Source organism: Vanessa cardui, chromosome 7 (genome assembly GCF_905220365.1).
Source record: "Vanessa cardui chromosome 7, ilVanCard2.1, whole genome shotgun sequence".
In the NCBI taxonomy this organism is placed as follows: domain Eukaryota; kingdom Metazoa; phylum Arthropoda; class Insecta; order Lepidoptera; family Nymphalidae; genus Vanessa; species Vanessa cardui.
This window is the reverse complement of record NC_061129.1, coordinates 3,533,479-3,821,836: the sequence shown is the minus strand read 5'-3', so window position 1 is coordinate 3,821,836 and position 288,358 is coordinate 3,533,479. Positions and strand designations below refer to the sequence as shown.

Sequence of the window (288,358 nt, the reverse complement as noted above, 5' to 3'; positions counted from 1 at the left end):
ATACAAATGGTATAGCCAAAGAGATTTTATTACAAGTTCATACATACTATATGCATATACATATATATAAGACTTTTTCCCCAACCTAATATATAGGCTTATCATTCGTTGTATTTATAAATATATATTTTATGACATTTAATTTCTTAATTGTAAGCTTTGATCGAGTTGAACGAAGACAATGCACCACTGGTCTTATTTGGTAAACTCAACTTTCCAAAACGATTCCAAAAAATGCATTGAAGTAATTTATAAATTGAGGAAGTAGATAATTAATTGAAAGTCTGACTTATTGGGGGCTCTTTTTTAAGCTGTTAATTAATACAATGGTAAAAATAATTAAAAATTACATTCATATATATATAATGCAACTGGAGTAGGTATTCATTTTTGACATATAGTTATTTTTTTTTTTAATTTTGGTTTCAGTGCTTAGCGAGTGACGTCTGTCTATAAAGCAAATAATTTAAGTTTAAAAATAATTATTATTTATTTATTCCATACAAAATCATCTTTATAAACAGTTTACATGGTTGAACTACGACAAAAGTCTAAATGTATTATAACATAGTCATCAAAAGAAACACAGATCAAGTAAGTACTGACTATCCTAGCTAGGCTAATTAAATAACCTGAGTTAAGGATAAAAGTTTCATTGTTTATTTTTGACATAATATATGCCCGGCCGTTTATCATGTTTAAATTGGACGTAAAAATCTTTGCAATATTTTACAGTTTCACAATATTGATTAAAAATACATATTTCAAAATTATAAAGCGTGCGAGGTAGCGGTCGTAATCTAGTATTACGTATATTGACGACGAGTCGTAAATAAATTACGCGGTAGGGCTGATCAGGTCTGAGTCCAACTGGACCGCATCTGGTTCGTAATTTAATTAAAAAATTCACAGAAAACGAGCGTCGGCGCAGAAGCAATCTTCCAAATTGCACCGAGGACCGGCAGCCTAAATATTATTTTTGCCTCTTTTATCGTATATTTTGAAATTAACCCATGCCTGGTAATAACTGTAATATCCAAGCTTTTGATTAAATCCACCAAAACCAATACTTAAATGTTATCAAAATTGTGTTATCGATTTCTGAAGGTCAGTCCATTTTATCAGTTGTGGACTCAGATCCTCCTCTTTTGTGTCCCTCCTAACAAAGTTCTCAATTAGTCACTAATTTTGATATAATTTAGTAATTTTATAAAATAAAAAATATATTGAACACCAAAACTGGAAATGAACATCGACCAGGAGATATTAATTAGTTGTTGTTTTAAATAACAAATAAAAAACTTTATCTGCATGGTCATAGAAGTTGATAAAAGTAGAAAAAAAAATCTATAAAGTGTAAATGAAAAATATAAAAAAAAACTATCGAGTGTATTACTATCCGTTTCTGAACTACTTTCCATTAACATAAAATACTCGATTTCTTTCTTAATAAGCATATAATGCCAATTGATTGCTGTATTTACAGCACATTACGGGTTCCCGCCATTTTTTAGCGGCGCCATTTCCCGCGCACTTGTCTCTGGGTAGCAGTAATTTGAGCGATTATGGCTGGCAACACTTTATGCCGCATTTGCATAATAAAATTACCAGTGGCCAGCGGTGTGGTATCATCACGACACAAAAAATATGGGCGAGTAGAAGACTTGATCACTTATGGTATTAATCGCAAAAGTTACTTGAGTTATATAATAAATCGACTCCAGCTGTTTAAGCCGTTTATGCTTAAATGAATGATGCGATATTAATTAAAATAAATTCACAGGCTATTAGTATTCTCTATATAATTAAATATATAATATATATTACTTTATAACATTTCTGTTATATATTAGTTTGTTTTAAAAACATCTTAATTATATATAAAATATAATTTTGTCATTGATCTACATATATTCCATAACATGTGAAAAATGATTAATTGTCTATTTAAAGAACTTTTATGAAGCGTATCACGTATGTCATCATTTCATATATCCTTTCATTATTTCAATTTATTATAAATACTTTGATACCATAATGTCAATTTAACCGTCTGATAATTAATAAAAATTATGATACAACAATATCTATATACCGTTGACATTTATTTTACTTATAATTTAACCCCGTAATGCCGATCTGTATCTGCAACAGCCGACAGCATAGTAAAGGTCTCTACCTAACAAGGAGAAGAAATATATAAACAATGTAATGAAATTATCAGTTCATTTGCACTATATTATCCTGAATACTTCGAGTCTAGAATTATAGCGTGGCCTGAATTACTGTCTTTGGACCTAAATTAACCTAATTACACAGGTTGTCTGCATATTATAGTTCAAGAAATGCTACAAAGGGCATTGTTTTTTTTTTGAGAGTAGTTCAATTATCTTTTTTATGAAAATAGAGAATATTCAATGATATCAGATAACAACCACTTTGTGGAACCAGCTTCGACAGGTTTTCCTAACCGATGCGACTTGGGAACCTTCGAGAATAGAGCGTACTCCTTCCTTAAAGGCCGGCAACGCACCTGCAAACCCCCCGGTGTTGCAGATGTCCTAGGGCGGTAGTAGTCACTTTCCATCAGGTGAGAATTCTGCTCGTTTGCCACCATTATCACATTAAAAAAAAGAAAAAAGGTAGTCCATTTTACAATTGTCGGATTTGATCTCTAAAATCTGATGTCTAAAATCTATATTAATCAACCACTGGTTTCGTCGTTTCGTTAAAGATTCGTCTATATTTAAGAATTTAGATGAATGATTTGATTCACTACTCTTTGATGTGACAGTATTTTATTTAACACAAATAAATAAATAAATAAATATTAGACAACATCACATACATTACTCTGATCCCAATGTAAGTAGCTGAAGCACTTGTGTTATAGAACTCAGAAGTAACGACGGTACCACAAAGACCCAGACCCAAGACAACATAGAAAACTAATGGTAATCTACATCGACTCGGCCGGGAATCGAACCCGGGACCTCAGAGTGGCGTACCTATGAAAACCGGTGTATACACAACTCGACCATGGAGGTCGTCGAGTCGAGAGAGACACATGCAAGTACAGATGAATTTTCAAAACAAATGTAATTACTATGTGATACTTCGTCGTAATCGTCATACACTTAACATTCATTTGCTAAGGACCACCTGGGATCCAATGGACGATGGCACTCGTCGAGTTTATAACGTAATAGGTAGGTACTATTCACTAAGAAATGACTGGTAAAATCTTGAAAACTTACGGTGACAGCCGATAGCTATCTCGATTCAGCTATTCATTACGTTATAGTTATATCTATTTAATATCTCATATTATTTTTTTTACATTTCTTGATTGCGGCCGGCCGTCTACCATGAGTTCAAGTTTTTCTATAAGAATTGTCCCCAAACCGCAACTTGTCAGCTTATCCATAGTATTTTTGCGCTAGTTTACCTTCAACGCAAAATCTTAAGTTGAAAATATTAAGTGCGACAATTGTAATGAACTAAGAATAAGGCGATACCTAATTATTTTATTTACTGATGATGTTATTTCCTATTTGTTATAAAACTCTACAAGTGTAAAAATTACTCTTATTAGTATTTTGCATGTCTAATTGGTTGGACAGGTGATATATCAAGCGTTTCTATAACTTAAACCATCGTTTTATGGTTATCAATATTAGGCCCAATTGAAATTAAATCACAGAGGCATTCATATTCTAACTTTATAAACTTTACTTTAAAAACAAATACACCGTTGTGTTATTTAAAAATAGAACATGAGTTACATCAAATAATTATTTAATTAGCGATATAAAACAATGCATAGTATAAATTCTAAAGTAGTGGTTTAAATTATAGCTATTTTAAAAATTAAAAATCGTACCTATGCCATCCAACATCCTGTCATTTACATAATAATTTAGTATATAGGTATATAATATATAAAACATAACGTTGTTTTCTTTTTTGGTTAGCTTAGAATTAAGGATAGGATAAGGATAGAATTAAGATAATTTTTTCATCACAGTTGAGTTATTACACCTCAATAACTGGTGCCCAAATTTTATAATTTAACCTTAAAATTACAAATACGTATTTAAATATTTAAAAGATATATTGAAGAATGAACTTAATCAGAATCATTCATTCATTAATAACATCATTCCTTCGACTAAGAGAAAGACGTACATGACTTTAAGGGTTCCGTACCCATAAGGTAAAACGGGGCTATGTTTTTAAGACTCCGCTCCATCCTTCTATCACCAGGCTGTATCTCATGAACTCATGTCATTCATCATGTCTTTCTGTTGCAGCTATAACAAGAAATACTAAATAACAGAGTAAAATAAATATTACAAGGGATCTCCTATATAACCGACAATTTTTTTTGTCGTTTTTATAAATAACTAAGAATAAAAGATAAAAATATTTTCTGCAAAATACAATTGAAGGCATAAAGTCACAGCTACAATTAAATTCGAATAGGTAAAAACGCAAGATGGAATCCTAAAATTATACCGAAATTAGATAAATTCACGTAACGCATAATCTTTGCGGTTACTTGATAATTGCGGTTCATAGTGGTTATTATCAACTTTTCAAATTGGTCACGAAAGTCACCTGGACCTTCAGACATCTTATTTCCTTTCTTTGATAGCTTTATTAAATGAAAATTGTCTCATAAATAATACATATTAAGGTCGGACGTGGTCACGTCACACGCAATATTAATATTTAAATGTTAAACGTGCAAGTTATTTAGTGATTGATTATAAATATCGATTTGCAATTAAAACTACTTTGAATAACATATATTTACGAACGAATTTTTAATAATCATTTGCGTCCATATTCTCGAGAGATTATTTATTAAATTAATGCAGTTCTGAAATTGCTATTTATTTTTTATAGGCGCAATAAAAAAAATACCGTAATACCAACCTTGACAGAAAGGGGGATGCATTGAAAACTGCTGAATCCTCATATAAAGGGCACAGACGTAATATTTTGTGGTGAGACTGAGCAAGCAATGTATAGAAATGCGATAACAGTAATCTCGGTTAATTGAAGGGATCCGTTGCCGTTATACGTCTTCGAAAGTCCAAAACTCATCATCAGATCTCTAAGAAATTTAAATTGAATCATTTCCAAACAAATCTTTTCATTAACATTATTAAAATACGTAGGTACTTCATAAAATATATAACTTAGTTTCAAAGTTGGTTTATTCCTTTCTTATATCCCATATTTATAAATTCAAATAAAAATTACTTTGATGACTTTTTAACTCGTTTAAAATACACATTAGTTATGCCGAAGATTCATGTTTGGGTATGCATAACAATATGTTTTGTAATATACAGTTTAGAATATTTTAATACGGCATATTAATATATGTCATATAAAAATATTCTGCACACTCAACCACTATAAACGGTATTCATATAATACTTTTTTTTATAAGTATTCAAAGGTTAAAAAATTGCGTAATTTAGGAGTAGGACAAATTGCCCTCAATTATACAGGGGCGGCATCGAACTCGGCCGGGATAAAGCAATTTGAGGTAATCAAGGGACAATCCACTATCGCCATTAACTTTGTCGGCACTAGCTCTGTAACGCTTACCCGGAAAGAACATTGTGGGGCCATATTATAAAGATAAAATTAGCCTAATTAAGCAATTATGTAATACTACAGATGCAGTAAACAAGAAAGAGGTTTATTTCCTCTCTTATTTAATGAGAGGTATGATAATGTAAGGCTTACCTAACGAATTTTGCAATTTATTAAGAACGCGGGAAATGGGAACACAATATCGTTCATCTGAGATGTAGGCTTTATACAGTACTTCCTTTTGGTTGAAAATGGAATGAAACTATTGACGTTAAAAAATGTATCGAGAAAGTAAATGAAGAACATATCCCTGCATAAATGCCTGCATTTAAGTGGTATATTCTTACCTGTACACTATCTTGAATTTCAATATTTTTTAAATAGAAGTAATAAATATATTACCATTAAAATAGAATATTGAGAAATAGTAAAACTTTTATTGTACTTAGTGTTATTTCGTTTTTATAGATTTTTATTAAATTATTCTGGTTAGAACTTGACTTACTAGTGAGGTAACTAAGTGGAATTCTTATGGTTGAAATTATGAAAGGATATAGACCATATTTAGGTTTTGTTACCTTGGTTTTTATTTAGTTTAAAAAGTTGTTAATGATATAAGCTAACTCTTGTTTATATATTTATGTACATAATATAGGAACCAAAAAACTAAAATAAACTATATATGTATATTTTATTTAATGGCAACACTATACTGAATATTCAAAATAATATACAAACACATTTAATTTTGTGATAGGTTTAATAAAAACCAGAAATTTACACAGTTCACAATTTAATACAAATCAAAACACAATCTAATTGTTCTGTTTCGCTTCCTTTGCATTCTGGAGTGCTTGAGTCAGATACAGCTTAGCCAGACTCTGAGAACAGAACTGACTTATATGCGCACTGTAGGTGTTAATTTGACCAGCCACAATCATAGGATTGAGCCTTGGCGGAACTGTGTGTGGCTTGAACAGTTTGTTGACATCTTCCTCTGGCAGCGGTGCTTCGTCCTTGGCAGCACGAGCGGCATTCTCTTGAGCTCGCTTGAGCAACCAACGGTGTTTGTCTTGCTGCTGACGTACTACTAACTGCTGGTAACGGTTGAATTTAATAGCTTCCTGGTTCAATTCATCAACACGTTCCATCAAACTCCTTAATTGACCTGTAAACAAATAACACAAATGTAAAGTATAACTTTTTCATAATTAGTTAATATAAAGTTGGTACAGCTTTGGTTTTGGCCTTAATTTTAATATCATGTGTTATATATGTTATGTATGTTCTGTGCGTTAGTATATGTACAGCGACAAGGTATATAATATGTTACTCTATGATTGGGAGTGCATTGACTGGCAAAGTTATTTGTATGGTGATGTTGGCAAAGGTGAACAAAAATCAAGCTTTAAAACATATGACTTTTATAAGAAATAAACTTTATGTATTTGATTGTTGTATATAAGAAAATAAATACATACAAGTAATTACGAAGATTATGACTGGCAATTGTCATTGACTTCCATTACTATAGATAAGATTGTCACTTTTAATACTTATGTTTCTAAGTGAAATTATGAGGTAAGTAGTAGTCTCAGTCTTAATATTTAATCAATACAGTTACAAAATTCTAAGCAATTTATTTTCTTAACTTAGGCTTTAAAAAAAAATTTTAAATTTAGATTAAAACCATAATAGATACAGCAATAAAATATTGAATTCATTATTGGATTATTTGATTGTATCAGCTCGCATGTAATGATGGCAAAGCAAATATGTAGACAGATATGAATTAACAATGCATACAAATAAAATAGAATGCAAATTATTTTTAAACTTTCATAAAGATTAAAAAATGGGTATACAGCATAAAATAGGGCGAAAAATATTACCTTCAAGCACTGAAGCAGTTCCAAGATCCAAGAACTTGGAGCCCTCCTCCTCAGGAATCATCTCAGAAAGCTCTGACATCATAATGTTGGTCAAGGGCGAGTTGCGGATTACAATTGGCACCTCAATGAACAGACTCTCATAACCAATCTTTAAGTTACGTAATGCTTCTGGTGTGTAATCTCTCTCCTTGTACATTGCTATGGCCTAGAAACATCGAAATTAATGTTATTATAAATTAAGTAAAACCACTCAAACATTGTATATGAATTTGCAAGTTTCGAACTCATTGTTCACTATTGTTCTACTATTGACTACCAGAAACATAAAACTAGGTACTCATGAAATTTTTCTATAAAAATTTAGTATTCAAACTTCCAAATGATATTGAAAATTACTTATTCTATCTATTATTTCACATGAATTTGTACACTTACTTGCGGAGTCAGACGATAAGCTTTTAAAGTCAAGAAACCTCTAGCTGACTTCTTTGTGTCGTAGATAACGACGACACTCTCCTCAATAGATGTCTGGTAGTGATACTGTGACTCCAAAAGCGACTGGCTCAGGAAGTTGCCCACATCTGCACTCTGGTACCTAAAATTTAAATTAACATTCTTTTGTTAATTCTATAAACAAAAACAGCCCAGTGATAATGTTTATAAGGAATTTACTGTTTAATTTACACATTTTCATTATCATGCTTTAGTTTTTTACGTGAAATGTGTTGTAAATGTAATATAATTACAGTAAAGTCTTATAATTTAAAATGGTGAAAAATAATTTATTATAACAAATTTTATTCCTCATAATTTAATTGATACTTACCAACCCACATGAAAATGATCAACATTGACACGACGGAGTCTCCGCATCATATCCAGCTGGTATTCTTCCTCATCCATTGTATCATCATGTTTCGGGAACGGGAAGCAGTTGGTGATCTCTAAGCGGTTTTCCACAACTAACCCAAGAAGAGCCCCTTGGGCTACTTCCATGTTACTGTATGACTCTTCATGACAGTGCTTCACTATCTTCATCACCGCCTTTAATAACAGAAAGAAAATAATTATTTTTTTTAAATAATACTACACTTTGCTTTGGAAGCAAGTGTTCCTAGCTGAAATATAATGAGATTGAAATTTCTTTCCATTAATAAGTTTGCTTCACTTGTAAATGACAGTGTAATCATTTTAAGTTCTTTAGGGTTGATTTCATTATTCTTTTTAATGATTTTATGAGTTTAATTAACAGAAAACTAAACATTTATGAGCACATTATTGATTATTATTATTGAATATAAAAAGGCTAAAAGTATAGTCAAAACAATATCTGAAAAAACATATCAAAACTTTTTTGAAGCAAAACTTCACACATCCATAACTGTTAATAGAGGTCAATCTCAACTGTTGAAACATAACATACATATAACTTCGAATAGTAGAAAGTGAGGTGAGCATCTCAAAACAGTTCATGAGTCATGGTCTCCACAGGTAAATAAACGAATTTGGGGTACATTATAACCTATATAAAGAGAACATTTCACGATCGATATTTTAAAGAATATACGAATCCATACATAAATTATTATATCACTTGATTACATTACTAAAAAACCATTATTTCTTGATGAAAGCGATGGCAAAACATCTTAGATTAAGCCAAATTTATAGCTAACATGACGCGTCAACAGATTTAAATGTATGCTTTGTGAAGTAAGTATGTCCATAAATTCACTAAAAACAGTAAAATCTTGTCATTTACCAGTCCATCGCACTGCACATAAGTAATTGCAGCTTCATTTTCAGGAACGCGTCTAGATGCTCCACCGCGACTCGCCATTTTTTAGGAGAAAAAGGCGAATTGAACACTTGTGCAGCACGAGCTTGACAGCTCTACTTTATAAATAATTTCTGCTTTGAATACAGATTATTTCAGACACTCGAATACTCGTCCAACCAAATTGAAAATGACATATAAAACATGAATATTACTTCTGACAATTCAAATCAGCTGTCAAACCTCAAACGTCAACCCATTCCTAGTATTCGAAGTTAATCATTATCAATTTTGCATAATAAATAAAATATTATTATCAAACGTTTTCCTGAATAAATTAGTATTTAGTATATCAATAATATAATAGTGATCTTGTGTAAGATTGTTACTTCACGATGAATACGACATTTGTTGTGAAAAAATAAATAATCGCCTTAATTGGTCATAATGATCCGCCTAGTTTCAGTCAAAGGAAGGAGAAAGTGTTCATAAAATGAGTCAACACAAGTTCTGGAGCGGTATAACAACATTAAATATACCCTCTTTGCAACAGGTACCTGATAAGATTGTTAAACTTTGTTCTTTGGACACAGATTTCATTGTTCTTGGAAGTGACCATGGCCTTTATTATTGTACTGTTTCGGAAGAAAATTTAAGTTTTAAAAAAATTAGCGGTATATCAGCCATAGACATATCGTACCACAATGATATTTTATATATTATTGATGTCCACGGACGGCTCTACAAAACAAATTCTTGTTTCAAAAACAAAGAAGAAATTGTTGTTAAAGAGGAATCAAAGTGTTGCCCTCATGGCTTTAAAAGTACTAGTTTTAAAGTAAAATTTAGAAATGTAGTGACAAGTGATTTTGGGCAACTATTTATTAGCAGTGATGGACATCTCTGGGGCTCTGGTGTCATGCCTCAAATAGCATTAGAAACTAATAGTATTAAGAAAGTTCCATTCTTTGAGGGGAGGACAGTATACAGTGCTTCTGTAGGTCAAGACTTTGCTGCTGTGATAGCGAGAAAAAATGTTAGAAACTCTGGCAATTGTGATACAGATAGTGAGAATGACGATGAAGAAGTGTTTGCATCTAACTGCTCACAGTGTCAAACAATAATAGGGCTGGCTTCACCTGCCTCAGTTCCTTCTTTATCTGAAACTTGTCCCCTTGGAGTTCATATAAGTAAGTCTAGTGAAGATTCAAGTAGTACAACCGCTCCTCAGACTGATGTTCATGTTGATGCTCAAAGTCTTACAGAAGATTCAAGTCCTTCTTCTGAAGAGTCCAAAGTTGAAAAACCTGATGCCATACAATATGTTAATAATAATTTAGATACAGATAATGAACTACAAGTAGAAAATGTTGATGATGAAGATGATAGAGAAAATACTGAGAATGATCATAATAACACAGAAAAAATAAATAATATATTTATCAACACTGATGCTGCAAGACAATTTTTAAGTAGACAGCTGTCCTGGGTATCGGCAGGGGAAGACTATTTAGTAGAATATACAGAGAAACCTACAAGAATAATTAAAGAAAATGTTTCGAATCTTACAAATTTTGTTTATGAAGGTGTTAAAACAGTTGGTGACAAAGTAGCTACTTTATCTAGACATGTAAGTGGAAGTAGTGACAACAATGAAACAGTTGAAATTCTGAACCGTAACTTTAATGAAGAAGTAAATTCACTCATGTACAGTTGCATTTCTAACAAATTTGAAGATCTTCAATTCTCAACGAGTACAATTAGTAGTGAAAAAGAGTTTGAAACAGCTAGGAAGAATGAGAATCTCAAAAACATGTCAAAACTTGGTAAAAATATATTAGCAACTGAACTGTGGACTTGGGGTGACATATCACACGGACAACTGGGTATAGGTGACACGGTTAAAAGGATCAAACCAATGATAGTTATGAGTTTATCTGGTTTCGGCTTGCAAAAAGTTTCTTGTGGTAAATGGCATTGCAGTGCATTGACTTTAGATGGCAGGCTTTTTATGTGGGGCTACAATCATTTTAATCAAGTAAGTTTTGATACAAGAGAAGATAAAAGTAGTCCCAAACAATTTACAGAGAATTCTGATAGCGACCGTATAAGAGACATGATAGCAACTGATAACCACACCCTCGCTTACACACACAATGAAAACATTTTCTACATGGGTAAACATCTAGATGGATTTACTGACAGTGTTGTAAATTTAAATAAGAAAAATGATGAAATTTCTAGTGAAAAGGATAAAAATATTCAAAGCAATGTCGGTGAATCTCAAAGTCTCGGTAATAAAACCGAAAATTTGTGCTATCATTGGAGGGTATTGTCATCTGGCAACATTAGTTACTGTTCCGTAGAGAAATCCACTATATGCCCCGAATTTCAAAATTTGTCTATTGCTCAAAGATATCTAGAAGAAATGCTTTTAATATATCATTCACTAGTTAAGCCTTTTCTCAAAAAGAGCAAAGCAATTACTACACATTCCAATGTATATGAAACAGTTTGTGATATATTTGGTGACATATTAAATATAACCGCTTTGAATGTTCTATCAACTTGGCAATATGCTGAGAAGCACATAAACGAATGTGATATTTCCTTAATAAAAAATTTAGAAGAATTTATTTATTTATATAGAAAGTATTATATAAGTATTAGCAATCTAATTGTTATTGGTGGTTTCGCTCATATTAACAATATTGTTGATGTTCCATCAAGTATCTATAATTTATTTAGTGATCAATTACCTACGAATAAGCAGAAAAATAATAAAAAGACATTGGAAGCTGTTGTTTCCTTAGCATTTGTGCAGCCATTGACAAGACTAAGCTCTTATAAATGCATATCGCAGTCGCTATTACGTCATAAAACAAAAAGAAAAAAAGCTGAACACAAAGCGATTGTAGAGGAAAAAATAGCCAAAGTTGTTTCATCATTAGATATTCTAATAGAAGACCAAGACAAGAAAAGAAAAGAAGCAGATGTTACTAAGTTATTTTGGGAAACTATTGGAAAAAGTTTAGATTCGTATAGAATGCCTGAGAGACGATTGATCAGGGAATCAAAATCTCGTCCATTAAATTTAGTGAATCCTGGCCGATTCAGCAGCCATTGGTTCATTCTATTTAATGATTTATTCGTCCATGTTAGCGGAAGTACACCAAACGTCCATCCATTAGAAACATTATGGGTTGAAGCCGTCCCAAACAGTGACTCCTTGCAAAATGCATTGCAGCTTACAACTCCAGAAGAAATCATATGTGTTACCACTACTTCTGAAGAAGAAAAAACCGAATGGTTACATTCTATAAATTCATCGATTCGAACTGTTTTAAATAAGGAATCAACATTCAAACCTCCGGCTATCAGGACAGCAAGTTATACATTTTCCAATAAGGCAGCATTTTACAAAGATGCCAAATATAATGGACGATGGCTAGATGGTAAAATCCATGGTAGCGGTAAAATTGAATGGCCTGATGGCAAGTTTTATGTTGGACAGTTTCAGTTGAATGCCCTTTGTGGTCACGGGAAAATGGAAATCCCTGGAGTAGGTAATAAAAAGCTTTAAATCGATTTATTTTCCTTACATAAAGTTGTAGGATTTATTAATTCATTAATTAATTATTATTTTTTAGGAATTTATGAAGGCCAATGGAAAGACAATCTGCAAAATGGTTATGGCGTTCTGAAATATACATCCGGTGATATTTACGAGGGATACTTTAAAGATGGTCAACCTCATGGCCATGGGATTAAAAAACAGGGTGATTTTACTACATCTACAGCTACGATATACACAGGAGAATGGGTCGTTGGCGTCAGACATGGCTACGGCGTCATGGACGATATCGGTAAAGGAGAAAAATACCTGGGCAATTGGAGTGACAACAAAAAACATGGCTGTGGTCTCATTGTGACCTTGGATGGCATATACTATGAAGGATTGTTTACGCAAGATATATTGACTGTACGTTTTGTCATTTTTAACCATGCCGTTTTAATTTATCATAATATCTAATTATGATAATGCTTCGCAGGGTCACGGAGTTATGGTTTTTGAAGATGGAACACATTATGAGGGCGAGTTCAGATCTGCCGGCGTATTCTCAGGGAAGGGTGTGTTGACATTTTCAAGTGGCGATAAAATTGAGGGTTCTCTCAGCGGAGCCTGGACAGAAGGTGTGAAAATATCAAATGGAGTCATGCATCTAAATGTGTCTAATCCCGTTCTTCCAGACAATTCAAAACCAACGTATGTATATAAATGTGTTTACTTATATTTTTAATGTTGATGAAAAAACCATTACTTTATATTTTATTGTATTGTAGCTCATTTGGTAAACTAAGTGTAGTACCAAATCAGAAGTGGAACGCAATATTTCGACAATGCTTTCAATGTATGGGTGTATCTGAAACCGTTCTAACTCCGAACGGTAATCACTTGTCGAACGGTACGTCCACTGTACCAGATAACGTTAAAATATGGCAAAATGTCGCAGTTGCCATATCTTGTTCTCATAAAGAAAAACATTCCAATCTTTCTGCAAAAAAATCTAAAGGATCCGATTTGGAAAAGTCAGTCGATTGCCTAGAAGTCATACCGCAGTTTGGCCAGAAAACGCTGGCTTTGAATGATTATATGGAATTAAAGCAATATTTATACAACGTAAGTATGTTATCTTGACAAAATATTTAAGATATAAAACTAATTTTGTTATCTTTTACGTCGTTTAGGAATCGTAAAGTTTTATGAAGCAAATATTAAAATTTACAGAGATTAGACGAAATATTTTTATCGTAGAATAATTTCCATTTTTAATTAAAGCGAATAATTGAAATTTGTTTATTCTGTTTAAATGAAAAAATATATTCTTTTTTCTTTTAATTGATTGATAAAAAAAAAAACAAAATTAAGTATACATTACTCAAGGTAGGATTTTACAAGCATTTTTGAAGAGTCATTTAACAACTATATTGAGTGAAGCTACCACCGTTTTGGAACGTAGATTTACTACCTTACCTACCTAACCTATGAACCTACCTTTATAGATAGTTACTCTTTTTCAACATTTAAAAATACAAAGTCATGTTAGTTAAATTCCAATATGTATGTATGTTATTTGTCCTGCCTGGATGTCAAAAGCATTAACTTTACGCTTTTTTATCATATATATAATCTTTTCCTGAATAATTTGCCTTCTTTACCTATGTATTTTTTACAAATGATTCAAAAATATGAAACGTCAAAGTTAAAAATGTCTGCGGAATTAATTAATGATACATAAAAATAAGGAGAAAAATCTGTTTTGTAATTTTCAGGCTTGTGAATCGGCGCATCATCCCTTAGGTCAACTCGTCTTAAGTCTAACTAATGCCTTCAACACAACCTACGGTGGCGTCCGCGTTCATCCGCTTCTGTTAAGTCATGCTGTCAAAGAACTGAAGAGTATTACTACAAGACTGTACCAAGTTGTTAGACTTTTGTTCCCGGCGTTACCATCAGAAGGAACGGATATTGTGTTGCCATATAAGACGAAAGAAGATCCAGATGATAATGAAGAAAGCAATCCTATAGATGGGTAAGTTTATAATTGTTGGATTTATTTATAACCGACCAAAAAATGAGGACCTCCATTTGACCCATATTATGTAAAAATGTTCCCCATTTTTCAAAAACTTATGATCCCATTTTTATGGGCTTGGGAAACTCTTGAATAACAAACAGTAAATGACTAGATATAGCTATGATCGTGTCTATGTATTGCATTGCACCATTCCATAATATGACAATATTTTAAGGTCATGTTCGTTGTTCATCAAAATATAATGATTATTTAAAACAATGATATTTTCATGATGCATATCTCAATCGAATGGCTCGCGTGATGTCATTGAAGATTTAAATTTAAAACACTTTCGATAAATAGTGATGATAGTTGTTTATAATTCATCTCAAGCTTGGCGGTTGTCTAATTTCATAGAAATTCTGAAACACACCAATTCGCATTGGAACAGCGTGGTCGAGAATGTTTCAAACCTTCTCCCCCTAAGGAGGGCTTTTTGTAGTGTTTTTGTATGGATGCAGATGACAAATCACAGGCTTTTAGGCTTAATATTATTAAACTCTATCTTTAAAATGTGTATTTTCAGCGAAGTAGTATCAGCAGCGTCGTTATTGCAGCCGACACTATTGCCGAGAGTACATCCGGCTTTATTCGTGCTGTACGCCTTGCACAACAAACGAGAGGACGATCTGTACTGGAGGAGACTCCTTAAGTGGAACAAACAGCCCGACATAACACTTATGGCTTTCCTAGGAATCGATCAGTAAGTTGAGATAAACATGTAATATTACTTATTCTGGTGAAATGACTAGAAAAGTCTTAAATTCATAATCTCTAGAAATATTTAAGTTAGTTAGTAAGACTTAAAAAAGACTTAAAAAAAATCTGAATTGTTAATTTATCAAGCGCCTTGTATTAATAGTATCCGGAAAATTATATTACCTCGTAATAATGTTGGTTTTTGTTTCAATGAAATGTGTCAATTCATATCATAGAGAACGGATAAAGGATATTAAACTTTCACATAACTATTTAAAGCTGTTTTTTCAATGACAAATTAAGAAACACTTGTGTTTTTCCTTTTATTCGTTGGAGCTTGCCTAATGTTTCATTAAATCTTTGATATTTCTTTAACAGAAAATTTTGGTCAACCAACCAGAACCATCAATCTTCTCCACCTTTCTCCCCTATGAAAGAACAACTGTTCAATGAGGCTGTGGAAACGCTCCAGCAATTGAAGACGACCTTCTCCCCCATAGAAAAACTCCTCGTCATACGAAGTACTTTCCAAAAAATGACGACAGCCGTGCAGCAGGAATTAGGTAAATGTCGAAATGACCACTTTTTAAGTAAAATGTCTAGCTTATAAGTTTTAATCTATATAAAGTAGTTTAGAAGAATATGAGCAAAGCCGACTTAGGGAACGGATTATAGAGGAGACGTTAGTGCTTAAAGATTTTTTAAGAGAGTTTCTTGTAGTCAATGATGTTCTAGTAAACAGATATGTCATTAACGCGCAAAAAGTGGACTAGAAAACGTCCTAATTGGGACGTTTGCCTTTAGTCGATTTCATCATAATTATGCTAGTAATACGTTATAATACATGAAAATTATGTAGTAATACGTTTTGCGTAATTAAAACATCTAGTTATCCCTTTTTGTTTTTTATCAAGCTGTAAAATAAACGGTCCCCGGCGCGGCACACTTTTTTCTGTTATTTAGTATGGGTATAACATATCTGTTTATTAGAATATCATTGCTTGTAGTCTAATTTACAAAGTTGCTCTTATCAGGCGTATTACCCTCCCGCCATAAATGTTTTGTGCCCGATTGGAGCCTATACGCCACGCTGATGCAGTGTGCCATGAAACGCCTATAGTTTCATTCATTCGCGGCTAATATTGGCTCTCATTGCCAAAAGTTATACAACACCGTGCTCGTTAGCCAAAACTAATGAACGAATGTGGCCTCCGCCGTTATGTCGCAGAATGTTGATAATAGATTGATAATGTGTATGTATTCATAGTAATAATAAATTTATTATTTATCCGTTTCACCAGGTCAGCATTATCTATGGAGTATGGACGAACTATTTCCCGTCTTCCATTTTGTGGTCGTCCGAGCTCGCATTCTGCAACTCGGTTCCGAAATTCACTTCGTGGAGGATTTCCTGGAGCCCGGTATGCAGAATGGCGAATTAGGACTGATGTTTACGACGTTAAAGGTAATTTCACCTATATAAATAAATAAATAAAAATAAATATGAGACAACATCACATACATTACTCTGATCCCAATGTAAGTAGCTGAAGCACTTGTGTTATGGAAATCAGAAGTAACGACGGTACCACAAACACCCAGACCCAAGACAACATAGAAAACTAATGGTAATCTACATCGACTCGGCCGGGAATCGAACCCGGGACCTCAGAGTGGCGTATCCATGAAAACCGGTGTACACACCACTCGACTACGGAGGTCGTCAATGACTTTAATATCTTTTGCATTTGCTTGGTGGTAGATCTTAGTGCAAGCCGCTCTGAGTTAACATCTAATCTATAACTCGACATTATTTCTACCGCAAAACAGTAACTCTTTTTATTGTTACTGGTATACACCAGTTTAAAGTGTCCATATTTGTGAATAGTGGTGACCACATACCACGAGGTAACACATTTGCCGTCCATTAAATCTTTTGTCTTTATACAATAATGGGATCACTTGTATTTATTAATATGGTTATGGTTAAAGATCTTTATTCTCATAAGAATATATAGAATATATATAAATACATAGGTTCACTTACATGAGATCAAATAATGTTAAACACATACATTGATATTTGATACTTGGAATGGCTAGTGCTACTTAATATTGTCTAATATATATTTTTTAAGTTTATTTTTAAAAGTATATAAACATTCACATTCTTTTATGTAGTTCGGCAAATCATTATATAGTTTTACTCCATCAAAACGTATATTTTTATGTCCATAATTTAAGGTTCTGACTTTAGGTAATTCAAGTTTGTGTCTGTTTCTTAATTCATTTTGTTTCTCAATTACAGGCGTGTTACTTTCAAATTCTACAAGAGAAGATGTCTATCAACTCTTAGTATAACTATAATAAGTAAATGGAATAAGATATTGATCTCGCAATAAACGTAAGGTGCGCTTTTAAGCATGGAATTACGCTAGATGATGCTATGTGTTCGTGTTTTTGTAGTTTTAAATGATATAATATTCAAATTTTAATAAAGTATTCAATATTCAAAAATTAAATATATAAGGTAAAGTGTTAGTAGCATTTGGTCCTAAAGTTGTCATTCGCAACTTGGTCTAAGTATATTTTGATACTAATTGAATAAAATACAATGATAAAAATTATGAAACTAATATAATCATGTTATGAAACCTTTTAAAATGAAAGACACAGAAACGAATCATTCATTTAGCGCATAGACAAGAATAAAATAATTATTAGATTGGCAACACATTCCTAGTCAAGGGATATTGGATTATCTGTACCAAACATAATTATAGTGACTCAAATTGACAGAGCGTATTGGAAGCTTCTAATGAGTCCCTTTTTCCACCTGTCTTTTAAAAATATGATTTGAAGATTATATGAATGTGGACAATTATATAGATGCCATATTTTTTGTTAAATATATAAAATGCTATTAAGCATCATCCTTGTTATAATTAAGGTTTTTTGAATTAAGTAATATGTTTGAAGTCATGCGAAACAAACGCGGCCCCAACATATGTAACTATGTGTATATATATGAACAAACTTTATAGAAAGAGCAATCTTTGACCCACCTTTGAAAACTTTTTCAATAGCAATTAATTATTTGTTATATTTTAATTTAATTATGTTATTTATTGAATAACAAGTCTAAGTAACTTTTTGATTCCAAAAATAAAAGGAATTCTTGCAGAATTATTGAAATTTTATTCAATTTCATACCTAAATGAGGAAGATTATCATATATTTGAAATGAAGACAACTTTAACATATATGTTATGCACTTTTTTAAAAGTAAATGCTGGTTTAATATGTTCTTTTTTTTAAACTGATTAATCCATGGAAAAAAAAATACATTTGCAAGGTAATAAAACTTGCTACAATTATTCACATTTGTAGTAACTACTTAGAGTTGTCCATTTTTAACCAATTCCTTAATAATAATTCCTTTTTTTACCAGTTAGGCGTGTCACTGGCACGACCCCTTGACCTTGGCTTTTCCGCCATTGAACTGATTCAGTAAAAATGCACAGGTAATTTTGTATACATAAAAATGTGCCAAAGAAAATACCAGAATTTAATTTGCTTTGAATTTATTGTAATAATTTTAATCAACTTCTTGTAACGTTCTAAGCATAGATAACACAGATTAAAAATTAAAAATATTTATTTTTTCATTTGAATGATATATATCATTGATATTTTTTATAATCCTTTGATTTAATAGAACAAAGTTAAGTTATGTTTAGATGAATAAATTTTATTTTTGTACAAGTTTATTTTATTACAAATTATTCCTTACATGTAGAAGCAATTTTTATTTTTGGGGCTTTAATTAATTTTAAGAAATAATAACTTGCCTAGCAGCTATCATAGTAATAATATTTAAATTTAATGAAATAAAATTAGATAATCATTAGTTTAAAAATAGAAATCCATGAATATCAAATATATTTTTATTCCATTGGCAATATATATATTTTAATTTCCGAGATTCAATAAGCAATACATGCATCCAAAGTATAAGTACAAATATATAAAGAAACCATTAATGTTTCCTCATTATTATAATGTAGTTTTAGATATAAGTATTCTATATAGACAAAACATCTTTTTTTTTTAATTAGCAACATGTTGTTATACACATATAATTAAGTACTTCTACCATATCATATTACAAGTGAAAAGAAAGATACATAATTATTTATTATATATTTCATGCTATTGTACTGTAGTATATAAATTATAAAAATATTTATTTAATTTCAATAAACGTTTAGACAAAATTGTGTATAGTTGTTTTATTATAAGCAATGTACTGTCCAAGGGTCTAACGCCAATCGCCGAAGGGATCAATGTAGTAGCTATTGTGCCACCTAAGGGTAAATTTGACAGCTCAAATTGTCATGTTTTATTTTTTTAATTAGCTACTAGCCAAGGAGCAGACAATACAGCCGCATCATATTTTTTTTTATTTTAATGCACTTTCCAGGGAAACAATTAATTAATAAAAATAATACACAAATTTATTAATTAAGGCTATTTATTTCATTCCTATAAAATAACATACCAAATGTCTCTTTTGTACAACATCATATCAAAAATGTACACCACTATATAAATTTCGTCTCAGGTAAATGTTACCCATTACTCTTGATTCCTCATATTTCCTTGCTATTACACTTCATAAATATTACAGATAATTATCGTCCGCTTACCTGCCTAATCTCTGATAGGTAAAAAATTCATAATACCATTATAGAGGTCTTGTCGTGTAACATAAATAACATTTAAACAATTAACATTCTCAAAAATATAATAAAAAATATTAACTAATGCTAATTAGTTTTGTCAGAGTTAAAATGAAACCTGGATTGTTACCAGATTTTATACAAAGGAAGTACGATATACTTACATTTATTTAAAAATACACGACAAGCCCTGCATTGAATGCTGTACAATATATCTACAATATGCCAACACCTATTTATTGTAATAATTCATTGTTAAGTAATCAAATCTTACAAGTACAATGACAAACAAAAAATGTTTAAACAATGATAATTTTTCAAACATATTGCACTGATATTCGGTACTTAACATTCACTTATACAAAACAATGAAATATTGTCGTATGTCAAGCATATCGTTTTTAAAAAATATTCATATAAATAACAGACAAAAAAGAAATCAGTTTAAAATTTATTTTAATACTATTTAAAATGTAAGTAGTGTTTGATATATCCAGTACTGTACAAGCACGCCAGCTATAAACTCACATACATACAATAGCCAACGAGAAATTTGACCGTCAACATAACAATATGTTGAATGCAATGATGTTTTAGTAAACAGATATGTTATTAACGCGCAAAAAGTGAAGACTAGAAAACGTCCTAATTGGGACGTTAGCCTTTAGTCGTTTTACGTAGTAATACGTCATAATACGTCTTAATTACGTAGTAATACGTTTTGCGTAATTAAAACATCTAGTTATCCCTTTTACTTATTGTTTTTATCAAGCTATCCTTTTTACTTTTAACGAAATGTAAAAAAAAATTAAATAAACGGTCCCCGCGCGGCACACTTTTCTCTGTTGTTTAGTATGGATATAACATATCTGTTTATTAGAATATCATTGCTTGAATGAATATTAATTTTCATTTTTCAGAGATTTAATTATATTGTATGTAAATAATCTTTATCGCTGACGTTACAACCATTTATAAGTTGGATCAATCTAACGAGGCAGTGACGTAGGTGGGTAGCTATTGTTAGTCAATGTGTAAAATAATAATCCAGCATTCACCCAAACATCTAAACCTAGAGGCAAGTAATATTTGGGAAACGATAATTTTTCGTCGTTGAAACAGTGAAAGATGGTACGAACAAGCACAATCTTACACTAAATAAATATATAAATGTTCTCGTTATTTAGCCACTGCATTCTATTTATGATTTGTACTTTGTTTACAAGCGAACTAAAAACCCTGACAGAACACAGAACTCGACCATTATAGCACTTGATCTAGATAAAATTGTACAAAATTTCCAATAAAAAAAAAAAAACTAAAATCATTGATATTAAACGATTAATTTGAGAGCTTATTTTATAAATTACGAAATATAAAGAAGCATAATATTTATGTGTTACTATTAAACGATATTAGTGACTATAATATTGTACCAAATAATGGGTTAATGGCTTTTTCTCACACTAAATATGGCTACCGTTTAAATTGGTTTCGAAAAGCACCGGGACGTTTAAATCGAGTTCCGTACCGCTTTATAGGAGTTAGCTAAAATCCAAACACGTAAACGTTATTGCGTTAAAAATCACTATTTCACATAACTTACGCTAATATTAAATTACAATATTTAAAAAATAATAATAATAATCGCAAAATTAATCATATAACAATGAATTCCCGATATAATGTTAAAACCATAGAATTTATACTACACATTATGATATAGGATAAAAAATATCAATTCAATTTTATTGCATGCATAATTAATTTTTTTTTTAATTATTTATTATATCAAAATTAACAGATAGTAAATTCCTAAACAATGTGGACGTTTGATCGGTGACGTTTCATTTTATAATAAGTTTATAATATGATACAATTCACGGGGAATTGATTGCGTTCATGTATAAACTCGCGTTAAATATACATTATATGAACAACATAATTCTTAAAATTACAGAAATCAACGTATATATTACTATAACATACTACATCTATGTGTTAATTCTTACGAAATAAATGCTCTACTGTGGTTTATGATTGATAAATACGACGTTCCTATCGCACTCAATCTCTGAAATAATTTGACAGCAATCGATATAGCGCTCTCTCTTTCCCGCGTACGAGGTTGAAAAGAGCCAGTTGATATTGATGTCAAATTAGTTTAGTTTATAGATTGTGTACAATGGATTTAGCATCGAATGTCTAACATACACACGATACATAGACAGTGCATACATTTATACTTCTACGATTTAATATTTATTTTCATATCACTTAACTATATGTATACGCTTTAAGCGAATGACTATTAACAGTTTTTATACTATGGGTAAGTTTGCAATGAGTATTCAAGATCTAATATTAATTTGTATTTAATTCATTTAATATTTTCAATTGTCAATAAAAACTTTTTGCTGTGACCTACATTTTGGGCTACAATAAATCGCAAAAGTATAAACGTCGATTGATGAATGATTTACATATTGAATATAACGCACATAGCTATATTATACAATAAGATATGAACGGGACGGCTGGTTTAGAAAAACTTTGATGAATTATCTACGAACGAATATCACGTGATCACGGAGCAATGGATGAGGCGAGACGTGAACAGGGTCAACGACCGTTTGACATTCGCAATAAAGCTTGACGTATAGATCAGAAATCAGAGCATCATTAAATATAAGGATAAGGTTACAATTCTAGCGATAGTGTATAACTATTAATAAAAAAAAACATATATGTATAATACGTACATCGATATACTAAATAACAAATGTGTAAAATACGAAAAGTTTCAATCGAATCAATTATCGAAATCATAATTTTTTACTTCTTTTTTATTTTATTTACATTTCCACTACAGACATTCAATGGTTTAAGATACAGAATAATAAAAAAAAAAACAAAGATTTTTGCTAGGCAAATTGAATTAAAAAAAAAATAGACATAAATGGCATAAGCCAAGTCGAGTTACTTATATATAGGAATATTACATATGTAAGAATGCTTCCAAGTGACCGTCCACTGCTCACTACAAAACTACCAACCAAAGAGTATCCGTGTGCGTTACGAGTTTTGCAGTACAATTTTCGATTCGCTTATTCAACTAATACTGAAAGCACCATTTTATTTCACCTAATTATTTAATCGAATTCTTATTATAAAAATGTTTTAAAAATTTTGAATTTTGTCTCCCCGAGCTGAATATTTGAAAGCTGCACACAATACTGAGTTTAAATTATAGATAATGTTATGTTATATTTACCATGATTATTGTAGACAGTTAACTGTTATGCGCTCTTGCTGTCATTTATTTTCCACACTATAATATTGATTTCTCTGGCATATTATTATACAGACATTCAAATGTACTTCAATACTTTTATACTCATATATCTTATTCGTAAGATTACTATATTAATTCATAATAAAATTATATTCCATCCAATTATTCCATTTTTCAATAATTGAATAATGAAATAGAGTTGCAGATGTCCACGGACGGTGGAAAGTCACTTTCCATCAGATGAGCACTCTGCTCGTTTGCCACCTATATAGGCTATAACACAATATAAAAAATATTGTGTTAATAATACCTGTTTAGCCTAAGTGTGAAGAGTATAGCGAAAAAATCAACTCAATTAATTTTTTATCATTCTATTCTATAAATTTTCGATTATTGATAAACATATATCCTGATTAAAATTGATTCATTTATTGTTCCAATATCTCTATATAAATAATCCATAGTTCCCTATCACACAAAACAATAATAAACAATCCATCTCATCATCACAACATAATTACGCTTCATGCATTAGGGTATATTTTCTAATTCAAATTTAAAAAAAAAACACTTTATAAGTACAAAAACAAATTTGACCTTGAATTGACATAACTGATTGCTATCAAAAATAATCTTAGGTATCATTATAGATTCATTAAAAACCTTAATTTGAGTGACGTCAAAGTGGATATGAGTGGAATAGTGTAACATTATTAATAGTATTACATACCAAAGGCAGAGATATTAGTAAATCACATTGAATATATAAATTTATGGTTTGTTCATCTCTACTTATTTACTTATTAAAGTAAATTTATTTCAATTATTAAATAGGATATAGCATAAAGTTCAATGTACTATTATGTTTGCCGAGCATTATTATATCAAATCAATGAATTATTTAATAATTGAAGGCAGATCATTAACCTCCTAAAACTGTAATTAATATTTAATTATAACTTTTTTATAATTTCAAATTAACATTTCCCTGAGACTCAGTTTTGTGTGCAATTCTCAATTATTTTTTAAAATGTAAAAAAATATATATAACGGTTAATCTAAATAAATATTCGTGTACAATGGCATTCATATCTATTAATCTAGTTTAATACTGTGACGTCTTAAAAATCATATTTTGTGCTGCAAATACTGATTTCACAAAAAACGTGAATACAAAACGCTATATATATATAAAAATATCATCGTTTGGTTGGTGATCAAATCCATCATATATTAGTTAGAATACGTTGTGATATTGAATAATTACAATTATTATGAAATTATTACAGTCGATTTCAATGACAATTTAAAATATTCCCTTACATTCAGATACTTTCATCCATATATATAATTCATATTTGATTATATAATTAATAAATATATATATATGACACTGTACCGAATGACTTTTTATTGTCAGTGATGAAATTAGTTTTCTTTTTATATTTAAAAAATATTTAATAAAAAATTATTCCCCAAATTAAAAAAAAATCGTACATATTGTACGGTGTGCATACATTATGATAATGTAAAACTGATCACATCAATGCTTATGCACAAGCATTCATCTAAAGCCAGTGTCAGACTAAATGAAAAATTATATTAGACTTTTTTTTTAAATAATAACTATACTTTAACGTTATCATAAATATTAATAAACTTTTGTGCTTTAAATATTCCATATCCTGAACTATTTACATAGATACCATCGTAACAGTGGCTTTAGACCAGTGCGATACTGTACACCTTAAGTGCTAATCATTCTGCTGCTATTAAATACTATGCTCTATGTACACCATAGTCGGTCGAATATATACCGCGTATGATTAAGACCATTCACATATATAAGATAAAAATATATACATTATCAAGGCTGATTAAAAGTCACGGGTAAATAACAGCCATACTGCGAAATTCGTGTTTACATTTAAGTGTATAGATTAAAGAAGCAAACCGAGTCAAACAATTCCCGTCGGCGAGACCCGAGACCACGACCGCAGTACACTAACTTACTCATATTTGATCCCAAGCACGATATAAAAAACGTTAAAATTGATTTTAGTCATTAAAACACTGAATCGGTACTCGTAGACAATACACAAGTATTTAAGTCGAAGATTTAAACGCGACGCACGTCGCGGAAGCTTCACAGCGAACCTACACGGACCACTTACGCACTAGGAGATACCTAAAATGTATAATAGGTACAAATAACGTCCTTACTAACCAGAAGGCAAAATTGGCACTTAAGACGAAGTTCGCTCCTTTCTTGATGAGTGTCTCGAGCAGAGAGAGCCCCGCGCGCTGCCCGGGCCCCGCGGGCCCCACGGGCCCCGAGGGCCCCGCGCGCGTGTCGCGCAGCGCGCCGCCGGGGAGCCTCGAGGGCCGCGGCTATGTGGGCGGCGAGTTGTTCTGTGTGGGGTTGTAGGGGTGATTCGAGTTGCGCAACACTGTGTACACACTGTCAACCTTGCTCAGTTTCTCGAAAAATGGTATCAAGTCCAAAAGTTCTGAATCTGTCATGTCGTCGAACCATGACGCGACAGGTACCTGGAAACAGAGATAACACAAATCGTCAGCGTTTGAATCGGAACGAGTAAGTTTCTCGAATGAAAATACCGTTGAACTGCTTGTGGTAACCGATTGAAATAGAACATATTGGAAATACGGTCGTCTCGTTTTATTTGGAACGAAACAGATAAAAGTTGGTGGTCCGACTTTGATTTGTTTTGTATGCCAATAATGAGTAATTGATTTGTTTAATTAGGATGAATAATTAATTAGTGTTGTGTTCAGTTTTTGTTGTTAAAAACATGTTAATTTACAATATATGCAACATTTCGTTTTCGTACCCTCTGTTTAGGTTTTATTCGCTTTTAGCTTTAAAGCTATCTATTACAAGATATTTCTAATGACATCAGCATATTTGACAATACAATACCAAGGGAACCTTCGTTTTACTTTTAAACAAATAGATTACATAGTTAGGGAAATCGCCATGCAACCACAGCGGTTACCACCTAATTAATCAGAACGAAACAATACGCTGAACAAACTTGTGAGATGTGGCACTTTTCAACGCAGAAATACAGAGCACAGAATTGTATCTTCTAAAGACGATCATCAGTAACGTCTTATCGAGTAAGATCAACAACCTCTAACCTTATACAAATTAATTAATGATTACTCACAGTCTAATATAAAAGTCCCATTACAATATAATTTTAACTTATTGAATAAGAATTATAATCGTTTCTCCAAAGGTACTATTTTTATTATTTTTTTGTAATACTAAACTATGGCAGTATCTTTAATTGGCATATAAATTGATACAGTAAGGTCACAAGTCTTAGGGTACTCACAGCGTTGTCCGGGTGGAATATGTATGAAGCGGGCGAGTTGTCGACGATGACGACTCGGCGCAAGTCGCGCCCGAGGCTATTGAGGTCTTTCACGTAGTTCCCGCGGTGGAACACGCAGCTGTCGCGGAAGAGTCGAGCGCGGAACACGCCCCATCTGAAGTAACAAAAATCATTCCTTTAAATATTTTATAAATAAATAAATAAATATGAGACATCACATACATTACTCTGATCCCAATGTAAGTAGCTAAAGCACTTGTGTTATGGAAAATCAGAAGTAACGAAGGTACCACAAACACCCAGACCTAAGACAACATAGAAAACTTATGGTAATCTACATCGACTCGGCCGGGAATCGAACCCTCAGAGTGGCGTACCCATGAAAACCGGTGTACACACCACTTGACCACGGAGGTCGTCAAATTTTAACATTCATGTTATTCTGATTTAGTGATGGTAACACAACATCGCATCGTGGTTGGCAGGTTATGAGAGCGGAATTAGCTTGACTGATCAATGGGATGACTGGACACAGGTGAGGTGACAGGAGGAATAAGAAGAAAAAAAGAGAGGAGAGCGGTGTGGTCAGAATCTGGGTTTAACGGGATTATCTTAAAAATTAAGGGTGATTGATTGTACAACTTCGAATTGTGCCGATTGAACCTATTATGTTAAAATAAAAGTATTAATATCTTATAGAACTGAGTTTGGATTTATAAAACTATTAATACAATAATAAAATGATTTAGTTAATAAGCGTTTTACTCATTTTAAAATTCGAATTTGTATTTTTATTGCTATGTTTTATTTTCTTAGTTTTAATTTTAATTTTGTTATAAATATTTTTTTCTTTGCATGCTGCGGTCTCCTATAAATAATCGAAGGAGCACATAACTTGTGTAACCCTTATACTGATTTATTTTAAGAATATGAGAAATATGAAACCTATAAATAAAATGTGTAAATATGCTTTTTTTTTTTAATTAATTATAATTTGTAGAAGACCTATAGATAGAACTAAGAATGACTTTCGCATTTAAACTAATAGTATAGATTTATTAGTACCAGTTAATGTCAAATATAATATTCTATCGTCAGTGATACTTATTATGTGTTTCCTATTTGAAAGAGCTGAGTTGAATGAGCCGGTGTCACCACCACAGGCACAAGGGACACATCTTAGTCCAAACCTTGATGAAATGGACCTGATGTCCAAACATTTGAAGATGTTGTTTGAAGTCTGTTTTAGTAATCCCTACAATGCACTATGACAACGTTCGCGGTGCAGTATAATTATTTTTCATTAAATATTTACACAGATGTTGATACAACAAGATAATGCCCAGTAACATTTGTGCACGCAAAGTTATATATACATAAACACACGTCGAACAAAGTTCAACAACGATTGCATTATAATTATGATAATACTGCTCATATAAATTTAAAAAAGTCGAGTCGTTTCTGTAATGCATAATGAAAGAAAACCTAAACTTTAGATTGATTCAAGAGGAACATGTTCATTGTACTGTACTATACATGTATATTAAAAAAAAACAAGAACTCTTAGACTCTTGTTCTTCGATCTATAAGTTGTTTATAAATCGTTATTGGGCATGTGAAGCCAGGGCGTGTGTAGGTACACGCCCCGGCTACACTAAGGTAATTAGTAAAGCATATTGGAGACATGAGACATGACATGAGAATTTTAACGGAGCGCTGTAGAAGTAGTCCTGAGTAGTAGTCAGTCCTCACTATTCCTACAGCATATAGATCACTTTACAACGAAATATTATGTAGATTTTTAACTACAAATAGCAGCAGGATAGTACTGTGTCAACACTAAGAACAACTAGTTCTTAGTGTTGACACAGTACCATACTGACACAAAAGCAACATACTACTATGTCCCACTCATTTTAAGGGGATGTTTTGAAGCTTATTCGATGCTGCTCATAAACGGGTTGGAGTACACGCGACCGAATACGAGATGAATAACTAAGGAAAAAACAATTCGTGCTCGGCTTTGAACTCTTCCATCTTCAATTCAGATTAACGTGTTACCATTGGCCCATCTCAATTTTCATGACACGAGATTACTGTTTCGTCATTGTCATTGTACCCTGTGACCTCTATTGATGACCAAGCGAAATCCGACCCTATTGTACATGACCCGTAATCATGTTATTTTTAATTAATAACATATATCTCTACATATTATTAAAAAGTCTTTCCACTATTGTCTAACGGCTATAGGTGCTTCAGTTCCAGACTTCGGTCTATTATTGAAAATGTTTCGATGGAAAAACGCAATAACCTTTTTTATAGGACAGACAGTCCTTTCCCAGTTTGAACCATGGTCCTCGAGTTCTGTGGCCTTATATCTAACTACTAGACCAATGAGATACCTTAAAAGTAGTACATATCAAAGTTCACCAAAACAAAAGTCTTTTACCCTCATTTTTTCAATCAACTTAAGTATTATCAACATAAACATTTGAATATTAGCAAAAACATGCAAATTCATATGATTTCGACAAATGATGGGTGCATTTCGACCACAGAGCGCTCATTCGTAAAAATAAACATACAATTAGCGGTGACATGCACTCCAGAAATCTCTCAATTAAAGGACCCTCTAATTTCAACAATTAGACGTTACGATTAAATGAGCATCTGCGGCTTTCAAATCGCGTACACATTTATTCGACCATTAGTTCTCACAACCCTTCACAAGAGGCCCGCATACTTAGCGATAAATGCTGTGAACAAAAGGCACTTCACGCCTTTCCCTCGACCTTTTAGTCTCGAACGATTTAGTTGCTCATTTTATGTAATCTCAATCATGTATACCATTTAAAAACACATCAAAGTCAAAACTACGATTATTTAAAAAAAATACGAGGATTTTTCGCGACAAATTCCTTGCTGCATTTGCACAATACGAAAGATAAGATACATACACAAATATATACATACGTCGTATGTAGTCGTAATTGCTATATGATAACGAACACTATTGATATAATTCATAATAAGTTACTCCATAGATTCGCTAAAAGGACTTCTATTGTTTAGGACTCATGATAATCCATTTAAGAATCGTACTTATTGTGTCTCGGTCAATACAAAATTGGGGTCATATCCCCGTTTGATATACTGGTATGAATTTGACATTGATTTGTAAGAGAACATTACATGACGCGTGTTTGATGCGGTACCGTCACGAGTTGGATTCGCTCATGACCATAAACAAGCGTAAATGTCGTGGTCTAGATTGACAATGATCTATATATTTAGCAACTGCGATAGTCTACTCGTGTATATTGTCCAATGACAATTTTTATAACTTAGAACCATTGGGTTCTTCAGGCTAAAAACTCTCAGTAGAAGCCCAAAATTTAGAATTTTGGCACTATAAACACTCCCCTGAAAACCTCTGAGCTCTATCCGGTCGTATCCTATTGCTTTCCCATCGTATTGTGAGAGTTAATGAATAATATACATAAGTTTGCGCACACAATCTAACACTATTATATATCTCGAACACTGAGCTGTTTTTGAGTGTGATTTTCAAAATCAAATGTAGAAAAAATATTAAGCTTGTGCATGTTTATTATAATAATGTTCTTAGAGAAAAATTTGCCTACAATAGTTGAAGAGCACTAAAATTTCCCTTGCACCATCCTTTTCAAGTAATAAGTACGTATTAATGCTAGTCACTCCCGTCCAAGTTTGAATCATTGTCCTCGAGTTCTGTAGCCTTATATCTAACTACTAGACCAACAAGACACCTTTAATGTAGGAGGTTTGTAGGTTGACCAAAACAAAACAGTTTTTTACCCTATTTTTTTCAATCGACTCTAGTGTTATCAACATAAACATTACAATATTAGGAAAAACAATTATATTGTTGTATGTTAACTTATGAGCAGAGATGGCCCAGTGGTTAGAACGCGTGCATCTTAACCGATGATTGCGGGTTCAAACCAAGGCAAGCACCGCTGATTCATGTGCTTAATTTGTCTTTATAATTCATCTCGTGCTCAGCGGTGAAGGAAAACATCGTGAGGAAACCTGCATGTAACAAATTTCATAGAAATTCTGCCACATGTGTATTCCACCAACCCGCATTGGAACAGCGTGGTGGAATATGTTCCAAACCTTCTCCTCAAAGGGAGAGGAGGCCTTTAGCCCAGCAGTGGGAATTTACAGGCTGTTGTTGTTGTATGTTACCTGTCTAGTAGATCAGCGACGGGATCCGCGTATTTCGCAAGCGACGCTGTGAATAACACGCATTCGTAGAGCTCGCCGCACCGCCGAAGGAACTCGTCTACGTGCGGCCGCTTCAGCACGTACACTTGGTGCACCGCTCCGTCGATCTCGACCGGCACCACGAAGTCAGCGTTGTTGATCGGCTGTCGACAAGGGAATACATTCGATCAAGGATTTCTCAAACGAAGAACATTATACAGCTTAGTTACATTCATAGCCTTTCAAACGTTCTTATAGAATAATAAATTCATAAACAACAACAATTTTTATATAATAATCTTTAGTAATGTTATAAATGTGAAAGTAACTCTGTCTGCTGTTTCACTACCAAATCAATGAACGGAATTTGATGAAATGTGGTATAAACTTCAAGGAAGGACATACCGTTTTTTGCCTAACACATGATAACCAAACCTCTAAAACGCAAAGCAAAGTCGCTGGCGATAACAGATCATTATTATAATTTTTTTTTAATGTGATACTTCACGCAAAAGTGTCAATATACTATATACTTGAATATTGGATGCAAGATTTTGATCCACCCCAGAAAGCGTCAATTTGAATATTATTTTTTTACTATAAATTATTATGTATTATTTAATTCAAAGCATATTATGTTAAAGTAAAATGAATATCGCTCCCTACTACTAATGTCGAGTAACGTAAAGGGTTTCGTCCGAAAACGTTCCTCGGACCGATCATTCATCGTCGTCCGGAAAGCATTAAAAATATATTAATAACAAATTAGTTTAAACGACGTATATAAATAGCCGAATGTAAATTACATACATCATATTTTTAAGATATGGTAATATATTTATGTGGGCGTGTGTTCGTGTAAGCTTCGCAAATATAACCAAAATTTATTTGCTAAATAAAAACAAGCATTTATGTATATCAACGATTCTGCAATGTTTAGAATGTGTACCTACGTCATTCATATATTATTCTCATTTACGATACTTCGACAAAAAACGAGGTAGATTTAATAATTCAATAGTATGCATTTTAATTGGCTGACTCAATGTTGTGGGAATCCCGCGAACAAGTTATGAACTTAGTAATTATAAGAATCATTAGCAACATAGAAAACAAAATACAATTTGTATTATGCAACTTATTGGTTTATTTATAATCAGCTACCTGTTCGAGCTTGTATATACTTAGGTTTTATATGAACAACTTTTAGGTTAGGCTATAAACATAAAAAAAATATCTCGTTTTTGTTCAGCTAAAAAGCTTGAAATTCATAGCGTTTATGTACTATAATATGCATGTATGCATTACATATTGTTAAAAAAACTCGAATCAATATCCCTTGAATATTTTAAAAGACTTAAGAGTACAGATAACGGGCTACGAATCAATTTTATAATGTGTAGAAATACTAGAACAATAAATCAAATTTAAGAATATATATTTTTTAAATATAACCAACTTTAAGTGACCCGCGTTAATTACATACCGCTCGACTTCTGAGCTTTGTATCGTAGACCTTAACTTTGCTCGATACACGAGCTGTCTATATGAAGTTCGGATTTGAGCGAAGTAATAATTGAACACTCTAGCTGTATATAATAGTTTCAAAAAACCTCACAAACACTAGTCACTGGTAGTTCGCGAATTTCGAGTTTATTTCCAAAGATTTTTTTATCTATTTCAATTCCTATGAAAGGTTTTGTTTTGATTTCAGTTCATTGTAAACTGATGAAACATTTTTAAAATAATTTTTTTCATGTCAAATACATTTACAAATATCCTTTATTAAATTTGAACAATTTTGGAAGCTCTTCAAAATGAAACTATAACCGATTTTCAACCGACTTCAAAAAGTTTTCAATTCGTCTGTATTTTTTTTTTGATTTGCATCTATCGTTCCATAGTCACTGGGACAATAACGTCTTACATCTTACATTTTACAGTTCAAACATTAGGCATAACTCTACATTTATTTCGATACTAATAAGCATTACCGTGTCTACACAAAGCAGTCTAGTTGATTTATGTGATAAGAATCGTGTCGATGTCTCAGTCGACATCTTTAACATTCCACGGCGCGTTTTGCTCCTTTGTTTGAAAAGGAAAACAATGACTGTGTGACAGAAATATATATCCCTTTTTATGATTCTTACTAGTAAAGCTTCATTTGTTTTATTGAATAAAGGCAAGCTTTTATAGCAAACAACGTGGAGATTCGCTAATCGACAATTTGCAATTTAATCTACGTACTTACTTTCAACATATAAGTAAAGTATCAGCCTGTAAATTTCTCACTGGTGAGATAAGGCCTTCTCTTCTATTAAGGAGAGGGTTGGTGGAATGCACATGTGGCAGAATTTCGATGAAATTAAACACATGCAGGTTTCCTCACGATGTTTTCCTTTACCACCGAGCACGAGATGAATTATAAACACAAATTAAGCACACATATATAGTGGTGCTTGCCTGGGTTTGAACCCGCAATCATCGGTAAAGATGCACACGTTCTAACCACTGGGCCATCTCAGCACATCTTTTCAACATATACTAATATTATAAATGCAAAAGTAAATCTGTCGGTTACATCTTACATATTACTAACTAGATTTAAACTAAATTGAAAAAAAGTTATTATGGTGAGTTTTTAAAACTAACAAACAATAACACATAGACAGTCACACACTCATATACGTAGACATACTTTTAATTTTGTTTCAAGTTAATTATACTGTTATAAAACTATGGCGAAACGAATTGATCGTACGTATACGTAATATTTTGGAACAGCGTAGTAGAATATGTTCCAAAACCCTCTCCTTAATGGAAGACGAGGCTTCAGTCCAGCAGTGCGAAATTTACGGACTTATTACTTTATATTGCAGAGGCAGGTCTCTGAACAAAATCACTAATCTTTATTAGTAACTTATTACATTTTGGTTATATATAGATTAAATTATATATATGTACAACTGAAACCATTAATAAGTTTTTATATCTACCTACTCAAGAGTATTAAAACAAAGCCGCTAATGACAATAAAGGCAATGAAAAAATTAAATTGTTGTAAGTAAGACATGACTAACTATGTATATTAGTTTTTGAATTCAAACATCAAAACCCATTATTCGAAAAATTGTTTCATACTTAAAAAATGTCAAGGTCAAATTGTATCATGTGTCCAAACAAAATCAATGCCACAACCTTGGCTAGCCTGAAAAGCTTATCATTCACTCACAATGACCGATAAATATCAATGGCGTAAAACTTAAAAGTGTTATTTCTGAAACGCTCAATAAAGTTATATTAGTAAATTAATTATTTGTCTGTTGGTTGATGATAGCCGATGGTTATACTGGCGATTAATTAGGTTTCAGTATTAAAACTAAGAGTGCTATCACACAAACAGACCATGTGTGATACTGGTCGATTATGAAACGTCAATCAAACACCAGTCAAAGATGAATCGATGTGGGCTCTCCGTCAATGTTGCTTAAAATGTATCGATATTTTTTCTTTCCGAATTTCAGATATCTCGATGTTCATTTCGATCAGATATCAGATTAATTATAAGCACTGGTCTTGTCAAACACTAGAGCAGGACACATTTGCTAATACCTAATTTCGTCATATTATAGATAGGAACATATCCACTGACATATAAATGTTTCAGATTGACAAAACCATTTATGAGCAGGAGACCCAAAAATATAATTATAACATTAACAAATAATTCCTATCTATATTAATGATATAATTCGGTACCAAAATATTAAAGGCAGGGCTGTTAAACTAAGGCTTCTAATTCCTTTATAAACAGCTGAATGTCATACCTACAGTATTAAATACATAATATATACAATGAATAATATTACAACTTAAACTGTCTGTTTTAACCTACTGCTGGGCAAATGTCAAATCTCCCAAATTTGGAGTTTGGTTCTGCAGCGCTACGATTGACAACTGACAATCTGTATATTTTATAATTTTCCTGAGCGCGTAATTTATTGATTATTTTTTCTAAATGTTCGACCAATTTGTAAATAAATAAGTAACACAACATACAGACTTAACTTCCCGAGCAAACAAATCGTGTTACTTACTGGGGCCTCACAGTAAGTGAATCTAAAAGACTCATTCATGACTGAATGTCAAATTAATTTGCAAACAAAATGTTGATTAAGCAACAACGATTACCAAAAACTGGCGCGAGTGGCAATGAATCTAAAATTGTTTAGAAAGGATTACACAGACATGCGATATGATATTTGAGATTTTTGCGACAAAATTCCAGTCGGGATGAAAACCTCGACGCCTGTCCCGAACATGTTAAGCCGAGGTCCGTTGTTAATAAGGCGTCGCGGCAAGATGACCGAACCTTGAGACCTCCGAAATAGCTTAATTTAAGCATATTATTTTGTTTTGTAAGCACGTAAAGGAAGGAATCAGTCCTTAATAATCTTGCTTTAATAAATATTAAGCAAGATTTTTCAACTAATTATAATTATATTAAAATAGTTTTAGAGTGATTTGAGTCTGAAAATCAGATGATTTTTAAAAAATGTTTTCTATTCCTCTCTCTCGTAACAACTTTCTTCAATTGTGTAAGCACTCAAGAATCCTAATACCGAACTAGCCGTGTCATTGAAGCAAATAGAATATTTCTAAAATGCCACTAAAAATAAGTTAGGGCGTAAGCAATCGTGATTTTCTAAGGCCATTTCATCTTAAGGAATCACACCCCATACTCGTAACAATGGTACAAAATTTCAAATCAATCAAGAACACACAAAATACAAACAAATTATAGCATTCATTTTTTACAATTAAGATATATAACATAAAAACCTTTTCCATCCAATTTCCTAACAGAAAAAAAATCGAAGATATAATTAACGAGAAGTATACAATCATCAAGACTAAGATCACGTACACGCCTTGTAACTATTTAAAAGTTTAACTACGCGATATATTTTTAGATACCTTACCTCGATAGCTGCTGAACCTAATTGCGAAATGGAATTGATCTTCTTGGTGATATTTTTAACATGAATAAATTTAATATTAAGTGGAATGAATGTAATATATTTATATGTAAAGAACTGCCCCGGTTCGCACGTTTCTAAAATTATCAGTGTTTCTACACTAAATTGTCCATGTAATGAATATAAAAAACCTTCTTCTCGAATCACTTTATCTATTAATAAAACCGCATCAAAATCCGTTGCGTAATTTAAAAGATTTAAACATACATAGGGATATAGGGAAAGAGAAAGCGACTCTGTTTTATTCTATATAATGATAAGGTAGGCGTGCAAAGTATTTTTCTTAATATATTTTTGGTGTAGCAAATGGACGAATTTACACGTGATTATGTTGCCAACGCTGCAATCTGTTTTCTACAGTATCTATCATCGTTAATCTAAACTAAACTAGCGATCTGTATGTATATGAGCTAGTTATTAGCGTAGTTATTTTGCTGTCAAGAATTTATGGGAATATCTCGAAGTTTAATAGTTAAGGCGCGTGATTCGAAAAGCAGTGATCAGATTATTTGGATCTGAGCCGCGTTCTGGTCGAAGGTATTGAGTGACAAGGCACGAGAAACCTTAACTTCTTTGTTTCAAAAGTTAGTGGAGTAATTGGTTTGCAATAGCGCCAATTTCTTTAGGCGGCGGTGACCACTTAAAATCAGATCACCCATTATTAATTATGATCGTATTATAAAATCAAAGCTGATCACACGACTGTCATTTAAAAGTGCACGATATATAAATATTGACAAGGAAAAGGCTTTACATATTAGACGCAAATTAACACTACGATGAGAAAAAATCTACATATCATACATGAATGTTAACGCTTAATATACACGCTAATATAATCTAAGAAACGCGCAGTTAAAGGAACACGAGGAAGCTACAATTAGAGTAAAATTCTTTAGTTAATCAGCACTAATTCTTATGCTCTCATTGCAAGTCTGCATGACTACTATAATCAGACTATATTATTAATACGATGTCTGTCTGTCTGTTACCTTACAACGACTATAAAGACATATAAGCCTGGACTTAAATAAGGACATAGATACATGAATTGCGGAATTTACGAGGATAATAAATTTGACGTGGTTGAAGTCGCAACCAACAATTACCAAGTTACCTACATAATAAATACAAACATGTATTTATAATATAATAGTGTGTATTACCGAGTTAGATACTTCACTATCTCACCTTAACATGAATAGTCGTTATAAAGAATGTTATCAAAAGCAATAAGTAACGGTACAGGGCACGTGAATGACACACTTACATCGATGGCCTATTTTCTCTTAAGAAGATTAATCCACCGAATGTTCCTTAACTTCAGACGAACGAGAATTTCATAATTCAATAGGTTTTGCAAAACCGACTAGCAGCAACTCATCTCGAGTTATAAAATTAAGAACATAAGTGTTGGTCGCGTTTGCTCGATATAAATCATTCATTCTCAGATATTCATTTAATATCTAGAAAACCTATAACATACCAGATTCGCAAAGATAATTAAGATTCACAGATATAGCGAATTATGTAACATATTTGGAGGAATAGGAATCATTCGAAGACACACATCAACGGGAAGATACCGTTATTCCAATTTCGTACTAACTCGATCCATTAACAGATCGGTTTAAGATTAACGTTCGAATTAAACGGAGTGTTACAACGTTCTACGTTACGATTTGAATCTAAGAAAAAATAAACAACAACGTTTCACAAAAATGTATTATATTCAACTTTACTTTTTTAAGATCGATCGAACTAAACAGATGTAAAGATTGAGCAACATACTTTACGCATTTAAACTTTAATAGGTAATCTAAATAGGTTTTATAGATAATGTGAAAAGAGAAATAAATACGAGGTGAACTATACAAACTGCCTTGGGCTAAAAAAAAAAAATCTACAGAGTAATCTAAAGACAGAACATTGCAAGGACATTTAGTTTTATTAATATAATTAGTCAAAGGATGTCTATGCTAAATACTTTATACGTTTATTCAATCAATTAGGGATTCATAGATTACCATGAATACATTCAAAAGAATAGCCAGAAAATTCTGAGTCATTGAAAAGTGTGTCAAATAAAAGACTCGATCTAATTCTCACGACTCAAAAACAATTCGAATTAAAAAATGATTCAACAATAACAAATAAGGTTTTCGGGTGCGATTTTATCGTACCTTCACATTCACGTCGAAAAACCCTGACCTTAGATGACGTATTTTCATTCATACTTTTAACTATAACAACGCGCAAGTGCGTGATATTGCGTTTTGAAACATACCAAAACACAATGGTTAGGGAATTGGTTAGAACCATTTCTATATAATTTCATACATAACACATTATTATGATTTTATTTTTGAGAGCGGAAAAGGTTACTGGTCGGTTAGAGAGCGTTACGGCTGTTATAAGAAAAAAAAAATGAAATCGAATGAAAAAATTTAAGTCCAATTTTCGATAAACTCGAATTCAAACTGAACACAAACGTGTACTATTTGAAATGAGTAAGTTACTCATCTACATTTGGCGCATAATGAAATCAAAACAAAACCTGCCATAGGTTTCGCAATTATTAAAAAAAATATTTCAAAGTTTCACGAGCGACCACTATTCTCTAGTAGTTATAATATATTTTCAAAAACACACATACAACAACCGATCACGTCAATATTAACTGAGAGTTTTACAAATAAAACATCGCGAGGAACCGAGCAATTTTAAAATAGTTTGGTGGAATATGCTCCAATCCTTTTAATCACGTCTTTTAATCCTTTAATACTTGAACAACACCTTAAAGAGTTTCAAGTATTGTCGTCTGGACATCAACAAATAATAAGTCCAAGCCTTATTTATCAATGTTTTATTGAAATGATCTTTAAATTTTTCAGTAGGCTCTATCGTACCATTTAGTTCCATTATCCCGTTATCCAGGCGCTTTAGCTAACGACGGTATGCTCTAATAATTACTTAGACAATGACAAAGGCGAGACGGGAACATATCTCGGCAACGCGACACATAATAGTTATAAATAACACTGCTATGTATTACAGTTAAAAGATTAATAAAAATAAATTTATTTCTATGTTAATTTGAAGTAATATTATAAATGCGAAATTGAGTTTGTTTATAGTATTTTCATGTATTAAACATTCAACCTATTTTTTGAATACACTGGTTGGTATGATTATTATCATGAAAATTTTCTAACACATTTTCAAGGACATAGTTGAATTAACCCATATACAAAAACAACAACAGCCTGTAAATTTCTCACTTCTGGCCTATGGGCTCCTCTCCCTTTGAGGAGAAATTCGGAACATATTCCACATAGCTGTTCCAATGAACCCGCATTGGTGGAATACACAGAATTTCTATGAAATAAGACACATGCATGTTTCCTCACATTCCTTCACCCCTGAGCACGAGATTAATTATAAACACAAATTAAGCACATCAATATTCAGTGCTGCTTGTTGCTTGGGTTTTAACCTGGAGTCATCAGTTAAGATGCACATTTTCTAACCACTGGGTCATCTTATCTCACTTAACACCTATCCTGATTGTTATTTGTATAATATGTTTATTATTATAGTAAATATTAAAAATATAAGAAACACAAATTTATCTATACTGTTTGTGATGAGATTATTTTCCATGATTAAAATATTTGCATACAATGATTATTTTTAAATATAGAATCATTATTAATCAATTATGTACTTCTAAATGAACAACTGCTTCAATTAAATGTTTTACTTTCCCTAAAGGGTAACAATTCAATATTGCAACATTTGCATATTTCTTATCAATAATAATATTGCCATTGATTTAATGTTGACAAGGAGAACCAAAACAATACTGAATGGATACAGTTCTGAAGGTCATCAAGATAGATAAAGATAAAAATAATTTATCATTCCGTCAGAACAAAACCACTGAGTTACACACATTCGTAAGAATCAAGCATAACATGCAATCAAATTGTTAATAATTTTGATAAAGGTGCATTAAAATCATCAAGGTTATACCAAAACAGGTAAATTACAGAAAAAACATGTGTCGGTGACGTTAATAATCAACAATTCATAATTTTGATGTAGAGACATTCATTATTTTATATCTTCCACAACCTTTAATGGTCAACCGTAAAAGGTGTTTTCAAAATTAAACAATTGGATCTTGAGATCAACACATTCAAATAAAAAAACACTGTGTGATGTGTCACTTGGACAATGAATATAGATATCAAATTTTACATATGTGTTTATAAAATTAATGTTAATGTTTTAAGACAGCGATTTTGAATTTTTACATTAGAACATAATTTGAAAGTATTTGCATGGAACTAATAAAAACAAACAATTAAAATGAGACCTAGAATGTGTGTATGATATTGTTTAAGAGAGAAATAGTAGAATATGCAAAAGTTATTCATAATATAATATGTTTTACAAGATGATAAGAAATGTTTATTTGCTAGTTTAAGCTATAACAGTTTAAATATTATATTTTGTATATAAATAGATGTTTCACAGTCAACTATCTTGAATGAACTGTAAAAACCATGATATAAATTTATATGATTAAGCTGGCAAATATTTGTCAACATATTATAAAATTATAAAGTGATTATTTATGTAACGTAATTGTGGCGCACGTTACATGTTTCATCCATTTTTAAATAATTTCAACATAAAATACTAAATTTCTAACATAGGTTATCGGATGTCATCTGTCATTTGACTTTGACAACCATTTCTAAGGCTATGTTTATGCATAATTTAAAAATACCGCTAAATTTGACATTTAAAATAAAAATGCACTTTTTATGCATTATGCGTTCCTGACCTAATTGTGATTTATTATCTTTATATTATCTTTGAGATGATCTTTGACATTTGTCTAAGACCTCACTTTCCTTCCGCCTTTTAAGTCGAAATGTGACGCTAAATTATTTTCAAAGTTTTTGTAACTTTTATTTGGTTTAAACTATTGAATATTGTTGAAAATTGAAGTTTTAAGGCACGATATGTCTTAATTTAAACGATTGGAAGTAAATCCATGTCGGATTACAAAAATTATTTTGGATATTTGTCGCCTCGTGGTAAGTCGAAAAACTTTCTTCGAAATTTGAATTAATTTCAATTGTTCGGTTTCGTAACAACGATTGTGGTTATTTACAGGGAATTTTTAGAATATTTCCCATGATGCATTTTGTTATTTTGGAAAATAACCGGGATTGACCGGGTAAGTTGGTTGAATTATTAAAGTGAAACTATAGATTTTCGAAATTCGTGTTAGGTTCTAATTAGAATTGTTTCTCTTTTGCAGTTATTTTCAATGGTTATTTTCAACAGTTTATTTTCAATTGGTATTTTTCTACCATTATTTTCTACAGTTATTTTCTACAACTGTATTATCGTGGATTATTCCTCGGAATTATTTTCTTTGGCTGTATCTTCGAGGGGATTATTTTCAACGCTTTTCGAAGAACTTATGAACTTTATTTCTTTGGATATTTTGAAGATAAAATTTTAGAAACCGTAAAGGAAGTGAAAACTTTATAACATTTATTTAACTTCTGGATTTCGGTATGTAATTTTTACATATTTATTTTTACCGCAATTTTGGAACTTCGTGGGATTTAGTATACATTTTATAATCTTATGAAAATTTGGCATTCAAACTTTTTTTTTTTAAAAATAATTTTTATACATTGTTGTAACTTTATTTACACCTAATTCTAATAATTTATATTTGAATATTTTTTTTTTGGAGAAACTTTTGATAACATAACTTAGTCTAACTTTAAAATATTTTTTGTCAACTTTGAAAAATTTACAATTTATAATATTTAATTAAATTTAATGTATTTTAAATGGATGTAAACATCCAGGCGCCCGATTTTGTTACTCTTTAAATTTAAGATATTACAATTGTTAAAATTAATTTTTTATATTCTATTCTTGTGAATAAATTAATTGATAACATAGATTTGCCTTTTTTGTAAATCTACTTGTAATGTTGAAGGGTTATTTAACTGACTTCCGGAGCACTTTCTTTCGAGGATTTGTTTAATTTAAAAACCTTGTCCAGCTCTACCGCATTTTTAGTTTACCTCGAAGAAAGTTAACATTTTTAAAATTTAAATTTATTTTTAGTCAATTAATTATTACAATTGACACCCCCTTCCAAATTTTATATTACAATTGGCGCCCGAACAGGGACTTGAATTACAATTACTGCTCTTGTTTAGTATTGAATATGTACTATGTATTTACATATGTATAATTTTTGTTAGAATCATTTTGTACTAAATACTAATGTTAAGTATTTATGTAATTTGAATGCCAAGTTTATAACTTTTTTATGTTTTGAAGTAAAGCTTTTCGTTCCATTATCAATTCTATTCTAGGACATAACCATGACTGACAGAGATGAATTAACTCTTAAACCATCTATTGATGATAGCGGTGATAAAAATTTAACTCCTAATGTAATTAATGTAGAACATTCTCAGATGTTAGAGACGAATATTTCTCAGGCGAAGCCTTCTGCTTCTAATGATTTAGTAGACTTGTCGGCAGACTTGCCACAATTTTTTAGCAACACTTTATCTATAAATAATAAACAACCTCAATACTATAAGCGAGTAGATTTGTCTAAGTTTAAATATAAATTTAATGGTAAAACGTGCATACGAGAATTTTTGTTAACATTTGAAGAATACTGTGTGAGTCGAGATATTAGTGATGACCAAATATTGCCATGCTTTACTGAAGTAGTTACTGACATTGCTCTTAAGTGGTTTAGATCTATACGTGGTTCACTTAATTCTTGGAAACATCTTAAATTAGAATTATTAAAGCGTTTTGACAAACTAGATTTTGATTATCAACTTGAATATAATTTAAGAATTAGAAAACAAAAACAAACTGAAACTTTATCAGATTTTATTATTGAAATTGTAGATATTTCAAATAGACTAACTTATCCCTTATCTGAACATACTTTATTAGAAATACTGAAACATAACATGCTGCCTAGCTACTCTATTCATTTGGTAGGTCGTTCAATAAATTCTGTTGATGATTTAGTAAAACTTTCAAAACAGATTGATGAATTTCGCATATTAAATAATAAACATAGTTATAATAACTCAGATTTCAAAACTAAGCATATTAATTCAGTTCAAACATTAACTTGTTTAAAATGTAAAGAAATTGGACATACTTATAAACAGTGTAAAAAGATTCCAGGCACTATATGTTTTAAATGTGGTAAATTAAATGTTATCACTAAATTTTGCAATAATTGTACCCTTCCAAAAAACGAGTAAGGTTTTGTCAGACACAGGTCCTTAATAAAGAATCAGTTGATCTGACAAATATTAAAATTTCTAGACCAAATGTTTCGGAAATTCGTGAAGACTTCTCTAATTGGTGTAATTATTTAAAACTATTTTTCTCAATGAATAAATTTGCTCCCATTTTGTTTACTAAAAATAGTGACACACGTCCATTTTTAAAATTTCAAGTTTGTGGTAAATCATTTACAGGTTTATTAGACAGTGGTGCTAATAAAAGTGTACTAGGTTGTAATAGTCACTTGCAATTCCTCAATTTAGGATTCAAACTTAAGACTAGTAGTTACAGAGCTTGTACTGCTGATGGTAGCTCACAAGACGTTTTAGGTACTATAGATATTCCAATTACTTGTGACAATGTAACTCGCATTGTAGAATTCATGGTAGTTCCTTCACTAAATCCAGATATAATTCTAGGATTCGATTTTTGGCTCGCATTTAATTTAGCTCATGAACTATTTAAAAATATAACTTTTGAAAATAAGAATTCAATAATTGTAAATTCTGTAACTTCTGTAGTTAAACTTTCTTCTTCTGAAAAAGAACAATTAAATAGTATTATAAAACTTTTTGAAGAAATTTCTTATGAAAAGAAAGGTTTAGGTTTAACACATTTAACTAAGCATAAAATTATAACTGTTGGTGAACCTATTAAACAACGTTATTGGCCTATTAGTCCTGCTAAACAAAAAGAACTTTATGATGAAGTTCAAGTTTTGCTTAGGGATGGTATTATTCAACCTTCTAAATCTCCTTGGTGCTCTCCAGTATTAGCTGTCACAAAAAAAGATGGTGGTATAAGACTATGTTTAGATTCTAGAAAATTAAATTCAGTCACTATTAAAGATGCATATCCTTTACCTTACACGTCGCGAATTTTGGATAATTTGCGTGGTGCTAAGTATATCACAGCAATCGATTTGTCTAAAGCTTTTTTGCAAATTCCTTTAGAAGAATCTTCCAGAGAGAAGACTGCTTTCGTAATTCCTGGAAAGGGATTATTCGAATTCGTTCGTATGCCCTTCGGTTTAACTAATGCTCCCGCTGAACTACAAAGATTAGTAGACAAACTTTTTGGTGTAGAATTTGATTCTAATGTATTTGTATATTTAGATGACTTAATAGCTATCTCTAGTGATTTTCAAACTCATTTAACTCTTTTAAGTAAAATTTATCATAAATTAAAAGATGCTGGTTTAACTATTAATTTGAAAAAATGTGAATTTTGTAAAGAACGTCTATGTTATTTAGGCTACGTTGTCGATAGCAATGGTTTACATACAGATCCTTCTAAGTTGTCTGTAATAGAAAATTTTCCTCGTCCTACAACTGTAAAACAAGTACGTAGTTTTCTTGGTATGTGTTCATATTATCGTAGATTCATAGAAAAATTTGCTGATATTGCTACTCCTTTAACTAATCTAACTCGCGGTAGTCGAAATAGTAAGCGTGCCGTAGAATGGAATTCAGATTGCGAAACCTCTTTTATAAAACTTAAACAAGCATTATTAACAGCTCCTGTATTAATTTGTCCAGATTTTAACAAATCATTTTTTCTGCATTGTGATGCTAGCTCTTATGCTATTGGTAGTGTATTATGTCAAAAAGATGATGAAGATAATCAACATCCTGTTGCATTTTATTCTAGAACATTTAATAAATGTGAAATTAATTATAGTACTACTGAAAAAGAACTTCTTGCTATATTAGATTCTATCGAACATTTTAGACCGTATATTGAAGGAATGGAATTTACTGTGATAACAGATCATGCTAGTTTAAAGTGGTTATTACGCTTAAATAATCCAAGCGGACGCTTAGCGCGTTGGGCTGCTCGTATATCTCAATTTACTTTTAATATAATTCATAAAAAAGGTAATTTACATGTTGTACCTGATACTTTATCTCGTATTCAAATTAATGCTATTGATATTCCATCACAGATAACCCATCCTGATGAAGAAATTGAAGATCCTTGGTATAAAAATATATTTATAGGTTGTCAAAAATTTCCCTTAAGATATAAAAATTATAGAGTTGAAAACAAAGTTCTCTATAGATTTTGTAAACCCAAATTTCAATTGCAAAGTAATTTAGCGTGGAAAATTGTTATTCCAAAAGAAAATGTAATAGATACTATTCGTAATAATCATGATTCATTAGATTCAAGTCACTTAGGTATTCATAAAACTTTAAATAAGTTAAAAATTCACTATTATTGGCCTAATATGTTTAAAGATGTAAAAGATTATATTTCAAATTGTGAAACTTGTAAAGCTTATAAGCACTCAAATGCTCCACCTTTTGGTATAATGACGAATCAAAAGATTGTTTCTCAACCTATGGTTATGCTATCTATTGATATAGTTGGTCCATTGCCAAAATCATATTCTGGACACAGATATATTTGCACAGTATTAGATGTATTTTCAAAGTATTGTTGGTTAAATCCATTATGTAATGCTACCACAAAATCCATATGTAGATTTTTAGAAAAGGATATTTTTCTCAAATTTGGTTGTCCAAAAATCATAATTTGTGATAATGGTACTCAATTTACTTCTAAACATTTTGTACAATTTTTGAAAAGCTTTAACATAAATAAAATATTTTATAACACTTTATATACACCTCAAAATAATCCAGTTGAACGTTATCATAAAACGTTAGAAACTTGCATAGCATGATTTGTTCATGATGATCATAGAACTTGGTCAAAATTTTTATGTCATGTTCAATTAGCTTTGAATAGCAGTATTAATTTAGCTACTGAATTTACTCCCAATTTTCTTATGTTTGGTCGTGAAGTTATAATTGATGCTTCATTACATCGTTTTAGTAATTCATTTACAAATTTGAATGAACTCGAATTTGGTAATCGTCGAACTTATGCACAAAGTTTAGATTCCTTAAGTTCAATTTTCAATTTAGTAACCAAATCTTTATTTAAAGCTTATAAAAAGAATGCTTTATATTATAATAAAGGAAGGAAAGTCATTTCCTATGAGTCAGGTGATATAGTTTGGAGAAGAAATTTCATCTTGTCTAATGCTTCTCAATATTTTTCGGCTAAACTTGCTCCTAAGTTTATAAAATCTCAAATAATAGAGAAAATTTCTGATAATGTTTATATATTAAAAGATTTAGAGAAAGGTACTGTTGGTCGTTATCATATTAAAGATATTATTAAAATATAGTTTTGGATTAACTCTAAAATATTTTGTAGAGTTATATTTAGATTTGGGTTATTGAGGCATTTGTTAGAGATGATTGAATGAGATGTATGAAAGAATTGGCCTCAAAGATTTTGATAGATGATAGTATGATAGGATTCCCACTCTAGTATGTTTTCTACAAATATATTTTTGCTAAATTTAACTTAGGACATTTTGGATTCCATATAAAAGTAATTCCGAATATTTCTTTTGACTCATAAGATCTTATACATTTTTTTGTAATATTTTTTGAATATTGTTTTTACAATATTTTTGTGTTTATACTTTTGTATTCGATTATTGACTATTACTTTAGTCCAGCTTGGTTTTGACTTTGTTTTGGATATTCCAATTTTGTGAATTTTCCAATAACACATTTTTGAAACAATTGTTGGTTATTTTGTTCTGTGCTCGGAAAGCTGGTGGAGTTGAGCCGGTCACAGACATATTTTTTGGTAACTTTGTTCTGTGCTCGGTAAACTGGTGGTGTTGAGCCCGTCACAGACACCCATTTTTGGAAGTTTTGTTTACCTGTGTTCGAAAAGCTGATGGTGTAGAGTCGGTCACAGATAGAACTATTTTTGTATGCTCTCGTGTTCGGAAAGTCGTATTGAGTTGCGTCGGCCACGTTAGTCATATCTTTTGTTTTTAATTGAAACCATTTTGAGGTTGGTGTTCTTGGTATGCCAATTAGTGTATATTCCGTAGACCCAACATTTTATATAAAAAAAAAAATAATGAATATATTTTCCATCTTTCGAGTAAGGTAATACTTTATAATTTCCTACTCTAAATGAAACAAGTTTTATTAGACAGCTCATTGCTTTCGAGTGAGGCTATATTGAGTCCTCATCTCCAAAGTTAAGTTGTTTGATAATTACTTATACTTATCACATTTTCTGAATAGAGTTAAGTTAGACAACTTTTTGCTTTCGAGTGAGACTATATTAGAGTTCTCATCTCTAGGGTAGTGTTTAGCTAATACTTTTGTTTAGAATTGTTTAGAAATAACTTTTGTTACAGTTTGGTATGGTTTGTTGTTTTCCGTATTTTTTCTAACTTTTGTAGAGTTACTATTTGTGATGTCACTCTAATATTTTGATTGATAGAGTCGGTCTCTACCTCTTTTGTAGAGTCGAATAAAAGAGTCTCTCAGGTTGAGCTCCTCTTTTATTTTTTGGTTGGGGGGTAATGTAACGTAATTGTGGCGCACGTTACATGTTTCATCCATTTTTAAATAATTTCAACATAAAATACTAAATTTCTAACATAGGTTATCGGATGTCATCTGTCATTTGACTTTGACAACCATTTCTAAGGCTATGTTTATGCATAATTTAAAAATACCGCTAAATTTGACATTTAAAATAAAAATGCACTTTTTATGCATTATGCGTTCCTGACCTAATTGTGATTTATTATCTTTATATTATCTTTGAGATGATCTTTGACATTTGTCTAAGACCTCACTTTCCTTCCGCCTTTTAAGTCGAAATGTGACGCTAAATTATTTTCAAAGTTTTTGTAACTTTTATTTGGTTTAAACTATTGAATATTGTTGAAAATTGAAGTTTTAAGGCACGATATGTCTTAATTTAAACGATTGGAAGTAAATCCATGTCGGATTACAAAAATTATTTTGGATATTTGTCGCCTCGTGGTAAGTCGAAAAACTTTCTTCGAAATTTGAATTAATTTCAATTGTTCGGTTTCGTAACAACGATTGTGGTTATTTACAGGGAATTTTTAGAATATTTCCCATGATGCATTTTGTTATTTTGGAAAATAACCGGGATTGACCGGGTAAGTTGGTTGAATTATTAAAGTGAAACTATAGATTTTCGAAATTCGTGTTAGGTTCTAATTAGAATTGTTTCTCTTTTGCAGTTATTTTCAATGGTTATTTTCAACAGTTTATTTTCAATTGGTATTTTTCTACCATTATTTTCTACAGTTATTTTCTACAACTGTATTATCGTGGATTATTCCTCGGAATTATTTTCTTTGGCTGTATCTTCGAGGGGATTATTTTCAACGCTTTTCGAAGAACTTATGAACTTTATTTCTTTGGATATTTTGAAGATAAAATTTTAGAAACCGTAAAGGAAGTGAAAACTTTATAACATTTATTTAACTTCTGGATTTCGGTATGTAATTTTTACATATTTATTTTTACCGCAATTTTGAAATTTCGTGGGATTTAGTATACATTTTATAATCTTATGAAAATTTGGCATTCAAACTTTTTTTTTTTAAAAATAATTTTTATACATTGTTGTAACTTTATTTACACCTAATTCTAATAATTTATATTTGAATATTTTTTTTTTGGAGAAACTTTTGATAACATAACTTAGTCTAACTTTAAAATATTTTTTGTCAACTTTGAAAAATTTACAATTTATAATATTTAATTAAATTTAATGTATTTTAAATGGATGTAAACATCCAGGCGCCCGATTTTGTTACTCTTTAAATTTAAGATATTACAATTGTTAAAATTAATTTTTTATATTCTATTCTTGTGAATAAATTAATTGATAACATAGATTTGCCTTTTTTGTAAATCTACTTGTAATGTTGAAGGGTTATTTAACTGACTTCCGGAGCACTTTCTTTCGAGGATTTGTTTAATTTAAAAACCTTGTCCAGCTCTACCGCATTTTTAGTTTACCTCGAAGAAAGTTAACATTTTTAAAATTTAAATTTATTTTTAGTCAATTAATTATTACAATTGACACCCCCTTCCAAATTTTATATTACATTTATAAAACCATAAAAAATAAATAAAGACATACCTTAAATGAGCTGTGTACTAGTGTTTCATCAAGGTCAATAACCATACATTTTTTATGCATATCCTGATGTCTTACTGGTGGCAGTAATGGTCGTGCTGCATGGTCTGACATAACCAGGAGCGGGGGCGAAGCCCTGCCATCGATACTGTTTGTGCCATTGCCACCGGGTGGGCCCTTTCCCCGCCCGCCTCGCCAACAACACAGCAGAGATCGTAAAAACCCTCCACTCCCATTCGACTTCTTGCTCCCCAATGGGGTGGAGCCTGATACTGGTGTTCCATCACCGTCGTTATGCTGTGCACCGGGAGGCGATCCTATAACAAACATTTAACGTCAACAGAGCACACGCGGAAACTCACTTGTTAATATGTGTAGGTTTGACGAGGAGACAAACTCTCTCAAGGTTGCTTGCAAGAATGTTATCACAGCAACACGTTTCAATTGTTTACCTCAGCTCGGTTCTCACGATTTACACAATTCAAGGATAAGGTGCTTCACAATCCAGCCATTAGGAATCGTTCACAATCAGTAAATATATTAGTCTCAAATAGAGGTAACATTATACGTTCTAAATTGATGGCAGTAGGTAACAGGTGTAACTGAGTTTGGCTTTACCTCTGTCGGATCCATAGTTGTTTAATTGTTCGTCATCCCGTGACACTTGAGTTATAATGGACGATGCGTCCATTTAAACATTTGTTTTGAGCCCTTTTAGAAATGGCAACGACGTTTATATAAAACTTTAACACCATAAAACTATTTTTTATCTCCCTTCTTTTTTTACAAAATGGCAGGCTGGCGCTGGACAAATACCAACTTTGAGCGCCGCCAACATAATATTTACATGATTCTGCCTCTCTTTTTAATGCGCTGGGTTTATATGAACTAGAAAGAAACGTCAATATATCGGTATTTCTAATTGTATGTTACTACCACTGTCAACAGCCAAAAATAGGTAACTGTGGTGCCACAGATATTTATACATTTTGTATTGCGAGTTAATACACTAGTTATAAAAAGGTAAATAAAAACATCAAAAGTTACTTATGCTTGCAGTCATGAATTTTTAATGGGATAAATAACTACACCATATAAATATTTTGAAAATATTGTTTTTTTCAATCATTATTGATAATAAAATAAAAAAATCAGTTTGAATAGGAATTAAATTTGAATAAAGTGTATCGATAATAATATCGACTGATAAATGTTATACTACAAGTAAAACTTAGAGCTTTTAGACAGGTTGTAATTTCTCGGCAGAGAAACGGTTACCTACTTTACCTTTTACGCGTACAGTATTTGTAATTAAAATGAATTAAGCGACTTGTCTGTAAAACAAAACTGACATAAGCAGCATAGAAATTTTGTTAAGTAAATGGTGAAAGACTTAAAATAATGAATACATGTTTTTAAATATAATATAATAAAGAGTGAAAATATAAAATGAGAATATAAATAAAAAAAACCAGCTCAACCGGATTTTTTCATATATATAATATTAAAATGACCTCTTCGAATGTGTCCTTTATTTATCAAATAAAAATTGATGACTATTATAATATTTTTCGCCACAATAGACAGACCACACCACGGACTATAATAAGTTCATTAGGATCTGTGGAGTGTGGACGGACTGTGATAGTTATAGTTGTCATTTATTCACAATCACTTTCATTTCATTATTTTCTTGGATTAAGATTATTTATATCTAGCTTTGTTACATATTTTTCAATCTTTGTTAACCCTATTTCATGATAAAACCTTTTAATGATATTTTAAAAAGAAAGGGTTGCCTGGCTAAGCTTCCACCATGTCTGAAAGACGATCAAATACAATTCCTAGTCGATGGCTAAATTGTCCCCGTACATCGGAAAATATTATTGGAAATCAGTTTCTTGCATTCAAAACACCTCTCAGTTCCCAATACGATGGTGATGTTCCTGAATACAATCGTTTCAAACCAAATATGGTCTTTGAATGCGTAAAAACCTTAAAAGTAAGTAAAATTTTTAGAACATATTTTGTACATTTGCAGTAATTTATGAAGAATTCTCATTATTCTTTTGTTATATTTATATCAACAATGTTTTGACGCAAATCATAAAATTCCAGAGAAAGATAAGTTTATGGATTGATCTGACAAATACATCCAGATTCTATGATAAAAAAGAAGTGGAAAAACATGGTTGTCGTTATAAGAAAATAAAACTTCGTGGTCACAAGGAGACTCCATCCGAAGAGCAAACTCAGTATAATTTATTTTCATATATCTTAATCAACAATCAATTATGGTTTTGGAATTTCTCTTTATATTTATATATAATTATATCAAGCGCAGGTCTAAAAGGTCACCCTCATATTAAGTCCTTCTTAAAAAAATCAATTTCTCTGTCAAATCAGACTTAAGATATTGAACTCTTTGTACCTTTAACTAAACTGGTTTACATGTCTTTCAAATCAAAATATTATTAAGAAAAAAGTGGAATGCACCTTATATTAAAATTACCTTTATTTCATACAGGCCAGTAATAATTACTTCAATGGGCATACTTTTTTTTTATTTACCAAATTTTTATTTTTTTAGGCATTTCATAGATATTGTAAGAGCAAGTATAGATAAAAATCCAGATGATTTAATCGGTGTCCACTGTACTCATGGTTTCAATAGAACAGGATTTTTAATAATTGCATATCTAGTGCTTGAAAATAATTGTAGTCTTCATGCAGCTATTCATGAATTTTCAAGGAACAGGTAATTAGTAAACCATTAATCTTAATTATCTTTTATATAAAAAAAAACTGTTAATATCTATGATATCTCTGTACATCTACCATATTGTTTAAAGTACAGTGAAACCTGGTTAAATGAAACTTAAAGGGACCTGCAATGTTGTTTCACTTATAGAGGTATTCCACTAACCCAGTGTTGCAGATACCTAGGTTTAAATAAATATCTGTCTCAGATAGAGAGGTGCGCTTTGACATTTTGCAAAAAAGCACCTTTATGGTAGTAAAGCAAAACTAAAACTTGGAGTCATTGATACTTCAAATTACATACATAGTTAAGTGCGAAATTTGTGGGTAGAAAAAGAATTAGTTAGTAAAAATACAAAGCTATGTCAAAAATCTCAATTACAGAAGTTTATGCATAAAAAAATCACATGCTGTCTCAATTGTAAAGGTTATTGTAATGATAAAACAAAATAACAAATCTTAGTTATAGAGGTTTGCTTCATCCCACTAACAGAGGTAATTTAATGCCAAAGATTGGGCCGCATCATGAGTCCCAGTTATGGAGGTATTTCACTTATCCAGGTCCCACTTAACCAAGTTTCACTGTATTATATTAGTATCAGCACTGTTTGCTCCCATATTTTGAACAAACAACTAAGGTAGTTGGTTTTTCATCCCTCTCTCTTCAAGAGATTTTCCTTCATCACTTTGGCCCATGTTAAAAAGGAATTAGATTTTGCAGTTTTGTTTTTCTAATTTTTATATATTTTGAGATTAGCTGTGGTTGACTTTACTTGCAACAGATAATGTGTTACTTGTGCTTTTTTTAATTTTCTGAAACATAGTTTCTACTTTCTAGGCCTCCAGGCATATACAAACAAGATTATCTTGATGAACTCTTCAGACGCTATGATGACATAGAAGATACTATGACAGCCCCTGCTAGGCCAGACTGGTGTATAGGTATGTTATATTACTTCCTGTAGGTAGTTCTTCTTATATCTGAGGTATTTCTAAAGGGTAATTTTTTTAAAGTATCTACATTGTATAAAGATTTTTACTTAGACTTTGGATCATCCCCCAAGTGGTATTATTGAAAAATTTGGTTTGATTCACACATTGGGGGTCTAGATTTTACTTACTTATTAATATATATCTTTATTAATAAGCTATTTAACACAAGATTTTTCCTAATTGGTAAGGAAATAAGCATGTTTAAGTAAATAACATTTTAGCTTTAAAATGGTAGTTGCCAACCGAACCTTATAATGCGAGCTTTAAGATTTATACAAATTGACATGACATTAATATATATATATATATATAATATTTTAATTTTAGAAGAAGATGATGAAGAGGAAGTAGTTGAAGAGGAGGCTGGGAACGATGATGAGGGGCATCGATCGAAGTATGTATTCAAATGTAATTTAGTTAAATTCATACTCTATAGCCTATTTCAATGGAAGTAGGAAAAGAGATAAACAAATCTTAGGTTTATGTATTTCATGCTATTTGCTAATAACTCAGCTGTATTGTGTAGACCCAGCTTCAGATAAACAGGAACATCAAATAATTAACAATATTTAATACAGTTTACAATATTTATTTTTACAGTTTTCTTTAAAATTCATTATGTTCCGTATTTAAATCCAGATTAATATTTCCCATGTCAAATTCAATAATATTATTTATAAATATTATATTCAAAATAATTTATAGGCTTACAATTGTGCACTGCTAAGATTAAATGATTAATATATCTTTATTAATAATATAACACTTAACTATTTATTTTCACTATAACTTCGGAAAATCCGGTAACAGTTTCTTCGACGTTCAAAACGCCCTTTCTTCACAAATCCATAGAGAATATCATAGATTAGTCGAGCTGTCGACCAATGATATCGCGTCAAATGGCTGTGAATGTTGTTTATTTGTTTTGTTTTCTGTTATGATTGGAAAAGAGTATACAACTGTATACTCTTTTCCAATCACTATAATACTATAATTTTTTTTTTCAGGCAGTCATATAAGAAACATTTGAAGAATAAAGAATTTATACCCAAAGTTAATGGTGTAACATTAGTTCAAGATCCAGAAGTAATTAAACTTGTACAGTTTAAGGCGAAAACATTTTGCAAGTGGAAGAATAACGAATTTCCAGGGTCACAACCTGTGTCTATGGACTTGGAAAATATGAAAGAGCTGTCGGAAAAACCATACTGTGTATCATGGAAGGCTGACGGCGTTAGGTAATATTTCGTATTACATAACAATTCCATCATAGAAGTAAAAGCGTTAGTCCAGTAACGGGACATTTACAAACTATTATACCAATGAGAGTTAACTAGAATAAACATTGAATTAAAAAAAAAAACCTCACATATCCATCCATCTATCAGCCCATTTCCGTCCACTTCTGGACATAGGCCTCTTCCATTGCACGCCACTGAGATCGTTCTTGGGCTACTTTCATCCAGCTCCTGTCAGCCATCTTGCGTAAGTCGTCACTCCACAGTGCCCGATTACGTCCTACACTACGTTTACCGAGACGCGGTCTCCACTCTAGAACACGTTTTCCCCAACGGTTATCGGTTCTGCGACAAATATGGCCAGCCCACTGCCACTTAGCTTACTAATCCGGTGGGCTATGTCGATGACTTTGTTTCTCTGGCGGATCGCCTCATTTCTGATGCGATCCCATAGACCTTTCCATAGCACGCTGAGTGACTTTAAATTATTGGACCAGCCTTGCCGTGATTGTTCACGTTTCGGCTCCGTATAAACAAAGATTATTGAAATATGTACTAAGCACTTAGTACCGTGGTCCACTTGATACGTAGGTAATGGAGATGGGAGTTGAGAAAATCTCCGTAATGTTACTTTATATACTACTTAAGAGTAAAAAATTGTCTCTAAAACTGTGCACTATTTGAAGTTAGTACTTTGAGTATACAAAGTGAGCTAATTCTCGTCACGGTAGCACGCGAAAGTGACGTGACCGCTGAAGTGACATGGAGAGTACAGTCACGATTTGCACACAGCCGATTTCCACATATCTCCATCCCATGTGAAAACTTTTTTTGAGCAAAACAAATGTATAATAATCATTACCATTACATAGTATAGAACAAAGCCGCTTACCGCTGTCTGTCTCTATGTATGCGTAGATTTTTAAAATTACGCAACGGATGCGGTTCTTTAAATAGATAGAGTTTAATATATTCGAGAGGAGGGTTTTTGTATACAATATATGGACAATATAGTAAAGCAACACTGATAATAATGAAGTTTCTAATGTGATGTCGTAAATAAACAAATTCTGTAGTATATTTAGTATCATAATTGCAACCCTAAGAAGCCGGGCGGGTTTGTGTGAGCATGTATACACAGAAATATTTATAAGTGCGTGTACTTTAAATAAGTATAGTGCGACACAACTTAGATGCAGCATCGGTAAATTCAATAAAACCGATTACTGCCGATTTATAAAACTAATAGAAATAGCTCCCTATCGCGCCATTCGACACTATTCGTCGCTATAGATTATCGCGTCAGATCAACCCGAGAAAGCAAGTGCATCTAAATCGACGAATATATTAGGCCATGTGATATAACAAGTTACTACGTTTATGTAAAGATCATATTCACATGAATTTTTTTACGAATTTTTGTGTTTTGGTCTTACGAATTTTGCCGATGCTACATCTGAGTTGTGTCGTACTATACACACACATAAACATTTAATTCAATTTTATATCAAGTAAATATTTTCAGATATATGATGTTAATCGACGGTGAAGACAAGGTGTACTTAATAGACAGAGACAACTGCGTGTTTAAAGCGAGCAATCTACATTTCTTTCATAACAAAACACATGAACCACTTAAGGACACGTTACTTGACGGTGTAAGTATTATTTACATGTTAATCTGTGTAAATTAGATGGAACGGCTTACTATATACAATGAGTCATTAATATTATAATGGCTTGAGGGATATTTAACAGATGTGAGATAATATATGATATATGTTCAGAGCCGGATTTAAAGGTCTGGAGGCCCCCGGGCCACAAAGTAGTGGAGGCCTTAGACAAACAGAAGCGTGAACAACCTAATAATTATATTATCATGAATTAATTACTTTTTTTATAGCAATAACTTTTAAAATATTAAATAATAACATTATTATAATTTGACTATGTCTCGGTATTTGTTAACTTGCTGAAAACTGTGCCCCCCACTAATGTGGAGGCCCCAGGGCAGTTGCCCCGGTTGCCCTCCCCTAAATACGGCCCTGTATATGTTAGATTCTTTACTAATTTCTGAATCATGGGTTCAATATAGTGTCCGATACTTGACATGTAGCTCACTTCACTTGAGAGCATTGTCTTTTTTGTTTCAATGTCTTCGTTGACCACTTTAGGTGCTTCTAGACCAGTGGTCTGCTACTGGTCTAAAAACTCTCTTAAATAATCTAAAATTAAACTGCATATAACTAGTTACACTTACAACAACAACAGCAGCCTGTAAATTCCCACTGCTGGGCTAAAGGGCTCCTCTCCGTTTGAGGAGAAGGTTTGGAACATATTCCACCACGCTGTTCCAATGCGGATTGGTGGAATGCACATGTGGCAGAATTTCTGTGAAATTTGTCACTCTGTTTCCTCACGATGTTTTCCTTCACCGCTGAGCACGAGATGAATTATAAAGATGAATTAAGCACATGAATCAGCGGTGCTTGCCTGGGTTTGAACCCGCAACCATCGGTTAAGATGCACGCGTTCTAACCACTGGGCCATCTCGAACTATTTTTGCTATAATAGTTCAGAGGATACGACATAATATAATACAGGTCGGTGGATACGACATAATATAATTATGTCGTATCCACCGCACGTTCGAGCTCAGATCGCTCTTCCTCCATTACTTGATGTGCAAATAAAACCATTAAAGGATTTCAATTTTTTTTTTACGGAACAAATCGATAATAACAAACGAATGCCTGACAGCCATCAAGAATGCAGTGTTGTCGTTTTGCAAAGCACTTCCATCCCAGTGTCAATTTCAAGAATTTATTAAGTAGTAATACCGAAATAAAACTAGTTTAAACGGAATTAAATCGCGTATATTAATTAAGTTATTATTATTAAGTTTCGAGCACTTTACAGCGTTCGTGGTCACGGGTAGACTGTCGGGATGATAAAAATAATTAATACATGCGATTTAAATCCGTTAAAACTAGTTTTATTTCAATGTGTAATAATCGCGAAAATCTAAGACAATATTAGTAACACCGAATCACAGTTCTTGATCGTTTATGTCTATTTATATAATAGTATCGTGGGTCATATCTCGTTGGTTCACTTTTTTTTTTATTTTTCAGGAAATGGTCGTAGATACTGTGAAAGGGGTCGCAAAAGTCCGATACCTTTGCTACGACATCATACGGTTCGATAACATAAACGTCGGCAAGGAGCCCTTCTACACTGTTAGGTTAAAATGTATCGACAACGAAATCATAAAACCAAGGTAAATAATGTTCAGTTGTTTTTACACAAAGATTGCATTAAATTTAATATTCAGTCTTGTCTGATATTCAAATTAGTAGGCCATAAGTTAATCTATGTGAAAGTAACTCTGTCTGTCCGTCTATCTGTCGCTCTTTCACTACAAAACTACTGAACCGAATTTGATCAAATTTGATATGAAGCAAATTTAAAGAAAGGACATATAAATATGACAACCAAACCCCTAAAACACGAAGTCGTTGTCGACACCTAGTACAAAGATTTTTTTTCCAAAACTCAGCAAAAATGTGTTTCCTACACTCAACTTAAAATCTAGTACAGATACATAATATTTTTTAAGTGTGAATCTCTTTATTTGATGTAATAGGCTATTTGACTGGTTTTTAAAATCTATTTTATATTATTTAGTAGAGGTTAAGAAACCCAGTAAAAGTCGTTTTTTTTAATTTCTGGTACATATATGCCAATAATAAAATTACATATTTAAATAGCGCGCGTCAACGTTACTTGGACAATATGTCGCTGCAATGTGGTTGGTGACGTCACTTGACTCTATTGTAATCTGTGGTACATATAATCCATATACAAGGCAAACGAAGATAACAAGTAAATGACGTCATCATAGACCCGACCAATTAGAAGCGTTTTGTGGCACGTGACGAACGTTTAAAAAAATGCATTTTTGAATAAATTGATCCTTTATTTTTCGCATTGTCAAATAGGCTATTGTTTATGGTTTTCAGGGAACGAGCAATCGAAAGCGGCAGGATAGATAAGAACAGTGAGCCCTTCCGCGTCGGCCTCAAACACTTCTGGGACGTTACGATAACGAAGCAATTGCTGGAGGATAAATTCATCAAGACCCTCACCCACGAGCCCGACGGACTGATATTTCAGCCGGCTGATGACGTAAGTGGATATTAATTGTTATGAATTCACATCACAATCACAAGGGACATAACATCTTAGTTTCCAAGGTTGGTGGCGCATTGACGATTTAAGGTATACTTAATATTTCTTACAGCGTCAATGTCTATGGGCGATGGTGACCACTTACCATCAGGTGGCCCATATGCTCGTCCGCCAACCTATACCATAAAAAAAAAAAAAAATTTACAAGGGGGACATACCACCCCCTGCCACTTTTTTTTTATGGCATAGGTGGCAAACGAGCAGGAGGCTCACCTGATGGAAAGTGACTACCACCGCCCATGGACATCTGTAACACCAGGGGGCTTACAGGTGCGTTGCCGGCCTTTAAGAAAGGAGTACGCTCTTTTCTTGAAGGTTCCCATGTCGTATCGGTTCGGAAAAACCGCCGGCGAAAGCTGGTTCCACAAAGTTGTTGTGCGAGGCAGAAAATGTCTGAGAAATCGCGCTGTTGTGGATTTTCGGACATCAAGGTGGAGAACTCTTTTTAAAGCACGAAAAATACAATGTATATTTTTCACAATCATTGACAACCTCCATGGTCGAGTGGTGTGTACACCGGTTTTCATGGGTACGCCACTCTGAGGTTCCGGGTTCGATTCCCGGCAGAGTCGATGTAGATTACCATTAGTTTTCTATGTTGTCTTGGGTCTGGGTGTTTGTGGTACCGTCGTTACTTCTGTTTTCCATAACACAAGTGCTTCAGCTACTTACATTGGGATCAGAGTAGTGTATGTGATGTTGTCAAAAAGAATCAAAAACATCAGCCCCATGGTTTCAAATTACGTTTACATACATACAAAATGAAAACAAAAATGTCATGTCCAATATTTTTGTGTTTATAAACATTGATGGATGGGCTTAAAGAGGGCGCTACTAGTAAAAAAAAACCCCAATCAATCGTTTAACCAACAAGTTATAGAGCCTATATAGAAATCCGAATCATAAAATATCTTAAAATCTGATTATGTATATATTTGTATATCTTTTCAGCCGTATGTCGCCGGTACCTGCCAGAGCGTGCTCAAGTGGAAGCCGAGTGATATGAATAGTATAGATTTTAAACTCAAGATCGTCAGAGACGATAGAGCCGGGTAAGTAAAACAGGGCCCAATTAGTCGGTTTACCTATTTTACATAAATGAAAAACTATATATATATATGTGTTAGAGAAATATACCTCGATCAAGCTTGATATTATAGAGTAATTGTTTAATTACTAACACAAAACATAAATCAAACAATTAACGATCCGATAGATCGTTTAGTCGGTTCGAGATACCGTAGTGTTCTTTGTCATGTGTTACGCAAAAAATGTGGCCAATGGAGTTTGAGTTTGCTTCATACCAAATTTCGTCAAATTCGGTTCAGCTGTTTGGCAGCGACAGACAGACAGTCAGAAGTTACTTTCACATTTATAATATTAATATAGATTAACTCTCTGCCCGTGAAAGTCCGTGAAAGAGATTAGCCGGAACAGACAGACAGACAGACAGACAAAATTTGTAAATTTGTAATTTTTTGTTTATTTTGGTATAATATGTACAGTGTATTCATACAAATGATTTGAGTAAAAAAAGGGCAATTTTAATATTACAGACACTCAATTTTATTATATGTATAGATGTAATACAACTTTGTACGTTCCATAAACCTGTTATTAAATGTACATGAAAATATATTTGCTAATTGAAGTGCATTAACAACAACAACAGCCTAAAAATTCCCACTGCTGGGCTAAAGGCCTCCTCTCGCTTTGAGGAGAGGGTTTGGAACACATTCAACCACGCTGTTCCAATGCGGGTTGATGGAATACACATGTGGCAGAATTTCTATGAAATTTGTCACATGCAGGTTTCCTCACGATGTTTTCCTTCACCGCTGAGCACGAGATGAATTATGCCGCTTCCACGGGTAAGATTGTAGATTCAATGTTAGCCGAAATGCTACCGTCTATGTCAGTCTACCCGTGACCACGAACACTGCAAAGTGCTCGAAACGTCGGGATGTTTAAAAAAAAAAAAAATTAATATACGCGATTCATCCGTTATAATTAGTTTTATTTAAATTGTAGAATGATACCAACTCTGAGGGGTCTACTGTACGTCGGGCGGGGCGTGCTATTCGACGAGATGAATGTCACGTCCGCGATACGGCACCTCGACGGGAAGATCATCGAGTGCAAGTGCGAGAACAACAAGTGGGTGTTCATGCGCGAACGGAACGACAAGTCCTTCCCCAACGGTGAAAAGACGGCCAGGGGTATGCAATTTTATTTATTTTTTTATTACATATTCAAAAGAATCAGGCCCTCACCCCCTCTTTAATTAATAATTACCCTTAAAAATTGTAGATACCAAATAAGAAATCTTGTGCAGGTTCGTGATTTTCTACCTTTAGCAGCTTAAGGTTTAGTTTAAAAGGCCCCCTGAACTCCTATGATAGCTACGTCACTGATTGTTTGCTTTGCTTTGCTTTGCCCAGATTAAATACTACAGAGAAGTCTCGATTGGATGTTATCTATATTTAAATACCACTCAGAGAAGTTTGGATTGGATGTTACTTATTTATTTATTAGTTATTCATTAGTTTTCTATGTTGTCTTGGGTCTGGATATTTTTGGTACCGTCGTCACTTCTGATTATCCATAACACAAGTGCTTTAGCTACTTTTTATATTTGTATCAGAATAATGTATGTGATATTGTCCAATATTTATTTGAAAGTAAAAACGTAAAATAACCGTCTGTAAATTTGCCACTGCTAGGCTAAAGTCTCCTCTCCCATGAAGGAAGAGGGTCTGGTTATTTTCCAATGCAGGTTGGTGGAATGCACATGTGTCAGAATTTCAATGAAATTAGACACATGCGATTTTCCTCACGATGTTTTCCTTCACCGCCGAGCACGAGATTAATTATTATAAACACAAATTAAGCACATGTATATAGTGGTGCTTGCCTGGGTTTGAACCCGAAATCATGGGTTACGATGCACGCGTTCTAACACTATATACTATAATTTTTATTGATGTTAATGATTATTTTTGTTTCCAGCGGTAGTAAAAAGTATATTGATGCCAGTCACGAAAGAGAAGTTGCTGCAATACATCGACACACACTGCGTGTTCAATGATCCCAAAAAGAAACGCGCTCGGTATCACTAGAGGTAACGTTGCATTGGTAATGACGGATTTTAATTGAATGTTTAAACAAATGACTAAGTTTAATTTACACAGTAGCGTGTAATCAAAGTTATTTTAGTGCTGAGGTCTCGTGTAGAATACAAACGAAATGTTTATCTTCACGAAAGTTTAAGAAAATATAACCATATGCAAAGTAAATGTTGGATTTTATTGTTTTTATTTTTTCTATCATTATTTTAATGGTTGTGTTAGTAAATACTTTTTGAAACTGGCAACAAAATTTTCTTAACCGATTAAAGTTGCCTGTTCCACTAGTGGAACTCCTAGGAAACAAAATACTCACAAATCATTGGCCTAGGAGAAATGATTTGATCTGTTTTGAAAGAGAATTCGTTTCGAGAAATAAACATTAGAATTAATATCTTTTAATATTTATGGTATAAAATGATAAAATATTTATTATCTATAGAATGTATGATATTTTTCAAGATTTATTGACTAAAAATTAAAAAAAAAACATTAGTTTATAGTTCTCGGACCCAATACAGACAGTTTTTGATAAATATATCTTTCTTAATTTATATTACAACAAGAATCCCACTTATATCTAATCCCTTGAAATGTACTTACAAAGATCTGATCACAATGTTGCCAATCAAACGCAAGTATTTGCGTCATAGATTATTCAAGAAATCAACCAAAATGGCGGCAATTAAATGTCAAAGTTGTTTGTTTGCCTTTATTCCCTTTGTGGTTAAAATAGATGTGATGACAAAAGTTTGACGTAACACACACAAAAGTTTTACGTAATCATAATGACACATCGTAATAATTATTTATTCATGACTTTTTATATTGACAAATTAAAATTAGATTATGTCTAATCTAAATTTTTTTGTGTTTATAAATTCAATACAAAAATAAATTCTAAATTTACATATGATTTTTGTGGATAATGTCTATGCTATGATTTTTTAATTTCCATGATATTTAAAAATAAATATTGAAGGCAATGAATGTCTTCAGACAATTGTTATTTATTTAGCTAATTAAAATGTGATTTTTCTCAAGTCTATGGTTTTAAATTTGACAACCTGTCCTGCCTTCCCCAAAACTGACAACCACCTTGGTCCTTTAAAAAAATACCAACATAAACTACCACCTAAATAGACTACAATTGAATAATATATAATGATTTTAACATAAAAGTTTAATATTATAATAAAATTTTTACATAACAATTTTTTTTGTAATAAAAATTTGTTTTAATTACCAGTACAATGTTTTTTATGCTTTCTGACAAGCATTTATCTTCATAGATGGTCGAGCTCACCAATAAATATAAATATTTACAATAGAAATTTGTAATTAGGTAAATAAGTTGTGAAGTTGTCTATTATGTGCCTAGACAGAAGACACTAGATGGGCGTTATATTGAGCATCTTCATTATGTAGTTTCTTATGTAATTGTTTGTATGCGAATCAACATGCCAAACATACTATAACTTCCAAAATATAGCATATATAATGTGTATATAGTTTTTTTTTTCAAATATACATATCTGTTTCCTTTTTAAATTACAAGTTACTCCGAGAAGCAGTATACTGCCATTTATTTTCACCATCAACATCAAAACATGTTATTTTATTTTCTTTTGTCAATTTTTTCAAGTGATGGCTCACATTATAGGCAGCTGCCGGCCATAGCTCTTCTGGAGTCTCTACATATATTACTTTCACCAAATCCATTTCATTAAATTTCTTTTCCATGTTTTTCTTCATTACATCAAGTATCTGCTCCTCTCTTTTATTTCTATGGTTAATATAGTATACTATCTTTTCTATGGGATCCTATAAAAACACAAAATTAGAAAGTTAGGTTTTAGTTTTTTTTTAAACATATAACAAAATATTTCTTAGTGTATGTATACCATTAAATCAATAGTACATAAAAAAGATCAATATTTTTTTTAAAAAGTAGAATATTTAAGGATTTTCTAAATATATATTTTAGTAAGAAGGTCATCAGCACATGAGGACACTTACTTCAATAATGTTACCATGTCCTGGATATATAACATTGGGTTTTAATTCCAGTATTTTATTCAAACTTTTCATGTAAGTATATAAGTCTTCAAACACTGCTGTCCCCTCTCCCAATATGCAATCGCCGCTGAATAAAATGTTATCTTCGAGCAATGTCATGACAACATGATCTGTTGTGTGGCCAGGTGTGTGATGAATCTTGACAGTGGCACCTTCGACTTTGATCTCTTGGCCGTCAGCTAGCCAATTCAATGGCAATGTATTAGGCAATTCATTGTCTGGTGCATCATTTGAGTCTCTCTTGTGCTTCCAAATTTGTGGTTGTTCTGTATCATAATGTGAATTATGTATGAATTATATTTAAATTCTTTGGGCATACAATTTTTGGCATTGGAAGTCATGTACTAATTTTAAGATATAAAGGATTTTTACTGGAAATTATTGAGCAAGAAAAATTTATTAAGTAAATACTCTTTTTACATTGTATGACAATTTGAATACTATTTAAACAAAACATTTATTGCTATATCAACGTATAAAGCAAGTCAGTGGCAAGCACTTTCTTATTATAATGGTTCCTAAAGTTGATGGTGCATCAATGTATATCTATAATGGGTGATAGTGATCACTTTTCATTAAGTGGCAATTGTATGTCTAGACTTATATTTTTAATAAGAAATTGTGTTTACAAACTTGCAATTGTTCCGTACAGATTTTCTACTCCACCAATATGATCATGGTGCCAATGAGTTACCACAATATGTTCAATATTGATTTGTTCTGCTTTGACTACCTCGGCAAGGTTTTTCTGATAATCCTGTACATCTTTATCACCAGTATCCAGTAATATGCGACTAAAAATATTATAAAATCTTTATTGTAAAATTTATTACAACATGATCAAATTGTTGTTTCCATCATAACAAAAAAAATGGGATTATGATTAGATAGTAAAATTATCTTCATTTACTTTTAAATTTATTCAGCTGTATTTGTAAACTTTTTTGTTCCTTAATAAAATTTAATTAAAATAAAAAAAACATTTACATACTTTCTGCCATTCCCAATTAAATAAGTATTGGTACCTTGCAGAGTCATAGGACCAGGATTACAACCTAGTATCCTTATTACTCTATTTGATAATTTTGTCACAGCTGGAATAACGGCAGCCATTCTGTAACAGATATAATTAAAAATTGAATGTCATTATATGGTAGTCTCTTATCGTGGTTCGCAATTTTTAGGTAAATAATAAATTGATGAGTATTTTGCTTAAAACTTACCTGATACGTCTTAACGAGGGTTAATGAGATATTATCTGTTAAACAAGAAATGTTACTTTGATTAAAAGCAAACAGTAAGTGTGACAAAAAAATACAAAGGAGATTTATCTATTCTTTTCTGGCGTGTATCTAAACTCTAAAGTTCGATTTATCTGATTATCACATCTTGTTATTTTCAATTCTGTCATTGTCACTTGTCACCGGTTATAGTAGATGTCATATGTCTTAAATGTTTGGTTTTTTTTTACAGTTCATTTTATACAGAGTAAAAGTATAGAATCTTACTACCTAACCAGGAGAGGACAGATAAATAAACAATATATGACATCGAATGGATGTGAAATAATTTAATAATTAATTAAATATATTTATTATGCATTTGCGAATATCTATAATTTTGAACGGAATTTGTTATGTAATTTTACTTCCAAGAGAAAAATTAAAGTGGATACGAGTAGTTATATGAAAGTTTGCGATATTATAAATAACTATATTAAAGTCGATAACTTGTGAATCAAGATTGGTTAATAGTGCACAATAAAGCTGAGCCATTAGCAAATCGATTCACATTAGAAAATACAAAAGTTAGTAATTTTCTATACAAGTATTTACCAAATATTCATTTGGATAGTCCTATAATCCTATTCTGTTGGAAAATATATCATTCAACAATCTTGTAAACTCACAGTAAATAGAAAATTTTTATTTCCTTTTTACTGTGAGAATTTTGTTGCTTGATATGTAAATTTGAAAGAATAAACATAATTTTAAATACAATATAATCAAATATATATATAACTGCGTAGACATTAAAAAAAAGGTTATTATGTAACATATCTTTGAATTACCTAATTTTGAAGCTGTTGGTTAACGTTTTACAGTAATCTGTGGTTAATATTTTGGATGTTGACATGAGCTTCGTACTTGACAATTGACATTTACAGATTTTCTTTTCGAGGAAGAAAATAAAAAATGGCTGGTGCGCTGGCGAGAATTATTCAGGGGGCGAAAAGTAATTTAGGTGAGGGTGTTTTACTGTTACGTAACATTTGCATATGTTATGACAAATGTCAATAAATTGAAGAGTTTAGCTTGAGTCCAGTGGTTATTGCGTAGTGTGAACAACTTACATAATATTTTGACATATATTACAGGTATAATCGGACCTTTGGCAACGATCAACAATGGATCAGTCCGATTTCAACAGACAGAAAGTACTAAAACAAAGTTTGGGCCACTGGCTGACAGTGACAGGATTTTCACCAATTTATATGGCCGTCATGATTGGCGACTTAAAGGAGCCCTGAAGCGGGGAGACTGGTATATGACTAAGGAGATCATGCTCAAGGGCGTAGACTGGATTGTCAGTGCGTAATTAAATATACATATATATATGAATTTTTTGTATGTCATGCTTAAATTAAATGTGCAATAATATCAAAGAAATAATCTATAGTTTCTTACACATCTATACACACTCAAATACTAGACTTTGGTTCTTTTTTTTTAATGTTTCTAAATCAATGACTTTGGTACAAATTTGTCTATAATGCTTCAATTACTTTTATAAAAAAAAATAATGAATGATGGTTGTAGTTGTTGAAATATTTACTCAACAATACTTGATATATATATACAACATAATTGTACTCAAGGCAGCAAGGTTTTGATCAATGCTTTTAATTTACTTTTTCAACATTCAAAACAGCTACTTTCTAATATCCACTTGTGCTGATTTAATTAAGGAAACACATTATAAAAAATTGAAAGTATAATAATTACTTTGTGGTGTTTAATACTGACTGATGTAACATAAAATTATTATATATTATATAAATATATAATATAAGTGCTAAGCTTAAACAGTCTATAATATGCATTTTTTCACTGTTATTTCCCCTTTGTTTTAGGTATTTGTGTGATCTTTTTTACTCTATTGAGGCACCATTGCTATTTAAAGAAAATTAACACATCATTATTATCTTTAAATAAGTTATTATTTTAAACTATTGGTAACTAATTAATATATTAATTTCAATGATTTGGCAATAGGCAACTCAAAGTATGAGACTGTGTCATGTACAAGTACCATCATGGTGTAAATAGCAGTATAGCAGTTTTTAGGACTAGAATTCATAAAATAAAATTAGAATAAAATAGTTTATCCTCTTTTTAAAATCATACTGAAATTCCTGAGAATTGTATGTAAAATGTAATTTGTGTTTTAGATGAACTCAAGACATCTGGACTCCGTGGTCGTGGAGGTGCTGGTTTTCCAACTGGTATGAAATGGTCCTTCATGAACAAGCCTTCCGATGGTCGCCCTAAGTATCTTGTAGTGAATGCTGATGAAGGAGAACCAGGCACCTGCAAAGACAGAGAAATTATGCGCCATGACCCCCACAAGCTGGTTGAGGGATGCCTGATAGCTGGTAGGGCTATGGGAGCTCAAGCAGCTTACATTTACATTAGAGGAGAGTTTTACAATGAAGCTAGTAATCTACAAGTGGCTATTGCTGAGGTGTGTACAACTTTTTTGTATATATATATTTTTTATTTACATATCTATTTTGTTAGTTTACCTCAAAAAATATCTCAAAGAGGCGTTCTCGGTCGTTGTACCAATCACGATAAAGACTATCATCATAGGCTCCTCCAAAGCATTTAATTTGGGGTATTTTTTCATTTGCACCCTGAATTAATATTGGCCTGCATAACATAGCTCTATGCTTAAGGTTTGCTCTCAAAATGCTATCCGAGATAATAGCAAAAAAAACTTTTTGTTTTGTTTAATTTAAATATTTTACTTGGTGGTAGGGCTTTGTGCAAGCCCGTCTGGGTAGGTACCACCCACTCATCAGTTATTCTACCGCCAAACAACAGTACTCAGTATTGTTGTGTTCCGGTCTGAAGGGTGAGTGAGCCAGTGTAACTACAGGCACAAGGGACATAACATCTTAGTTCCCAAGGTTAGTGGCGCAGTGACGATGTAAGGAATAGTTAATAATTCTTACAGCGTTAATGTCTATGGGCGATGGTGACCACTTACCATCAGGTGGCCCATATGCTCGTACGCCAACCTATACCATAAAAAAAAAAAAATAATTACTTCAAAAATATAAATGAATAAAAAATTTCAATTCGAATTTGATAGTATGAAATCCGCTCTTTACAGGCATACCAGGCAGGTCTGATCGGCAAGAATGCTTGCGGGTCGGGCTATGACTTCGACGTGTTCGTGCACCGCGGCGCCGGCGCTTACATCTGCGGCGAGGAGACGGCGCTCATCGAGTCCATTGAGGGCAAGCAGGGGAAGCCCCGACTCAAGCCCCCTTTCCCCGCTGACGTCGGCCTCTTCGGGTGCCCCACCACCGTCAACAACGTCGAGACCATCGCAGTCGCACCCGTAAGTGTGGCCCATGCATTACACTGTGATTCTAATCTAATGATTAATATCTTTATTTATAATACAACATTTATACACGTAACTGATTTGAATCACTTCCAGATGGAATCCATAACAACTTTGAAGTGAAATTTATGTGAAATTACAAATATCATGGACATTCAAGGTGTCCACTGATAGTGTTGTCTTAAATTATTACACATTTAAATAAAACTAATTATACCGGATTTGAATCGCGTATATTAATTATTTTTGGCATCCCGACGTTTCGAGCACTTTACAGCGTTCGTGGTCACGGTTAGACCTACCCGTGACCACGAACATCCGTTATAACTAGTTTTATTTAAATGTGTCCACTGATATTGTGTCAGTTCAGTGTCAAAGTTGTCTATGTATCTATATTCCTCTCCTGAACGGGTCTTATTCAAAGTCACATAATGTTATTAACTAATAAATTTATATAGAACATTTAATCTTTTAATAAAAAATATATATGTATATATGCTTTATAATCTAAGTGGCCTTCAGTCTAAATTATTTTTTATCAATAATATTTCCAGACCATCTGTCGTCGTGGTGGCAAGTGGTTCGCGTCGTTCGGCCGGCCTCGTAACAGCGGCACCAAGTTGTTCAACATATCTGGCCACGTGAACACGCCCTGCACAGTCGAGGAGGAGATGAGTATCCCACTCAAGGAACTCATCGAGCGACACGCAGGTGGAGTGACAGGCGGCTGGGACAACTTGTTGGCCATCATACCCGGAGGATCCTCGACACCGCTCATACCGAAGGAGTGAGTATGGGATTTATATGTTCATCTTTATCGGCATCTAATATGTAATGTGATCTTGTATTCAATCAAAATCAAATAAATATTCTATTCAAGTAGGCTTTTTCAGGTACCTTTGAATCGTCATTTAACAACTTTTTTTATAATGTTGTCTTAAATTTTCGCGATTACACATTGAAATAAAACTAGTTATAACGGATTTTCGTGGTCACGGGTAGTCTACCCGTGACCACAAACGCTGCAAAGTGCTCGAAACGTCGAGATGTTAAAAATAAGTAATATACGCGATCAAATCCGTTATAACTAGTTTTATTTCAACCTTTTGTATACTAAATGAAACTACTACCAGTTTGAAAAGTAGATTCCAACAAGAAACTCAGTAGTTAACTCTTTTTCAAAAAAGAGTCATGTTACTTAATTACAATTTTATATGCATGTGATATGCCTGGAAGTCAATAAGTAAAACATTATTAACTTTGTTTGGTTATGATTAATTTTACAAAAGAAAAGTGGATGAAACCTTATGCTAGGCTTGTGCAATCTGCAATGTGCTCTAACATGCATAGATCTACTTATAACTATGGCAATTTGTTTTTAAGCTATAATTCCAAAAATTATGTTAATTTAAAAAAATAATACAATTTTAGTTTATTTGAAATTAGGTAGAATGTTAATTTAATAATGATATTCTGTCATAACGGTTTCTTTATAATATTGTTAATAATTTTCAGTGTTTGTGAAACAGTCTTAATGGACTTTGACGGTCTTGTGGCTGCTCAAACTTCCCTGGGAACGGCAGCTATCATTGTGATGGACAAGTCCACTGACATAGTGAAGGCCATCGCTCGTCTCATCATGTTCTACAAGCACGAGTCATGCGGTCAGTGCACTCCCTGCAGAGAGGGTGTGTCCTGGATGAATAAAATGATATACAGGTATGTAATCGATTTTGTATATTTTATTTTGGCTTAATTTTTTACTATGGGATATGCACAGTGTTGGAATAAAACTAGTTATAACGGATTTGAATCGCACATATTAATTATATTTGACATCGAGTAGTATTAATATTATTTCTTTTGTTGACCACGTGACCACGAACGCTGTAAAGTGCTCGAAACGTCGGGATGTCAAAAATAATTAATATAAGCGATTCAAATCCGTTATAACTAGTTTTATTCCAATGTATAATAATCGCGAAAATTTAAGACAACATTATGCATAGTGTTGTTTTTTATTTGGGATAGAATTGTGTAGGGCTATCATTCTGCTTACCGAACATATGGGAAGTTTGGTAATCAGCATGGAAACAATAATTCTTCATAATATTTTAGAAATTAATATCAAGAAGATTGAAAGTTATATGGGAAATGTAAAAATCTGATTTAAATAATAATATTCTGGAATAATTTCTTATCCAGGAAAAGTGTACCTAATGCTTGCAACCCGCTCACAGGGCGGAATCTATGTAATATCTATTTTATTCCAGACTATATTATATGTCGTAATAAAACCCCGGCTTTATTTTTTGAGTCTATATATATATAAATAATACAGGCAAATGATACAGCGATTTATGAAATTTGATGTTTCGTCATTGTCATGATTATTCTTTTTAGATTCGTCGATGGTAACGCGTCTCCAAAGGAGATTGATATGCTGTGGGAGATCTCCAAACAAATTGAAGGTACTTGCTTATTTTATTTGAATACATTAGTACAAGGTCAAGAAGAAGATTGCAAAAAAGTCGTAACAAAACATTATTATTTACAATTCATAGTATAAATACAATATAAGTGCGATGAAAGTTTAACAGAACATTTAGTATTTATACAGTTTTTCTATTGTCTGGGCAAACTGTGCATATAAGAACAGTACATTGTTCTACGAAAACTACGCTGAGGTTTTCATAACTCCTCCTCCGTGGTCGAGTAGTGCGTACACCGGTTTTCATGGGAACGCCACTTTAGGGTTCCGGGTTCGAATCCCGGCCAAGTCGATCTAGATTATCATTAGTTTTCTATGTTGTCTTGGGTCTGGGTGTTTGTGGTACCGTCGTTACTTCTGAATTTCCATAACACAAGTGCTTTAGCTACTTACATGGGGAGCAGAGTAATGTATGTGATGTTGTCCAATATCCTACTACTATTATAAAGGCGAAAGTTTGTATGTATGGATGTTTGTTACTCTTTCACTTAAAAACTATTGAATGGATTTGAATGAAACTTTACCACAATATAGCTTATACATCAGAATAACACATAGGCTACAATTTTTGAGGTTTCTAATGTGAGGTCGTAAAATAACACATTTTTTGCGCTTACATTGCAAACGCTGACTGAATCCTACAAGATAGATCAAAACAATGTACTACAGTATTGTACAACTTAAAAAGGTCTACAAAAAAGTCCGTGATGGTATGTGTTTATCTCTTAGGAATAACCCACAATAACCATTTTTTATCCTTTACTTTGTACGAAAAATAATGACTTATTTACGAAGCGATTTTAAGCGATTACTAGACTAGACGGGACGAACCTGATGTCCACGCGAACGAAGTCGCGGGCAAAAGTTAGTTTGTTTAATAATTTCTTACAACTGTTACGTGCGTTCGCAGGACACACGATCTGCGCGCTGGGCGACGGCGCGGCATGGCCGGTGCAGGGCCTCATCCGGCACTTCCGGCCCGAGCTGGAGCGCCGCATGGAGGCCTACGCGCAACAGCACGGGCCCAGCCGCGCCGAGCGCCTCTACTAGCGCTCCGCCCTCACACACAGCGACCGTCGGCCTCCAGAATACCTATACGACGACTTATATACTATTTTGAGGCCAACTGTACCTCATTTATATATTAAAACGATGAATTGAAACTAGTAAAGTAATAGAAATGAGGTTAACCTTTTTTTTTAATTGACTTTTTTTCTGATTAACGTATGAAAATGAGCCGACAGTGTGAGTTTGAGATTTGTCTCGAATGTGAGTTAGTTTCACGACCAATTAAATTACTTGTTAATTTTACTTTTAACTTAAAAGTCACGATCGTGAAATTGGCTGTCATTCCAATGATACCTCATTTATTTAAAAACTTGATATTGTCGAATACAATTTCAATAAAATAAATATCGATATACAAACGCTTTATTCATTCGACGCTTTCAATTTCTTGAAACTTAAATATTTAAAAAAGCATTGATGTTTGGGAATCTGTGATTTTGATATCGAAATTAATATTTTGGTTCCAAATTTAAACAAATATACAATATTAGAAGCCAGCAAAAACACGATATCACTCAATTAAATATATATAAATACAAATAAAATATCAAAGGATCTTACATGCAAAGGTGACAGTCGGCTCTCGGTTGACTGGCTATCACAGATTACGTTGTGATATTGTAATAACAATGTATATTATGTCCAATTAAGCTGTCAGTAGTGTAAATAATTTAATAAAGTTACAGATCATTTTTAATTTGTTTTATTTAATACGACACAAATTATAATGCCACGGTCATGTAAAACAATGTTTTTATTTTTTAAATAAATTAATATAATAATTTCAAACAGAGATGGTTCTGGACACGCATGTATCTTAAGTTAGTTAAGGTATATAATAAAAATAAAAGGTCCTAAGTTCCACTTAAGATGTATTTAAGTTTATATCTCATGCTGGTCTGCGGGTAAACATATATATACAAAATATTTTTGTAGAATGAAGTGTATCAGTGTATTAGGCAGCTCTAGTACTAGGCATTTTCGACAATAACAGGCTGTAAATTTCCCACTGCTGGGCTAAGGCTTTTTCTCCCTTTGAGGAGGCTTGGAACATATTCCACCACGCTGTTATAATGCTGGGTGACGGAATATATACGTGGAAGAATTCCTTTTTTGTTTCCTCACGATGTTTTCCTTCACCGCTGAGCACGAGATGAATTTTATAATTCTTATGCGCAAATTAAGCACATGAATATACAGCGGTGCTTGCCCGGGTTTGAACACGCGATCATCGATTAAGATGCACGCGTTCTAACCACTAGGCTATCCCTCCATAGGCCGGCGAGTCGCATGTGAATAATACCCCCCCTCCCTCCTCCAACCTGTTACGCATTCTTCCAGCGACAAAAAAACGTAAATATACACGTTAAATATTTAATTAAATGTACTCAGATACTACTCTCAATACTATGTACATTGCAGCATATAGGCAATTAAATCGAAATAGCTCTCGTGCGATAAGTTCTTCAACGAATGCAATTTGCCAGTACATTAATAATATTTTTAATCATATTTTGAACCTGTTAATTAAAAATAAGCTTTTTTGCCTGAGAATATTTAAAGTATTAGTGGTGTGATTTAGAAAGCAAATACATCACCTAACCCAATGTATCATCTTTGTCAACTGTGATAATAGAATCTTCTAGTAATCATAGATTGGGTGGTACTCGACTATCATACCATTTATGAACGTCAAATTTCCGTTTATATATAATAACGTATGTAGTTGTTATATAAATAAATAAAACTCAGATAAGATAATTATTTTAGTCATTAGAACAATAATTATAAATCACGAGTTCTTTGTATTATTTTCCTCGAATTGCATCAAAATTTGATTGATGTATTATCATAATATTAATTTCCTTTCCAGTCTAAGATAGGCTCGTATACGTCACACACTATACGAGCAAATATTTTTTTGCAACATTAAATGGTTTCGTTTTTTTTTTATAATTAGCCTTATTCTTAAGCAATTAACGCTGGCTGTTGAAAAATTTATGTGATATACAGACTAGACAGTCGTAAAACGAACGCGATTGACCGGATTTGAACGACCTTCGGTTTAGATCCACGTGTTCTATTCAATAGGCTATTAAAAAAAAACTTTTAAGAGATAAATCAACTGGCATCAACTGTAAATATATTTTTCTTTAAGCGATGAGTGTTATAGTGATTTTGTATTTGTATAAATGCTTTGAGTTTTTTTTTAATTCGCAAAAATGCCCGTTGATTATTGTCATTTTTTTTATTATTATTGTTATTTCTTCGTAGGGGTTAGGTAGGTAGTTAGGTAGGTAATAAAAGTGTGGTATAATTTTCTAAATTATTTATTCCCTCTATCATTTCTTCCTTTTTTTGATAACCTTATTATATCTTAGTTTATTTACAGTTTGTATAAATTAATGTATTAATAGTATATTATACAGTAAACTACAATTGTACAGTACGCTTTCAAAATTGAAAGACTTGACTATATCGAAATCACTTTCAATTCTATGAAAGATCAAACAGGAATTCAAAAGACAATGCAACAAGACTGAAAATTACAAAATAAAAACAACAATTTTGATAATCATGGTAACATTATCGATTTTTTGAACGATTCGATTTATAAAAAAAATAATAATGATTTCAAATTCAAAATCGATTTCAACTCAACACCAAGTACCAAATGATATAATTAAATATTAGGAAGAAGTGCCGCCGTCACACCGTCAATTACAACAACGAATAAATTAATTAAAATTAAATAAATGGCACAAACCAAACTACGATCTTATTCGGTACATGGTGATGCGAATAACATAATTTTGATCGATAAAGTTTATAACAAAATATTTATTTGACGCGTATATATGCCGAATACATAATCATGATATAGATTAACCGAAAATCAAATATAATACTCTATGATGGAAGCAACAGATCGTCGTCAGACAAAAGACATACCCTTCTGTACAACAACATAATGGCAATCAAGTAATCGCTAAATAACATCGGTGGAGATCACAATTACACGATATAAATTTATTATTTTTCATATAAATACAAAATATACACACCTAGGTAGTTCACCTAAAACTATAGCCACAATTTCAATGCAATATATCCATCTATATTGATGTGAAATCGACATACTCAATTGGCTCAACAGGAATTACCGCAGTAGTTAACAGAGCGCTCCGCACGAGCTTGCGCGGGGCGAGATGGATCGCTTACTTCATAGTTAGATCACAAAAACGCGATATCAGTCTCACTTATTCTGTCATTACGAACTTTACATATACCACAGCTGTAAAAGCCGACGTAGCGCCAATAAAAGCCGCATACAATTGATTATCCTATTACAAGAGTTTATTACGTTCTGCGTGTATCGATTATGCGATTCTTATTGTGGTACCGTTCGCTTCTACTTCATAAATTAAGCGGACGGGCGGTAGCGGACCCGCCGCCTTCGCCCGTCCCGTAATCACTAAGTTACAATCTCGATAGAGACCTTTATTTGGCTTGGGATACTAATCGCTGAAATTTAAACATCGACGGAGCGCGCGATCCGACATTTCAGTCAGTGACCGCAAGCTTACACGGATTTAGGCCGGATTACAATTAAATGAAAACTTTAGGCCTTCGGTGTACGAGCGCAGGGACCGGGCCGCGTGGGGGGGTTGTCATTCGCCGAATCGAATAATATTATTGATTTAATTTTGACATATCATACAGATTCCATTCAAGCAATCACTCTATGAAACTTCGCGAATGACAACCCTAGTTGGCTATTGAACGATGACACGATGCGAGTAACTGGTGCCAGCACCAGTCCGAGGGCGTGCGTTAGTGGTGCTCGTCCGTGTCCATGGGCACGTCGGGCACGAGGCGGTCCAGCGAGGCGGCGGCGCGCGGCGGCAGCTCGTTGCGCGGGTCGCGCGCCAGCCACGGGTGGCGCAGCACGTCGCGCGCGCTCAGCCGCTCGCACGCCTCCCGCCGCAGCAGCGAGCGGATCAGGCACTTACCTCGCGACGACAGGCACTCGGGCACCACGAAGTATCCTCGGGATATCTTCGCGAAAAGCGATGCGTGCTCCGAGTCGTTGAAGGGATACCTGCGAGACGGAAAAGATTTATTAGCTTATAATTCAATAGAAAAAATGGTTCGCTCGAGACTGATCTTATCGATGTATAAAGATAAGAGATAGGCTCATTAGAACGAATCTTTGTTTTTTCAGAGCGAAGTCAAAATTAATGACTGTCGCTCGGAGAGGGCAGATGCGCGAAACAAAAACTCGAAAAGCCAGGTAAGCGCGATGGAACCCTTCCGGCGACAGGTGAAGCGGCGATTGCGGCAAAATCCCGAGTTTCGAATTTAAATTACGGGTGCACGGGCCCGAAAATGTAGAAAACAAAGGATCGCGAACGGCAGGTGCGGACGCGGGCGGCCCGTTTCGGGGAGGGAACAACGTCTTCGCCACATGACCGCGCAGGTGCGGCGAAGATTTCACGAGACTCATTTATATATGTGGGTGATATAATTGCTAGCCGTTGGCGCGTAACGGCCGACAGGTGATCATCCCTGTATGTCGCCAACGGTCGCCGCGACCCTTGCGTTGCGTTGTGATCTCTAAAAACGGTAAGTCCCACGCCGAGCAGGTGAAGACGCCCACCCCACTGCCCTACGTTTTATTTATGCGCATTTAATTGCGACTAACCTAAATGTTTTAATGAATGAGCTAATTGGTCGATCGGAATTCTCAACCGTTTAGTCTAGTTGTATAATTAGACACCTACCTTCCGACGAGCATGGTGTACAGGATGACGCCGAGCGACCACATATCGGCAGCTCTGCCCGAGTACGTCCGATGGGCGCGGAGAATTTCAGGCGAGACGTACGCGGGACACCCTCTCTTATCTTGAAGGAGATCTTCTTCAGGGTCATCTAACACGACCGCATCTTCTAACGACTCAAGCTTCAGTGTCGTCCTGAAACAATACAAATTACACATGAATAATTCGTTCATAGTCGATTGTAGTCTCGTTGTGTATTCTTATCGCAGACGAAGGTCCGTTTAACCCGTTATATTGTCGGGTCAACTGCATTTGACGTGCATTGACCGGTGACCCAAATAAATCGCGAATGTTAGGTTGTTAGTAATATAATATCCATATGGACGCGAGTCGCGCGCTCGGCCGTAATGGATCCCTTTGTGAGCGATCCTTTGACCGGCTACTATTAACGGTTCGCGCGTGCGACTAATTAGTAAAGCACTGTACATAAAAGCGAAGACCTCTCGCGATCGTTGCAAAATAATTTTCTCATTCAGGGTTTCGCTGCGTATGCAACTGTAATGTCATGTAAATAATTACATGGCGAACTATAAAGCTGTTCGATGACGCAATAGGTTTTGTTTCATCACCCCGGGCTTTGGGCGCACAGCGACCTCGTATTTAACAGCAGCATCGTTTCGAAATGCATTAAATGCACAGTTCGAAACAGTACACCGTACTGTAGAATTATGAATAATGTAGATATGAAAAGGGTACGATGGCCGCCGCAAGACGCATTCGTTCCCAGGGGAGTGCTATTGAACTTCTAATATTTACTCAGTTGCACGAATAATGCCTTTCGTTTATAGCTACACCGATTTTATAGCCTTCTTTGTTTTTTAGATTTGTCCACGGGAATCGACTAAACGTCATGAGTTAAATTCAGTCACGATATGTTAATATAAGATATTATGGTCATGCAGGTGCACAAATGCAGCTACAAAGCCAGTAGAACGCAGTCGGTGCACGCGATTTTTTTATATACTAAGAATACCCTGCGGGCAAACGGTAAGTTGGACGATTATTGAAAGGAGTCTTGGATTTACTTCGATAATAACTACGTGGAATTATCTACAGGACGAGAGCATCAAGTAAGGGAATCGCATAGAAATGATAAACCATACACAAATTGTCTTAAATATCAAGTTTGCTCGAAGCGCAGTTACGAAACCCGTAAGTTGCGGTTTCAACTGCTTAACAAATAGCGCGCGAGTCACCAGCACTGACGTAGCCCATACAACGGTGTGCGAACGCCGGCCGTGATTAACATAACGCAACGCCGCAGCGATAATTTAAGAAGCGAGATAAAGAGATAGTGATTTATGATTAACATACATATTTATGAATCGATCGTGACAATATGGAGCGCCGCTCTAACTAAAGGTTACTCTCGTTATGTGTTTCGTAATGCGTTTAGCACGCGAATGCGCCCGCACTGAAAACTGCTTTCGTTATACACGCGTCAAATTAAATAAACTCCCATAATGCTACTGTCGAGTTGTCGTTACTGTTTCTCTTAAATCTAATCGCGAGCTGAGCTGACGTGACGTCATCACCCTTTTTCGACAGAGAGCGGAGCGGCAGTCCTCGTATCCGTTTTAGGCGACTGCGCAATGATCCTAATTAAATCCCTTACAGCAAGGCTAAAGTGCGATGTCTGCAGTTGCAATCGATTCGTATTTCGCAACGTGTAAATAAGTTACACGGTGTCGTAAGCCGGTCGGAAGGTTGGCCGGATTTCCGAGCGTGTTCCGAGCGGCGCGGGCGCTGGCGGCGCGTGGCCTCGAAGGATTCTCGGTTGCGGACGCGGGACCGCGAAAGGACAGCACCGCTGCCGCCGGAGCGCGCTAGCTCCACTAGACCTGCGCTACCTGCCATTGCTCCACATGCGAGGTCACTCGCATACTTCGTTTAGGTGAAAATTGCATGTAATTAAATATTTTTGTGTTTTCGTTCTCGTATTAGGTAGGTAGGCCTGCTATTTCATGATTAGCTCTTGCATATAGTATGTTGATGTTTTGTTTCTTAATAGTATTTATTTTTAAATGGGATCGTGACGACTCTGAGCATAAACATATTACAACAACATAAACTTGGTGTGAGTCACGTATGCGTTGCAATAATATTAACTAATAAGCGTTTCGTTTAAATTATGAACGACGTGTAGTCGTGTACTCTGTAGCGCTCGCCTTTGCCTTGGTCGAGCCGCCGAGCTTCGACCACGAGCATCTCAGAGTCTTACGAAATTGGCGTTTAATTAATTCAGGTGTATTATTCTTTAAAATTACTGTATAATGCTCTTATATAAGTATTAGTTTATTGATACGTTAATATTATGAAAGATAGTGTGGGAGATCGCCCACAATTAGCGGGATGCGCCGGCGCAAGTTTCGCAATGACCGTCATTGCTCAACTCAACCCTGACAGTTTCGTAACAAACAATGGCAGCCGCGGCACAGATGCAGCACACATGCATGCACTTCCTGCTCGACTTTATATCGCTATGACGAACGCTTGCGCAATGATGGCTAACGCTTTGTGTGCGACCGTACACAAAATCGTCTCGATGCGTCGGACGCGGCTCTTGCGAAACACTACTCTTAATACTTCGTCAGCGATTCATAATTCGTTTGCTCTCCGTATCGATAGTTCCGTGCCCTACGACGATAGTTAGTCATAGGTTTTCGTAACGCGCATTGTAGGAACACGTGGTGTCGCAAGCGCGTTGCCACATAAGAGCGGAGAAGCCGGGATAAGTTGGGAAACCATCCCGGCTCTACCCAATTACACACGGCCGCACGCATTGAGCAATCGCGTTCGTTCCCACTACCGACATGGTTCTATGATAACGTTCTGTAGTGAAGGGACAGCGCTGGTATATCAGAACAACTAAAAAGTGCCTTTTGATAATATTGTGAAATAATTCAATTAAATATTCCCATGATGTGTGAATGAGGTTTCGCGATAGCTGCATTTACGTTCCATATCAACGGCACAATTTAGGTCTCAAAACCGCACAAGCTGCGGCATGGCTTGCTTTATCGGAGCCGCGATAACGCAAGGCGTAAGTTTTGAAACCAAGCGCTGGGCTGCTTGCGAAAACGCTAATGTGAACATCGGTTGCAAAATTGTTTTAGTTTTAAAATCGAATGCGGCGGCAATGAACAGGAGAACGAGCTTCGTCGCACTGATGACATTTATCGAAGTAAAGAGATCAAGTGGCGCAGTGGACCGCAGCAATATGAACCGTATTTGGCAGGCGTGTGGCGCACGTTCACGGGACGCATGTCACCGCTCACAATGGATTATGAGGCGTTGCGATATGGCATGTTGCAAGCCCGGGCGGCCGTCCAAGGCGCCGAAATAATCCCGTGTTGCAACTCCGGAGACTGCGGAACGGGCGCCACTCCAGAGCCCGTTGCGCAAATGCTAGTAACCGATATGCAATTGGCCAATTGCACGATGTCATCTCTGCTTCACGCTGCATCGTTTACGAAACAACCGTTCGACGACCCCGGCTTCTATTACGCGAAAATTACGCAACGAAAGAAAGCGTCCGGAATGCGTCCGCAAAAAGAATCCAAATTCTCATTGATCTCCCCCGCGGCTCGAATCGTTGCAATTACACCGTTACGTGGTCGCGAGTGTTAATTCCGGTGAGCGGTCGGCTTTCTAGCGCGGGGTCGGTGTACGAGGCGGCGTGTCGCAAGAATTTCTCCGGCGTCGCGAACGAAGAAAGCGCGACCTCTCCGTTTTGCAATCGCACTCCGGCGGAACGGAGAAAGACCTCCTTAGAAAGTGTACTTGAGGTTTAGCTTGTTAAAAGTTATTAGATGCTTGTGACATCTATATCGAAGTTTTCTACGCCGAGAACGGTAGTAGAGTTTAATATGATAGCGTACGCCTGAATTGAGTAAGTAGGCACTTACGCAAGCCACGATAAACGTTCGGCCTAATGTCACAACGCGTGAATTACTTCCGTTCATTGACTCCTCTGATATGTCTATGTACTATTGCTATCCGTGTCGAAATACTTTCTCTGACCGACAAACTTTGTATGTGGGACTAAAAAAGCCGGTCGCGCCGCGAAAAAAAGTCCAACATCGCGTATCCATTTTCATCTTTAAGGATCATTAACAGATACGCTCGAAGCGAACGCGACTAACGATGCATATCGCGTTATAGCATAACTCAGCCAGGAATTCTGCCGAGCGGGATGTTACGCGAAGAAATTGCGCAGGTAAACTTACACTAGTTTAAATGTTATCTTTCATAACTCGTTGTTACGTTCGTAACCAACTTTTCTAATGGTTGTGAAACGTATAAAAAAGCCGATGCTCCCACAACGTTGATGATCGCATATAACGCATTATGAAAGATGATTGTAAAAAAAGCATAACGTTCGTGTGATAGTGTTTCTCTTCAGATCTTTCGCATCGAGTGCATAATGCTGCCGTGAGAGGAATAATTATGCTCCAATCATACCCACCTACGCCTCGCTCGAGTCGAATCGAGCGGGGACACCTGGCGACAGGTGCGCGTGCCCGGCGCTCTTATTTGTGGAGGTCGCCGTAACGAGAATACCATAAAGGGCAGCTGTATATGCTTGTTGCTCGACAGATGCGGTCTAGATCGCTCGATAAATAAAAGAGTAAATCCACATCCGCGAGCGCTTGAGCAGTTTCCGCCGCGGCTCATACGCAGCCGGAATAGACGATTGTTCCGCCCTGCAAACGTTTCCGCCTTATTGTAAGTCGGAAACGAAAACACGACGTGCACCTTCCTCGTGTATTGCACAGCGACGACGATGTTTTGCAAATTCGGAGCAGCCGAAGGAATCAGAACGATGATTAATCATTAAACTTAGTCTTGCAGATTTAAACGCAACAGCTTGCGATATAATGAGCGATGGTCGCGGACCGGGCAATTCCTTACATTGCATACGATCAGTTACACTGTATATTATATGTAATTCTTAATAACAGACGTTCCACTTGTATATATTTTGTCGGATACTGTTATGTGTTAAAATAATAAGCGCAACAATGAGTAACGCTTTGATGATTAATATTCTTGGGACGGGCCAAGTTACTCTGTTTCACGGAGCCTTTGAGTAATCCTTCTGCATTTTGTAACTGTATAGAAAATTTGCAAAACGCTCCGCGTATGTTTTGTTCTAATGTCGATCCTTGCGTTCCGTTTCATAAGTCACAAGGCGTAACAATCGAACGATAGACTTACACCCACCTCAATTCCCGATTCAAAAATTAAATTAGGTAACTGAACAGTTTGAAACTCGTTACAGCTAAAAAATATTTTCTAAAATAACGAACCTCGTATCACGTAATACGATTCTTTCAAATATCAATATTAACATAATATCGTAAGACAATGCCAATTTACTCAGATGTAAATACAAAAAGCTTTGGGATGACGTAGGAGTTTCGAAAACGCAAAATAAGCGATGTTGCGATTTAACTTACGAAATACATTTGGCTCGTGGTTGCAGAAACGCGTGGGACGACAAATAGGTTTAATCTCTGACGGTTCGAAGCTTATTCATTACACTGTCCATATTATATCACAACATGTTTATAGCTATTAGGTACGAGGCAGTAATTGGCAATGTTTTAAAACTGTCTTACACAAATTCGATCTCGAAACCATCTCTTCAAATTTAATTTCATAATATTTTCTCGTTCGAATAAATGTTTCGTAGTGTTTTTAATTGTTATCCAAATGGTTTAAATATCGAACTCGATAGTAGAAAGTCGAAGAAATGAGCCCAGATACATTTATCGTGATTGTCAACATTTCCCCAGCGCGTTATCTCCGAAACTCCAAAAAAACATCACCGGTTGTTTATTTGTACGGTCGCTATCGATACGATACTAAAATATTTTGTAATGACGGCCAGGTTTCGTTTGCCTAAGCTACAAAACGAACTTATCACGATTTGTATTGCGAAAATATCATTCGTAATATTTTATTATTCGAATATGTTATTTGTAATTTTCCTCTCATTGTTTGTATTTACATGGTAATACTGGAGGCTTTTATTTGAGCCGGGGCAATGCGTGAACGCATAAATTAAATTATTTATAGTGCATAGACTGGAACAACTTGGGCCAAGACTAGTTTGATATAGTTTGCGATACCTAGCGTTTTTACAAAACAACTCCGCAGCTGTATTGCGAATATTACATACATAACTGTCGTCATCCTTTTTGCTCGTAACTCGTTATTCAGAGCGTTTTTTTTTCACAACACGAATGCAAAGTTATATACGTTAGATGATCCTGATAACGTACGCAAAGATGAATTTGCACAAAAGCAAAATGCGATAAGAATGAGAAAATTATATCTGTAACGTTATCAACAACTCTTATCACATCGTTGATAATTTCTAAAGATATAACACAACCGTCAAACAAACGTTTATTTTATTAACATAAATTTCTAAATTAACATAATTACAAATAGTCATGTAGTTTTCAAGTACTGAGATGAATATCTCAGACCTCATTGAAACGGTGCAATTGTTTATTAAGCGCTGGAACAAGTACGTACGACCCCAATAACGTCGGCAAATTGCATCGATAAGACACGTAACCTCACTACTGCTACTGCAAATATAATCAAGAAATAATGATCGTATAACATACATTACCGCTTGATTAACAACACGTTTGCAAATATTATGTACACAGCTAGCTATGTAAAACGAAATCTATGATGTGTTCAAAAGTTCATTTCTATTTTAACCTTTGGAACTTTTACAACTACAACGGAGAACAGTGAAATCGGGGAATTACGTACTTTAAACAATACTAGGGAAATTGTAATACTCATGTTCGAGAGGTGATTGAGTCGATTAAACAATTTGCTTTTGTAAATAAACTTGTTATCGCGATTCAAAACAAAATAAATACCTCGAAACGGAAACCCGTTTGTACTGTTAGCTCGCTGAAACGCGGAAACACAAGGACCAGGCTCGGAACGAGTTCCTTTATTGGTTTTCCTTAAAATCAATCACTTGAACCCTGTTATCCATCATACCTTAAGTGATAACGTCAACACGATGAACCTCTTTAAAAATGCGACGTACTTGCAATGAAGGAATTATTCTGAATTTTTCAAATAGACTTAAAATGCACAACCGACTTTATCCGTGGTTTATTCCCAATAACAAGCGTAACGCTATGTCGATATGCGTGACGATGTATCTCGTCCCATTTTTATGAGTTCGTAATAGACGCTATGACTAGGAATGTCTTTCGATCAAAACACGAAAGTTCATAGGCCTTCGTTGAAGAATTTCAAACACCGTACGGTTGTGTGAATCGAGAACGTGAATCGAATACAATTTGTTCGCGTTATATATATAGTGGGATTCTGAACAATGCCCTTTGCAATGCACAGATGGAGATAAGGGAATTTGATTTTGATAAGACTTGTATCGTATGACGAGGAATGCTGTTCGCTAACAGAGTATGTGGAACACGAAACAGCGGTACTTTCTCGATTTGTACCGTTCGGCGAAATGATACGAACCGATGGTAGCGTGATAGCGAATCTCAATACTATCTATGACTATTTAAAATTTAATAACTGCGTACTCATTTTTTATCGCTGACATCTCATACGGTCAAGATGAGATCATAAAGGATCAACGCTCTACGCGGATACCAAAGCAATGATCATCGACTCGATGATTTAAGGAGAGGCGGTCTTCGAACTCGGTCGTTCACCTCGCGATTATTTTTTTTACTACACGCAGTGACGTAAGTTGGAAAGTGCGGAAATGGTAATTCTAAGAGGCAACAGATCGAGCCGTGTCTCATTATATCACAAACTCGGGCATCTCGCTGGCGGATGCACGGCGGGGAAGGGTCAGTGAACTTGCGAAACTTCACCTGTCATAGCCGAGGGGAGCGAAACAAAGAGAGCGATGCAACGAAGAAAGTGATGAAAGATTAAATTAAAGCAAACGATTACGTAGGCGAGCGATCGCTAGATGAGGCGAAGAATTCGATTTTGAAATTAGAACCAGCGACGCACTTTGAATGCGATGGCGGCCCAGCGCTTGCACAAGCTCGCCTCGGAAGAGTGCGGGCAAAACGGCACATTGCGGTGATGCAATAAAGAAAGTGCGGAACTGAAGTAGATTTTCTAACGCGGTGAATGTACTCCACTATTAGCTGTATATCATTGGAGTCCGCAAAGGCTCTAGCGGCGCGGCGGCCGACGACCCCGCGCTCTCAGCCGTACATTTTGCACTCAGCTCTCGTATGATATAATACAGTCCGCGTAGAAAATTGCGAAGTGGAATCGACGGCACCTAGCAAGGGAGCTATGTTATCATTGCTGGTGTTACATCAAACTGCCGGGATCGCAACGAGCGCTTAGGTAACGTGTGTTGTCACACTCGTTTGTTGCAATTATAAGGCTGATGTAATGTGCGAATTGTGGAAAAATAGCAATGCCGATTCGTAAAACGATAGGGTACGGCCTTAGAAATAGGTGAAAAACGTGTTTGTGTGTGGATGTGTCAAGTTCAGCGTGTGCGGGAGAGGGGCGCGGGTGCAGGCGCGGGCGCGGGCGGCGCGATGACAATGAATGGCAAGCACCGCTGTACTTGACCCAGTATTCGGGCCGTCACGTCCGCTGCAACTGCCGACGGATGATACACATGGCACTAATTTCCAAATATTCTTCAAAGTTAAGTAACACTTAAATCTAATGCAAAGCTAACAACGATAATGATACCTAACAACAATACACACAATTCGATTGTAGACGGGCGTTCATATTTTCACATCGAAACTCATTAAACACTCGACTGCAACACAAAGGCTTATGACAGCTTTGACATTGGCATATTGGCTCACTAGGCCACGGTAAAAAACATCTTTGGCACGAACGCGCGGCTACGTTTACGTCAATCGAGGAGTAATTCGATAAGTGAGAGACACGTCAGTGCTATCTTTCATAATTGGTGATATCATTGTTTCCATATGTGCTCATTTATATTGAATGTTTATAGAATGAGTTAATTAAATTCAAGCCGTTACTTAAGCGTATATATTATAATAGTTTATTTATAAACATATCAGGTTGTACTTTAAAAGGTGTATCGTTGAGCCACGTCGCAGATGCACCTGCGTCGCTATTGTATTTAAAAACGCGAATTTTTCACATGTAGTACGAATATCTTATAGCCACAAAGGGCAGAACATCTTTTTTTCGATTTTAATAGTTTTATCATCGGTATTTCTCGTTGATACAATACATAAGTGACAAAAATTAAAAAATAAACGGTTGCAGCGCTCGCGGCGTCCGGTGTCGGCGTGTAATAATCCAAGTGGGTTAAGGTTCCATCAAGGATTTGTTGCGGCAAAACACCGCTCCAAAACCGAGTGCTCGTTACTGTAAGCTAACTGCACGGTTCCGTTCCGCTGCATTTGACTTTTACACTTGGAACGATTATAGAACATAACAAATAATGGCGACGAGCCGTCTGCTAATGTTAGACTCATCAATGGGCCCCGATTTCTCTTTCGGGGACACCATTATGTACATTTGGAATTGTCATTTCATTCACCTGTCTCCGACAATTACGAGAAGTAAACACAAAGGAGAAGATGTCCTTTGTTTAATTAGCGTCCAGCAAAACAAAAGTAATTCGATCGCTCGAGTCCTTTGTCCCGGTACTAATAGCCGAATACAATGGGACCGTTCTTTGAGATGCTTTTGAAACTTACGAGTACCGAAAATTGAGCGCAAAACAAACAGGTTAATAAGTTTCAAAACGATCCAGATGTATTACAAAAGCGGTAGCACACAACCGTTTGGCAACTACACGGCCGATTGTTTCACAACTCGCATCGCAGCGTCCGGACCACTCGATTAATTGTTTCTATCGTAAAACGTCGACTATTCGATTCTTTTGTTTTACCTACAAAGCATATTGTCACCGCTCGAGAGTACTTCAATACAAATACGGTCCTATTCTAAAACTATAACTGTTTTATTGCCCAAGATTCTTGATATTTAATAACGATTTATTTATGAGTGCTATTAAAATATATTATAATGGTTGAACGAGTTTGAATTTTAGCAATGCAATCTGACCTCGAACGAATTATGTAAGAAATAGACCTCAGATATGTGAATAATTATCGTTTACTCCATTTCAATGAAATTCAGTTAAATTTGCAAATCGAATATTAATAATAATAATTTATTTATAAATCACGTTCACCGTGTATTTGTGAAATAACGGCTCAGTTAGAAATGTAAGCTCAGTGAATAATAGTGTACTTTAATATTTAATGAATTAAATTTATTTTCATAAAACATGTATAACAGCGCCGCCAAAGGTACTCAGAACTGATGCAACTGAAATCTTGTGTAAGCAAACCAATAAACGTAGGACCTTCGAGGCGACCTCAGATTTGTAATAATTAAATTTCGTATTCGTCCATACAGCTTAAAGTATTGGAGAAATTAAATATCATCATGATACATTGGCATTAACATAAGCGGCAGGAGTTATTCAGGAGCGCGCACGGGATTGATGCGATGCGCTAGCGGCGGCAGATGTTCGCAAACAATTGTTATGGGAACAAAGGCAGGTAGATGCGTAGGACGTTACCGCGCCATGTGCTACGTGTCATTTTTTCACTTGATAACATGTTTTAGACAAGAAACTAGAAAAAAAACATTCCTAATCTGACCAAGCAGATGGCCGGGCACATGTTCACACAAAAAACATATATATCACAGATTAAATTGTGACTCGTTCGTAGCGATTGGAAATTCAATTTTCACGCTATCGACGATGCTTTGTTTTGCTGTGTGACTACAGTAAATTAAATACAATGGTTTCCCTTTGTTACAAAAGAGAGAAACGAATTGAATCCCAGTTATCAAAATTAATAACAGCAAAAGCAATTTACTTTGATCGCGTAATATCCTGCCGGCGCATTTATTGAGCAGAATTTTCAATTGTTTTCCGTGCGAATGCGAGGAATAATTACAATCTGATACGTTTTTACCTATTATCCGTTTTTAGAGAACGAATCGTTCGTGATCTGTTCTCACTAAGAGTACAGTAATATAAGCTTTTAATAAAATCGAGCATTCAATAATACAAAGACGAAACTATCGAAAAAAATGACAAATATTGACCTCGTAGCATATGTCGAAAGTCAAACTTTAAGACTGGTTATACGTGCATTTGAATAAACATTCGCCGCGCGATAGTAACGAAACATTGTTGACCTTACGTTGTATCGAATGTCGGGATTGTATGCATCCAGATAGAGTTGTCATCTTACGAGCAAACAGCCCGGAGGATTGTGCTCTGTTAATCGTACCCACGAAGATACTTTTTAATTATTCCATGTTATCGGTAATTTTAGTACCACGGAATGAAAATATACGAATAAATAATTATTTAAAAACTCGTGAATATGTCGACCATAAAGCCTTTTGTGAAACAGATTTACGATCGACTCTGAACTTGTCCATACGAATTATAAGACACCTTGTACTATAAAATATCTGATTTAATACGAGATGGCAGTTAAACAACAATAGTCACTTATTTAATGTGTCCTCAGAATGCGAATTTCGAACACGTGCGTTTCGCAGGTAGACATCGCATGTGCATCTCATTGTGTCTTGAGAATAGGTGTTATTCTTGGTCATGAAAGGGATTTCTTTGCACAATGGACGATTCTATTCTATCGCGTCATCATCGAATTGATAAAGAGCCCGAAAAATACATCATGCGTAGGAGAATGTACAATGCTTTATTTGTTTTCTCAAACATCTGGCGAACGTACCTTTAGAATTGGCAAGTTTGAGAAACGTAGCTCTTTGTCGTCGCTCAGGTAATCTTTAAAAGATTAACCCGATACGAATTTCATGGATTCGAGTAAAAACACCTTGACTTCTATTTTTTTTTGTCCTTTGTATTATATCGAACAATTTTGAAGTTCAATTTACTATTATTAATATTATATTAATGATTCGTAAGAATCACGTAGTTGCGGCATAAATCGACCTTAAGTCGTTATCTGAGTGATAAGAAAGATTGTATGACCTTTAAATGTTGACTAGGTGTCTCTGACAATACGTGATAAGGCAAGACCAATGACCGTGTCGAGATACTGGTTACAATTATTTGTACTATTAAAATCTTTTCTCTGATCATAAAATACCATCTTGAGATTATACCAACTATTTGGCCGGAATCCCTTTTGGACTAAGACAGGCTTTCTAGATCCTATTAATAGACTTTTTGGTCAACACTAATCCCTTTAAAAGACTCCAGTTCATATGCCTTAAATTCCTTGGAAGAGTTTCGTGCTAAGAACACCACGCGACTCCAATGGTTGGTGGATACAAAAGTAGCAATTAGACACATCCCTGCGATATTTAGACGAATTATAAAGACAAATCACACGGAAATTAGTGGTGCTTGAACTGGTAATCATCATTTAAGATACACACGTTCTAACCACGGGGTCATCATCAAAAAATCATCAACGTACTCAACGATTTTAAAATCAACAAACTTCGAAAGTTTGTGATTAAATATTGAATTATAAGCCCTTATTAAATTACATATTTAAATTACCGTTCGGGAGGTTTTAGAATTTTTACTTTTGTCTCAAGTGTTCTGAAGGGCCGGATGTAACGGGGCCGGGTACATAATTAAATAGAACGGCACAATAACGCAACAAACAGCTGATTATGAAGTATCATTGTAAATGACGTTAATACCGTACTCTGATGTGATTCAGTAATAACTCACATGAAAAAATAAATAAAAATATTTGTTTCAGAAAAAAATCTATGTTAGAGAGAGAGAGAAAATATTTGTTACAATAATTTTTAAATAACCAATATGTAGGTATGATCTATAAAGTCGTTCGCAGACGCGTGCTCTGTTGTATCAACTTTGCAAATTGACTGATAATCAAAATTCAGTCACGTAGATTGCTTTCGATACAATAAAGTGCACGTAGCACATGAATATCTATCTTCATTTACGAGAATTAAACGCATGCAAAAACTATATCGTATCCTACCAGACACTACAATTTTAAAGTCTGATATGATGACGTCATCGTCTCGGACGCGTTGATTTAATTCCGCCAGTGTTTTTAAACTTCACGGATGTTCCAGAGTAATCATAAACCATATCTGAGATTCCCTAATATTTCCTTGATACATAATGAAACTTCATTTGTAATTACCTAAAGATTAGCTGTAGCAATAAACGTTAAATTTGAATTTGGAACGTATGTATGTTCCTGGTTGAACAGGCAGCGCAAAGGCGGAAGAGCGGCGCTTGCGCAACTGACATTGAACCAGCGGACTACGCGGAGGCCACGCGCCGGATTCTCGTATATTTTTAATGATATTTTAATATAATCTTAATGATTTTTGTAAACAAAACCGGTCAGTTTTTCTTTCTGTTACGAGGAAAACGGCGTACACGTTACAAATAAATGAAACATTTTCCACTAACAGGATGCGATAAACTGCGCACTCGAATATTTAAGATGACGTCTTATCAAACGAAAACATCCGCCGTTAAGATTTCCTTATCGAATTACATATAAACTATTCAACTATGGAAAATACAACTTAGTAATTGCTATGATTCGCCACTAGATTTAACGATAGCACTTTCAAGTGAATAGTTAATATAAAATTCAAATATATATAAGCCCGAGTTGATGATTAATAATAGCATTTTGCATAAATTATTCCGTAAAGGTGTTACATATTGAAGGAACGTAAACGAGTCATAAAAAATATGAATATCGAAGTCTATTAACGTACGACTACGCATCGTACTAGCATGTAGCGAAGTCTATTTCTAGATAGTTACGCAGCATCAATTACAATGCAGGAGAAAATTATATGAAAGTACATACATACATAATTAACAACTTCTTGTTATAATTGAAACTGGAATTATCTGTCTCGAATGAATTAATTGTACAGTCGGACTATTCAATTAATAACTCCAGTTTGTTAGTTTTTGGACAATTATTTTCTTTAGCTATTTTGATATTCGATTTACACCTCTAGTGGTTATGATATAAGAAGTATATTCCGATGCTAATGGTTCTTAAATAAAATCGTTCTAGTCTAATCATGTTACGTCATATAATATTTTCGCAATACTAGTAGTAAATTACATCAGTTGCGGTACGAGTGTCACCTTCATGATAAATATTACCATGACATAAATACGTAATATTGAAGGGAAATTGCACGCAAATAATGTCTTATCAGAGAAATGACTTCATTTGGAAAACTCAACTTAATACTGCAAACACAATATAATGTGTAGAATCACGAAAGGCCGACACGTATTAATATACGAGTTTTATTTTTACGATTTCTTTGTTCTTTAAAAACGTTACGAGGTTCATTATATCTATTCGATAGAAGGGTATATTGTTTAAGTCATAAATCTAATATGTCGAAGTGATATGGTATCAATAACGTCCGGTATCACGTCGTAAGCGCGTCCTTGGTCACGGGCGGCTCACGGCTACCGGCTGACCGTAACGTTTCCGCGTCTAACTTACGTCACAACACGAGATCTGTATTTTTTTTAAATATTATTGTTCTTCAGAAATGTGAGAGAGATAGATTCCGGGCCGGAATATAATCAACTCAAGCATTGGATTTACAGTCGACTCGTCGCTATATGCATTTACTGTTGTGATTTATGATGATTTAGTATCAATGCCAAGTGGGTCTATGTAATTTCCTTGGTCAGGGGCAGCTCACGGCTACCCATCAGCGACGCGACGCGACTGCCCGTAGCAGCTTCCGTATCCCAATTACGTCACAAGTGAAGCACGTGTTCTGTTAAACTATTCTGTAGTAAGTGATTACATTATATAAAAACAATTGTCGTCGTTTGTGTAAGAACAGAACCTGTGTTTCAAAGCGTAACACATCGATCGGGACGAAGAAAATAAGCAATTGCGTCACGGACCGCGGGAAATTTCTCCCTGTGACGTCAGTCGCGTGTTAGGCTCAACGAGCCCTCGCATATGCGTGGGTGGTATGCGTCGAAATCGTAGAGCCATTTCAGTAGGCGTCGCTTCACGGAGATCGAAACAATTCCACTCGTAGAATTTATACGGCTTCATTATAACACAGTATGTTATTACCCTTAGTGTCAAAATGTTAATTGAATTCGAGTACGACTGTACCAAGCGAACATTCTTATTGAGTTACATCAGCGTCGCGAATTAAACGCCTTCATTACAACTGCGCAAATGATTGGAAAACTGTTCAAATATATGTTATTCGCTAAAAGACAAGAGTTTAACGTACGTTGAATTGTTTCACTAATGACGTGAGGCATCAGATATAGCCATGTTTGTGTCTTCGAATATGCGGCGCCACGATGATTTCATTCCTTTAATGTTGTCGACATGTCGACACGATGATAAAGGAACGCCCATTTTGTACTTTATAATTCTAATATTAAAAACTTTTTTTTTAAATTTAGTAGTGCCTAACTAATGCAAGAATTATTAGATACAGTCTCTGCACGCATTCTGAAATATTATGGTCTAGCTTTATTCAATTACTTATGCGTACTAAATATATAAATATAGGCAAATTTATTTAAAGTATATTTCAATTAAAACCTTAGTCATTATCGTTTAAAAAAAAGTACAAACCTAAAACGCAAACCGGCGTAATAGTATTGCCAGAAAAGAAAATAGCGTTCTACTCCAATTTAATTTTTTACTATTTGCTAAGTGAGTTTATTCTAAATATTATTATAAATATGGCGATTGGGTATTGATTTGCTAACGAATAAAGGTCGAATGTATCATTATTGATTGGTATTGTTCAATGCGTGTCAATCAATCGAATTATAGTGTCAATTTAGTAATAATACAAGTGCATGCGAGAGATATTGTTGTCGCGGTCGATTACGCAAGGTGTGACCGCGAACAGAGGTCGTATACGTTCTCATATTTATAATACGTATTCTTCAATCTCGAACGCGAGGCCGAAACCACGAAAAGAGTACGATTTCGCAACGAAACGTATTTCAATGTCATTGTAAACGTTACCGACGTCGGCTCGCGGTTTTTGAAACATTAGATTATACGAGTACTTAACACTCACAATTTATATGTTCGTCGTTATCACCTCTTTGGGTGAGTCATTTAAAAAAAGATACCTAAATAATGACTCATTATTCATACTGAAATACAAATGAAAAAATTGACCATATTTTTTTTTGGTTGAATATTTTTTTTAATAAACAAAATTTACCGTTTTGCTGTATCTAAATAGTATTGAGAGTTTTTCTAAGAAAATCCAGACCAATGCAAGTAAATATTCACGTTTTCTGAATTCCTTGCAACAAAGGTTGTTAGTGCACCGAGCTCGTATTTTGCAGGAAACAGAATAAGAAGTGTGCAGCTATAAATTAGTTGTTTATTAACATTGGAATATATGCAAGGGGATTTAGATTATACAGCTTCGCACTACGATTCAAATTTGCTTAATCGAATTCGTGTAGGTTTGACAGTTGAAAATATAGCCAGGCCATGAAACAGCTAGACTGGAATCAGAACCGGTCTAGAACATAGGTAGCCGGCTGCAATTAAAGAAGCGAGCTTTCCGAGTTATCTATAACATTCGCTGTATAATTATTTGTATATAATCGAACAGCATATTTATTTTGAATTAAAAAAAAAAAAAAAACAATCAATAGATCCAATCACACTAATTTACCACCTCTCATTAGTGATATGGTAATCGACGTAAATTATCATTTGTAGATAATACTATAGCTATTACATCAATATAAAACTTACTGAATATTTTATTGAAATTGTTTAATTAGAAAGAAATAAGTTGCTTAGCTGTTTACGAAGTTGTAATTAAAGCTGTTGTTTCGTATGGTTTGACGTATCTTTCATTCAGTTATTCGGTCACGTGAATTGTTTTGGCAAGTTTAATGTTGTGTTGTAATGTTGGCAAGTCGTGCGTCATTTCCTCTTGCTGACCGTGAACCGACGTTACGTCACGCGAGATTAGGATGCGCCTACGCTACCGAACTAAATGACGCCGCCTTTGTCCCCCATATATTAACAAAATGACCATTCCCGTTACATTTAACCAATGCGTTCATTTGCTCAAATGATGTTTCTTTCGTAGTTTTCGTCATTTCCATTATCAATATACGGCTCGTAATACTTTTTGGAATTAGGCGGATGACATCATTCTAATTAGTCTCATTGTTTATCAGAGGTAATTTCCAGTGACACGGATACTGTAAATACCCTAATCATTTAGTACACTGTTCAACGGGAAAAACTTTTCCGAGACAATTTAGTTAGATTTTCAAATAAATATATATCACAAATGCTACGCATGCGATAGCGCTGATAACGATTGATCTAGATTATTTAGGTATATATTTAAGCATCCTGTTGTTAAAATATTATTTATCATGAAATAGATTTTAATTTCTAACAAAGAAATTTAAAGCCACGTAACGTTTTGAAACTACAACATTGTTATGTAAGATATTTAGTAAAACGGACGCAATGTCATATGATTTACTTAGTACGTTTTGTTTCTAAATCATAAAGAGAAACTGTAAACTTGTTTTGGTGATACGAATTGATGGACTGGATTCAATATCAAGGTTAGAAGTAAAAAGTCAATTGTGTACTAATACAGGAAGTTCTTTATAGGGCAGACGCCGTGACTCGATTAGCAATAAATGTGCATTATGGTTCATTGTTAAGACGCAGACGTGAGCTATTACACGTAATGTCTAACTCATTACTAATCGAAGACAGGCGCCAACAAACAATGCAATTGAAGATAAAATTCAATACTTCAGTACACAAAACTATATTGTCACTTAATATTACTAAGAATCCACTAAAGCGGTCAAAGATAAATTCGCCAAACTCGTTTGAGGAAAACGATCGTCTATTGATTGTAAAAAAACTTATCGATAATTTATTTACTAAATTTGAATCTTAAAAACGAGTAGCGATATTATATGAAATGCAATACATAAAAAGTGAAGTTCATGCAGCAGACGCAGACGTCAAGTATTTTTAGTGACGACGCATCGGGTTTGAAGGGTTAATCGCAATTCTGGCCATTCGCAGACCGGTTGTATTTTGTTTTTTTTCGACGCCAGACTCGAGGTAAACGCTCTACACACAGGGAAATTGGCTGCCTTCTATTTCATTTAGTCCTGTTATGGGTTCGGATTTGATGTTCTCTTTTATTTAAAATTTCTCATATAGGTACACACTATTTGCTTAGTTTAAATATCTTGAATTCTATTTGGAAACGTGTAGGGCTGTTATTACTCATTAATTACCTCCTAAACAAAAGAAGGCGTGATAATTACGAAATATTTAAAGGACTTTGTTTCATATGAGATTATATTTGGCTACCGCCTACGTAGAAAATATTTTCCGAGCCAAATGTATCGCGTAGGCGGAAAAGTCTGATATTATTTACTCGAATGAAAATAAGGACGACCGAAATTGCTTACGCCTCTGTCTGTGGCTGATCCCAAAAGAATTCTTATTTTATTCGTCTGCTTAACGTTAAATGTTTTCTTACGAGTATATCTTCCTGACACCCACTGTTTTTATCTCGAAATTCATTTGAATAAAGTTTAATTAAAATCGGCATTACATCGCGAGCTCATCTCACCGAGGATGGATAACATGTGTTGTTGAACTCGAAGATAAATCGGTTACTTTAGTACCGAGGAGCTTAAAGGTTTACGGCATTCAGTAGCAGGGACGGCCCCTACTAATAAAAATATACGAACGTTCTCATTTCCAATACTTTCTAATTATTTCATTTAAATTTAGTGTACCTTGTGCTATACTTCGTTACTATTAACGAAATTAAATGAAGCTGAATATTTCTATTGCAGTTTTTGTGCGCAAAATAAACGGCGCAGAGCAAGTTAGGTTTTTTTTGCTCGTTGTTTACACACGACTCTTGTTTTTATTTAAGAAATGTGAGATGTTTTTGCTCTAAAAGCCGGCAATTAGGGCACTTTTAAATTACTAGAACTAATACTTAGCACGTAGGGACATTCCATTTTGTGTTATTATTGTCAAATTCCATTGTAATTTTATAATTAAAACTAAACACAGTTATCATACGTCACTAGTACTATTCTTAGCGTCTGACATTATGTGCCTACGTGATCCATGTCACTATTTGTGGCTCAGGTATTTTAGAGGGTGAAAAGATATTTTAAAACAATATCAAGGGGAACTACAAATAGCTGAGGGTGGTGACCTGTTAGAGGCATCTATGATTCATCTCGAACCCTCCGTTATCGCCCTTCGGTTTTTATACCATCCCTCCTGATGACGTCACCGAATGTAGTGACGCATTCGTTCCCTCGAACGACATTCATCACGATCCTGTCATACCTTGATTCATTGTTACATTGTTTCTTTGAAAGCACGAGTTTTATTTTTACCGGAGACCGCAGGGTTAAATGATATTTTGAAGTTTCTTTTGTATTGTGCAAAGAAAGTTATGCGTAACTCGGAGGCGGAATCTTGGGTAATTTTGCTGAAATTACTTGGCAAGTTGCTTACGAGTTTGTTGTTGACGAGTTTATTTTTGGACATTAGAAATGTCTTGAATTATTTTTGTTCATTGTAATATGAATCGAAATAAAATTTGTCTTATATAACTTAAGACTTGTGAAATCGAATAACACGAACAAAAATAATTATTTAACTTTGTTCTGTAATATTCCTTATCAATAACTTCAAAGATTTATGTTTTTTGTTACGCTAGATGAGTTTCAGCGGTCAGCGACCTTAGCGACGCGGATATGCAGCGGGTGTGAGCTTGCGTTAGAGTGGAACAAAAATATAGGAAAAATAAATCAGACGGCGTAAAGCTAGAGCCTCGTTGCTGGGGAGCGAAGAGTTCGTATACCAATTCGTATGGAACGAGATGGAACGGTGTTAAATAAAAATTATCGTAAAGAAATGGCAGACGCGTGTCTTGGCAGAGCGAGTCGTCCACTTTAGGCGTTCCTTGGTTATCGATGAGCGCTCGAGTGCGACGGTGTTCCGAGGGCGTAGTAAAAACCAGACTCGTCCCCAAGTAATTGTTGGCACGTGCATATTTTTTGTTTGGGTTAATGTGAATGCACCCATCCTTTAAAGGTTTAGGGTCGATCACGTGCGGCAAAGTTTTTGCAAACTTATTTTATGGGGGTTGAACTATTGCTCTCTGTTGCTGAGGCTAAGCTAACAAACACTGTTCAGCGTTCAGTGTGCATAACACATAAATATGAGTCACCAGCCTGATAAATTGATCTGTTTTTACATTTTGTACTATAGAATTATTAAAGGAACATTTAATAATTACATTATATGTAGTGTAGGGTTGCATATAAATTTGATAAAAATTTAGTTGATCTGAATACCAGTGGTACAGACAAGGCAAACGGAGCGTGTCACAATGTATGGGCGGCGTATCGGCGGATAAGTGTGAAGTTACGCAAATCCGCAGATATGTAGCCGTGCGCAGGCGCGCCGCACAACGCTTGCACAAGGTTTCGCAGACCTTTGTTTTACGCAACCAGATCGATTCAATAGTTAGCCGTTTTGTTATTTGAACAAAATACGTAATCAGGAAAGAATAATAATAATGTTTTCGTTTAGGATTTACAATAATGTGTCTTCGAAAAAAATAATCGCAACGACCGGAACCTCCCGTGCACAATACCCTGCATTTCCGTCTCCGTCCAGCAGGTGGTTGAAATCTTAACATTTTAAATATAAGTAAAAAGTGTTCTATTGTACACGAGATACAATGATGTCCGGCAATTTATTTCTCAGAATGACGCTCGCATTGTGTTTTGAGTAGTAAGTAGAGGTGATGGTTGCTCGAGATCAATGCACTATGTCCACGTCCGGTAGCCGCGTCCGGTGTTTTCGTATCACCAAAAAAGGTGCGAACATGCGTTATTTATAGTAATGACGAACACTCCGTCGTCCTCGCCCGACTCATTTATTTACGGAATGAGGAGAGGTGTAGGTGTTCGTAATAAAAAAAGCATAAAGCTGATTCAATCGTGAAGATGCGTCGAGTTGACCGTTCCTCTACGGACGCGTGACGTATGAGCATGCATTTTATTGTTTTCCAAATGAGTTCAATCGTTTGTTCCGCACGAGCAAAGAGGCGGCGCAGCGTCGACGCCAGCGACATTGGCACAGTTGTTCACGACCTCTGCAGCCGCAAGTCGACCGAGGCCGCAAACAAACGCCCCAAAACGAATAACATAAACGTCTGAATTCCGGCACGCCTGAATCATGTCGTACAAAAGTAAACTAGAAGCGTAATCGCATCAATAAACTACAACTCGAATCGCATGGACGTTGGCGCCGCGCCGGGTGCCAATAGAAATTACGCTGTTCAATAATTCGTCCCGAAACGTTACCAAGGGTCGATTATGCAATTTAAACAATACCTTCTGCGTCTCGATGGAGTTATACAACTGTTGAAACCGAAAGACGTACGGATACGGGCGTTTTGCCGCGCGCCCGGTATTATGCAAATACATCGCTGTAACATAGCGGTGTCTTACACCACGATACTTTGGCAACGCGGTTTCAAAATGTTTTCAAAACAGTCAATGTGGGTGCAGGCGGGCAGGTAAGCGTTGCCAGATATCGGTTTCGGCCTCGGGCATAGTTTTAAATTCGATTTTGATGCTGTTATTTCTATTAAACGGGCACCGGGTGTTTCTTGTTTAATTAAATAAATAGATTGGAAAGTAGGTTTTGATTTTGATGGAAATATAGTACAGGCGGTGGCCGGGCCGGTATGCGACGCATCGGCGTCTGCCGGGTCTATCGCGAACCAATTTGGCACATCCGCTAGAGAGTGCCAGCGCAGCCACCGCCATAAATATCTCGTCCCGTTAGCGCCGCAGACACGCCAATATAATTTCGCGACATGAAAACAGACACACTCAGATAATTATTTATAGACGGCGTGTTACGAAGGGGAATATCGTTTTTATGTGATAAATTCCTGCTACGCGGCGTTATAAAGTATGTATCGAGTTGCGTAATCAAAAGCCCTATATCGTGAACTCGTCATTGTTTGCGATGTATGCGATCATCCGATCCGGCTCCTAAACACCGCGTTACGCAAAAAATCTCGAGTTTTGTTTTGTTACCTGGAACGTTTCGCTGTGGTATTATTATTTTGGCGTGGAGTAGGCGGGATGGGCTCGAACAATACGCCGAGGACAATATTTTATACCTGAGATTGTTTACAAAGGTTTCGTTCTGTTTACCAGCGACTGAGAGTCGCGGGCTCCATCTTGTCTGGTATTTTATAACATTTATGTAATATACTTTCAGAAAAAATAAATACTAGAAAAACAAAGTTATCACCGCACCGTTTATGTAAATACTATATATTTCATTTGTTATTTCATATCTGTAAATACATTTTATTTCAATAATAAAATTCTCTGTTTCCTCTAATTTGTTGATTTTTTATTTAAGTCTACATACTTTGTATAATATAAAAAAACACGAGGTACCCTAAAATGGTTTTAATACGTTTTAAAAAATGCAACATAATACTGTGTTCCTAAATATGATTATCTGGAAGGTTTGAATCGAACTACCTGCGTTGTCACTTCAAATCGATCTGATGAACATACTCGGCCGGATGCTATTGATTGATACTTCCTTTAAGATTATTCAGTGTCTTTAGTTGCATTGGAATTGTTTGTACTATTTCTTGAATGATAAGTATAACAAAGTATACGTTTTCAAAGCGACGTGAATTCGATTCAATAGAGATAGATAGATGTAATCATTTATATAAAGAATCATATTATTCATCATCGTGTTATTATCTCATTAAATATTCTTGTTCGAAGCTCTATAGAAGTGCTCGTAGCGCGAGAGAAAAATAATTTAAACCACTCTCAAAGGATGAGAAAAACTACTAAGTTGGATCGTAAAAATCTACTTGAAAACATCAAAGAAACGCGGAATCAATATTAATGTTCTTATTTACCTTTGAGACGGTGCGAAATTGCGGGATATCACGGCGTGGAGTCCGCCGGATGACTCGAATTTATAATCAGGGGTGCTTTTATATGCGAGACGTGAGAACGGAGGTCGAAGGGCGGGTCACTTGCTCGTATTGCACCTTCCAAATCAGACATGTGACCATTCTCACGATTGTAAAGAATGCTTAATACATAATCTTGACCAGCGCGGCATGTGCACAATCATTAGAATTTATTAGGGGTACGCAAGGTCAGCTGCGAGTATGCAAATGCTATTTGACCGGCTGTTTAATCGGATGACCGAAAAAATCTCTGGGAAAGTTAGACACACGCCCATTAACGGGAGATGACTTTGGGTCAAGATCCTGTCATACAGCTGGCTACCTGACATGGAGCGGTCCGTTAATATCTTAAAAACAAAAAACTTACATTTCCTTTCTGAAATGACACATGGCGATACTGGACTCGCATCCGCAGTGTCGTTCGTCCACATTGTTAACGGTTCACTATAAGCTATGTTCTTAGAAAACACATCGCAATGTTACATTAATGAACGCATACTGTAACCCGCATATTTTAATAAAAGATACCATAAAGAAACTGCCTATTTATCTTTTTCTCATTTTAGGATTCAGACTTTTCGTGTAATAACCAAATGCAAAACATTCCCGCTTTGAGTAGTAACTTTGAAAAGGCTTCTCAAGTCACGGTGTACTTGGCTCTGCGGCTCTGCTATTACGTAAAAGGTGAAGCAAAAGTTTTTACATTTGAGCCACGGTACCGCTTCGCATCGTGAAACGACGCTTTTGACAACGTTCACTTTGATGATATCGCTGAAGGGTATTAAATTCTACCTTTTTTAATGTCTGTCCACTCAAAAGCGGACTAAGTTAATACTGTTGCGTAAATATAGACACGGGCGGGATTACGTTACGTTAGGCAGTAGTGGCTTTTATTCCACGCCGTTTCTGATTATAATTTACGCCAAGGACAAATTCAAACTCGTTTGACGAATGTCATTCGGGACAAAATAAAATAGCTGCAGGTCAAAGAAACCATTCTCGTTCAGACTCGGTTGTGTGGAGGCGTAATGAAAATTGTTTCGGTCGGGATATCAAGGAGAGCTCAATGTACACAAGGTGGGTTGTTGGCCCTGTCGTGGGAGTGAACTCTGAGTGAGAGTGAATTAGGGTGAACAAATAAATCTCGTCGAAACTCTATCACAATATTCATTACAAATTAAGATTGGATTTGTTATCGAATAAAAGATCTTCCAAGAACTACAATATAAGGGTTGGTATGCGGGACAGGTGAATGATGGTGCCTTCTTATAAGTCTAAAGGAATGCAATCGTGGAGGGGTGCATAAAATAAATTTTTGTAATATTTTATTAGGGAGTTTGTTTGGATCAGGTGATTGAATAAGGGTGGCAGGTACACGTCTGACTAAATCATGGGGGTCGTTTGGTGCGTGAGGTGCGCGGGCGCAGCGCCGCTCACCCTTGACCCGATTGTATTGTACGCAGCAATGACACCGTTCGCCTTGAGTCGCTAGCATTGCCGGAGATATTCGCAACAATGGAGGCCAGATAACGTTTCAAAAGTCGAAAATCCGCCGGTTCCTACCGGTTGCTTGTAATTAATAAAGCCGTTGAGTAATTATTTGTAATATTTTCGCCTTTACTGCAATTCTTGTTCAATATGCTGTATATATATTTATTGAACCGTCTTGTTTTTTTAAAGCATAGCAAGGGATATGTGGTATGTAGTTTATCAAAACGATGTCTAAATTGTCGTAATATATTACTTGATAACGGTTTATCGTTTTCTTTCACGACGCTATCGAATACAAAGGAAATGACGAACTTCTCTATACATGCATCGTTTCCGTTTCCGACGTTTTTTTTTTGACTTTGGAACACTTTTTCTCACGGGCATCTTCATAGTGGGCGGAGTGTAAAAAAAAATGCAATTGATTGATACGTATTTGTTACGTGTTTTTGTAGCATCAGCTGCATTCGTATAAAGTAACCGAATTCTGGTAACATTGTCGATACAAATTACACAAGGTAAGCGCTTTTCGATTGCGAGCTAGAGATATCGTCAGTAGGGGACCATTGCGTCAGTTATTTGAAACTGGCAAAATTTAGCACACGGCAATCCAAACGGCTGACTGTGTTGTACTGCGATAATGTCGTATTTCAACCGATTGCAATTTATACTAGACAAGATTTCTCTACATTAAATCAAGTCCTTGCGAAAACATAACATTAAGTTAGGAAACCATCAGTGTTCTATTCAAAGAGCGTAATATTGTATGTTTGTTTAAATACCATAAGATCATTGCATGGGACGTTTGTTTATCACTAAATCAATAGGATTGTAGTTGTTAATATTATCTTGCTTGGTCATAAAAAATAACTAACCTTTGGGGATCAGCGAAGACGAATTTCCTTAACTTGAGGTCTCGTAAGACGATTCCTTGTTCGTGACACGCCGCGACAGTTTCCGCCATTTGCCTGAACAGCCTCCGAGCCTCGTGTTCCCTTAGCCTTTTCCTCGCCCGCACATACGAATGGAGGTCGGAGTGCGATCTTGGAAATATAAGATACACCCTCTTATCCCCGACCAGGACTTCATGAATAGGGTTTACATGTGGGTGACCGTCGAGGCGGTAGTGCGCTTGGAGGAGGCTACTGCAATCTCTTGATACCACCTAGAATAAAACATTTTATAAATACACATTTTATCACTATCCATGCAAGCAATATTATAACACTTCCTTGATGAACGATGCTGAAGGGCAATATTCTCTGTGAACTTGTAAAACTTGATTCAAATCCAGATAGATATTACCCTCGCTCGACCAGTTTCCTTGGTATATCTAAGCCGTTTCTATTCCCATTCATTACACTATCAACAAGTACGATAGGGTTAGCGATTAGCTATGCGTTCCCCTTCTAAAAGATTACTATGTAGCAGCGATTCAAAGATCTCCTTTATAAATGACTAGTTCTGAAGTGAATAAGGATACCTACAGGTCTATATAAATAGATTGACCCTTTGCGAATAAATAGCGAACGTGATCACAAACAGAATGCTCGGTTGACGACAGATGTTTCTATAGAACTCCGCTGTTATTTCGAATACGTTGAATCCATTGTAAATAGAGGATATATCTTAATTATTATCGTTGTTATATACATTATAGTTCTAAATAAATGTCTGGAGTGTTTATTTTCGGCCTTAAACGAAATGTCAACGACATTGTGAACGCAAATACCAAATCAGATTTCCCGACTCACAATTGATGAATCACGTCGCGTGCGTAAGACCATTTCTTTTTACTCATATCGTATTAATAGAAATATGTATTTTAATTCGGTTCAGACGTATCGGCGCTTTATATTTAAGCGCTAAACTTGGGCGTTGTACGAAAATAATATGTTACACATTCGTCAAATGTTTGCTAAAAAATAGTTGATAAGAATTCGCAATAGTTAAAGCGATTGATAATATTTGGCCCCAAATGCGTTTACGGCAGCTAACCTACTTAGCGCTATCAATATTTATTTAATCGCAAGGTGTTGCAAAATATTTACCTATACCTATCTACATAATATGACTTCGGCACGTAGAGTTATTGACCAGCCATTAAAATAGGTCGATACAGTCTTTTTTTTAAATGTGTTAGTTTTTTAAATCTGTCCATAATATAAAAAATCTTAATTTCAAAATTGTATTAACATACCAACATAGCTTACATTATATGTATTTATCAATTATATACATTATAACTTTATAGTCATTATGTTAGTAAAATAAATTTGACGTCATTGAATGTGTCGCTAATGTAATACCGTTTATGTTTCCTCAATCTTTATTAGCATTGTAGTTAAACCAGCAATGAACTTGTAACACTATTCTATTACGTGTTAACGGAATAACTAGTGGGGGGAGCCGTAAGAGGGGGCCCCGCTAGCCTCGCTGTGACATTCGGTGATCGGTGCGTTATCAACTCGTCTATTTCACAATGTCAATGAGAAGGTCAAGCTTATTTTCGACGCGGCATCCACGGTTGATGTATACCGCTTCGTAAATTAATAAATACAAACGTTTCATTTCGCCGAATTTCAACTATCTACGTATGTTTGGGCCAGTGGCATGTCCTGAGTTACAATTTTAATACCAATCATCGTAATATAGTACAAATGTGGCAGTTGTGTGCAAGAGGCGATGTTGTAAATATACTCTGCGTTTAGCAACGATCACGTTGCCACACTTAACCTTGCCAAGTTCTCACGAGGGAAGTGCCTATTCTGTGCCTTGACAATACCTGTATAGGCCTTTGTTAGCACTGGAATTACTATGTATCCTGAGTTACCTAAATCATTGCCTACGTATATGCGAGGATGTTCGATATAACAAGTTTTTGAACTGGTTTCTATATAGAGCGTGGCGCTTGGACGATTCAAACTAACGCGGAAAAGGCTAAGCGTACCAAAAATAAAAATATAACTTATTCCACATTACGTATTACATTACGCGATGTCAAAGTACTAAGCTCATGATTGATCTGTCTGTAATCGCACCAATCTCGCGATTATAACATTTTGTTCGCTATGAAATTAACGTTATTGTTTGCGATATTGCGAAAGTCGACACATGACATTGTAAAAACGGCGATGCTATGGCCTACAAGTGCGATCGAGCAACGCGGGACCGTGACATATAAAGTTTGACATCGACGTTAATAACAAGAAAAAAAATATACATTTACAACAGATAAGCTCGTATATCTGTGTGAAAATCAATTCTTATGGCTAAGTATTTAATTCTAGCGATTAAATTAACTGAGTTTAAGTAACAATTGACTAATTGTTATGAAAGGGAAACACCATGTGGGCATACTATTGAGAACTGGGTTTATCTCAATGGGGTGTCTATCCCGTGGGATACTAGGAACCCTTTTCGATTGACTACTGGATTTACTTCTATGAAAATAAAATTTATTTGATGAATAATTCGACATTTAATGGTACGCTTATTAGTGATTAAGATATTTACAGAGTTCGTCGAGCAATGACTTAACTTAAGCGCATGTCAAATTCATTTGTAATAAAACAACATTAAGACTTTACGTAATAATTTACGAGCAAGTCACAAATTAGCTAATTACCGAGTGGACTGGAGAGGTCGAGTAAAACAAGAGATTACACAGTGTATCAATCAAACAAAACTGCGCAACTTCTTTTGAAACCGGGCACAATTTCGACATGAGACGCGTTACGTATCCCGGTCGTGTCGTCTCGAATGCCATGATAAATCGTTATGCCTAAATGTCTTCACGAGAAACAAAGACAATGCGGACTTTTTGACGACCGTTTAAATTTGGAATAATGAATTCGGTTTTATATTTAACAAATAAATAATTTCCTCAAAAAAAAAAAAAAAAAATTATAAGTATGCAAGTTGCTTTTCGTAATGTATTTTATATATAGTACTAGTATAGCGGATATAAACCAGAATTATTCTCTTGATATAGGTTCTACAAACCCTAAGTTAGCTTGAATGTGCTACAAATTTTGTATTGTGCAGGACTGAGACGCGGTCCAACAGGTTTTCGATTATAGTTTCAGTTATCGATATAGAATGGTCACTTACTTTGCAAACATATTCCTCTTGCGTGCGCACGTCCACACACCGACAAAGCGATGAGCCTTCGACTTGTTCCAGTAAGAGATACTTTTCAGCCACTAGGGCTGCTTGGAACTGGTGTTGGGGGGGCGCAGGGCTGGGCGGCGCTGGGCTCGAAGGCGATGGAGCTGCTGATAAGCGGTCCGCAAGGGAAGGTGATTGCGCCCGCTCATCGGCTTTGCTGTGCTCTCCAGTAGCCGGCACGGGAACCGTCACTGCAGGCTTGCTCAGGCGCAACGGAAACAACAAGGAGGGGGATCCGGGATCCATCACTACACTATAACACTGTCACTGTCACAAATACACACTAATGTTCACAGAACACAAACACTTATAAACGAAGAAGGAACTATGATGAGATGATCATGATCTGCAAAAGAAATGCAATCCGATTAGACATTTCGCAGCACACAAGCAAAGTTTGCAAATTTATTGCATACGACATGGACTCTTACAAAATTTTAAACGAAACTATGAGACAATCGAGGATTTAGCAACGCGGTTTAGTAAGGGGAAATTGTTAAGTACCTACGAATATGGTACAAACCTTGAAATGATTCGCCCTGAGAGGATATCGTACCAAAATTTGTCTGTCCGTGGCGGCGAATCTCGCTTTATTAACACGGAATTACTAGAATTAAATTCGTGCAATTCGAACGCGTATAGACAGGCTAATATTTTGGGCCGGTGTCCGCTCGGGTTGAATTGAGACTAAACGAACACACGACCACCTCCCACTAACGCCATTGCGAGACTAACTTCGAGTTTTGTGACGAGGCTGACGCGGCGCTCGGACGGAGCCTCGGGCCGGCAACCGATCCAACGTCCAATGTCGACACACCGTCAGCTTGCGTAGTACGCGAGCATACGCCATGCGGTTCGTAGACGCAAAATGTACTGTATTGTTGTCTCTTTTTAATATAGAAGTTGAGAGCCTCGTAGAACGAGATAGCATGATACCATTCATTTACGTTTGGCAATGCAATGATGTCAAATGTGTATACAGTTTCAATATTTTTCACAACAATAAATTAAACAACAGAAATAAGTACAGTATTTACAAAAATGTAACTATTGCGAAAAAAAAAAATATTTCAAGACTGAAATTTTAATGTGGTGGTTTTACTCGTGTACATTAATTTAATTAGCCCACATTTAGAATCTGATCCTATACGTCATTTTTTTTTTAAATTTGTAATATTGCATCAATTGCATCATTAAGTTGCAAAAATAACAATTAGTACAAAGCCGTTTAGTAATGTAATTGAAAAAAAAATATACGTAATAGTTTTTATTTATAAAAAAATGATTTACTTATTTGATTTAATCGGCTCAGTTTTACTCAATAAAAATAAATTTGACCTACATAACACTATAAGAATATAAATATAAGCCAGTCAGTAGAAGCTATAAAACAGGTATATTCGAAAGATAAGAACTGAAAACCATTAATTATTACGAATAATGTAATTTTTAATTTTATTACGTTATTTTAATTATATTTATGTGATTATGTAATAATAAATATTACTTACATTATAATTCATCTTTTAATTATATTACTTCAAATATAGTTTCCAATGACTATCAGAGACATAGGAACCTACTTAATTAATTAATATTCAATAATAGGATTTTTTTTGTATTACATAACTATTAAAAATGTGTTATTGCTGATTATCTCCGTTATCACTTACATTACGATACGCAGGGGGCAAAAAGTGATAACTTAAAATTCGTGGTATTTTTCAATATAAGTAAAATACCTCGATACACACCCTTCAGGTACATTTGAGTCTCTAGTATTTATAATATGTGTAAGAATAAAGGGTAATGTTAAAGAAGGCTGGTTCTACTATTTTAATAGTAAGTTATAGCAGAGGTGACTCAGTAATAAGAACTCATTAATCTTATGAAATATGTAGTTGAGACTTCAAGCCCAGGCCCCACTGAATTCTTTGTTACTTTAAATATCAGATGATAAATGATAAAACCGTTATAGGTTTATAGGTCATAAATTTGTATAATTTCCAGGTATGCCAATTTGATAACAACTCAGCGAGTTGTGTGACAAAATCTAGTTCTCAATAATAAAACCTAAAAACGTATTTCGAAATACATAATATTGTGATTGTCAGCTAAATACTGTACTGTAAAAGTAGTCGTAACAACTGCGACCTTTATTAAATGTAATTGTAAGGCAATCGTATCTTATTCTTATGAAACTATTTCGACTATTGCTTCAATATTAAATTTGATATGATGAGATCGAATTATTAAAGCCCAATGATCCGTCATGTTTTCCACAGATAAAATAAAACATTACACATGTATTTTGACGTATTGTGCGGGATGGTGAAACCTTAAAACCAGGAGAAAAAGTCTATGCACAGTTTTTTTGTAGTATGTTTCACTTTCATCCCTGATACGTACAGCTATACCCTATTCCAAGCACAATCATTAAACCTGTGGTATACACTACGGATTTGTGAAAAATGGCGTATTTAATCGACGAAACTGTTATCGATATTTTGGAAGTAAAATTGAAGGGAAAATGAGTGGTTAACTGCAATAGTTCTGTATTATAAATAACTATATATTAATCCTACATAGGTATTTAATAGTGCACGGTATTGCTACTATTTATCTTTTTTCTTCTTTCATTGAATAGGCTATACATAATACTATAAAGACATTATTGATTACATTATCATAGAGTCTATTACAATCCATGTCAAAAATAATCTCGGCAATTATGAGTCAATAATTAATTGATCCTACAGCTATCTAAACCGGTTCAAAGATGTATAATTAAAATAACTCTTTATTTTGGTCGGTTTGTAATAACTCGATACTAGATTGCGTAAAGAAAACTCTACGAAAACCTTACCATTGTCTGATACAATATGTATGTAATTATAACATGTTTTTATTTATTCGTTTCACATAAAATCTGCATCATTGAACCACTAACAAGGTAAAACGAATTAACGCAAAGGGCACACCGATAATCCAACAAATAGTAAAATAAACAGGAAGTATACTTGTATGCATGTAAAGGGGTTGAAACTTGATTTGTAATTCACTTATTTGACTTGATTTTAGTACACGGTACTCCTGACCGGTATCCTGCCGAACTATCCTGTTTGAACTTGCTCTTAGCACGCCCGCATGTTATACCTTGTTACCTAAAGCAGAAGCCTGTAAACATTGTTCAGGACGAGTAAATACTGAGTTAAAGTGTTTACTTTAGTAATAAAATTATACTTCGAACGTGTTACTATCGACCTAAAATAGGAAACAGAGGTCGAGAAAAAATTTAATTCTACTGATATTAAATATACTACATAATTTGTTTATTTACGACATCACATTAGAAACTTCTAAAATTATCAGTGTTTCTTTACCATATTGTCCATGTTTTATATACAAAAACCTTCCTCTCGAATCACTCTGTTTATAATAAAAAAACGCATCAAAATGTTTTGCGTAATTCTAAAGATCTCTAAGAAATGTATCTCTATGTCTGTCCATGTAGGACAGACAGCGGTAAGCGACTTTGTTTTATAGTAGGTAAGTATGTAATGATGATTACACTTTACGAACTTTTTATTATCGACCCCAAAATAGGATACACAGGTCGAGAAAAATTGTGTTTACATCATTACCACATCTGCAGTGGTGTAGCTAGGTGAGGAAGGGCACCGGTGCATAGAAAAGAACCAGGCCCTCACTCCCTCTTTAAGTAATAATTACCCTTTAAAATTATACCAAATAAGAAAGCTGGATCACAGGGACGTATTTTTCTTGCTTCAGAAGCTTAAGGTTTAGTTTAGAGGGCCCCCTGGTCTTTATATTATTATAAATTTTCGATATTGAATATGGGATGGAAGAAAAGAAAGAAATTAATTCATATGTACTTTTTAAGGCTTTATTACCTTTTGTGGTCGACGTGTATTGTGAAACAAAATAAATGACTATCGGCGCCATGAATCAATAAAAAATACTTTTAGTGTAATATAGTAATGTGTCCTTCAGATTGTTAATGATCAATTAATATACATAATATTTTGAAACGCTTCCTTACATAATATACGTATATATTTTTTTTAATTATAAAACGACGTATGTATAATTGCGAATTGGCAATAAAATATAGTAGGAAGGTAACAAAAAATAAATAAAGTTCGTAATTCTTAAACCATTTTTTTGTCTGTTAACTCAAACGTTTTCCTAAGGAAAATATCGTACACATTAATATTTTTTTATTATTTAATAAAATATAAATATATAAGTAATGAATCAAATACAAGCCGATTTATTTATTTCGTAGAAATACCTACTTCCATTTATAGAGGCCTTTTAAATTGTTAATGACTAATTAATAAACGAAATATTTTGAAATAAATGGTTACTCACAAGCAAGGTACATGTCTATAAAAATAATATTATTAATCATTAGCCATACACATGGAATCCGTTAGTAACCAAAAATATATAAAACCTATTTTTCTAACCGCATACATAGAAGTATTTTAATTTAAGAAATGAATTGCTATTGATTAATTAATTATAACGGTATATAATTAATTATTAATGAGAAACCTGATTTTTCATTGTTTTTCACAGAAAATATTTACTAAAACTGTTGACTACTTATTATAAGTACTTAGAAATCATTAAAGAGAATATTTAATCTGTACTTCAGTTTCGAAACAGTAATTGTTTAATTCAAGTACCTTCCAACTTTGGTGTTATTAAATACCCGTTTATAATTTAATAAATCCAGCAAATCTGTCATTGAACTCTAGTTTATAAAAACATATTACGTTATATCAATACGTATAGATAATATTTATAAAATTGTCAAATATATTTTTAATCTGTGCAATGGTAAAAAAAATAATTAAAACAAAACTTACCCTCGCTAAGATCCCGATGTGAATGATAAATAAGCCAAACACAATTTCGTAAATTGAGTAATATTGCACAATAGTTTTCACTTATTGTGTAAAATGTGTTAAAGTGCTCTGTGTGAGTTAAGTGCAATATCTCAGAGTACCTGTGTAGGTATGTCTGGATGAAATTACACAAAGCGTCAAGCATCGTTCGACGTAAAATAAATATAGCTATTAAATTACTAAATAATAATAATGGTATTGAAATATATATGTAAATTATCTATTTTCTTTTCTAAATTTGAATACATATTTCCGAAAGTTAAAAAAGGTTTTATTTCAAAATGACTACATATAAAGATGCTCATCTCATTGCCTAAAGGCTTTTTATAACGAATTTTACATGGAATTACATGAAACACTGATTTAATAACATTCAATTAACATTTATTAAAAAAATAGATAGATATTCGAAATGTCAACTTGTATTAAATCTATTTTGTGCTGTTTACAATATTAGCATGTTATATTGTAATAAATAATTCTCGGCTTAGTAAGTCAATATAATAAATAATTTCAATTGTTATAACGTAATCTTCAGGAAGAAAAACCAATTATTAAAAATAATTTAAGTGAGAAGTCGTTATGGAGGCATCTACGTTTGAAGAGAAAAGAATAGTTAATAATATATATAGTGCCGATTACTTTGTAAACAAACTCTAATATTTATATTTCCTGTCTCAAGAGTACGAATATTGATACAGTCCATATCACCATAAAGAGAAAGAGAGGTACAGTGTTATAATGCCATCGCAGTTCTCAAAATAATGGTATTTTAGTTTTGACAGAACCTAAAATTTTTTTTTCTTTAAATGATATCATAGTTTTTGTAGATAAAACGTCGTTTATATCTTTTAATGGATTTACTTGATTTGCTCAGCATAGTTCTTGATATATGTAATTTTCTAAAAATGTTCCTACGAATTTGTGAGGAAAAAAAATTAGTACATTTTTTTTATTTATACATCGGCAAAGACAAAGGCAAATACCATTATGAACGCTTAGTTGTAAACAAAATAATAATTTGTATCTAAAGAAAACAAAATATAAAAAACAACTTATTGCATTAATATTTCACAAGAATATATTAAATTAAAAATAAAAACGTAATTTTGTTTAATGTATTCAAGTGAACGTCAGAGATCTTCGGCTTAAAAAAAAATACAAGATTATGATCATGTTTTAGAATAAAAAAACGTTTTTACATAGGTTAATAATTTATCAATAAAGTCAACGTTACACAAGACACATGCAAACTTGAGTTGGCAGTCTGTTAAATACAGTAACATATTTTTATATAAAACAATAAGTCGGACTTTCTACTTTTATAATGATAGTATTGATTAATAAATCTATAAAGGACATGCATGATTCATTACGGATGAGCATCGTTCGCTCTGAATCAGAAATGAGGTATATCAGACACCAATTAAATATAAAATAATTCTTAACAGCATAGACCTAAGCTGTATATTTGTTTGTATATTGTGATGTCCACTTAATGTCGGAAACAGGAAGTTTCGAATACGTATGTGTCAAGGCCTTAGTCCATACTCAGATATAAAAAAAAGTTTTAGTTTTGATTTTTTATCAATAAAATAAATTACAATTAAAATGTTTGCTGTTATTAAAATTTTTATTGTTAGTTAACCATGTAATAAGTACTGTGTAAACTTACGTGCATTAGGCAGAACTATGAACAACAATTTCAAGTTAAGAATTGTAGTAACACATATTAAAAAAAATAAAACTCATAATATTTACCGAACGAGCACAGATTATAGTTGAAAAAAGGTCGGTTAATTTAGAACCATTATGTTTATTTGAGTGTACTTTATGCCCTTGTAATAAGGACCACGCATAAATCACGGAGTCCCTTTTCGTGGATCACTTATCCTTCCTATTAAGTGACTCATAGGAGAGATGATACATCGCATCATTGTTTAAAGTTCTTTGAAGTCTGTTTGTCTGATGCATTCCCTAATAATGAATAATCCAATTGTAATGCTTTTTTCGTTGAGGAAACAACGCGTAAACAACACGGTGGAGTGACTTACAGTTCCATAGTATATATATTTTCATTTACTTATATCAAGACTCATTCAAAATAGAAACAATTTTATTTGTAATTAAATGTTTTTTCGATAGGCTATTTGACAATGAGAAAAATAAATTTTGAATTATTGTAATCAGTGTATATTAAGAGTTTAAAAATGGTTATTTACTAACGAAAGTTGAAAATAATACTTAATTTATTCAAAAATCCATAAATAAAATGCATTTTTTCAAAGGTTTGTCACGTGACACAAAACACTCCCGATTGGCCATTCTTATGATGAAGTCACTTTCTTGTAAACCTTGCTTTTCTACTATATGTACCACAGATTAAAATACAAGAAAGTGACGTCACTGACACCATTGCAGCGCCATATTGTCCAAGTAGCGTTTGTACGCGCTATTTAAATATGGAATTTTTAGTATGATATTTTTCGGCAAATATGTACAAGAAATAAAAAAAAAAAATTACGGGGTTCCTTAACTTCTACTAAATAATATAAAATGGATTTAAAAACCAGTCAAATAGCCTATTGCAGTGATTAATCGTCCTTGTAAATACCTAGGTAATGAACAGAGTCTCATTCGTATGGTGTTCACGCAAATCTTTCATCTTTAGAAATTAATATTTCGTATTACAACTTACAACTGTGAAATATGGGTTATTACTAAAAAGAATGTAATTGCTCAAAGTAAATTTGTGGTTTCTATAAATAAAGTACCTATAAACATATAATACACTTATTAGCTTAATCAAACCACAGATGTTAACGCAAACAAACAATTTTGACATTGAATGGCGCGATATCATTGGTCGATATCATAAAGGCGAGAGTTTGTATTGGTTGGTAATGTACGGATGTTAGTCTGTCACGCAACATCTACTGAATGGATTTTAGTGAGAATTTACAATAATATTGCGTATACATCAGAATAACCCATAGGCTATGATTTAAAAAGAGATAAAAGAACCTCTAAAAGGCCAGCAAAGTTACGGCAAAAACTAGTCTTGAATACTATCTGATATTCATTATTAAATGCCATTTGGAATGACGGCGACTACTAAGACAACGTGTAAGCAACAGAGGTCACTCACTCTATGATCTAACTAATGCACGCCAATAATAAATTTAATATGGAGGGGCGCGCCTTCATGTGTGGGCTTTGGTTAAGGGCTTCCGTGCAGCGATGCAAGATGATTTTGTTTACACATATTCCAATAAACAGACAGACAAAACTAAACAGCAATAGTTAGTTTTGTTGTAATAAAGTTTGAAGGGCTAATGAGTCAGTGTAACAGACACAACGGACATGTCATCTTAGTTTCCAAATTGGTTGCGCATTGGTCATATAAGGAATGGTAGTTAATATTTCTTACCAAGTCAAAATCGATGGGCGATGGTGATCACAGCAATCCGCCTACCTTTTTCATATAATATATACATGTATTAACTAAAGTACATATTTATAAGCTATCTCCAAGGCATTATTTGAGATTATTTGATACTGAAAATATATAATTATCTTATTAATTAGAACTAATTAACAGAGAAGATTGTCCATTTAGCAATCAATCAATAGCCCATGTTCGTCCACTGCTGGACTCTGCCTCTTCAACTGCACGCTACTGTGATCGTTCTTGGGCTACTTGCATCCAGCTCCTGCCAGCCGTCTTGCCTAAATGTCCGTTCAACTATGATAGTTAAGGAATAGATCGTAACACGTATTTGTATAAACACTTGTGTTCTTGTCTTTGCTATTAACAGTATTCGGACAATATGACACAATTATAAATACATTGATGACAACATACAATGTGAGTTCTTATGTTAAAACTGGCAAATAAACCAATCAAAACAATAGTATATTTTTAAACATTAAATTCCAAGATATTATAGAAAATTTATTATTTCCTCAACAGTAATAATTTATTTAGAAAAATTTAAATACCAGGTAGATGTATATACAAATATCAACTGGGAATTTACGCTTAGTAAAAAAAGTAAACCTATAAAGTAAACTTTGCCGTTGGGTCTGGCCCTTTCAAGAGATTTTTTGGAACTAGTTCAATATCGCTGTACCAATGTGACATACATAAACCTGGAAGAGATACACGCAGGTTATATACATGAAAATTTGATTCAACCTCTTTGGGGTTCCCAAAGAGGTTGAATCTATGGCAACAAGATTAATGAAAAAAAAAAAAAACAATTTAGCGTTAGACACGTAATTAAAATTATGAACTTGAAGAAATGTAAACAAGTTTAAACGACAATAAGTATAGCTTATTTTTAATTTACAACAGTATATTAGCTATTCATAATAATAAAAAAAAAAAAAACATTAAAATCTATCGCTAGAATGACACGAACTATCATTGGGTAACTATTGCATAGTATTGACAAGCTATAAAATTTCGTCCAGTCCGATGCATGGCACGAAATCATTGCATCCTATTTCCAGCAAGGTCACGTCTGCTTATATCAAACCTTAATTCGAAGAAAACATACCCGTATAAAGATTACAAACAATAATTAGCTTTTAGTTTTGTTTGGAGGACTATTATTTTTTATTTGCTGTCGTAACGTATCCGAGAACATATTTCAATTTTTTTGTCTCGACACAAAAATACATAATAATGTTTATGTAATTCATATAAACGCAATAAATAGGGATAGAATGACGTCCAGACTCCTACGATAAGTTCATCCCACTAGCTAAACGACGCTAGTTCTATTCTAAGCGATATTAGATATTAGAGCGTTTTCTATGGGGGTGAGATGAAACAATAAATTGTAAAGTTTCATTCCAAAATAGTCATTTTTTGTTTAATCAGAATAAGTATAATATTCAGTGACATAGTGGAGCTATATTGAAGAGCTGTACTAGATACACTATATTGGTCAATGTTGTATCTATATATCTAAAAATATATAGCCTTTTCAAATGGAGGAGTAAAAAAAGCCTTATACGGTTTTTAAGTATGGGTTAAAGGGCTATCTGTCGCTCACTGATGCTCATTGGCGCTGTCAGAAACAATAACTCCTCGCATAGCATGATCCACCAACCTTTGGAGGTAAGGTGTTGTGCCCCTTGTGCAGTTACTTTTTCTCACTTATTGTCAAATGAAATAATACTTAGCTCTTTGATGGCAGTATATTTGATGAGTGGCCGGTACCTACTCAGTACTCAGATAAGCTATCACAAATCAACTCCCCATACTGATGTATTGTCGGAAAAAACAATAAGTTTTGCTCATTAATAGTATATTTTAATAAACTATATCTAGTACGGAGTTTGATGTCTTTTGTACTTTGTAATTGCGAATGTTGTTACCATTTTTTTTTCGGCGGGTTTATTGAGCGTCATTAAATATTGTTTTATTTTGTTAATATTCATTAGTTGAAATCATGAATTTCAGCAGGATTTAAAAACATAGAACTATTTAATTGTAGCGGTTACTAAGTAAATGGACTTTTGAGTGATATGGCAAAAGTATTTCTAGTCCGTCTGCCCTTCTTCCCTCCAATGATTAGTAGAGCTGATACCAAATTATACAAACGATAACGATACTAATAATGGTATATACATCTATCTCTTAGGTATAACTCCCAATAACTATTTTTTCTTTTTACTTTATACGAAAAATAATGACTTATTTTCGAAGCGATTGAGCAATACAGTATTAGTCCTTATCCAGTAAAGTACACTAAAAACATTGTGCATTTCATATAGATCAACATTGCCCTTCACAGCATGTAATTTAAATGAATATTTTCGAAGATATTACAGACTTAAAATCAGTGGCGTAGCTTTTGTACGGCAGGTGGTGCAGTGCACCAAGGCCCCGGAGTTCAGGGAGCCCTCTAAAGTAAACCTTAAGCTTCTGAAGCTAAAAAACACGACCCTGAGCACAAGATCTCTTATTTGGTATCTATAATTTTAAAGGGTAATTATTAGTTAAAGTGGGATGGGATAGAGGGGTTGAGGGCCCGATTCTTTTTCTATGCACCGGGGCCCCTCCTCACTTAGCTAGCGGTTTTCATTGTTGAATCACAAAAACTATGAACTATGTATATGACATTTTATAGTATATTTATTATCAGTATTGCACTAGTGCGACCGGGGCCTGTCGCTAGTATTACTATAAACGTGAAAACTACTCAACGTATCAGCTTCAGCCTATAAGAAATAGTTAATTTGATTGGATTTCGATTATCCTTCCTCATTTTTTACCTAATCTCCAACGAAGCGAGCGGGTTACAGGTTGTATTTAAATAAATACATTTGCTAATAAAATGTAATGTAGAAATTACAACTAAGTCTGATTCGTGACCTTGTCCGTTAGTTTGCATTTCAATTTGGCCTATTACGAATTTCACTGTTATGAAATATTGCATTATTGAAATGTCAATTGCTTAATGATAAGGTTATTTAGTATTATTAATTAGTCGCTTCTGCGTTCATTTATTTAATTACCTCCTTAGTATCTCTGTACTGGTAGAAAATTTCTTTATATTGTTCAATTTTTATATTTCTGACTATTATCTGATATGATCGTTTTTTTTTTTAAATCTGTGTCGCACTTTTTGGTGAAAGTAACAGGGAAAGATTTCTTTCTTTAATTCAATGGAGTTGCAAAATTATACTTTCACATAAAAAAATACATTGCGCTCCAAAGACGTAACATTAATTGCTTTTAAACAAGTATTTCATTGCGGATGTGGGAATATAAACTTTACTGAATCATGAATATTAATTCTCAAAAGTTATAATCAACTGAATAATTCTTCCGTGTAATAAAATCATCGTAGAGTTATGCGAAAATACTTACCTACTTATTTGACCGTCTGGTTTATTAAGATTATTTTTTTATTTAATATTTGCATTTTTTTAAAATTGATGGAGAAGACACGATGGAGATTGAACGGTTCGATCGAGATTACAGGATTAATTTAATTTTATTACTTTTGTATGTAAACCTCCTTAGTAGAGGATTTCTTTTTTGTAAATACTTGACACTAGACAGCTGTCATAGAACATAAAATGACGTAAAACACCAACCCGCATTGAAGCAGCGTTGTGGAATATGTTTCAAACTCTCCCTAATGGGAGAGGCGATCCACCAGTGGGAAATTTACAGGCTGTTATTGTTACTGACTTTTGAAAACATTTCATTCACAAAAACCCCACGGATTTAATATATGTAATCCAAAAGTTTATATTCGTGCTTAAGCATGTTTTACGAATTACCAATATAAAAAAAAATCACCAAACAAGTGACTTGGTACCTTAACAGTTAGCAAGTACATAATAAAAATGACACAACTATAACACGAATTTGTCTTTATTGAAATTTTGAGTGTTTGAAAATGCGTCAAGCGAACATTACGATGGTATGTGATAATTAATTTAAATCGTGAATATACGAAGAGGATTTCCCTACGATTGACTATGTACTTGAGATATTATCTTTATATCTAAACACCGCGAGAAAACATTACGTCGGTCTATTGTGATACCGGCTGTAACGCGCCCGCATCTCTCAGTATTAATTAAATTAAGATGATGTAGATTGTTGATGGTACTAAATGGTCCATCAACAATCTATTATAATAAAATCTTCCTATGTCCTATTCTACGATATAATGGACCGTGCCAAATGCTATTAGAATTATTGAGGAACAATCCATCAAGCAAATTACTGTTACTAATAGGATATATTTTTCTCAATATATGTGTATTTAAACTAGCTGCGCACGCGACTTCGTGTGCATTTGAAATTAACAATAATGTTATTATTGTTATTTTATATTGTAATTTAAGTTACTCTTTATTACATCACCTATCTGACAATGAAAATCCCGTCAAAATCGGTTTAGCCTTTTCAAAAAATGTTATTTTGGTATATGTACCGTGTGTAATAAAAAGCGTTTATTTAAATATTACAAACAGACACTCCAATTTTATTATATGTATAGATGTAAAGTTGTCACTTAATCTAATGTCATAAATCTGAAGAGTATGTTTGTTTGTATGGTTGAACTAATCTCAGGGCCTACTGGCACGATTTGAAAAGTGATTTTAATATTAGATTATCCATTTGTTGAGGAATGTATATCACAACAACCAAACCACAACCAAAATAGAAGCCATATCATGCATGACTAAATCTGTTACATTGCCGAGTAAAGCCGAGATGAAAAGCTAGTCGTTCTATAAATAAACAAAATAGCAATGAAATAATTTCAATAATAATATCTTACTCAGACAGAGGTATTTGCTATCGATGTAAGAAATAAATAACTTATATTAGCCGCGCCAACACCGGCGTCTTCCTTTGACGTGAGTCACTGTCTTCCGCGTTATATCTACGTCATTATTGTATGGTATTTCCACACTAGGAATACGACAACATCTGGTCAGATATCACAGCTTCCTTATTTGGTCGCTTTATATATATCGTATGTAATTTTAGTAGTTCGGGATGTCCAAATAAAATTATGTTTCACAATGATGCTCCAATCTCTCTATCTTATGTTACAAAAATCCCCCGCAATCATCTAATTGTTTTTTAATGACAGCTCAATCATTTTTAGACTAAGAAATAGTGTTACGTACCAGTACTAAATGCTATGCTATAAAATAATATTAATTATAGTTTCACAAATTATTGATCAATTAATTACAATAATAATTGTATATAATAAAGTAAATTTACTTGGTGGTAGGGCTTTGTGCAAGCCCGTCTGGGTAGGTACCACCCACTCATCAGTTATTCTACCGCCAAACAACATTACTCAGTATTGTTGTGTTCCGGTCTGAAGGGTGAGTGAGCCAGTGTAACTACAGGCACAAGGGACATAACATCTTAGTTCCCAAGGTTGGTGGCACATTGACGATGTAAGGAATAGTTAATAATTCTTACAGCGTTAATGTCTATGGGCGATGGTGACCACTTACCATCAGGTGGCCCATTTGCTCGTCCGCCAACCTATACCATAAAAAAAAAAATTAAATAGCCCCTGCTACATTCATAATATGCAACAGCAATGTGATACAATCAATAATACAGAACCAAATGACAACACCGAATTGAAGGCTAGGGTTACTCTTTAACACGTGTTAACTAATAAGCTGTTTTCTTTATATTGAAGATTCATTAATACTTCACACTTTGGTAGAAAATTGTATTTTTTATGACCATTTTACAAGCTTTGACTTGCGACTGAATTTTTAAACAGTTCTATCTGAATTAGCCGTAATGTTACACGTGCTTTTAAACTAGGTGATAATACAATAATGTACTGTATTTTAAATTGTAAGAGCCCTCAATTAAAAATCTGTAATTTTAGCTGATAAGAAAAACTACGTGGAGTGTCTCTGGCTTTTCACTGAAGCAAATGTCAATTTAGATTATCATTTTCAGCGGTCACCTTTAGTACCAGATTGGTTGATACACTGATACTGATTGAAAATCTGACACATGAGTATCTGCCTTGGAGCAGTGTACTCAATAAGCTTTAGCCAGTATTGAGAGGCTGTTACTTAATGCTGTTCCATTGCATACCACAGTTATTAACGTCATAACTTTTATTAGAAATACATTGTCTTTTATTAGACTACTATGTATATAGATAATATTGCTTGTGAATGCATTTCTTAATAGTTTTAGAAATAGGAGATATTCCACTCGTTCCTGTAAACAGTGTTTTGTAAGAATATCTAAAATTTAAAATCCTCGTACTTACGGCATGTTAGGTCATTCGAAATGTGTGATGTAAATCGAAACGACGTAAGTCAAGGCCTGCCTGTATTATTCTCAATTGTTCGTTTTACAAGTGGATAGTTTTAAACAAACATCATGCCGAGTCAACAAAAATTTAATGGGATTGTATGTTAAGAAGATCTCAGAAGCCACCGGGGCTTGGAAGTTTGTAGTGTTTACACTGTCACGCTTCGGAAAGCACGTAAAAGCTGTTCGTCCTGATTTTTATACGGTCTGTTGCCGTCCTATCAGTTATGAGAGTGAGGGAGAAAAGTCGGCACGGACTTTATAAAATTATTATCTATTAAGCTGTAGAAAGTAAGTTATAGCACGGGCACATACACACGGGTACAATCAGGGTCTTTATAAAAATATTTAATTGAAAGGCAAATATAAATAAAACAATGTTTGGTTTCTTCCGGCTTGAACAGTTTTTGGCTTTTGTAGACTCTCCCGAATATTATACATATTTGACTGCCTCTTGGTCTAGCTTTACGTAGATATAAGGCCACAGTTCTCGATGTCAAGAGTTTAAGCTCCAGGTCAGGTCGGTATAAAGGGTTATATGCGCCGTCCCCGAGGAACAAAATGATAACTTCCATTATCATTGTTTTAGTGTTTTATCATTTTTAAGTTCTTTGGATACTAATACACCTGCTCAATTTTTTTCATAAATATTGTAGTGATACTTACAAAGTTACAAAATATTACACTACTATTCTACGATTTTACTCATGCCTGATATTTCAAGAACAAAAATATATGGTACTATTATCTAAATGTATTTATATCTTACTGTAGGACAAACAGCCTAACAATTATTTTCTCGTGAAAACTTCTCGACTAGCTTATGATAGAAGCAATTATCATTTTGTTCTTGTGCAAAACAGTCTACACATTTCGTGTAAGGTGTGTTTATAATACTACTTTTGATGAAGTAGTTATAACTTGTAATATGGTACATGTTCAAAGAGCCCAAAAGAAGGGATTTATTTCAAGGAAAGTGAAATAGCTGAAGATTTCTCGGCGGACGAATCAGAGTATTTGTCGAGTCTACATAGATTATCAAAAATATTGCAACTCAATAGTCTATCAAGTACTGGAGGCCATTGTGATTACATAGAAACAGCAACTAAAAAATTGTAAACAATATCCAAAATTTATTTTTTTGAACACAAGAAATGTCATAGCATCGCTCATCAGTTATATACGAAGCTCAAATAATTTCAGATAATCCTAAAACAAAGACAGAATGTGTTCTTGACTTCACTTTAACTGAGATTTATAATAAAAGTATTAATCTTCAAGGAATTCAAAAAAAAAATATCAACGAGTTACCAATGAATGGTTTCAAAATCAAAATGAACCATGAAAAGGAAACATTGGAATTAATGAACATAGCACACGAGAGCAACAAGATTTTGAAAATATTCATCATCATCATCAACGGCCCATATTCGTCCACTGCCGGACAAAGGCCAATTTCACGCATTGTGATCGTTCTTCGGCTACTCGCATCCAGCTCTTGCCAGCGGTCTTGCGTAAATTGTCTCCGCCGTGCCCGAGGTCCTCCTACACTACGTTTGCCGAAACGCGGTCTCCACTCTAGAACACTTTTTCTCTAACGGTTATCAGTTCTGCGATGATATTTGTTCTGATGTGATTCCGCAGAGAAACACTGAGCATAGACCTTTCCATAGCTCGCTAAGCGACTTTAAACTGGTGGACCGGCCTTCGTAAGTGTCCACGTTTCGGCTCCGTATGTCATGACGCGTAGGATGCACCGGTTGAAGAATTTCGTCTTAAGCCACTGTAGGATTGACGATGTAAAGATTCGACGTAACTTTCCAAACTCTGCCAAACCTAGCTGAAATCTTCTATTCACCTCATCCTCAAGGTTGTTCTACCAAACCAGTCTGAAACCCGGCATGTCCCGGGGGTTAGAATTCATCGAGTCTTCGCGCAAGACGGCCACCAGAGACTATAGATGTCTTCGATTTTCGAAACGGTTTTGTGCATCTCACAGTCTGAAGTTGGTACCTTTTACGATAAAATAAAGTATCCTATTTATGATTTCACTGTATATGATGATATCAATTGTAAAGGCTTGTTAGGTATTGCTATGTTTGGCATGCTCAGATTTCGAAAAGAGGTGCTCATTAAATTGGTAGTTGCTTGAGGCAATTGCTACTTCATGAGAAGAAAAGAGGCGTCAATAGCATGACATTTTACTTCGATGGATGTTATGGTCAAAATAAAAACAGATTTATTTTAGTTTGATATATATTTTCCTCACACTTGCTTGGATTTAATACAACGGACAGATGTTTTGAGATCGGCCACGGCCAAAGTGCGGGGGATTCGAAGCATTTCAATAGTGAGGGCTTACTCAGTTGTTAGAAACGCATAAGTTAATGGCGATAGATATAAAATCAAAGAAATGGTGCAATCAAAGTTTTACAATCTAAAGGGCAGCCTAAAAAACTGGCCCAAAGATGACGATGGTAAGAGAATATTGTAGACTCAAATTGTGGAAGAGAGTGTTACCCATTCACAGCAATTAGAATTAAAATACAGATATGATTTTGATGTTGAATATTTTCTAATAAACATAGAACCTGTGAAGAATCAGTATGAAACGAGATACCCAACAGATAGTTAGTCCAAACCCCAGCGATGTGGCGGAGTTGCCAGTGCTATACATATGTATACTGAACTTTTTCCAGTACGCAGGGCTATATATTATGATGGTTTTATGTGCGTCTGCATGTCAGGACATATCTCAAGCCATTATCATGCTTTCTTTACAAGTTTCTTACTCATCAGGGTAACTCTGGAAGCAATCCTGATGACGAGGAAGAAGATCATGATTAATATTTCAGTTGTTGATTAAAACGGATGTATTTGATTAGGTAGTTGAGTAATTAGGTTTTAAATTAATAATATGAAACTATGGATTACTGATTTACTCGATTTAAAGAAGAATTAAAATAAAACAGATGAACAGACGAAAAATATATGACGTTTTGTTGTATTTCCTTGGTTTAATTTTGTTTTAATAAAAAAGAATTATGAGAAAAGTAAACTAAAGGTGATAACCATATCAAAATTTTACAAGAAAAATCGATTACAGTCATTTAATATAAAATGGTAAATGAATATTTACGAGAACAAAATGGTATTATTGTATTATCATTTGCATTTGGACTCTTGAATCCCTAAGAATAAAATGATATAGCTGTTGTACAATATTTGATTTCGGATAGGAAATACTGTGAATAAAATGATAACGGGCGTTAGGCAACACAGGTGATGATTGATTTTGACTAACTTCTTTTTTTTTACATATCTCCGTTTTAACATAAGTTACAGGTTCTACTCGTTATTAACTTAAATCTTTTAAAAATCTAATGTTCTAAAAACTTTAAATCACGCTTCTATGTCCAGTATTTAAAAAGTTATTGACAAAAACATGTTTTTTATTTCTCCTGAAAATTTACGTTTTGTTAGTTATCTTTTTATTCCCCGGGGACGGCGTATGGTTTTCCTACCAAAAAAATCTCTGTTAGCTCATGTCTAGAATTTGCAAGTGTTTTCATTTGTGAAGTAATGTCGTATCTGATTTATCGTACCGTCGGAATATGAAAGTTAATTTAGACTTCTTATGTGCAGTGTTTGTAGGCACTTAGTCACTTTAATGTGACTGTAGTTTGCTGGTTTCCTTTGAGATTGGCCGCCGGTTAGGACGATATCTTAAATATATTTTTATTAATGAAAACTGCTTGCTTTGTAGATGTCTTTGATATTTGAGCCTCTCTTTTACATATTTTTTTCGAACACTCCTCAAGAACTGTAATTTTCGGTTTATTTAGAATGGATTCCATTCTTTTGAAAGGCGCGACTGATATATAAATACATTTAGGTTTCGAGAGAAATATATGTTATATGAAATACGATCGATCTTCGATCTGTCATTTGAAAGGACCTTTCCTTATAAACTCCAAAACTTACGAACGGATTTTCATGCGGTTTTCAGGAATAGAGAAGGATTCAAAAGTAAGGTTTAGGTGTATAATTTAAAAAGGTTTTTGTGTAAATTGGAAAAAACCAACAGAAAAATATATGGTAAAAAATAACCATAACTAAGAAAATTAATACAAATGTGTTAATATTTTTTCCTCCTGAAATAGTAAAAAAGCTTCCTTCATATCGAATAATGCCTCGAATAGTTTTCTATGTAATAACACAGGCCAGTTTTATTACAGCTAATTTATAGTGTACTGAGAATTCTAACACTGAGCTTAGTGAATAGAATTACTCATAAATATTCCTAGACGGGAAAAAAATACCGTTAATAATAGTTATTAATAAATACAAATATTTATATATTTATCAACGGTATTCCCCGTGCAATTCCCATTACTTAGGATGTTATCAGAATCTATAGAATACTTTGTTCATCTTATTAATATTATCGGAACAATTATTAATAATCGATTGGAAATAAATAAAAATCGTCTGCTGGGGATACTTCTGTATATGTAAAAAATATATAGATACCTGATAAAGGAAATTATTTGTTTGCCGAACAATTTATTATCAATGAAATTTATTATTAAATCAATATACAATAAAATAATATATATTTATCAACTTATCTTTACTGATAGCTGAAGAAAGGAAATCCTAATTAGAGATTAATTATTGTTAAAGTAAAATATTCACACGATTTATTTTTTATAAAGTACCTAACTGTTTTGTTTTGTGCACTCATGCGCGCCCTTGGGTTTGGTCTTTTTAATGTTTTCATTAGTAGATAAAGCCTTGTGTATGACGAACAGTCAGACAGTGTTAGTACAGGATACTTTTTTAAGAAAAAAAAGTATATTGCTTATTGTGAAATATATAGGAATTTTGGTTATATTTTATTAATTATCAAGAGGAGCTGAGATGGCCCAGTAGAACGCGTGCATCTTAACCGATGATAGCGGGTTCAAACCCAGGCAAGAACCGCTGATTCATATGTTTGATTTGTCTTTATAATTCATCTCGTGCTCTGCGGTGAAGGAAAACATCGTGAGGAAACCTTCATGTGTCTAATTTCAGCGAAATTCTGTCACATGTGCATTCCACTAACCCGCATTGGAACAGAGGTGTAAAATATTCCAAACCCTCTCCTTAATGGAAGAGGAGGCCTTATCCCAGCAGTGGGAAATGTACAGGCTATTACTTTACTTTACTTTTTTTATTCAAGTAAATTAGCAGCCCGTAAGAGGATATTTTCGGTATCGATAAACAAATTATAAATTTGATTGTAATTGTCAATTGAAAAATTACAATATAATTAGTCTCTGCTCCTGCAAAAGTCGCTATGTGTTTTATTATAACGTTATTTCAATACGCATGAACTGTAAAAATATTTTTGTAATTACTTCTATAGTTTAAAAGCTTACAAATTTAGCTATGCGATATTCATACATCGAAATTTCCATATATTGAAATAACGATTAAACTGGCACAACAGTCGAAAAATATCAAAAAAAACATATAGCTACTCTTGCAGGAGCAACGACGAATTATGTAGAATGTAAATATATATATTAAATACTCTGATTTTGAGTCAATAAAGCTGTTTATTGTTTTACTATATTGAAATGAAAAGTCATGTGACATCAGTGAAAAACTGTCATTTCAATACCGGCACTTTGATAAACAACTTTTCTGGAGTTTTATTGCCAGTATTTGTCTGTACATTACATGCAAACGATAGCGATTGTTAATCATAATTTTCCCAAAAACACACCAAATATTTAACGTTAAATAAGCGCCAGTCGTACTGTGTTTTATTTTGTTAATGTGACTGTCAGTTTTGTGTCATTTGTGTTTTTATCAATGTTACCTCACCAAAATGACTGGAAGCGTTATTGGGGGAATAAAAAGGTTCAAAGTTTAATTTAATGGCAAGAAATAGATTTTTCTACTTTCTCGATATATATCTTTATGTGGCCTTTTATTAGGAAAACCAACATTTTGAAGTACTTTTCAACATCATCGTAAAATACCTTAATGTCAATTTTCTGGGAATGTTATTGCGTGTTTGTTGGTAATACATATATGAACATATTTATTTACGTGATGTATGTACATGTTTGGCAGAATATCATCCGAAACGTGCAGGTTTCCTCGCGACATTTTCACCAGCGTGTACGTAAATATTAAACACAAATAAAGACATAAAAATTCAATAGTCCTTCGATTATAAACCACGTGTTCTAGCCATTACGCAAAATTGAGTCTTTGTTAAAATTAGGTATTGTGCTAAATAGTTACTGAAGGAAAGTGCCAAATTTATAACAGGTTATAAATTTTCTTATAACCTGGGTGCCTTCAAACGAGGCGTGAAGAGGCATTTTGCGGGCCGGCATGGCGAAGGTGACTAGTGCAGCTCATTCTTGCTGTGAGTACTAGTCTTCTTCGCGTTTGGATTCCATTTCCACTTACCATCAGGTGGAGTGGAGTCATATACCTAACCGGTTATTTAAAAAAAAAAAATTGTATCTTCATTCAAACGATATCTCGATAATCCATAATATCTTAGCTGAGTCGTACACACCTTATCAGTGAATCATTATTTTAACGCTTGCGTGTAATGATATGCTAACAAGATACATACGTCACAACTATGACTGGATATTATTTTCTATGAGGCCTTTTTTGTATTATTTTTGAGGATTACATCAGAAAATTTATATTGATTTCACATGACAAAGTAAAATGCTGAACTATTTAAGTGGTCGTTACTAAGCAGAGTCGATTCTTAATCGATGGTTGCGGATTCAAGCCTAAGCAAGCACCAATGAATATTCATGTGCTTAATTAGTGTTTATAATTCGTCTCGTCCTCAGCGCTTAAAGAAAACGTCGTGTCTTAACATGCAAGTGTCTAATTTCAAAGAAATTCTGCCATATGTATCAACTAACCTGCATTGGACTAGAAGTCCTTAGCCCAGCGGTGGGAAATTTACAGTTACTTACTTAGGAATATAAGTAGCAAAAGCTGTGAGATAAATAAATTTGAAGCGATAAGCACACAAATAAACTAATTTAACGCGAAGGGCGCGCATTTGTGAGTAAATAGATGTTTTATTCAATATTTTAGTTGATTGACTTGTAAATTTAAGCGATTTGCAGCGCTTGAATATATTTCTGATCAAAATTCATTTTATAAAGTATCATAGCTTTAATCGTTATTGCTGATATCGACTAGTCTTTATCCCTTACGACACGTTACTATATGATCAAAATACATTATTGTTATTTTATTTTTTTAGGGTACTAAGTTTGAGTTAATAGTAAGAAATTTCAAACTGAAAGTCTAAAAAGTTTATATTGACCCAATCTGAACCTATGGTCTCGCGTTTTGCAGCCGTATACCCCAACCACTACACTACCGGGACATTCAACAAAACTACCATTAAATAATGTTATTAACCAACAGTACATAATTATTTACTTTAACATCAATTACATTTTCTAACTTAAACTATATTTAGCAATTTTTTTTTAGTACAAATTAAATAAATATCTTTGCATGTATATTTGTATTTAAGTTAAAATATGAAAATGCGCTTTATTCTTTTTAGATATGATATCTAGAATCTAGATTGGAATTGGTTCAGACACTTCAAGATCCCTTGACACAGTTATATTGGGGTCATTGTCTGTGAAATTTGTTTTGTTATGAGTTATTTTGCAATTGTGTTTAATACATACATACATATATGAACAATTTATCAAGATATTAAAATTATATTATCTCCTCACTAAGTTTTTTTTGATGAAATAGGTTGGACGAACGTATGGGCAACTTGATGGTAAGTGGTCACCGTCACCCATAGACAATGATGCTGTAAGAAATATTAACTAATCCTTACATCGTCAATGCACCACCAACCCTGGGAACTAAGATGCTATGTCCCTTGTGCCTGTAGTTACACTGGCTCACTCACCCTTCAAACCGGAACACAACAATACTGCGTACTGTTGTTTAGCGGTAGAATATTTGATGAGTGGGTGGTACCTAACCAGGCCGGCTTGCACAAAGCTCTACCACCAAGTGAGTTACAAAATAGAGTTTTGAAAAAAAAAAAATATATAATTAGAAAATATAAAAAGTAAATAGTATAAAATTCTTTACTAAGATTACTTTCAGTTTGATACTATTTACTGATATTCCTAAAATAACTCATGCGCTGTCCTGGAGGGTAATGACCTTAAAACTCAACTCTTCAACTCTTTAAATTGAATATATTTGAGTATGACTCACCACTGATCGAAGTTGTCGTTTGAGTTAGAGTATTTTATTTTTTATAATCTTTAAAATATGTAAAATTTGTTAAAAAAGGCGTATCAATTACGCACTGGCCTTTAAATCAATTCAAAATGAGTTGTAAGGTAAAATGAAAATGTCCTGATAAAGGTAAGTTTGAGTAAAGTACTGGCGATAAGAAGAGTATTTGAATGATTTTAATATTCGTATTTACGTGTATTACAAAGTTTTTCCTGTTGATATCAAATGTAGTTCATTCACAGAGTGTTATGCTTAAATTTTGTTTTAATTGGCACACTTAGAATTCTGACTATATTCTGAGTGAGTCAGTGTGAACAATACAAAGGAAACAACATCTGAAAACTCTTATTTGGTAACGCAGTGATGTGATTAAATTTTTTACGCATACAATGTTTATGGTCAAATGTCACTTAGGCAACAGGCCCGTTCTATTATAGGCATATCCTTAAAAGGAGGGAATTTTGACTAGAAGTTGGTTTATATGCTTTTATTTACTTTAAAAGTACAACTTCCTGTTGTCTTAATAAAGAGGCGTTTCGTTTGTTGGTCTTGCGCGTTCCTAAACCATGCAACCGATTATGACGAAATATCAGTTGTTCAGAGTGCGGCTGTGAAGGTTCTCGACCCATAGATATGTCTATGCTTTTACCTTTAATATTAATATAGATTACTAGTAGTGGCCCGCGGATTCGTTCGTGTTTCAAGGTGTTGGTTGTCATGTATCAGGCAAAAGAATTAGTAACAATATTCCGTATGTTGAAAAACGCTGCAAATTTAATAGATGTTACAAAATGCTATAAATATGATAATTGCAAATATGCAGCGTATTTTCACCGCTTTTCATCCCTTTCCGTTCATCCCACGACGCTGCAAAATCACACGGTAAGTTATTTTACCTTCCTAAACAAACCCACAAAATTTCTTTAGACTTTATTGACTGGATTATAGCCTGTGTTCTTTCTTGGAGTTGGAATTCGCTTCATAGTAAATTTCATCAAATATGATTCAGCGGTTTGGTCGTGAAAGAGCGACAGATAACAGAGTTACTTTCACATTTACAATTTTAATATAGATTCACAACCGAATACTACACGTTTGAAGCCGAATTTAAAACTTTGATCAACGTATAAAATGAAAACTCGAATGCTAACATTGAACAAATAATTATTATTCTTACAAAGGATTAGCAAACTTGAAATCAAAATGTAATAATTAATAAGTTATCATGAACGTTATAACGGATTACGCCACTTTATATCAATTTACACGGAGACCGATAAAGGATATGCGTAAGGAAAAATGAATTACGAGTATATATATATTTAACTTATGAAACGTTCTTAATATGAATAAAATGAATTTTTTTTTTTTAAGAAAAAGAGGTGAGCAATCGTAAATGCTTAAAGAGCCTAAAGTTTCAAGCCTAAATGCGATAAATAGTAATTCCATCAAAAACATAAATGTAAAATGAGAGCCAAGTACAATATTAATATGTAGGCCTTGGTTGTTGACTCCAACGACAAAAGAAGTGAGATCTAAATGTGTCCCAAGTACAATGGCCAGTCCTGAAAGTATTTATAACTACATAAAACATCATTTATTTCGATAATTTAGGATACTATATTGTAGTCTAAGGGCTGACTTTGAAAGACAGTATTGGCAATGAAAGTAATAATATCTATTCTATAAACCTTGAAACTACCAATAGATATGAATTAACTAATTTAATTAAATTGATTTCAAACTATTTTGGGTCACTGACCTTTCAAACTCAAAGGGTAGAAATTTTAAATTTGTGGGGTTTCCCAATATTGCACAAGTTCTCACAGAAATAAATTTTGATATTTGTTAATTAAGATTTCTTATTTTATACATTATCTGAAGAAAATAATTTATTAATCACTTATAGTCAGCATTAACATCATTTAATATAACTGCACATTTCCTAAATCTTATCAAAGATGTGTTTTAATCCGAAATGATTTTGATGCGTAATGATTACCTAGAATTCCCTTAAAAAGGTACAAGAATCCTTAGTATGTTTTCGGTTACATCAGTGCTTATAAAATGTATTTATTTTATACATGCATTAAAAGAATATAATCATTAAATTTCCATAAAACGTTTTCATTTGCAAAAACTTCCGTCAGATTTAAATCAATTTAAACGTTACAATGAAACTGTACTACAAGAAATATGTGCATCATATCAATTCCAGTTAATTTATAACTTGATTCATCATCATCATCGTCATCATCACATACTCAATGCAGTAAAAATCTGATGGCAAAATATTGTGAAATAATACGCTCGTGTGATTTGTCTTTATGATTGTACCTGAAGCTGCACTGAATGAGTCAAGGGTAACCGGTGGACGAATGTAAGTTAACTAGGCACTAACTAGGCAAAGGCTTTATACCCTTAAAGGGCAGATCATTTTAGAGATGTCCATTTTTAACGTTCGACCTTATTGATTTTGGGATATTCTGCGATAATGAGACAAATTTGCTTTCGAATTTGTCACCAATGAACGGGCATTTTTGTTTCATTTTCTTTGGACATTATGAATTAGTTTCATGACTGTTCTTTTTTTAATACTGATGGATGGATTAGTAGTCACCGTCGCCCATAGACAATGGCACTGTAACAAATATTAACCAATCTTTACATCGCCAATGCTGACCAACCTTGGGAACAAAGATGCTTTATCCCTTGTGCCTCTGACTTATCTTGCAAACCGGAACACAACAATATTGGGTACTCCTGTTTGGCTGTGGAATATCCAATGAGTGGGTGGCACCTAACCAGACGGATATGCACGAATCCCTACCATCATGTAAAGCTATTCGCTCCTAAGGAGGCCTGAGTTCTAATCACGTATTATTTATGGTCAATTCATCATCAAAAAGGTATATAAAAATCCGTCCAGTAAGATATTCATTGTAAGGCTATTTTTGTACCTAGTACAAGAGGCTTAGGTGCTGATATTTTACTTTTACATGGTGTCTCTTAACAAGCCCGCGTATTCTACCGACATACAGCATTGCTATATCTGTTTTTGATTTGATGGATAGCGCTTTGACGATGTCAGGGGCGGAAAATATATTTTGGGTGCCATTAAATATGTTCGGCAGTGAACTATTATCATTTAGTTTTCGTTTTTCGATTTGTTAGTCTTTTATTAAACAAAATGCACTGCAGTCGATTCCAGATATTTTTTATGGAGGTATGAAGTAGAAAGGAGATAGAAATTTTCAGATACTGACACGTGTTACGGACCCGCACAAATCTAGAAAAGCTTAGTGCTTAGTGATGCATGGATATAAAGACCAAGATTTATAAATGACTTGTGTTAAGCCGAACTAGTAGTATATTAGAATATTACTGCGCTTCTATGTGTAATTGAAAACAAAACAAATGCAGAAATACGATCAAAAGAAAACGTTTTTATTTAAAAAAAAATGCACAGTGAGAATGTTCTAAGCAGTCTTCCATTTATACTCTATTAAACTTCTGTACCAAATATTATAAAAACCGAAACAGCTGACTTCCAACAATGTGCTTAAAGTAGCTGTAAAATAGAAATCAATATAGATTAGTGAAACAAAAATATAATAAAAAGGCAGTTTTTAGAGGTAAAAGTACAAAAATGTAATCAATTACTTCCATTGTAAAATACAGATATGTACTTACATCATATTATAAAAAATAATATTATTATTTGATTATAAAACAAGTAATTTAATCACTGTGGGTACTACGTGCATATTATTTTTATGAATTAATATTTTCCTTTGTTCAGTTCGCGTAGATATGATCGCTCTTTTTACGATTATTTTGCATGTAGGTATACATGGACTTAAATATTATAGCTATTGTTTCCGTTCGAGACATTTTATCTAGTCTGGAAATTTTAAAGATAAGATTTAGTAAAATACGGTTATATTCTGCCATTATGGCTTAATTTTGAATTTGTTATTTTATTTTCCTCATTTGTTTGAATGGTGATCATTCAAAATTCTTACATATATAATTACACATATTATCATTCTTTTATAAATGTTATAAATTTGACTTTTCAAGTTAATAAATGAAATTTATTAATCTTATGTGTCAAAGTCTACCCGTGACCACGAACACTGCAAAGTGCTCGAAACGTCGGGATGTTTAAAAATAATTAATATACGCGATTCATCCGTTATAATTAGTTTTATTTAAATGTGTAATAATCGCGAAAATTTAAGACAACATTAAATGAAATTTAATTTTTCAACTTCAAACTAAAGGTAAATTTGTAAGATTTCCTTATATTAATATTAGTGCAGTTTTGTTCATAAAAAGTAAAATATACTTAGTTTCGAGTGTACTCCATTTAAAATTTTATGAGATTTAGACATTTGGTATGACAGGTAGGATGTTAGGATTCAATAAATAAAACGGAAATTCGTGTAATAGAACGTAAGTCGGTGACGTAAACATTACGCCGTCAACTCTTTGATGACGTTAGCGCTCTCTTTTATTTCACAATTGTTTATTTATAGGCGAAATTTCATTCGAAAAATAAAGTTGAAAAGAAAACAAATAAAAACTTTACCGGGGGTAAGTTTGGATTGTAGAGTCAGAATCGCCATCTCGATTCGTTTTAGTTAAATTTTAATTTATTATTAGAAAGATCAAAATCATTTTGACCGATGCATGAAAGTTATTTTCAAGTATTACATAAAGTAAATACCGTATTATATAATTTGTAGAAGTATTCATGTTATATTTTTTATGACAAAAACAATTAAAATCCTCGACGTGAATATTTCTTATGTACGTAATTACATTTTTATTTTATAGGTGTTTTGTTTTCTTAACCATAGACAGTAGCGACATCTAGTGTAGTGTGCATGTGTGCACCTCTCAACTTACATACCTATGTTATTATAATAATTCATAAGAATACATACTGTGGGAGAGTCTAATTAAAGCATTGATCAAAGCAAGACGTATTCTCATTGTCCCGACATCAGATGGCGACCCTGCTAGCGCGGTGCGCTTGCTCTCTAGCATGCGCACCGCCGCCGTTATATAAAATTTGTTAAAAGAAGAAAATATAAAGAAAAAAAATGAAATACTCGAAAATCGAACTATTTTCACTGACAAGACGGACGATTAAATAATAAAGACAAGAAGAGGCAAGTGAAATTTAATAATAAAATTATTTAAAAAAATCATGTCGAAGATACAAGAACCACATTTAAAATATTTTGTGAAATATTAAAATTAGAGCAAGATGAATATCAAAATAAATAAGAAGAAGGAAGTAAAGTTATTTGGAGCCGAAATGACATAATTTACTTCGTAGTGAAAAAGAAAGCAAAGAAGTAAGAAGAAATAGAAAGAGAGAAAAGAAAAACCTTAAGAAGACGAGGACATTAACAAAAAAGAAAATGAAATGAAGAACGAGTGTTTCCTGTCTTACTAAAATAATGTATACCTAGTGAGTATATGTGCAATTTGAAAAAAATATTATAATTAGGTAATTTCTTATACTTTAAACATTTTGTTTGCATCAATTCATTTTATGTAGTTATTGCCGTAACTCAAAAGTATTTATAAATTGTATCTTTTAAATATGACATCAGCCAGATTCCAATTACTGTCACCTAAGCATTTCTTTTATGGGAATGGAATTCACAAGCTTGTATGCGTGTTACGTATTATGTGTCATCTCGGTATCCAAGTACCTAGCTATTATTAATTTTAAAAACTAAATTGAACTATAAAAGTTATTAGGTGTTGATTTATAATTATATATTTTTTAAATAATAATGATGTATTAATAATTTATTTTATATGAACTAAAAAAAAAAAAAAATTCACTTGTTGCTAGTGTTTTCAAGAACAACTTAAACAAATTTTATTTTATGCCATAGCTATTTTGATATTAAGGTAGTTCAAAGTTACCTACTCGGAAAGACAAAATGAATATAAACCCTAATGTTGATGAATATTTATGACGGATGACAAATTTTATCAGAATATTAACTTTTTCAGCTATGATCGGACTGATTACCCGAAAATTGGGAAAATGCTTATTATTCTGATAATAATTACAAAGTATTGTGTAAAATCAAATATGTAGTGTGATATGGAAAAATATATTACATAAATATATAAAATTGTGTCTGCCAAATATCTTAGGCATGTTGTACGCGAGTCCGTGACATGAAAGTATTGAGGCATTTTAAAGGCACAAAAGAAATATAAAATATATAAAGATATCCTGAATATAATAAATATAAGAGGTAGCCTAAAGTAGGTGCCTAATAATGTGAAAATTTATGTTATTAAAGGAATGAATGTATGCATATGCACTATGCAAAAAGTTATATTTAAGTGACTTTCACTAATTGTGACTTACTTATTTACTTAAGTAAATGATATAAACTATGGATATGAACTTGGCCAAGAATAAAAAAAAAAGATTAAAATGAAAGGATTTGACAATTAATAAATGTTATTATTATAACAAAAACTAATCAATGATTTTCAAGTGGTAGTGCCACGCTGTATACCTTCGGGTTACAGCCGAATGGGCCGGCACGCCCGGGGAAGTACCACTCTCTCACTTAAAATCGGCGTAAAGTGGTGGCTATGCTACCGCGTTTCGTCCGGTAAGTGAGAGTTCCGGAGGCCCAATCCCCCTCCCCCCCAAAACTTGATGGTTGTGCAGAATTTGGTTAAATTACCCCAGGAGGGTACCATCAGCGACAGCGGTGGAGAATCCCTCTCTGGGCATCCATGCTCAGGACGTACACCGCCTGAGCAGGGATGCCCAGGCTGCCCTCCGAATTCTGGGGGGGGCAATTTTGCGCTCGCCACTGTTCGGGGCAAGCGGAGCAGGCATCATAAGGCAACCCCTACCACCCTCGCTGTGGACTTCTGCAACATAAGGGGACTCAACTCCAACCTCAACGCCGTTCACTACCATCTGGAAACGGCGAAGCCGGCCTTGCTCTTTCTAACCGAGACCCAGATATCTTCTCCTGCCGATACGACTTTTCTCTCGTACCCTGGGTACAAATTGGAACATTCTTTTATACCACGAGCTGGGGTATGCGTTTACGTCAGAGATGATATCTGTTCTCGACGCCTCGGCAGCCTTGAAGGACAGGACCTATCGATTATCTGGCTACGTGTAGACTGCGATGATCATCCGCGAATCTATGCGTGCCTTTATAGGTCCCATAGCGGTAATGCCGAAACCGACCGACTGGTTGAGCACGTCCAAATGGCTACAGATTCCGTGCTTCAGCAGATTCCATCCGCAGAGATCATTATTCTGGGTGACTTTAATGCTCACCACGCAGAATGGCTCGGCTCACGCACCACCGATCATGCGGGTAGATCTGTTCTGGACTTCGCTCTAGCATATGATCTGACACAACTGGTCAACTCGCCAACGCGAATACCGGATGTGGAGGATCATACACCTTCCCTGTTGGACCTTCTGCTGACTTCGCATCCGGATGGCTATCAGGTTATCGTCGATCCCCCTCTGGGCTCGTCTGACCACTGTCTCGTCCGGAGTACAGTGCCGGTTGTGCGGTACTCACGGCCTCGCTTTGTTGGGTGCCGCCGAGTATGGCACTACAAGTCAGCAGATTGGGATGGGATGCGGTCTTTTTTTGCATCGTACCCATGGGGGCAGATTTGTTTCTCGCCGGATGATCCGAACGCTGCTGCTGACTCTGTTGCCGATGTGGTGCTTCAGGGTATGGAACTATTCATTCCTTACTCTGCAGTACCCATCGGTGGCAAGTCCCAGCCTTGGTTTGGTCGTTTCTGCAAAACGGCATCACGCCGAAAGTGGGAACGCTATCAAACCTGGGCTAATGCATCTGCGTCTCGTGATGTAAATACCAGCGCATTCAAAAAGGAATATAACTCTGCCTCTAGGTCCCTCAAAAACGTGATTGCTAGGGCGAAGACGGAGTACATTGGCAGAATTGGCGAGAGACTGGTGCGTCTCCCTTCAGGAACACGAGCGTTCTGGTCTCTCGCTAAGGCTGTCTTAGGGAATTTCTGTCAGCCCTCTTTTCCATCTCTGCACAGGGACGGTGAGTCATTGGCCCATACCGCGAAAGAGAAAGCTGATCTTTTAGGCTCTCTCTTCGCGTCGAACTCGACTCTGGATGACCAAGGAAAATCTCCACCAACAATTCCGCGGTGTGATACCACGATGCCGGAAGTTAAATTCCGGCAAAGTGCAGTTCGTAAAGCACTTCTTTCCTTGGACATTCATAAGTCGAGCGGACCCGATGGTATCCCTCCAATCGTGCTACGGACATGTGCTCCCGAGTTGGCACCGGTCTTAACGCGTCTTTTCCGGCAATCCTACACATTAGGCGTCGTCCCGAATTCCTGGAAGACAGCTTTGGTGCATCCGATCCCTAAAAAAGGCAACCGCTCAGACCCGTCCAATTATAGGCCTATAGCCATCACCTCCTTGCTCTCCAAGATAATGGAGTCCCTTATTAACTGCCAGCTCCTGCGGTACCTAGAGGAGAATCAGCTGATTAGTGACCGCCAGTACGGTTTCCGTCGGGGTCGCTCAGCCGGTGATCTTCTAGTTTACCTTACTCATAGGTGGGCTGAAGCAGTTGAGAGCAAGGGGGAGGCATTAGCAGCCAGCTTGGACATAGCGAAGGCCTTCGATCGCGTATGGCACAAAGCGCTTCTTTCGAAGCTTCCTTCCTATGGGCTTCCCGGGAAATTATGCAATTGGATTACCAGCTTTTTGGCAGATCGGAGCATCAAGGTCGTTGTCGACGGTGCATGCTCTGACTTAAAATTCGTCAATGCTGGTGTTCCACAAGGCTGCGTTCTATCACCCACTCTGTTTCTTCTGCATATCAATGATTTGTTGCAAATCGGGAACATTCATTGCTATGCAGACGACAGTACCGTTGACACCTTATACACCGGCCGCGCTAATATTTCTCGGGAAAACGTCGAAGAGAACCGGAACAAACTTGTGTCTGAAATCGAGTCTTCATTAAACGAAGTCTCGAATTGGGGCCGGCTAAATTTAGTCCATTTCAACCCCAAAAAGACGCAAGTTTGCGCGTTAACCGCTAAAAAAACACCATTTGTCGTATCTCCACGATTTGAGAACATCCCGATAGCCGCTACAGGTAGTATCGGAATACTTGGCGTTGATATTTCGAGCCTCGTTCAGTTCCGCGGTCAATTGGAAGGCAAAGCCAAATTGGCTTCAAAGAAGCTCGGTGTGCTCAGCAAGGCGAGACAGTACTTCACGTCGGCCCATCGCCTAAAACTTTACAAGGCGCAAATTCGGCCTCACATGGAGTACTGCTCTCACCTCTGGGCGGGTGCTCCCCAGTACCAGCTCCTTCCATTTGACCGCATCCAACGTAGAGCGGCTCGAGTTATCGACGATCAAGCCCTTTCCGATCTCCTTGATCCTTTGGCTTTGCGTAGAGATGTCGGATCACTCTGCATCTTCTACCGAATTTTTCACGGGGAATGTTCCGAGGAATTGTTCGGATTAATCCCGGCTGCTGAATTTCACCTTCGGACATCTCGTCAAAATTCTAAGTTTCACCCGCACCATCTTGATGTCCGAAAATCCACAACAGCGCGATTTCTTAGACATTTTCTGCCTCGCACAACCACTTTGTGGAACCAGCTTTCGCCGGCGGTTTTTCCGAACCGATACGACATGGGAACCTTCAAGAAAAGAGCCTACTCCTTTCTCAAAGGCCGGCAACGCACCTGCAAGCCCCCGGGTGTTGCAGATGTCCATGGGCGGTGGTAGTCACTTTCCATCAGGTGAGCCTCCTGCTCGTTTGCCACCTATGCCATAAAAAAAAAAAAAAAAAAAAAAAAAAAAAAAAAAAAAAATTTAAAACAGGATCGAGACAAAAAAAGCTTGGGGTTATGGAAGGAATAAGACAAAAGTTATTGTATAATGACTTTTTTTTTCTTATAATTAGTTTAGGTGCACCTAGTTATAAAATAACGTTAATATTGTTTGTTTTAATTAAATATTTGTATCAAATTAGCCTAGATCTAAGAATATCGCTTAGCCCTAAATATTAATTAATTGAATATATACTTCTGTATTAATTTTGCTAAGCTCTAAACATATAATTAAATATTCAATTATGAAATACTTATATCGATTACTTTAATTACGTCTAGGTAAAAAAAATCAATTGTATTGATCAATCGTTTTAATTTTGCTTAGCTCATTCAAAGATTAAATTTGTTTTATAATATAAATTATTGTTAATTAAAAAATGTTTTTAAAGTGTAAAAAAAAAGTAATTGCAAAAGAACAAAATTGTAAAAAAAAATTTTACTGTCGAAATTTTTTTTTTCCAATTGCCATGGGAGGTGTAGTGTGCATGTGTGCACCTCTCAACTTACATACCTATGTTATTATAATAATTCATAAGAATACATACTGTGGGAGAGTCTAATTAAAGCATTGATCAAAGCAAGACGTATTCTCATTGTCCCGACATCAGACTAGTTTAATTCATGTAGAAAATTATCGATTACTAAGCGTTAGATGGCGCTAGTTTCCATATTATAGTTTTAAAAAAAACGCGTTTTTTACTGTGAGATTTTTTCTTATGTGTCAAATTTCTTATACGTTACAATCTCAGATATAAATTCAATTCTTCATATTCAAACAAAACAATTTAGAATTTTTCAAGCACATTTGACTACTAATATGATATTTTTTGTTTCAGCTATAATACAGTTTTGCTATAGCATAATATTGCAATCATAACAAATTTTTAAAACCTATTCCGCGTAGACAATATTTAATCAAAATACGTCTAACCGGAAAAAAATATAATACAAATATTGAAGTTATCAATTTTAGTGTTGTTCTCAAATTGGTCAATCAATAATTGCTTTTAATATTAAAAATCATTTCATATTGCTCGACCTTTATTGTAATTAAAAACATCGATAAAAACTTACCGGATTTCGATTTTGTTCCGTGTTAATAATAAAAATGTTTTGTCAGTTATTCTGAACGTGTTTCAAACACGTTTCTTGTTCCTAGTTCTGTTATTAGAATTGTAATAAAATTACGAGCACATCAGTACAAAGGCTTTAAGTACTACTAATAATCAAAATACAACTTAAATCTCCGGATCAATAGTATTATCAAAAACTTGTCCTATCATAGCATTATTTGATTGACAGGCAATTGATAAGTCTCTATAATGATGACTATTCTCTTTATAGTTCGACAACATTGTTTAATAAATTAACGGTATAATATTACCGATACCGCACCTCTTATTTGCAACGACTATGAATAGTTTTAAAATCGTTAGCTATCGTCAATGCTAACATTTGGGTTGGGGTGGTAAAAGTTACTCGTTTTAGTTTTAGTTTTAGGGCGAAGTATATTTTTTTCTTGTTAGAGTGTAAAATATATATTGATTTTTATTTTTATTCAAGTTAAAACATTATTCGTATATTTGTGTGATTTTGTAATCATTCCAGATGAATTTTGAAAACGTCAGTAGCTCAATGGTTTACGGGTCGCCTGGCAAATTAAAAGTTGCAGGTGCGTTGCCGTCGTGCGTAATTTCTAGCTTTAAGTTTAATAGGAGAGGTAAATAAGAATAATAATATATTTTTTTAAATAGACGTTGCTGTTGTTCTTATCCTTTTTATAAATACATTTGTTGTCTTCTTTCACGCAAAAACGAATTGAACAAATGATCGTTTTTTTTTAATGTAGTTTTTAATATACAAATAATTGAATAAGGATCTATGTAGATTAATCTAAAAAAATGTTTGATATCTCCATGTATGAAAATCGCTGTTTTTTTAAAATATTAAATCCCAAGAGTGCGAGCCTAAGCCATATTTGTATATTTCGATTACTTCGAGTCTGTAGTAATTATGGTTAATAAAACTCAAGGAGTTCACTTCTGTATGTACTTGATAATTATGAATTTATATTTACGGCCAGCTTGTACTGCGCGCGGGTAAGGTATTTTTAATATACGGCTAACCAAGGTCTTACCGTACTGATAGCGAGATATAGGTAAATTATATATGCACCTAGTATGTACTAATTTTCGCATGCGTTCTTTTAAATATTTTTTTTCAGTGTAAGTTCCCAAGAGTTATATTTTCTACTACAATGTAATGTTATATAGAATTTTGACGCTATGTCATAAAAAATCATTTACTATTATTTTAAATACCGCATAACAGAATTTATTTCTTGCCTTAGGGTAGATGCATACACTGCCTAACGGTGATTATATGGTCATATAGCATACATATTTTGTATATTAGGCGTTTTATTTCTGTCAGATTATTTGAATATAACAGTGGCAGAACACTGTAAATTCGTTGATAAATAGAATTTATGTAGATGTTATCATAAAATTACTGTTTTAGCCATTAAATGTTACCAGTATTTTTTAAGAAATAAATCGCTTGAACATGATATTTAATTTAATTCGAAAACGTTTGATATAGAAACCAAAAAATAAATGAAAGTCTGATTGAAATGTATTGGTATTTGTATTTCTTATTTTATTTTAATTTAATGTGTTATCGTATTCTTTGTTTACTAAAAAATAAAAAGACTAAAAAATATATAACGTATATTTTTTAGTCTTTGGATGTTTTAATAAATGTCGTTGCCTGAAATATAAATTGACAATTTCAACAAACTTTATTCATACATAAATACAGCACTCGTCCAGTTTCGACAACGACCCACTGCCCTAGATTGAATACTCTTGAAATCTGCGATCTTTTTGCTGAGCGTTGATTTGCTCATAATTAATTGATTGTTGAATCATGAGTGAACATTTGCTAATACCATATTTCGATAGTCATTTACTGTATACATCCTAATATAAGTATATTATGATATAATTTGAACATTATAGACTAAAATTATAATGTACAATAAATTATAATATATTAGTTAGGTTTTTATTTAGTTGTATAGTAATATTATAAATGTAACTCTGTATGTTTGTCGTTCTTTCACGACTAAACCAATGAATCGAATTTGGTGTGAAGTAAACTTGAAATTCAAAGAACATAGGGTACATACGTTGTTTGCCTAACACATCACAATAGGCTATTTGACAATGCGAAAAATAAATTGTGAATTATTGTAATCAGTGTATATTATGAGTTTAAAAATGGTTATTTACTAACGAAAGTTGAAAATAATACTCAATTTATTCAAATATCCATAAATAAAAATGCATTTTTTCAAACGTTTGTCACGTGACACAAAACGCTCCTGATTGGCCAGGCTTATGATGAAGTCACTTTCTTGTAAACATTGCTTTTCTACTGTATGTACCACAGATTAAAATACAAGAAACTGACGTCACCGACCCTATTGCAGCTCCATATTGTCCAAGTAGCGTTTTCGCGCGTTATTTAAATATAGAATTTTTAATATGATATTGTCCGGCAAATATGTACTAGAAATAAAAAACACAACTTTTACTGGGTTCCTTAACTTCTACTAAATAGTATAGAATGGATTTTAAAAACCAGTCAAATAGCCTATTAACCTCTAAAACGCGAGCGAAGCCGTGGGTAACAACTACTAATTTATAGAATATATAGCCGACAAAAAATGTAGTTATAATCTATTCCAATAATAACAGGAAAAAAGTTAAATATACAAGATTTTACATCAAGATGACGCGATATCATTGGTCTAGCGCTTGTTTAATCTATGAATACGAAAAAATTGCGTTTTGAACGTCCACGAAACGAATTTCAAATAAGTGGTTAAGTGTAATAGTGTGGTGTTACAAATAAAGATATGTATATAAAAGAGATTAATCGTAACGTGTATGTTACAAACTTAGATTTACGCATTTCATGTAAATCGCATGAAATACATAAATAGAACGGTTGTTTATTTTTTTCTTACTTCCATTGGAATAGAGTATATAGTATTAATAGTAGTAATAGTGTTAGCGAGTAGTACGGTGTCACGTCATAGGATGTCATAATTAATCATATAACACTATTACATATATATATAATGATTATAATCAAAATTATTTATTTTACATTATTGTGTACTTATAAAATTATTACAGTTATTAGGTATTTGTTTAATAATTTGTCAAAGTTTAATTACCTAATACTATTTATAATTAATACTTCTCTTTTTAAAATTAAATAATTATCTGTTACAAGACATGATTGCAAGTTATTGAGAAAAAGATTTGTTGGAGAGTTATTATCAACCTCAAATTTATTTAGTCATACTGATCTATTGAAATTACAATAGATACTTTTATCCTCGTTTCTCTAAAACCAATGACAGTACGTATATATTGCGTCATATTTAAATATAACAACAACAGCCCGTAAATTCCCACTGCTGGGCTTAAGGCCTCTCCCTATGAGGAGAACGTTTTGGAACATATTCCACCAGGCTGTTCCAATGCGGGTTGGTGGAATATATATATGTGGCAGAATTTCTATGAAATTTGTCACATGCAGGTTTCCTCACCATGTTTTCCTTCACCGCTGAGCACGAGATGAATTATATACACAAATTAAGCACATGAATCAGCGGTGCTTGCCTGGGTTTGAACCCGCAATCATCGGTTAAGATGCACGCGTTCTAACCACTGGGCCATCTCGACTCCTTTTTATCATCGGCCATTTAAATATAAAATAATACATAATAAAGGTAATTGTTGTAGACTTGTAATATTATTACAATTCGCCCTCGCTTCGCGTGGGAAGAGCTAAGTTATACTTATAGCCGTTTGTCGAAGCATTTTCCTTAAAGAAGATCTACACTGTCAATTTATATTATTTTTATATAACCTTATTCGATTCCGATCCGACGATCTATTAGGCGAACGTCGTGGAAGCTCTAAGGAAACACAATTTTAAATGACAACGACGACGACTGAAAAATCTATTATCATAACTAACTTAATAGTTTTCGTTATTTTTTCTCTTTTTTCTGTTTTAATTATGCTACTTATGACCTATAGGTACTTATACGAAATCGATTTGGCTGATGAGCAGTACTCTGATTCAATCGATAAAGGGAATAGTGGTTTCGCCTTCAAATTCGCACGTCCAGAATTAACTTAGCTGTATGTTCCAAGGGATCGTTGGCTAATACGATCTAATGGTCTTTGTCAATATGGTTTTTCAAATCAAATCAAATCAAAATAAACTTTATTCAAGTGGGCTTTTACAAGCACTTTTGAATCGTCATTTTACAATTAAGTGAAGCTACCACCGGTTCGGAAAGCAGATTCTACCGAGAAGAACCGGCAAGAAACTCAGTAGTTATTGCTTAGGTTACCTGTCTGTTCTATCTGGTCATGCTTTTCTCTTAAATCTGTTTTTATGATTCAGATAAAAAATAAAAATATAGGCTACTATGTACGTAGCGACTATTAACCACCCTGAGCTTTGGGTTCTGATTATAAAATTTTAACTCTCCTCGTTAGCGGCGCTTTAGTGTAATGTATGGAGTAGATAATAATATTTCTTATATCACTAATATCTACAGGCGATGGTGATCATACCATCAGATTACCCTTATCTAGCCCATTTGTTTGTCAGCCTAACTATAACTTTGTATAAAACTGGACAAACTACTCAGACGGCCTTTAGATCCTAGTTTAAATACTAAAATACGCTTAATAATTATTTCGCAACAAAATAATTATTTCGGTTCAATTCAACTTCAGTTTCACAAAATTTACTAAACATCTTGATAGTAGATTTGCATAATAATTTAACAACAACAGCCTGTAAATTCCCACTGCTGGGCTAAAGGCCTCCTCTCTCTTTGAGGAGAAGGTTTGGAACATATTCCACCACGCTGTTCCAATGCGGGTTGGTGGAATACACACGTGGCAGAATTTCTATGAAATTTGTCACATGCAGGTTTCCTCACGATGTTTTCCTTCACCGATGAGCACGAGATGAATTATAAAGACAAATCAAACACATGAATTAGCGGTGCTTGCCTGGGTTTGAACGAGACGTTGACGTTGAGACGTTCAACTAAAATTACATTCATGTAATGAGTCGTTTCAAATGTACGACACGATTACCTGAGACACTAAACTGCTATAAACGACTATGTCGTACATTGCGAAGGTTTACAAAACATTTAATATTCAACATGTCTTTGAAGAGAAATACCCATTACCTGTTGGTATAATAATGTGATATATTTTTTACTTTTGTATTTTTTTTGAATTATGCAATTTATTAGAAGATTAAGTTTTTAATTATTACTCAATCTTTGAAGACGTGTCATTTCCCTAGTCTTTGTTAAATACTAGTTCATAAATATATATTTTGCTTAATTTTTCGTTTAAATATTTGCATCGCTTATTGAATTGACGTTATGAAATAATTTTTACTTACCGTAACCCTTAGTAAAATTTATTTTTCTTTTTATTTTATAGCACTTATTTATTTAGTTTGAATATAAAAATATATTTAATTATAATAACGATCCAATTATAAATATATTATATAAATAAATGATTCATTTCTTGAATGTCGTTTGTATTTCGGGTATTATTTCCTTTAATTTCTCTGTTGCTTAAATAGAATGAAAATAATAAGAATTTTTATAAAATACGATATTCATATATTTTTCAATATTATTGTTATTATTAAGTTGACATTTTAAAGCCAAATGCTTATTATCCATGTCGGTATTCGGCAGAAATATATGTCAACGAAATGTCCATTGTACTGTCATTGTCTATGGCAGACAGATAATTCGTAATTGTCTTGTCTATGTATGTTGCAACTTGACAATCATGGCGAGCACGTCGAGGTCTGTTTTTATAATTTATTTTTAATTCTGTTTATATTTTAACGAAGTTTTTCTATAATTAAAAACCAGAAATATGTTAATATACAAACTGGCTTTACGTAAGTTAATGGTTGTAATGGTGTAACGTTAGCGAGAGTCGCTTGTGCTAGTTATCTAGTGTCGAGATTTCTAACATTCCTAAATGTACTTTCCTTTGTGGTTTTAGAATGGAAGCGAATAAGGTGGTGTGTTATGCTCATCCCGACGCACCGCTCATTGAGGATTATAGAGCGGGTGACATGATATGTTCAGAATGCGGCCTCGTTGTTGGCGACAGGTCAGTAATTATAAGTGCAGTCTAAACATGATGCTCTGTTGCTTTGGTACACAACAGTGCATCGTACCAAAGCTATAGATGTCAAGGCGAATTGCAATTTTGCAGGGATATCTGCGATTTCGAAACCGAATTAAACACTTTAATACATGCAATTGGTGTGACCAGTATAAACATTATATGTACTCTTTTATTTTTATAATTTATCCAAGTAGGTTTTACTACATGCCTAGTACCTACAAATAATTCTTTTCGGCCAGAATTATTTTTTCTGCATGGAACTGATAACATAAATAAATTGTACTCTTGCATTCATAATAAGTTGGTGGTTTATACTGTTTATTTAAAAGAAGATAAGAATGTTACATACAATAACTTGAAGAATTATTTTGTATCTTTTCAGAGTTATTGACGTAGGGTCTGAATGGCGTACATTCAGTAATGAGAAGTCAGGAGTTGATCCATCTCGTGTTGGTGGTCCAGAGAACCCACTTCTGTCTGGAGGTGATCTTTCCACAATTATTGGCCCTGGACGAGGAGATGCATCATTTGATAGCTTTGGAGTATCTAAATACCAAAACAGACGAAACATTAGCAGTACTGACCGAGCCCTCATTAACGCCTTCAGAGAAATAAACACGATGGCTGATCGTATCAACTTACCAAAAACAATTGTTGACAGAGCAAATAATTTATTTAAACAGGTAACATAATAAATAATCTTTTTCTTTTTTTATTCATAATATTGAATCGGTAAGCCGTTTGCAATTTATTTTTATATTGAATGAGATGAGTAAATGCAAAGTTATTTTTGCTTATATGCCATTAGTGATTTCCATATTGGCTGTTTTAAATAACTTTTATTGAATACATGCCATTAATTTTATATTGGATAATGTATATCCAATACCAGGTTAACATACAGCTTTTAGATTTTAAAGTAGTCATAAAAAGATAAATGCTCTAATATGATATATGTGTTATAACAGCACTGCTTATTGATGAAAACTGCATTAAAATCTATTGCATTGCTTAAAAGAACTAAGTGTATAGTGGGAACTGACATTATTCAATCTGATAATAACCATAGACAATACCAGAATATCAGACAAATATCCAAGTAAATTTATTTCAATACATATACTTTTCAGTAATATTAATTTAATACATATTTTGCTATGAATTTCATCAACAATTTGTAAATAAAGAAATAATAGAAACAAATGTTTAAAATTTGTATTAAATGCAAATATGCCTATTGAATTAGAATGCAAATTGGTTATTTTGCATGTGATAAATGTCCTACTTAGCAAACCTGATGATAACTAATTTTACACTTTTCCAAGCATAGATTTTACCTGTAGTGATATTTATTTACATGTACTTATTATTCTAGTTATCTTTTTACATAATGAGTGTGTGTTTGTTATGCCTTTGAATTTATAATTGAATGCAATGTAATTACTATTATTGTTATGTAGTGCATTTATTACCAAATATTGTTTGAAAACTTATATAGGGGAATAAAGATTGCAGGTATTCTTATACTTCGAAAACATTGTTTAAAGAAGATTACTTAACAATTTCTTCACAAATTAGTGTACATCTTTTTCCTGATAGCTATATTACATTTTTAAAGAACAACTAAAGTAATTAAATTTGTTTAATAAGGCTATTTATTATTATGAAATTCCATAGTTACACATTCTAAAAGAGACAGACTTTCCAATAGAGTGTAAAAAATTCTATCATTAAAGTTTGTACTACCTTCACATCATTACTTTTTATCATCCAATATTATATCTGTCCAATACACAATAATATTATTGTTCATGTAATAACGGTACATACAGTATATACATATGTACCTTTATTACATAAAAAATATTGTGTTTATAATCAGTACACTTAATATGTTTTTTATGTATATATTATAAATAATAATTTGAAAATCAAATGTAAAATAGATTTAAAATTAAAGTCTTATATTACCCTTTTAATTATTTACAGGTTCATGATGGTAAAAACTTAAAAGGTCGAGCTAACGATGCAATAGCATCCGCATGTTTATACATTGCTTGTAGGCAAGAGGGTGTACCGCGTACTTTTAAGGAAATTTGCGCAGTCAGTAAGATCAGTAAGAAGGAAATTGGTAGATGTTTCAAACTCATCCTAAAGGCACTGGAAACTTCAGTCGACTTGATCACGACCGCAGACTTCATGTCTCGTTTCTGTTCCAATCTGGCACTACCCAACTCGGTACAAAGAGCCGCTACACATATCGCGAGGAAGGCTGGGGAATTGGATATTGTATCTGGAAGGAGTCCCATTTCGGTTGCCGCGGCTGCTATATATATGGCATCACAGGTAAATAATTAATTTTATTAATAGATTAATAATTTAAATAGTATAAGTTCACACTATTAGATGCATATCTATATTTATGTGTAGATGATTCATAACAATATTTCTTTTATAATCATTCAAATAGTTAATGTCTAGTTTAATCAGAACCATGTAGATAAGAGATCACTTTGTCAATAACTAATAGCCAATATATAATTTTACTGAAAATTTACCAATAGTTAATTGCACGAACTAACTTATATTTTCAACTGTACATTAATGATTCCATTGTTGCTTGTTTTTATTGTATGATTACTAATAAAAGCTTAAAACTATTTATAATTCTATTTTTCGTATTCCAGGCATCAGCAGACAAACGCAGTCAGAAAGAGATTGGTGATATCGCTGGTGTAGCGGACGTTACAATCAGGCAGTCATACAAGCTGATGTATCCGTTTGCAGCAAAATTGTTCCCGGAAGACTTCAACTTCGCAACACCCATTGAGTTCCTGCCGCAGATGTAAATGTGTTAAGTGTTAATTGTATACAGTGGAATCAATATATGGTGAGTTTGATATTAAGTAGTCATAAGTTGAAAGTAATAGTTTTCATATGTTAAATTGCTATACATAGCATTATAAGTTTGCTACAAAACTACAGAGATGATATGAAATTAATATTGGATATATATATTATTACAGTTAGTTAAATTCGAAATTTATATTATGATATCAAGTAACCAACTTGAACTGTATAAGAATCAAAAGTTTAGCCGTATTTATTAGTGATGATAAAAACTGCATTTGACTACCGATGTTCACAGGCTATTGGGATCTGATGTTTATATCAGACATGAGTCCACCCAGGTGGGACGCACAAAGCACTGCCACATATCATGGGTTTTTAAAAAAAAATCTTACATAATAAAATAATTTACAACGATTTATTTCAAGTAATGATGATTCCATTTGCATAATATTGACAGAAATAAAAAATTCAGTTGTAACATTTTTTCTTGTGCGAGATCCCAGTACAATATGAATAGTAAGATGAAGTGATTGATATCTGTCACTTTTCCAAATAACTATTATGACCAAGCTAATATGTGATGACTTAAATAGACTGAAATTTAACATTTAATTTGACATTTCGTTACTGTCAGTGGAAATGGTTGTATGTGAAAATTGTGTGTTTAACAGGACATAATGGAAGCTAATTTCTGTGTATTCATATTTTTTCTTTTTAAATTACAACTTAATTTTCATATGCAATCGTTTTCATTGAAATAGTTAGGCCGTTTCGTAAATGTTTTTCTTTCTGACTGGTTTTAAAAAACAGTAATTATTTAAGCTCTTTCTCCTACACAATGAAAATAGAACTTTCTAAATATACAATAGATAGTAAGATTGTTTTAGATACCATTAAATATAATTTAACTTAGAAATAATTTATATGTAGAATAATTCATTGTATAGATGGTAAAAGATCAGTATCAATGTAATATAATACTTTTCATCCAGTTGTTTTTATTATGTGTACATGTTATGAAGAAAAGATTATAAAGAATTACGTTCATTATAAGCATATTCAAACGTTGAAATTATGAGAGTTTGTCGGACAGTCACAAGTGAGATGCTTTGTATGCTCATCAATAAGTACAAGAATAAATGACATTGATTGCTTTAAAATCTGGTGATTTGGCTTGTTTCTAATAAAACACTTTTTAAATATTCACCCGTGCATGCAAGTCATAATTATCTTAATAATTTTAGAACAAAGATATTAGTAGATTTTATTGTTGCAAAAATGTATTTATTTCAATAATAGTTTAATTTATATAAAAGTAAAACCCTTTATAGAACAAGCTCTATTTATCCGATAGAGAAATAATATGTAGTATTTTGTTTCGTCCAATCAGAAGCAAAATATGAGCTCAATATGTTTGTATACTTGCTGATACTAGTAAAATACAATACCAGTACTTTTGCATATATGTTTCAAGTACGAGGATGTACCAGAAACAGCAGGATCATTAGTAGTACTAGTTCTTTCAGCGCTTAGCAAATATCTTCCTACTTACAAGTATTTCCTGCCAGTACTAGGGTGACATACTTTGTATAAGACGCACACAAAAACCCATGTAGATGAAGTTAAGTAAAAGATAATAAATTGGTTATGTGAATAAAAGCAACTTTTTGTTTGTTCATCCAGTTTTGTCATAGTTCTAATAACAATAAGATAAAATTAATTTTAACAGTTAAAAATTGTAATAATAAAATGAAAATATTATTTAAAAGTTAAGTTGTATGAATTTAATAATCCTGTATATTATCTATATTTAGGGCTAATCTATAATTAGGGCTTCAGAATTGGGACGCATTACCATTACATATATTACATTACGTTACAACAGATTTTTGTTATCAAAACAGCCTTTCTAGCAAACGCAACGTTATTAGATTAGTGGTAAAGAAAAGGCACTTAAATTCCCGTCAAGCTGCCTTTATAAATACGTTATTTTTTGCATCTAATACTACGATTATATCTCTCATTATTTATATTGTTTGTGTTTAGGACTTCCGTAACACGTAGACTTATTCAGTTCACATCAATTTATTCACTAACGTGGGTAGATATGAATATGTTCACAGATAACGTAAATAATGTTTATTCCATCTACCTACGATATTATTAGATGTGAATTCAAGTTCTTTTTAAGGCCACTAGAAGTCATGTAAACCATAGACAATTTCAAGTTTCTATTGACATTTAAATGGCGGGAAAACATCACATTTGACGCCATATTTTCATTCTGTGTACATTTTTAATATTTGGATTGTCTGATCTGAATCAATATTTATTTATTGGTATTTACAAAAAACGATTAAAATTAAACTCATAACTTTTTTATTATTCATTTTTTTTGTCAGCTGTCATTGTGAAAGTTTATTGTTATTTATGTATGAGAGAGACAACATGTTTTTTTTTTGTGTATAACTTTAAAATCATTTATTCCATAAAACACTTTTTGAACAGTAATTACATAAATACCTAAAGAAAAGACATTCAATAGACATTAATTAATCCTTGTTTCACAAATTATTAAATAAAGTTATGTCTGTACGATACATGGTATGTGTGAGATCTTTTTTGTAATTTTAGATTAAGTATTTACACTGAGTAACCAATTTTGTTAATGTGATTTATGTATAATTATTAAGTATTCCAATAAAACTTTCGTTTAGGAGTATCTTTTGTTTTATTTACAAACAATTGCGTTGTAAAATTTGTCTATATAACTTGAGATTATTTAGACAGAAGTGACAATGTAATTGTAATTAAATTTTGGTGTTTGACATCTTTCCTCTCGCTTTTCTATTATCTGTGGGAGTGATTTCGTAAAACGGAAATGTGTAACTGGAAGTAGGAAGCGCGCGTTATTTGAATTAACCAATAAGCGCGCGCGGTGCCAGTGTTGGCAGTCAAATGAGTACCAATCCGTTTTCCGAGAGGATATCATTGTAACGTTGCTTATTAGCAAAATGACATGTTACATTTATGCCATTATAAAAAACGGTCGTTTTTTTTTTAATTTCAAATACAGTAACTTGGTTAGTATCTTTATTTCTTCCTACATTGATTCACCAGCTAATGAAAATAGCAATTAGACAGATTGTATGGTATGGACCGCCCATAGACATTAGCGTTTTTAGAAATATTACCCATTCCTTAGAAATCCAATGTCCCACAGCTACTTGTTAAGTCATTTTTGGTAGAGGGAGTGTGGCTTTAATTCGCAAGTTTACCTATTACTCTTCCTTATTCTCTTCTCTCTAGCACAGATACGTTTTTCGCTCTAGCAGACCGTTAGTGATGGAATTTCGTTCTGACATTAGATGTAATTAATTATTAACTTGTTTTATTTATTCTGTTAAAATTTGAAGAGAATATTTATAGGGTTATTTCAACAATTAGGACGGATGTATTTGCTCCGACAAAAAATCTATGAAGTAAAATACTGTCGAAAGTAATTTCGTAAATTGTAAAATTTTATGACTTATAATTTAATAAAAACAAGTATTATTTCTTATTCCTTAAAAAAATGATAGTCTACCTCGCAGATACAAGGCTGTCGGAAGTGGGTTTTCATTATCCATACGAGCAGGTGTTGAAGTCTTACTTTAAAGTTTCGTGACTTTTGAAATGACCACCTAAATTTGGTCACTTACTCTTTGTCTATGACTGAAGTTACACTAGCTCAAAAAGGAACAGAATACTAACTGGCGGTAGAATATATCGTAAACGGTTGTTAACCAGACGGGCTTGCATAAAGACCAACTAGTATTAAAAAAAAAAAAAAAACAATATTCATTTTATTGAAAAACAGCGTTGATTTATTACGATACGCGAATATTTATCAATTTTTTTATCATATAAGAATTTGGAGAGTGGAAACATTCTATGAAACAATATTTTGTGAGTACTATTATTATATTATTTATGCTTAAGAAAATTGATAACTAAAAACACTGTAGCTACTAAAACTTGTTTAGAAATATGATAATGAGAAACACAAACATTTAAATGAAGTGTTAGGCAATTTGTTATAAGTAACCGTGAATGAAAAAAATATCAAAATGGTGTTTTTAGTTTGAAAGGGTTAAGGTTGAAGAGATATATTTTGCGTAAAAAGAGCCTCTTAACTGTTTTAATCATCCACTTTTTAAAAATTTAATTCTTTTGGAAGTAATTTAAAAAAAAATAATAGAATTCCGATACTTGGTTGAGCGTTTCGATTTAGAAGGTACATATAACATGAGTCAATCTAATTATAGGCACAAGATAACATATATATAGTATATATATACTAGATTCTATGGTTTGCGGTGCATTGTTTGCGCGAAAATTAAATTAACATGGAGCTTGTAGTCGAAAGGTTTAATTTTCTATGAAACTATTTAAAATTAGCCAATACCCCACGTATTGACTAATTTTGTCCGCGTGTTGTCAAAGGATTTATATATATTTTGTTTTTTGGCAACATTTTAATGGAATAGTATTATCGAAGATAAATCGAACATTTGGTCCAACCTTAGCTTAAACGTGTCACTCTATCAATTGTTTGTGTGCGAAAGGGACCATTGCTTATTATCATTTGCATGAGCAGTTGTCTATTTATATAAAATAATAAAACTTTACGGATCTTTCTTACCTTTAATATATCTCAATTGATTTTTCCAAAAACACGAAATAATTTTAAATAACAATAAAAAAAGGACGAAGCAAGGGATTATTGCCAGATTAACATAAAATGAGTCGAGATGGCCCTGTGGTTAGAACGCGTGAATCTTAAGCGATGTTTGCGGGTTCAAATCCAGACAAGCACCACTATATATTTATGTGCTTAATTAGTGTTTATAATTCAAATCTCGTGCTCGGTGGTGAAGGAAGACATCGTGAGGAAACCTGCATATGTCTAATTTCATCTCAGCTCTTTTATTGTATTATTAACTATGTTATTATCATAAATCAAAGTACACAATATCAAAGGTTATCTTTACTAGAATTTTATTTTACCAATATAATATATGTGAAAGTTTCGATGTTTGTCATTCCATCACGCCCCAATGACTAAATTATGCAAATGTAATTCATAGTACTTAATATATTATGCTATGGAAGTTATGTATGGTTATTTAAACCATACATTAAATTAACCTTAAATATTAACGACTTATGGATTGGACGAGACACAAATGTTTGTAACAAATACTTATTATTAAAATAACACGCTGCACTTTCTTAATTTAAGTGAAGATTATTTAACGTCACGCACATGCCCTACACTTATTCAGTTCTAAGATGCAAAGTGTCATAACACTGGTAACACCGTAAAGTATAATAACAAAAAATAAAAATAAATGTCAGTTATTATTTTGAATTAAAATATGCACACAATATTTATATACGTACTTTGGTCTTATGTTACTTTTAAATAATACAATACTGCATATTTAATACGTTAATATGCAACATATATGTACATGTCATTCATGTACGTACATCAATTTACCTACCTACCTTACTTAAATAAAAAAAACGATTCAATATATTTTAACTCGAAGTCTTATTATTAATTATTAAATAATTTTAAGCTCAACAGGTGCTCTTTGGAAGGGAATTCAAACTTGATTTCATAATTTGTAAAATTTTAGGAGCCAGCTATATTCAAAATTAAAAATCAAAATATTTTTTTATCATCTCATTCGACTCATAAAAGCACGTTTGAATCGTCATGTTACAGTTTTGAATTGAATGTAAAGCTGATAGTGATACAATTGCAAAGATTTCTTTTTAATTAAAACCATAAGAAGAATTGTTAATATTGATTCCTTACAAACCTTCTTACACAAACTAACATCGCTTTAACAAAAGTACTATAAAAGTAAGTAGGTTTATGTTATTTACAGTTCAATCAACAAATTCTCTTGTCTGATATTTTGTGGATGATAAATGAGGATACAATTACAACCCTCACTCATTTCATTACTTTGTTTTGATCGCCGAAGACATTTGAAATACACGAAAGTATTAACAGAGAAGTGAGTCAATATTATTATTTAACAACAGTTTATTATTAGCTGTTATATTTTCATAACTTTGTATAAACAGCACGAATCACTAAAACGGTATCGCTTGCGGAAACACAGCTCTTGTGTTTACACAAAACCAAATGAAAATAAAAACATGTAAAGTTATTTATGTAAATGCATTAATAGCTCACGGTGAATGTTAAATCGTTTATAGATTTCGTAGTCACCCAGTGACCGCGGTCTCTTCTATTAAACCGGTATTAGATGACAGGACGTTAAACGTGATTATTTTGCTAATTACGATTGACTCACGGACGCCGAATAGTTACAACCTTTCTGTCCATACTAATTTAAGGCAATCGTGACATCGATGGACCGCGATACACATTTGTAGAGTTCCATATTGTTTCTGGTACTGGTTACTGAGTAAAGCGTGCGTGTTAAAATGAAGTTATCCAGTTAGTTTGATTCGTTTCATTTATTGTTTGTTTTTATTTATAACTAGCGACCAGAACGTCGCACGGGTAGTAAATATACTACAGAATTTGTTTATTTACGACATCACATAAGAACTTCTAAAATTACCAGTTTATCTTTACTATATTGTTGTAAAAAAAAGTAAAATAACAGCCTGTAAATTTCCCACTGCTGGGATAAGGCCTCTTCTTCCATTAAGGAGAGGGTTTGGGACACATTTCACCACGATTTTCCAATGCGGGTAGGTGGAATGCACATGTGGTAGAATTTCAATGAAATTAGACACATGCAGGTTTCCTCACGATATTTTCCTTCACCGCTGGGCACGAGATGAATTATAAACACAAATTAAGCACATATATATATAGTGGTGCTTGCCTGGGTTTGAAGCCGCAATCATCGGTTAAAATGCACGCGTTCTAACCAATGGGCCATCTTGGCACTCTAACTATATTGTTTATGTACTATCTAATCTTACCTAAACATACCTAACTATATTGTTAATGTATTTTATACAAAAAAGTTCTTCTCGAATCAGACTATCTATTAAAAAAACTGCATCAAATGAATCATCGGTAAGAGACTTTGTTTTACACTCTGTAACGATGTTGATAATAGTTGTTCCTGTCCATTTGTGCTGAATTAATTTTTCCTATAGATCGCTTTTCAACCAAACCGAACTTTTCAAAAAGAAGAGGTTATCAATTCGTCTGTATTTTTTTAAGGTCCGTACTGTACGCCTTGTTTTTCATATTATTATGCTCATGTATTAGGATACATGTTATGATACCTATTATGTTTATGCAATTTTTCAGATGATTTTTATTGAATAAATTGAAACATGGATTTCAATTTTGAATTATGTTAATTTTGTTTGCGTGGTAGGATATTTTATATTTCATAATAACAAATACATTTAAAAAAAAAGGTTTTCTTTGCAAAAAGAGTATAATTGAGTGCGCAAACATAAGTGCAATCTCTCTTCCCTCACTCATAAACCCTAAGGGGGCGGAAATCCGTCACGATATGAAAGAGATCAGGTGCAATCCAAACAGCTTCATCAGCTTTACAAAGAACAGAAGTCAGAATATTAATATCATAATTCTAGTTTGCTAGGGTTAATTTCTTGACTGGAAAACCATGACCATGAACATATATTATATATACATATAATTTAAAACTTAAGAGCTACAACAACAACAACAACAACAACAACAACAGCCTGTAAATTCCCACTGCTGGGCTAAAGGCCTCCTCTCCCTTTGAGGAGAAGGTTTGGAACATATTCCACCACGCTGTTCCAATGCGGGTTGGTGGAATTCACATGTGACAGAATTTCTATGAAATTTGTCCCATGCAGGTTTCCTCACGATATTTTCCTTCACCGCTGAGCACGAGATGAATTATAAAGACAAATTAAGCACATGAAACAGCGGTGCTTGCCTGGGTTTGAACCCGCAATCATCGGTTAAGATGCACGCGTTCTAACCACTGGGCCATCTCGGCTCCTTAAGAGCGATTGTAGAATAGCTCTAGCTTAAGAGCTATTCTACAATCAATTTGAATCACATCATAGAACACGATCATAAAATGTCGTGATCGTAAAAGTGATATCTGAAATCGACTAATATAATTAGAACATTTAAATGATACATGGAACAAAATAGCATATTACTATATGTCGAATTTCAATTTTCGTTAAGTCATTTTACTTGGTAGGCCTTGTGCAAGCCCATACCTAGTAGTTACCACCTACTCATCATATATTATTGATATACTGCAATAAATAGTATTGTAATATTAACAGTGGCGGCGCAAGATCGAATCTTAATGTGGGCAAGCTACAGTTTGCGAGGCCCTTGTTCTTTTTTTTCCAGTAGTATGATCCCAATGTTATGTTGTACTGTTTCAAATTTCGGGCGCAAGGCCCTTTGCAACGCGAGTCCGTGGCTGTTTGTGGCGGCGTAAGATCGAATCTTAATGTGGGTAAGAGTTTGCGAGGCCCTGTTTTTCAAATTTCGGGCGTGAGGCCCTTTGCACCGCGAATCCACTGATTAATAAGGGTGAGTGAATTAGTGTATCTGCAAAGAAACTAATATCTTAGCTCCTAAGGTTGTTGGCTTTATAGCGCTAAAATCTACGTAATACTATTTGTGTCGAATTCGTTTGTGGTTTAATTGAACAAAAAAATTATTGTTGTAGCCGAAATTACTCCTTATTGTATCAAGTTTCAGTCAGTGAAAGTCCCGTCGAAATTGGTCAAGCCGTTCCAGAGATTACGTAGAACAAACAGATAGCATAACAAAAAGGTACGGCGAATACATACATATGTATAGAACATAGATACATGTACATAGTTAAAAACGGTTATTTTAATATTACAAACGGACACTCCAATTTTATTATATGTATAGATTTTGCTACTTTAACGCTTTTGTCCTTTTTAGCGGCATAATATATATGTTAACAGTTTTAATGATATACTTAAATCATTATTTATTTCTGATTATGAGCAATTCTTGTTTATTTAGTGATCATAATATTAAAATATAATTTTAATTTGTAATGAAACACGATCGATGCGAGTCGGATTTTCCCAAAACGCTACGCCGCTACGTGGACTACGATTTCGCTTTTCGCGTGGAGCTTATTTGACACTACCATTCACGTTTAGTACAGCGCCAGCTCTCGAACGAGGAGGGCGTGTTTCTCTTACGCATATTACACGCGCGTATTCATTTACGTTAACCTTAAATCCAATTACAGGTTAAAAAAATACCATGAAGGGTCAATGACCCGTTTCTTGGTTGATAATGGGATAACAGTGTTGTTTGTAATTAATATGCAGCTCAAGGTTTTCCCGGCTTAAAGTTTCGGCTTAATTTTGGTGAACAATGTTTTCGAAGGATGTGAGTTTAGAAAAATGGTGAAGGCGTTTCGAACGCGATATGTGCTTGGAGGTTTGATGTGCTTGGCTTTATTCATTTGTGGGGCCCGAGGACTTATAGGTGAATATAAATACAAGTTAACATTACTTAATATATACTTAGCTTTATATTCTTTATTAAAACAAAATCTTATGTAATCGTAATGTATCGTTTAAATTATTTAGATTTTAATGAATTTTGTTTGATTTTTAGTGTGTACTGTTTTTCTTTAAACATGAATTTTAGGTAACTATTTAAGTTATTTCAATTTTATATTTGGTTAAATTTCATCTATTTAGGCAATTATAGACAAAGTAGATTTGATATATTTATTATTTGTAACAAAAATATTGTTTAATTATTGTAACCAAAAAAGGCATATACATTTAAGAGGATTTAATCACCAAATAATATTATAAAAATAAAATATATATTATTCGTGAGAGTAACTGCTGCTAAAAGGCAAGGTTTCATGGCTAGTTTTAAAAAAAAGAATAGGATTATATATAAATAATTATCCCGACTTTAACATGAGCCGCTATATACATTTGTAATGTAATATTTAATGTTACAAATAATTCCCAAATGCATTATTTATATTACGACCTCCGTGGTTGAGTGGTGTGTACACCGGATTTCATGGGTACGCTTTTCCAAGGTCCCGGGTTCGATTCCCGCCCGAGTCGATGTAGAAAAAGTTCATTAGTTTCCTATATTGTCTTGGGTCTGGGTTTTTGTGGTACCGTCGTTACTTCTGATTTTCCATAATACAAGTGCTTTAGGTACATTACTCTGATCCCAATGTAAGTAACATTGGGATCAGAGTAATGTACGTAATGTTGTCCAGTATTTATTTATTTTTTTAAATCAAATAGAAATAGTTCTATTATTAGAGTATACAATGGTCACAATAAATACAACATTATTTATGAATGAGTTGTTTCTTTGTTAAATTGAAATATTTCGATGAACGTATTGTATTAGGTAATCCTAATTGTGTTTCTGCTAAAAATGTTATGAGTTATAATTATTGCATATTAAAATTGCAATTGCTCTCTTCTTGTTATAATGATGAATAAAATTCCTTACAATCTATTTGAAAGTCATAAAAGGTAATAACAATAAACAGGTATTTACTTTACTTAAACTTTACGTACTTTAACAGGACTTGTATGACGATACTGTTACGGATGTTTAGGTAATTATAAATGGAATCTAAAGAGATTAATTGATGAATATGTTAAATGAAACCTGTTTTGCACATGAGTTTAAATTTTAAATTTTAAACTCATGTGCAAATGTGTTCAGTATAAAGTAAAATACTTTTTGGAAAATCGCATCGCATCAGATCTTTAATTTAAATTCATACTCTTTGACGCTAATTTTGAATTTGTAGAACAAAATTTTTAGTCTGTGCATGTTGGTTGCCAGCTTTTTTGTTGGTCTAGTGAATAGGTTTTCCAGGTGCATATCATAAGGGCTCACGTGTCGTGGATCGGGGTAGGGGCAATAAAAGTACGCGTTGGTTTGGTCTATGAGAGTGGTATCCTGTATACTCTATTTCCTCAGTCTGTGCTTTTGCGCAATAATTGTTTAGTAGTCTCCTCTGTAGTTGGATAATTTTAAAGAAGTTCGATAAGAAGGTTTGCTTATGTTCGTATAATACATGATTATGATCAAGAACATTCTCTGCCTCGCCTCTTGAAAACAAACAAACAATTTCGTTTATAATGCTGCAGTTAATTTCATTGAATTTTATTAAATTTTATTTCAGCTCTTCTAATTTTTTCTACATGCAAAGTTAAAGGATATTATAAGCTATTTAAACGAAAGTTCTATGTTTAAAAACGAAGATTATTTTGGGTTCTGTTGCGTACAGAACCCAAAATAATCTTCGTTTTGAGATTGGAACCCTATTAGCCTATTACTAAACGTACACCGTCAGTTCATCACTCGCCTGTATTGCCAGAATTATCTTTGAAAATTCCTCAGAAAGTCAGCCACTATCAAAACAAATTATAATAATAAAATAAATCCAAAACCTTAAGGGTATCCAAAGCCATAGGATTAAAATAGCTATTCCTTTTTTTTAAATATCATACGCGAACGAATGAACAATATACATCTAACACAAATTGTGGCACACTTTCAATTTGTTGGCGGGGCACTATTTTTTTATGAACGTACTATGTACATTAAAAAAACGTGCTATTTTGGTTCTTATTCGTGACATATTAAAGATCAATAAATGTTTGCATAAAAATTGCATTTGATTTCGTTGCGTTTAAATTGAATAAAAAATACAAGGGCCCCTTTGTGTCGAACTACAATTGTTATATCACAGATGTGAGGACGGGATGTCTTGTTATCAATTACTTTTCTATTATGCATTTTTATTTAATAATTTTAATATTATTTTGTACTTAATAAATAATGATAAATGTTGCACATTTTAAGACAGTTTTTATGATAAAAAAACTAAAATCGCATTGATTTATGGAGAAAATTAAATTTTATACTTTACCCTATAATTGAGTGTTGCCAAAGGTGAAATTATATATCTAAAAGAATAGAATCATTATTAGAAAAAAGCTACACCTACCTGATATATGTATACACGTATATATGATAATTGTGGTAAGCTTACTGGTGGATCTAATTTCACGGATTAAGTAACAATACAAGTAAACGCAAAGTCTTTAAGTAAAAGTGGAGTAAGAGATTTAATGCACTTATTATAAACATAGTATTATTTTTTAATTATTTAATCAATAAATTCCTATAAAATCCACCTCCAACAGCGGCGTAGCTAGATAAGGAAGGGCCCCGATGCATAGAAAAAGAATCGGGCCCTCACCTCTTTCCCATCCCTCTTTAACTAATAATTACCCTTTAAAATTATATAACGAGAAATCTTGTGCGTAGGGTCGTGTTTGTCTAGCTTCAGTAGCTTATGGTTTAGTTAAGAGGGCCCCCTGAACTCCGGGGCCCTGGTGCACTGCATCACCTGGCCTAACAATAGCTACATCACTGATTATTTGCTTTGTCAGATTAAATACCACTCAGAGCATAAAGTCACGATTGGATGTTACCTATTTCCAAGAAGTTTAAAGAGACTGATTTTTAAACTCTAGCTAGGTATTAGCATTAGAAATATTACATTGAACGTGACTTCGACCTTGAATTTTAAATCAAACAAAAATCAGTAGTATTTTCAATAAAAACTTAGTAGTTTTTTGATATCGACGATGATTAAAGCAATGCATTGAACTTCTGACCTCCTTAAATAAATTTCGTTGTAACATTATCATTCCGAAGAACAGTAGATGTATTTCACAAGCGGACGGGAAAGAGTTTGAATACGATTTGACGTTTCGACGTTTGGCCGAAAGTCATTAGCCCCTTTAGCGCATCTCTCTTCGACTTGGCACAAGTCGTAAATTCTTCTTTGAAATTATATTACAAAGGCAATATTATTTTTCAGTTTTGCGACGGATATGTACCGGCGAGTATTTTTATATGAATAATTACATTCTCACAAATACATCTTTGATTGTTAAAATATGATATTCTATTAAAAATATTATATTAATGACTAGTAATCACCCGCGGTTTCGTTCGCGTTTTGGGGCGTTGTTGTCATGTGTCAGGCAAAAAAAGCCCATGTCCGTTCTTGGAGTTCAACTTTGTTTCATACAAAATTTCATCAAATTTGGTTCAGCCGTCCCAGAGATTAGCCGGAACAAACAGACAGACAGACAATTGCAAAAAATGTTATTTTGGTACATGTACCGCGTGTACATACATATGCATTGATAAGGGCTATTTTAATATTACAAATAATAATAATAATATAGGTATTAAGTATTTGTTGTTTTCAGACAATATAGGTATATGAGATTTTTCGTGAACAAGACATTCGTAGATAATGTCGAAATATCGAGTTCCCGAATAAAATTAATACATAGTAAATATCCCGTTTAAAATACTTGTAGGATATACATATATAAATTTAATTGTACTAGATTAATTAAAATCTGCTTTGCGAACCAGGGGTAGCTTAACATTAATTCAACACTGTAACATGACTTATTTTGAATAAATAACATTTTATGAAATAAAATATTGATAAATAGTAAAATATTATGAGGTAATAATTAAAACGTGAAAGTGGTTTTCGTTGCTTTTTCAGAATATATGATTATTTTATATAAATTAATTAGCGTAATACTGTTGTTATTTGGATCGCAATGTAGAATCCATGCTCTCCAAACTTGTGGTAACTTTCGATGTAATCATGTATAATTACGATTTAATATTCCTTGTAATGAGCTATTTGAAGTATGTTTGGTTTTGATTTATGACCTGTCTATTTGAAATAAGATCGAACGTATTATATTACAGGCGTTATACTAATCCAGTTTTATCATTGTGAGTAACACTTAATAAAGTCTGCCTAGATACAACGGATATATATACCGCTTGTAATTCCTATAATAATTATTATGTATCACAATTCATACTAAGTTAGTTTTATTTGGTTGTAAAGCTTTGTGCAAACCCGTCTAGGTAGGTACCATCCACTCATCAGATGTCAGTCGTATAGCAATACTGTTGTGTTCCTGTTGAAAGAGTGATTGAGCCTGTGTAACTTCAGGCACAAGGAACATAGCATCTTAGTTGCCAAGGTTGGTGGCGCATTGACGATGTAAGGAATAGTTAATATTTCTTACAGAGTCATTGTCTATGGGTGATGGTGACCACTTACCATCCGGTGGCCCATTTGCTCGTCCGGCAATTTATTCCATAATCCGCACAGGCACAATCGTTATTTATGTATATTGTATCAAATTAAAGTTACGACGCCAATTTTTTAAAAAGGGATATTGAATGTTTTAAAATAACGTAAAATACGACTTTATAAAAAAAAATAGTAAATACAGGGATAACCTCTTAGCACGCTTCTTGCGTGATCTGTAATAGTTTAATTAAAGTATTGGTTCAATATCCAATTATTATTTCTAACTCTTGATATGTTAATGATTATAATTAAATGGTTTTGTAATTACTGGTTTTCGGTACCTCTTAATTGTAGCTTCATCATTTTGTTATAATACATTTTGTAACAACTTCCTCAAATCGTCTGAGCTTGTTATGCTCTTGTTAATTATTGTATACATCTTGTAGACCTAAATATACAGAGATTTGAAAGAAAAAATAATGAGCTCCTCTTTAATTGCAGACGTATATTATAAAACATTTACTTTTAATTTTTTTGACTTAGAGACAAAGTATTGGTGTTATATTATAATATGTGCCGATGAAAATGATATTGAAATTTGTATGTTTACAAAATTATCATCATTATCAGTTCCGTGATTTCATCTTAAACGTTACTGCTTCATTATGAGTCGCAGAATCATGTATTATATATTTTTCAATGGATATGATTTTGAGTTTCAGATATTCGATTCGGTCAGATAGATTCAGAGATTAACACATAAACAAACTTTCCATCTTCTTTATATAGATGATATTTAAAACAACTCATAATTGATTAATTAAGCAGTTTAGCTATTGTTAACATTATATATTTGTTATATATTATTATTGTTAATATATCTACAATAGTATCAGCATTACATAGTATAAAACAAAGTCACTTACCGCTATCTGTCCCTATGTATGCTTAGATCTTAAAAATTACGCAACGGATTTTGATGCGGATCGAGATGAAGGTTTTTGTATATAATGCACGGACAATATAGTAAAGAAACACTGATAATTTTAGAAGTTTCTAATGTGATGTCGTAAATAAACAAATTCTGTAATGTATTTAGTACTGTACCCGTGCGAAACGGGTGTCGCTTGTGTAAGCTAAAAAAAAGTTTGACAAACGTACTAATAACTCCTAAACATTCCTAAAATAGAACGAGACTAGGTTGGATCGTTGCCAGATATTCAACTGATAACGTCTTATATCCCTATATTGTTAATATAAGTTAAATTTTGTGGAAAGTTTAAACTCAACAGATTATTAAAATAAAATACAAGTCTAATCGGTTTTTATTCATAAAATTACGGACGTATTATGGATAACATTAATTTGATTAATAAAGCTTTATTTATAATAAAATACTATTGCACTTTTTCCGATAACAGTTTCTTCGGTATTCAAGACGTCAATTTTCCCAAACCAAAGTGAATATCATAGATTAATCAAACTCGACCAATGATATCGCGCCATTTATATGTCAGTTTAGGTTTATATAGCCTTTTTGATAAAATGACTGGAACAGCTAATTCCACTGGATCATTACGGCCTTTCATCACTTTAAATGCAATGTAATTTATTTAATAATTTCATGTTTGAAAAATAAAAAAAACATTGCTGAGAGAATAGGTCAAAAAACCTTTAAAAATATAAATAATTTTAATTTTGAAGTTCTATTTTTAATTCAAGTAATACAATATGTGACATCTTGAGAAGTTACAGTTCGCTCGATCTGCAAGTGTGGCGCATGCATTATTCATAAAGGCATAATGCTTTTTAAATATTCAGAAACTACGGAGAGTCGATTTCATTTAAATGATTTTATTTAAAAGTTAATGTCAACATTTGTCAGTTTTCAAATTCATTCCTTTATCAAGTCGTAAACTCTTAGTACCTTTTGAATCTTAACATCAAATCATTGCGACTCAATATGTCATTCTCGATCGGTAAAGCAGATTATCGCCCATACTGAGCACATGAAAATAGATCATAAAATGGCGAACCTTTTCTTACCCCGACTGTACAATAACTACAATTTTTTTTATTTATAAAATATTTTTAGTAACATAAGAATTAATAACATTGAGTGCTTGAATATGTATAAAAATGAATTAAAAATAGTTACAGCATAAATCTTGACCGCGTGGAATGGTGACAAGAATGCAAGAAACATTTCCCCGTTGAATCGCAATTCCGATCCTCTGAGCTAATAAATAAAATTTTAACAAAAAGAAAAACCGACTTCAAACAAAACACTATTTTAAAACAAATGAATATGCACGAAAAAGTAATAAAAATAATTGCGTATTCAACATATTTTTTAGAGTCTTCCTAAGTTAAATGAAATGAAAAATATTAGACTACTTAAAAGTCGATTAACGATTATATCATGTAGTTATAATTATTGTTATATTTGGAGCCGGTGTCAGCCACGGTGCCCTTGCCCCAACAATCAAAAGAAAGAAGCGATACGAGCCCCTTGATTCATCCAGTATATTATTGTGTAAAAGGTAATTTGTAAAAAAACATATTTGTTAAAGTATTCTCGTATTGTTTTTTGATAGATATACTGTAGGGTTTTATTGGCTGACACCGACTCCAAATATAACAATAATTATAACTACATGATATAATCGTTAATCGACTTTTAAGTAGTCTAATATTTTTCATTTCATTTAACTTAGGAAGACTCTAAAAAATATGTTGAATACGCAATTATTTTTATTACTTTTTCGTGCATATTCATTTGTTTTAAAATAGTGTTTTGTTTGAAGTCGGTTTTTCTTTTTGTTAAAATTTTATTTATTTTTTGATTTTAAGTGAAGCTGATGTTGACTAACTAATTTTTTTTAATATGGATAGATTAAGTGTTCCGTTTATATGAGTCAGAAACTACTTCGAGGACAATTTCAAAGGAAACTTGCGAATAAAGCAAAAATAGACTTTCGAAAATGCGGATTTAATACGTCACGCGGCGTAAACTACAAGGATCCCTCGAAAGAGCTGTAATCGAACTCAGCAAAAAAACTTTGAAAAAGGCCAACTATATTTCGTACATCATATGACATCACATCACATACACAAAATTTGATTAAAGATAGTAAGAAATTCTGCCCCATATCGCACCCTAACTGCGAGCCGTATAGGAGTTCCATAACTACATAGTATAAAACAAAGTCGCTTTCTCTGTCCCTATATCTTTAAATCTACGCAACGGATTTTGATGCGGTTTTTTTTAAAAGATAGTGTGATTCAAGGGGAAGGTTTGTGTATATAATACATGAACAATATAGTAAAGAAACACTGATAATTTTAGAAGTTTGCGATGTGATGTCGTAAATAAAAAAATTCTGTAGTAGGTATATTTAGTATCAATATTGCACCCGTGCGAAGCCGGGGTGAGTAGCTAGTTGATTATAATATTCGACTATGATAATTACATAAACATAACCACATTACGGAAGGTGACTCAAATATCCAAATAACCTATAAATAAAAGATTCGACTGAGTATCGCTAACGTGCTCCTCAGAATTGTTCCGTTCCCTTCCGTTCCGTTACTTTGTCATGGATCCTGTGCTCAGAACCTTACCAAACTTTCACCAAATTACCCTTGAAGTATATATTTTATAATAAAAAAAGAATTATCAAAATTGGTTAACGTGATTTACAGTTATTCACCTATTTGTCGCGCATATACATAATGCAAATTTAAGACTTATGTCGTTTTCACATGGATACCATCATCGGAAAAAAAATAAAAAAAATGGGACCCCACGGGAAGCACTACCTTTCAAACAAAAAAAAAATTATCAAAATCGGTCCACCCAGTGAAAAGTTATGAGGTAACAAACATAAAAAAAAAAAAAAAAAATACAGACGAATTGATAACCTCCTCCTTTTGGAAGTCGGTTGAAAACGAATCAGCTCTTCTGTGGAGGTAATAAGGCGAGGTTTTTGCAACACTACTCCAAGAGCCAAGCGTTTCGACAGCAAATGGGACAAAAATTAATTTGAGATAAGACACGAATATTTAGACATTTTTTTACTTTAGGTTTTTCTTGACTTCGGAAATGAAAGGAACTTGACGGGGCCAACGTGTCAACGCATGTAGCGTCCACACAAGGGACCGTCCTCGTTCCCGGGGAGCCAATGTTAATCCATTAGGTCTCTTATCATCATCACGACTAATTCGACGAGGCTCAGTAAGAACAAGAACTCTTTTTACTGTGTTATTAAGAGAACCGTGGCAGAAAATCCTATCTGAATTCCTTGGTAAAGAGAGACCATGTAAACCGAAAGATTAATTAATCTTCTTCAACGAAAATAAAACAAAAACACGTCTACTAGAGTTATTTTGACGTCCGACCTAAATATCTTAAGCTGCGAACTACAACGACAATATTTTTGGACGTTAAATAATCTATTTTATATGTAGTATTTGTTTAGCTATACCTTTTGGAAATTTTGGAAATTTATTATTAGGGTGTAGCTTACCCATTATCTACCGAGAAATGACAAGACGCTGCATTGCTATGATTTGGTTTGTTTTTCATTGTGGGCCAGAGGGGTTTGGGAGACGACATCTTAAATTCCAAGGTCAGCGATGTATTAATGGCTAACGAAATGGTTCGTACTTTGTTAATCTGTGGACGGTTACGGTTTCTCAAATCTCTCCTCATTATGAATAAATAATGGTAACAGGGTGAAAAAAATCTGGCAACATTTTAGCCATAAGGAAAGCCATAACGATTCCGATTGTCTATTCCAATTTGAATTATAAAATAATTAAAAAAATTAAAAATTATCATCAATCTCAACGATTCAGAATTTATGAAATTTAATTGCATTTTAAACGAGCAAAACTAACGAGATCAGGAATAAATTTTTCTTCAACCTCAAATGGAGACAAGGGAATCCATTAATCATGGCCGCTGCAAAGCTGTGCACACACGAACGTGTTGTTCGTGATCGCTCAATCTATGAGTTTAAAAACATTTAACGGAGTGTGAGAGCTTTATAATAAAATACAGACCTTAATTATTTTTTATTTATACTCGTAGGATTTATAGCGAAGTTCTTTTAGGTACCGTTACGTTTATTTTGTGAGTATTATTTTCGGAGTTTAATCACGGCAAGTTAAATAACAATCTTGTCTGTATTTAGGCTTTTACGTCAAAGCAAAAATTAATTAATTTACATTCTGAAGGTTTAAATTATTCTTATCAGACCTTATTCGTTGTTGAAGATGCATTGATTGTCATGGTTGTAGTGTTCTTGTCTCTAAATTACAAATTGCCATAAACATATTTATAGAAAACTATTTGCTCCTAAAATTCACTTGCTCGATCAGTTGTACCTGTCGTTATAATATAATTTGTAACCGTTATTAAAAAAAAAGTTGTATCTGAGTGTTTTTTTGGACTGGGCAATGACCTCAAACACTTAGAATTAATTGAGTTACTCTTTAATTTTTTTAAATAATAATTGTAAAGCGTTTTATTAAAAAAGTCAATTTGATCTATGGTATAATGCATGCCTTAAATTAAATTATTACGATGTAAAAATATAGATATTTTTAGTAGTACAATAAAAACTGCATAGAATAATTTATTTTCTTTTTTTTAGTTCACTTTCATTTGATCGAAGGTTCACAGATAAAATTTTCTTACAAAATTATTACCAAGTTCATTATTATTTATTGTTTGAATTGAATATTTTGCACCTTTACATAAAACCTTTTCGGAGGCGCCGTATCATGAAGATATTCATTGAATGTTTAATACAAACAGCTGCTGTAAATCGGTCTACACCGACCTTAATAATGCAATACTATAGCATATTCAGTAGATTTATGTTGTTTTAAGCTTTGAATGTCTTTTGAAAGAAAATAGAAAAAAATGAAAGATTTATCGGACGATTGTTGTGAAACGAAAAGGCATTTAGAAGTTATTTAAAAATAACAAAGGTGACTTCCTCAAATACTATTTTTAGGACTTAAACCTTGTGCATTATTTTCAATTTTGACGCAAAGGACTTATTAATACTTCTCCTTCAGATTATGAAATGTAAAGTGCCTTTGAAGTGTTTTTTGCGTATACAGATAAATTTTGAGTTTTACACCGGTTGTCAAGGGTACGCCACTCCGAGGTCCCGGGTTAGATAGCCGGCCGAGTCGATGTAGATTATCATTAGTTTTCTATGTTGTCTTGGGTCTGGGTGTTTGTGGTACCGTCGTTATTTCTGATTTTCCATAACACAAGTGCTTTAGCTTACATTTGGATCAGAGTAATGTATGTGATGTTGTCTCATATTTACTTTTTTAAATACTATTATAATAAATGTAACAAGTAATGTAGGTCGTTCTATGAACCTTTCAGATACTTAAATTTCAACAAGTAAAAGTTCGTGCTTATCGGGATTTCTAAGAAGTGTGTCATACTCTGCGCTTTGTGTCCAAGTTTTGAGACGATACGGCATCTATTTTTGTACTCAATATCAAACGTCATAATAATCGTTTAGATCTTATTTTACTACTTAAAATATTCGAAGCTCTGTGAGATGTTTTATGTTTGTTTATTTCTTAAAAGGCATAAACTGTTTATAATAGTTAGCGGCATATGTCTTTTTGTAGTTTGTAATATAAAAATTCGTTTTATTTATTTTATCTTGTGTATATTAAGGTTAATAAATATTATTTTTATTATTGTTTTTATAATATTCATATTAGAGAATTTGCGGATTTATTGAAGATCATTATTTTAGTGAAATTCCAAATACAAAATTGAAGTGACAATTTTACAGATTAAAAATATTTTGAGTTTTACACCGGACAACATAACAGATTAAAAATAATTCATCGTTTTTTTTCATAATTTCGTATATGCTATAGATCAATGGAAATAGTCAATCATCTAACATTGCATCTTCGCCCTTGTCTGGGGTCCCACCCCTCTCAATACAGCTTATGTTTTGTTGTACGTAGAATTGATTTTCACGACTCACACACTCCCTTTAAAAACTTCAATGTGAAGGTTCTGTGTCTATTGTGTGTGAAGTGCAGTTGACAAATGTCTTCATAGCCGTGATATTTGGTGCTGCGAACACTTTATATTTTTCACTTTTATCCCCATTTTAAAGTAGGGGGAAACGAACCAATTTGTCTGATGACGTCTCTGAATGTTGAAACGTGCTTTTTTCTTCTGGAAATGTAATGTTTGATGGCGATGTGTAGGCTTAGATTTTTTAATTAGACCTAATGATTATTTAAATATTCTCACTATTATTAAGAACATTTGTTCAAAAAAAACTAAATTACTGTTATTTAAAAAAGCTGTACTTAACCCTTTATAAAGACGTCTTGTAATAAATATGTTCGATGGAAAGTGGAACAAATTTCCCCAAAACCTGGGGCAACCTGCCCCTTTTCTGGAGTCATTAATTAAAAGAAAATTGCTCTTTAGTCCGTCTATTTAACGTTTAATTTGCAGCAATCAAGGAGCGCCTCTAGCTCCCAAGACCGTCCGAAATTGGACCAACATTAATTGATCTCCAATTATGTGCAATTTCTTCTTAATTTTAGCGAGGACCATCGGTGTACTGGAACTAGGAAGGTCAATTGTTACTGGATTGGAAGGTAATGGCGTTGTTTTGGGCCGTTGCTATGGTAACGCTTGATCAAAATTAGACGCGTAAGGGGTGAGTACATGCGAAAATGGGACAAAGTGCACGTTTCGTGTGGGTGTGACAGAGAGATTATATATGGGGTTGATGCAGTGCGCATTTGGCAGTGTTCGGTTAAATTGCATTAGTCTGCTGTACGGACGAGCGCTCTACTTGTTCGATATCATCGGAGCAATGATTGTTACTCGAAATAGGCTAACGTAAGCAATGGCCTATCGCTTTTTATAGTTCAGGGGTTTATAGCTCTTAAAATTTTATTTCGAATTGCATACTTGATGTCAATTAAAAATAGTGAAACAAAAATCGGATACACGTACCGAATATTTTTCGTTTTTTTTTTAAGTATTCATTATTATACCCAGGCCAAGATATCTAAAGTAAAAAATAAATAGAATTCAAACCATATAGAACAAGTTAAAAAAAATAGCGTCACAAACATGGTTTCCTGCTAAATCTGTTCAATGGATTTATTTAAATTATATTCGTAATCCACTTAATTTATTTAGGTTGGGGCGTCTTAATAAGCCCCTTATTATATACGAATGCAAAGCGACTATAGCGAAGCGGTATTGTACTAAAGAACGACCAAAATGATCATTTTTAAAATATTAAATATGAAATCAACAAATCTTTATGTAAAGCAAAGTAAAGCCTATAAATTCCCCACTAGTGGTATAAGGCCTCCTCTTTCATTAAGGAGAGGGTTCGAACATATTACACCACGCTGTTCCAATGCGGATTGGTGGAATGCACATGTGCCAGAATTTCGATGAAATTAGACACATTCAGGTTTCCTCACGATGTTTTCCTTCACCACCGAGCTCGAGATGAATTATAAACACAAATTAAGGACATATACTATATAGTGGTGCTTGCCTGGGCTTGCCCGCAATCATCGGTTAAGATGCACGCGTTCTAACCACTGGGCCATCTCAGCTCTTTATATAAAAATCAGATTAAATAATTATTCGTGAAAGATTAAACAACAAACAGATTACTAATGTTAATATTGCCCAAACTATGTAATATTTTAAATCAAATTATATTTGTGTTGTAATTGTATTGTGAATGTATATTTAACAACTTTGAGCAATTGTTGGTTGCAATAACAACAATAATGTATCTAAATTAAAAGTTCAGTCATTGCAGTTTTTGTGATTAATTTTTTATTTGTAAATTTTTCTTAAATAATAACTGTTATTTTATTTTCATGTCTGTTAAATACACAATGCGATCAGCCAATTCTCAGCCAGACATCAATTAATTTATTTTAAAAATATATGTCAAAGGTTATTTTAAATTGTTATTTTAAAAATATATGTCGAGGCAAATAATATTGATCGTTAATTACAATATTAATAATTAATATGATTTTCGTACAAACATGTTTTGTCTCACTCTCCTATCAATATACCTACTAGAGATTTATAACCTATAAATCTTATCTGTGACCATCTATGAATATTAAACTGCGTATCAAGAGAGTAAAAACGGGTCAGCCATTTTTATGATACACACCAATTACTATAAAAACAAGAATACATTGAGATATCACTATAAAATAAGATATAAAACCGCATTAGCTTTCATGTTTTTTGTTTGTGTTTTACTTAATAGGTTATAAATAGAATATATGTTATCTGTTCTTTTTTTATCTGTGCCTTAATGTCAAAATTTGGTTTAACTATTCGAGTTTGTAAATGCGAAAGTGACAGTATATGCTTACTTGTTACCTCATTACGATTGAATTACTGTATCGATCGTAATGATATCTGATACTCTAGTCTAGCATACAAACATATTAATTACGGGAAATTTATTTTCACCAAAGCAATAATTGTTTTTATTCATGAATTGATTATACGCAAAAAGGTTGATATTAAAAATAACTAATGTACAAGTCAAGACTGCGTGGAATGGTGGCAAGAATGCTAGGAGAATTTCCCTGTGAAATTCGCAATTCTGAATCTCCAAGCGTAAAATGATTTAAAAATAGAGGAAATAAGTCAAAGTAAATAAATCAGAATTTTAATATTGTAAATATATAAAAAATTATACAGATTAAAAAACATACTTTTTTCGTATATCCAAGTAGGCTTATAGAAGCAATTTTCAAATCTTCATGTTACACAGTTCAATAAAATATAAAGCTACCACCGTTACGGAAAGTAGATACTACCGTAAGTACCTACAAGTGACTCAGTTATTAATCTCTTCCACGATTTTAATCACATAGTCTGAAAAGTAAAATTGAATTTTTTTTTGTTTAGAAATCGACAAATAGGTACTAGTGCATAAACTCAGCGCTTTTAATATTAAAGGACCCTAAAAGGACCTTCGTATACTCACAAAAAAGTATCTATTCGTAAAATGGAAATCTTTTGTAATATTAATAACTGTAATGCTACCTTAATGTTATAAAAATAAAGGTATATAAAAGGTATATAACAGAAAATACATCACAAGCATAAGATGTCTGTAAGTAATATACTTTCGTATAATTTAATTTCCATTCAAGCAAAGTTGCGCGTAGAGTTCGTTTAATAAGTCACACGATCATAAATATTCTATGACTGCAGCGTGAATTAACATCTTAGGAAGGTGCAATTGAAATTCGACCTAATTGCTCTACGATACGGTTCAAAGTTTATTACCAATTAATACTGTGTTGTATTGAAATAAAATTAACCAGTTGATAGGTTAATGGTTGCATTTGGTACGGAAATACTATAATTTGGTTATTTTATGCTTTTTACGGCTAAGTAATTGTAACATTAATTTAATTAGCCGTCAGGTAACAGTTCTCCTTTTTGAACAGAAGGTATGGATCTTATTTCAAAACGCTTCTGTAATGTGTGTTGGTCCCAATGATGGCCCCAATTATTTTGTTCCATATGTTTAGGTTTCACAATTTTAGCAAAATTTGACCCCTAGTCATCGGTTAAGATTCACGTCTTCTAACCATAAGGCCGTTATTTGTTTGAGAGTAATCTGTAAATCCTTAAGAAGATGCTCCGTTTCCCATTTGTAATGCGTTGAAAACGAACTTACGATGATACGCTATTATGATTTTTATTTATATTTGCCATTTGTACCATATGCCCTATTGTATCCAATTATCTTCGCTGTCTTCCTTTAAATACTATTATCATATTATACTCATTGTCACATATCACTTTTTGACATTTAACGATCGTGTTCTATTTTCGGTTTGTAGTTGTTCAGGAATAAAAATATATCACAACGAAGTCAATTTATCAATCAACAACCTTTGTGAAACAATATATTGTTACATCTCTGAATATTCGCTTATTAAAATATCAAATATTTAAAATAAAAATTCTTATAACACTGATATATTTTTCAGTGTCTCTTGTTTTATGTTTATTTTAACGATTACTTCTACCATTTGTTCCAGAAATCGTTGAAGAGCAGCGATGTCACGACTACGAGTTCCGACTGACTTGCCGGGAACTCGACACGCATATAGCGATCCTCGAAGCGTGGTATACCTCCGCCGACGACTACCATCGCATCTCGAACGAAACAAAAACGCGTGCGAGTTCGATAAGAACCGAAAACGATTCGGAACTCGATCGTGTTTACATATATTCTAGTCCAAAACACAATGGCGTATACGAATTGACAAACCATTCCATTTTTGAAAATGTTACCGCCAATGTAAATAGTTCGTTTGAGTTTGATTCTAAGTTTTTAAATGATAGCTGGTTGAACGATACCTTTGACAATGTAGACATGTCAGTTGAATTTTTGAATTCGAGTGAGGGGTGCGGTGTTGTGACGTATGCGCGAAGTTACGCGAGCTGGCACGAAGGGGACAAGCGCAGGCAGCCAGTCTCTAGAATTTCGTCTATAAATCTGCGAGCTCCACTAAGTTACCGGTAAGTTATTGCTTTAATAACACATATACTATCTTAATTTATTTAACAAACAAATAAATCTTATAGTGAAAAATAATTTGTTTATCATAGTAAGAGGTGAATGACTAAGCGTAACAGTTATAAATGTAGATAATTGTAGATTAACGGTTATAGATAATTACTTTTATTTTATTGGTCGTAATGGTTTAGTGAATCAGGTGGAACACGTGAATCTTTGGATTATGGGGTTAAATTTGTGTTCATAATTTTCCTCGGTGGAAAATATCGTAAGGACTACATGATTGAAAAGACCACATATGTATATATGTATATACATATCTACCAGCCCTGATTGAAACATCGGAGTGGAATATGACCTAAAACTTCGCCTCAAAAGAAGAGGAGCCCCTTTTGTCAAAACAAATAGTTTAAGGATAATTTTACCTTGTAGTGGTGTATTGGTAGGCTTTTGACTTTGTGACGTAATATCATCGATTTTAAGTACCATTTATCATTGACGGTCTCATGTCTCATTTTTAAACAGTCGTGTTTTTAAAAGTTAATCAGGCGCTAACTTTATGTTTTCTCGTAACGGTTAATCCAGCCCTTTGGATTCCGGAATACCTTCACTAACGTTACGTTCCGTTAAATGAAACGAGGCTAATTGAGTTTCGACACTCGATTCGATCGAATTGTTTGTAAGACTATAATGACATACTTCTGCCTTAACGAGCATACGATTTATAAATTGAATCTAACAATTCATTAATTGGTCGCCTTGTTATCCCTTTGAATCCGTTAGAAACGGTAGCTATGCATTTACTCAGTGGTAAGTCTTTGGGAAAGTACACCTGAATAGGTACTACCCAACCATCAACATTTTTTACCTTGGTGGTAAAAACAGCAATGCTTAGTATTGTTGTGTTGAGGTTTAAGCCAGTGGGACAAATCACATAGCATCTTAGTTCTCAAGAGTGGTAGCATGTAGGTGATTTGAGGAATCAATTATACCTCCTACAACCATCAGTAAGGTGATCCAATTGGCAGTTTAACTATATGAAATAGAAAATATACGTTTAAATAATGCTGAATGTAAGTATAGGGCACACGGTGATACGGTTCCGTTTAAGATGATCAAATTCTTAATTAAAATTTTTTGAAAGCAAATTTTAATGAACAATTTTATGATTCAAAGAAAATTTAAGCTACATATTTTTGCTTTTGCCAGTATCTATCCGTATTGTTTTTTTCGTTTTCATTTCAAATAGTTTCCAAAACAAAAAGCATTCATGTTTTAATTCGTAAATTGACTCATTTTTTGATGTAATTTGTTTACGAGTTTAGATTAAATCGCTTTTGATTAAGCCGGTAATATTACACTACTCTTTTGTCCCGCTAGTAACATATACAACTTTGTTATTGATAAATTATCCTAGTTGATAGTTTTTATTCAATAATACTATTTGTACTTTAAATGTGGAAGGCATATATACTCTGTGACATCCACAAGCGCGGTGTTTTTGTGTGTGTATATGTTGATACAACATACAAATATTTAGAGGCGACCATTCTTCTTAGTAGTATACAATCTAAATTTGAGGCAAATATTTTTATACTATCCTATTATTAAAAAGAATTTATTGTCTTGGTTGAACTGGTTGGTATTTGTTTTGGTAAATTCACTGTCTTGTTTTATCTGAACCACATTAGTTGTATTGGGCTTATAAATCAAGATTTTATGAGCGTCTACGAAGCTCCAAGCTGATCTATTTTTATAGTATCTTAGTAGATATTTTTAAATGGTCAATTTCTTATGAATTATTAGTGACTTAATAACTATATTTTCAGATTCGTTACGTTTAAAGTTAATTGCATACGTGCTATTAAAATAATGTATATTTTATTTTTGTCTAATTTTCATTTGATCATATTCAAATGAAATAGCTTATAAAGCTCAAATTATCCCTGAAAAACAATAATAATTTTTGTTGGGGATTTAAAATTTTACAATAAAATTTGGCGGTAAAAAATTTTGCAATGTAATAGTCTATATTTAAATTTTTAATACTAGCAACACATTCTCGAAATTTCTATTCTTTACGTGAAAAATGAGCCAAGCCGCGCCGCTGACATCTTACAAATATGCCATGCATACAATTTTGTTTGTGTTTTGTCATTCAATAACGCGCAGACTGGTGACAGGGAAAACAAATGGAATTTATTTAATCAAAATTAAATCTTAATTTACAGCTAGTAACATTATAAATAGAAACACATCTATAGCTGCGTTCTGGTCACTGAATTTCCGCATTCAATATTCTCATGAGGCAATGTCCATATTGGTTATGAATAATAAATATTCCGTCCACGGTTTTATAAAGGCGACCTTTTGCATATATTAGGATTACAGAACATTTATAATATTTTGTCGAGGATTTTTAATTATGTCGCATTATATTTTCCTAAGTCTATAATTTTTTATAAATTAAAAAAAACCGCCTTCAAAAATTAACTAAAAAGAAAAAAATAATCAGTTACATTCATATCCAATTTACGATTTTTTAATCACCTCTCAAAGTCGGTGCCAACATTGCTATATATGCATATAGGTACATAATACATACATACAAAAACTAAATCTATTTATTGTATAGATGACACCATTAGACAAACCTTACTATTGATACAAATTAAATGATTTCAATATAGGAATTTATTTACTTTGTTGGCACCGCCTTCAAAAGGTGATTAAAAAATCGTAAATTGGATATGGATGTAACTGATTATTTTTTTCTTTTTAGTTCATTTTTGAAGGCGGTTTTTTTAATTTATAAAAAATTATTTACTGCTTTTCAGTGTTGTTTTGTTATTTATAATTACAATTGGTAGTGTTTGTCATTCACTTTAATGCCGTTAATCATTGAGGAGTTCTCCTGGTAGTCCACCATCAGCTAGACTTCATCATAGGCATGTTTACTAACATCAATTGCTTGACGACTATCTTAAAGAAATAGAACTAAGCCCGTAAAATAGTTACTTACTAATAGGTTCTGATTACTAGTTGTGGTCTTCATTATCAATTCCACTTCATCAAATGTCACTTTTCGTGAGCATATGACCAAGGCACTTTGAATAAAACCGAAATCACTATAGGTGTGCCTATAAAATTTGAGGAGTTCCCTCGATTTCTCCAGGATCCCATCATCAGATCCTGATCTCCTGACAATGGGACCACCTGTAAAACATGCCCTTTCAAACAAAAAAAGAATTGTCAAAATCGGCCCAGCCATCTTCGAGTAATTCGGTAACATACATAAAAAATAAAAATAAAAAAGGCCCCGACGAATTGAGAACCTCCTCCTTTTTTTGAAGTCGATTAAAAACGAATTTGTTAATCATCTTTAGCAAGCATAATTCAATAAGCGGTTTATTGTGTTTTTGTTTTACAATTGTTTGAAAAGATTATTGTTTATTCTCAACTTCATTCATAGTAGTTCAGAATTTTGACTTTAAGTTCGAATTTTTTTAATACTATTCTAAACTATATCAGCTTTGATTTTGGAGTTCGAAATTTATAAAATCAACCATTAAATTTTAACTTAAATTTGACTGGTGGCTTGAACTGGTTTATTATAAACGAAGATCGTGAGATTGTCAAACAGTAATTGTCAAACGGCCAAGCGCCAGTTGTCAATTATTCTCGTGCTTGCCGATGAAATAAAATACCGTACGAAAACCTGAAAACTTTCGATGAATTTCTGCCAATTGTGCATTCAGCTCGCACTGGGGCAGCATAGTTGAAAATGATCCATAGGTCTTCTTCTTCAAAAAAAAAAAAAAAAATATGAAATCTTCATAAAAAAATAGACTATATTTATTTTTAATTATCATTCATCAGGAGTCATCATTTAATTTAATTTCCAGCTTTCACTATAGATAGCTAGAAATTAAATGTTCGGGCTCAGTACTTGCAGTACGCTTGCCGGTTCTTCTCGGTAGAATCTACATTACAAATAGCTAGCTTTATATTTGAAATAATTCTGTAAAGTGACGAATGAGTGCTTGTAAAAATCTACTTAAATAAAGCATATATTTATTTTGACTGTAACTTAGTCAAGTGCATATGACCGGCAGTAGATGAATACGGGTTATTAAAAACGATGAATTATATTTGTTACTTAATAAGAAGAAACAAACAACCTTTTTTTTCTTATCGAAGTAAAACTTTTCAACCAATATTGGCTTCAAGTGTAATTTGGTAAAGTGACGTCACAACTGTAACTTTAACTACTTGGTGGTAGGGCTTTGTGCAAGCCCGCCTGGGTAGGTCCCACCCACTCATCAGATATTCTACCGCTAAACAATAGTACGCAGTATTGTTGTGTCCCGGTTTGAAGGGTGAGTGAGCCAGTGTCAACTATAGGCACAAGGCACATAGCATCTTAGTTCCCAAGGTTGGTGGCGCATTGACGATGTAAGGAATAGTTAATATTTCTTACTGTCTATGGATGATGGTGACCACTTACCATCAGGTGGCCCATATGCTTGTCCGCCAAACTATTTCATAAAAAAACTACATTATATAAAGTAAGTGTAATTTGATTTAAAGCGTGACTTTACTGTTATCGCTATCTACGACGTGACGTACGTAGTTACTGGCGACCACAGAATACCAGCGTTGAAGCTCATTTAACAATGGTTTCAACACAAGCTGAGTGGTTTACCAATTTGGGCATCACATTCTTTCCTGTTTTTTTTCATTTTGTATATTTTTGTTACTTCTTTTTTTATTTATTTTATTTTATGATTTGTATAATGTGTATGTCCAAATAAAGAGTTTTTGATTTGATTTGATTTGTTTTACTATGGTTCTCGTCAAAGTATCGCGGACAAGCAGCATCTTTTGACGATCCAAGGTTGTTCGATCGGAATCGAGCGGGAAAATCAATTTGCAACATTCTAGAAATAAGAATTACTGGGAATGCAGTAATAAATAATCCTAAAGCAATAACATTTTATCCACTACTTCTGTGTTGTTTCAGTGAATAAAATATCGCAGTGTTAAAATGTTGACTCGTTTGGTCTAGATATTTCTCTCTGATTAAGCATCTCTTCGATAGCTCGAACGTTTTGTTTTGGATTACGTTAAATATTTTCTTTTTCTTTTAAAATAAACGAAATGTTTAACATTTTCGACAATAACAGTAACAACTATTACAAATATCGAAATGACTGTATGTTTGTCCTGTTTTGCGCCCAAAAACTGGAATAAGGTTAATTTATTATTAGAAAAGCCGAGATGGTCCAGTGGTTAGAACGCGTGCATCTTAACCGATGATTTCGGGTTCAAACCCAGGTAAGCACCACTATATATATGTGCTTAATTTGTGTTTATAATTCGTCTCGTGCTCGGCGGTGAAGGAAAACATGGGAGGAAACCTGCATGTGTCTAATTTCATCGAAATTCTGCCACATGTGCATTCCACCGAGCCGCATTGGAACAGCGTGGTGGAATATATTCCAAACCCTCTCCTTAATGGAAGAGGAGGCCTTATCTCAGCAGTGGGAAATGTACAGGCTGTTACTTTACTTTTACTTTACTTATAAAATTTTAGTAGTGCACAATATAGCTGTGTTATTAAGAAATTGCATGAAAATGCGCAAATCAAGGGTTTGTTTAATTGTCCCTACTTCGATTTATAGAGGTTATAAATAATTTCGTTAAACTATAATTTATCGAAACAATTTGTTTAAAGATTACCCGAGCTTGCCAAATGAATGGAATTTGATATTTAAATTAGGGTAACTTCAGGTACAAGAGACTTATCATCTAAGTTTCGAAGATAGCTGGCGCATTGGTATTTTTAGGAATTGTTAATATTTCTTACTTCACCAATAGCTGTGATAATCACTTACCCAAAACCTATATATTCTCATTCTCACACAAAGTAATTGCCAAGATAATATTTATCTAATAATAATAAATAAATAAATATTGGACAAAATTTTGATCCCAATGTAAGTAGCTAAAGCATTTGTGTTAAGGAAAATCAGAAGTAACGTCGATACAACAAACACCCAACCCAAGACAATATATGAAACTAATGAAGTTTTTCTACAACAACTGAGCCGGGAATCGAACTCGGGACCTGGGAGTGGCGTATCCATGAAAAGCGGTGTACCCACTACTCGATCACGGAGGTCGTCATTGTCCTATCTAACCATTCGGTGCACGTAACTTTAACGTAGCCACGTATCATTGTGATTGAATACTTACCTTATCTTAACATTGGAATACATTGTTGGTCTTGGCAAATTAAAAGACCCGATATCCCATGGGACAGTTTAAGGTCATCCCGAGGATTGTTGAGCTAGATGTATAGTGACATCATCAATACATAGTATAAAACCAAGTCGCTTTTTCTGTCCTTATATATGCTTTAATGTTCAAAACTATGCAACGGATTTTGATGCGGTTTTTTTAACAGATAGAGTGATTTGAGAGGAAGGCTTTTATGTATAGTTTTTATATATATTATTTACTGAAGAAACTCTGATAATTTTAGAAATTTTTTACTATGATGTCATTTAATGCACCCGTGCGAAGAAGGGCGGGTTGCTAGTGGTTTTATAATCTTAACCTTGCTTGGTGCTTAATTCATTTTCAATAATGATTAATGTTTATGTAATTTAATTTTACCAAAATATAAAAAAAAAACACCATACCCTAAATATCTCAAATCTATAATGAAACGAAAAGCGTATATGCCACGACATTCCCGTTGCTTATGACGTTTTGCTCGTGAGAAAATTATTATAATTATAAGCGATCTAGCGCTGTATGTTTTCATAGTTTGATTAGATAACACAACGAAGATTCATCGCTGCAGCGAACTTTAGTTTTAATTCTTATTATTTATTACTTACCTTTCTTGTCTTTCGTGGAATATCTAATTTATTATTATGGATACATTTTTAAAGTAAAATCTCACGTAGAATCACGGTTCGCCAGAATTTCATATTACGTACAAAGAAATGTTAAGGGTTATCATTGTATGTAGGGCGAACGATAAATTGAATGACGTAATCTGAAGGAATTGGAGTAGTTCCGGAGTGTACACTCATTATTATATTATGATATTCTTGGAAGGTTTTAATAATCACGTATTTGTTATATACAATATATATATAGAGTCTTAGATAAAACCATTGAAATTGAAGCTTTTGTTCCATTGTATAGCTTTGATCAAGTCATATTTAATACTTTAATAATTTCTGTATATTCAAGTGTTTTACAACCTTTTTTTCTAATATCCAAAATGTCCAATCACTAGATTTGTCAAGTGGTAAAGTTTGTGTGTGTGTGTGTGTGCGTGTGTGTGTGTGTGTGTGTGTGTGTGTGTGGGTGCGTGCGTGCGTGCGTGTGCGTGTGCGTGTGCGTGTGCGTGTGCGTGTGCGTGTGCGTGTGCGTGTGCGTGTGCGTGTGCGTGTGCGTGTGTGTGTGTGTGTGTGCAGTGCTCACTGTTTTCTTTTTTATGTCCACACTCTCGTAATAAAAACTTCGACACGCAAGGAGAAAGAGTTTAGACGCAAGACCATATGCTGGGCGTGTTTCCCGAGGCACGACTCCGAGGCTACTGACATTTTTTTAATCAATTTTTTGCTCCTACACCAAAGGTATAAAAAAATCAGCTTTGGTTCGACCACCAATTTTACCAAAGAAATATACGTTTATTTTATATTAAAAAATATTGCGTGCAATACATTCGTGTATTACATATACCGATTAAAAGTTCGCGTAAGGGATTATCTTAAACTCAATCAGATTAATGAGCGTTATAACGATCGTGAGAGTATATCAATTAACAGAATAGTTACTAAGATTTCAACTCTATGATATAAACCAAATAGTACCCGCGAATTCCAGGGCGTTTCAATTTAAAAAAAATATCGCATCACAGAGGTTCGTTAATATTATTTTTATGTATAACTCTAATATTAAATAAGCCTAAGTTACTTTTTATTACATCAGCTATCTGTCTTTGAAAGTCCCGTCAAAATCGGTACCGTCAAAGTTCTTGGTATTAGCTGGAACCAATAGACAAACATCTGACAAAATATATGGTATATGTACCATGAATACATACATACATATGTATTTAGTAAAAAGAAGTTATTTTGATGCTACAAACAGACGGTAGAATTTTATTATATGTATAGATATAGATACCTACAGGTCTCGACATCGTTCAGGTAAAATAAGAATTTAACCAGTGAGATATATTCGTTCTACATATAGGGTCGTTTATGCCAAACCATCCCATAACATGTACCGTGTATTTTTCTTAAACGTTACTTCAAATTTCTCGATATTCGAAAGTCGTCGTTCGGAATTCAAAATTAATAGCAAATATTTATTTGACTAGTACGTGTCAAACCAATATGATATTTATTTTGAGGTTTGAGGATCTGTGGCTTGATCTAGCCGGACCAATAAAGTCAATACGTTACTGCTTTACAATAAAAAAACTGCAATTAAATGTTTATTGCAATTATAAAGTATCAAGATTAGTTGATGTGTCATTCCTAAAAGTATCAATTAGTCGCTTTTTATGTCAAAATATCGAATTACATTATCTGTATATGGTTAGACTTAATGTCTTTTAATTATACAATTTGTAAGAGGTTAATTAATGTGTTTTTTTTAATTAATTATGTGTTGCCTATCTAATGAATTTGTATTTTACGAAGGAATTATTTAATTAGTAGACCACCATACTATATTTGTATCTGTAATTTAATTACTGAAACAGATTTGCGTTAGTAACAATTGATTATCTACAGGGATGTATACATTTGTATATATTTATAATGTATTTCCACCTTGATGTCCCAAAATCCACAACAGCGCGAATTCTTAAAAATTTTATGCCTTGCACAACCACTTCGTGGAACAAGCTTTCGCCGGCGGTTTTTTCGAACCGACACGACATGGGAACCTTCAAGAAAAGAGCGTACTCCTTTCTTAAAGCCGGCACCGCACCTGCAAGCCACCTGGTGTTGCAGATGTCCATGGGCGGTGGTAGTCACTTTCCATCAGATGAGCCTCTTGCTAGTTTGCCACCTATATCATTAAAAAAATACTAAAAACAGTATGTATTTTAGTTCTAGCATTTTCACACGGCCTTGCGTTTTGTGTAAAAAGAGTGACTACTGAGTTTCTCGTTGGTCTTCTCGGAATTAAGAATTTGCATTTACAATGAGTATTATCTTAATGTAGTTGCGATCCACTGAGAACTCCGCTGTCCGTGATACAAATAGATTAAAGATGTGTACTTTTTTATGAATCTCATGATAAGCTTAATTTATATCAGATATATAACCTTTTTAGTGAAATATTCAGCAGAAAACGTGAAAACGGAATGAAAATCCATTAAATACTTTCTAAGAATGAATTGGAGGTTACTTATAGAAATTGAACTCTTAGAAATAATTTATAAGTGCTGGTAAAAGTATGACTTAAGTGTTTTGATTTGGTTCACCATTACATATGATAGTTAATTTTGAATGTGTGCCGTATTGATTCTTATCACAGAAACATAGTGATGATGCCAATGACAGCTACTAAATTTTTTTGGCAAGCACTTGTTTTTTATTTTGAACGCGAAATGATAAATTGTTCCTGTTGCTTTGTTTTGTCTGTTAGCAATGTAATTATTATATCTAGTTGAATGTTTAGAAGGCGAAATATAAAAGAAATACTTTTGAACCGATTTATACGCGTTGCGCTATATACGCTATATACGCGTTGTACGCTTTACACATCAAAATCGGAATATTTAGCTGATTTTTTTAAAATTTGGTTTAGCTTGATATTTCGTATTTTAATCAAATTTTTTGAAACAAACTTAAAAATAATATATTTTTTATAGATACAATCTTGCGTGAGTTATCTTTACGAATGTTTTGTTCTCGTGAACAATACTTTCATAGATGATGTCGAAACATCGAGCTCTACCAAATAAAAATAAAAAACATGATAAAATGATAACATAATAAGAGAATTAAAATAACCATGTTCATTTAAATTCTTATTATAATGACAATTCTTTCATTCATTCATCTATGAAATGTATTATTTTTAAGTTTTGTTTTTAAATATATCAATATCAAATATGAATGTGACTAGGTTTAATTATAATATAATCACTAGAACAATTTTAATTAATGATCGTTATCTCACTTTATATCAAATACGTTTACGAATCATAGCCTGAGGGTTCATTATGGGAATAAGCGGGACCACCGGGATAGCTTCATTATTAATCGTTACTAGACTGTTTTATATTTCATTGATATAACTATTATTAATGATAATAAATTAATAATATTGTTAATTAAGTGCTTTATGTTTTGAAGGTAAGTTTGTCTTTGTATCTACTATAAAAATAAATATATTTTTTTTTGTTTTTAGTGTTTCGAATACATTCTCCACCTCCGTGGTCGAGTGGTGTGTACACCGGTTTTCATGGGTACACCACTCCGAGGTACCGGGTTCGATTCCCGGTCGACTCAAAGTAGATTATCATTAGTTTTCTATGTTGTCTTGGGTCTGTGTGTTTGTGGTACCGTCGTTACTTCTGATTTTCCACAACACAAGTGCTTTAGCTACTTACATTGGGATCAGAGTAATGTATGTGATGTTGTCGCATATTTATTTATTATTTATTTATTATTATTAATCTTAGAGCCAATATTAAAATGGAATGTTTTTTATTATATATTAATATATTCTCCATTAAATATAATATATACGGAATCTTAATTAAATGTATATATAGTTGATTTTTTATTATTCTGTGCATTGCAATTATTACTAAATTTGTCCGTAGTTCTTTGTGCAAGCCTGTCTGGGTACTACCCACTCACAGGATATTCTACAGTCAAACAACAGTAGGTACTGTGTTCTGTTCCGGTTTGAAGGATGAATGAGCAAGTGTCATTAGGCACAAGATATTTACCATCTTAGTTCCTTAGGTTGGTGGTGTATTGTCACTGTCTATGAGCGGTGGAAACCACATACCATATAAAAAGACATATTGTAATATTATTAATATTATATTCTCGAGGTATATAGTGGCGTATACATAAAGAACGGTACTTCTTCACGAATCCCACGAGGTTAAACGAATGTATAGATAACATAATGTATATATTATATTAAGTCGGTCTTGTTAGATAAAGTTACATTTATATTTGCGCAATACGTGAGATTAGTTTTGTATGTATGTCCTATTCAAAGGTATTACGATATATCGCTTATATATTTACAAACGCGTTAATCAAATCAGATTAATGAAATTGCAAATTCCATTGTAATGGTATCTTTATGATTTACAAGAACACTTAAATTATCCTCTACAATAAATTGGTTACCATCACTTATCAGAAGAGATTCACTTTTTGGTAGTTTAAGAGAACACTGAATCATTGTAGGTAATATGTCACTACTGGTCTAGAGGCTAATTTATAAGGCTGCAGATTATGAGTCAGGATTAGTAGGTCTAAATTGCTATAAGTGACTGGCGGCTTACGTTATAAGGTGAACAACTACAAAAGAACTACATTTATATTTTATACTTCTTGAATCCATACTAATATTATAGATTCGAAAGTAACTCTGTGTGTCTATCTGTCTCTCTTTTACGCCAAAACTACTGGATCGATTTAAATGAAATTTGGTGTACAAATAGACTAGAGCGTACCAAAAGATATAGGCTACTTTTTTTGGAAACAACGAGGTAAGACCTCTTTGTATACCAATCATTAACGTAATATTTTTAGTTATTTTCTAGATATTTTCATAGTCTACGCGAACAAAGCAGTAACAGCTATTTATTCGATATATCGAAATGGCGTATCACTGTAAGTTGGTCGTCAACTTTTCACAAGTGAGAATTGATGTGAATCCTTACAAAATCTCACTCGGATGAATATTCTATTATCAATCAGTTATATTTAGTATTGCTGTGTTCTGGTTTGAAGGGCGAGTAGGACTACAGATAAAGGGACATAACATCTCCAAGATTGTTGGCGCATTGGTGATGTACAAAACGCCAATATTATCCATTAGACAGCTAATTTACCTGTTCGTCTATCTAATTCATATAAAATATGACTCCAAGTTATAATTTCATGACAATAAAACACAAATAAAAATTTAACTTTTTTTTTTATCGTATAGGTTGACGGACGAGCATATGGACCACCTGATGGTAAGTGGTCACCATCACCCATAGACAATGACGCTGCAAGAAATATTAACTATTCCTTAAATCGTCAATGCACCACCAACCTTGGGAACTAAGATATTATGTCCCTTGAGCCTGTAGTTACACTGGCTCACTAACCCTTCAAACCGGAACACATTTAACACAATACTGAGTACTGTTGTTTGGCGGTAGAATAACTGATGAGTGGGTGGTACATACCCAGACAGGCTTGCACAAAGCGCTACCACCAAGAAAACTGTCATATACAATAATAAACTCAGGATATAATCAGCTGTTTGAACTCAAAATCTCGAAATTTACAGCCTTGTAATTGACCACTAAGCGATCTAGGTGTTTGATTTGAGTGTCTGTGATACGAATCAATTACTCGCCCTCTATTTACAGAGGGAGATGAAAAGATCAGAGAACAGTCGCAGGCATCCTCGGGTAAATATTTGCAAATATCAAATTCGTATTGGACGAGATGAAACATTGACTGGATGCTGTTGTATAAACAGTCATCTGTCTACGGCGAATGAAACGTTATGATTTTTCTGTTTTTGCCTTTTTTATAGTAGGTACATTAGCTGTTGTCCGCGGTATTGCTCGCGTGGAATTTGATTATATTACAGAATGATTTAAAATATCGCGTTTACTTAAGACTTTCCGATTTAGAAGTAGTAGTAAAGTAACAGAATGTAAATTTCCCACTGCTGGGATAATGCCTCCTTTTCCATTAAGGAGAGAGTTTGGAACATATTCCACCACGTTGTTCCAATGCGGGTCGGTGGAATGCACATGTGGCAGAATTTCGATGAAATTATACACATGCAGGTTTCCTCACGATGTTTTCCTGCACCACCGGTTAAGATTCACGCGTTCTAACCACTGGGCTATCTCAGCTCGAGAAGTAGTAGTAGTTTAATTTACTAATTTGACTGCCTTGACATATAATATAAAATCATAGAAATAAGAAAATCAATAATGTTTTATTTTTTTATAAAATATAAATTAAACTGTGTTAGGTGAAGTACATATTAAAACCATAAGATACAAAGGCTTCGCGGAGGCTTAGGTATGTACAGTCGAGGTGTAAATTGTTGTGTAAAAATATATTAATATTCTATATTGCATAAGAATGTTTCATAATACAGATATTTAAAATTTTAAATTCTTCTTTATAATAAGTGTACCAAATTAAATTGTTGTCTAGATTAAGAAACCCTGAATGAAGACCCTGAATGAAAACCCTAGAATAAAAGCCTTGAAATATGAAGTTTTTAAAACAAGTTTCAAAGTCGTATAATAATAATTTAATTCTACGTGTCTTATGAAATTGTGACGTTCCGCGCGAATCTTGTAGAATTCACTATTGAAACGTTTACAATCGACTTACTTTATTTTACGACACGAGTTAGATGTAGCATCGGCTATCGGCTATTTGAAAATGCGAAAAATAATTTGTGAATTATTGTAATCAGTGTATATTATGAGTTTAAAAATGGCTATTTAGTAACGAAAGTTGAACATAATACTTAATTTATTCAAAACTCCATAAATAAAAATGCAAATTTTCAAAAGTTTGTCACGTGACACAAAACGCTTCTGATTGGCCGGGCTTATGATGAAGTCACTTTCTTGTATAATTTGCTTTTCTACTATGTGTACCACAGATTAAAATACAGGAAAGTGACGTCACCGACCCCATTGCAGCGCCATATTGTCCAAGTAGCGTTTTTGCGCGCTATTTAAATATGGATTTTTTAAAATGATATTTTTCGGCAAATATGTACTAGAAATAAAAAAACGCAACTTTTACTGGGTTCCTTAACATCTACTAAATAATATAAAATGAATTTTAAACACCAGTCAAATAGCCTATTCAATAAAACCGATTACTGCCGATTCATACAACTAATAGAAATAGCTACTATCCCGCCATTCGTCGCTATAGATTCTTGCGTCAACTCAACCTGAGAAAGCAAGTGCATGTAAATCGACGTGTCAAGTTGACGAATATATTAGGTCACGTGATATTACAAGTTATTACGTTTGTGTAAAAATCATGTTCGCATAAATAAATATTGATAATTAGGGAGAGCCTGCTTAATTCGGATGTGATCGGTTTTACGAATTTTGCCGATGGTACATCTAAGTTGTGTCGTACTGAACTTAGTTAATAAGCCCTTTTTGATTTTTGGATATAAACTATAAACTTTATCGTTATTATGTTCAATGTCGAATAATAAATACATTTTAGTTTCAAGATGGTTCTTGCAAAATATCTCAATTGAAGTTTTGTTACCATGCATATTTTGAAGCAATCAGCTGTTGCGTGAAAGAAGAACATAGTACTAAAAATATTTTATTTAATTATATTGACAAAATCTAAAACATACTTTAGTCACGGCAAGCAGACATATTTGTATCTCAAATAAATAAACAAAAAAAAATAAAAAGAAAAACCAACTTCAAACTAAACACTATTTTAAAACCATTGAACATGCACTACACATTTTTTAGAGTCCTACTAAGTAAAATTAAATGAAAAATATTAGAATACTTAAAAGTCGATTTACGATTGTATAATGTAGTTATAATCATTGTTATATTTGGAACCGGTAATATATTTCATAATTTTAATTCGAAGCAATTTCATCGTATTATATAATAGTTTCACAGAAAAATAATTTTAAAGCAATAACAACGAGGCTGTACTTGTAGGGGCTTGGAAAGAATCGTTGGAATTAGTATCAAGTGACGTTAAAGATTTTCGTTCCGCTTGCGGTAAGGTATTTACCACCATATACTGTATTAAACTACATAATGATGTACATGTATATTTTTCATAAATTAAATGATTATCATAGTAATATTTCCTTTTATTTTAGGACAATCAACAGTACATACACATACATAAATGATATATCTCACATCAAAATAAAAAAAAAAATCAATATTCTCTCGGCAAACGTTCTACTGACTCACCAAGCACGATCACATTGCACATTAGATATGTATTAAAAATATAAATTTCGTTGTATTTCACGATGTAGACATTTGTAAACGGATAAATAAAATTTTATTTTGATTCTTTCATAACATGTTTCATCATAACAAATTAAATAATTTATAAAAAAATGAAACCGTCTCTAAAATTAGAAATAGCTAGTGAACTAAAAATAAAAATGTATTTATATCTTAGAAACTGCTAGATCGATTTTAATGAAACTTACATTATTCCCTAAGATTATCTGACTTAGAACAGAAATTATCATCTCAATACGACTTTTAGTTTGCTAGAAAATCGTAGACAAACATAAAAACATACACTTACGAAATTAACCATAAATGGATCATCTTACACAAATATAATAAAATTCTAACATTTTTACATACATACATATCGAACTGATAAACTCCTTTCTTAAAAGTCGGTTAAAATATGACGATGAATAAAAAAGACGTTAAATTGACACGAAAAAACGACTCCTCGTTGTCTCAAAAACGTGGCAATTCTTATTTCGCTTACGATTCTGTTTTCGTAGGCAAACTAGTTAGACTGAAATGAATGACCCCATTGACGAACTTTCATAAATTGGTCTTCTCACTAAAGCATTTTATCGTGTACCATTTATATAGGCGTTCTAATAACAAAATAGGAGTAACTTCATAGCAAGTTGCGATTGTGTAAACTCACGTGGGTGGATAGAGTTACCATTATTCCAATGTTAATATCGATTAGCAGTTCTTTGTTTTTATTGTGAACAAAGTTGCTAATATAGACTTCGAATTTTGACGAGATGTCCGAAGGTGAAATTCAGCAGACGGGATTAGTCCAAACAATACCTCGGAACATTCCCCGTGAACAACGGTAGAAGTTTCACCCACACCACCTTGATGTCCGAAAATCCACAACAGCGCGATTTCTTAGACATTTTCTGCCCCGCACAACCACTTAGTGGAATCAGCTTTCGCTGGCGGTTTTTCCGAACCAATACGACATGGGAACCTTCAAGAAAAGATCGTACTCCTTCCTTAAAGGCCGGCAACGCACCTGCAATATTCACGGTGTTGCAGATGTCCATGGGCGGCGGTAGACACTTTCCATCAGGTGAGCCTCCTGCTCGTTTGCCACCTATGTCATAAAAAAAACTATCAGTAGGTATTTGCCAGACTATTACAAATTTCAATTAAACTTAAACTAGGGCAAAGCCGCAAGGATTAGCTTGTTATACAAATATTTATTTTTAACAGTACACCGTGAACGATACAGCCCAGAATTTTAATGTACATTTTAATTCTATATTTGGAACTATATTTGAAACGCTACAGTAACCTAGAAAGTGTGATAACCGATAGTATACTCTATATTATAGGCTTTAAAAGCGATATTCGATTGAACTATTTTCTAGTTTTTGATTACCTGTGTGCTGAGCGGTATCAATAAATATAAAACGATTCAGAGTTGTATTTTCAACTAGGGCACACATTTCATATTTGCATGTTCGAATTCATTTTGCGTTTTTTGTAAATATTAGCGTTACAATAAAATTTCCACTTTATAACAAACTATTTCTTTCGAGTTTTCTAGAATGAATTTACTAAGTTTAATCTGATTTTTGTATTGGGTTAATTTAACCGACCAGTTAAGTGGGATGCGCACACTTTTTAAATAGATATGAAATTGTTGGTGCACATCTGGCGAAGCGTAGATGTTTGCTTTAGCAATTGCATTATTGTGGAACAGTTCATTGGTTTACTCGAAATAAGTAAAGTTGCGCAAAATAACGCGTACGTTATATATTTATAACAATATTGAGCTTTCATCCGATTTTAAGGTCTTGAAAAGCAGTTGATCGCGTTTTGATAGATTTATACTACAAACTTATGTTCTTTTGTCTCTATTAATATAGTTAAAAAAATATCTATAAAATCATTCATTCATTTTTCGTTAGGACGCTTAAAAATTTAGATCTACACCAGCTCTGATTGGTTGGCACAGAAAGTTATAAAGTACCTATTATCTTCCGCGGATTTGCTTGTGTTTTAAGGTTTAGTCGTCAGATTTTAGACATGAAAACTAGTAACTTCTTCGAATTCAAATTTTAATTTTGAATTCGATTTAATATTTGGTTGTTAAAGAGCAAGACAGACAGACAGTGTTACATTCGCATTAATAATATAAGTAAAGATTAAATAAGGCACTAAACTAAAAAAAAATAATTCTTCAGAACCATAAAGAAAAGACTACTTATTCAAGGCCTACAACGCATATGCAAGACTTCCTGTGTTTGAGATGTCCAAGGGCGGTATTACACTTCACTTTCCATCAGGCGAACTACTTTCTCGTTTGCAATATATTATATAAAAAAATAGCTAAACATTGTCAAGATATGATATATAGACTATATAATATAGTTATATAAAACACAGATGAAACCGCAAGGCAAATAAATGATATATGGAAATGCGTCTGAATAAAAATACCAGTGGTACGATACAGAAATTATTTTTCTATAAATGTGAGAGATTTATTGTTAAAACTACTTAAATCGAGACTGAATAAATTATATATTTTCTATTGAAACTTATAAATTGCTAAGATTTATAAACATTGGTTCGTTGAAATAATGTATGAGAAAACAAAATTGTAATTGAAATTGAATCGAGAATCAAAATACTATTTACTTGAGGAGGTTCATAAAATAGCTTTTAAATCGTCATGTTATTGAAATTTATTAACTTAAAGTAATTACTGCTTCTTACTGTATATTTTACTGATTTTTTTTATGGAATAGATTGGCAATCGAGCTTATGGGCCACCTGATGTCAAGTGGTCACCATCAGCCATAGACAATGACGCTGCAAGAAATATTAACTATTCCTTTCGTCGTTCGTCAATGCGCCATCAAATTTGGGAATTAAGATGCTATGACCCCTGTGCCTATACTTATACTGGCTCACTCACCCTTCAAACCGGAACACAACAATACTGTTACTATTGTTTAGCGGTAGAATATCTGGTGAGTGGGTGGTACCTACGCAGGCGGGCTTATACAAAGCCACCAGGTAAATGTGATTGCTACTCAAGATTCTGATGTTATATAATTTTATAAATGTGATTGTATGATGGACTTTTAATTACGTTTTAATGCCTGAATGTGGTGTGGTCACGTCACATGGGTCACAGTCCCTTTTAGAAAGCCCTGTACATTGCTAATACGGAATAAACGCTCTTTAATTTCTAAAAATTAATTTACATAATTTATCTTGTCTCCAAAGAATAAGAAAACGTAGAAAAAGAGGTTGAATGTAATTCGTAAAGTCATTTTCAAGTTTTGGTTTGGCCAAAGAAAATCTATGTATATAAATATATATATAGATTATTTGCTACATACTTCTGGAAAAGTTTTATGTATATTCGTTTAGTACTTGTTCAGTAAGCCATATAGAAAAACAGTCCTTATTTATTAGTGAGAATCTTTTAATTGATCAAAAAATGGAAATAAGACCTTTCGAATTTACACTTAATTAATCGTATTTTTCGCAACGCGAAGTAACCTCTAGTTTATTTAAAGCCAAATCTGACAATTCTGTCTGTACAAATAACATTTATGTGTTAAGATGTTTGAACGTTGCAACGTCACCTGGTTATATTTTACAAAGAAAGTAAATATTCAAAATTTTCTTTATATTATAATATATACCTACATAGATAAATCTCATGATCTTCAGTCAAACGACACCGAAGTCTATTAATCTGAAATCAAAAAAAAATCAAAATCAAAATAAACTTTATTCAAGTAGGCTTTTATAAGCACTTTTGAATCGTCATTTTACAATTAAGTAAAGCTACCACCGGTTCGGAAAGTAGATTCTACCGAGAAGAACCGGCAAGAAACTCAGTAGTTACTCTTTTTTAACATTTAAAAAATACAACGTCATGTTTATTAAATACAATTATTTCAATTAATGTATCCTGCTTGGAAGTCAACAGGTATAAATAGATATCATGCCTGCTTATGTATAAGATTAAGAAATAGATCCTTAGAATAAGCCGCGCTACGATTCCACGAATTTGACGGGTAAGCTTTCATAATGGTTAAGCTTTGAATAATCAATACGTTGATTCCTCGGTATTACCAGAATTTGTATAGATTAGAGCTCAGTATGCTTTGTGCTTTATATAAAAGCCCGCTCGTGTTTTTACCGGAATTTGTATTTATTTTAGTGTCAAAGTTTTCAAGTAAAAGATGTATCTGTCGACGGATCACTAAAAATACGTTACGAGAAGGAATTACGGGAAGGTTATTTTTAGTTTACATTTAAATGTTTTTTAGTAAGCATTCATTACATTATCCATACATATAATAAAAAAGATTAGTCTCTTCGTAATATTGAAATATTTTTTACAATTATTGTCTTTATGTCTGTCTGTCTTTTTGTTCCAGCTGATCTCTGGAACGGCTGGACCGATTTTGATGGGACTTTCACTAGCAGATAGCTAATGTAATAAGTAGTGACTTAGGACGCTATTAATAAGCAAAGTTATTGTTAAATCTGCGCACTGATCAATAACTTTTTTGTTATAGTCAAATACGCACGAAGTCGTGAGCGCAGTTAGTATTTAATAAATATGAATGTGTATGGGAAATGGTGACTAATAAATACAGGTGGCAAATATTCTCGGCCACATACAATTTAAAAAAAATCAAATTTTTCTTCATATGAAAACTCTTGAAATTGTTTTTGAAAGTAAAAACCCAAAATGTAATCCCTCCATTACGAAACCACTGGCAGTAATAAATAAAAGTTTCTTGACCTGAATGCGTTGGAAGGAATTTGACGCGACGAATTTGTTTTTCTCTACATATTTGGATCACATATATTTTCAAAAAGATATATATCAATGTTGCCTTCTTTAAATTTACACTGAGACATCAACTATTTACAAGCACAATTTGAATTTAAACAATAGCATTATATTTCTTTTCATAAGAATTATTAAAATTAAGTCGTAGTTTTTGCGTTAATGTAGAAAAATCTACAAAAAATTATGAAACTCAAAAGTGACAAGTACGTAGGAGTCAAAAATGTTTCATTTTGACATTTTGAGAGATTTACAAGCCACTTCATAATCTATATAGATTATATATATAGTACGACACAACTTAGATGTAGCATCGGCAAATTCGTAAAACCGATCACATCCGAATTAAGTACGCTATCCCAAATTATCAATACTTTTTTGTTATGTGAATATGATCTTTACACAAACTTGTAATATCATATGAGCTAATATATTCGTCAATTTGACACGTCGATTTACATGCATTGACACGAGAATCTATACCGACGAATAGCGTCGAATGGCGCGATAGGGAGCTATTTCCATTGGTTGTACAAATCGACAGTAATCGGTTTTATTGAATTGCCGATGCTACATCTATGTTGTGTCGTACTATATTATGCTACGATATTTGTATGAAATAAAGTCTAGACGAATAAAGTTTCGTATTCAGGCATTGATAAGTGATATTCCCGTCACGGACGCCTCAATCACGGTCAATAGCAAACAATCAATCTTATTTATTATATTTTATCGAGACTTCCAACGAAATATCGCTTTTCAAACGTAAATTCGTATTTAGAACCCCTATTGTTAACAGAGGAGGTGTTAATCTATTTAAAGAAATACAAATAAATAATTGAATAGGGTATTAAATTAAATAGGTTTTTTACATTTTATCATTTAAAAAGCGCCTTTAACATACTACAGAATGTGTTTATTTTACATCATATTAGAAACTTCTAAAATTATCTGTGTTTCTTTACTATATTTTTCATGTATTATATACAAAAACCGTAGCGTAATTTTAAAGATCTAAGCATATATAGGGACATACAGTAGTGAGCGATTTTATTTTATACTATGTAATGATGATTATTTATGTGGTTCCGGTAAAATGAAATAGAGTTCTGCCCCATTTTAATCTGCGATATAATAATAGATTCAGTATAATACTATTAAGGGTATAGAGAATACGAATCAAGCCACTTCAACCACTCGAAACCACTCGATCAGCAAAAATATTCCCAAGAAGACTTGCATGTCCAAGTCAGCCTTATACCAAATCTTTTTACTTCAGTTTGCAAACCAAATCTCCGGAATAACTAAGGAGCAATTGAATTTATTTCAAATTGTCTTCGTAAATTAAGCTTAATATCAGGTGGTTTGTTGGTAGAATAAGAATGGTTATTGGTTGTTTATTGTATGACGTTCTTAAAAAAAAAAAATAATTGAAAATTACTCTTGTTTCTAAAAGAGCGTAAGCCGTTCTATTGCATTTGTGCGAGGAACAGAACACCTGTGTTTGCCCCCACACGTGATCTATTAAATCTCTTGCGCAGTTGGTTAGTCCCCTTAGTATGACCACTGTAGAAGTAGGTCAGAGGGCATGATCAATATTTATGTAGTTGCATAATTGTTGAGTGCCCACTTTTATTAAAAATCTAATCACAGTGAATGACCGGAATCTCTCAATTTAATTTGTACCCATTTGCATGTCAAAGCTATTCGCACCACCTAACTCTCTTCGTCACTAACTAAATAACCGATGATAATATTAAATCAAATTCATATTTATAAATTTTTTTTTGTACATCGTGTACACATTTTTTAATATTGTTTTTCAAGATAGCCTCGTATCATATCTCCATCCTTGTTACAGGACAATAAGGAAGAATACTTTCTTAAACCAAATCTAATAGTCAGAACTCGATCAATATAATTTAAGAATCAAAGCCCTTTATACTCGAACTCATTCAACATCTAATAATCAAGTTCATCAATCTTATTAACAGAACAATAAGGTTCAAAATTGCTTAACCCGAAATTCTTTTCAGTGGCTTCTTTCAAATAATCTTGTACCCAGAATTTATAATTGAAATTAAGACTTATCATAATGAAGTTAAGGTCGATAGTTGTATTCATTTTTGTTTTCGAATGTATGAAATAGATTTTCATTGTATAACACAAAACGTTGCAGAGTAATTCATCCATCGAGTGCAATGTGAGATCTATAAATAATAATAGACGAGATGAATAGAGCGATGGTTGCCTACATCTGCTTTTGTAAAGCTATCGTTCACTTGGTTTTATGGTTACGGCTGCAATGGAACACATTTTGATCTCTTAGTGCGGAACCCTTCGTTTTGAATACGTTTTTTAATTGGTTATTTGTTTTTTTCACCTGGAAAGAAATAATGCTTCAAGATGATAAGGTGAAAATGCTTCAAGCGAAACCTCTTTGCATATTTAGTAATTATTATTGTCCGCGTTGTAGTGATGTCAGGTGAAGTTCAGTTCAGTAATAGTGAAATAGTTTTTCACAGTGTAAGTTACTTTCGCATTTATAATGTTATGTTAACAGACATTCGAAAATTGAATTGTTTTTTTTTATCTTCTTTATATTTGTTACTGTACTGGCCGTGCTTGCGTAGGTATATAATATATTTTTAGTAAAGCTGAATATGATATCTGTTTTACAAAGACTCAAATCCTTATTCGTTTTCATCAAATGAATTTGTAATCGTTTGCAATAAAGTGTGCTATTTTTTCTTGTTCTATTTTTATATTAAAGTTTGAATATGCTTTGAATATTGAAAATAAATTTTGGAAAAATTTATCAAAAATCAAAAATTTTTCTTATAATAATCAAAAATACTTAGTTTTGTTGTATTTCAGGTTGAAGGGTTGGTTTGTTAGTATAAAAAAGGAACAACGGGACAGAAAATCTTGGTTCTCATGGATGGCGGCGCATTGGTGATAGAAGGAATGCTTAATATTTCTATAGTCTAGTCTTTGGGTGATGATGAATGATTACCATTAGTCGGTCGGATGAGCATATGGGCCACCTGATGGTAAGTGGTCACCATCACCCATAGACAATGACACTGTAAGAAATATTAACTATTCTTTACATTTCAATGTGTCACATCAACCTTGGGAACTAAGATGTTATGTCCCTTGTGCCTGTTGTTACACTGGCTCACTCACCCTTCAAACCGGACAACAACAATACTGAGTACTGTTATTTGGCGGAAGAATAACTGATGAGTGGGTGGTACCTACCCAGACGGGCTAGCACAAAGCCCTACCATCAAGTAAAACGTTTGCTTCCAAACATTAAAAAAAAGTTTTAGAATAACCGCATGGAATATTTAATATTCTGAACTAACGCCCAAATGTGTTAGCACGATTGTTATACAATTGTAAAATTTACGTAAACATTGTGAAAGGTGTACGGGTGTAATAACCGCAGCCTGCGGTGTGCGGTTTGATGCCCAGTCAATGCTTTAGACGTGGGATTGTTATGTGATATATTGTGATACACGCTATATCTATTTCAGTTCATAAATCAAAGTTCTAAATACTATTCCTAAATTTCAACTATGCTTCTTAATTATATGACATTAAGTAAAACCCGGCTTCGCTTGGGTGATATAAATATATCTAAATTAAAAGGGTTCGTTGTTTAATTTTCATAAACATATTTTCATCATCATATCATTTAGAACTTTTGCGGATATCTGCTGTCAACTAAATACATCATAATGTTTTATTTATCATTTATTTCGAAGAAACAGCTTAAAATAAACAGGTAATAAATGGTTTTCAAAACCTCGTTTCAGTTTATAATGTTTTCATTTTTCACTTCTTCCAATACAAAAACAATACATCTTTTCATAACACTTAAAAATTTCAACATCATTATTCACACACTCTAGTTAAAAAGACTTTAAATGCGTACTTATTAATTTTGCTTGTGTTGTTGTGTTAAGTGGTTAAAACGATAATTTCGGTTTCAAACCCAGGCAAGCACCACTATATATATGTGCTTAATTTGTGTTTATAATTCATCTCGTGCTCGGCGGTGAAGGAGAACATCGTGAGGAAACCTGCATGTGTCTAATTTCATTGAAATTCTGCCTCATGTGCATTCCACGGTGGGTGGCATTGGAACAGCGTGGTGGAATATGTTCCAAACCCTCTCCTTAATGGAAGAGAAGGCCTTTTACAGACTGTTACTTTAGTTTCAGTTTGATATAAATATTAGTTTCTAGTCTAGATCAAAATCCCATTTCAACATTATCGCAGTAAGTTTTGCACAAATATTCCAAAAAAAATTGTTTTATTTTTGTTGTTGTTGTAATTTTATGTACCAAACTTAATCTCAAATATTATTAAATATATTTGTCTAAGTAGTTTAATTTCGTACGAGAGAAAGCGACTGTCTTGATAACAACGTCAGTCTGACGGACAGCCTTTGATATGTTAGTCATGATATAATTGACGTAAGAACGTACCTAGTTATCTGAGTTATCGGATAAGTTTAGCTGGTTCGAGTCTTATACTTCGTAGCTTTACATTTAATTCCTATAATTTTTTACCTTTAAGCGATGAGCGTTCTCCTTCCTTAAAGACCGGAAACGCACTTGCAAGGTGTTGCAGACATTGAGTTATTGGTATCTTACATATAAACAGAAGTGTAAATGCCATTTTCTATGTTTCTAAAAATAGTCCCCAAAAACAATCATCCCCAATTTTAACTCCTTTGTTGTTGAATTTCCCTAAGCTCTTCCGCTATAGACCTTATTCACAAAAGCAAGACTAAATCTCCATTTTCGTATTTCATATATTAAAAAAGGGAATATTTATACGAAATTTCATTCCCCATTTAACTCCCTTAGGAGTTGAATTTTGATGAATCTGCTCTTAGAGCTTTAACAATTCCAATCCCAATCCCATTCTTGGAAATCCAAGCATTCCTGTGCAAAATTTCACTATATTGAACTCATCGTTTTGAGCCTTTAAGGGTACTTCATATATCAGTCATTGTAAAATTTTATCAAGTAGACTAATTATATTAGGTAATCACTCGCAATTAAATCCAAAATAGAGTTACACGGAGATTTATCATATATGTACTTACATATTGTGTTACAAGCTAAAATATATACATATGATAACGTTGGAGTGTCTGCCTGTTTTGATTCTGGATTCGGCTGGATTGACTTTGGCTACGATTTGCAGTCTTAAAAGATACTCATCAACTCAACTCCGCAGGATACATGATACTGCACATGTGTGTGTGTGTGTGTGTGTGTGTGTGTGTGTGTGTGTGTGTGTGTGTGTGTGTGTGTGTGTGTGTGTGTGTGCAAACACGGAAGCACTATTCTTACTCAATCTCTTCTCCCTCACACTATTGATAAGTGTTCAGGAGCAGAAAGCTTTATTTATGATTGTTGCTTGGAATATATCATAACAACTTAGATGGTATTATATGAGGTATAACATAGTTAGATATTTTAAATATTTTTGTTTAACGTGCTGTTATATGGAATTGGGACACCGTCTTGTAATGATATGTATACAGTTTGGCATTATAAATAAATAAATAAATTTTACGAGGGAAACATGTGGCCACAATTACAACTTCCAGAGTCCAAATTGTTAGACAAACCTAATAACTCTTTATATAAACCGACCTGGCGATTGAAGAACCAGACTCACGAGATTTCTGCAGCTCAACCGTACGAAGAACCAAGGGAAACCTCTTTTGTTTGAACTGTGTGGGATAGTTAACTACTAAACCGCTGTGATAGCCGTTTTAAATGCACGTATTCTATCGTACTGTTCTTCGCTCATGGCTTATCGTAGCCCTGATGATGGGACGTATTCCAATCATACTCTACTCTAATAGTTAAAATTCATGTTGAAAAAGCAGTCCGAAATATTGGCCGTCATATTAATTATAGTCATATTGTTATACATTTAATATGATAATAGCATTGGAATAATAATAATAATAAATAAATATGAGACAACATCACACACACTTGTGTTATGGAAATCAGAAGTAACGACGGTACCACAAACACCCAGACCCAAGACAACATAGAAAACTAATGGTAATCTACATCCAATCGGCCGGGAATCGAACCCGGGACCTCAGAGTGGCGTACCCATGAAAACCGGTGTACACACCACTCGACCACGGAGGTCGTCAAATCGGAATAATCGTCGTCGGAATAATTTAAAATATGTAGCTTTTATATATAAATATTGAATATTTTATTCGGTAAATTGAAAAGATCCTCTCGGGATAGACCAAAAAGTATTTACATATATTCAGCGAGCATTCACGCAAACCAAATCACAGACAATGCTCATACTTACTAAGGTTTCCAAAGTCGTTGACTTGTAATAAGTCTCTTTTAAATCAATGTATTGTCATCGTGTTAGGGGAAAAAGGGCCATGTGACGTGAGAACTACGACACTTCCCAATGTAGGCCATACACACTGAAGCAAGTTACGATTGACATGCTATTATTGGGTCACATTAGATTAACTTCACAGTATTGTGATCATACATGCTTTTATGTTATCCGATTAAAACATTCAAATTTAGAATACATTTTTAAAAAATATTTTTTTAGAATACAATGCTCCAGCTATTTTTCTTTAAAATGAATATGTACAAGGAGGGACGCCAATATGCCATGTGTGTATTGTTTTTAGTAACCATTTTGGGTACATATCAAATAATTGTTATATGATATTGATTTACTATAATAGTCGAGATGGCCCAGTGGTTAGAACACGTGCATCTTAACCAATGATTGCAGGTTCGAATCCAGGCAAGCAACACTGAATATATATGTGCTTAATTTGTGTTTGTGCTCGGCGGTGTAGGAAAACATCGAAAGGAAACCTGCATGTGTCTAATTGTATGAAAATTCTGCCACATGTGTATTCCATTGGAACAGCGTAGTGGAATATGTTCCAAACCTTCACCTCAAAGCAGAGGAAGCCTTAACCCAGCAGTGGGAAATTTACAGGCTGTTGTTGTTTTTCTAGTGAATTACTTTCAGACGTCTATAGATATAAAATAGAGTACTCCTATTTATATTTGTTAAGAATACCGGCTCATTGAAGTTTTAATTACTTTTGGACCTTTTCATTGCGCTGCAATACTTATTCTGATGATACTTTATGTTCTTTGATATTCTATGCGGTTTTTGTATTTATGCGTTATAAAAGATAAGTCATACTAAATTTAGTTGAAGATAAAAATATGTTTAGATCGATTTCCGATCTCGAAATAGCGCTTTTGATCATGAATTTGTTACTTTTATGAAGTTTACAGTCATTTGGTAGCTCGCTATAAAAGATATAGAAAAAACAAATATACGATTTTTATTTCCAGCTCGCGTTACGGATGACGTCATCTATGAATGGTGTACGATGGTCTGAATATTATCAAAGTGTTTGGTACAATATGTAAAATTAGTAAAAAAATGATAAGAAATTTCTTGACACTTCAAGAAGATCTTAAGGTCATTTCTGTTAATATCTTGAAGCAACCGAACAATTAATATAAAAATTTACACTTCAAAAAATAATTTTAATACGTAGGATTATTATATCCATGGAATGTATGTATGTATGACTGTATGTAAATAATATCAATAATATTAAAAGACAATATTTAAAATTATGAAGAATGATCTTTATTTAAAAATTTTAATAAAATAATACAATTGAAATATTTGAGGCTTAAGTTACATGGATAAATGAAAATCGAATATGTACATAAAAATACGATCTGAAAAAATATTGGCACAAGCATAAAGAACCTAAATCCCGGCTATTTCCATTTCATATTTATTAGTCTTTCACGAACCAAAGGATATTATAAGCAATGTGACTGTACAATATCGTTATGGTCAATATAATGTCTCTGTTGGCTGAAATTCACACCCAATCTACCAGATTTTTAATGATTCCTGAGAAAATCTGTATCACATTTTAAATTCTACGACGTCCATTGTATGAGGATCTTGGAAGTCTAGTCAGTACCTTAGTGAGATCTACGTATCTTCGATTTATGAATAAATTATCATAATAATTGACGTCTTCGAAATATCCACGTTATGAGTTTATGACGTCTTTCTGTCAACGAGCCAATCATTGATCTGTTTTCAAGATTACATTTGACAGCTTTTACGTAAACTGAGATCAACTCGATACTTTAGCAAAGATTTCCAATTTCCTGTCAAATATAGTTTAAAAATAAGAAACAGCTAGCAAAGTGCTGATTGATATATCTCAATTTTAAAGCCGTTTTATAAAAGCAATACTTAAAATTAGTTTTGAAACTGAAAAGATGAATAACTGAGGATCGTTCTGTTCAAAACACAAATAATTCTGTAAAAACATTATATAATGTTTCTTACTATGATCTTACTATGATGATATTGGTTTTGTAATGGTTACATTAACGACTGGTCTATATATTGATATATTCTAAGACTGGAGTACATGGATATTATATTATCTTCGACTACAATAGGCAGTCTCGGTCCGACGGTCATAGGGGCCATGACCTCAAAATCGCATACGTCAAATTGACAAGTAAAGATTCTTACATGGACTATACGAGAATTAAAAAAATATAATAAAATCCATTTATTAAATTATTGTAACTTTTAAATTACATTTTATCAGAACACTGTCATTTTTTTTATAAGTCCCCACAAGTTTCTTTGGGTAATCGAATCTAATTTAGTGTATATGTATAACACCCTCACACCCAAGACTTAGCGACCGCGCCTGGTGATAGGTAATACTAAATCTTAAAGTTTGTACCGAAGAATATTTTGTGTATGCGCGTTGCGAAGGGATCATTTCATGACAAATCAGGTTGCTGCTTACTTATTCTTGGTGCGAAAAATGTCTTTCAAAGGGTTTCATTTTAGGACCTTTTTTATAATTGGTATACATAAATGAACTGAAGTACCTATTTAAGTCTTTAACAAATATACAAGAGGTAAGTATTCCGTGGATTAATAATTAAATATTAAATACAAAATATTAAATAATAATTAACAAAAAATATTAGTATAGAGATATTTTTAACCAGCTTCAACAAAAGGGGGAGGTTCTCAATTCGACTGTTTTTTTTAATGTTTGTTACCTCAGAACTCACTGGGTGAACAGTTTTTGATGTTTTTTTTTTTTCATATTTATTGTCGTATAGGTAGGCTAGATTTTTGATTTTTAGGTATGTAGCCATCATATTCACGTCTAAAATCCTGTCCGGATTGACGTTAACTTAGGCGTGAGAGAATTAAACCAATGGAGTGAATTTATTTTACTTTTGCCGACAAATCGAAATTTTCTACCGACAATAGGATTCTCGTTTAATGATTCTACTAATTTGAAAGACTATCTTAGATGTTGTGTGTTCTCTTTAATTTGTTTGATATCGACTATTTTATTTATATTTACATGTCTGCAAACCATCACGTCACAAATTTTACGATGTATAGTTTTCGGTAAATAAATAAATCAAGAGATTGTGCTTTTACGACCTTGGGTCGTTTTATATTAAAACGGTTGGCATAGTGCCATATTGTTTTGTTTGTTGATTCGATTGTTACTTTACCTTTTCATTTCTCGGTAAGGGTCTGAGATCGGTACATTATTTTGGCAAAAGTATTTTTGTTTTTCACATTTGGAGATTTTTCCTTGTCATGACGGTTAAGAGATATGTTTATCAAACTAAATATTCTTTCAATTTTAACTTTTCTAATAATATAAATTATCACTGATGTCAATGGGCGGATATGACCACTTACAATCAGGATGCCCATTTGCTTGTCCTCCTATTGATATAACAAAAAATTACCTAGTATTTTAGTAATTTCAGAAGCATTACTTGATATCTCTAAGAAAGATAAAAAAAAAATGTGAGGCTTTTTCCTTTCAATTGATTAATTGTAAAACTATTGATTATACACAAATCTATACTGTCTTATATTATAAATCAGTAATGTTTCATAATATTTAATTGGGAACCAACGCGATCTGTCTTCTGTAAGACGTATTTGGATAGAAGGTAGGTACATCGCGATCGATAACTCATTAACTTGGTACTGAATTTCAAATTTCATAGCGGTTCTATGTTTTCAATATACAAAGATAAATAGCAGTATTACAATGTAATATTTCAAGTTAAAGAGCTTTTTAAGTTAAAGTTATTAATATGATTACATAAATTGGAAAAATAAAAAATAATATAAATTAAATCAACTTCTGGCATAATAGACTATAATCCTTAAATGTGAGAGTTCGTAAAAGTCTTAGGTCTTTTATGCTATTTTATTGTCGTTTAAGCACAAGAGACAGTTCATATGTAGTTTCAAGTCTTAGTGCGTTCAAATCGCAAATTTATTGCTCAAGTTTTCGAATATGTATTCCGAGTCTGGAGGAGTACTTTAAAGTTTCAATTTCAAACAATGTTCGTTGACAGTTGTTACAAAATTGAAATGAAAAAATATCTTAAACCGAATGTTATTTTGACAAGTCTTTGAATTGTCAACAATGTCGTTGTCGAAAATTTCCTAGAATATCTTTCATCATCGTTATTCGTCAATACATCTAGAGTTAAAAGTAATGTTATTACGATCATTTTACCTTTTCCTCAAAGGACTCTTAGCCCAGCAGTGGGAATTTTACAGGCTGTTGTTGTTGTTGTTGTTGTTTTGTTGAGTATTTTTAAATATATGAGATTGTTTCAAGAAATTGTCAGAAGTAGCCTGAAATTTCATTCTGAAGTTGGATCCTGCACATCTCTGAGTATAAGCTGGAATGGTTAATTGGGCAGAATCATTAAAATTTTTACTGAAAATTAAGTGCTCATTTAGTTCCACTTTATTTTAAATTAAACTTTACGCTCAAATACTTGACTGAAAATTAGAAAACTGCTAGTTTTTAATTAGATGTACAGTGTTCTTAAAGTTCTAAACGTTACAGTATTTCATTGAAGTACAATATAGTATAGAAAATTAAATTATGATACTATTATAACATTTTCATCAAAATAACCGGTACCTATACTAAAACAATAAATTTTCAATTTTTGTCTGCCTGTTTGTTTCGGCTAATCTATGGAACGGCTGGACCGATTTTCATAGGACTTTCACTGGCAGATGCAGTTGTAGCCTTAATCACTCCATCAGCTGATGTAGTAAGGAGTAACTTAGGCTATAACAATAACTTTTTGTCTAATTAAAACTATATATAAATATATTAGTAAAATATCCGATGATATTGTTAGTCACATTTCAAAGGATAGGATTTCTATAAGGACGCTTTTCATTGTGACCAAAGACGAAAGTACACCCCAGATTTAATATCAAATGATTACTCTTCAAACGATGCCATATTGAATCCTTGTTCATATAGACAAAGTACAGACAGCAAAAACATAAATATGCCGTGAACTGCACCATGTACCAACCAACCGTAATTTCAAATTTTATCGAGCTTTTGCAGCTAGCAAACGATAACATTCATGATGATTACGGTTTTTTTTTTTATTATTTTTTTTAAAGTCTTATTTCATTTTGACATTTTTTTCTGTGAATTATGATAAATCATCATAAAACAATGTGGATGGTCTAATTAATTAAACTAGTAAATCGGTATCTTATCATTATATTCCAATATTACAAATATTTTAATTGACAAAAAAACACACATCTCTTTTCTTTTCTTGCTGTCGGTAGTTTGTTATCCGATACGTACGCTTTTGTCTTTAATATACGATGCTTTGTAAAGTACATATACACTAGAGACGGTCTTACTTTTTATTTATATCTAGAATATTCTCAAACAATGTTGTATTGTATTAAAGTTTATAGTTATGTTTGTATTCTCAAGTGTAAGATAATCACGTGCAATTCTACAATACAATTGTAAAATTTTCTTATTTTGCATTTCGAACAATCTCTATTTTCCAAGTGGTCCTCTGAGAAAAATAATTTCAATAGAAAATACTTGTAGTTTTCATTCATACGAATTATTTAGAACACATAATTGAAAAAAAAAAAACAGTACAGCAGCTCATTCACCCTTCAAATCGGAACACAAAAATATTTAGTTTTGCTTTTTGGTGTTAGAATATATAAAAGGTAATATCTACCAAGACAGATCAGCGTAAAGCAATACCATTAAGTAATATAAATTTTGTATACATCGAAACGTATCACTGAACAGGACTATCAACGTATCACATATTTACACTAAGGTTATTTAAAATAAAATATAAAAAACGGCAATGATGTAATAATAAATAATTTAATAATTCTTGATTATAATCTCGTACCCAATATTTACGAGTAGTGGTGACCGCTATCATCAGGGAACTATACAAATAATAATAGAAAATAATGCTATATATACTTTTTCAAAGACTAATTTACTTATACATTTGAAAGATGAAACATTACGTAAGAAATAGGTACTTCCTTTATGAACTTGATCGAGCAAGATGTATAATTGGCGCTGAATTCTTGCGTCCTTGTCTTAATGATCAATATCCTATCACAAGACTGTTAGATTAATGCTCAGTGCTCAATGCTCTAATGGGCTCTCGTAGCGAATGGAATGCTCCGCCACGCAGATGACGGCGGAAGAATTAATTGTGCTTTCTTAATCAATAACAGGAACTGATAAAGTACAAGACTCGAGAATCACAGTTGATTTGATTTGTAACGTATTAAATCTTGACGATTTTATTATATTTTTTTATGTTAAAGTAATATATTTTTATATTATGTTCATACATATAAAACCATTTATTTGACTGACTATCAATGTAAATCAAAACTAGAAAGCTAGAAACAAATGTTTATTAAATACGTAAAGATTTGATTATTTTTTTTTATTTTATCCGTAAACAAAGAAATATTATTTTTTATATAAAGCTAGTTGCTTGTTTTGTTACCCGTACGAAGAACGTATAACTAGTGTTTTATTTATTTTATTTTTAGTAACAATTTTGCTGTCTTAATATCATTCTTTTGTTGATAAGATATCGTCAGAATTTGTTTATTTAGAACATTGCTTTAAAAACTTATAAAAATTATCAATATTTGTTTTCTACATTGTCTATATATTATACACAAAAACCTTCCTCTCGAGTCTATCTATTGAAAAAAACTCATCAAAATCTGTTGCAAAAGTTTAAACATCTAAGCATACATACAGACAGACAGCGGTAAGCTTCTTTGTATTGTACTATGTAATGATTAGGTAGGATTAATAAAAATAAATTTCTCCTGTTGATAAATATCGTTTTAATCTCGATTCTAATCTGCCCAAACGTGGAGAGTTATCTGAAATGGACTTTTATTAAATTCTGAAATTAACTGATTTCGTATAACAATTACCTGTTATATCATTTATCGTTAGAGTTAGGAAAGCAACAGTTAACTTTTTAATCAAGCTTTGTCATTTAAGCATATTAAGGTGACGAGGGGACTTTAATTTATAGATTTACTAGCAACCCGCCCCCGCTTCGCACGTGTGCAATATTAATACTAAATATAGTAAACAATTTGTTTTACGACACATTAGACGTTTCTAAAATTATCAGTGTTTCTTTAATATATTGTTTACGTATTATATACAAAAACCTTTCTCTCGAATTAACCATACCTATTTAAAAAACCGCATCAAAATCCGTTGCGTAATTTTAAAGATTTAAGCATACATTCGGATATAGGGACAGAGAAAGCGACTTTGTTTTATACTATGTAGTGATAATACAGTCATTTGTTACTCAAAAATCACACAACAACATAGCGTATTTCCCGGAAAACTTTTCAGGTAAAATTATAAAAGAGCTAGACTATCACTGTACATGGTTTTAGTCAGGTTGTAGATGTTTGAGAGTGTTTGTATGTGTGACATAAATTAATTATATAGATTGGTCATACATTGTGGCAGGGCTTTGTGTGAGCCTATCTGCGTAGGTAACACATACTTTTCCTATATTCTTCTACCAAATAGCAGTATTATTGTATTCCGGTTTGAAGAGTGAGTGAGCTAGTGTAACTTCAGGTACAAGGGACATAACATCTTAACTTCCACGGTTTAACAGCGCAAATGACTATGGCCTGTGACTATGACATATATACGTGTCAACAGTGGAGGCTCAAGATCGAATCTTAATTTGGGCAAGATACAGTTTGCGAGGCCCTAGTTTTTTTTTTAGTACTCTGATCCCAATGTTATGTTGTATTTTTTCACATTTCGGGCGCGAGGCCCTTGGCACCTCGAGGCCATGGGAGGTGGCCCACACCGCCGGATTAGAAAACTAAAAAAAAAAACAAATAAAAAAACTAGGGCCTCGCAAACTGTATCTTGCCCACATTAGGATTCGATCTTGCGCCGCCACTGTGTGTCGACCAGAGCCATTATTACAGGTTGTACTAATCTTTATCATAGAAAAAAAAATGTACAAATTCTTCCAATGAATGATCGAAACTTAAGTTACCTAACAAGTTGACTGCGTCAGAAGTATACAGTTTAACTCCGATAGTGATTAGTAAAGAATTCCATTGAAATAGCAGCTATAATTTTTAAATTAAAACGTACCTTTCAATCGTTAACTGTATTCGTTATATTTTTGTTACTCAATAAGTTTTTAGTTTAGCAAAGTTTGTAATTAAAATGCTGTGTACACTAACTATATGAGTACTTATTTATACATCGTGTTTCAATTTGATGATCTATTTCTGTATACATCACGATCCAAGCTACTTCCGGTTCTTAACATTACGCGATAATTGAAATTAAACAAATGTAAGCATTCTTATAAATTCTAAATTTAAAATGCCGTGACCCTATAAAGTCCTCTTGACCTACTTCGGGTGTTCTCAACTGAGAGCAGCTAATTCGCAGGAGGTAGGTATGTAGTGTATCGGTAAACACAGGTGCATTCTCTATTGCGTCACATACGTAATCCGATGGGATGGCAATCCAGCACGATTTGAGGGGTAAGGTGTAGAGCCAACAGCGTTACGTGATTTCTGAGGAATGGCAACCTAACGCGGCAAAATTATTGAGCAGAATATTTAAAAAAAAAAAAACTCATTCATATATGCGATCTGGCTTGAACTACTTAGCAAATTGCAGAATAGTGTTCTGTAAATTGTCTAATAGTAACCTAACATGTTCAACAAAAACAACAACAACAGCCTGTAAATTTCACACAGCTGGGCTAAGGCCTCCTCTCCCTTTGAGGAGAAGGTTTTGAACATATTCCACCAAGCAATTTCAATGCGTCAGAATTTCTTATAATTTGACACATGCAGGTTTCCTCACGATTAAGCACATGATTATTCAGTGATGCCTGGGTTTGAACCCGGAGTATCGGTTAAGATGTACGCGTTCTAACCACCGGGCTATCTCGCCTCTCGAACTCAAATATGTTCAAACGACTCAATTTTGATTCGACTCAACTTATGATTAATGGTAAAGCTATGTTCACACTTGCGCGATGAACTGTATTATAATCCATTGCTTTATTTTTGTATCGACAGTTATCGGTTTTTGAACGAAACAATTATTGCGATGAAACGATCATTGGAAAGCCTCCCACCTGGAACGTCGAGATCAAAGAGAATGGATAATGAACTACTTCGCGTTTGTACTTGAAATCTTCATTGTTTATTATTATCATTGAGATTGATGAATGACTGTAAATCTCTCATTCAATCGGTCGTTTTACTCTCGTTTCAATCTTCACACCCGTTAACCAACGGGAGGATATGTTATCTTATAAAACTTGAGATAATCTATCTTCGGTGCCTTTTGATGTTTCAAAGTCATAACAGTTACGTAATTAAGCCGGATAAATGTATGAATGCACTTATAATATAATGTTACCATATAGGAAAAAAAAAACAATAATAAGTTTCTTTTTTTAATCCATTTATCCATTAATTAATAATGAAAAAAATATCATATCATTTAAGTAAGAGAGTTGTTATGCATTATATGTATAAAAGAACCGCAATGGGAATTTCGACTTTATAAAATTACTCTGATTTATAAATAATGGAAACGCGATAGCTCAATAGTAAGACATTTTTTATGGTATAGGTTGGCGGACGAGCATATGGGCCACCTGATGGTAAGTGGTCACCATTACCCATAGACAATGACGCTATAAGTAATATTAAGTAATCCTTAAATCGTCAATGCGCCACTAACCTTGGGAACTAAGATGCTATGTCCCTTGTGCCTGTAGTTACACTGGCTCACTCACCCTTCAAACCGGAACACAACAATACTTAGTACTGTTGTTTGGCAGTAATAATAATATATGAGAGGATTGTACCTACTCAGACGGGCTTCAACAAAGCCCTACCACCGAACAGACATACATGTCAATATTTAACGTAAATTACGCTGCGTGGTAGAAGGTTTCGGAAAATATTTTTATGTGTCAAATAAGGTACTATATCGGAGCTGTAAAGTGAAATAAGCTCTAATCCTTCTATAGAAAAGAGGTTCTATATTTTAGTTTTCCTTTCTCATTAGTAAAGATATCCATGCAGGATATATTACATACATATATAAATTGTCTTTAACTAACATGACTGCGTTAAATGTTGAAAAAGAGTAACTACGGAGTAATATAACTGTTACATGACGATTAAGTGCTTGTAAAAGCCTACTTTAATACAGTTAATTTTAATTTGATGTGTTTTAATAATTTGCTTGCATAAAAATCCCCTTAATAATCATTCAGATGCCGCAATCGCACATCTAAAGTGTTTCACTGAGAAAGAAAGAATTACTGAAAAAAAATATATACAAAAACTCATTCAAACCGAATATCTATTTTTTATACCTTAACAACACTTTAAAAAACTAAGACATCGTGACAAAAGTAAATTAAACTCGTACAATAGTTTTTTGAAAATGAACGTGGTCTTATAAATGGGGGAATCTCTGAACATAAAAAAAATTGTTTGCCGAAACGGATTAATGTAACAAAGGAGAGTTTTTGTAGCGACAATCTTACAAACAAATGAAATGCGGTATCAGCGGACAATGCTACTTCCAAATCCATTCAATCGCTACCTCGATGTTTATTATGCGATTGGTTTGTAATGGTTTGAAAAAAGTGAATGAAAGATCCACTTCATTCTCGCAACGACTAACTGACCGCGTAGCGATGGAGTAACGCTTATATGGGTTAAGGTGTGAGGCATAAAATGTAGCTTAGGACCTTTAATTGTTCAAGTCCTTTTTTGTACTAAATTTCATCCATTTAGGTTCAGCGACCCTGAAGACTTACCGTCGACCGTAAGAATACCAGTTAAAAATACATACGGACAGAGATAGTTGTAATAATATTTAGTATTTAAAATTTAAATTTGTTAAACATACAGGCTTATCTTTTCTATAATATATTTTTATTATCAATTAAATTAAATATTATTTTAACCGACTTGAAAAAACTAAGGTCCTCTGTTGATTCCGTTTATTTATATATGTGTAATTATTTATAGAATAACTAGAAGTCGCGTGTTGGTTGTCTTATGCCAGGCAAAAAAGTAGCCTATGTCCATTCATGGAGGTCAGGTTTCCTTCACACTAAATTTAATCAAATTCGCTTCAGCAGTTTGATCATGAAAGAACGACAGACAGACAGAGTTACTATCACATTTACAATATTAATATACACGATTATAATTACTAGTGAAATATACGGCAAGGTTTAGTAAATATTAAAATAGCATTATTATGGACATACAAAACAAACAAACAACAACAGCCTGTAAATTCCCACTGCTGGGCTAAAGGTCTCCTCTCCCTTTGAGGAGATGGTTTGGAACATATTCCACCACGCTGTTCCAATGCGGGTTGGTGTTCCAATGTGTATTCCACATGTGGCAGAATTTCTATGAAATTTCTCACATGCAGGTTTCCTCACGATGTTTTCCTTCACCACTGAGCACGAGATGAATTATAAAGACAAATTAAGCACATGAAACAGCGGTGCTTGCCTGGGTTTGAACCCGCAATCATCGGTTAAGATGCACGCGTTCTAACCACTGGGCCATCTCGACTCATGGACATATTAATTGTAATCCAAAAACGTTTTTCAACTAGAATGAAAATCGTAGCAGAATACCAGAATACTTCCTAATTTCTCGGTAGTAGAATATCTCTTCTTTTATAGAGATTTCACATGTCATAATTACAGCTACCCACATGTACTTTAATCTTTATAATTAGGTACAATTTTATATATGACTCCAGATCTACCTTAATCACTCGTTTATAAACGCTTACGCGATATTAGTCATCGATTTACATATATCTGACAATTATTTATTGCACGCTTCCTGGAATTACTCACTGTGTTTATTTAAATATATTTTCATGTGTTGATTTTTCCTGAACATATAGAAATACTCCTTGACTCACAGTTCTTGCGTGGAGTTCAAATTACTATATACTAACATGGTTTAAAGATTGAAGGTCCAAATATAGGCTTAAAGCTTTAGAATAAGGAGGTTTTAACAAATTAATTTTTATATAAAAGGGACCAAGCTCATCAAGAAACGGTTCCATGGGTGATAATTGCTTATACACTTATAAATTTTAAGTAGAGTGGCGTATAATTATATTGTCAGTATGTTAGTTAGCTTGTAAGAGCCTACTCCGGGGTACACAACGTTAACCATAAGTTGTTGACTAAAAATAAAAACATTTAATAATTATTTCTATTAAGGCCTAAAAGTGTAAAAGTATAGATACTTCCTGTACAGATGATACTCGCAGCGTTTCCCCTTTGAAACGCAACTGGCGATATGGATCTTGATGTTTTCCTGTCTGTGAATTGTTTACCATTGAATTTCGCATAAATGAATAATACAAGTGTGTCCTGTTTGCTAAATCAGACCTTAGTTATAAAACCGACATGGCTAAGCAGTTAGAAAGTGTGCATCTTAACCGATGATTCCAGTTTCAAACACAAGTTAAATTTCATAAGCTTAATTGGTTTATAATTTATTACTTACGCTGACTGAAGACATCGCGAGGAAACCTGCATATGTCCAATTTCAATGAAATTCTGCCTCATGTGTATCCACCCTACGTGTATCAACTTCCCCAATTGGATAGGAGCGTTAAGCGTAGCTTTGGGAGATACAAACTGCTGCTAAACTATAATAAAAATAAATAAAATATAACGATTCTCTTCGATTTCAAGCTGTTGTTTAATTTCACTAACAATCTGGCTATAAGGCATACGGTTCTTTACTGTAAGGCAATGTTAGCGTCAGCCTTCCGCTGTAATTGAAAATACATATATAGACCACATATATGAACCAACTTTTACTCAGTAACGCGATATCTATTCACTGTTAAAGTTTGACTGCAAGCTACATCACTTCTGACGCAACAGGGAATTTCAGTTCCGTTGGTACAGATTCACAATAAAATTTAACTCGTATCATAATTTACGCGCCAAAAGTAACACAGATAAAAAAGAATAAATATGCGTTATTGGTATATAGGTTGTTTTTGTCGTTGTGTTTTGTTTATGGCGATGTGAGCGTAAATTACGAATGTTATATTATATTTACTATAATCTGTATTTCGAGATGGCCCAGTGGTTACTTGCGGGTTCAAACCCAGGCGAGTACTGAATATTCATGTGCTTATTTTGTGTTTATTCATCTCGTGCTCGGCGGTGAAGGAAAACATCGTAAGGAAACCTGCATGTGTTTAATTCTTCATCGTATGTATTCCACCAACCTGCATTGGGACAGTGTGGTGGAATATGTTCCAAAAAACTTTTTCCTCAAAGGGAGAGGAGCTTTAGTTCAGGAGTGGGAAATTTACAGGGTGATGTGTATTTCTATCGCTTTCGCGTTTGTTCTTTAATCTAAAGACCTTTTTTTGTACGCGAGTGAGTCGGAACGAGTTAGTTATAATAAAAATGTTTTCTGCGTTGTTTTTCCTTGTAAACGATAAATAAATATACCAAAATATCGAAATATCAAAATGTTGCTCGTAAAAGGTACAAAGTTATCTTTTCCCGAATAAAAATATACATAACATTGTTTTTAGATAAATACAATGGAAATTATGCAGCCGTTTTGTTATTACATTTTTTGTATCGTGGTTGCAAGAAACTATTAGAGGCATTGTATTCGATTACAAAATCTACTGTACTTCATTTTAGAATAAAATACACTTTTTACCTCTTCATCTTTTGTTCTTTATTTAAAACTGGGTAGGTGCTATCCAGTCAACATATATTCTACTGCAAGCAGCAATACTTAGTGCTTTATTCTGATTTGAAAGGTGAGTGAGCCAGTTTAATAAGTTAAAGAGATATAACATCATAGTTCCCAAGGTTTGTGGCTCATTGGCGATGTAATGAGACGTTACAATTTCTTATGACGCCATATGGACAGAGTTGATCACTTACTATTAAGTGTTCCATTTGATCGTCAGCCAAATTCAAGATATTAAAAAAAAAACGCAATATCCAGGAAACAAGAAAATAAATACAAAACAAACACACAGCGAATACTTTTTAAACGTAATAAAAATAACTATTGATAACACAAGTAATTAAACAAAAAAGACAAAAATGTAATACCGATATTATACAATACACTAAAATAACCTTACTGTAATAGAAGATTAATATATAATACCACATTAAAACGGCTTACATTTAAAAATATAAAAAAGTCTCTTGTACTAATATATTGGCGGTTAGTAACTAGAATTTATGGGATCAATAATATTTGATACCAGGCAGCCGTCGTTTCTGTAGTTTATGTCCGTCATTCTGCGGTTTTATTTATATAATATACTAAGCAGTTGATATGCGATGTGTTCTGACTTTATTCGTGCATACACCACATGAAGTACAGTTCCCATAAAATAATATTTATTACAAACAAATTGAACCAAGATAGAGTATGTTATTGGCATTAGTTGTATACTGTATTTACATTTCAGTGATTATAACGATTTATTTGGTGGTAGGGCTTAGTTAGTACATTTAGGCACCATCAACTCATCGTCTGTCGCCCAGAAAGACTTAGTACTGTTGTGTTCCAGTTTGAAGAGTGAGCGAGCCAGTGTTGGCACAAAGGATTTGGACCAAGATTGGTCGTGATTTGTTTATATAAGGATTGGTCTGATTGGTTGGAAATTACTTACCATCCTCTACCCATCCACCACCATGTGTATGGGTAGAGGAAGCGCTGCACCAGTGCCTTAGTTCAATGAAATTCAACTGCATATGTTTTCGCCAATCCTCGTCGGAACAGCTTGGAGGTTTCAACCCTTATCCTTAAAGAGAGAGGAAGCTATAGCCAGTAGGACATGTACAAGCTGTGAATGAATGAAATTAATAAGAATTTCAACTTAATATAAATCATATAAATCCAAAAAGTTTTTATCTAGATCAAATAAACAAAAGATTCTATACTCGTCACAAACTAAACTACTGATCCGATCGTAATTTTTGACATAGGGTAGCCTGATATCTAGATAAGGAGACCTATAAACTACAGAATTTATGAGAAAACAAATTTGACGCAATCTGAGGCGTTGTTATAACTACTTGAATATATAAAAAATCAAGGTTACGTTTTGTCTTTAACAGGAGTTTTACATCACAAGACCTCTCAACTACTGTTGGAAATCTAACTGACGGCTCAGTTGAAAGTTAAAACCGCTGATTACTGTGCCCACCTTGTAAAAATTGTTCTATAAGAATTCGTAATTATATTCGACCTCACTACGGGGTTTAATTAAGGATTGATCTTTGTATCTTTTTTTGCAAAGAATTAGCTTAAATCCCATTTTTACAAAGCCGATTTTTTGATAAAAAAATCTCGCCAAACTGTACAAAAAGTCAGTTATATAATGTTGAGGGTTAGGTTAATAGGGCATAGGATTTGCTAAGTCATTTGATTAAAAAGGATCCAACGTAAGCACTTATATAGTACTGAAAATAACGAGTTAAGAAAGAAATTACGCAGCTTGATTTTATCTTAATAATATGAAGATTTTCCCGAGTATCTCACGAAGGATAGAATTGCTTACGTGAAACTAAATGGCATCATTACGCTCTCAGCATCTGGATCTCTTTAATGAGATGATATTTGCCGTGTATTAAATGAAATAGACGAATAAAAATGTGCTGCTCAAATAATATATGATTAGAACTTGTTATTATCTTTATAATTATAGTAGTAGTCGCGGCTTTTAGTGCGTTTTAGGGAGTTGGTTGTCATGTGTAAGGCAATAAAAGTAGCCTATGTCCTTTCTTGGTCAAGTTTGCTTTATACCAAATTTCATCAAATTCGTTACGGTTTGGTTATGAAAGAGCAACAGGCAGACAGACAGACAGAGTTACTTTCACATTTATAATATTAATATACATTCGATTTTTGAGATAATCTCTTTAGAGGAGAGAGTTAGAAGCTAATTCCAGCAAAATACTTCAATGCGTTGTAAGATTTTCACTCAACCCGACATTTGACCTTCACTGCCGAGCACGGGACGAATTTTAAATACATATAAAGTACATGAAAATCTAGGTCTGTAAGGCTTTGACCTGCCTTGACCTTCTAGGTCAAACCAATTGATCAGCTAACCGCTGCGACCTGTGAGTAATTGCCCGGTAAGAAAAGCCTCGATGCCCGAACCAAGTCGGTTTTAAGCCAGGGAGGAAGACCCTATACTGACATGAAAATTTAGTCGAGATTCCTCGGGATATCATCGGAAAACTTCGTTTGGATATCATGTTTATATGTATATTAATGATTATATATTTGTACGATTTATTAATTGAAATTTCTGACCAAAATAAAACATTAAGTAACACTTTTTTATCACAACCGCGACAGTATAAAATATATACTTCTCTTTGTTAATGTGACGTTTAAAATTATTGTTTTATTAATGTGTTGTGAAATTACATAATTAACAACGACACGTTAAATAAACCGTAGCGGAGTTAAAATTATTATTTATAGGAGTAGGAAGTCATATTTAAAGAATGATTTCATAAAGATTCGTTCACGACTTTGACGGTCGTACAAGTTGGTAGAACAATAATAGTTCTGACATCTGGTAGGTTTACCTGGAAAGTTTTACGGGACTTTTGAAAATGAGTGACGTCATTGATATCGATGTTCTCTTTTTGAATTTGTGTCTTTTCACTCGCGCCGCCATATTGGAAAAATGGCGTCTAAACATTGTTTTTGGGCGATAGCTTCTATAAACTGTTAGCAAGCAATTTATTTTTAAAATAACATTGTGTATTTTTTTAATTGAATCCCGAGTTTATTGTAGTCTGTAAGAACCATCTCATTCTTTACCGAAGAACATGATGGGATATATTACAAAAATAATGTATATTTAAGGATTTAATGTTAATAATTCTTATGTATAATGAATTATTTTGAATTAATCGCAATATTTAAGTTTTCAACATAATCAGTTTGAAAAAAATGAGTGAAGTAATCTTTATAAATGTAATGTAACATACTGGAGTCTTGTGACTGGCTACATTACATTACTTATATTCTTGTCATATGCAAGATGCTTAAGTAAAATCTATTTTTTTATGGTATAGATTAGTGGACGAGCATATGGGCCACCTGATGGTAAGTGGTCACCATCACCACCACCATAGACAATGATGCTGTAAGAAATATTAACTATTCCTTACATCGTGTGTGCCACCAACCTTGGGAATTAAGATGTTATGTCCCTTGTGCCTGTAGTTACACTGGCACACTCACACTTCAAACCGGAACACAACAATACTGAGTACTGTTATTTGGCGGTAGAATAACTGATGAGTGGGTGGTACCTACCCAGACAGGCTTGCACAAAGCCCTACTACCAAGTGATTACTATTGACTATTACGTGTCAGATGCTTTAGTTCTTCCATATTGAATAATATGAGTTTTGAATTGGATAATGAAAATACGTAAAAACCATTTAATTTACATTGTAATTTTAACTGCTCGATTGTATCCTAATGTGACAATATCTAATTACTTACCCTTGCAGATAACAATGGGATTGAAAATAGCGTCACCTCTATTCACTTCTCGCTCGCACACTATCGCTGTCTTAATCATATCTGTTAAAGAGTTGTTATTTCGTTGTATGTACCAGCACTAAGGACTGTGTTACACGTATCAAATTAATTAAAACGGAAACCATTTGATTGTTATGATAGTTACGGTTTAATGCATAAGTGAATTCGTGTAATAGGGTCTTTAAATATCTCGTTTAATTTGATAACGGAACTAAAGACACAAATTAACACACACACACACACACACCACACACACATACAAACAATTGTATGTTAGACACGAGATAATATGTATGATAAAACAATGTACAGTCAGAGTAAGAAAACCCTCCTCAGTTTTCAAAGGATTTCCTTTATCAACTCTTAAGCTCTTAGTACCTTTTAAAACTAAATATCCAATCATTGCGACGCAATATGTTATTCTCAATCGGTAAAACAAATTATCGCTCATACCGAGCACACGAAAATAGATCATAAGGTGACGAAATTTTTCTTACCCCGATTGTATATATATAGCTCGAGAAGTACTTTGCGAAAAAAAAGTAGAAAGCGCCATCGTTTTTTATTATGCGATTTAAAATAAAACGAAAGGGGTTTATAAAAAAATTCAGATTTCGTGTTATTATGAGTTTAAATAAGAATTACTCGGTTATTTCGTGATTTTATTCCATCGAGAATTTTTTTTTCTTTTATGTTTTTGATCAAAGCCGATTTACATTGCCTTTTAATGGGGAAATAATTTTTCCGAGTGATTTTCGCTTCGAGCTTCGCCTGCAATTTTATCCGGGACTAAAGTATTTCTCAATTACTCTTCAGGTATTGGATCAAATTCACATTTCGACGATTCAGAACTTTGAACTTTTTTAATTGAATTGCCCCGATTTTTTACACAAATTCCATTTGAATTTGAAACATTTCAATAAATCTATTTAGTAATCGAAATCCAAGATGGCGCGTTGTTTAGAATGGTGAACAAAGTTCGCAGGTATAAATCAGGCATAGTAACGTATTACCGAAATTTTATCATTCACACTATGGTTTCTGTTTACTGTATTGTCTTGTTAAAATAAAATAAAATGTTATATATTTGTCAAAAATTTAAATATAATACTACGTTACAGCTTAATCAAATAAACGATGCATGAACGCATAGAATACGTACCAACATAACAAATCTTTATATGTAAAATAGAAAACTACAATTATTTGGAATTAATATATTATAATGAAATATGTACAGTATTGCTATCCTTTTTATTCCTAGGCATATGAGAGAGATGTCAATATTTTTAGCCATTTCAAATTGATTTATACATAGTGTGCAATACTGACAATCGTGTTACGTATTGCTCCGTGATAGATAAATTTATTTTCATAAAAGTTAAATGGATAAAGGACCAGCGGCATTCATCCATTACATCAAATGAATACTCGATTGTAATACTGTGTGGCTATTTAATTGACTTAGTGGGTGTTCTAAGCCATCTGATGTCACTTTAAGTAATACGCTTGATTGTTACTCAAACTCAATTACTTAACTTAATACATACGTACATAATGAACCTACATATACATATATTCACATACATGTTGTGGGTTAATTGGAGAATCAGTCTTTTTTTAAATTGTCGGGTCATAGATAAACTTCTACAATGCGTAAGAATTATTATAATTTTTTATCTCTCTCGTGATAAATTTTAAACGACTTACAGTGATAAGTACTTACTTATACACATATCACTTTTTTTTAAAATTTCACTATGATGGTCTGCGAGTATATATGTATTACACTATATTCGAATTACTTTTGTTTGTGTCGTGAACAAAAGAAATAATTTATTTGGATGTTTGGCTCTGCTTCACTCACTCACTCTTCAAATTGGAACACAATAATACTGAATATTGCTATTTGCTGGTAGAATATCTGATGAGGTGATGGTACTTACCCAGACGCCATTACAAAAAGCCCTACCCACAAGTATGCAAAAAGTAAGACTTAGGGTTAATGCTTATTGCTAAAATTTAATCATTTAAAGTGCTTGTTTAATGTCAAAGATAAGCTATATAATAATAATAATAATAGGAAAAATATCTCAGACTCTATTGTTATTACTTTGGTCTTTCATATAAACAAAATTTACTTCTTGCGATGATCAAATGCGAATGGAACAAAGGAGAAAGTCCTTGAATGTCTGGATGTAAGGTTTTGTTGCATTGTTCGAGATTTCAGACGTTCAGAAAATTGCTAGCCATGTTTCCAAGTTTCTAATGAAAGATAGCGTGAATACATACAGACGATACCGTAAAAGTTATTATTCGTAACAACTTACATTAAAATATATTATTCTATTTCATTATTATTAAATTTTTTTGATTTTATGTTATTAAAAAACAAAAAAGTTGATTTCTAGATGACTACGACATAAACATTAAAAAAAATAAACTCACTTTGATACTGATAGATAGATTATATTTTTATTTTATTTATATTTGTTTTTAATTTTGTCATCTTTCAAATATTTATCCAATGCTTTATTTATAAAAAAATATATATTTTTCGTTTATAAAATGAAAAAAATCTATATAGATACGAAAACGAAAAACATAACACGACTCCATGAGGCGTTCAAAAGACAAATAAAAAAAAACAACAACATGAATTAATGTCAATCGGCTTCTCCGTTCCGACAACTGTTCTTTATTTAAATTAGTCATCAGTTGTACTCGTAAGAGCGGGAAACGGCGGTAATATTGATCTGACATTTGTTTGACAACTCATTTAACGTTCAGGAATTAAGTCGTTGGAACAGTTTCAAATTATAATTAATCGGTTTCAACTTAATTCATGTTAATTGCTTTGAATATTTTCAACAAAAATATTTAAGTTTTAAGTTATTTCGATATTTTTTTTTATTTAAGTTTCAATGTAATTTCCGTAGATCACATTGCATTTACTAAATAATCTATAATTTTAGTATTCCTAATAAAATCGATGCGTGATTGAGATTGAAAATAAAAATATCAGCAACTTCTGCATGCAATAAATTTTTCTGTTCTCACTGTGGGAACCCTTATATAGGGCAGGGGGACTTTTGTGGGGATCCACGTGGCGGTACTATTACGCATTTTGTTTTTTTGGTTATCGACGCCATATTGAATTTATTGGTTGACTGCGTCATTTTGAAAATACAACGAATTGGTATCTAAACTATTTGGAGAGTCGTTTTAAATTTGAATATAAATTAATCTGTATTTAAAAAGGAATATATCAAAAATATATATTTAATCTACATAAACTATTTAAGTTCAGTTTCATAGTAACGATTACTCACGGTAGAAAATGGATAAGTCGACCTTAAAGTAAGGCTCGTCATTTGTCTTCGCAGATCTTTAATTAACCCTATGACCGGTTTAGTTCCTATATAAAAATATATTGTACTAGATTGTTTTTCATTTGATATTTTTTTTAACCAACCGAATGAGCTATATGTTTTGTATTCATAATAAAGGATAATAATAATAGTAAATGTTTTATCATTTTGAAGATATGGGAAAGAAGGATTGAATAAGATTAACCAGAGATTTACAGTTTCGTTTAAACGTCATTTAAGAATAGTCACCGACAACTTAAGCTATAGTTAAATTATATTTCCCGTTTTGAAATGAATGATTACTCATCTCTTATGTTTAATAAACAATAATAAAATCATTAAAGTTTTTTGATTATCAATTGGAAGATATGTGAGTGAATTTTAAATTATTGTTTAGATACTTATTATTTGATATTTTAAATTATAATACAGCGATCACTAATCCAGTATGGTGGTCCCAAATAACAGCTAGGTATATATATTTGTGTAAATATAAAATTGTATTAGAATTTATAAATGTTACAAATGCACATCATTGATATGACAATATTAACTGGTATTTTTTGGTGATAGTTGAGAGAATTGGTTTTTGTAATTAAAATTTATACAGATTAAAATAATAGAAATTCAAAAACTCTACTTTTTTCATGTTGCCACAAATATGAAATCGATGTCAACATATCAAAAGATCGTGTCACATAACATTATTTATCCGTCAGGAAAAAATACCATTTCGCTAAATATACTCGACGTTTTGTAATTATCAGAACTAAAAGAAAAAAAAAACAGTGTATAAAAAAATTATAAATTTAAAAAGTATGTGTTTTTTTACTTTGATAATCTATTCGTATTTTATTTAAAAAGACAGTCTGGATTATGAGAAAACAGCTTTTTAAACTTTTACAACGAACAAGTGATTAGTTAAAACTGACATAAAAAAATTAAACTCTTCTTAATATGCCTTGTTCTGTCATTGGTCAGAAACACGTTAATGACAGTCGGTGTAAGAAAGGTTCGTCAACTTAAGATCTATTTTCGTGTGCTCAGTATGAGCGATAATCTGCTTTACCGATCGAGAATGACATATTGCGTCGCAAAGATTTGATTTTCAGTTCCAAAAGGTACTAAGAGTTTAAGAGTTGATAAAGAGTGAAATAGAAAACTGACTAAGGGTTTCTTACTCCTACTGTACATTTTGTATGTCAGGCAAGTCATAAAGTTAAGTTTTATATCATTTCTGCTAAGCTTAATAGAGTTGTTGCGTTGTTCACTTAATTTTATAGCGGCTTACGAAAATCGTTAGCTCTGAAGCAACGTCACGTAACAGACGCTCGAACTATTTTATTTTATAACAATGTTATTTTTTGTTAAGACTAAAACCACCACGTAGCTACGTACACCCAGTATTTAAAAAAAAAACACTCCATTTATTTCTTGTTAATAATCAAATTCGTTTTGTTATTTTTTTACTCTGTGTTAAAATATTTGTTTTAGTAATTATTTCAAAGAAAGATAAAATATATTCGCTCCAATGAATTTCTTCCAAGATTCTCGTTGAAAAATCTCTCGAGAAATTTTGTTTTTGAAACATTAAATACTTTTCAGATTAACCTTTTTTTACTTCCTCCTTCGGTAGGAAATATAAAGTGTCTGAAAATAATAAAAGCTATCCTTTATCAAAACGAGTCTCACATAAATTACGACGGTAATTACACTGACTGTTACCACTTAAGAAACAGATTTATTTTTTATTTTTTTCTGCTGACGGTCGTTTATCATTTCTTCCTATTAACATATGTTGTGATGAGATTCAAATAAGACTAACAACGAAATATGTGTTTAAACTAATTGATAATAATTATGCGTGTTTAATATGTTCTTAAAATTGTATTTACGTCATTACACCGACAATTCTCAATTCGAATAATGTATTATATTTTATTTAAATAAAGAATGTTGGTATATATTATATTAAGTGTGTGATAATGTGAGATAATACTATTTTGTCTCTCAAAATTTATGAAATAATACTGGCTACAAAAATATAGATTGATTGATTACTTTAAGAAAAATAGTCTGTGGTTGAAGATAAAAAGAAAGCTACTAGTGTATTGTAACAATAGCTGAGAAATCAATCGGATCTTGATGTTATTTTGCTTACATACGAATAAACATATATGTATGTATATGTTTAGATTGTTTGGTTCTTTGCACCATGAAAATAATAATATTTGTGTACATTTCTATATATTTTTTGTATTGCAAATGTCAACAACCAATAGAGGTTTATACCCGTAATACTGGTAACCCCGCTCTTCCACATACAACGGTTAACAATAATAATTGATTAAATATATACCTTAGTTTTCATATATTAGTGCATGTATGTGTGTGCGAGCGCGCGTGTGTGTGTGTCAGAGAGGGTTTGTTTGTATCAACGTGTGTATTAGAGCACTACGATATAATATTTTGTGAAACAGCCGTGTGCGAAATTCCGAGATAACACTTAGTTAATCATATGTATATTCATATTATAAATGTGAAAGTAACTCTGTCAATCTGTCTATCGCTCTTTCACGATCTTTCAAACCGCTGAACCAAATTTGATGAAATTTGGTATGAAGCAAACTTGAACTCCAAGAATGGACATAGGCCATTTTTTGCCTGATACATGACATCCAACATCCTAAAAGGGAGTGAAGCCGCGGGCACTACTAGTACTAAGCAATTGTAAAAGCATTTTGTATAAGCAAACGTATTTAAATGTGTTCTTTGCCTTGTATTTATTTTATAGGCATACATCATATTTAAACGAAACTTACCAAACGGTATCAAATGTTTCATTTATTTTTCAAAAAGCATATTTTTCAAGTGTGTTTTTAGAACGAGAAACATTCATTTTTGTTTAAAAAAATACAAACAAATAAAAAATATTTTATGACGTATAGTATTTTATCAGCGTTATTCGATTCGAGTGTATATATTTTTGACAGTTACGAGAATTTCGCCATTCAATCTGGCGTGAAATATTTGTAGAAGCCGTTGTACATCGCCTTTAAGCTTTTAAGCTGATGAATGATTGGGAATTTACTGCTTGCAGTGTAATATATAAAAGTAAATATAGGCTAAGGAGATGAGGAGCGGGGACTCTCAAATGCGGTTTGGCTACACATGTTTTCTAACGAAAGAAATATTTCTTTAATCGAATACGAGATTCATTTATAACTGCATATTAAGCACGACAGTCACCAATGTTGGAACCAACGGTTTTGACAGGCAACGTTTTACTGTTGGGTTGGCGCTTTTTAAAATATTTCTATATCTTTACATCGCCAATACGCCACCAATCTTGGGAACAAAGATGTTATGTCCCTTGTATCTGTAGTTACACTTTCTCACTCACCCTTCAAACCAGAACACAATTATATCAAGTATTGCTGCTGCGACAGAATATTTGATAAGGGAGTACTAACCCAGAGATGTTTGCACAAAACTCTGGCATCAAGTAAATTTAAAACATTTTTAATGCACGTTTTTGTTACGTCTACTGTACCAGTTAGACGTTTTTTTGGAAGTTTTATTCATGTGTCAAGATATGAACGCATTGCCTCGGAAATGAAATCATTTCGAGCTGCTTATGAAATATTCAGTGCAGTGGTGTGATAATAAATTCGTCTCGTGTTGCGTAAATTGTTTTCCAAGGATACAGTTCTTGATGCGGTGTCAAGATAGAGGCGGCAGTCATAGTTTTTATAAAACCTTCTATATTAAGGCTATATTATCTTCTGATTGCTCGTTGGTTCAAACCCTGGTTCGAGCGAATATAATGTTGATTTTTACGTCAGGATTGTCACTAAATAAGCTTGAAGTTAGCAATGTATATACTGGCGTAAAATCATTGGTATTGCGCCTAAATTATTTTATCGTTGTAAGAAATTTAAGCTATTTCCTACATCGTCAATGCGCCACCACTCTTGGCCAACTTGGCAAACTTAACCAATCCAAAATGTCTCTTGTGCCTGTAAGTACTGACTCACTAACGCTTCAAATCAAAACAATGATACTACTAAATATAGCTGCCTACATTATTTTATCGTTGTAAGAAATTTAAACCATTTCTTAAATGGCCAATGCGCCACCAACGTTGGTCACCTTGGCAACCTTAACCAATCCAATATACTATTGACTGATACACTGACTCACTTACGCTCCAAATTGTAACACAATAATATTAGGTATTGCTTGGTAGAATATATGACGACAGGCTGGTACCAACCGGTAGCTGGTACCGGTTTGGACAGAGCCTTACCATCTTAGAGGTTTCGAGTTAATTAAGTGAGGAGAATCAGGAAGATCAACCTTAAAACAATAATTAGTAATGTGTGTAAACGCTCAAACCTCATAGCTTACATCCCATCGCCTAGCATTGCTCATTAATGTTACTCATTACAGAGTTGTGGTAACTTTATATTTTAATTAAAGCACTTGCCGCATAGCTTTGTTTCGCTTATTGTTAAAGTGTTTTAAAGTTTTTTTTTTATTTTCATTATACATTCCGGAGTGTTACGAAACATTATAATAAGCCATATTTTAAAATATGCTCTAAAACAATATTTTAATAATTTGTATTTGTATTTAGTTTAACTCGCGGCTATCCTTTATTGAGTTTTAGATTAAACTGCTTTGGGACTTAAATATTGTTTGATTATTTTTCAATTCCGTCATTAGAGTCATGATTGTCTCGTACCAAAATTAAAGAATAAATCAGTGGCTTATCACAGACAGAGGAACTCGCATTTATAATATTAGAGATTTATTATTAGAGATTATTACAGATTTATGAATTGTTAGAAGTGCCTCATAACTGAAGATCTAGCCACGCTTCAATAAATCACCATTTTTAGAAATAAGTTAATTAAAACGGAATATTCACTTAATTGCTAATTTTATTAAGTAAAATCTTTAATAAGAGAAAATTAAAACATTTTATAAAACAGATCAGACTCCGAAGAAAGTTGGGTATTGTTTGTTTTTAATGATAGCTTTTACAGCAGAACGGTTTGAATCCTTTTATAGTAATGATTGAATTACCGTGACCTTTCGTCTTTCAGAGATTTATCTTTTGTTATAATTTGACCTATTTGACGAATTTAGAAAACAAAGAAGTTTTATAACATTCAAAATCAAAATATTTATTCAAGTAGGCTTTTACAAGCACTTTTGAATCGTCAATTAACAACTATTTTAAGTGAAGCTACCACCGGTTCGGAAAGTAAATTATACCGAGAAGAACCGACAGGAAACTCAGTAGTTACTCTTTTTCAACATTAAATGTATTGTACTATATAAGGTCGTTATAAAGCCAAGAATTGAATTATAAAGACATTCAAATTGTTTATATATTCAATTGGCAACACCTAGACCTTTGTGTATTTATTACAGTATATATGTATTGTACGACACAACTTAGATGTAGCATCGGCAAATTCAATGAAACCGATTACTGCCGATTTATACCAATAGAAACAGCGCGCCATTCGACGCTATTCGTCGCTATAAATTCTCGATTCTTTTCTATAGGTTCTCGTGAAATCGTCGAAATTGACGAATATATTCGGTCATATGATATTACAAGTTATTACATTTGTGTGAAGTTTTTTTTTATGGTATTGGTTGGCGGACGAGCATATAGACCACCTGATGGTAAGTGGTAACCATCACCCATAGACAATGACGCTGCAAGAAATATTAACTTTTCCTTACATTATCAATGTGCCACCAACTTTGGGAACTAAGATGTTATGTCCCTTGTGCCTGTAGTTACACTGGCTCACTCACCCTTCAAACCGAAACACAACAATACTGAGTACTGTTATTTGGCGGTAGAAAAACTGATGAGTGGGTGGTACCTACCCAGACGGGCTTGCACAAAGCCCTACCACCAAGATCACATTCGCATAATAAATAAATATTGATAATTTGGGATGTTTAATTCGGATGTGATCGGTTTTACGAATGATGCTACATCTAAATTGTGTCGTAGTATATATTGAATTCAATCCGGGTGTGTTATAACATTTTGGCATCAGAGCTTTAATGTTAGGATCGCGTGATATTCATTGAACTAATTAGCTCGATTCACGGCTTAGATTCCTTTAGGCCAAGGTTGGATAGCGTTTATTAATCTGTAAATCGTAAGTTAACCTTGTTAAGGTGAAAACTTAATTAATTAATATCCTAACTCAAAGTGTTTTTCTAATTAAATTTCATTGTTAACATCATAATTAGTTTCTTGTTATTATTTCATTATTCTGTTAATTGCCTCGTTGTCTAATATATAGGTTTTATTGGTCCAGCTTATAAGTCCTAGGTCGACCAAATTCAAGTTATTGGGCTATTCTGTAAATGCTTTTTTCAGTAGCACGCCGGAAAACGCATTTTTCGGTGTTCTATTCTCAGATCAAGCGTCTTGCACCTGTTTTTACTTGGGTCAGATCGTTTTTCTATCGGATTATAAGAGTTAGACTATGTATTTAAAATTTTGTATATATGATAAATAAATACAATAATATTTTATAATATTATACAATTATTTTTTATAATGAGAATAATTATTACTTAAATATATGTAACTCAAAGGTGCCTGACTGACTGATATAGTAATCTATCAACGCACAGCCCAAATCACTGGCAGGATCGGGCTGAAATTTGCCATGGCATGTTATGACGTAGGCATCTAAGAAAGTATTCTGATGCATTCCACCCCTGAGGACATAAAATAGGGGATAAGAGTTTAGTAAAAAATCATAATACATTGGTATTTGTTTTCTAAAAATTTGATATTTTAAACGTAAAATATAAAAATTGCTCACGAAGTATAGAAACAACCGCTCGAGTTAAGTAGCTTGGAATAATTTGGAGAGGCTAACCTAATAATTTAGTCTACAATTAAATTAGGCGTGTTCTACATTGGCACACTTGTTTCTGAATCCAGCTGGACCTCCGCCAGCGTAATAAAAGTTTGTATAACCTCGTAGAACTTACGTAAGCCGTTCAAGTCGGGTAAGTATTGCATATTACAGAGGTATTTTTAATCTGTATGGACTTACTCGTGGCATTTTTTTCTCATAAACTTTGGGTGGGAATTTTTTCTCATAAACTTTACAATATAGTCCAGGATCTATAGTCATGGTCCATTTTGACACTTGATTATTATGAAGATAATTTTTCGTGAGTAGCTATGGTCAGTTAATAATTTTCTGTACGAAAACTCGATTGTGGTAGCTAACACAGATAACAAAAAATGTATATTATATAAAATGATCCGATTTGATGATTCTCAAAACTTTTTTTTTATTAAATCTGAAGATAATTATCTAAGTTATTTGAAAAAATATTTGTCTACCAAAATGTATGGTTTGATCAACGAGTCCTTTCCATCCAATATGTATCGACGATAAAGTATTCAAAAATGATTACTAACTAGCTGATATTACTTTTTTCTTACATATTATCTACATAATTTAATAGTCACATTGTTCTGCAAATTGCGGGGTAAGTTATCCCGGTTCTACGCTCAGATATTGTTATATATATAACCTTATATATAACTAAGACCCTTTTCTCTTTATTAATTTAAGGACAAGAATATTACATGATGGCTTAGTGTGTTCTCCGCCCAAATTAAACAATGTCCTATAAGTAAACAGGTAAATATATGTATTCTAGTCTAGTCTAGTCCGACAAGGATTTGCATAAAATACACTGAAAACATTTAAATAACTTTATTTTGGCTATATATAGACAAATTTAAAACGTGCGATCAGACGTCAGCTTAAAATGAAATGAAATCAAATCAAAACAAAACCTACCAAAGGTTTATAAATTAGTAAAAAATAATAAATAACGTATAATAAACGTGAACTTATCCACATTCACAGTAACATTGATCATTTTGATAAAATCAGTGATAATCATTGTACTATGTGCCTTATGCACAGTACCTATACCTTAAGTAAGGATAAGCTTATAACGCCAAGTTTCCGACTTCGCAAAGTTAATAAATCCTTCTTGAGACAAGGTATCCGTTTATATAATAAAATTCCGCAGACATTTTTCACTTTGCTGCTTCGTAAATTCAAATCGTTTGTAAAAAATACATTGGTAAAAAAGGCATATTATTAGATACAAGATTTGATAGATGTTTAAAAAGCGTGGAGTTAATATCTGTTGACTTCCAAGCAGGATACATTACATACATGTATAACTGAATTTGACTAATAAGACGAATTTTTTTTAATTTTGAAAAAGAGTAACTACTGAGTTCTTGCCGGTTCTTCTCGGTAGAATCTACTTTCTGAACCGGTGGTACTTCACTTAATTGTAAAATGACGATTCAAAAGTGCTTGTAAAAGGCTACTTGCATAAAGTTTATTTTGGTTTTGGTTTTGATCAATATTTAATGTTAAAGTAACTCGTATGTCTTTAGGTCTGTTTTTTACACTGCCACCATGGCTTAACCACTGCGCCAAATTTGATAAAATTTGGTGAAAACTGACTACAAAACACTTCGTCCATAAAACCGCAAGCGACAAGTTATATGCTTTAAATAAAACATCCAGTATTCATAGTCCGTATTGCTTTTATATAACCTTTTCGCATTTTCTATATATTTTTTAATAATATTTAATCTATGTTTATGAAATGCAACAAAGTAGCAAGTCATACGAAACTCGTGTACCTTCCGTTTCCGTGCTTCGATTGGAAGTTTGCCAATCTGATAACACCCGGCAACGGTTACGTAAGTTTGTAACTTTAATATTATGTACGTAAACTTTATCACATATTATTATTCTAGCTGTTACCCCGCTTTACTGGCCATTATATAGATGGGGGGAGGATCAATGGAATATCAACATAGCGATAACGATTGATGAACGATTTCGAATCGATTGGTCAGTTTCGAATCGATTCATTCACGTTGTAGTTTTATAGATGATAAAAAATCGTGGAGTTAATACCTGTTGACTTCCAAGCAGGATATATTAATTTCAATAATTGTATTTAACTAACATGACTTTGAATTTTTTAAATGTTAAAAAAGAGTAACTAGTTTCTTGCCGATTCTTCTCGGTAGAATCTACTTTCTGAACAGGTGGTAGCTTCGCTTAATTGTAAAATGACGATTCAAAAGTGCTTGTAAAAGCTTACTTGAATAAAGCTTATTTTTTAAATAAAAAAAAAACGTGATTTAAGCTCAAAACTAAAGGTCATAAGACATCATCATCCTCCTGCCCTTATCTCAATTTTATTTGGAGTCGGTGCAGCATGTCTTCTTCCATACTTCTCTGACGTCATCTCACAAGTATCGGTAGCGAGACGATAAGCATCTTTCTCTCTCTTATAATACATGAGACAAAAAACCCCGCTGAGTTTCTTTCGTCGGTTCTTCTCAGGTCAGGATATTTTCTTTACCGAACCGGTGGTACTGTTTCAATTGACAATCAATAAGAAAGTGTAATACTACTATTGAATAAAGCAATTTGAGTTTGAGTTTGAGTTTGAGTTTATAAAAAATAAGATCAAAGCCGAGATCACACTGCTTATAAAATAGATAGATCTTGAATCGTAGATTTTGTCTAAGCTAGATCCATTCGCGTTGTAGTTTAACACGTGATGACGCCCAAAACAAAAAGTCAAGACATCATCAAATTTTATTTGGAGTCGGTGCAGCATGTCTTCTTCCATACTTCTCTGACGTCATCTCACAAGTAAAATTCCTTGTAGCGAGACGATAAGCATCTTTCATACAGCCCATCTAACGTTTCTTTCATCGTTCCCTAACTCCAAGCTTAAAACCTTCATCACAACATGACCCTTATTCCTCCATACTACGATCAATTCAGTTGTAGTTGTTGGCGAATAGCTTGGATTTTATTTCATATATTTCAGTACATTGCTACGGATATTTGTTTCTTTCAGATAATTCGTCTAAAAATATATTGCATTAAATTTTTGCGTCCGCCAATTAAAAAAAAATTAATAGATAAATGTAGTAATTATATTGTTTTAATGTTCTACATAAGAGTCGAGATGGCCCAGTGGTTAGAACGCGTGCGTCTTAAGCGATGATTGCGGGTTCGAACCCAGGCAAGCACCGTTGATTCATGTGCTTAATTTGTCTTTATAATTCATCTCGTGCTCAGCGGTGAAGGAAAACATCGTGAGGAAACCTGCATGTGACAAATTTCATAGAAATTTTGCTACATGTGTATTCCACCAACCCGCATTGGAACAGCGTGGTGGAATATGTTCCAAACTCCGCCTCAAAGGGAGAGGAGGCCTTTAGTCCAGCAGTGGGAATTTACAGGCTGTTGTTGTAGTTTTATATACATTATGTTATTTCTTTCCATAATTAAGAAAAATATCTGTAATAAAAATCAGATTATAAAAAATGTTTCAACGCGTGCTATCAAATAAATACTAAGTAACAAATAGAAGCAAAAATAGGTTAAGCACACATTCACACTTAAAGGACACGCAAACAAATCGTGACGTGAAAGGGGTTGTCTCATATCTGCGCTTCAGCGCTGTATTCAGCAGGAATGCAATCTCTGGTAATTTGCGATGCAGGATGCACAAAGCGATGCTCAGCGTTTTACTATCAGCTCTGTCGCCGTCGCTGCTTTTTTGAATCCCTGAAGCGCTTCCAGCGGAGCGGAATTTCTAAACCTGTGAAAGTTTGCAAATGATTTCATTTTATGATAAATTGCTTCACATATCAACATGGAGTTTTTCTTAAAGATAATATATAATTTCTTATATGACGAAAAGTTTTTTGATACAAAGTTGACGCTAACTTAAGTAATGGCCATAATTTGTCAAACTATTAGACAAAGGCCTGCTCCTTCCGAAAGAGAAGGCTTGGAACTTACAACCACGACCTCGACCCATCACACTGCTTAATTTTGGGTGAAGATTTGTCAGAATTGTATTCGTCATATATTTTCTGAGATGATTAATGTATACAAATTTAGTACAGTCAGAGTTAGAAAACCGCCAGTTTTCAAATTATTCCTTTATCAAGTCTTAAACTTTTAGTGCCTTTTGAATCTAAACATTATATCATTGCGACGCAATATGTCATTCTCGATCGGTGAAGCAGATTATCGCTCATACTGAGCACAGGAAAATAGATCTTACGGTGACGAACCTTTTCTTACCCCGACTGTACATGAAAGATGAACAGTGCGACTGTATATTGTGCTGTTTTGTTTCTTTGTTGTGCAATGTAGATAAGATAGATATTCCATTCGAAAATGGACTTGAAAATGGTTAGGCGGTACGTATATCTTTAAGATATTAAGTCCTGCACACACATCATATTACTATTAAAAAGTAAGTGACATTAATTTTTTTTTAATATTACGTTAACAAAAATATACTAGTAAAACATTCGGCTATTTCTAGGGATGTTTATTTTCGTTCTCTTTGGAAATATATTAAAACGCGACACGAATACAGATGAAATCATGCATACTGCTGAAAGAAACACTATTACAGTTCAACCGTGGTATTCTGTATGAAATCGTTCTCACTCATAAAATGTTCCAAATCAATACACGCTACTTTGGTCCGTATATCGTTTTAATGGTATCATTTTTAACTTCAATATCGCATAACAGTCTCTGTCACTTACGATTGTATTCCACGGTGATTTTAAAGTTGATTCTTATGGAATAGCTTTCCAGTTCCGGTATTTTCAGCAATCATTGTTTCGTTTCGAAACATTTTAAGAGTTTTCGAACGAAAGTAATACCATTTCGATTTGTTACTATGTCGTTGCTAAAAGTATTTTCATCAGTACTTTTAATAGTTTCTTGCGATTTATGTCACTTGATTTGGTAATGTTTTCTTCAATTATATTATGTAAGGTGTATTTCTGGCCTTAATTAGAGTTGTTATTAGGCTTTAATTTTAAGAGATGGTATAAATAATGGCAATAGGAACTGAATGCTAACTTATGATTGGTTCAAACCAAGCAAGCACGGATTTTCTCATGTATTACAGAGGATAATGTCTTTCCTAATTTTATCTTATTTTATCTATACTAATTTTATATATGAGAAAGTAAGTCTATCCATCGGTCTGGTTAGTCTGTCTGTTACTATTTCAAACCAAACCTCTTAACTGTATTCGATAAAACTTCATATGAAGCGATTAACTTCAAGACTGATTTTTTTATACGTAAAACCTTACGATCAAATCCTAACGGGAGGGAAGTACACACCACAAGATATAATGACAGAGGCTATATAAAAAAAGTGATTCAACAATATACATTTGAATTGTTTGCTTTTTAGTATTAAAACTAAGTTATCTGCTCTATTATACCGCAAAGAGTTACTTCTGTCTTCAAATCTGCCTCAATGGCTCTCACCATAGCCTCCAAATTGCTTGCTCAGTGACGTTTCTATTCTATTCTTGGTTCTGACTTATGTGGATCGACAGACTTGACCTCGACCTGTATAGTGACGCCTTGAGACGCGAATGGTAGAAAGATTCGCTTTTAGCATTCACATATATATCACCATAACTCGTAACGATCATGTATATTACTATTTAGTATAAATATGTATATGTAAATAAATAATGAAATCAAAAGGAAGACTTATATATTATATTTTTAAGGGAAATCAGAGTTGAGGAGTCGAGATGACCCAGTGGTTAAAATGCGTAGGTACGTCTCAATCGATGATTGAGGGTTCAAACCCAGGTAAGCACCACTGAAATTTTTTGTCCTAAATTGTGTTAATAATTCATTTCGTATTCCTCGGTGAAAGAAAACATCGTCAGGAAACCGGCATGTATCTAATTTCAACGAAATTTTGCCACATGTGAATCCATTGGACGAGCGAGGTCAATATATGATATCAAAAATATCACTTTAAAATTATAAGATTGCGAAATGCTTAGGACTAATGTTGCAGTCATTCGACGTAACAAAGGAAATAAGGCATTTTAATCACCAAAAGGAATTAAACATTTCAAAGAGTTTTCGATTTGTCAATTCTTAAATAACATTAAAATGATGCATCATCGTGTTTTTATGGTTAATGTGAAATTCGCTAAAAACGCAGGTGAGGGGCTATATCAGGATGTGACGTCACGTGGCGCCGTAACGAACTTCCGGAAGTAACCACTTTAAGCGCCATGTTCCGTTGATCGCGCGCGTGCGCATAATAAAGTAACGTTTAAGTGCGGTTTTTTTTGTTGTGCTTACATTATCATAAATTTTATTGGCCGATCGTAAAATTAATCGTGACTAAACAATGTTTAATCTATTAATAGTTCAATTTTTATCGTAATTTAAATAGAAATCATCGTTGTAGGTCAGGACGTAGCATTACTTATTTTCAACAGACTTCAAAATGAAGGAGGATTGTTTTTTGATAGATATACTGTAGGATTTCCTTGGCTGACACCGACTCCAAATATAACATTAATTATAACTACATTATATAATTGAAAATCGACTTTTAAGTAGTGTAATATTTTTCATTTTTTTAGGAGGACTCTAAAAAATATTTTGAATACGTGATTATTTTTATTACTTTTTAGTGCATATTATTTTTTTTGAAATAGTTTTATTTAGAGTCGGTTTTTCTTTTTGTTAAAAATTTTATTTATAATGTATAATTTATCTGAATTGTGTATGTTTTCTTAAAAAGTTTTTGTCTATACAGGTATTATTAGATTTGACAGCCTTGTGTGTCATATTTACAGATAATTAAAGATTATCTTGAGTAAATTATTTTCATTAGTAAAATCTCAGATTGTAAAACAAAAGGCGAATGTCGTGCGATTGATGCGCTAACTGGGATTTGTATTCGCTTATGTTGCTTCATTATAATGTTCCATACGCTCCATCTGCCTTTTGATATATCTGAAATACTCCTTAAATCCCTAAACGTTAAAAAGTCTTAAAAACATAATTATTCTTGGTAGGTAATTTGCCGTCGTCAAACCTACCTCCAAACAGAAATACATAGCAGTTTTGTACTCTTGTATTAAGTGTGAGTGAGCCAGTGTAACTACAGAGAAAAGACAAATAATATTGTTTCCAAGGTTGGTGACGTTTTCTTATAGTACCAATGTATATGTGCCATGGGGACCACGACTAATCCCATTTCCATTCGGCAAACTCTATGACAGCAAAAATATTGGTGTAGGGTAGTAACGATGACGGCTTAAATACTAACAGCCTATTTACAAGTCAAAAAGTAAATTTAAGCAGTCAATGAACCGTATAATTGAATTATCCAGGTGTTACGTAAACAACCATTTAAATTATTCTAGGAGGGTCAATGACGTTTCGTTTTTTTTTATATCGTTACATTGACAGACATGGCCTTAGTCATATTGTTACTGGTAGGCAATGATATTCTAATAAACAGATATGTTATTCCCATACTAAACATCAGAAAAAAGTGTGCCGCGCCGGGGACCGTTTATTTTAAATTTCGTTACAAGAAAAAGTTATAGCTTGATAAAAACAATAAGTAAAAGGGATAACTAGATGTTTTAATTACGCAAAACGTATATTACTACATAATTATGCTGTATTATAACATATTACTGGCATAATTATGATGAAAACGATTAAGGCAAACGTCTCAATTAGGACGTTTTCTAGTCTTCACTTTTTGCGCGTTAATGACATATCTGTTTACTAGAACATCATTGCTGGTAGGTGTCTATGTTATACATTTTACGTCATATATATTAAATTGTAGTTGAGGCCTTACCTATGAGATCAAATTTATTTTTATATATCTAAATATTTTTACTTTATGACTGTAGATTTACGCATGGAATAAAAAGGCTATTTTATTTATTATTTTTTTTTTTTATTTATTTATACTTTGTGAATGTTTCGGAAATGCTTGAAAGCGTTTCACTTTAAATACGGATAAGAAAATCATTAATCATTTATATTAGAATATTCGTGCGAGTCATTTCCTTATAATTTTGATGGGCTAGGGCGCGCGAGCACTTAACGTTAAAAATGTATTCAGATATATATGCATTGAATTACAGATAAGATTATTTCGTAGGTTAAGGCTTGGTGTTAGCCCGTCGAACCGCCCCTTGATTTATTCTACCTCCAAACAGTAATAACTAGTATTGTGGTAATTGTGTTCTAAAAACTGAGTGAACTAGAATAATATCAGAGACATAAATTCTTAGTCCAAAAGATTGGTGAAGCATTGGCGCTGTATGGGATGGTTAGTATTTTCATCCACCTACCATCCGATGGCCCATTTTGCAGTACTATTATAAAAAAATAATCACAAATAATAATAATTACATTTAATCTACTAAAATTCAATACACTACATTGTATTGTCACATTGTCCAACGTGGTTGCTTGTATACTGTTCTGACTCAAATATACTGTTAGGACGGTATCACCAATCTAGTAGGATAACCCAGCACCTTAGTTATTAGGCTAAGAGGTCAATTATTAGTATTGTTGTAACTAATTCTCCGATGAAAATGATTGATCAAATAATTATAAAAAAAATTGTCGGATGTTTGCAGTCGACCTTACTTTGTAATTATGTGCTTGCTTTCCAGAAAGGAAATTAAACGATGATATCTTGCGTCTAATTTGTGTGTAGCTTTTTGAGAATGCATGTAATTTCCCTGCTATCGTGGTAAAAGAAAAGCTGAGTTGTTACGTGTAGTGTAGTTGCTTTTAAATAAAAAAAATTGAATAATCTCAAACTATAGGTGTCAATTTATGTTTTTTGTTTGGAAGGAGTGCAATTCGTTTGAGTGTGATTTAAATGGACAAGGGAAATTGTTTCCCTTACCCAATTTGCTAGAACTAACTTAATAGATATCCTTGTTAAAAATTTTTATTATATTAATAAGTTTTTTTTTTTTATAAAAAATGCGATCAAAGCCGAAATCACACTGTGTATACAATAGATTGATCTAGAATCGTAGATGTTGTCTAAGCTAGATGGAAGTTCACTTGTTTAATTTGTGCATATACACTAGTTGATATCCGCCCAAAACAAATCCTAGGAAAAGATACATGGATTAATAGGATTTGTAAAAATTTATTGTCTGTTAAGCTCGGTAGATCCCGAGTCGATTGGTCATATTTTCAGATCGATACGTCCTGTAGTAACCACGTGATAAAAAATTCAATTGAGATTTTGTAATAAGCGGGGAAAAAAGGTAATCAGGAAAAAGGCATTTTACAAACAACGTGGTTTAATGAGTGTTCTAGCCTTTGCTTTATTAAATAACGAAACGGAGAGATCATTATCCAAAAGTGTAACATTTACAGAATGTTAAATTGTATTATCAGAGACAGTGATAACATTTCCCAGAGAGAAAGAGCATTCTGTAAATTATTAAAACGCTTGAAAATTTCCCCGGAAAAAATAGTGCTGAATAAATAAAATATTTCTGTTATAAGCTACATGGGCGTTTCTGAATGTAATTTTAAATGGTTTTTATAAGAACTCTTGCTCGAACCCTGGCTCGTTGTATAACAATGTTTGAATTAAAGTTGCAAGAAGCAATTCGCTTTGACCTGGAAAGGAAGTTGTCGGAAATTTGGGAAAATGTTACTATTTAAAGAACATTAAGGAAGTGGTGAACTGTTTTGTAAGTTTATCATCATTACATGGTATAAAACAAAGTCGCTAACCGCTGTCTGACCCTATGTATGCTAAAATATTTAAAATTACACAACCGATTTTGATACGCTTTACAATATATAGTCCAGGAATTTTAGCACCAAAAATCGGTCCGCTCTGTATAAAATCCTTCTACGTGATTTTTCGTTTTCCAACGTTTTCCAAGATGGCGGCTAACGCTCGCGGTTTCGGGCGACAGAAACTCGGTTTAATACTTGGGGGGCACCCTCCGACATAATCCAATCGAAAAATCACGTAGAAGGGTTTTATGCAGAGCGGATATCTAAAAATCTTGGACTAATAGTAAAAAAAATCAAGAAAAAAATCTGTAGTATATTTAGTATCAGCAATGCACCCGTGAGAAGCCGGGGCGGGTGGCTAGTTTTAGAATATTCAATTTTTAACATAAACATAAAATGATTGGAAATTATTTGCAATAATAACGGAAATTTTATTTAAAAAAATATTTGTTGTTAACAAAAATTGCTGTTGTTAGCTAAAGCTGTTAACGAAAATTGATACAATATTTTATTCTTTTATCAATAAGAAAAAAAACTGAAACCGCTTACTATTTTTATATAAAATGCACTACTTTACGTTGGACCGTGATGTCAAAGTTTGACGACAATTACAAATATAGACTACGAGTATTTCTAAAGGAACATAATTCTTGTTCCTCGAATTTGTCATGTGTCAGCACTTTCACACTTCGTCTTTGATCTTCGTTTAAAAGTCGGACAAATGGTATTTAGGGCGCAGATTTATACGTCATGTGTTAAGTTGTTTGTTGACAATGTGCTCTTTGAAATATAACATATCGTAATACACGTGGTAGTAGTCCATTGACTAAATAGTACGAATAAAGACAAAATAGAGATCGAACTTCGGAAAAATTATCAAATCTACGGTTGGTTTCCGAGAATAAGTGATATTTTTTTTATTGGAAATTTTTAAGAGATACAAATTTGATAACTAAATTTTTTCCATAATTATGTCCTTAAATGAGATAATCGCGAAAAACTGTTTGTTGTGAAATTTGACTCTCGATAACTTTCTTAGTGAGTGGATCAATGGGGACTTTTGGGACTTTGTTTAGAACCACAAGAGGAATGGATGAACCCAAAAATCCAAGTTTCCTCTTCATTCACTGGATTATTACGCAAACCCTTTTACTTTACTTTGCCTAGTCATTGCTTTCATAAAGTAGATCATTATATAAAACATTCGGTTGAATGTTACTTTAGGTTTAAGAATTTAAGAGAGTCAACGCGATATTAAGGCCAGTTAAAACAATTTACAATATCAATGATTGGATTGACAACAGATTTTAGGGCACATTTTAGAGCTTAGTGCGTCTGTTATAGTAAACTTCTTCTTCATGTTCTATTTTCTCATTTCCAGGGCACTTACGGCTGTCACAATGTTTTCCATCGCGTTGTACCTATTGACATATTTCGCTCCTCAAGAACTACAGAAAAAAAATATTATGGTTTAACTATGGTTTCTGATCGAAGACAAATTGGTTGTAAACGGCGCTGTAAATAAATTTTGAAGATCAAGTGTTTTTGTAACGGATATACAAATATACGTAAGATTATATTTGTAAGAATATATACAAATACACGAACAATGAAAAGACTTTCTTTTAACAAATGAATAAAAGCATCGAAAACAATTCACAAAACACATAAAAATGTTATTAGGTACTTACTTTGACAAACTACAGCACTTTAGGGCGTTTCAAGACTCCTCTTTAGTGGTTTGGTGTATTTATTATTATTAATATCTGAATCGAAATTCAACTTTAATAAAACTCGTAACTAGTTAGATATATATTCACACGAATTTAGACGAATCTTTATTGGTAAATATCGCCAATAGATATCTACCTAACGAAACGAAAGTGAAAAAGACAAAAAAAAAGAAATCACAATACTATCAAGATGTGTAACGAAAGCTGAATAAATTCAGGAGATAACAATAAGATGTATTATATAAATAGTATATTATAATGTATTTGTATTCATTCTCATAATGAATAATAGTAATAAAATATCAAACTTTGTTGAAAGAACACACACAACGATGAAATAAAACAAGAAAGATCTTATCAATGAAAACGTTTGTTGAATTGAATATGGTATCGTTCTTAAAACTAAACATTTGACAATTTCTGAGAAACCGCTATAATAGACTATTCTAATTTGTTTTTTATGATGATAATCTTTTTTGTAAAGTAGTTCTCTGTAATTCTATTAATTGTAAGTCTTATTTCAATAGTTACACTATATAAAAGTCAAGTAAAAATAAAAGTAACAGCATGTACATTTCTCACTGATGAGATAAGGCCTCCTCTTCCATTAAGAAAAGGGTTTGGAACATATTCCACCACGCTGTTCCAATGCGGGTTGGTGGAATGCACATGTGGCAGAATTTTGATGAAATTAGACACATGCATGCACGATGTTTTCCTTCACCGCCGAGCACGAGGTGAATTATAGACACAAATTAAGCACATATATGAGTGCTTGCCTGGGTTTGAACACGCAATCATCGGTTATGATGCACGCGTTCTTACCACTGGACCATCTCAGCTCTTAGTATTATATAGTCCGTTTATTGAGTACGACTATAGGCTATCGCTACATATCGCTACGATTGTACGCTACCGTAGTAACTGTGAACTTCAACGTATAAGGCAAATTACCACTGAATAATCTAAATTAAATTCGTGTGAAATCTTTTGTATATACTATAATAGGTTATGTATTGTAATACTAGTAGTTGCCCACGGCTTCGTTCACGTTTTAGGGTGTTGGTTGTTAGGCAAAAAAGTATTCTATGTCCCTTCTTGGAGTTCAATTTGCTTCATACTAAATTTCATCAAATTTGGCTCAGCAGTTTGGTCGTGAAAGACTAACAGACAGACAGACAGAATTACTCTTACTTTTATACTATTAAAAAAAATAATAATATAGATATAGAACAAGATCAAAATGTATAACTACTGAAATAGAACAAATAATTTGTCGAACATCACACATAAGGTCACGTATAATGTAAGATAAAACAATTATATTTATACAAAATAATATATATAATTTGTAAACTAGAACGAAAAATTAAGTAAGACTTATAACTACAGTATAACATTACTAATTAATGTTACGTTACAAATATGCTACCACTTATCGTGTATAATATAGTTTCATTCAACACATACACATGTAAATAAATTTACGGAAATTCGTTACACGAAACTCACAAAAGAGGATGTATAGGTCTGTGAGAACTTATTTAAAATGTACGCGATGGATCGCTACACGAACCAAAGATTTAAATCGTTAGATGCGCCCCTGCCATAGTATAACCGCTATAAAATGTGTCAATCCTCAAATGAGTGAACTCACTTATTCGCAATCAGTGTTCATTTAAACGCAGTGTCAGTCAGACGTCATCCATTGTAATTAATGCGCTAATTATAATCCAAAAAAAATCGCAAAATGCCTTTCGAACGTGCAGTCACAACTCAAGAAATAATAATAAAGCCCAGGGTGTAACATTTCACTCGTAACTATTTACATTTATTTTAATATTGAATTTATTTTATTCCGATGTCCGAAAAGACCACGAAATGAAAGAAATTGTGCGACAGAGAAAGTAGTATGGCATAATTTATGTAATTAACAGAGATGAAACTATTGTCTCAGTACCATTCATTTTTCATTATAAACTAATATAACTAGATACACGGAAGTACTACGGAAGCGGTTTGGAAAGGGATCATCTATAAATGGACATTAACAGAGGCAATCCTTTAGTAGCGTCGGCATTTTATGATTTATAAATATTATATTACAAAAAATGTTTTAAATTGCACCGTAATATATTTTGTAATATTAATCCGTCAAAATATATTTTTGCTCTTAGAAATCTAGTAGCTTAGTAAATTATGGGTGTTTTATTAAAAATGGTTCAGTGGTTCAATCAAGAGTTACTTATTTGGTGCTGGAACAAAATTTAAATAATTGAAAATACCCTTCTTAAATTACATTTTTATTATTTTGATTTCCGCAAGACACACGAACGTTACCTACGAAATTTAGTCAAGTTTGTTCTGCCTAGAACAACCAGCAACTTGGAACCATAAAATACAATTAATATAGTCTGTAATGAAATGCTACGCTGATGTACGCTTTCATGATATTCATAAACATTTTAAGAGAACAAACAGGCAAAAGTATAATAATTTGATTTTATTTCATGGAGAATAAATATAATGCAATAACAAAAAAAAATAATACAATGTTTTAAAGTACAATTATATCATTTTTGTTAAAATTAAAGTTGTTTATTAATAACGTGTTATTTTTTGTTGCAATTTTCAAATTATTTCCTTTAACAACCTAATTTCTTACATTTTACAATTTGATGAATTTGTTGACCGTACTTCGCACGCATTCGTGTGAGTGCGTAAGCCATCGTAAGCGACTTGTCAACACACGCATTGTAAAAATTATTCCACAGTTTTTCAAGGTGAGGGCGCATCTAACGATTTAAATCTTTGACACGAACATTTACTTGTTTTACATTAATTTTATTGTTTCTTCGTGATGTTACGAAACGGTGTTAGTGCCGTCGTAAACAACAAGCACGAACGCAACGCGGTGATTTCTTGAGAGGATATAGTGTAAATATATTCATTAATTATATATATTAAAGGGTACAATGTCAATAAATCCTTCTTGGGGCAAGGTATCGGTTTCTATAGTAAAATTCCACAGATTTTTTTAACTTAGCCGTTTCGTTAACGGGTACAATGTCAATAAATCCTCCATGGGGCATGATATTGGTTTCTATAGTAAAATTCCACAGAATTTTATATATTATAATTATAATTTTATTTTAATTTATAATTTCAAATCATTTGTAAAAAATACATTATTTAGGAAGGCATATTTTTCAATACAAGATTATACGTAATACTTGTTGACTTTCATGCAGGATACAAACATAAACAATTGTATTTAAATAACATGGCTGTATTTTTAAATGTTGAAAAATAATAACTATGAACTTTTTTTCCTAGTTTCTTGTCGGTTTTTTGGGTGGAATCTACTTTCCGAATAGGTGGTAGCTTCACTTAATATAGTTATAAAATTACGATTCAAAAGTGCTCGTCAAAGCCTACTTGAATAAAGTATATTTTTATTTTGGTACCACATGTTTATCTTTTGGATTGCGTGTATTTTCTATAATTTTTATAACATGTCGGTGTAGTTCTATTTGTACTTCTGAAGGAAAAACCTAATTAAAAGGAAGTTCTCGTATGAGTATCAGTAAATATATTTTTTTCTATTACAGATGCACAGGAGTCAACCATTGTAGCTTCGTGCTGGCGGAGGACTATCCTCCTTCCAGGAGCTGGTCTCCTGGTGTTGTATATTTAAAGTACGCCTGTTTTGATGGTGAGTTAAAATAAATATTTTCTCTTGCTATAAAAGTTGTTGTGTTGCATGAAAAATATATTAATTGCAAAGGGGAGATTAAATAAAACTTACTTAAGTTTTACAGATAATTTAAACATTATGAATCAAAGACAAATTACGCATGACAGACTGGATTTAAAAAAAAAAAAACATAAAATTTAAAAAAAGAACGCCAGGATATAAAAAATGGAAGCGAATAAATTGTCTAAAACTTAAATTAGAAATCGAATTGGTGATGCTGTCTGACAATAATAAGTAGGAACAAAATTTAAACATAAATAAAACAATTAGTTGTCTGTAGAGATGTATTAATTTTAGAAAATAATGTAAAATGAATTTGATCGGAATAAATTTTAAGTCAGATTTCAAAATAAATCATTACTTTTAGGACATTTAACCTGCCAGGTGTAAAATATGACGGAATATGAACCCAATTTAATATTTTCGACGATATATAAGGAGATATTTGACGTTGGAGCTTTGTGAAATACAGTATATTATAAGGGTCGGAAGCCGAGCTCTAGTTTGCCAGTAATCCTTTAAATGCTTCAGAATTAATTTTATAAGTATTCGAAATGAGCATAATAATTTGGTATTAAATCTGTTTTTTTTAAGTTAGATTATTGTGATTGCTCAATATATGTTTCTTGTATTATTCGACGACTTCTGTGGTCGAGTAGTGCGTACGCCGGGTACGCCACTCCGAGGTCCCGGGTTCAATTCCCGGCCGAGTCGATGTAGAAAATTCATTAGTTTTCTATTTTGTCCTGGGTCTGGGTGTTTATGGTACCGTCTTTACTTCTGATTTTCCATAACACAAGTGCTTTAGCTACTTACATTGGGATGAGAGTAATGTATGTGATGTCCAATATTTATTTGTTTATTTTGCTGAAATTGCATAACTTCAGGAAAGATGGGATTATTACTTAAATTTTTATTACATTAATATGATGATGTAAGGCAAGGTTGTTTATTAAGAAAATATTTTATTATTACAAGCCAGACTGGCCGTAACGCGTTACGTAACTAAACAGTTTCCCTAATAAGAAGATTCTATAAAAAACACGAAGAAAAATTTCTTCTCTTGTATTTAAATGATTTGATTAAAAATATTCTATGCTTTGGACGTTTTTTTTTCCTTTCACAAAGTCACTAAAACTTTTAGACTTTAATTTTACATCAAAGTAGTAGTATTAGTATATATTGATATATACAAAAAATGCAAATAAGAAATAAGACAGAGTAAGAAAAGAATAAAAATCTTTTTGCATCACTACAATATTCCGCACGTTTTGTGCCTTTTTTATAATCTGCTTAAACATCACTTTTTTATATGGTCATAGAATAAAAAAAAACAGTATACCTACTATCGCCAGTCACACCGCACGCCCCTTTGAAGAATAGCTTTAACAATTCACACGTGTCAACACGAGGCGTGAAATTAATTCTCATCAATAGGCAGATGTGTGACATCGTGACGTCACACTTATCAAATGCCACATGCCATTCAATATATCGATATTGGGGTAAAAGCTACGGTTTGAATGTCGCTTATATAATCGCCCCCATTTCGATAATGCGTGGAATATAATGGGTATATTTTTGGCGGAATTTCGTTATTCCGACGTATTATTATTACATGACACATATATTATTATAATTTTAACGTTATGAACCGAGATAGCCCAGTGGTTAGAGCACGTACGTCTTAACGAATGATTGCGGGTTCAAACCCAGCAAGTACCACTGAATTTTTATGTGCTTAATTTGTGTCGATAATTCATCTCGAGCTCGCTGGTAAAGCTCAACATGGTGAGGAAACCTGCCACTTGTCTTAGTGGAATATGCTCCTTTTCCACAAAGGGAGAGGAGCCCCTAGAACACAAGTGGGAAATTTACAGGCTGTTACTACTATTACTACTTCTACTACTAACGTTATAATAAGCACATAATGACTGCACCTATGTATATTCTATTCCAACAATAAATGTCAAATAAACGACATTTCAAAATCAAAATAAACTTTATTCAAGGAGGCTTTTACAAGCACTTTTGAATCGTCAATTAACAATTAAGTGAAGATACCACCGGTTCGGAAAGTATATTCTACTGAGAAGCACCGGCAAGAAACTCAGTAGTTACTCTTTTTCAATATTTGACATCGAATTAAAGCTATATCATTGATTGAGAGCTTAAATAATCAATTATGTATGGGTTTGTGAAAACATGCATAAACATAGCATTTTAAACGTCTACGAAAGTGTTATCAGAACTTAGGAAGTTATATTAAAAATATATAAGTCAAGAACTGTTAGTAGTGCACAATATAGCTGGGTTACTAGAAAATAACACGCCTTTATATCTAAGGTTTGTTCAGGTTTATTTCTTACTCAAATAAACTATACTTACATGTATGTGTTTGCCTCTTATAAATTGCAGTGCAGCAGCGCTGTAGAATAACAAACGAAGCCTTCTCTTATCTTCTTAAACGGATCGTTACCAAGCATTGTAAAATGTTGCTACATCACAATAAAGCAAATTTCCTTCCCTATGCCATTCGGTTTTTTGTATCTATATAAAAAGTCGTTTGCAAAATTACAGAAACTACATAATCTACAAAAAATCATTCCCACAAATCCGGATTAGCTTCATTTCGGCTATCCTCAGGGATTTGTCAGCAGGTCGGCACGTGGCACGTTTTCAGTATTTTTACACACGTGTGGACTCATGATAACGAGATCTGTTTTATTAGTATTTATTTACAAGACTTGGTCAATGTACTTTTTTACGATTAATTTTTCATATTTTTTTTAATCCATATATTTAATAGATAGATAGATAATGCTTATGATACAGATACATTGTTACTTTGATAACTCCAACGCACACACCGTTGGATTCGGAAGACCTAGATTCAGAATCAGGATAGGTACTCTATTTTTTACGTAGAGTTAAGTCACAGTTGGTGGTACCCTCGAATATATATCGAATATAATCCATAGAATACCCTACCACCAATTGATTGATTAGAAATATATTTTTTATTGGAATTTCAATTTATTGAATATATTTTCTTTATATTTTCAGTGTTGTAACATTTTATTTGAATGGTTTGTAACAACTCTATTATATCCGATTTTACAACATTTAACAGTGTATTTAATATAATTGATAACGACTCTGATTTCCCTGGTGACAATTACTGTAAATTGCATAATATCGTACAAAGCAATTCCTGATTTATATCAAAGCAGTAAGATATAATTTCGCTTACGACTAACGAATTTATTGCATTGTTCGGTTATATTGAGGACTAAATGCAGTAGCGATTTTTGCTCCCCTCAATACGCTATAGCCATTATAAGTAGACCCTTTTAGTTTTATATCTATATATCAACACTATTTCGTTCTATAAATGCAATGGATCTGTTTAAAGTGGATATTCTGTGTCAAAGCTAACACATTTCAAGGATAATGTCTAAAATTAAGAGCAGTATATTATATGACTGTGGTTAGTGATACGTATCTCGTTTCAAAGTAAACGAACAAAGATAATATGTAGTTCTACTTTTAAAGAAACGTGTTATTTATTTTGATAAATTTAAATATAATAAAAAATAAAAAATCACTGACTAAATTATCATTATTACATAGTGTAAAACAAAGTAGCTTACCGCTGCCTTTCCGAATGTATGTTTAGATCTTTAAGATTACGCAACGGATTTTGATGCGGTTTTTTTAAATAGATAGAGTGATTCGAGGGGAAGGTTTTTGTATATAATACACGGATAATATAGTAGAAACAAGAAACATTCTGCAGTATATTTAGTAACAGTTTTGAACCCGTACGAAGCCGGAGCGGGTCGGTAGTACATTATAATTTCGTGCTAGAACGACTTGAACCGCAATCTTTGATAAGAATTCACGTGATCAAAATCACTGAAACGTCACTTGTCGACATTCAATGTAACATACATTTTAAATAGCCTATGTTATTATAGGATCTGTTTTACATAGTCTGTCTGTTAACTGGAAAGCTAATGGAACATTCATCCCGTTTCCTTGAACTTTTCTACTTCTTGTATCTAATCCTAATTGTTTCAGCTTGCCTTTTAGGGGAGACATTCTTTCTTGGAGTTCAAGCTTGCAAGACATACAGACAAATAAACAGACCGAGTTACTTGTCAACTATAATATCAGTGTAGGTTATATTTTTATTAATATATAGTCAAATATATGTTTATTAATCAAAGCCAAAGGTCAAAAACCTTTATTAAAAATGGAAGTGTTTAAACTTTCTTATTGATTTCCGAAAATCTACCATCGTTTCGGAATATAATACCTCAGACTTGAGAAGAACCGGAGAAAGAAACTCAGCGGGATCTATTTTTTTTTTCTTTTTTTATATTGTCAATTTACAATATACAGTTATGAACAACAAATTTTGCAAAATTATTAGTTATAGGGTACTTAAAAATATATTTATTTTGCGGCTTATTTAAATTGGGGTTGCTGTCAGGGGTTGATTGCATAATTTGACGATATATTTATATTATGCCTCACGCCTATTGGGCCCGTTTATTGATTGCACAACATAACTACCTAGATATAATGGCATTGGGTGGGTTTATTTTGATAATATATGAGTTCACTAAGCTGATCGGTTTTAGACAGCTTATCAAAATCAAAATATACTTTATTCAAGTAGGCTCTTACGAGCACTTTTGATTCTTAATTTTACAGTATTTTATAAAATTTTAAGTTACTATCGAGTGGAATCTACGAATCAAATGCGGACGGGCAAATATTCGTCTTAGTAATCCTCCTTTCTTAGATTTCTAAAAACATGTGATAGTAACTTGTGAACAAAAAGCAAATATAATCATGCAAAACAGACAATTCTCTCAAACATTCAAAATAAATATCGGTGTCATACCAACTAAATATTATAAAATTCACGAAGAGTGCTATTGATAGTCACAAATTTGTTACCACCGATTTATATACATACATTGTTGATATACACATCGAGGCATACATTGTCATGTTTGGACAATTCGTGTAAATACGCAAACACGCTTCCATATCTGAAAGGCTCTTTAATTACGTTATGTCACATTTAAACAACGTTCTATTTTTAAATCGTTTTTTTAAATCAAATCAAAGTATACTTTATTCAAGTAGGATTTTACAAGCGTTTTGAATCGTCATTTAACAATTAAGTGAAGCTACCACCGGTTCGGAAAGTAGATTCTACCGAGAAGAACCGGCAAGAAACTCAGTAGTTACTCTTTTTCAACATTTAAAAAAATACAGTCATGTTAATTAATACAATTATTTAAATTAATATATCCTGCCTGGAAGTCAACAGGTATTAATTCCACGCTTTTTTATCATCTACAAAATGATAAAAAAGCGTGGAATTCACAAATGGTCAAACAAGCATCGAGGCATGAGTAAGAAGTATTCATATCTGTTCATTTGCACTGTAAGAAGGTTAAGCCGTTTCTAAAGCTGTTCATGCGCTGTGAGCTATGAGCTATGACATTCCAAATGATTTACTTATTGCACTTACGGTCGGCATTCAAACTCAAAGTGAAACCTATCCCACGATAGATTATGAGTTAGTGATACTCGGACCGAGTTTTCTAATAAAATTTGTAGGGTATTTGGTATACCGCTGTAATCATGGTTGTAGGGCTTTATGCAAGCCCGTCTGGGTAGGTATTACTCGCTCATCACATATTCTACCGCCAAACAACAGTACTTAGTATTTTTGGGTTTCGATTTGAAGAGTGAATGAGCCAGTGTAACTACAGGCACAAGGTACGTACCATCGTTATTCTCAAGGTTGGTGGTGCATTGATGTAAGGAACGGTTAATATTTCTAACAGCGCCAATATCTATGGGCGGTGGTGACCACTTACCAGGTTAGTCATATGCTCATACGCAAACCTATAGCATAAAAAAATATCGCGCAATCTTCAGTGAAAGAGATTTGTAAACTCGATCTAGGATTTCAACCCAGTACTTTGAATTCAGAACCCATACTAGCTATCCATTAGACCAATGAGGCTAAGTTATTGGGTATATAGCAAGGAAATTGCAGTATGGCAAATGACCCTGTCTGTAATGGTGTTTTTATCTGAAATGAGATCTTGCAAAATCTTTCCGATAACAATCAGTTTCGGACATTGATATTATTTATTGAGGGATTTAAATCCGGATCGAATCGCTGTTAAAATATTATTTAGGGTTGCCAGTCTCTAAAAAATAAAATCAAACATCTTGGTATAAAAATATTGAGTCTTTCTTATTATTAATACAAGGGTAATATTTATTTTATTTATTTAAAATACTTTATTGCACAACACATAGAAATATATGGGAGATACAAAACATTAGATACATAGTGCGCAAAGGCGACCGCCTATAGCGATCTCTCACAGACAACCTTTGGTGATAGGGGCTTAGAACGAAAACAGGTAGGTGAAGAAAAAATATAGAAAAAGATAAATAGTATAGTATTTAAATAAAACTAGTTATAACGGATTTTAATCGCGGTCACGGGTAGACGTGACCACAAACGCTGTAAAGTGCTCGAAACGTCGGGATATCCAAAATAATTAATATACGCGATTAAAATCCGTTATAACTAGTTTTATTTAAATGTGTAATAATCGCGAAAATTTAAGACAACATCAGTATAGTATTTATACTAAGGTATAATAATAAACACATAAATACACCCCAATAATACACACATAGAAATATAATACATATACATCAAAATATATATACATAATTATAAACCACATATTATGACATACATTATTTAGATATGGATAGGTAAAAGTTTCTCAAACGCTTATAGATTGCCAAGGATTTTGACTGTGTGGAAATATATTTTTAAACTGAACTTTATTATTTTTGATCTATAAGCGATTGTGAATGAAAATATATATTTTAACTGGTTTGAATAGTTCGTTAAAGATTCTGTCAATGAAGATTTCTGGAAATGAAAATATATTCACAGGTGCTACGATTAGCTACGGTTCAAGCACAAGGCGCGGTTCAAGGTCGCTCGTCCGTAGCAACGTAAACATTAGTCAATACACAAAGGTTATTTAAGGGAGCGTTGCGTCATAAACGATTATGTCAGAAAGCTCTCACTTACGTGATAATGAAAATTAGAATAATGAAACGACTTTATAAACACGAATGTTACAAAGACACTGTATAAACTCTACAATAGATATACAATACATAAATACAATAGATAATACTCTATAATTTGTTGCATTTACTTCAATATTTTTTAACACACTATTAATGAAGAGATTATTATTTAATTATAGTGTAGATTGGCGTACGTGCCAATGCCCCAACTGATGGTAAATGGTCAGCATCGTCCATAGACAATAGCGCTGTTAAAAATAATAAACATTACTAACATTGCCAATACGCCACCGCCACTAAGTATTACCTATATATTATCTAACGAGTGGGTGTGACCGAGACGGACGTGGACAACCTCTACATGATTGTAGAACTTCAATCATCAATTTATCAAATCAAATCAAATCAAAATACTCTTTATTGTACACCAGTAAATAAATCACATATACACGGTTAGATGAAAGATGTACAAGAGGCGGCCTTATCGCTAACACAGCGATCTCTTCCAGGCAACCTTAAGGTAGAGGAAAACAGATATAGAAAAAGGTAGGGGTGTACAGAGCAGATATAAACATAATAAATAAATACAGTGTAATATTAATATATTAAAAAATAAATAAATAAAATAATGTACAGTACCTGATATCTAAAATGCATACATATATGTATCTATCTACTTAAATTCAAATTATAATATACAAAAATTATATTAATGTCTCGCCAAAAAAAGCAATAAAATAAATAAATATTTCTCTAAGTACAGCAATTAAAGTGCAAGTTAGTGTTGTCTCAAGGAATTTTTAAATGAAGCAAGTGACTTTTATCTTGTGCGAAGGTAACGGATACAAATCTAGAAAACAATAGGGATCAATTTTCTAACTAGTGTTTAATTCGGCAAGGATAATATCGTGAATAGCCCCATGAGTTAGCTTTAATTTTGTCACGTTCTAAAATGCGCTGTAGCGACTGGAAATGGGATTCAAATTTTCTTCTTTAAAGGAGGTCCAGTCTTTACTTTAATTAATACACTTAACTATGTATCCCAGAAATGAAAATAATGTGAACATATAACTTCAGAGGTGGATGTCATTGACCTCGCTCAATAACTTCAATAAAGTCACTTTACGTATATACCATGCTTAATTTGTACTTATGAGTTACTGTTTTCTGTGTTAAAGGAAATTATGTTGGTACCCTGGTGTTAGGCGTAGAAAAGAATAACTATGTATTTGATTTTAATTCAGGCCCCGTTGGTTTGCTCGAGAAAGAGCAGCAGACAAATAGAGCTAAACAGAGAGAGAGAGAGCAATATTGGCGAACTATCTCCAAGCTCGCTGACAGGAGAGATCCCTGTTAAATAGTGAAACATCGACCTTTTTTTTTCATGAGCATATGGACCACCTGATGGTTAGTCGTCACCATCACCCATAGACAATGACGCTGTAAGAAATATTAACTATTATTTATTATTTACATCGTCAATGCACCACCAACCGTGGGAACTAAGATGCTATGTCCCTTGTGTCTGTAGTTACACTGGCTCACTCACTCTTCAGACTGGAATACAACAATACTGCGTGCTGTTGTTTAGCGGTAGAATATTTGATGAGTGGGTGGTACCTACCCAGGCGGGCTTGCACAAAGCCCTACCACCAAGTGAACCACTTTCTGTTTCAGAGTTCCATGGACAAATAAGCTCACAAAGAAAACAATAATGAAAATACAACATGGCAGTATTATCGTTTAAAAGTCCCATTATGATTGTACAGTATTGCGTGACCAACGTTATCTTTAAATCAATGAATTATTCTTGTGGATTTTCATATTTTCCACAGTCTGTGGGGCGGGATCGTAACCGTAAAGAACTTTCCCTTTGTTAAATAACGAGATTTTTACTAGCCTTTGTCGGTTTTTAGATTTATTAAAATGCTGTACAATTCATATGTATTATATGAATATTGCATCGAGTAGCTAGTTTTTATTGCCATGGATTAGGCGACCAATATAAATTCATATGTAAATTAAAATCATTTGTAAAAATTATATTGGTAAAGAAGGCATATTATTCAATGCAAGATTATATAGATGGTAAAAATGCTCGGAGCTAATACTTGTTAACTTCCAGACAGGATAATACATATATATGTTATTGTATTTAACTAACATGACTTTGTATTTTTAAATGTTAAAATGAGTAACTACTGAATTTCTTGCCGGTTCTTCTCGGTAGAATTTGCATTCTGAACCGTTGGTAACTTTACTTAATATAGTTTGTTAATATCGTTTGTAAATATTATATATACTAGTAATGAAATGAGTTATATTCTCAAGAAGATATAATCCAAAATCTTTATCAAAAGAATAGACCAATAGAGTTATGCAATGATAAATTTATTCCCTGTATGCATTTTATCAATTAAAGAATCCCGTTAAGTGTAGTGTCAGCACGAGAGTTTAATATGAATGAATGAATGAGAATTTATGATCGAATGAAATGAAACGATCATAGTTCAATGGGTATGACAGCGACATTTCTGGGAATGGCAGTTTAAGATGTTTATTGATGACTTGGATTGTTTGAATACTGAATTGGGATCGTGAAGAGAATTATGGAAATATGACCTTTGACAAATTATAATGTCATGCCTCTTTAAATAATAATAATATAAAGATCAACAATACTATTCGTAATTATTATAATACTTAATAATTGTCACTGTTGATTTGCTGGTCCTGTGGGGTTTTGGGTGATACAATTGTGTCATTTGTACAACAAGTTTTACTATGTTTTTTTTTCTCCTTTAAGCGTGGGTAATATTGGTCAATTTAAAATCGTGAATCGCCGAAAAAGTGGCAATAAATTTTGAATTCTTAAAAAAATATATGTTTGATTTAAGAGTTAAGATAGTGTCATGATATACACATGATATTGTAAAATGAAACGTCATCGTTACATTTTCAGAATTTTGCATGATTGAAACTATACTTTTGCATGAGTGGTGAAAATAAAACAACCCTGTTGCCATCATACATTACTCCTTCTTTTTGTTTAACGAGGAGGAAATGCGTTTACGCATGCCGTCCGGTGGGGAACCATGACGGGTATGTGGGACTCAACCGGGGCCATGAGGGGCTCGTATCAGGGACAAATGCCCTGTCCTACCCACTGAAACAATCCTCGGGTTTCCACCATGCCGCCGAGTGGTGAGGCAACGGGATCGCCTCATACATTTACTTCTAGTTAAACAACAGTGGTTAGAACGCGTGCATCTCAACCGATGATTTTGGGTTCAAGCCCAGGCAAGCACCACTTATATATATGTGCTTAATTTGTGTTTATAATTTATCTCGTGCTCGGTGGAGAAGGAAAACATCTTGAGGAAACCTGGATATGTCTTATTTCATCGTAATTCTGCCACATGTGCATTCCACCAAATGGAATATGGTCCAAACCCTCTCCGTAATGGCAGAGGAGATCTTATCTCAGCAGTGGGAAATGCACAGGCTGTTACTTTACTTTACTTTTTTTACTCTGAACAACAAATTATTTTTTTGTACTTTTTCCATGAAATCAACATTAATTATATATTTACATTCATGCAATACATCATTGGGGTTTCCTCGTATTTTGACCAATGATATTTTAATATAAGATTCATTTCTTCTATTCTTTGAAGTAGGCTTTTTCTAATATAATAAATGTACATTACTAAGTAGCGTCGTAAAACAAGATCAGATCGGTCATAATTCAATTATTTAATGCCTTTTATGTTGTTAGATTCCTGGAAACATTCCTATTGACATTAATTGTATACCGTCATCGGAAATTTTATCGTAGGTAGTCTGTCGTAAATCCAGTTGTCAACCATCAGTAGTGTGTTATTGAGGATAGGTTTTGGTATACTTTCTGTGAACATACGAAGCTATTCTGTATTTCATTAATTAATAGTTCATATGTCTCTAAATAAATTTACAATTTATATTAAGGATATTATAATAAAAATATGTATATAATAAATATTGGACAATGTTACTCTGAATCCAATGTAAGCAGCTAACGCTTGTGTTATGGAAAATCAGAAGTAACGACGGTACCACAAACACCCACACCCAAGACAACATAGAAATCTAATGAACTTTTTCTACATCGACTCGTCTGGTAATCGGGCCCGGGGTCTCAAAGTGGCGTTCGCATAAAAACCGGTCTACACATTACTCGACCACGGAGGTTGCCAATTCATTAAGTTTACTTATAATGTTTGTGTTGTAATTAATTTTACAATCTTTAATTGGTATTTATTATTTGCATTAATCCACCAATCCATTTTAAAGCAGCGTGGTGGGATCCATAATCTTCTCCTTAAAGGAAGAAGATTAGCTTGACAGTGGCATATTTAGAGGATGTTAATTAATTTTTATTAATACAATATTGGAAACTTTTTTGTTGAAATTGTAGTAATGATCTCTATTCTATTCAATGTATTGTCATTCACATAGCACATTCAGAAGCAGTTACTGTATATTTGTATACATATTTGTCATTGTGTATAATATTATGTTTGTTTAACGTCTCGTATTCGGACTCTTTCCGGTCGTGTGAACTTACCGTTTCACTATGGGAGAGAGAAATTAGGATAGTCTAGTTGAACTATAAAATACTAGTTGAAACCGCGGCTTTAAATAGGTACACAAACTTCCAACTCCGTTTTACCCCCTCAGGGGTAAAGTCTCATACAGTTCTTAGCGGATATCTACACCCCAAAAGGATCTACCTGCCAATGTCAATTCGTGATTAATCAATGTGTGGTTTTTCATGTTTATACATATAGATAGTTTATCTCTTCTATCCTTGGCTATTTTCTATTGAAATACATAAATACAAAACATGACAAAATAACAAAAATACAGTTAAAAAAGTATGCAGCTGTAAAAATATTTAAATATTAATTATTTCGTTAAAACTATAACAATAAGCTTGTATTATATTGTTCCAGATCTATTATCGATTCACTATTGCAATCGCGAGGTGTATATATCGGAAAGGGGACCGGATAGCGAGGGGTATATCCGGACACCTGGCTACCCGCACTTCTACGTCGGAGACGAGTGCCGGTGGAAACTTCGCGTGAATCCTGAGCAAGTGATCCGAATAACACTGCTAGATGTTAGTTTGAGAAGTAAGTTCTTTATAGTTCTTTATCGATTAATATAAGGTAAGCTCCTTATTCTCGATATACATATTATCAAATAAAAAGTGATAGGCAGTACTTACCGTGAGGATGAAGCAGGCAAAATAATATATAATTCAATTTTAAAGCGGATGATACCAAGTTTATAATAATATTCTATTTTACTAGAATAATGTCTAAGCAAATTTATCATCTAACATGATTTTAATACACTTGTCATATTTAAATACTCTTAAGACATTTTTAACTTCGTGGTTTCATAAATTCATACCATTTGTATAGATTAAATTTATTAGTAAAGAAAGCATTATACATATGTTAAAATAGTTAATATATTAAATTTCGAGATCCTTCTTCTGTACCTAGAATCTACACTCCGGACCGATGGTAGCGTCACTTAATATAGTTGTTAAATAACGATTCAAAAGTGCTTCTAAAAGCCTCCTTGAATAAAGTATATTTTTACCTTATATAGTCTGTGAAAATGCAATATTTCCGAAGCTAATCCATTGCTTAGTATAAGCGTCATGATGTATTAAATGGATATGTAATAACTGCAATGTAAGTTTAAAACTCTTTGGTGCGGATTTGGAACGAACGAACAAAAGTTTCCGTCTTATAAGATTAGTACGATTTATTATTGGGATTGCGCTCAGTGAAATGAAAACAGACAATTGTATACATAGATATAGTGTGTTATAGTCCAACTTTGGACGTTGAATGTGGGTGGATGAGTGCTGATATAGATCTTCAAGTGTGTCATAATAATTTCGGAGTAAGAAATGACGTACGACCTATATTATTATTACGTATAGGTTATGGGTCTCCAATTCGTCTAGTACTATTATGCCTTCAAAATTAATTTGAGCATGTAATTTAGACCGAACCGATCAATCTCCATCGTGTCTTCTGACATTGGCGAAATAATCTGTGCCTGTTTGGCGTAAATAAAAGCCACAAAATTATTACGTACGTATCGATGAAAATTTTTGAAGCAAGTTTTTAGATTTCGAAATAGTGATATAATATTCCTTGATTTTTTCTCTGCCTTGTTTGCAAGAGAATGGTCTATGTGTGATATAAAATGAAAAACTTTATAAGACTACTCTGTTTTCTGCCTAATTTATTTTTTTCTGTTGACACTGAGTGGGTCAGAAGTAGAATTTTGTAAGAAAAATGTTGAATACATACATTGGCGAAGGAACGTCGCATTTGCTGCCAATAGTCCAGCGTATGTCTTTCGAGATTTTATTTTCAGAGTTTCAATATCAGATACACCCCTGGTAGATATAAAATATTAACATTTCCAAAATGAAGGAGTTAAATGTGATTTACATATTATGTTGTTAAAAATATAGTTAGTGGTACAGGGTTTTTTTTAGACTATCAAACTAACGTGACAAATTACACAACCATGCAAACGACATCTCCTTAATTATAAAAAGTGGTAGATAGCTTAGGAGCTGACTAAATAATATACCTACATGTATAATGACGATATATTCTAAACTAATAACTCTTTATATATTTTGTCAATTGTTTCCAGGTATAGGACCGTTCGAAAATGAATGTACTGACTACGTGTCGGTCGAGGATTCGAATGGTAATGTTTTATTGTCGACTTGCGAACAGGTCGACTTGCCTTCCCGCTTGACTTCCACCACAGACACAGTGGAAATTATTGTTGAAGCTAGATCTAAAGGCGCCTTTCCCAAGAGGGGCGTGTTGTTTCATTATAAAAGTAAGTTTATGACACAGATTCTTTTTTATTAGTTCTATAAATCAATTATTTTAAAATTTGTACGTATATGTAAAAGCGCCATCTATGAAATATTATTGTCAACAGGTATAGGTTGTGTTACGTTACCAGCGCCATCTAGCGGCTACTTAGTGTACCGGAACGAAGATGTGGCGCACTACATGTGCAATGTCAACTTCGTTTTCGAAGACACGCTGCAGAGGGCGCGAGTTGTATGGTGCTATGATGATAATAGGTGGAATGATACTCTACCTTCCTGTATAGGTATGTAGATTATCTTAATTTACTTTCCCGCTTCTTTTTCAAAAAAATAAAATAATGGATAACATTGATGTAGGATTTTAATTTAACATGGTTATTTTTATTATTAAAAATAATTAAATATTTTAAACCATGTTAATTTAAAATCCAACATATTTTGGAGCGGTGGAGCTCGATATGTCAACATTATCTAGATAAAAACAAAAATAAAAAGCATGGTAAATATCCCGAAATCGATAACTTTAATAACATTGATGTAGTTTTGCATTCAATTGAACAATTTATGCTATTCATAAATTTTATATTTATAATTTGTACTTGAAGGTGTTTAATTTTTTTTTTAGTTTCTCATGTTACAAATTATAATTAATTTAGAAAATACTGTATGGACAAATGTGAAAAGACTAACAGCCAATTTAGATAATATAATTATAAATAAGAAAATTCAAATATAGAGACGCTTGGTCACTTTGCTATTCACGACATATTTTTCTTTATTTAATGCTGATAATTAGTAGGAATCTGCGCAATAAAAGCCCTTTATTTTAAAACCGTTACTTTTAAAGGTTTAATTCATAAACTTAGGTTATCCGTCTCTATTATTCACTTCACTACGTGAGAAAAAACGAGCATGCGCAGTTGACATTTGCCTTCTCTTTTATTCATATCATGTACCTTACGAGCGAAAGCAACAACAATATATGTTTCGGCTTCCACGCGATTATTTACTATTATTCGCGTGATATATGATTATCGGTGCTATTAATGGGACATACAGTTGATTTTTGTGTGAAGGTGAGTATTATTATTTTGAACGTTCCGAGAGCTTCCTACTTCAGTCAAGTTTTCGTGTATTCGTTATTTGGCATCGGTAGCGGTCGTTCGGATCTCAAATTGATATTTTTGTCAGTAGCGTGTCAAGCACGTGTTTATAAAAAAGTGAGTTTTGATATATAAAATATTTTTTAACTCTATAATAGTGATTTTTTATGTGATTTCGTGAGAGTTCTCTTTAAGGATTTATTATTTTGGTGAGAGGGTATAACGTTGTTATTTTTATTACTTTCGGGGTTTTTATAGTGATAATTTTTATATTTTGTATTTTTACAATCAACAAAAATTATATTAAATTTCTATAAATTTTATTACAAGTAATTTAAATAGTTTTGAATGATTTAAATATAAATTGCAAAGCCTTCCATTAATTATTAAGATGGCAAATATGTTAGCAGTATTCCATAAAATAAAAAAGAAATATGCGAAATTGATTATTTACAAATTAAGGCAACTGTGGAAAAAATATTCAATATAAATACTTAATACATAATTACAGAATATATATGTATATCGACGCGTATTATAAATCCTTGCATATTATTTTAAATAATAAATATATTGATACTGCATTATCCTTTTGAATATATATATTTATATTTTTCCTCGTAAAATTGATATAAATAGTCACTGAATGTAATATAAAAAGCACTTATTTTGCATTTTATTATCTGTATTTCATTTCTTTATTTCGTATATACTTAATAATGTAGAATAATATTATACAGATATACAGAATGTAGTATTAATAAGTATATATATCGTTTATAAAATAACATCTCTACTTGTAGGTAGGGCTTCGTAAGCATGTCTCCGTATCATAAACATACACTCATTATATACTTCTACCGCCGAGTAGTTTTACTTAGCTTCATTCAGCTTAAATGGTGAGCCAGTGTAACAGGCACAAGGGCCATACCATAGCGGTTTCCAATGTTACTAGTGATGTAAATAATGGTTATCATTTCTTACGACGCTATGATAATTTACCATTAGGTAGACTGTTTGCCTATCTAAGTACCGATAGCATAAAAAATACAATTGAAATCCTGTTCAAAGATAATTTCAGAGAAATAAACGCTTATCATATAAATTATGAAATGTATTTAAATAAAATTGTTATCAACGCGATATTGAATTAGCGTTTGAAACTGATACACTGCCGTTTATCAATTATTAAATAATGAAAGGGCTTATGTCTCGAGTTTTAACATTAATATTCATATTTACAAATACATTTTAAAGTTTAAACATTAATTAGCTACTAATGAGTTCTGTTAATATGTTTACGAATCTATATGGATTTCAAAATATTTATTTGTAAACATGTGATTTTATGGTTGATAATTATTAAAATAATTATGCTTTAATACAATTAGCTTTAACTAGGTCGATTAAAGTTGAACGGAGTATAAAATACATTTTATAATAACGTTTTCAATTCAATTTTATGACTTTTTAAAGAAAATCTGATATAGATTACATATATTTGCAAATATAAATATTTCTTTTAAATGATGCTATTGTAGAGTATATATACGACAGTTTAATAGCCTCCTTTATTAAATTATCTCATGTCACAAAATTTGTTAGATTACAATCTGCCTCGTTAGATATTGTGTACTGTGAAATATGATTGCAATTTAACGTATTATTTTTCGCTATATTATAATCTATCGAAGTTAAACTGTTAGATTACAATCTAAGGAATTTTGTAATCTTACGATGACATATAAATTGCCCGCGGTTTTGCTTGCGTTTTAGGAGGTTTGTCATTAGTTAGGCAAAAAAGCCTACTTATGTCCCTCCTTGAAGTTAAAATTTATGTCATACTAAATTTCATCAAAATCGGTTCAGTGGTTCGGTAGTGAAAGAACGACTAACAAACAGAGTTAATTTCACATTTATAATATCAGTGTACATCTTTGTTTAATCATACTAGATTGTCGATTTATACTCTTATAATAATGAGTACACATAAACAGATGGACCATCTCGTAGATGGACGATGGTCCAACTTCCTTTGAAAATAAATATTAATAGTTCCTTATACCGTATTTGTGCCTCAACTCAAGCTTTTGCACCAACGATTATATATCCTTTTTACCTGTACTGTAGGCAAACACTACCCCTCCAACCAGACTACAGGTATACAAAGTATTGCCGTTAGCGGTAAAATAACTAATGAGTGGGTGGGTGGTGGGTCTCGAATCGATCGATAGAGTTCTTCTAAGTCGAAAACAGGTTAAGTCCAATATGGAAAATTTTATGTTTGTAAATATAGTTTGTTGAGTAAATTATAAGAGACAAATATTGAAAGCAATATTTTTAATTTATAAAAACATTAAATGCTTAAATAAATACGAATATGAACTAAAACTAGTTACTGTATAAATCTTGACCGCGTCGAATGGTGGCAAGAATGCTATCAGCATTTCCCCGTTGAATCCCAATTCCGATCCTCTGGGCAAAAAACGAACCAGCCCTCCTGTCACCAGTGGAGGCAATGAGGCGAGGTGTTATACTTTTGATGAAGCTTTTTGCACCACTACTCCAAGGGCCAAGCGTTTCGACAGCAAATGGAACAAAAATAAAATAAAATAATAATTATAAAATACTTTTGACTTTCAAGCAATGCTGCTGTACCGTGATATTAATGTAATATAAATTGTAAAAAAAACACCGTTTCGGAATGTAGATACTTCCTACAAGAGCCTGCAATAAAGTTAGCAGTTCCTTTAGTGAAAAAGATTTCATCAATCGGATACATTTATACGTTATATAATTTCCCATATGAAAATTAATGACTACTAACTTCACTTATTCTTAATTCTTCTATATATTGTAACAAATATACATATAATATCAGTCCTAAACTTGTTTGATGGTGTAGTGTAAATGGCCTATACAGAAGTAGTTAGAGTTGTCCGTTCGTCATGAAAATGAAACAAAGACCTGCTGTTTGTCAGTTTGTTTGAAATTTTATTCAGTGATTTTTTTTTGAACGCAAACATTAACTTCTCAGCGGATTTGTGACAAATTAACGGATTGTTTAATGAGGAAGGTGCTGGTGTATAATTCGTTAATATTTCGTATAATTTGGCTTAAATATGACGATATTTGTTCAAGAGGTAAAAAATATGCCGAGTGGACGAGTTATTAGCGTGCACCGCGTATAAAATTAAGTTATACGCATTATGATATAAATGTTTTACGTCGATCCTTCTACCGGAGTGAAGTCACGGCGAGTGGTATGTATATAAACAATATACGTCCAACAATAAGGCCATCTTATGTGTAATAACGTGACGTAAAATAGGTAGTTATTTAAACACAACATAATTAACCCCAACTAATTAACAATAGAATAATGTTCAGATAGTATCGTTAAATTGCCGGTAGTTAACCTTTTATAGCTTTTGTTTCAACTTACTATTATGATTGTGGTATAATAATACCATAAACAATTTGAGCAAATATGTTAGATTATGATGATAAAAAACGTAATAAAATAAATATTCACAGTCACTAAAATCACAAACTTCGATCAAGATTAATGTGACCTAACAACTGAACTATCACAAGTTAGAAGATTACGTGTTCCATACAATCTCATACAAGCTGAATTTGCATGTACTTATTTGGGATTATAATTCATAATTCATCTCGAGTACGGCGGTGAAGGAAAACATCGTGACCTGTGCAATAGGCCACGTGTTTATTCCTTCGTATTAGAGCTTTTGGAAATACTGGTGAAGCATCTCCAAACTTCATCGTGAAGGGTTAGGTTTATCCTAGCAGATATTTAATACATTACTTTATATAATAGTCTAGTTAAAGTCAAGCCAAAGTCAAGACAATATTCAATCAATAAAGAAGTGTTTACACTTGCTTATTGATAGTCAAAAATCTACCACTATGTAATGGGTACCAGGTAATATATTTAGCTATCCGTCAGTGCTGTACTCTCAATGTGCCAATATCACCAAGGAATATAAAAAAGATAATCACGTTTTATTGTCGAAATAATTGTTTTTTTGGGCTTCGTGTAATTCTTTATGGTTGATTGTCAAGTATTTTAGGTAAAAAAGTAGGTACTATGTTTTTCATGGAGTTCAAGTGTTTTTTTCATAACTTTCATCAAATTCGGTTTATTTTATAATAGATGAACAGACATACATTTATAATATAGTTGTAGATTTGTCCTTGTTTAAGTCATATAAAATTCATTGGGTATTTATTATTCGTTCGTAACTTTGTCTATTGATTTCTCATAAACATGACATTCCATTTCACGCACGGTTGAATTTTGAAACGGCTTCAAAAATGTGCTCAGTTCGACTATTGTGTGTGTTTTTTTTTCAAAGTTTATCGCTTGCGAGCCTTTGAAGTTATAGGAGGTATTGAATGAGGTGTCGGTTCGGTGATTCCTAATAGTTCGTTTCGTCATGTATTTTTCCTTTTTCCTTTTGTTACTTTTTAACAAAATTTATTACATGTATTGTGTTTGGGATGTAATTCGACATTTCTCAAATTTGAGTAGGATTTATTAACTACTAGCGACCCGCCCCGGCTTCGCACGGATGCAATGATATGACATCACAGTAGAAACTTCTAATATTATCAGTGATTCTTTTACTAAATTTTCCATGTATTATATAAAAACCTTCTTCTCGAATCACTCTATCTATTAAAAAAAAACCGCATCAAAATTCGTTGCGTACTTTTAAAGATTTAAATATACTCGTACATGTAGGCACAGAGATACAGGCACAGAGAGAGTAACTTTGTTTTATACTATGTAGTGATATGAAACGACTTATAGTAACCATGTTGTTTTAGACATCAAATTTGGTCACGCTTACTTGATATATATTGCTATATATGACGAAACTGGTCAGTCAGACGTAGATAGCAATCATGAAATGTCCGAAAGTGAATACTAGCATCAAACAGCGTATCAACGTTCGTTTTAAACATTTCACGACTAAGATACGACGAAAGTTATTGCAGTAGCACAGCTGTATAAAATAGATTGATGTTGTTACGAACTGTTCTAAAAGATATATAGAGATATCTACAATTGTAAAAAATATTTGTAGGTGATTAAACTAGAATAGTTTTGCCAAAAACATTACCAGACTGACGACGATCTTTTTGAACATGTTTACACTTTTAGTATAGCTTTGCGTTGCTAAAATAAGACTGCAGATCTCTAAGACAAGATAAAGGGAAAGTTATTGGGTTCTTTTGTCGAAAACTTCTGAGTTCAGCTCAGAGTCTAAAAGTTAGTGCATATCTTAGAAAGCATGTAAACCCATTGGTCCTGAGCCTGAACTCCAGTCTTGACAGATTTGCCGTTCCATAGAATTATAAGAGTGAGAGATTAGAAAGTACACCAATATTTACGCAAACACTTATGGGGCTTATGATTACTTTATTTGACTGGTCTATCTCTAGATAGGCTGCTTTGACATCAGGTGGTGATTACGTCATAATATGTGTACATTAAAACTGTTCCATTAAATTATAAAGTTCTTATATCTCTCGAGACTCGGTTTGTTGAAAAAAACTTCTTCCTTCAAGATCAGTAAGATAATATACGTCGATAACAGCTGAAGTTTTTTTTAACGTTTATCCATTGCGGGAACAAAGTGTAGTTCATTAAACTAAAAGCAAAGTTTAATCACTTATCGCGCTTTATTTCAGTTAAAACTAGTTAAAACTTTAATTACTATAAAGGTCAGAGTGGATTATGTTCCAACGCTTTATTGAAAATTAAATTAGTTACATTTGATTTTGAATAAACTTTTGTCATGAAGTTTCTTTGTGTAGAATATGTGGAGGGATTTACCATCGGGTAAGGTCGTTTAGGATTACCGTTCACTAGGAGGAAGATGTAAATATCTTGTTGCATTTGATGGGTATATATATCGGCATATACTTGGCCATATGGGTTAGTATTTATATAGTTGAAGACCTCCATGGTCGAGTAGTGCGTACATCGGTTTACATGGGTACGCCACTCTGAGGTCCCGGGTTCGATTGCCGGTCGAATCGATGTAGATTACCATTAGTTTTCTATGTTGTCTTGGGTCTGGGTGTATGTGGTACCGTCGTTACTTCTGATTTCCATAACACAAGTGCTTTAGCTTTTTACATTGGGATCAGAGTAATGTATGTAATGTTGTCTCATATTTATTTATTTAATTATCCGCTCAAAACGAACTACCTCATACAAAAACAGTTCAAGAAACATCGAGTTTCTGATTAGAGTTCAAATATATAAATTCTCCAGCTTCACAATGTAGATACAGATGACTGTTAATTAAGAGAGATGTGCGCAGCTGCAAGAATTAAAGATGTATGGCGTTAAACGACGCGTCCTAACTAAGCTGGGAAGTTAGAAGAAAACAACAATTACATATTTGTCCGAATTAAATTTAAGACATTTAATATTGTTGTTTTAAATAATTCATATTTGTTTTTTGAGTGAAAAAAAATTGTAGGCTTCTTTGAAATGTCTTAATTTTGTAAGAACGTAGTATTTTTGAGCAAATGTTCTATCTTAAGCAAAGTTTAGGTACTGTAAGCTTCAAAAATATATTAATATAATATGTATTTATAAAAATAAAATGTTCAAGTTCTTTTTTTAAAGTCCACAAGAATGTGTGCTTATCTGTTACGTACCTAAAACATATAAAGTTTCAAAACATTCTTTGAAACTGGCAAGATTTTTTTTAAAATAAGAACACTAAGTTTTTTTTACGTTTAAAAAATACATTTTTACAAAAGAATAAGTCTTAATATCGCAAAAAAGTACCGGCTTATTATAAGAGCTCTATTCACGTCGAGAGTGTACACAGACTGAAGACACGAGACACTCGTAATTATTGCGAGGATCCTTCGTTAAAGTGCAATTAAAAAAAAGTTTTTTTGCGACAAAGGAGGTTTTATATTATTTGTATTTATATATGAATATTTGTGCGTGTTTGCATGAGTGCCTTGTTTGTGTGTGGTTTGTAAACGAATTTATATTTCGAGTAATGTCTTTGACTTTAGTAGTAAGTTTTATTACAACATTTAAATGTAGCAAACGATTTGCTTTTGACAAACTTTGTTACGAAGTTATTACTTAATATACTTTACAATACAATAAATGCTTATGAAAGTTTTAATAAGTTGTGCAACTAATCAAACAACCTCAATTTTAAAGTAATTAAGATGAATTAAAAAAAGACTAAATTAAACATCTGTGCGAAGCCAGGGCGGTGCGCTAGTACGTATAATAATATATACAGCAACGTGTAATGTATGCTGTGTGACCCAAGAATACCCTTCGGATTAAGGAGCAGTTTGACGTAAGAATGAAATGCCGTTTGCCGTCACGGCACACGGGTCTGTCCTAACCAACGTCAAAAGATGTTTCACGTAATAAACAAGCTCCAATCTCGGTACAACCTCGGTTCACCAAGTGTAATTCATTGTTAAGATACACAAACTTACTTAACATGGAAAGTTTCACAACTTCATACGTAACAAAAGGGACAGCTTATGATTTGATTATAAAAGGGAGATGGGAGTTAATTTCCAAGGTTCAAAGTTAGTCACGAGGGTCACTTTAATAACTCAGGGCGAACGTCGAGTGACGAAGGCACATTGTGACGTATTAACAACGCTCGGATACCATTATCGTATAACTTTGACTTATTAGTATACGGCCTTTTTGATTTGCGGAATCTTTTCAAAAGATTCGACCAAAATTAATGCTAAGTTATTTAAGCGTGGCAATCTTTGATTTAACGATTTCGTCTGATTTATATTCATATTAAGACCGTTATGATAAAACCATTTTATTATTAACTAGCGATCAGCCTCGGCTTCGTACGGGTGCAATACTGATACTAAATATACTACAGATTTTTTTTATTTACGACTTTACATTAGGAACTTCTAAAATTCGCAGTGTTTCTTTACTCTGTTGTCCATGTGTTATATACAAAAATCTTCCTCACGAATCACTCTATCTATTAAAAAAAATTTGAAAGATCTAAGCATAAATAGAGACAGACAGCAATAAGCGACTTTATTTTATACTACTGTTGATAATGAAGACTGTGGTCATTGCTATGAATTTTACAGCGATGGTCATAAAGGTTGAAAAATATACCACAATTGACTTATTTTGAAGGATAGATTACCATGTAGGTCACCTGATAATGAGAGGTGATTGACATCAAATGGCAGTGCCTTTTAGCTCAAAGGTATTCATCTAATTTTTTAATGCGTTATGTATTACGGAATCTAAGGTAGCTTTTGTCTATATTCCACTGGATTACTTACCGTCGTACCGAATCAATGCCTTCATGTTTGGTGGTAGCACGAACAGGTTCTGTGTTTTCGTTGCGTTGCCTTTACAAATATAATAGAATTAAATACATCATAAAAGACAAACGAAATCATATCTTATATATAATCGTACTTATAATACATAACATTAACACTACTCAAGATATTTGCTGAACTATATTCTTGTTTCATATAAATTCACGGTCTGTAAACTTAGTAGGCATTGTATTTAGTTTACACGAAGATTGATCCAGTCCATTTAATGTGACTTATGACGCGCCTGAGATAACACACTAAAATATAACCTCTACTTATATTATAAACGCGTAGGTAGGTGTAAGGTTTTATAATATTATAATAAATAAAACTGGCTGTTTGTAAAAACATTTTTTTTTATTTTCGTTCCGTAACTCGAGAATTAAATTAAGATTCAACAAGGTGGTGCTTTGAAAAAAAATCCATATTCATTACATAGTATAAAACAAAGTCGCTTACCGCTGTGCCTTAGATCTTCAAAATTATGCAACTGATTTTGATGCGGTTTTTGGATAGAGTGACTCGAGAGGAAGGTTTTTGTATATAATACACGCACAACAAAGTAAACAAACAAGAAATAATATGTAATACATTTACTATAGTATCAGAATTGAATCCGTGCGAAGCCGGGGCGAGTCGGCTAGGCTTAAACAAATATAATAAAATCATTATGTAGACGATCTACTAGTACTGTACTAATAAGAACCCAAGACACTGTACGCATCATATGTTTTCTTCTCACGCATATTACAAATGGCGTATCATAACTTTGTATACGCGTATCTTTGTTTTTCCTTATGAATAAAATATATTAAACCTTTATAAGTATACCCATGTATACCCATGAGCTGAGATGGCCCAGTGGTTAGAATGCGTGCATCTTAACCGATGATTGCGGGTTGAAACCCGGGCAAGCACCACTATATATATGTGCTTAACTTGTGTTTATAATTCATCTCGTGCTCGGCGGTGAAGGAAAACATCGTGAGGAAACCTGCATGTGTCTAATTTCATTGAAATTCTGCCGCATGTGCTTTCCACCAACCCGCATTGGAACAGGGTGGTGGAATATGTTCCAAACCCTCTCCTTAATCGGAGAGGAGGCCATTAGCCCAGCAGTAGGAAATTTACAGGCTGTTACTTTACTTTTTTTTTACTTTAAGTATACCCAATGCTTTATTCGTTTTAAACGAAACTTTTATAATTATTATTAGTAATACAAGTAATACAGTTGCGTACAGTATAGCAAGTTTGAAAGCACCTTAAGAGGAGAGTAATAAGTTGTTTTTATTTCAATAAAAGGATTTTCTTGAATGTTATATAACGTTGTGAGTACATAGAACGAAGGATACCCAAAAATAACTCAATTAGCGGCTCGTAATACGGGTCTATAGCGTGTTATGCGGCACCTGAGATAAGGTCGATATGCTAAAATGATGGAGTGGTATAAAGCTGAGGACATAATAGCAGGAGCGTGTTGGATAAATTACTCCATTCGTGTAGAAGAACGAAAATTTGTGAACGTGTGAATGTTAATAATAATGGATCTACATATGTGTGAAAATGCCGTGGTTTGGTATTTCATTAATTTTGGAATGTAGTTCTTTCACGTGGCGTTTAATAGATTGTACTGGCAAGTCTTCAAGTGAGGAAAAAGTAAGATCTCTCTTTCTCTTCCTGTTCGGTTTAATTATAATTCACATGGGATTTTCGAAAACAATTTAATTCCTCGTAATTTAATTAATTCCAAGACTTGTTAATTTGTTTCATTGTGTCTGTTATTTAAGACATAATATAGCAAAAGTAATTTCGTTCGATCCAGATGTCCCTTGACGCACCTATTTCTTAATTTGAGCTAAATACTTCAAATACTTCAGAGATGTCGAAAAAAGTACTTGATAGATAAATTAGGATGCAATACAAAAACCTTCACCTATTCACCTTTGTAGAATTGTTTTTGAATTTATGACAAATGTTCAATGTTGGGTATATGTGTATGAGCCGTTAGAATTGCTGTAATATTAGCAAAGAATGTCTCAAATCTTGAGCAGATATGGACAAATATCTTAAAATACCATTAAATAGTCTCGAGTCTTAAAGATATCTTCATTTGTCCTTCAACTCGTAATCTCTTGATAAGATCAAATTAAACGCAGCCATTGGTTGATTTAAAATCGTAAGCTCTGTTCATTGGTTACAACAAAATCGTTTTCTTACATCAAGATTGATTTCTCTTAATTCCCCGATGCGTGCTGAGCTAAATTACGTTGTTCGGCTACGGGTCATCTCTTGGGGTTGGAAAATAAATCTGTATCGCTCATGTTCAAATTGTTTATCGTTTTAACAGTATTGCTATAACATTTTGTCCTTCTAAGAAAAGGGTATATGACTCCTTCTCAATTAATCTTTATTATTTTTATGTTGACTTGTGACTTGCCCTGGAAATTTATCAGTAAAGGAAATGGCAAGTGTGCTTAGCAAGAATGCATGAAGTGGGTATATTTATGTTGTAACGATAAGTTATTTAATTGAGAGTATGTCGTAAATGAAAAATTTGATTAATATTTTTATCGTCAAACATCTCCTAGATTAAATTCATCTTCTAAATTATGGATAATCTTAATATGGATAAAGGTCAAAATGTTATTGTTCTGCTTTGACAATCTGATCATCAGTTTCGCGAGCGGTGATTTTTTCGAAACTATTTATTCTAAAATCTAAGATTTTCTTATATTGTTTTGCTGTATTTCCTGAGTCTAGAGGTCTGTTTTTATAGCATAACCATCCTTGCGAACTAAGATGTTGTATACTTTTGCCTGTAACTACTCTTCTAGAGCATAATGATTTTGTTGTTTGCTGGTATAATATCGTATGCAAGGGTGGTAACTACCCAGAAGGGCTTGCAAAAAACTGAAATCTTTAAAAATGTACATCAATGTTTATGTGCTATGTTCACCACTCACCATCAGATTCCATTTCTACAATTTGCCAGTCCACTTACCTATATCATAAAAAATAGTAATCTTCCTTTTTAAGGCTTCTGTCATATTTCACTCATCCCTTTCAAATAAATTAAATGTTGCCATTGTATATAAGTAAATATGTTATAAACTCAAACTCAAACTCAAATAACTTTATTCAATATTGAAGCATTACACTTTCTTATTGATGGTCAATTGAAACACTACCACCGGTTCGGAAAAGAAAATACCCTGACCTGAGAAGAACCGGCGAAAGAAACTCAGCGGGTTTTTTTTTTTTTTTTAGTTGTCTCATATATTATTTAAACAATTTAATATGAGATGAAATAGCCAGGAGGCGATCGTTTCATTCCCAAGGTGTGCTATCGATCATAAACTCATTAATTGTATAGTAACCTTTTGCACACAAGCGTTCCTTAATAATTTTCTTAAATTTGGCAACAGAGGCATTTTGAACGCTTTCTGGGATCCTGTTGTAAAACCGTATACATTGTCCCACAAAGGAGTTACTGACTCTATGTAGTCGAGTAACAGGAGTAACAAGTTTGTGTTTGTTCCTTGTACCAATGCTATGAGTATCACATTTTCTCATGAAATCATTAATATTTTTTCGTACATACATAACATTGCAGAATATATATTGAGAAGCAACAGTCAATAGCTTGATTTCTCTAAATTTATTCCTTAACGATTCTTTAGCTCCTAGGTTATAGATTGCGCGAATAGCCCTCTTCTGTAGCACAAATATAGTATGGATAGCGGCTGCGTTGCCCCACAGCATAATACCGTATGACATTATACTGTGAAAGTAACTGAAATATACTAAGCGAGCCGTATCAACATCGGTACATAATCTAATCTTTTTGACCGCGAATGCCGCAGAACTCAGTCTACTCGCCAATCCGTTAATATGGGGGCCCCATTGCAACTTGGCATCAACAGCAAGGCCAAGAAACTCAGCAGAATCAATTGGATCCATAGATTCCCCGTTAATGAGTACATCGGCTTTTACATTATGTACATTTGGTGTACTAAATTTCACAATTTTTGTTTTATTATTATTAAGCCTAAGATTGTTTACGCTAAACCAATGTACTATATCAGCTATAGCATTGTGTACGTCGTCGTACTGTACCTGTTTTCTATTAATTTTAAAAACTAAGGAGGTATCATCAGCAAACAATACTATATCATGTTTGTTCCCAACAAGAAAGGGCAAGTCATTTATATATGTGAGAAACAGAAAAGGTCCAAGAATTGATCCCTGAGGGACCCCCATACCAACTGAGACCCCAGGAGACCTATTTCCTTTAACGTCAACCCTCTGAATTCTATTGTTAAGATAAGAAGTCAGAAGGTCAAGCGCACATTCTCTAATTCCATAGTGATAAAGTTTCCTGACCAGAGTCTCATGTTGAACACAATCAAAGGCTTTGGATAAGTCACAGAAAACCCCTAAGGCATCCCGTGACTCCTCCCAGGCTTCATAGATATTCTTAATAAGCTCGATACCAGCGTCTGTTGTCGAGCGACCCCTCGTGAATCCAAATTGTTTACTATGAAGCAGATTATGTTTGTTAAAATGTTCTAATAATTGATTCAGAATTATTTTCTCAAATATTTTGTTCAGGGTAGGTAGAATCGAAATTGGCCTATAGTTATTGGGGTCTGAAGAACTACCAGATTTAAATATTGGAATAACTTTACTATGTTTCATCAGGTCAGGAAATATACCACGTTGGACACAACTATTAAATATTAAAGCAAGGTGACAAGTGAAAAAGGTGCAATTACATCAATAATCGAATTTATCACCTTTAGAGAAATACCCCATAAATCAGCCGTTTTCTTGATGTCTAGTGACTTAAAGGCGCGTATTATGTCGTTGGGGTTTACAAGGGTAAAATTAAAGTTAGATTTACAAGCTCTTACATTTTCTTTCATCAATGACTCGGCAACATCTGGAGAAGATACAAGTGACTTAGTTGTCAAAACTGGTATGTCAGCAAAAAATTTTTCAAAAACTGTAGCAACTTCCTTTTGACTATTTACTACTTTATTATTATAATTCAGGCTCAATTCGGAGTTGCAACTGCCAACTCTACCAGTTTCACAATTAATAATTTTCCAAGTCATTTCTATCTTGTTATGTGCATTCTTAATTTTATTTTTTATAGTTAAAGATTTTGCCAAAAAGCACACTTTTTTAAATAATTTAGAATAGTTATTTACATAATTGGCAAAAGTGGCACTATGATTGTACGTTCTTTCATTGTAAAGCTCATACATTCGTTGCCTACTTTTATGAATTCCAATAGTCGCCCAATCACTGAATTTTAAAAAGTTTTTTGTATTAACTGTTTTAGAAGTGAATATAGATTTAAAACTGTTTTTAATTAATTTAAATAGATTGTTATATAATACATTGGGATTATCACTGAAATGTATGTGAGGGAGATTAGCCATAATATTACTTCTAAACTTCTCAATACGACTTGCGGTCAAAGGAACAAACATTATCTTTTCAGAAGTACTTATTTTTTTAACATGAAAATTAAATAAGGCTTGTTGTCCACAATGATCTGAACTTAGGTTATTAATAATAATTTTGTTTTGTGGAATATAGGTAGCAAATATGTTATCAATGCAAGTTGCTGTGGAATCTGTTATTCTAGTTGGTTCTAAGAACAGATTTACCAGATTATATGAACTTAACAAAGATCTGAATCTAATACTTGTGGTTGAATTATGCAATAAATTTATATTAAAATCTCCACAAACAATAATTTCTTTATTAGATCCAGATAACTTAGATAGAACATTGTCCAATATATTTTCAAACAATTCATATAATCCACTAGGGGGCCTGTATACGCATACAACAATGACACGCTCAAGCTCTGCACAGGCTATTTCTATAGTTTGCTCAATAGAAAGGCTCACAATATCTTTACGTTCTTTAAATTTTATATTTTTACACAGAAGTATTAAAGAGCCACCACGTATAGCTTTATTTCTGCTGAACAGACTAGCAATCTGGTGCCCACTAAAGTTAAACATAACCTGATAATTTAGAAGCCAATGTTCAGTTAAACACAAAATATCAATGCCATTACAGGTCAAAAATAATTCAATTTCTAAGTCTTTCCCTAACATTCCTTGAATATTTTGGTGCACCAGATTTACAATTTTTTTGTTATTTACTTTCTTATTATTTTTATTGGCTTCTATAGTAACTATTTTTTTACAATTATAGTTAGAATTATTAGCGTTGCCAGAGACTACCTCTATTGTCTTAGAACTTAATTTAAATTACTTGGAACATGTTCCAAAATATATGGTCTTAAATTGTTATTATTATACTGCTCAATAGAAGCAGTTGTCTGGTCAACCAAACCATTGGTTGATTTTTTAATAATAAAATATGATAGCAAACTAGCTATCTGTCTCTTATAAAAATTAGATAGGTGACACCTATCACATGTCAATATACAAGAATTATAATTAATTATGTTATTAATGTCAATTAGTTTTATTTTATTACATATATCATTTTTTGTTACATAATAAGTATTTGACATGATATGTAACATATTATTTAATTTAAATCTAATAGAATTTTCCTGTGGCACATCTTTAATATAAGGAAATGTGAACATTAATATTCTACTAATAATAGACTAATATACCACTATGTTAAATAGTTTACTACATTTTTAAATCATTTCGTATTATCCTATGTTATGTTTTTAGAGATAATATCCTTGTGTCAATTATATCAGCTTATATCGGTTTTCGTTGTCAAATAATTAACCAATATTATGTGGTTTTAAATGTTAATTATGATATACACAAAATATTATACGTTAAATAAACATTTTATATTTATTGGAAATTATCGCTTATTAAATAGATAATAATATTTAATTATGTCTGAACTATTCTGTCAGTTTAATTATTATTAGGCTGTACATCCCAATATCACGGATACAATACCGACTCGAATAAAAAAAATATCCAAATTTAAATATATTTATATCGGAACTGTTACGTCAGTTTAATGACTATATTATTAGGCTGTAGATCCTGATGTCACGGCTACAAAAACGGAAAATTAAAAAAAAAATACAAAATTAGAAAAAGGAATTCATTTTGAAATTCTCAATTGTGCGATAAAGTTGGGAAGGAATGCGCACTCCCATGCCTTGAAGAGCACGTACAACCGTTAGTACTGCCTCTGATCTCTCTTCGGGCGTGTCAGATTGTAGTCCCGTCAGATAATGACAGCGAGGGACATTATAGTGTGCATCTATGTTTATATGAGCAATATTATACCTCCCATTGTAAACGATTTATTTAATTCGCACTTCACTTAAGGGAAGTTTTATACTGGTCCCATGTGCGGTCAGAGTAAGAAAACCTTCGTCACTTTTCAAATTGATTCCTTTATCAAGTCTTAAACTCTTAGCACCTTTTGAATCTATACATCAAATCATTGCGACGCAATATGTCATTCTCGATCGGTAAAGCAGATTATCGCTCATACTGAGCACACGAAAATAGATCTTAAGGTGACGAACCTTTTCTTACACCGACTTCAATGCTTTTCTTTACTTTTAATTGAAACGCGTGTTCACTCAAAATAAAGAGTACAGTGAATTCCGGTGAGGCATGAAAGCGAAAACTAACATGATTTCGTGTAATTAGCGTTGATAAATTAGTAACTAATAAATTTTCATTACATTATATTCTTAGACGTTTGTTGATTTATGTTCTCATATAATAACACATCAAGCAAATTGGTTCTTTATCATGTTTCATTGTATTAATCAAAAAATATGGGCTTTTTTAATTAAGATTTTACGTCCTTTAAAATACGAATTGGAAATTTTATAAAGGTAATCCTTTGTTTTTAATGAACAGTCGAACAAACAATTATAATATGCACTATTTATATCCTCGATATCGTTAAATTAAAAAAAAAAAAAAAACAATATGTGTTATTTATTATCTTCATTTTTAATCCATACTCAACGAACAACGTTTTTATAATTCTTACAGCTGATTTCAGTGTGTTTAATTTGTGTTTTTAAATCATCACCCAACATCTAACAAATGATAATCTTCCACATGTAAAGCCACCAGCATTAGATAAGCGTGTGATAGTTCTGACATATACACGTTATAACTAATTAAAAAAAGAAGTTTTGTGTATGTTGCAAAACTATGGCCAAAAACGTATGATGTGATTACAAGTGTATTAAACTAAGCTTATGTGTGTATTGTGAGTTAAATAATGCCTTTGTTGTAGAAGAGGCGGCTTCAAAGGTCGCCGGGAACGATTCTGCGCCAGAGAGTTCTGATAAAGATACAAAACTGCCGCACAACGAGGCCAACATGATAGTCGGTGAGTTTAAACTGTACTTAGTAACATAATTTATCGCTGTATATTACATATTCATCAACATTACTCAGGCCCAGTGCATAGAACGCATGCATCTTAACCGATGATTGCAGGTTCAAACTGAGGCAATTCGTGTGTTTAATTTGTGTTTATAGTTCATCTCGTGCTCGGCGGTGAAGGAAAATGTCGTGAGGAAACCTACGTGTGTCTAATTTCGTAGAAATTCTGCCACATGTGTATTCTAAACCGCATTGGAAGCGTGCTGGAATATGTTCCAAAGGGTCTCCTCAAAGGTGAGGAAGCCTATGCCCTGTAATGGGAAATTTACAGGCTGGTGTTATTGTTGTACATAAACATCAACATATTTAAAAACACATAACTGAAACTCGAAAGGGAGGCATTTTTAACAGATATAAGTTTTCCTTTGTAACATAACATTCCTTTCTTAAATATAAACAAGAAAATTACCTAGTTCATAAATAATAATAAAATTTATAAATAAATGCATAGCTTGTCATCTTAAATAATAAGATTTGAAGCTGGAGTCTTGGGTGTAAAATTTATTGGATTTTTCTGTCAAGTAGTTGCAGTAGATAGGAAATTGGTAGCATTGCACTTCCGGTAGGCACGTAAAGTTCATCTTGCGCTCAATCCCTAAGGCCGTGTCGGCATCGTGAATATCAATATAATACAAATACTCTTGCTTGAGCTATCATTATCGTCACTTGCTAATGATGACAAGTATTTAATAATAACATAATCTAATATTATAGATACTAAATAATTTTGTTTGTTTGCCTGTCTATCTATTACATTCACGGCTAAACATAGACTACTTTTTGATAAATATAAGCTAACAATTTGTAAGTATTGATAAGTAATTATTTACAAAATACAAGTATTTGTACTGCTTGTATAAATTACTCATATAAAAATATGACGACGCCCGCCAAATGAGGCGCTATCTATTTGATTAATTATTGCCGACGTCTATAATAGTAAACCCAGTTTATTATTTGATTTAACTATTGAAAATAATTGTACGAACGCATATAAAGCATTACAACATTGTAATCTAACGATACCAACTTTTATTTCTGGAATCAATAACAACATTCCCACGCCCTTATGATGAGTGATACAAATCAAAAAATATATCAAGAGACAAAGATGATAATGGTGCTCCAGTGCCGTTAAATATATTATTAATTGATTGCAGTATCGATGAACATTTAAGAATACCTTTTATTAAAACAAAGATTCTATCAAGTGTATCGCGAACAATTAAACAGTCCATTAAATGCTAGTTGGATCTCAGGGAAGGGTTGGTATTTATGCAAATTACGCAAACGAGGAAACGAGTTGGAATCCCTAATAGCCGCATTGAGAATTGTGTTCAACTTCGAGAATTAAATCTTCAAAGGATCCACTTGTATTCGAAATTCCGGTAACTTTGACCTGATTGTCCACCTGATACGCTGATGCGCAACGGATCTACTATCTATTTCAAATTCGAAATATTTAGTCTTATATTTTAAAACGGAAATTTGTCAGTCCAACCTAATGTCTTGCACCAATCAGTATATTATATCTGATAGTTGCTCATAAAATATTCATGCCATGTGATTGCCAAAAAAAAGCCTATGATTTTTTGATAAACGAATGGCATAATTAAAATCAAAATGGCACATCGATGACATTTGTGTGCGATTGTTTATGTTCGATTGTATAATCATTTGACAAAATTATTTTTCACGATTTTTTTTTAAATACAGTTTTCTCATTGAAGTTTCCATTTTTAAAGACACACTAATATCAGCCATTTACATATATTTATTGAATTATCTATTATTTCGTAGCTTTCGATCTCTAGCTAGTAAGCTAATAGCTTCTGAATGAATTGGGTATTTGACAATTTTATAAAAAGTATTTTATTGTATTCTTAGGACACTAAAGATACGTTTAATAATTGTTTATTTCATTTTTAAAGTTAATTTATAACAAAAACAGTCATTTTAAATAATACGATTCAAAATTCCCGCCAAAACAGCAAGTCACGTGACAAATTAAGCCGTGACGTCATGATTCAATAAACAGTTAAGTGAATGATCCTGTGTAAACTGTTTTTCTCTTGTTTTTCTTGAAATCTCAAAGAAATGGCTTCTTCATCATACAAAGTTTGCACAGTTCGTTGCTGTACAAGTAAAACAATAAAAAATCCCAATAAATTATTTATTCATGTGCCACAATCGGGGGCCTCTTCGTAAAAAGTGGCTGACGAACTTTATGCTCAGGGCATATTCTGCATTTCACTGTGCACAGAGTGTGGTCACGTTTTAATTGAACATAACCAATAGCATCATCACCATAGGACTGTCTTGATGATCTGAAAATCGAAATATTTCAATAAAATAATTATGAAAAAAAAATGTAAATGGTCAGCAGACCATGTTACGCATTTTTTGCATTCTAAAACTGCTTCAGTTAATTATAAATTATTACCTACCGCAATATAACCCGAAATATATTTTTGACATACATAACCAACAAAGTAAATAATGACAAATAATATCAAAATTTTAAGGCTAAGGACATCGATTGAATTAGAACATTATGAATATATGTATATTAGATAGATACCGTTTTTTATACTTACACTGAAGTTTTCACGTTTCTAAATTCTGCAGAACAGAAGTCCGTGTTTGATGCAAAGAAATTTGCAATCATAAACGAATCAACTTTTGGCAGATTAGCACTATCAGCTTTTATAAAGTCTTTCTCTACTTGCATTTTGACTGAATAACTAATAAAATCAACACAAAATTATTAATAAAATAACACCACCGTACAAAAGTAACAGTGCAATTTGTTTGACAGACCAAACAAGATTTGTTTGTTTATTGAATCGTAACGTCACGCGTTCTGATTGGCTAGTGAGCCGTTTGAGTTTTGTAATTGCACAGATGCAAAATTTCTTATTTATTTTTAAGAAATAAAAATATTTATAATGTTTAATTTGTAAATTGACATAGTTATTCTGAATCAGCATCTTGAAATCTACATAATTCAATTATTTTCTCATTTAATTGTTAGCCATGTCAAATACCGAATTCTCGATGATCAGTCGAAGCTACTAGTAATCGGGCATCATATTGTGGCTAACTAATTGGCTTGTGTCTGATTTTATTTATTATTCTAAATCAGACTTGACAATGCTAGTTTAATGACGACAGTTGCCATTCAGAACCATCAACTCCCATTATTATCAAATACATTTTAATAGTATTGGAATATTGTATTAGGGTGATGGTTCATATTATCTCTATATCTATCTGACCAATCCTATAACAGATCTAATTTATGTATGAGCATATTGATTATTTATAGATTGTATAAAAACGCCATTCTTAATCTGTATTGACATAGTATCGGATAAATGTCCCATTGCTAGGATAAAGCGTGTTCCTTTTTGAAGAAAAGGTTTGGAGTTTATGTGGCAACTATCTTGATAGAGGATAAGTAGATACACTAATTTACATCCAAAATAAACGGGTAACTAAAGATTAATTATGAGCACATTTATGCAAATGATACTTCAGTGGTACTTGCCCTGAGTTTGAATTTACATCCTGCGTTCAAGATTCAGGTATAACTGAACACTAAATCATTTTAACGTACCTACTGTGTGAGTGAAATTTTTGAACTGATAATTTTTGAAGCGAATGATATTTAAATTCGTTTTACTGTTAATTTTAGATGTGCCACAACCTTTACAGTGGAATTTAGCTATAGTTACGTCTCGACAGGATAACTAACTAAATAGCGCATTAAATTGGACAAATTTAACTCACAGAGTCACAGCTAAGCTTCTAATTGTTTCAACTATTAGTTCTCAGATACAATATCGAAGTTGAGAGCGATGTTCGCTCGAGCGATATTTCTAGTTCATTGTGACGCTTCGTAATAAGAAAATGTTGAAGCATGAATTAATGTTAGTAGTAAATAAATCTACACTTATGTTTATTATTTCATTTTGTAAATCAATAAATTAATGTTTGCTGAATTTCATTTTTGGGTGAATATTTTTACTACATTTATTTATGTAAATTTATTACGCTCAGATTTTCTCTGGATATCTCGTTATTTATCAGTTATTCTTTTGACAATTTACATTATTTTATACGTCACATAAATTTATCCCATAATCTTTGTATTCTGGCACGAGGGTGTTGATGAAATTAACGGCATTACAAATACATATATTGTTCGTAGATTGACTAAAGCTTGTTAAAATTATGTTGTAAACGGATTTGACCTTTTTCTATTTGATAACATTTAAATGTAATGATAAACTCATATTTTACACACACTCACGCATATGTACACCCACACACCACTGATATTCCAAATTCAAAAAACCCTTGCAAATTATATTTGTATTCTAAATATTCTATTTTTTTCAGATATCGTGATCCCGTCGCTGCTTATAGCGGCGCTGTTTATTGGAAACGCATTCATCGTGCTCATCATATACAAGTATAGGAAACGGTTAGTAATATTGTACAAAATCGTCTTAATATTGGCTCTATAAAATACTCCATGGGGCTCAAGCAGAATATAAGTAAGCTACCACAAGCCGTAGGCGTTGTAAAAGCTGACTAAGGGACTTATTGTTAAGCGCATCCATTGAGTCCGTAAGCAGCTAAATTACCCGTATTGTTGGGGAGCCTACCCCTCTTAGAATCGATGTTATTTCCCAATGCAGATTACATGCAGCGTTGATCCAAGATAAAAGGCATAAGTTCAAGCAAATTGTGACAATGATCGTTTCTATTGGATGCGTTAACGATCGAATTTTCTTTGACACTTTTTGACTTTCGTGTCGTAAAAGTTTTTTTACCATATTATACTAACGAATATGAATGTCAGCTGTTTTTCTTGGGTTTATATAAAGACAACGTACTTTTAAATTTCTCACAGTATCGAGCTGACTTTAGGCTATATAAAACTAAGTGTAAATTTCGTAACAATATTTCAGTACTCATTTAATATAAATAATATTTGGTACGGATTGGGACCGGATATATGTCTGGAACTCGATAGAAAGTGTTTGAAAGAATATGTAATGAAAAAAGTAGAGTGACAGAGTTTGATCATAATGCCGATTGTCAGGGTGAAAAATGAGGCAGACCACCTGTCACCAGTGGAGTGACATCTATTAAGTTTCTTTCAGCAATATTACTTCTAGGAAATCTTTGACAGCTCATGGTATAAAGTTATGATTTGGAATGAGAAACGATAATTTGCACCGTCTGCCAAATTCAATATTTTACGTCAGTTTGAGCTCTTAATTTGTCAGAAAGAAATCAGAATTGATGTATTATTTCAGTCAACAGTTGTTTTATTTTTGTCGTGAATGTTTAGTCTATTTAAAATTGTTTACTTTGAATGCGTATCCCGTTGGTTGGTATTCGTCTTTGGATGTGTTTCGGAATTAGTTAAATCTCTCTTGCACGTATCATTCGTCAACATATCAACGTCGTTCATTTTTATCGTTCTTTCTTTTGTTCTGTAATTATCTTCATTATTACTCCACTTTAGTTTACTGAGATGTTTTACTCTCCCAATATTTAATAGTTGTACGCTTTTATTTGTTTTCTTTTTTTTAATACGAAGAAAAACTTGCAAATGCCCTATCTGATTAGTTTTGGTCAATATCAACATAAGAAATTTCATTTTAAGAAGCATAAATTGTTCCTTCTACAGTGAGCCGTCAACCATAGGACCTGTTAAATTGTGCCTGTGTTTAAACTGGCTCACTTCCAATTGACGTAACATTAGGTCAAGAAACTTTAGAGGTAATATATAATAATTGATGACCGAATGATACTAGTAGCGATTATTAATAATAGTGGCGGTTAACCAAACGACCTTGCAGAATGGTCTGTCAAGAAAAATAATAATCTAAATATTTCCATTGTATAGAAAATATATATACCTTTTATAAGGGTCACGTGACTGCGGCAGGAAGTCTAACCATTAGCATTGATTGTGTCACACTTGTTTGGCTTCGCGAGGCACGGACGTTCACTGATACCCGTTTTATATATATAAGTACAATTTCAATATATACCTTACTTTGGTATTATTTTACATAGAAACAGTTACGAATTTGTATAGAGTTAGTACTGCTATTAATTTCCTTTAAAGTTGATTTATTATCCTGTAAAATAAACCTTCGTTTTAAATATCGGTAGTATTGTCTGATGGATTAGTCAGTCGCGACAAATAGTTTAAAAAAAAGTGGTGTTTTATTTAAATACCATAATGTAATCTATTATACCGAATTATACAGCAAATCGTCAATCGAGCCTGATTGGGTTACGAATGTACAAAGTTTTCCTTTTCTAATATTAGTGAGACAGAAAAATGTTCAAAAGATTTTTAGTAAATTGTTTTGTCGTGTTCCCCGATACAAGTGAAGCTAAAGTGCATTATCGCTAACAGCTCTTCGCTTCTGTTCCCTAATTGACCTTACAGCCAGCTCTTTCAACCGCAGTATGGAGTTAACTCGAACTTTGTGTGTGGAACTCGATTCAGTTAAAGAATGCGATGAAACAGAAAATAAAGCTGTTAAAAATACGCTATTGGTCATTTCCGTCGCTGGTTCTTGGGTTTGGACAAAACAAGAACATGCTATTCACGCTTGTCACGTCAATAGGCTAAATTTAAAGCGGATGAATTTACGAAATGCAGCGCTTTAAGGCGCTGCATATTCTGGTATACGTTTTATGTATCGTTGGTTTAGTAGTTTTTTTTACGCTTTGAAATAGTATCAGTATGGAAGATTAATTTAACATGTCAGAGTGAGTGTAAAATATTGTTGTAAGGGTTTTGAGAACGGGCTTGGCCCAATCGTTTGGAATGAAATGTTGCACCAATTTTTTGAAGCATATATATATATATTATTGGTTATAGATTGGTAAATTAGCAAATAACTTACTTGATGGGTGTGGTCACTATTGCTCATATACATTGGTATTATAAAAAATATTAATCGTACCTTACATGACCAATACGCCAATGTTGGTAATGATGATTATGTCCCTAATTCCTTTTGGTACACTGACTTAAACGCCCAAAGCGGAACTCCGAGTTTGGATATAAGTAGGTGAATTTATTATTATTCATTATTCCGATTTAACGGTAATTATTTCTTTTTTTTCAGTTGTGAATCACATTGATTTGCAGACATGAAATTTATTTATAAAATAAAATAGAAATGATATAGAATATTGTTTTATTATTAATTGCTTTAATTTTGTAGTAAAAAAATCTTCAAACTTTTACGTATGATGTATGCATATTACATATATTTACGTCTTTGGAAACGATACAAAAAAAAACTTATACATATAACCATATATAAAGCTGTAAAAGGATTTTGAAAATATTTTCCTTTTACACGAGAATTTGTAGGAAATCCACCGATACCTTTGTGGGAAATTTTCTGGATTGGTACGTACATAAATATGTAGTTTTTTCCCTTTGCAAGAGAAAGCAATCTACTCTTCAACGGAAACTTCTGGGGCCAGCGACCTTTCGTCATTTATTGGGACGAAATTATTTTTATTGCCCGCCCTTTGAAAACGTGTGCAAACAATTTTATCAAACGTCTATTGACTATGGTTATAAGCTTATTAGATACTGTTTTGAAGACCCAAAATAATATTTCTATGAAATGTTGATGTCATTACATGGTTTATTAATAAACGGATATTATTTAGATTTATTGAAATTAGACCAATGACGCGCTAGCTGAAATATTTATTCCTGAACCTTCAAGTCCTAACAATGGGTTATCTACTCTTGTTGAGGATATTTGGTGCTGGGGATTTGTGCAAGTATGTCTGGGTGGGTAGCGCCCACTCATCATATATCCACATATTCTAACGCCAAACAGAAATACTTGGTTTGTGTTTTGGTCCACAATCGAAGTCAGTAGCTACATGTACAAGGGACATAACATCTTAGTTCCCAAAGGATGGGTCTTTGTAGATATAAGTATATGAAAAACATTTCCTACAGTACCAGTCTATGAGAAGTCATGACCGATTACCATCTGATGGTCTGTTTACCAGACCGTTTACCTATATGACTTAACAAATAGACGAAGCAGAACTTCTTCCTACACATACAATTTCCTTGACTAGCATGAGGTGTAATATAACCACAAATAAAGTGTGTGAAACCGGCCTTATCTGCTCCCATCGTAATTCCTTTCACGGTGTTCTAACTAAATGAAACTACGCATCAAGAATTTATCTCTTGAAAGCATACTAAAGATTAAATAATAAGATTTCTCATTAAATTATAATTCGCGGTAATGGAGTAGACTTACCTTTGATCCTAATCTGCCCTCAGAATCTTTTCGAGATGCGTGTAATTAACTAAGCCGTTTCATTTGATTTGTTAAGCGAATTTACTCCTGGTATGTCTTATTCATGTATTCACACACACACACACGCATAAAAATATATCTAGACATACTCACACTCGTAGACATTCTCGTAGGTCTCTATGTGTGTGTACGTCCTGACGTATACACATACATAGGTATGTATGTTTGAGTATTCGTGCGTCTGGAAGGATTTAATACGTAATATGTTTAATTCGAACAAATTTAATGTTTCTCATTACAATTGTTAAGTTCAACAAAGACGTAGGTCTCAAAGTTTTGAACCCAAATTGAAGTTTATTTATGCTCTATTTCATATCACTTAAGATTTGTTTCAAAAGTCGTGTTACAGAATTAAATTAATAATATAAAGTTACTATATACAACTATCATTTGCAAGTATAGTATCTTTTCCATAATATTAAGACACTTATGAGTAATACTCCTTTTATAAATAGGAATTTTGTAGGGCGGTTTTGTTGGGTCACATACACTTATTCGTTATTCAAACAACATCAATACTTTGTCTTGTATTGCTGTATTTGGGTGTAAAGACTTACTTACTACTTGCGCTCAGGATACAAAAAATCTTATTTTTTTACAATTCTTTCAGTACCTAAAGCGAATCTATGAGCGAATATGATAATGATCTTAATGATCATCTGCCTCCTCATTTAAAAGTAAAGTTTGAAATTGTGAGGAAAGCAAAATATATGCCTAAATACATTTTTTATTTCACAGAAAAACGGAAGATTTGGAGGACGAGTTTAACACAATCCCGCTGAGCGCGAACGGAGTCCACAGCGCGGGAAACGCGGTCTAGACGGCCAAGGAAGATTACACACTAGCAAGATGACACTTACTCTATCATTTAAATTATTTATGGTATAATTCGTTTAAATTTATGTCAAACAAAAAAAAATAAGTTTGTTCTTTGTTCAAATTTCGTTTAAAAAAAGAAAAAGTAAACGTCATGAGATGAAGAAGGTTTTACATTCATCTGAGTGACTCATGACAAAAGTTTTGAAAATTATATGAGGAAAAATGTACATTTGAATGTCAGTGAGTTGTAAATAATGGGAGACGTCAAAACATTTTGTTTCGTGTTCGGATTTCACACAAAAGAGGTGGCTCGCGTTTCCGTTGTTTTTACGGTTAAAAGTTACGACGGCGAGTTTGGGTAAAAAGTTTTATTATGCGATGAGTTTTATGAGTTCAGACTGTTTTTCAACAGCTAAATAATACCAAAGAGATTCTTATCATGTATAATGTTGCTAGTGTGTAAAGTATCCTTAGAATTTCGTATTAAAAAAAAATGTCTGCGAATGTACAGAGCATGCACTCAAATTAAAAATAATGAACTCTGTGCATTGATAGATAGTTTTAAGTTGTCTTATTTATTTTCAAAATATCTACATTCTCTAAAAGCTCTAGATGTCTAGACGAAGTGTTTTGTAAGTAAAACAAAATCATTAAAAAAAAAACGTTTACAAGCAAAAGAAACCCGCTTTAATCCCTATAAATGACCGCACTGGTTCATTAAAATAATCCCGTTTTCCTAAGGGTATGATTACACGGAATTAAAATTCATACGGGAATTATTCAAGTAGGTAGCTTCAAACATGTGTCTGGATTTAAGAGTTAAAGCTCGCTTTACATTTATTTAAACTGAGTCGTAAATAGTTTTATACCAAAAACACGCGTATCATATTTCAAATTAAAAAACAAATCTTTGTTTAAAAGAATACTTCAATAAGGAATTTGAGGCGGAAATGACACATTTTCAAAGGATAATTTTGCAATAAAACCATTAAATCCACTCCTTAAGAAGCTACTAAAACTGCGTATCCATTGATATGGTATTTTGAGTTGTCAATATTGGTAAAAATGTGTTTTTTGCAAGTTGCAAATGCAGAAGTTGGCAAGATGGAGACGCAGTATAACATCTCGTCAAGTGTGATCTAGCCTTAATCGTAGATGACTAGATACTAAGTAAGGACTGATAATAATATTGGACGCTCGATAAAATGCAATTTTCATTTGGCACATCGTACACTGCCTATTTTAAATGTAACGTCAATTATCGGTTATGTTTTTAGATGTTTAACTTTTTTTTTTTAAATCGAAATTGTCAATGTTTTTGTATTCGGCAACATCTGTATAGAATCTGTAATGAATAAAGGCACTCTCTATATACACTTTATGTTTTATTTTCCGAAACCTTTAGTAACGTCAAAATAAGAGGGGCAAGATCTTCTGATAGTAAGACACCGACTCCCATATAAATAAGCACTGTAAGAAACATCAAACAATCCTTACAATCGGCAATACCACCATCTTTATGAACCAAGATAATACCCTCTTATGCCTGTTACACTGACTCACTCACCATTCTAACCGGAACACAACAATACTGAAGATAAGTATGAGATACTAGGTCGAATCTACCCAAACAGACTTGTACAAAGCTTACCACCAAATACGGAATACTAGTAGTCGCCCGCGAGTTCGCTCGAGTTTTTGGGTGTTGGTTGTCAATTGTCATGTGTCAGGCAAAAAAGTAGTTTTGTTGAAATTTTTCTTGCTTCACAACAAATTTCATCAAATTCGGTTCAGTGGTTTGGTCGTGAAAGAGCGACAAACATACCGACCGAGTTACTTTTACATTAATAGTATTAATATAGAGTGTCAAAGTCGTTTCTAGGAGACTGAGGGGACTTATTCCATAATACTACTCTTCAATTCAATTCCGCTGGTTTCTCATCTTCCTATAAATCCGTATTTTCTCACGGTAACTCATATAACACATGTTACCCATATGAGTAACAATTGTACTTGCCCAGATTTGAATGTTTGACCTTCAGTTAAGATTCAAGGTTCAAGGGTCACATTAAATCAAATTGTCTTGTTTAGTACAATACATTTGAATAGGCATCACACCGATCGCTTCGTTATGCCAGACTCACCTGGTCAATGTAGGCGATCTATTAATTATTACACGCTAGGACTGTTGTGGGTACGTTTCGTGGAAGCCCTATTATGACT

General features: G+C 33.0%; 9 protein-coding genes across 9 annotated transcripts; 5 read left to right on the top strand and 4 right to left on the bottom strand.

Annotated features, from left to right (window-relative positions):
• Positions 1-6,354: 6,354 nt before the first annotated feature.
• LOC124531448 (eukaryotic translation initiation factor 3 subunit H) lies at positions 6,355-9,468 on the bottom strand. The gene is made up of 5 exons (XM_047106034.1): positions 9,268-9,468; positions 8,332-8,549; positions 7,941-8,100; positions 7,506-7,710; positions 6,355-6,781 (listed from the first exon to the last, which is right to left on the bottom strand). The coding sequence occupies exons 1-5, from the start codon at positions 9,343-9,345 to the stop codon at positions 6,429-6,431; spliced, it is 1,014 nt and encodes a 337-aa protein (XP_046961990.1). The 5' UTR covers positions 9,346-9,468; the 3' UTR covers positions 6,355-6,428.
• Positions 9,469-9,512: 44 nt separating this feature from the next.
• On the top strand, positions 9,513-19,902 carry LOC124531446 (alsin). Its single transcript, XM_047106033.1, has 9 exons — positions 9,513-12,848; positions 12,933-13,264; positions 13,335-13,549; positions 13,627-13,963; positions 14,617-14,876; positions 15,448-15,624; positions 15,999-16,183; positions 16,922-17,085; positions 17,929-19,902. Exons 1-9 carry the CDS (start codon positions 9,776-9,778, stop codon positions 17,974-17,976), a joined length of 4,791 nt encoding a protein of 1,596 aa, XP_046961989.1. The 5' UTR covers positions 9,513-9,775; the 3' UTR covers positions 17,977-19,902.
• A 5,208-nt stretch (positions 19,903-25,110) lies between these two features.
• On the bottom strand, positions 25,111-50,549 carry LOC124531449 (carboxy-terminal domain RNA polymerase II polypeptide A small phosphatase 1). Its single transcript, XM_047106035.1, has 5 exons — positions 50,317-50,549; positions 49,702-50,015; positions 31,256-31,437; positions 27,020-27,173; positions 25,111-26,207 (listed from the first exon to the last, which is right to left on the bottom strand). Exons 1-5 carry the CDS (start codon positions 50,387-50,389, stop codon positions 26,049-26,051), a joined length of 882 nt encoding a protein of 293 aa, XP_046961991.1. The 5' UTR covers positions 50,390-50,549; the 3' UTR covers positions 25,111-26,048.
• A 762-nt stretch (positions 50,550-51,311) lies between these two features.
• On the top strand, positions 51,312-62,243 carry LOC124530836 (mRNA-capping enzyme-like). The gene is made up of 12 exons (XM_047105163.1): positions 51,312-51,700; positions 51,817-51,953; positions 52,289-52,456; positions 53,297-53,400; positions 53,779-53,845; positions 54,459-54,689; positions 56,215-56,347; positions 57,824-57,969; positions 58,712-58,877; positions 59,892-59,992; positions 60,972-61,159; positions 61,950-62,243. Exons 1-12 carry the CDS (start codon positions 51,515-51,517, stop codon positions 62,057-62,059), a joined length of 1,737 nt encoding a protein of 578 aa, XP_046961119.1. The 5' UTR covers positions 51,312-51,514; the 3' UTR covers positions 62,060-62,243.
• Positions 62,244-63,608: 1,365 nt separating this feature from the next.
• LOC124530837 (beta-lactamase-like protein 2 homolog) lies at positions 63,609-65,570 on the bottom strand. The gene is made up of 5 exons (XM_047105164.1): positions 65,368-65,570; positions 65,136-65,258; positions 64,778-64,938; positions 64,085-64,410; positions 63,609-63,889 (listed from the first exon to the last, which is right to left on the bottom strand). Exons 2-5 carry the CDS (start codon positions 65,255-65,257, stop codon positions 63,617-63,619), a joined length of 882 nt encoding a protein of 293 aa, XP_046961120.1. The 5' UTR covers position 65,258; positions 65,368-65,570; the 3' UTR covers positions 63,609-63,616.
• A 668-nt stretch (positions 65,571-66,238) lies between these two features.
• On the top strand, positions 66,239-73,030 carry LOC124531048 (NADH dehydrogenase [ubiquinone] flavoprotein 1, mitochondrial). Its single transcript, XM_047105470.1, has 8 exons — positions 66,239-66,388; positions 66,522-66,734; positions 67,596-67,888; positions 68,543-68,773; positions 69,334-69,566; positions 70,295-70,498; positions 71,183-71,250; positions 72,181-73,030. Exons 1-8 carry the CDS (start codon positions 66,340-66,342, stop codon positions 72,318-72,320), a joined length of 1,431 nt encoding a protein of 476 aa, XP_046961426.1. The 5' UTR covers positions 66,239-66,339; the 3' UTR covers positions 72,321-73,030.
• Positions 73,031-74,652: 1,622 nt separating this feature from the next.
• Positions 74,653-106,795, bottom strand: LOC124530789 (tribbles homolog 2-like). The gene is made up of 5 exons (XM_047105078.1): positions 106,533-106,795; positions 105,953-106,355; positions 102,715-103,004; positions 77,123-77,314; positions 74,653-76,440 (listed from the first exon to the last, which is right to left on the bottom strand). The coding sequence occupies exons 2-5, from the start codon at positions 106,253-106,255 to the stop codon at positions 76,173-76,175; spliced, it is 1,053 nt and encodes a 350-aa protein (XP_046961034.1). The 5' UTR covers positions 106,256-106,355; positions 106,533-106,795; the 3' UTR covers positions 74,653-76,172.
• Positions 106,796-145,932: 39,137 nt separating this feature from the next.
• LOC124531121 (transcription initiation factor IIB) lies at positions 145,933-150,970 on the top strand. The gene is made up of 5 exons (XM_047105582.1): positions 145,933-145,991; positions 146,197-146,307; positions 146,708-147,008; positions 148,315-148,671; positions 149,013-150,970. Exons 1-5 carry the CDS (start codon positions 145,975-145,977, stop codon positions 149,172-149,174), a joined length of 948 nt encoding a protein of 315 aa, XP_046961538.1. The 5' UTR covers positions 145,933-145,974; the 3' UTR covers positions 149,175-150,970.
• A 7,441-nt stretch (positions 150,971-158,411) lies between these two features.
• Positions 158,412-287,021, top strand: LOC124531066. The gene is made up of 9 exons (XM_047105515.1): positions 158,412-158,728; positions 174,522-175,005; positions 244,739-244,842; positions 257,037-257,219; positions 258,778-258,972; positions 259,078-259,254; positions 276,763-276,858; positions 281,319-281,403; positions 286,055-287,021. The coding sequence occupies exons 1-9, from the start codon at positions 158,644-158,646 to the stop codon at positions 286,134-286,136; spliced, it is 1,491 nt and encodes a 496-aa protein (XP_046961471.1). The 5' UTR covers positions 158,412-158,643; the 3' UTR covers positions 286,137-287,021.
• Positions 287,022-288,358: the final 1,337 nt, after the last annotated feature.

Excerpts from the sequence above, each read along its gene's own strand:
- LOC124531446 (XM_047106033.1), top strand. The coding sequence starts at position 9,776 with ATGAGTCAACACAAGTTCTGGAGCGGTATAACAACATTAAATATACCC. Across the intron at positions 13,265-13,334 it reads TTACGCAAGATATATTGACT|GGTCACGGAGTTATGGTTTT; the intron begins GTACGTTTTGTC and ends AATGCTTCGCAG. Across the intron at positions 13,964-14,616 it reads TAAAGCAATATTTATACAAC|GCTTGTGAATCGGCGCATCA; the intron begins GTAAGTATGTTA and ends TGTAATTTTCAG.
- LOC124530837 (XM_047105164.1), bottom strand. The coding sequence starts at position 65,257 with ATGGCTGCCGTTATTCCAGCTGTGACAAAATTATCAAATAGAGTAATA. Across the intron at positions 64,411-64,777 it reads TCTGTACGGAACAATTGCAA|AACAACCACAAATTTGGAAG; the intron begins GTTTGTAAACAC and ends ATTATGATACAG. Across the intron at positions 63,890-64,084 it reads GACATGGTAACATTATTGAA|GATCCCATAGAAAAGATAGT; the intron begins GTAAGTGTCCTC and ends GTGTTTTTATAG.
- LOC124531121 (XM_047105582.1), top strand. Across the intron at positions 147,009-148,314 it reads CAAATAATTTATTTAAACAG|GTTCATGATGGTAAAAACTT; the intron begins GTAACATAATAA and ends AATTATTTACAG. Across the intron at positions 148,672-149,012 it reads CTATATATATGGCATCACAG|GCATCAGCAGACAAACGCAG; the intron begins GTAAATAATTAA and ends TTCGTATTCCAG.
- LOC124531066 (XM_047105515.1), top strand. The coding sequence starts at position 158,644 with ATGGTGAAGGCGTTTCGAACGCGATATGTGCTTGGAGGTTTGATGTGC. Across the intron at positions 244,843-257,036 it reads AAAGTACGCCTGTTTTGATG|ATCTATTATCGATTCACTAT; the intron begins GTGAGTTAAAAT and ends ATATTGTTCCAG. Across the intron at positions 281,404-286,054 it reads ATATACAAGTATAGGAAACG|AAAAACGGAAGATTTGGAGG; the intron begins GTTAGTAATATT and ends TTTATTTCACAG.
- LOC124530836 (XM_047105163.1), top strand. The coding sequence starts at position 51,515 with ATGTCTGAAAGACGATCAAATACAATTCCTAGTCGATGGCTAAATTGT. Across the intron at positions 53,401-53,778 it reads TAGGCCAGACTGGTGTATAG|AAGAAGATGATGAAGAGGAA; the intron begins GTATGTTATATT and ends TTTTAATTTTAG. Across the intron at positions 57,970-58,711 it reads AACGAAATCATAAAACCAAG|GGAACGAGCAATCGAAAGCG; the intron begins GTAAATAATGTT and ends TATGGTTTTCAG.
- LOC124531448 (XM_047106034.1), bottom strand. The coding sequence starts at position 9,345 with ATGGCGAGTCGCGGTGGAGCATCTAGACGCGTTCCTGAAAATGAAGCT. Across the intron at positions 8,101-8,331 it reads GATCATTTTCATGTGGGTTG|GTACCAGAGTGCAGATGTGG; the intron begins GTAAGTATCAAT and ends TTTAAATTTTAG. Across the intron at positions 6,782-7,505 it reads AACTGCTTCAGTGCTTGAAG|GTCAATTAAGGAGTTTGATG; the intron begins GTAATATTTTTC and ends ATTTGTTTACAG.
- LOC124531048 (XM_047105470.1), top strand. The coding sequence starts at position 66,340 with ATGGCTGGTGCGCTGGCGAGAATTATTCAGGGGGCGAAAAGTAATTTA. Across the intron at positions 69,567-70,294 it reads ACACCGCTCATACCGAAGGA|TGTTTGTGAAACAGTCTTAA; the intron begins GTGAGTATGGGA and ends AATAATTTTCAG. Across the intron at positions 71,251-72,180 it reads GATCTCCAAACAAATTGAAG|GACACACGATCTGCGCGCTG; the intron begins GTACTTGCTTAT and ends GTGCGTTCGCAG.
- LOC124530789 (XM_047105078.1), bottom strand. The coding sequence starts at position 106,255 with ATGGATCCCGGATCCCCCTCCTTGTTGTTTCCGTTGCGCCTGAGCAAG. Across the intron at positions 103,005-105,952 it reads AAGAGGAATATGTTTGCAAA|GTGGTATCAAGAGATTGCAG; the intron begins GTAAGTGACCAT and ends GTTTTATTCTAG. Across the intron at positions 77,315-102,714 it reads GTCTTCGCTGATCCCCAAAG|GACGACACTGAAGCTTGAGT; the intron begins GTTAGTTATTTT and ends GTATTGTTTCAG.
- LOC124531449 (XM_047106035.1), bottom strand. The coding sequence starts at position 50,389 with ATGGACGCATCGTCCATTATAACTCAAGTGTCACGGGATGACGAACAA. Across the intron at positions 27,174-31,255 it reads GTCGCTGATCTACTAGACAG|ATGGGGCGTGTTCCGCGCTC; the intron begins GTAACATACAAC and ends TTGTTACTTCAG. Across the intron at positions 26,208-27,019 it reads TATTCCACCCGGACAACGCT|GTACCTGTCGCGTCATGGTT; the intron begins GTGAGTACCCTA and ends CTCTGTTTCCAG.